Below are 256,334 nucleotides of genomic sequence, written 5' to 3'. Positions count from 1 at the left end.
ATTCCTGAGGTTATAGATGTAAATCATGTAATATAGCATTTTCCTTAACATTGCACGAAACAAATAAACTAAGGTTTTAGAAAAACTGATTTTCCTAAAGCAAGCTTGATTTGTCCAGGCAGTCCTTCCACAGTGTGCGGTGCTGCTCGCGGGTCAGCAGCCAGACGAGAGCACGTGGGACCTGCTCTCTGACCGGAATGACTTCGGCTCGCTGGTCAGGCTGCTTCCCTTCTGCATTCTTACAGTTCAGGGGTCCTTCGTGCAGACAATAACTAGCAGAAGGAAGGTAGAAGAGGACAGAAAAATCTTGAAATGACAATGTATTAATTGTAACTCTCAATCACGTGACAGCCTAGGTAGGGATGTGATAATTATTAAAAGCATAGAAAAGTATGTGGAAATTATTAAAAGTTCACTTTTGTTAGTAGGTGCATCTAAGAACGGGTCTCAGGAAAATCTACTGGGACCCCAGTTCCAATGGTGCTATCTCAACTTCCCACAAGGCCAGGTAGGTAACACCAAAATTTAGAGTTAGTCGGGCATCAGATAATAGTGAGGTGGAGGGAGGGAGGCTATGGAGCTGAGAAAGCATTCAAATACGAAATTTAAAAACACTGAGCCAGGCAGGCAATACACAAACACAGGCTGAACTGAGACTCAGGGCTGCCAGTTTTCACCACCGGCTCTTTAAAGGCCACTCGTGTATTAAAGTCATTTATCAAAAAATTTTAAAACCCCACATAATACAGACTTAATAGATATTAAATATTCTCTCCATTCTAGTATGGTTTCCCCCCTAACGTACTGTTTTATTTGTTGTTTTAAAATAAAGTTTAGTATAAATTTCTTTCAAAAATTGACATAAGCGTATTTCCCATGAGAAATTCTACTTGTTGGTGTGGGAAGTTATTCAAAAGAGTTTATTAGCAGTAAGATTGTGCATGATCATCAGACTAGCAAAGCAATCTTTTTTAACTGAGTGCATCGTCTAATCCTCCTATGTGAATTATGTGAATAAAACCTTTGAAGCATTGTGGAGGAGGTAATCTTGGCTAAATCGAACTTGACAGCGCCCCTTTATCTAGCTCCAATGTGATCAGACTTCGCGGCCCATATAGAATCAGAGAGAATACTGGTTTAAAATACGAGTCAATGAATACATTAGATAAAGCAACTCAAGACAATAAAAACTGCATGGAATAAAAGCAGCTTCAACAGCCACAACTTAACATTTGCTTTTTTATTTGGGAGGGTTCAATTTGATAGGATGTTTAGATCATTTTATATTTAAGAAGGTTTGCCAATAAGTAATATCTAAGGGGGTAGCCATTCATTTTACAACTGTGTGTTGTAGACTCAGAAGGTCTGGCTGATTGCACTCTGCATAACCCCAGACCGCAGAGTCCATGGGGGAGACAATATGCAGAGTGCAATTTATGCAGCCTTCCCAGCAGCCCAATGAAGATTCAAAGGTTCAGTAAGCTGCTCCATATAGGTGCAATTCTCAAAGAGCGGACGTTTGTCCATTTAACTACTCAAACGTCAAACACCTGTCTGTGTGCATAGGTTTGTAACTATGCATTTTAAATGGATATTTAAAGCTAGTGCACAGTAAGTGGTGGTGGGAAAACTGGAAAGATACATGCAAAAAAAAAGAAAAAAGGAAATTGCAGCACTTTTTATACTATACATAAAAATAAACTCAAATTGGATTAAAGACTTAAAAATGTTAAACCTGAAACCATAATGTCTCTTTGACATTGCTCTTATTTTCTTGGATATGTCCCTCTGGAAAGGAGAAATAAACAAATAGGGCTACATCAAACTAAAAAGTTTTTGCACCGTGAAGGACACCATCAAAAAACAAAAAAAATGACATACAGAATGGGAAAAGATATTTGCAAAGGATACATCTTATTAATGGTTAATAGCCAACATATGTAAAGAACTCATACAACTTAACACCAAGAACAAAAACAAAAACAAAAATAAAAAACAAAACCCAAACAATCCAATTAAAAAATAGGCAGAGGACCTGGATAGACGTTTCTCCAAAAAGGACATACACAGGGCCAACAGACATAAGAAATGATGCTCAATGACAAATCATCAAGAAAATGCAACTTAAAACCACAATGAGATATAACCTTATAACTGTCAGAATGGCTATCACCAATAAATCAACAAATAACAAGTACTGGTGAGGATGGAGATGAAAGGGAACCCTCCTACACTGTTGGTGGGATTTTTAATTAGTGTAGTATATTCTCTGTGGAAAGTCCTCAAGAAATTAAAAAATGGAACTGCCATATGATCCAGCAATTTCACTTCTGGGCATTTACCCAAAGGAAAAAAAAAGAACCATTATTTTGAAAGATTATGCACCTGTATGTTCACTGCAGCATTACTAGTTAAACCCAAGACATAGAAGTAACCTAGTTGTCCATCAGTAGGCGAATGGATAAAGAAGATGGGTATATGTTACATTGCATATATACAAATATGCATATATTAAGCAATAAAAAAGAATGAACCCTTGCACTTTGTGACAATATGGATGGTCCTAAGGGTACCGTGCTAAATGAAATAAGTTAGAAACAGACAGACAACACTGTATGATCTCACTTATATATGGACTCTAAAGAAAGAAGATAAATGAATAAACGAAACAGAAATAGGCCCATAGACAGATACAGGGAACAAGCTGCTGTTACCAAAGGAGAGAGATTGAGGGGATGGGAACAAAAAAAAGTCAACGAAACACTCCTTAGTTTTTCCTCTCATAAGTAAACAAACGAATGAACAAAAACCAGGATGTCAGATTGTGGAAATACAAATATATAAGTGTAAGTGTTAATTTTATCATTTTTCATAATGAGGTCCTAAAATTGCCTGTAGCTATTGAGGAAGGAGTGAAGAGAGCGAATACATGAAATGGAGTTACTTTCACCAAGCTGCTAAAATTATCAACATTATGAATGCTGAGATATGAGGAAGTGATTCTATTTTTGTTCTAACTAGCCTGGGAACTTAAATTTTTGAACTTTCCAGACCTGCATCAATTCCTGGATATACATCATTTCATTGTGCGTCACTTTCTAGACATACACTAGGCCTCCAGATAGTCCTCTGATACCCCCTGAAGGGCTCCGAGGTCCACGGCACCTCATCCATTACCCTGACTATGGACATCTGACTAATAACCGTCCTGGGCCAGCCCGAGGGCTAAGAATGCAGGACTGGTTATCCTCAAGGACATACTTTTCGCTGTAAGAACTTTCAACTTTCTTTTCTTCTTCAGAATGTTTTTGGGTTTTTGCTTAGCTGGGTTTCTGGTTTGTAAACTCCAAAACCTCTGAATAAATCTTTATTATTTATTCTAGCCAAAGCTTCCAGACTCTTTTTGAGTTCTTTGACAGTATCTAAAGGTATTTAAATAGAAATAAATAACAATGAACATGCAATAAAAAAGTTATCTAAAAGTTCTAAGAATATCATAATAATATTATAATGTTAAATATTATTCCTACTTCTTAAATATTTTAATTTTTTAAATTTGGGGGAGATTTTTAAAGAACATATTTTGCAATAAGTGTGTATTATTCGCAAATTTACCAATTCTGTCAGTTTTACTTTGGTAACTTTTTCTTTGGTTGAATTAAAGTTATTCTGAATACTGTTAATTTAAAAATAACATGTCCACCATGTTACCAGTTTTGTTTTGTTTTTAATTTTCCTTTCCTCTTGTCTTCCTTACTTGTTTCTTTCAGCAGAGACAGATGGTTGAAATTATACTTACTTTTGACTATTTAATTTTGGCTCTTGTTATTTCTAGATGATGAAATAAAATCAGAAAAATCATTGCAAACTATATAATGTAATTGAACTTAATTTCCATTGTTTTTCTTTAATTATATCACAGCTTCTGTATTGATCTAAAGATCAAGACCCATATTTAAGCCTATTTTTAAGTCACGTAGATCAACGTAGATCAACTGGATTTCTAGAGGCCAAGTTGTCCAAACAAATTTTATAGTTAATTTTAACAATTCTTTTTAGCTTCTGGATTTTAATTAATTGAGATGATTCTGTTTAGCCCAAAGAGATGGGAAATATTTTTTGTTATTCTTTATCTGTGATTAAAGCCCATCATACATTTATGGTTGAACCCATAATTTGGTCCCTGAATCTATGGCTATGACCAGCCAGATATTACAGACTTAACATAGAGAGCCAATGAGACCATGTGTTGGGGCAATTACAGAAGGCACAGAAAACTGAGAGGTTGATCCCCCAAACTTCTTGAAATGGAACTGGATGAAAAGCAGAACAATATAAAGAAAAAGGGATGGGGGGAGCAGAAATATGACCTCAAACCTCAGATGTAAATGCTTTCCTCCTCTTGGAAAATTAAGTGCCTTCTTTTTAAGTGCCTTTGAAGTTTAAAGTCCTGATGCACTTTATTTGCTAATAAATAGGCAGCAAGAGTCAAGAGTCTTCCAATTCACCACTATCTTAAAATGTCCATACAGCTAAAATACTATTTTACTCAAAATCTAACACCAGCCTCAGCTACAACTAAAATTCTCCCTGACAATGCCCATGTCAGAATTTACCAGGACTCACGTCTGTTAACAACAGCCATGTGCCTGGAATTTCCAACGCTGTGGCTGTCTCAGGACAACAGGTATTAAGGGGGAGGTTTTCCTGTCCTCCTAGAATTGCTATTAAGGTCCAAGCCTGAGGGGCAAGAGGGCTGAGTGTCCTATATTCTAGATTCAGGGACCCCAGCAGTTGGGTCTTGCACCCTTCTACCAGGGAGAAAAGGTCCAGGCAAGATAGCTGGACTTTGGAAGAATGGAATATTCAAGGAAAGAAGTTATTCCCATCTTTCTCTAAATCCAAGGATGGGGGTTCCCTGAGAAAATTATTTCAAAAGACTAGAAGGAGAGATTCACATTTAATTTTGCTGTTGGACATGTATCTGGTCAACAGATTCGGTGAGCGGAGAAGAGAGGAGGGAGGTGGGTGCACACTGCTCCGCTCACTGGGGACTGAAATGCCACCAGAGTCCTCGCTGAGGTCTCAGTTTGAGAAAAGTAAAGCACTCGATCTTACGGTGCCCACGGACCAGACGTCAGGCCTTGCAGGGCAAGGCTGGGAGCGAAGAGGAGGACACACCAAAGCAGCTTGCTGTGGAGTTACCGGCTGGTTGGAGGTTGTAAGCAACTCTTGAAAGGGCTACCGATGACTAAGGAAGGTGCCTTGACCACACACATCAAGGCAGTGAGCTAGAGCAGCCGTTCACCGTCATCTGCAGGAAAGATCTGTGGCCTCGCGGGATTCAGTAATGAGATGTCCATTCATCCGCGGAGGGGAAAGGGTGCGCGCCCATCTCACGCCTCTCTCTGCTCCACCGGCTGTCCAGGTTACATGGGGGTGAAGAAAAGTACTAGCTTTGAACTCGATATGAGATGAAACTTTTAAAATGAACTGGACTGGGGCTTATGGCCAAGATCATATTTATATTCTCTCCTGAGACTACCAAAAAAAAAAACCCAACACAGACAAAAATATATAAAACGATGCTTTTCAAGACACGCAAGTAAGCCCGTAAAAAGATACTCAGCGTTGTTAGTTATCAGGGTAGTACAAATTAAAAACATTATGAGGTATCATTGCACTCCTATTTGACTAAAATTGAAAGATTGACTAGCAAGGACTTGGAGGGACTGGAACTCTCCTTCCCTTTTGATGGGATTGCATAACTACTTTGGGAAATAGTTTGACAGCTTTTAAACATTAAGCATGTACATACCACATGCCCCAGCTATGGAAGCATGTGCCCATACAAAAACTTGTATGCACATTTTCATAGCAGTTCTATTTGTAAGAACCCAAACTAGAAACAACTCAAATGTCCACCAGCAGGTGAATGGATATATGAATTGTGCTATAACCATATAACTGAATGCAATGCAACAAGAAAAAGAAATGAACTATCGATACATGTAACGACATGGATAAATCTCAAAATACTCATGCCGAGTGAAAGAAACCAGACGCACACACAAAATGACTGCATGTTTTATAAGTGAAGGAAGAAGTGGGAAGGGAGGGGAGTAAGAGACTACAAGGGCAAGAGGAAACTTCGGAGAGTGACAGACATGCTCATTACTGGGAAGGTGGCAATAGTTCCACGATGTTTATATGTGTCAGAACGTACCCATTTATTCACTTTAAACACGTGCAGTTCAGCATATGTCAGTACTACCTCAGTAAAGCTGATAAAGAAATAAAGAGCTAGACTAGGACTATAAGAAATGAGACCAATCTAATAATCAAAGTTTTTGAAAAGCTATAGAATTGAACTGAGAGAAAATTGCATTACTCAGGGAGGAATGAGATGGGTTAACAAATACAGCTGGGGAACCTGTGATTCTGTCTATTCTAGGGAGTCAAGACTTTGCAATGTATTAGTTACAAAACCAGCCATTCACTAGCAATTGCCAGACACTACACAGCCAACCCCAGAGCCCCATTATCCTGTAATAGCTTGATAACCCACTGTCAGCTCTGCCAGGGCATTTTCAAGGTTTCTTGGCCAATGCACCATGTATTGAATACTTGGCCTTCAGAATGAATCTCATTTCTCTTCCCTCTGAGTTCTGAGATAATCAAAACATAGACATGGAAATTGGGGTCAAAATGCTCTGCTTTATTATAACTGAATTTGTAAATACAGCTTGGACCTAAGGCCCTAACCTTACAGTTTGAACTTAGCCTACCGACACCTGGACAGCTGCGTTTCCTCCCTGCCTCTCCAGCCCCAAGGCAGGGTCCACTGTAGTAGATTCGCACGAAGAAGCAGGTGCAGAGTGAGAGTCTCTCTGTTCAGCTACTGAATATGTCACTGGGATAAGCTACTTGAGGAAATGAATTTATTATCATTGCAAACATCAAGCTGATCAAGATTAGAAGGCATATTTTTAAATCACCAACTTGTCCTTTGTAAATAATCTAGTGGAAAGCATTCAGGTGTTATGTTTAAAATTTTGCTGCCCCCATTCCTAGTATCAATTCTGCTCTCACTAATGGGTAATATGTAGTTCACAGAAGTCTTTCACTGCAACAGACCTTCTTCTATAGCAAAGTTGTGAAGCACATTTTCCTCATGTATATGTCAAGAGCTCCACATTAGTCGTTTAAGTGGAAAGTAAAATAAGATAGATATGAAGAAACACACAGAGTTGCTCTTTTGTTTTGAAACATACTGATGCAAAACTGTTGCATTCTTTGCTCATTTAATTCAGCTGCATTCAATTCTGTGCACAGAGAGAAAATGAGAGAGATTGAGAGAGAGAGAGACAATAATACAGTTCCACCTACTCTTCTACTCAGTGCATTTATTTCCCAAATGGAGCACGAGAGCACGCTCTCCATTCCTTAGTTGTCCTCACATCCCACGTGTCTCTCACCCCATGGCACCAAGTATATGTGACCTGTGATTGAAAGGTACATATATTTTGTACATCATTGTCCCTAATGCAATCCATCTAACTCATCCAGTGTCAACCAACGAAGTACTGATCTGTTCCAACACAGGAAGAACACCTGATCTTGTTTTAATAAGACAGTTTGTCCCTTATGTGGTGACCGTTGGCACCCCCGCACCACAGTCCTGAGGTTTTCAGTGGGGATAATTTTCCTTTGCTTTCTATGCTACCTCTTTAGCCCAACCCCTGGATAAGACACAGTGCCTTTGTGACATTTGCCATTCACCACTCTCATTTAGTAAAATGAGTTTGGGAGGAGCTAATTCTGTTTTCTCTTTGAACATAATATTTGCCTTTGACTTTGTAGTTGGTTTGACAAGCTTGTTGACATATTTGTGAAGCTTACTTGTTTTTCTCTAAGGAGTACAATCTAAAATATGTTTGTATTTTGTTCTCCATGTTTAGCAACAAAACTAATTAATTTTATACTAGAAGGTATCATTTTGTGCTTGTCCAGGTTCACCCCAGAGGGGTCATCGAACTTTTTCTTTTAATGATATAAGAGCTTCCATGGCTTCCTGCCACTTTTTGACAATGTTTCATAATAAATAGTGTCCTGGGGACTAGAGTGACAGGGTCTCTAGCCTAATGGAAAAGTTTTAAGATATTCTTTACTATCTTTCTTATTTACTTCTTTTTTTTTAGCTGCTTAAATCAGTCTTCAGATTCATTTGTCCCGACACACACTAGTTGTTAGACTATATTCATGCTGGTGTGTTGTGTTCCCTATTTACACTTATAACTGGGAATTAGATGTTTGATTATTATTTTATTCTTTAATAAATCATTCTTGGATGGCCAATTTTTTTTTGTGTGATTGGTTGGAAAAAGAAATACAATCATCAAAGAAGAGAAAACTCCACACATATTTCCCTGGCCCATCCCCTCCTGCCGAACTTCCCTGGTGATAAAACAAAAGAAATTCTCAACATTTCCAATACTCTTACAAGCCTGTGCCTATGTGATCAGATACGTTGCTTGGATTAGAGAACTTGCTAAAATTACTTTTATGCTATGATTCTACTATTACCTCCAAAAACATAAGACAAGTTGTAACCTCAGGCGTCACAGGCCGGTGTGGAACCTGGGACTTGGGTTCTGCCGGGTGAACATCCTGTCCATGGGTAATCCATGCTGCTATCAGAGAGAAAGGGAAAGCCAAAGCCAAAGTGGGCTTCTGGCATGAACTAGTGCAACTGTTTCATGCTGCACAGAAGGAAACAGACACCTGGGTTATTTAAATGTCTTCCCTCAAGGCCATCCACCAGTGAGTGGTAGAGCTAAGGAAGAAAACACAACCTGGGCATCCTGAGTTTTCCACTGTTTTTCTCAAAGCAAGTCCCACGACCTTGCCTGTATGCAAGGGAGGAACATTCTATGGACTTTCCCCTGTCAACTAGATGTCTTGACTCCAGGAAAGAATGTAAACGTCAGGGGAGATCCATCACTAATGCATCACTGCTTGTGTAATGAAGGTAACAGGTGTCCAGTGGGTCAAGGTTGAAGCAGTTGGCAGGAGCGCAGTATCTGCCTTGAATGTGCTTCACCACTGGACAAATATAGGATTTCAATACTTAGGACAACTTGTCCTTTAACCCTGTAATTTCAAACAGAGATATGAGTGGAAGTGTAGGTGGAGGGACAAACGACAATGACTAGGCACTTGTCAGAACCTCTTGTCAATAAGAAGAGACGTGTCCCACGACTGCACACATGCAAAAGATTAAGTACATGGGGCACGTTATTAGAAAAGACAAATTTTCTAACCTTGCTTTATCCATTTCTAATACGCTGCTTAATTTTTTTTCCTAGGAGATTAAAAAGATGTCTTCTTAACAGTTAGGAAAGCTTAGGTTCCTATGGTTAGGTGAGGTGAAAGGTGATCAAAATACGAAAGGCAAAGCTCTAAACAAAAGTTAGGGGAAAATAAAGCAGGGCCAAATTGTTTGACCGTGTGTCCCAGCTGGCTGCCCCGAGGTTAGTGATAGCAGGGGTGTGTGCAGGGGCGGGGCCGAGAGCTGCAATCGCTGCTTTCTATCTGGGGTTGACGTAGGTGTCAAAAACCAGGGGACAAGCCTACAATGTTAGGCAATTTTTGCGATAACTCAGTTCAAGCTCTTGCTCTTAGGCAAACAGCTACGTGAAAAACAGACTGTAAGTGCCCACTGGCTGCTGCGCCTGGTACCAGACGCACTTCAACCCAGCCAACGGCGGGGCTGCGCTGGTGCGGCCGGTGCGAGCCTCCTTCCGCCCCATTCGGACCGGTGCTCTGCTTTCCACTCTTCTGTGACGCTCAAAATAAATCCTGGGCAAATATTAAATAATGTTGTTAGAGAAACATATAAGGGGCTAAACAACTTCCCTTAAATTAAATGTTAATAGTGGCGCCCTGACATTGTGGGTTCAAAAGGCGCCGCTATGGCGCCTGTGCAGGGGTTCGAATATAAAAATCCTGCTTGATCCGCTGGGACCTTAGAGTTAGCTGTAAAAATCGTTTCAAGAACATTGTGCTTTTACACTTCTCTGACACAAAAGTAAATCTTTCTAAAAAGAACGGAAGATACGTCCACAAGCAATTTTTTTCTTTTGAGTACAAATAAAATTTTACTTAATAAAAAAAAAAAAAAGTAATGCTGTACACTTTGAAGTGCAGCTATTTTATATCTGGCACTTAATAAAAATTTGAGTTTGTAATAAAAGAATAATGAGTTATTGGGGCTTTGAGCATTTTTCAATAAGCGTGAGGCCTTATGCTTTGAAAATTTTCTTATTTTATTTTTTAATACAAGATTATTTTGTATTAGCTCCAGGAGTACAGCTTAGTGGTTAAACAGTCACATACTTTACCAAGTGATTCCCCGATATTTCCAGTACCCACCCTGCACCATACACAGTTATCACAATAGTGCTTACACCTTCATAATTATTTTGTACCTGCCACTTTGCACTTCGTAATCCCTTCTCCTTTTTTGCCCAGTCTCATACGGCCCCTCCCCTCTGACAAATACCAGTTTGTCTTCTGTAGCTGAGTCTGCTTCTGTGTTGTTTGTGTGTTTCTTTTGTTCTTTAGATTCCACATGTAAATGTTTTGAAAATTCTCTTAATGTGATACATTGATCATCATCTAGTTCATAGAGAAATATGGGGCTTTTTAAACACCATACAAGCAGATAAAACCTACACAGCCTACTTCCCAAGTGTTTTCAATAGAAAATAATCCAATTAATGCATAGGGAAAAAACTCAGATAAGGAACTCAATAGCCAGCCTAGGGATAGTATGGCAAGACCCATATTCTTGAACCTCCTTCTTTCAAACACAACAGTCAATTTTATATAAACCTTCATTCATAATCCTTTAAAAAAAAACAGATATAGTCAACTTTGCTTCCACTTAAATTAGCAAGTCTGATCAGAGGATTATTCTTCTATTTTTTTTTTTTAGTTTTATGTATTCAATAAAACATCATAAGCAATGCAAAGGTCATCCATAAAACCTGAAGTTATTAAATAAAGGATATTCTCAAATGAGACATTAAAATAGTAAAAGGTAAAATTCAGCACTGTGCCAAGTGTTTGCTAGAATTCATTAAGGATACAAATGAAAAGAATTTCACTGAGTTTGGTTGAAAGAAATATTGTACCAAACTTTTCCTAGAACACATTGCAAACCACTGTTCCCCTTGATTTTTAAGCTCATGTGGGTTACAGAGCAAATGAAATCCATGTGTTTCTTTTTTAAAAAAGATTCATTGGGGTGACCTTGGTTAATAAGATCAAATAGGTTTTATGTGCTCATTTCCGTAATATACCACCTGTGTACTGCATCGTGCACCCATCACCCAAAGTCAAGTCATCTTCCATATATTTGACCCCACTCCCTCTCTCTGTGTCTAGGAGTTTCAGTTTTATACCTCACATATATCATGAGTGAAATCTTACGGTCCTTAGCTTTTTCTGACTGACTTATTTTACCTAGCATAACATTCTCAAAGCCTATCTGTGTTGTTGCAAATGGCAGTGTTTCACTTTTTCTTATGGTTGAGTAGTGTTCCATAGTGTATATAATCCACACCTTCCTTATCCAATCCTCTATCAAAGGACCCTTTGCTTGCCTGCATGCCTTGGCCACCAAGAATAGTGCTGCAATGAACATAGGGGTGCATAAACCTTTGTGAATAAATGTTTTTGAGTTTTTTGGGTAGATGCCGAGAAGAGGGATTGCTGGGTCATATGGTAACTATTCTTCAGTTTTTTAAGAACCTCCATATTGTTTTCTGTAGTGTCTGTATATGTTTATATTCCCACTGGAAGTGAATGCGGCTTCCTTTTTTTCCACAACCTCTCCAACATGTTATTACCTGTCTTGTGGATAACAGTCACTCTAACAGGTGTGATGTGGTCTCTCATTGTAGTTTTGATTTGTATTTCCTTAATAGCTGGTGAAGTTGAACATGTTTTCATATATATGTTGGCCATTTGTATGTCTTCTTGGGAGAAGTGTCTGTTCAGGTTCCTCTGCTTATTTTTTAATTGGATTGTTTGGCGTTGAGTTTTATGAGTTCCTTATATATTTTGTGTATTAACCCTTTGTTGAAGTTGTTATTTGCAAACCATCTTCCATTCAATTGGTTCCCTTTTTGTTTTGTTGGTGGTTTTTTTTGCTGTGCAGAAGCTTTTTTAGTTTGATATAGTCCCATTCATTTATTTATGCCTTTAATTCCCCTGCCTTTGGGGTCAAATTCTTAAAATCCTCTCTAAGACCATATATTTAGTACCTATGTTTTCTTCTATGTAGTTTATTGTTTCAGATCTTATATTTAGGTCTTTGATCCATTTTTGAATTAATTTTTGTGTATGGGGACAAACTATAATCTAGTTTCATTCTTTTGCCTGTGGCTTTCCAATTTTCCCAGCACTGAAATTCCTGTTTCTGAGTCATTTACACTCAACTCATCAAAATGTAGTTGCAGGACCTTCTCAAAGTCTGGGTCATTTCTAAACTATGTTTATCCTTATGAAATAAAACTCAAAGAAAGAATTAGATTGGACTTAGCTATATAATTATCTTTAAACTATCTGAGGAATCTCACTGAGCTCATGTGGCTTAGTACACACCATTATGCTATCCCTTGGAAACGGGCAAGCTGCCCAAAAGAGGTGACCAAATAAACGCTCGCTCTTCCTTCTGCCCATTGCCTTTTTTGCTTCCATTATTTTTTGAGGGAAACAGATGGAATTTGGCCTGCAAAGAGACCTCTCTCCTCAAGGAACATAATGTATTCAATTACTTTTCTCTCTAATTCTTCGGGTAGAAATGATGCTGTTGGCAATGGAATTAAGTAATTCTCATTCCTAGTTATTTGTTAGGCTTTCCTTTGGTGAGTTTTGGTCAGAGTTTGGTTATTGTTTATAACTGCTTAAAAGTGTTAGCTCCATGAAGACGGGTCCGCGCTCTGCAGCCTTCATTCCCATGTTGAGCGTAGCTCTGGCTCAGAAGGCGCGGCTGGCCCTGCCCAGTGACAAGCACTCTGTCCCTCCTTCCTTGTTCCTCAATGCAGTACAAGTAGCTTTACAATTAATTTATTTTAAGTAGCTGTGCTTGGGGATAACATAGAGATATAACAGGAAATCTGATACTGGGTTTTGCAGGAGATTTCAAGTATTTTAACTGTTCAGATCATTATATCATCAAAAATCCTTCAGGTGGTCTTTCAAAGTTGTATTTTAATCAAGATGAGATTCAGGAAAGTTACCAGCAAAAAAGAAAAAGAAATCCACTGGGTATTTTTACTGTGGCATCTGTAAATAACATTCCACGCTAACCAGAGAGAAGTTTCTCCGTTCAAGCCAGTGCTTCTAGGACTAGACGCTTCTCAGTCACTTCTTCACCCACATGCCGGTGGCTAGAGTTTGGCCTCAACTCAGGCAGCTGTATGTGGACCTTTCAGGCAATGGCTTCATCAAGTACGTACTTACTATTTGGTCTCTTTTCTCCACTAAGCTTATTCCATAGATGACCCCACAATCATCTTCTAGTTCCTTTTCAAGGAGATTATAGCATTAAATACTTTCCTCTCAGCAGGGCTTAAGGTGTCAGCAAAGTATAGAAAACAACAAAGTATTTAAGGTCAGATAGACCTGGGTTCCAAAATGAACTATATAACCTTGGGTAAAGGGCTCACTCTCTCTGAAGTTCAATTTGGTTATTTCAAATGCAACTGTGTTAACTCAACTGAGGATTGTAACGAGACCTAAACTAAAAAGCATACACAGTTCCTGACATGTAATTGATTCTCATAACTATTAATTATAGCCTCACTACTCAACCACCTGAAGAACTTCATATCTACCTATACCATCACGTTTCTTATTTCAGAGTATACTCATCAGGTACCAACAAATGAGCTAGGCCATCTGTTGGTGACCTTGGACACTAGAGTGAAGGAAGGGGACCTGACCATGTTCTCTTGGGGTTTCAGATCGAATGGGAGAGCCGCGTTAAACAATCACAAAAACGAATATGTGTTTATGAATTACAACATACGGTGAAGGAAAAGTAGAATACTGTAAGCCTTTTATTGCCCAATATTGTCTCCTGGACATCTGGCTTGTTTCCAGGCAAGTATTGGGATTCATAACACCCAATGGATTTTCATGGACTTCGCTGCAGTCACATGTGATACTTTCAAACCATACTTAAGTTTTATGAAGTAGAGAGAAATTAATACTTGTGTATCTCAGACATATGAAAACAGGAACTTCTATAGTTTTCCGCAGTGGCTGTGGCATTTCACATTCCCACAACGGTGTACAAAGGTCCTTTGCGAGTCTGTTGACAATGACTTAGAATTCAGAAACAATGTAATGAGTGATGACGAGGGGTCCAGATCAACTCATATGGCAGAAATTAGCTATAGCGTAGCTGAATCATAATTGCTAATCGTGCTAAACTGAATTCTGGGCCATGCGAGACAGAAAGAAGAAGGGGGGACTACCTTCCCCCTGAGACGGGGCGGGTCCCAGACCACATTTAAAAGCAGGCCAGCCTGACAGGTGCAGCTCATTTCCTCCGCCCCTCCCACTCAGGGTCCCGAGCCCCAGCGCTGTCTGAAAGCTATGTATTTGAACATGCTCAGTGTGATAAATGTTCTAGAAATTGTGAGGGTGGGAAATTTTATTTTGAGTTAAAAAATAAAATTATATTTAAAAAGCACAAAAATATAGAAAAACCAAGAGCCCCCAATTTTTTATCATATTGACACGTATCATGCTTATATATTTCCATATCCTCCTTTTTTGCATACATGTAGTGCACACGCTCTGGCACCATTATTCTATTGTTTTTATTAACTTATATGCGTTTTTCCTTTTCTGTATTTCCTTTTCCTACTCTGTATTTTTAACCATCATATTTAATAACAGCTGGTATTTTACTGGATAGATGCGCGTGATGATGTCATTAACCTTTCTACTTGTGCTGGGAAATCAGGTTGCATCCAAAATTTTTTGTTATTTCAAATAACTCTATGAAAAATTTCTAATTGCTTATCATTTTTTCTTACTGAAGATGATATCCTTACAGTTCCCAAAAGGGAGACCTTTGGGTAAAAGGTTTGGAAAATATGTGTGCCAAGTTGTTTTCCAAAAAGACTGTATCTCTTTATATATACTAGATTCAAGTCCGTTATTGGACATGTGATTTGCAAGTACGTTCTCTGAGTTAGTAATTTTTATTTTTCATATTTTTAACATCTTTCACAGAGAAAAAGTTCTAAATTTTGATGAGGTCCAACTTGTCAGTTTTCCTTTTGTCATTTATACATCTATTATCAATATGGAACTCTGTCTTAACTCCTAAAAAGAATATCCTACCTTTTTCTAGAAATTTTACAATTTTATGCCTTATGTGCAATTCCATGCTCCATATTGAGTTCAATTTTGTATAGGGTGTGTGGTTTAGGTTAGTTTTTGTTTTTGGTATGGATGTCCAGTTGCCCTAGCAGTTTTTATCGAAAAGGCCATATTCCTTCCACTGAAATGCTTTTGCTCCTTTGTAAAAAATAAATTAAATCCATATTTTTATGGATCTATTTCTGGGTCTCTATTCTGTTCCACTGATCTCTGTGCCAATGCTTTTGCCAGTACCACAGTCTTGGTTACTGTAACTATGTAATGTGCCTTAATTATGGGGTCAGCGATTCCTCCCAATGTATTCTTCTTTCTCAAAATTCTTTTAGTTATTCTAGGGCTTTTGTCCTTTTATATAAATTTTAGAATAGCTTGTCTATGTCTATGAACAACCTGGCTGAGATTTGGACAGGAATTGTGTTAAACCTATAGGTCAATTTAGAGAGAATTGATATATTTTTATTATGATGAGTCTTCCATCTATGAACACAATATGTCTCTCCAATTTTTATTACCTTGATCTAGTACATGCGTTCTTAGGTTTATACTTAAGTATTTCATTTTATTTAGAGCAATTGTAAATGGTATTGCATTTTTTAGTTTGGGTTCACTTGTTTATTGTGTTACATAGAAATTTAATTAATTTCTATGTGTTGATTTGTATTGTGTGACCTTACTGAACTCACTTGTAGGTTCTAGGGTCTTTTTTATAGATTCCTAGGTATTTTATATGCACTATTTTATTATGCATTGACTGCAAATAGAGGCACTGATATGATCACATGGATTTTTTCTTCTTTAGCCTGTTTATAGAGTAGGTTATGTGGATTGATTTTCAAGTATTGAACTAGCTTTGTATACCTGGAATTAATTCTACTTAGTCATTGTGTATTATTTTTTTATGTTCATTGGGTTATTAAAATTTTGTTGAGAATTTTTGCATCTAAGTTTGTGAGACCTGTTGGTCTATAACTGTGTATGTGTGTGTGCGCGCGCGCGTGTGTGTGTATCTTTGGTTTTGGTATCAGGGTAATATGGCCTTGTAAAAGGGACTAGAAAGTATTCGCCGCTCTTTAAGAGACAGATTGCATAAAATCAGCATTAATTATTTGAAAGTTTGTAAAATTTTCCACTGAAAATACCTGGGCCTGGATAGTTCTCAAGTGATCCATTTCGTCTTGTCTGAGTTTTGGTGGTTTGTGGTTTGCAGAAAAGGAGGGAAGGACAAAGTATTTTGGTAAAGGCAGTATCACCTCAGTGGATGGCAAACTATTCCCAGAAGCCCACCCGAGCTCAACTCTCCCTAATAGATACTCCTTGTGCTTTTCTCCCTCATAGAACTTCCAGACTCACAGACCTTCCAAGGTATCCACTTATGGCTTAATGCTTCCCCCAATAGCTCACCACCAGTTTCGCAGCAGTACCCACCCTACGGTACATGAAAACGTAGTCATGCACAGGCACCAAGTGACGTAGCACCCACGCATCCGGTGCGCAAAGAGCAAAGGCGGAGCAAACCAGAGGCCTTAGAAACCAAAGGATGCCCTAAAAACCAACTCTAAAAATATGCCTTTTCTTTTCAATTCGAGAATATTGAAAGGAAAGAAAGATGGCTGAAATTTATGTCTCAGAGAAAGAGATCTAAATGTTAACGGAGCTGTTGTTGGTTATACAGGGAGGAGCAGGCCCCGTTCGTTCTTTCTCCTCCTTGACCCAGGATCAGAGTGGCATGGCCAAGAGTCTCTTAATGCTGTGCGCCCTTGGAAGCTGGAGGCTTTTCTGAGGTTTCCAGCCTCTACCCGGGCACCCTTATTTCCTGAAGAGTTAGCCCCTCAGACCTTGGGCTTTTTCATCAGATAGTTGGCAAGGTTGCTATTTGCTGCTCACAAAGGATTCTGTATTTTCAAAAAACAGTATTGACTTAGAAGGTCATCTTTTCATGTTGGATTTTCGTGTTTATCACTCAACAAATATCCACAGCCTGGGCAACCCCCTCCAAAAACAGACCTGAACACCCATGTTCAGGAGGAATGGGTTTTGTTAAGTCTGCTGGAAGAACACAAAACCTGAAAATGTCGACCAAATCTCCAGGTTTGGTTACGAGTGGCCATTAGACCGTCAAATAACCAAGGATGCTGCTTGTCACAAAGACCAGCCAGGAATATCAGTTATGAGTCGGAAATGTTATTCTGACTCATAACAACCATCTACCCATATCCCTTTCTTGGCCATAACCTTTAAGAATAGAATCTAACTTTCATAAATCACCATAGGTTTTTTGTTTTGTTTTGTTTTTTAGTTTTAGAAGAATAAGGCCCTGATGAGATTTATAACTCCCAAAACTGTGTATTATAGGCATTTGGTCAGCATTTAAGAAACCAGACTCTTAAAGCATGTATTTTATTTACATTTCTGCTGTTTTCCAAAAGATATATAAGAATTAAGAATACTGAAATCAAAGACCCACTTCTAACATTTTTACTCAGACGATCTTTTGTTCTCTCCTGGACAGATTACACTGATAATGTTTTACAAAATGAAAGTGAAAATAGTGAGACATATGTCCTTTAATGTTACAAATAAATTTTATTATCAAATAAACTTAGAAGTTTGAGTGTTCAAAAGCTGTAGGGATGATGACATGAAAATGTTGAATTCATTTCATCCATAATTTTGCAAAGTAGGACAATTTAGAAAAGGCATTGTGGATGAAAACCCCGTGATTACACTGGCTTAAGCCTCAAACTGCAAAGAATTCCGCCCCCCCACCCAGCTTCTCCTCCCAGGAAAATAGGTGGCTTGTTTCAGATCATCATTCTCCCCTGCACTCAGAATTTCCTGAACGTTCCTCAAGCCTGCTCTTCTGTCCCCATTCCTGTGCCTTTCTACTCCATTCTGAGGCACAGTAAGTAAGGTCTGAAGGGGGAGGACGCCTCTGATTTCCTGGGTTAGAGGACACACCGAGAGCAAAGGCTTCATCTCCCCCCAAATCAGTGCTCCCCAAACTTCCCTGGGGATCACAGTGACTGAGGCACTTGTGTAAAACACCAGTCCCAACCGGTGTCTCTAAGGAGTCTAATTCAATAGGCCTTGGGTGCGACCCAAGGATTTCTTGTTTTAATAAGTTACCAGAACATTGTTCCCGTCAGGGCAGTTTGGGAAATGTTGAGTTGAAGTAGGCTTTTGCACACTGTGTTTCAAGGACTGCCCTGAAAGAATCGGGGCCTCTGAAGGGGGCTGCGGAGACTATAGCCTGCCCAGCCAAGCTTTCTGGGAAGTGCTGACTGGTAGAGGCGTGTGGGGCCCGGAAAACGAGAGCTTTTTAAATCGGTCCACCCAGCCGAGGCCCCTTGTTCTCACTGGCACCACATTGCCCACGTGCTAGCTGCTAGCCCTGGTCAGAATGGCCTAGAATGCTGGTTGTACGTACAGATTTCTGGATTCTTTGCCCAGATCTATTGACAAAGGATCATTGGGTCAGGTTATATTTTAAGCAAGCTTCCTCATTCCCCACCAACAGCTTAGACCCAAATCCTTCAAACAGCCATCTCTTTGACAGATGTGGCTCTGTATTCTTTCCACCCCTCATCTTTGAGGACTAAGAACAGAGGTTGCAGGTGGCACTGAACAGAAATTAGAAAGGCATCTAGGACCCTGTTGCTCTAATCATACAACCTGAAAACCAAAGCCCACGGGTCCTCAGCTCCTTGGCCCGATGGCACTCCTCTCATTGTTCCCAACACCTTTGGACAGGGAGCCTCCTCAAAATGAAGACCCCACACTCAAACTGTGACTCTCGCTCCTGGGGCTCAACCACTACCACCCGACCTGCATCGCTGGGCTGACCCAGCACCCTGCCTGCCTCATCTTCCTCTGAGTTTCCGCACTTCACTGGTTTCTATTTCTCCTGTTCCAGAAGTATTGCAATTCATTTCAAAGTTCATCACTATTCTCCGTACACTTTGCATGGTCCCTGAACCCTGCCTCCTCTGACACTTCATCTTCTTCCTGTTTATTCATTGATTCTCGCTGCAGCCCTTTCTTCTCCCCACCTGATTGGCTGTCATCCACCCACGGGGTTCAGTCTTCTCTAACTTTAGAACCAAGGATGCTCCCTCAGGACAGGCTGGTTCCCTTCTTGTGCGACAGTACAAGCCACGCTTTTAGGTACCTGCAACCGACTGAGCTGCGCAGGACCCCTCAGGTTCAGACATCTGGGAACAGACACTATTGAAAAGATCTGTACTTATGTTTTTATTTAGTTCTGTGTCTTGGCTATTGTTGCATTTCGCAAGGTGGTCTCTGGTTTAAAGTCCTAGTGAAATGAGACGGAGAAGAAAGGGCAAAATTGAGTCATCCCAAAACTTAAGCAACGTCCCCAGGATGTATTTAGCTTATGACCAGAAGTTTGTACTTTTGACCACTTTCACCCAGTTCCCATCGCCTCCCCGCATCTCATAACCATAAATTTTATCTCTTTTTCTATGAGTTTGGGGTTTTGATGGTTTTTTAAAAAAATTCCACAGATAAGTGAGGCCACACGGTTGTCTTTTTCTGACTTATTTCGCTTAACATAATGCCCTCTAGGTCCATCTGAAGTTAACACTGCTATATGGTATATTTACAAGTTGCTAAGAGAGTAGATTCTAAAAGTTCTCATAACAAAGAAAAAAATTGGTGACTATATGAGGTGTCTGTTGTTAACTAAACATGTGTGGTCATCATTTCACAATACATGTATGACATTATACCCTGCACCTTAAACTTATAAGGTGTTGTATGTCAGTTACGTCTCCATAAAACTAAAAAAAAAATCCCAAAAAACTAAGTTTAATTCATATTTGCCAGTAAACCTTACATAGTGAGTTAAACTCTGCTTTCCTCTTTCTCAGAATATTTTCTAATCTTAGAATTTCCTCTTGAAACTATATCTGAATTTGTCTCCTGATCCTGGTCTTCCAAAGCAGTGTGTGCCCATAAGAGCTAGTCGGTGTCCCCGCTGTGAAACATGGTCAGGGGTGGCTTTCTTTTCCCCAGATCCCTTCTCCGTGTCTTCCGTTGCTGCTGTTGCTTGCGCTGCTGGGAACCAGTCTCCGCCCACTCCAGAGTTCAGACGATTCTATTAGACACGTCTGGAAAGGAAGACGTTGCACTTATAAAAGGGACTGGTCTTTCATGTGGTTTTTCTCAACTTCACATAACAAGAGTCATAAAGAACACATAACAGGATCAAAAGTAATCTGCCACATCTTAAAATAGCTCTCTAAGGGGTAAAAGAGCCTCGATTTTGGGGAAATCATTGGTTGTGGGACAAAAAAATATAGTTGCTGTCCACTGATTCTACCTAAAACTATTGTCTTTGCCACAAAGATTGGATCGAGCTTTGACTTATTATTAGTCTGTGATCGTTACAAAATGACCGTTTCTGAAAATAAAGATACACATTTTACTTAATAAATATTATTCATGGGGTGCATCATTTTTCTTTGATAATACAATGTGAAGTTCTCCTCTTGTAAAATAATTCCTGTCCCCCTAGAATTTGTCCTCCAGAAATCTGGGCTATGGACAGATGACTGCTGATGTGTCCCCACATGAACCAAACAGTCACAGAGGCCTGGGCAGAGGGAACAGGCTGACCGCTGACGGGGGGCGGGGAGGGCTGGATGAAAGAATGGGGAGGGGTAGCCAAAGAACATATACGCATAACCCTTAGACACAGACAGCAGTGTGGTGATGGCCGGAGGAAGGGGGGGGCGCAGAGGTGAGCAAAGAGGGGGAAATGGGGACATCTGTAGTAGCGTCAACAATAAAGAAAAAAACTCTTCTGATACAGATGTCCTTAGAAGCTTTGCTCCTTGATGCACTTTCAGTGGCCTTGGGTATGGAAATCAGTGAGTGAGAAATTTAGATGTAAAGTGAATCTCCTCTTGGAACAGAACCACCTGGCAGTAAACAAGCTTCTACACATGGTTCAGTGACTCACTGACTGTGACCCTAACTTCACAGAGGAAGAGCCAGAGAAGCTTTGGCCATATCCAATCATGGTAGGTCACTGTCATCAAAGGAAGGGGACACACTCATGCAAATTGCTAGATGTTGTTCTATCTCCAGGCATTGTTTTCCCATCTGCTTGCCTTGTATTGCATTTGAATCTACCCAGAGGACAGTTCCTGTTGAAAGACTTTCTCTGTTATTTTCAAGGCCCATACATATAAATATACATTTGGAAAATGTTTTATTGCTAGTCCACATGGCAGCAGTTTGAGTGAAGGGCGGGCAGGGGCAGTAGAAGGTTGGGGATCGATGTAGATTATGCAGAGTCTGGCTCCTGGTGTTTTTGCTCAGGAGACAAAGTGAATCAGTGTTCCCATCATAAAATCAGTTCCCCAAAGAGCTGGATTCATAGCAACATGATATTTGAAAACTAGCCTTACATTTTGAGAATTTTGGGGGGTAATCTGGTGCTTTTGTTGGTTTAAGGACAAGGCGAGGAGAAAGATGGGAGTGTTTTGGTTAAGGGTGTTGCCATGGTAATGGGTGGTTTGGGCTCCCCTCTTTAAATTCAAGGTATAAAGACGTATCACCTCAAATCTGGGGACAGGGGAGAGATGAGATAATGGCAAGTGTCAGGGTTCAGATAATAGTTCGAAGTTTATAATAAGCTCATAAACATGTGGAACTCATGGAACTGGCCTGGCTTAGTGTCATCAAAGGCTCTCATGAGATTTTTCAGTTACTTCCTGCTCTGGCCAGGAATATATATATATATATATATATATAGTATCTTTTCCCAATAAATGCCTCCATTTTTGTTTCCAGGTGAAATGGAATGTGTGGCTATGATTAGGATGCAGAATGAGAATACATACTTCACATGTTATTATTAGATGACTATTTCCATAGCTTCTGTCATAGGCCTTTGGTAGTCAATAAGATCTATCTGGTAATTTATTTAAAATCTAATTTTAATAGATCTCTCTCTACATATATATTTATACATATATGCATATGTGTATACATACGCAAATATATACATACATATACACACACAAATATTTGTTTGTTTCCTTATGAAAATAAGGAAGAAGGCAAAGCATTCTGGTGTCCACAGTCAGGGACATAGAAGTGATACAATCTCTTTGAGTTTCAGGGGGGAATATATGGTAGTGCATGTGAGGAGATATGATTTTATCTTTAGTAAAACTCTGTAGGAAATTTTAAGGCGAATTTTAAAGACTGTCTTTTCTATATCTAAAAAACAAATGTACCAACTGGCTTCATGGAGGAAAAAACAGATAAGAATAACATTTAGAGTGTCTGTGCTTCTCTCCAGAGAACAACTACTTGGTACTGTAACCAACTGCAAATACTAATATTTTCAGTTTACAGGGAACGTTGGAAACTTGTACCAGAAGTTTCAAAGCTTAGCCTCTGAGACCTGAGCCTTCGCCAATACACAACATTTATTTTTGGCTCCGTGTGTACTTACAGAGTTTGCTTATACCAAGCTTTATGTAGCCTTTGATTTTGATCCAAAAGTTTTGTCCAACACTCCTAATGAGTTCCCCTTTTGGAGCTGAAATGTGTGCACCAGTTTGGCTCATTTTCAATAAACCTATAGAACCAATGGTAGAGAGGGAGAGAATACGCAGAGATCCGGCGCTGGGGCCTCATGTTGCAGAGGCGATGCCTTGCCAGCAAGGCAGACAGAGTTCGCTGAGTAAATAGTTCCCACTTTACAACTGGGTTGGAAGATAAGAGCTGAGTGAAAAAAAATAAATTAAAAAATTTGACATCTTATGGTGGGCGATATTATAGAAACATATGTGTATATTTCTCTCTATCCTTCTTAGTTCCTAAAATACTCAGGGAGAGATCTTACAAGTGAAGGAAAACTCCCCAGGCCATGCAGGAGGATAAGGTTTACAAAAACTTCACTATAAAGCTTAATCTTATTTAATGAATAAAGGACAAAGCAATTTCTTAGAGCAAGGCAAAAATTATCAAACTTTTATTATAAATTGGCTCAGTCCAGTGATTAATTTTTCTAAGGTGAAGTCTGAATGACTGTATCTTCCCTCAATTTAAGGAATAGAAGGTTGTGGTTAATAATTCATCCAGCAACTATATCAAAGAAGCTTACAAACAAGCAACCATGCTAATTTAATTTATTCTCCAAAAAGTATGGGGCTTGGAATCATCATTCAAGTCATGATTTCAATTAGGTAAGAAACAGACCTGAGAATGTGTAACCAATCTATTGGAGGCAAGGAGAGCTGCAAGCAAGTCCTGGCCAATCATTCAATCATTAGCTATTGATTATCTTTTTATGTGCCAAGTACTATGCTAGGCAATGGATTTATAAAAATTAAGAATTGAAACTGACTCACTCATGGCTCAGTAAAAGTCTGAACATATAGCAGATTATTGTAACACACTGTGACAAGTGTCATGATAGAGGTACCAACAGGGAACTCAAGGAAAATACAGGGGTCAGAAGACAGGACTTGCTCAAGAAAAATGAGAAAGCCTCCACAGAGGAGGACATCTTTGACCTGGGTTTTGGAGGATGAGCAGGCACGTCCCTGATGAGGAAGGAACTGATCATTCCAGGCAAGGGAAACTGCTAGCCACCCCCAAGATACGGGCTCCTGTAATCACCAGGTCTTTCAGACAAACTTAATGCACCAGGAGTACAGTTAGCTTTAGGCGAGTACAAGGGTGAGATGGAGGATGTGGGTAGGCTCTCCCATTATTTTCCTGCATTGTCCTTGTCTGTTCACTTATTTAATAAAATTAGATTGAATGATCTCTGACTTTCAAAATTCTATGATCCTATGAGTGGAAAAAAAAATCTGTTCTTAGTTGGAAGAAAATAACTCTTTGGGGTTCACAAGGATGTGGGATTGTTTCCATGAAAGTGAAGATTTGCAGCTGCCTCACACAAGCTACATTAACAGTAAAAAAAAAAAAAAAAAAAAAATTGAGAGACTTTGTTTTCTTCTATTCTTTGTATGCTTTGATATGTGGGGAAAAAGATGATAATTCTTCCTCCAGTGATAGATATGCTTTTTTTCATTTTGTTTTATTAGATCCCCCTCAGCAAATGAAAAGCTTCTGCTCTAGTCTCATCCTTAGGTATGAAGTGTGTATTTCAAAACCAGACAATCTCCTTCTAAAAACCAATTCGCTATTGTTTACTGACAGGCACCTACGCGGGAAACTTAACTTCCAAGTTCTTGGTGGAGCTGCCCTGTATGAAGGTTCTTTGCACACTTTGGACACCAAACTAAACCTCAAGTTTACTGGGATGAGAGGAATGACCTATAAAACTGATACAATGCTGATGAAATGAAAGAGAAACAAAGAGAAACAAAGAGAAAACTATTCCCCACATAGTACATAATCTCAATTGAAAATGTAGAAGTTGAAAAAATAATGTGGCTTATAAAAGACAAAAACACTTGGGATTTTTTTTTTAAAACACATCATACTGAAAATTATGATGAGCACACATTTATGAAGAATAAATGAATCCATTCATTATTTAAATAATTGAACTTGGACTCACAAACACCAATACTGGAGCTAAACTTTAAACTCCAAGACAATGACTTTGCCAAATTATATTTCTTTATTGTTTCAAAAGTAGCTAAAGAAAACCAGAACAGAGCAATTATCTGTGTTTTTTAACCTGATTTTTAGCTAATTTCTTTTATTTTAGTCTCCGAAGTCCTAGAGTACTGGAGACATTTTGCTTCTTTGAGATCAATAATTAAAGACTACGATTGCTCTGACATAAATAACTTTACTCCAACACCCTTGCACTTTATCTTTAATGGAAAAATGGGTTTTGAGACAAGAAATCTCTGCATTTCCCTGTCCTCAAGTCTTTCGTAGCAGCTTTCCCCAATCCCTTTATCCACCCAAAGTTTAGCCAACCCGTAGGATGGAATTCAAACCACCTCTGACATGATATACACACTTGATCATCTCTCCTTGAATAATTGCTTCCTGCTCAGAAAGTTTTCACTTTCTATTACCCAACACTTTACCAGTGCTTAACTGCATGCCAGCTCTTTCCTTATTATCTTGAACTCTTGTATTTTTGACTCTCAGTATGAGCAGATGTTTAGGCCTAATTTCCTCAACAAGGACATTGCTTCTTGAGGACAGAGACCTTTTCTTCTTGGAGCCTCTGGCAGAATTTAGTTCAGTAAATATTTAGTATTTCAATAACTGGTCAATTCAACAAACATTTACCAGGCAGCTACCCTGGGTAATGAACTAACATAAACCCTGTGTCTTTTCTAGGTTTGTCCTGAAGGTGGGTAGCAAAAAGTCAATTCAATGTAAAAATGTTCAGCCCTGATTGATGTGTTGAAAATGTCTATAAGTTAATCATTGAAATTTTTTATGTGGAAACAGAAGGAGGAGGAGGAGGAGACATCGAAATATTTGGGGGCTTGAAAAATAAAACCTAAGCATTTATGTTTTCCATCTCTTTAATAACATTCCCACCATGCCATAGATTTATGGCTAATGGTGTGAAGACAAAAGAGAAATGTGCTATTGCTCTGAACACAGGACTCTCTTCGCTCTCTTGAACCAGACATCAGCCTCTGTCTGTAAAAGCACAGTGATCTCAGTCATCTATGTGATGTCAGTATGTCTATATCCCCCATTAACATGATGATCTTGTCAATAACCTAGCGGGAAGGACGCGGCACAGAAATTTAAGTCAGAGAACCTAGTTTGAACCTCGCTGTATTGCTTAGCGTTGGCACAGGAACTGAGGAGTTCCGGGGTGAAATTTGAAACTGGCCTCCCTGTGCATGAAGAGCCAGGAGAGGGGAAAAAGAGGCAGGCCCACCCCATAGGGTGCTCCATGCTCAGCCTGTGCTTCCCCTGCCCCCACACCAGAGCAGCGAGGAACAGGAAGGGGCGGGGACCGGGCAGGGAGAATGAGGAGAAGAAAGGGAGGGGGCATTTCAAAAGACATAGGCAGCATCCTGCGAAAGCTCCCTGTGGACAGATCTGGAACTATTTGAGCAGCCAAATAAACAACGGCAGTACTGAATTATAGTATGTACCAATGTAGCCATCCTGGTGTAAATAAATGACTAAATAAACAAATACATACATGAAGGAATGAGAAGGGGAAAAGCCTTACGTAGAAATGCCAAATAGTATATGTAAATACGCCTCCCTCTAGAAAGTAGAGCTTAATTCCCCTGCCGTGAGTGTAGGATGAATTTAGCAACTTGTTTCTAAAAAAATAGAGAATGCAAACGGAAGTAATAACTTTACAGAGGAGACAACACCTGAGCCAGGTGACCAAGGTTAGCCTCTCCGCGTGGATATTGTCCACTCCACAATATGAATGGGGAGAAAATGGCACATCACCTCTGTGGTATTATTACCAAAAGCCACACAACTTCAGTGTGATCATGAAAAAAGGAATAAGAGAAACCATGAAAATTACCCAAATTTAGAGAAATTCTGTAAGATACCTCATCGATACTGTTCAAAAAACTGTCAAGGTCAAGACTAAGGAGATATGATAACTAAATGCAATTTGCTATCTTGAAACAACAACAACAAAAAGGCATTGCATAAAAGAAAAGGAAAGAAAGAGGAAAATGAAGTCGGTTGTTTAGTTAATGGTATTATTTCTTAAAATGTACCATGCTATAGGATATGTTAACTTTAGGAGAAACTGGATGAAGGGTAGTGTACCATCTTTGTAATTTTTCTGTAAATCTAAAATTATGCCAAAATTAAAAGTATATTTAAATTTTTTTATTTGGCAATAAAAAGGAATAGGTACTAATACATGCTACAGTCTGGATAAAGCTTGAAAACAAGTGAAAAAGCCAGTCACAAAAGGCTGTATGTGTGTATGTATAATAATAGTTATATGAAATGCCCAGAATATGCAAAATCATAGAGACAGAGGGCAGATTAGTAGTTGCCTTGGGTCCGGGGAGAAGAGGCCCGGGAGGAATGGCTAATGGGGATAGGGTTTGGGGGAATGAAAATGTCCTGAAATTGGTTGGGGTGATGGTTACACAACTCTGTGAATGCACTGAAAACCACTGAACTGGACCCTTCAGGTGACCTGCGTGACGCGTGAATTATGCCTCATTAAAGCTGTTACTCTTGAGATCTCCAGGGTAGGTTTCGCCTGCGCATGGATGTGCGGTGCGAACGTCTCATCACTGGACTCGGCTTCCCTCCACGTCCTGCTTCCGCCGGCCTCTCTGCGGGCAGCGCCCTCAGACTCCACGTGGACCCTCCGGGTTCACTCTCCGCTCACTTCTGCGCAGTCCTGGCGACCCCAGCGGGCTGCTGTCTCTCTACAGTCCCCGCAAATGTTTCACTGCGCTTCCTCGGTTCCGACTGGGTGAGGAGAACGTTCCTAAACACCCCTAAACCCCGCCCCATCTCCATGGGTGTGATGGAACAGGGGAAAGGGCTTTGGGTGTGTGGACGGCTACTCGGAAAAACCAGCAAACCGTTGTTCTTTTACCAGGACGAATGTGAACAGATGCTGAGTACCAAAATGGCATATGTCTGCTATAACTTTCTTGCTCACCACATAGAAGTTGTTAGAAACAAATCTTTAACTTAAGGGGTTTCCATTAATTATAATGGGTTTCCCTTATAAAAGAAAAGAGACATCTGTGCTGTCCTGTTCAAATTTCTCTTTAATATTTACTAAAAAACACCATAGAAAGAATACAAAATTGTGCCAGCTTCTTTGAGATGCTCTCAAACACATAATAGAAAAGAACTGGTGCTTCTTCTTTGTAGCAGTTTAATTAGTTTCTTAAACTTCACTCAGGGCAATATTATACGCCACCAACTAAAATGCAGACTGTTTCAGACAGGTAAAAACAGTTCAGTACCGTAGCCATTAGACACACGTCACTTGTTCAGATACAAATTAAAATTAAATAAACTTAGAAATTCAATAACTATCTCACGTTCATCACATTTCAAGTGTCCAGTAGACAGGAGTGGCTAACATGTTGGACAGTGCAGATGAAGAATGTGCCCATTGTGGTAGGACATTCTACTGTGCTTTAAACCATTATACTTATTTCTAGAAATTTATCACCGACCAATTTCTCATGTAAGATAGACAGGTAAAAGTAAATTCTTAGGGCCTTACCAAAAAACTTACAATTCTTTACCTTTCACTTCCTAATATCTAAGGGAACTCTCCAGGTTTTTTTTATATGTTTATTAATTTGAAAGAGAGAGAGGAAGGGAGAGAGAGAGAAAGGGAAACATCAATGTGAGAGAGAAACATTGAGCAGTTGCTTCCCTGTGTGCCTGACTGGGGATCGAACCCACAACCTAGGCATGTGCCCTGACCTGGAATCAGACTCCCACCCTTTTGGTTGTACAGAGCGATGCTCCAACCAACTGCGACACACTGGCCAGGGCAATGACTCCCAGTATAATGAGGTTGGCTGGATGCCCTTCAGTGGCTATTGTTAAATGTCCCATCCCAGTGTGACATTTGAGTCCTTTGTGGCCAGACTTCAGAGCATCGCTCTCCAGCAATCAGTCAGTGTTCAGCCAGCTCCCTCCCCTCCTGGAGTAGGAGGTTCTCTCTCAACATCCTCTCGATCTCTGGCCCGCACTGCTCGCGGCAGCCAGCCCTCCTGCGCATGTCTGGCTGGAGCTGAAGTGATGGGCTCCTGGTCACCGCTGCTGGGGCCACGGGTACACAGTGGCCCTTCCCACTGCCACCATGGCCAGTGCAGCTACTGCACTGGATCTCTCTCTCACTCTCTCTCTCTTTTTTTTTTTTTTGATTGAGATATAATTATCATATAACATTGTATAAATTTAAAGGGTGCAACATGTTGATTTCATACATTCACAGATTGCAATATGACTACCACCATACCTTTAGCTAACTCCTCTATCATATGACACAATTCTCACTCCTTTTTTGTGGTGAGAACAGCTAAGATCTAGTCTCTTAGCAGCTCTGAAGTTATTTTATAAAGCAGTATTACTGATTACAATAGCCTGAATTTTTTTTTCCTGAAATTGGCAGAAAGACAGAACTCAGGCTGACAGCTTACACCTCGGTTCCTTTTGCTCCTCTTGGCCCCTCGGGGGATGAACAACATGAGGCCCCTCGCTACTACGGCCTTTCCACTCCCCATGACGGGGTTTTCTGGCTGCCTTCCCACAGGTGAGAAAGAAGGGCAAGCAAACAAATGCTTTGTCAGACAGCCCCCTTGCTCTGCATGTGGGCAACTGAGGACTGGCTGAGGAGCACAGTCAGCCCCCAGGGAGCTGCAGCAAACACTGCTGAGGCCCTTTCCTGTGGTCAGCCCTGTGCCTACACGTTCCCCATCCCAACAGTCCAAGCCACCAGCCCCAGCTTCTCCTGAGTTGGTTCTTCCTTAGGGTTCAGTCTCTCTGGTGCATTCAAATCTGAGTCCCTAGAGACGAAGTTTATAGCATCCTGCATAACACCAGGTTACACTGAATGACATCAGATCATGTGTTCCCACAAATTTGCCCTTTAGGGATCTAATCGTACAGTGTTACTTCTTCAGGCACACTATTCAAGAGTATATATGTGCCTGTAAAACAATTGCTTCAAGCACTTTTCAAAAATAACTTAATTTTTACTTTAAAATACAAGGTCCAGAGATAACATTTTCCTTAACTGAATAAATTAAAATCATTAAAAAGCTTTTTGTATAAGAGCTTTACTGAGGTGTAATTGACACACAACACATCCATGTTTCAAGTATATCATTTGCTAGGTTTTAATGGATATGACAGTATTCCCACAATCAAGATAGGGCGTGCCCTTTGCAACCCCTCACTCCGCTCCTCTCCACCCTCGCCCAGCTACCCCCGTGCGACCCCCGTCCTCGGGCAACCACTGGTCTGCCTTTCATCATTATCAATTAGTTTGTATTTTCTAGAATTTTACATAAATAAGATTATACAGTATGCACTGTTTTTGTGTGGGGAGAGGGGTAAGTATTTGGACATTCACCTGTGTTGCATGCGTTAATGCATCTTTTAAATTCCCAAGTAGTATTCAATTGTATGGATAGACCACAATTTGTAAGTTCATTTGTTTAGTAATGGGCATTTGGGTTGTTTCCAGTTTTGGGCTAACACAAAGAGTCAACATTCATGCATGCATATATGCTTTTGTTTCTTTTGGATAATTATGTAGCAGTGGAATGGCTCAGTCAGACAGAAGCTCTATGTCTAACCATTTAAGAAATTGCTAAACTATTTTTCCAAAGAGTTTGTACCATTTTACATTCCCATCAGCAGTACATGAGAGTTCCAATTGCTCAACATCTTTGCTAACACACAGTGCGGTTCATCTTTCAATTTTATCCATTTTTAATTTGTATTATCTTCTTGGATTAATCATGTTCATTATGTTTTCATGTGCTTATTTGCCATTCATATATCTTCTTTGGTGAAGTGCCTGTTCAAGTTTTTTTGCCTATAATTAAGTTTTAAAGTTTTTTCCAGCTTTATTGAAATAGATGGACATACAACATTGTGTGAGTTTGTGTTCAGTGTGATGATTTGATACACATATATTTCCAAATGTCTATGACAGTAAGGTTAGCTCACATATCCTTCACCTCATGTAATTACCATTTTGTTGTTGTTACGTTGAAAACATTAAAGTTCTACTCTCACAGCAAGTTTTGAGTATGCAATAGGGTATTGTTAACTATAGTCACTGTGTTGAACATCAGACCTTGGAACTTATTCATCTTATAGCCAGAAGTTTGTACCCTTTGAGCAACATCTCCACATTTCTTCCACCCCTCAGATCCTGCCAACTACTTTCTATGTCTATGGGTGCAATGTTCTTGATCCCAAACATAAGTGAGAGCATACAGCATTGTCTACTGCTCCCATTAGCTACTGCTCCCACAGGCATGTCCAGGAAATGCTCATGATCAGATTTCAGTTGAAACTTGGGGCAGGAAATGACTATTCTCATCAAAGGGGAATTAAAAGATTCCCCCAGGGTTATACTGTCCGGAGCGCTGCCAAAGTGAGAAGGCAGATAAGGAGCTCTCCAGCTGGAAAGACACAGCCGGTCAGCCTTCAGCCATTTCATTAACGAGCAAATCAGGTGAAGCTGACTGGAAGAAATCCAAGCCTTTGGAAGAAGTGGAACCAGACTTAATCCTCGAGGACGTTAAGCAAGCACAAAAACAAAGACTAGAAATCTTGCAATATGGTGGCTATTATTAGCGCAGGATTTGGGGATAAAAAGACCAAGGTCTGAGCACTCTCCATGCAGTTTCTGACCCTGCCTCCTTCCGTTGTCTTCTGAGACCCTATCAGTTTTCTTGTGTGTTGTTGTGAGGTGAAGGCATCAAGTGACTGGCACATTCGCTTGCCATTCGTAAGCCTAAGGGATTGCTAAGGACAGATTCTGTTCAATGAAAAGGCGCACTGAGTTGCCCAGCACTTCACTGGTTGGTATGTGAGGGGAGCAGGCGTTGGGGACTGTCGGCTCAGCCTGCTCATTGCAGACACAGAATCGGGAGTTCCCTAGGCGGTTTTGCTGAAGGGGAGCAGAGAGGTGCATGTGGATAGAGTCAGCAACAAGAAGGAAAGCTGGGTGAGAGGCCAGTGAGCAATATGGTGGGCGAGTGCAACCGCACTTTAAAAGCAGGATGCCAGACACTTTGAGTGCAAATTTTACAGACCTTCGTGTGCATTGCACAGGCGCACAGAATGGGACTAAATGTTGAGTCCCCTTTTTGAATGGGTAGTGACAAAAGTCATCTTCTGATTCAAGGTTAGCTCAGGTACTTAGGGTCTGAAACTCGGTAGACTATGGCTCTCTTCTCAGCCATTTCCTAGTCTCCCTCAAGACTTTCCTCCCTCTGCCCAGAAGGTGACATGAGTTTGGGAATGAGAAGAATTTAACTGCCATCCAGACCAGGGGACACGGAGGCCTGGTCCTCAGTTACCCTGTGTCTGCATCTGGCAGCTGCTGAACTGCAGGTACCCCCTTGCCTCTGCACGCACGCCCTGTTGCCTGCGCGGAGATGCCACTGCCCCCCTGGTAACCCTCCTGCGCATCTGTTTGCTGCAGGCCTCTCCGGGGCTGCTCGCTGGGGCACAGACCAGAGCTTCCTCCACATCCAGCAGTCTGGGTGCTGTCTCAGAGCCACAGTAACTTTCCTCCTGTTCCCGTATACCCTGGGCTGCCCTGGGGCCAGACATCTGGGTATCTCTCTTAGATTTGTTGGTTCCAGGATGTACACAGAGTTCCTCTAAAGAATCGCAGTCTTCCCAGGCTATGTCCTCAAAAGGCCAAGTCCTTTCCTGCCATGGGTCCCCTAAACCCATCCTGGGTTTCCAGACGCCTCCCCGACCTGGGCTCAGCCTAGGCCAGGCGCGGGGCTAGGAGACAAAAACACTCACAAACACTCTCCTCTCTTTCTTTCCTCTCCCCTTTGAGGCTCTTTGGCTGGGGAACCAAGGAAAGTCTTCTGTCCCTTTAGTGTGTCGCTGAAAATGGGCTCTTCCTCTTTCTCCTCCCCATGTATTGTGTGAGGGTAAATTTTATGTCTTCTTCCTGGAGGCTGTGGCTCCAGATAATTAGAGCTAATGTGTGGAATTCAGAGAGCATTTTTTTTAGGTGTTGTGGCGCTCCTATCAATTCTCCACCACTCAAAGGCTAATATGTTCTAACTTGTACTTCTCATAAGAGTGTATAGAAGGTGTCATAGCTGCTCCAAGTCATGGGAGGAAAGATAGTGGTAAAGGGAAATGGAAAGAAAGAAAACTTCAATTGCGCTTTCAAATATTATTAAAATACATGTTTTTAGATGGGTCATATAGTGTGTTGGGTAATGTGATATAAACAATCCTAAAAATTCTAAAAAATTCTCTATAGTGTTTATGTGGCCTCACTTCCTGGATTGAGATAGAAATAGAAGGAAAAAGCTGAGTGGTAAGTCTAAGATGACATAGCATCTTAGGTAATCGGAAGATTACTTTTTTCACTACCCATTAAAAAGGGGGACTCAAAATTTAGTTCAATTACAGATGGATGAAGAAAGTTCTAATTCTGTATACTTGTGCAATCTATTGGAAAGATCATAAATTTCCACTCAAAGCATCTGTCACTCCTGCTTTTAAAGTGCAGAAGAGAGATGACAGAGCACTAGAGCCTGTGTTGTCTTTTCTTCTCTTCTAGAAATCTGCAGAAATGTGGGCTTCCATGGGGCATGGTCTGTTGGTTCCAGCTACTTTTATCTCAGAGAGTGAATGCACCCCAGCTGATAGACATCTGGGTTAAAGACAAAATGGTCAATAAATGTTAGCTAATTATAGTAGTAATAGAAATAGAAAGCATGGTGGTAGGAATGTTCTTGAGGAATCAGATATCTGCGTGCCAACTGACTGGGGAAAGCAAACGATGAGACAAGACCCACCCGGTAAAGGGTTAGCAACACTTGCTTAGAGTCCTAGAGGAGAGAAACTGAGACTGATATCCTAAAACACCTGATATCCCCTATAAATTATTACCTACACCATAAAATGGTGCTGCTCAGAATGGTAATCGATCAATGTCTGGTCGTTGTTGACATTGCAAGCAGGGGTTGCCTCTGGGCATTTGTTTATTTGAGTTGCTATTACTGAGCACTTTTGGGTCACGTGGAAGAGGATAGGATAAGATTATTAGTCAGGGTTCTCCAGAGAAACAGAACCAATAGGATACACAAACACACACGCGCGTGCGCACACACATACACATATCTCTTACGATATATGCGTATACAGGAGACATAATATATATATATATATCTCTACATCTTATTATCCTATAATCTTTTGTATATTCTATTATTGTATATCCTATTAGGGTATCCTATATGTTTTCTATATATCTGTCCTATGTATATCTATGTACTCTTTTTATTTAGGTCTAGATTGATTGATTTTCAAGAGTGGGCGTACACAATCGTAGGGACTGGCAAGCCTAAATCCCGCGGGGCAGGCCGGCAGGCTACGGATCCCAGCAGGGCTCGATATTGATATTGTGCTCTGGAGTCTAAAGATAATCTGGAGGCAGAATTCCTTCCTTCAGGGACCTCAGTCGTTTCTCTTGAGGGCTTCACAGGGCTTCACCCACATTAGGGAGGGCAATCTGCTCTACTCAAACTCTATTGATTTACATGTTAATCCTATCTAAAAAATACTTTCACAGCAACATCGAGACTGAAATTATAGCCAACACCTGGGCACCTTAGTCTAGTCAGGCTGACACATAGAGTTAACCACCAAAATAGGAAGTTTTGCTGTTTTCTTTAGAGACAAGGAGAGTGGGAAGCATGACTGGCATAGTTTGCTCCGTGTCTGGTTAATCAGACAGGGTTGAGCCCCAGTGGCAAGAAGGGTGAACCCCAAACTGTAAGGAGCTTCATGAGAAATTCTGTGGACTCAGGGCTCCAGCAGAGCTGCTCTGTGGGTGGCTGAGAAAACTATGACCACGACTTGGGAAGACAGGCGTCCCTCGCACTTCTGAGGGGAACCCAGCACGGCTCTGGCCCTGCAGGATGGCCATTCCTGAGGCGCCAGGAAACAACTCCAGGGCCCAGTAAGGAGGAGTGTTGTGTTCTCACTGCTGCCGATCATGAGCTAGAAAAGAGAAATGACACGGAGGAGAGCTGGCCCCAGGAGAGGGGTGGGTGAGGGCTTATCTGTGACAGGCTCTGGACTGATGACTTTGAATTCACCACTCCTCAGTTCCTCACAACAACCCACTGCTAATTCCCGTTTTACAAACGAGGAGACTGGGTGCCAGGTGGCTAAGCACACCCCAGGCGTGTATCCCTGGCAAGTCTGAATTCAAACCCAGGGGCCTGGCCCCGGAGCCCCATGCTCTGAGCATTACTTCATCATGCCTCTCGCGAGGTGAAATAAAACAAAACAAGATTAAGCAAAAACAATTAAACAACACAAAACACTCACCGTGAGTATAATTGGTTTTAGAGTTTCCAATGACAAGTGAAAATTCCTTGGGTTTTTTTTTTAAGCTCCAAAAGATTAAAATAAAATTATTTTCCCAGGTAGTGCCTCCTATTATGTTATAGAGGAAACAGTTTAAAGAAGGTATTACTAACCTCAGCAGCGCCGTATCAATTGTCTGCACTTAGGTTTGTGGGAAATGGCCCCTCCCAGTGCAGTGAACACTGTGAGTGTACATATATTTTACATCTTCTATTCCTGGAGATCAATTATATCAAAGGATTATGCACTCTCCATAATATTCTAATGAAAATTTTGACATTAAATTTTATTCTTTGGGAAAAAAAAGTAAACTTTGTTGCTTGAAAGATAGTGAAGGAATAAAGGTAATACCTTGAATTACGAATAACCTACATGAGTGTAACCAACCTACCCTTTTCTATATTCCATAATAATGAACTCAATTTGCAGACTTCGAGCTTTAAATTATCAACTGATGACACCCATTTTGAGGTGCCTCATGGTGATCCTGCTGACCACTCAACATTGTATCTTAAACTCTGCTGCTTTCTTGGTTTGTCCAAAAGTGTTTGTACAATTACTCATATTTATTGCATATTTTATTGCATTTTGCCATCTTTTTAAATAATTAAAAAAGAAAAATGATACTAGTGCTACAGCTGTAGTGGATGTAAATAACCAGTTTGGTTTCAGTTGCAACTATGTACTTTTGAACTTAAATCTGTCAAATATGTATTACATTGTGAGGGAAAAGAAAAAAAAATCCAAAATGCTAACACTAGATTGTTGAAGCTCATGACTGATATTCAAAGTGTTTTAATGATGGAAATGAAAAAATCTTTACATTAAGGATTGAGAATTATCCCTGAGAACACTCCAGGGACCTGAAGGCTCAGGATAGTTCCCAGAGCCACTGCAATGATACTGCTCACAGCAGCCTTTGCTTTCAAAGCACAGAGGAGTCAGGTGCTCAGTTCTCACCCATAAATATTTCAGGGCAGTCAATGAGCATTTTCACATCCTCCTGCTCAATTCTAAGCAACGTTTCTTCGAGCAAGCTTCTCATAATACTAAAAAAAATTGCTTTTGTTTCATGAGACTGCCACTCCAAGGGAGCCAAGCAATTGAGATAAAAAATTACTTAAAAAAATTATTTTTTGTCTCTATGTGTATTTGCCCTATTTTTTGGTGTTTAGTGCATGCATTAAGCATCCTACAATGAGATAAATAACGTCCTTGCATACCATCATTAGGGATTTTGTAATATTTTTAAACTATCTAGTAACGGAAGTCCTATTGTCCTATTTTGGTTTTCAGGGACCCTGAACGTACAAAGGCGGGTCACTAAACAGAAGGTGGTTGTTGAGTGAGCGCCTACCCTCCCCCTTCTCTCTTTTTCTCTAATTCCAGACTTGTAGAGTTTAGGCAATGCTAATCAAAGCTGGGCCAGGATACCACTGGTTAGGAGAGATTACAATCAGTTTTTCTCAATTTTCAGAAAAAGGGAATAAAATGATCTCTTTTTTAACTTTTTTCTCCTATACATTTTCTTAAAATTTTTTTGTGTGTGCTGTTCCCAAGTCCAAAATGAATGAACAAATTGCAACAAACATTACCATAAAATTCAGGGACAACCTAGGGGTGAATCTTTTATTGACACATTATTGTGGTTGAGATATAGTCTATACATGACTTCAAAAACAGTCACAGATATAGTTTTACATATATATATATATATGGTCCTGTATCTAGGTAGAATTTGTTTCATAAAGACTTCCAGATGCTTTTTAATTAGCAACCTAAAGAAGAAAGAAGAAGCTGAGATATTAGTCTTCCAAAGATGTCACCTCTGTTGACATCTGCGTCACTTAAGCCTGCTCAGGCCACTACTTCTGCTTCTAAGGTGGAGGTGGAAGGTCTGTCACTAAAAAAGCAAGGTCCAAAGGCACTATGCATTTTCATGTAGACCTATTGGTAATGATGGAGTATAATAGGGTATAAATAATAGCACAATGAGTACCATTGTTTGTATAACCTTCTGAGGAATGCCCCCAGAAATTTAGCCATCATTTGTGAAATCTGAGCACTAAACAACCTGCTTATGACATGGTTTCTAGGCTACAATTCATTGATAAATGTGTGATTATCCATGGAGACTCCCTGAAAAATAGTAGAATAATCAGGAACAGAACACTGAAAATGAACTTGATTTGTTCTACCTGCAAATAATGGGATTCTTGTTTTGTGCTGTGTTCAGGCTCTCTGAGTATGACTTTTCAGGGCAAGACAGTAAAGAATGAGAGCCAACTCCCCAGGCAAACACAGGTGGTTCTCAACAAGTTAGATCCAGATCAGATCCTGGTTAGCTCACCATTTTGAACAAATCTTGTTCACTGCTTTTGTTTACAAAAATAGTCTCTCTGCCAAAGAAAAGAAAGGGAAATTTTCTTGCAGAGCCAGCATTCAAAATTACTCATTATCTCTACAAGAAACCCTAATGTAACCAAAGAACAACTCTTACATCTGTTTATTAGAAGTCTCAAATTGTGCTGGCTACAAGACCCACGATCTTTTGCATTTTGCCAATATTTAGTATCCAGATGTACATTTTTTAAAAGAGGAGGGAGAGTAGGTAAGGTTTTGTAAATGATATAAATTCTATTGTCTCATTCTAGTACCCAAACATTGAAGACATTTTTGGGATTTTTTTACTAAAAGTTAAAGATCAATTAAGTAATTTTTGTAGATGTAGAATGTTGACTTTAAAACACCACAACACATTCCACCAAACCTGACTAAGTCTCACAGAAAAGTCTTTGGTGTTGTGTGTGTGTGTGTGTGTGTGTGTGTGTGTGTGTGTGGTTTTGGGTTTTGTTTTTGTTTTTGTTTTGTTTTGTTTTGTTTTGTTTTTTGGCTTGTAAGAAAAGTATGGCCAAGATCCCCACAACTCAGGAGGGAGCACCCTCCTCTTATCTTTTTCCAGCTATTGTTACCCGCTTGGGATATTTGTTTTTATAGTTTCCTCATGGAAAGTAAGCCTGATTTTATCCTTGAAAAGGGACTGGTTCTCAGAAAGATTATTTTTGAATTGAGATTTAGGAAGGATCCAATTTATGTTTTGCCTAAAAAAAAAACACAGCACAATAAACTGTATCCTCCACGAATGTGTTTGCTTTGACACATGACATTGTCATGATTATAGATCGTGACTTGTTTTTATTGAAAAGACCTTTTAAAATACACATTATTTATAATTGTTAAATTAGATAACACAAATATTTGTAAAATATAAAAATAAAACATAAATAAAATGTCAATCAACTACAAACACACCACCCAGATGTAATTGTTACACCTCTACATTTCTTTCATTTTCTGTCTCTTTACTTTCATATATATACATACACACACACACACACACACGTGCACACACTCATTTTGAAACAGAATTCAGATCATAGTGTGTATACAGTTTTGCATCTAGCTTTTTGGCTTGAAAATTTCTTGTGAGAACCACTGGACTATACACCTAACATGATTAGAATGGCAAATTTTATGTTATGTGTATTTTACCACAATTAAAAATTTTTTAATTAAAAAAATTAGCCCATAAACACTGCTTGGCTAGTGGAGGGCTATGCCAGTAGCCAGTTTTGCTTCTCCAGTTGCAGCTTGCTGGAGGCTCCATACCACATCACTGTCTGCTGCAGCTCCCTGGGCACATTTGGGTCTGCTGGGGTCAAAAGGCCACTGTGGCTGATCTGTTTCCTACAGCTCATATCAGATGGAAAGCCTTTTCCTGCCAGGACCCCGCTCAGAGATGACGGCCCTTATGGCTAGCTTAATGCTAGGTTAGAACACAAAGTGGTCAGGGTGCAAAGGGAAAAACTTGCGTTTTACATTTGAGAAGCTATGTCAACATGTTCCCGATGACCGTGGGTCCCTAAAAACGTCACTGAGGCGGCCGGACCCTGATTTTTCCCAGAATGCATCTCCTACCCCGTGACTCATGCTCCTTACTTGGGCACCTTGGGCTCCTGCTACTTTCTGCTCATCGGATCTAGTCAGCATGATGTCCGGGTAGTGGCCAAGCGTGGTATTCTTGGGATCATGGCCTCATCCTAGCCCCTGCGGACAAGTAGTGACAGGCACATAAAATTACACTTCCAGATGAAAATACACTGCTATGGTGATCTCTGCTGTTTGGAATGAAGAGACAGAGTTGTTCTGGAAGAGTGCCATCTGGAGGGAATGTTGAAACAAATTTTGAAATGAACCTCAAAGGATTTGATCGATGGGAACAGGGTGAGCAAAGACAGAGAGATGAGCAAATGCAGGGTATAGGAAGCGACTGGTTAACTAATCGATACATTCAGCAGATACATATCGAGCACCTAGGAAATGCCAGTGGCTTACTTTGCCGAGTTTGTAAAAGAGAGTGCTAGGGTGTGGGTGGGCCCCACAGGAGAATGAGAAAATGGTACTTCATTTCGAAGGCAATTGGAAACCGCCGATGGTTTTTAAGCTGGAGAGTGATATGATTAGAGTTGCTTTTTATGAAGATTAATCTGGCAGCAGAGGCTCATACTCCAGCCAGAAGGAAGCACTGGGGATTTGAACTAGAATAACGACCATGAAGAAGGTAGGGAAGGACCAGTTGAAGAAACATTGTGGAGGGGTAAGAGACAAACTCCAAGCTCTTGAGTTTGAGTGATTGAGATGAACAAATCATGAAGTCAAGAGGAGCATTTGGTATTATGTAGAAGGCAATGATCATAATAATAGCTGATATTAGGCTGAAACTTTTTGAGAACAGGGGCTGGGATTGTTTTGGTTCAGACACTTATGCCCAGTGCTCGGCACAAGGTGAGTACTTAATAAATATTTGTCACAACACATGTTAAACGTTCGATCTGACTGAATTGTCCCATCCACGCTAAGAAGAAGGAATAATTATCCCCCATTTTTTGCTGTCAATTCTATTTTTTATTTTGAATGACCTCAGGCACATACAAAAATGTAGGGAATAATGTAATAAACATTCATATTAGAGACATCTACTTTTCAGCTTGAGAAACAAAGCTATACAGATATTATCATTATCTTTACAGATGAGAAACCTGGGACCGAGAGTGGTTTAAAAATGTGCCCAAGGTCGCACAGCTAACACAAGCAAGAGCTGTGATAGCCCATGTTCTCAACCAATTTTGTGGTATTGACGGGACCTCCAGGTGGAGGTCCTCAGCAGGTAGATGGAAATATAACACATGAGACAGAGAGAGAATTCGGGACCAGAAAGACTAATAATTATGGGCATACAAGTGACGGCCAAAGGGATGGCAGTCAAGGGCAATACAAATAGTAAGTGGGCCGAGGACAGAGACGTGGGCTTGAGTGAGGCGCCTTCTCAGAGGGGGAACGACACATGAGAGACTACGTCCAAGCCTTGCCTGTTCACAGTGTAAGTGCTCTATTTATTCCAGCCCAGAGTTCCCCTAGGTTCTTAGAAAAAGGGCAGAGCTGCTGGCTGTCTAGGGAGCTCTTGCTTGGTGTCTCTGGCAAAGTGCTGGGCCAAAGGAGACATCAGTAGTTTGCATCATCTGGTTTATAAAAATCCTGAAGGTGAGGATGCTATTTTTTCCCCCAAGCAGAATCCCAAATGCAGCTCTAACTGCATCACATCGGGCAGCGAATATGCTTCTGGCTGAGAGCAGGCTTGTTCAGCGGGGTGCACCCTCCACCGCAGAATGTGGACCGCAGGGGTTTCAGAGCGCTGAGTAGGACGTCGGTGAGTGTGTTTCATTAGCAGTACTGCCCACTGAGGAAGCATTTCTGGCTTCTCTGCCAGAGCAGAAGTTTTAGCGGCCTCGAGAGAGATGTAAGTATTCTGGAAAAAGTCTTGTAAGTTTTTGATAAGCCTCCAAATCTTCTTCAGGCCACTGAAGATCACAGGATTTTGGGAAAGTTCCCAGTTGATATCAAGTTTTTCTTTAAAAATTCCTATAGCAATTTATTTACAACTGGAGTATCTGTGTGATAACAATTTTCTTAGGAAGATGTTCTCCAAAACAAGTTTGGCAACAGGCACTATAAAGTGGACTAGGACTTGCTATATGGCATGTGTGTTTAGAGCTTTTTAAACAGTGTTATGAACTGCTTTGGAAAGATCAGAAACACAGAAGGAGAGACTGTATTAGTCCTTTGACTCTCTCAGGCTCCACTTTGGTATAAAGTCAGGCTAGACTAGGCTAGGCACGTAACTGAACCTTTAAATCTCAGTGGTTTTCATGCAACAGCACCACAAAAAGGTGTTTCTTTCACTCAAAGGAATCTTCTGTGACTCTTTGGAGTAGCTCCCTTCCAAGGTATGACCCAAAGAAACAGTCTATTTCTTTCTTCATTCATTTCAGTCTAATGCTGAATAGTGTGGGGTCACAGTCGTCATGTCCTATCCTTAGAGGAAATTTACCATCATTATTCTCTTTATAATCTGATTACGTGTCCTCCAAATCTCAAGACAAAGGAGGAGACAAGATTTTGCAGAGCTCTGGCCCAAAAGTAAAAAGTCGATTGTCCAGAACTGGTCACATGGCCCCACCCAAGAGGACAGGACAGAAGGGTGTAGTCCCCTGTGTGCCCATGAAGGACAGAATTAAATGTTGATGCAGAGAGCCACACCTACCATTTTCACAAAGGTGGAAATCACTGAAACCTCACACTGATGAAAAAAGGGGACAATTATGATGTTCCTCAGCGAGGGAAGTTGTTTGAATATGCAGATCACGATTGCTATTGTCTTAACCCTATTGTCTCATATTTGCTTGATGGTGAAAGTAATTTTGTTGAAATATTTTCCATTCAGGATTCACAAATACTGGGCAAAGGCTGATGTAGTAGAAACCTGAGCATGCACCCAGCTGCAAATGATGTAGCATCAGGAGCATAGGTTTTTTCTTCCCTTCTCACCTCCTGGTTCCGGGGTCGCATGGAGCGCTCTCTGCTGGGTGAAGACTCCGAGAGGCAACATCCATCCAAATGACCTGTGGTTCATGCCAAACATACCCAATATCTAACTTCAAGAACTAATGATCTCAAGTCTATTAATTATTTTCTGTAGAGTTAATACAGAAAATGTAGATTAATCTCCCTGAGGCTGCTTTGAACATTTCCACATCATCTGTTGCCATCTGAGTTAGCTCACTTTTCATTTCCTTGGTGTTATCCATGCCACTATTATTGGACTGAGGATCCTTCTCAGGTGGGTCTCCGTTCCATCGCTCAGCATCTGCCATCATACCTTGCGCATAACCATCAGTCAATTAATATCAGTATTTCTCAAGTAAATGAATGGCTTGTTTCACTTTTTGCCCTACTTAGGACCAGCAGAGCCGGCCATGTCCACGTGTGCCACATCCTCTAACTTCACAGCTTTCCAGCTCTTGCTGTTTTGTTCAATTTCTTCTGCCCCACCGGGGAGTGGTTTGGAGAAGCAGTGACGCTTGAGGGACTGAGGTAGCGTAAGTGCCAGAAAGTAGAATGGCTGTGAGAGGTCATCACACCTGGGTAGTGGCTGAGGCTGAGGATTCTGAGTCAAGAAGGATTCCTCAGAAGACTGTTAGACCAAAATAAAATGTTCACTTATAGAGATTTCTTTCCTTATTGTTTTATTTCTAGTTTGCTGCATGTTAATTTGTCCTAATAACTTGAATATACTCCTTGACTCATTTTAAGCTAATGTCAACTTCATGGCTGTGATTTGCAAAAGCTGTACTTTTGAATTAATCGGGACATTGTTTTATTTGCATTAGGCTCTTTACATTTTTTGGACTTACATCTTTTCACCTACCAATTCATGTTTTGGGTGTCTTCAATAGAAACATATGCTAATATGCAACAGGTCAGAAATGTTTATCTGCAAAAGTTACTCACTGAGTAAACTCTTGGTTAGTCACCAGCAGAGGGACAGAGAACCCTGAAAGCATAGAATTCCAACATCATTAAATCACTGAAAATGGATCCCCCCAAAAGGATACAGGATTCCCAACCCTGTTGGAATGTGGAGACAGAAGCTACCTTTGAGTTCATCCTCATTATTAATGAGGAGACTGAAGCCAGTGTTGAGCTGGTACCAAAGCGCTCCCGACTCTGCTCCTGGTACCTTTTAGTAAGAAGAAATTATAGCCCTGAGTCAATTCTATCCTGTGCAAATGTCAGTGTTGATAGCACTTGTCCTAATTGCCTCCCAGGTGAAACTATAAAAAATATGTGTAGGAGATCTGGAAATTTAAAAATAAACGTAACATTGTATTGATTAAATGAAAACTTATTTGGAAGGTTATAATGTGCCTAACAGGCATTGGACAAAAAAGGGTTAAAAAATCTGCAAAGAATGAACAATCCAGTTGGAAAGAGGAGTGGGTAAGAGCGAGGAAAAAACTGAATAGATACTATTCTAAGAACCATGTACAGTTTTGTGAAATTTTAGTTAGGGTGGAACGTTGTATATGCAGGGCTGCAAGAAAAACGGTGTACGGTGGGGCGGGGGGCAGGCGACGATGGCGTATCTTCCCTTTGGCCTTTCCCTAGTGGCTTCATGCTAACAATGGCAACAACTATTGTTAACACCACGAATGGGAAAATGATACCTTATGATGGATGCTCTGTCTCTGCATCTTCCACTTCATTTACAGGTAAGTGAGGATGACAGATGAGCAACCAACACTGTGCCAAGGAGAAGTTTGTCTTCCAGCAGTGCTGCCGCAGGTTGGTGAGAGATGCTTGACTTACTAGATCACCTCCGAGGGCTCTATCACTGTTGCTGTTATTTCCACCCTCATTGCAAAAGCTATACTGGCTGCTCGCGAGGTGAAATATACAGACAGAGCCCACTAGGCCGTGCTGGACCTGGAGTGCTTGGGGCAACCTTTGGGGAGCTCTACCCCGAGTCCCACCCATCCTGGGACTCTCCGGAAGGAAGCCTTTGGGCCCGTGGAGCAGCTTATTCCCTGTCTCTCCTCCAAGAAGCCACGCCCAACACAAGGCCCCCATTGTGTCTTGGGGAACAGTAGCCCCGCAGTATTACGCTGGCTGTCCTTCTTAAAAGGGAGGGGCCGGCTCTCGCTCTGGCAATCCAGCCAAAGACGAGGCGGGGCTGGCAGCGGACGGGGCAGGTAGCAGACGAGGCAGGTGGTAAGAGCGCGGAAACACACGCTCTAGGGCCGCGCGGGCGCCTAGTGTAGCCGCACCTGGAGGCGGAGCCAACCCCCGCAGCCTCCGGCTCCCGGGCGCGAAGCCCCCTCTCCGCGCCCCTCCCGCAACGCTGTAGATGCGCGTAGGTGCGTGAGGCCGTGTCGGCTCAGGATCTTGCAGACGTGGGCCCCCATGGAGCACATCCGCACGCCCAAGGTTGGTGGCCCGGGCGCGGGCGGAGGAGGGAGCGGGAGCAGGGATGCTGAGCTGGCCGGAGGCCTAGCGTCCCTGCGGGGCGCTGCCTGAGTCCGCACCGCGATGCCAGGAAGGGGAGGTGGCGGTCCCCCGAGCATCTCCTGGTGCCCTGTGAGCTTCATCCTTTTCTTGCTGCCTCACAGGCCTAGCCTTGGCTGATGCTGCATCTAACCTCTCGCCCTTGGGGGTGGACCGTGAACATAGGGGTGGACGGGAGGGAAACCCAATTGTCTATTGAGCAATGGGGTTGCTGGTCTGCTGGTAAATGCTCTTTTTCTGATCCCCGCGGTTGTAGCTGCCTCTTTAATTTTTTTTTTTTTTAATTTCTGTTGTCTGTTCCGAGCAGTTGAAAGAGAAACAAGCCTTCTTAATGGCAGGTGCAGGAAACTGAGTTATGTGCAGGTGGATTGAATGCGCTACCAAAGCTGTTGAATCTAAGGGTTCAGACCCACCCAGCTCGCCCTTCCCCTTCCCCATCCTCAGGCTATCAGCTGCGGAGGACCTGACACAGGGCCGATGATCAATGTTCCCTGCAGGTTTCCTCTTCTTGCCTTTTCCAGCCTGTTTCGTTCACTGGGGAGCAGAGTGCAGCTTATAGATTACCCCATGGTGTTCTGAACACCAGCGTTTGTAGCTCAGGGAAAGAGACTGATCCCTGATCATTCCAGTTCAATAAACCTGGAAATGTTGACTGCTGTACCAAGCCCTCCTACTCATACTGCACTAGTGATAAAACTTAGAGATGTTTTAAGAGATGATCCACATCCCTAATACAAACTCTAAAGGAGCGAATTCATTTTGAAAGCCTATTGGCTATCTCTTGTTACTACCACAAGGGCTGCTTTCGTTTCCAGGGTGATCTCAGGTTCAAAACTGAGGCCCTTGGCAGGTAAGTCAATGCTGGGTCTGAGTGATTAGAGCTTGGGGGGCCCCAGGGATCCCACTCCTCTCAGGGGGCCCATTCCCACTGGTCTTTGGAAGTCCAGTACTGAGAGTTCATTTTAAAATTCTGGAATGGTTCCTATGTACTTCCTTGTCAAAGTGGCTTTAGAGTTACCTCAGGTCAGTGGAAAAATAAATACTGTCATTTGCCAGAGACGGTCAGTTCCAAAAGTAAATTTAAATTGTATTGATTTTGAACAATGGAATTAAATTGTTGCTTCACAATCGGGAAATTGTAAACGTAGGAGAGAGTGCTGTAAACCACAGGACAGGGTGGCTCAGAGCTTTCAGGGTTTGAGTGGTGCTAAATAATTTATCCCGGAGTGATGGATTTAACTCAAGGAGTCTCCCCGCCCTTGCCAAGGGCATCCTTTCTTCGTCGCCAGGAAGGGGCCCTTGATGGAAATCGTATCGGATGTGAACGTCGATAGCAAGAGTGATGGCGTGACTTGGCCCTGGGTGCCGCTTTCCTACAGAATATGAATTTGGGGAGTAAAAGCCTTTTCTAATCCATATTCACACTCACTCTGTACAAAGCTGAGTGTGTAAACCTGAGCGGCAAGCAATACTCTCCCTTATTCTTAAAACTGGTTTTCCTAAATACCTTCTAAGCAGTGGAGCGCTTCAAATCGGCAATGCCCTTCTATCAGGAAATGCAAAGAAATGGGGAAAAGGGAGAATTGTCTGAAGTGTCACTGAATGGAGGGTCATTAACATTTAGGATAATGCAGGTGGAAAAAATTAAAAACGTTTTGCAGTTGGGTGGGCCTGGTTCGTTTATTCATTCATTTCATTCCATAAGCCGTGAGCCAACCTTTTGTACACGAGAATCTGGGCGAAGACCCAGGAGCACGAAGCATCAAGGGGCTCCCAGTCTGGAAGAGGAGGCGGTTGTAAAGCTGGACGGACATACGCACAAGGGACAGAGGGTGGGGAGGGGCGAACTGATAGAAGTGAGGTCCACCAGAAAGTGTGAGGGAAGCCTTCTTAGAAGAGCTGAGTCTTCACGTGCGAGGAGTCAAGGAGGATCGGGGCGTCTGAGGCAGCCATCATGCAGTTGTGTAAATATGATGGACCGGAATAAATCAATTGCAACCTCAAAGAAACGGAGAACCTTAACAATGATAAAGATAGAAATGATGAAATGACTCCTGGAGGCTAAACAATGTCTCTTTTCGTTTTACATTTTAAGTGACTTTTTACTATGTAAACGACAAAGAGAACAAGACTACTTACTGAGCGTGTGTTGCAAAACATAATTATCAATGGTCATACCTCTCTGTATTATGTGCTCTTATTACACTCTGGGTGTACTGAGTAGGTAGCTTGCTTTAAACTTCAAGATTTCATGTCTTGGATGGATTATGAAGAGTATACAGAGAGTTGTTTATCTGACCCAGTCTGGGTTTGAAGTGATTTGCACCATGTGGGTAGCAGGGGTTTGTTTTAAGAGGAAAAGAAATGCATGCATGTACAACATACAGTTGCTCTCCTATTACGGTGAAAGTCATTCCTTTACTCTTTGTAAATCTGCGCTATCGAACACAGCCTCTTGTGTTCCGGTTTAGTCTCAGAAGTGCAGCTTAAGGAGACAGATGCACATGAATAATCTGGAATGCTTTGCACATGTTTTTTCTTGGGTGTGTGTCTGTTTAACTGAGGGCTCTAACAGAGCATATGCTAAGCAGGGTATTTCTCTCCCAGGATGGTTCCTCTATAAATGTTCCCAAGACGAACTAGTTTGCAGCTGGGTTGAAGTGAGGACACCAAGCATTAGCCGGACTCATCACAGTGAAATTTTGGCTTTCTACTTCACTGCCTGGCTTTCCAGTACCACTCTGAGAATTTGCTGATAAGAAAATACCCCACAGGGATAATTTGGGTTCAAGTACTACTTAGTTGTAAAGAAAAGGCTTCAGGCCTCCTAGAAGCAGCTTGACTTTCAGCAGGGTTTGGCCCTGGGCGTGAGGCTGATGGGTCTGAGGGCTAAGTAATCTCTGCTGGGGTCTCTGTGGAAGACAGTTGTTTTTCATGCGTAAATCTGAGCTGTAAATAGAGTATGGGGTGACCGTTCAAAGCAGACCTTGAAGGTGTCTTCTCTTCTTTCCACCCCATCCCCCTGTCAGAGCTCCTACTCAGCTCCTAATTGGTCTCCTCGGCTCTTCTTTGCTCTGTTCTACTCCCTTCTCCACAGAGGGAGCCTGGGTATGCTTTTTGGCCCAAGTCGATAACGTGTTACTTCCCCGCTCAAATTCTTGGCTGGCTTCCCTTTGTACCCAGAACATAAAATGAGACTCCCCAGAGTGGCCTGTAAGGCCTTGCATGGACAGACCCTGTTTTGCTTTCCCAGCCTCATTCTGTGACAGTCTTCTTGTTATTTACTACACACTGAGCACGGCTGGCCTCGCGGGTTTCTCAGACGTGTCAGGTTCTCCCCGGCCGCCGAAACTTTGCACTGCCCTTTCATCATGGGACCGTCTAGCCTCACTCTTCACCTCGCTAACTTTCTCATCTTGGAGATAAATATAATTTCCTCTGGGAGGCTCTTGCCCAGTTTCTCATCTGAACCAGATCTGCCTGTTCCTTTCTATCCAAGAACCCAGCGTTTCCCACCCTGCCCCCGGTTACAAGTTTTATATTTCTCTGAGTGATGATTTGTGTGATGTCAAGCTCCCCAGACGAACCAGGAGCCTGTGAAGGTAACGATCCACCCCAGTATCCACAGCACCCAACCTGGTTGCTGGCACCAAGTAACACACACTAAGTAAATTATATGCGAATAATAGAAGGAATGAATAATTCTTGATTTCAGCTCTTCAGTGTTTAGTATTTGCTTTAGCAATCCAGGCCTCATCTGCACTCTATCCATGAGTAATTATGGAATTGTGAGTCTTCTAATGGAGCTAGTGTTAAGTACTTGTGAATGTCAATTTATTATGTAAAATTTATAACATATGTAATGATATATATTTTGTGATGATATATAGGTTGAATGAGATAGAATTCAAATAAAATTTACTATGTCAGTCATTTTAAAGTGTACATTTCAGTGTTTTTTAGTACATTTACCATGTTGTGTAACTATCACCATGGACCATTCCAGAACATTTTCATCACTCCCAAAAGAAAGCCAGAACCTATTTTCAGTCAGTCTTCATTGCTTCCTCTGGCCCATGGCCACCACTAGTCTACCTTCAGTCTCTATTACATTTGCCTGGTCTGGACAATGCCTATAAATGGAATACTATAATATGAGGCCTTTTGTGACTCGCTTCTTTCATTTAGCATACTCTTTTCTAGTTCATCCAAGTTGTATCATGTATTGGTACTTCCTTGTTTTTTACTGCAGGACAATAGTCCGTCCAATGGATGTACAACCTTCTGTTTATCTATTCATCAATTGATGGGCACTTCAGTTGTTTACAGTTTTGGATTGTTAGGAACAGTGCTGTTATGAACACTTATATACTTGTTTGTGTATGAACATAGGTTTTCAATTCTCTGGGTGTGCCCCTAGAAGTTGAATTACTGGGTCCTATAGTAACTCTATGTTTAATTTTAGGGGACATTATGATTACATCTTATATATCATGCAACTAAATCCTTTCCCTTCATTTGCATCCAACAATATGGAATGATTTACATAGAATACAGGACTTATGTACTTTGAAAATACTTGTTTAAATGGCATGAGTAGATAGATTTACATCAAAGGGGAATGTAGATTTTCATTGATATACAGTTAAACAATGTTTTAGAAAACCCAATGAACACAAATTATACTTATGTCACTCCACATTCACTTGTCATTTGTAATAATATGCTCTTTTTCACAGTCATAAATAACATTTTTTTTATATTGAACTTTGGCCCACTGTTGCTTTGTGTGTGTGTGTGTGTATATATAAGACGTTCAGAAGTCACCCACCTATTCATTGTTTTAATGATTGCATATTATTCATCTGACTATAGTTCGCTTTATGTGTCTCCACTATTAGGGATTTGGGTTTTGAGCCCCCATGGAAATCCCTGGTACCGTTTTCTTAATGTATTTTTCTCAGAGTAGAATGACTAAGAGCAGGAACAGTCTTATAAGTGTTTTATTACATGATATCATATGAGAAAGCTTCTCATATGACCCAGGGTTTAAACAAATTTTTTATAGTCCCAGAAAGCAGAGGAAAAGATCTTGGCGTGATATAGAGAACTTCTTTCCCACAATCACACGTGTTTGTATAAGAGAAATTAGTTCATCTCATGAAGGAATAATGGTGTCTAAGCGGAGTCTGGATGACTCATCAGAGAAGACATGGGGGCATTTCTGGCATCCAAGGGCAGAACGGACCAGAATTATGTTTGGGTTTCTTCTGAGCCACGAGCCCAGCTGCCCTGAGATTCATACTTCTGATGCAGGGAGCTCACTGTGTCCCTTGGTGGCCCATAGTGACCATGGACAGCTCTCATGATTAAGAAGGTTTTCCTGGATTTAGTTGAAATCTATCTCACTGTAGTTTTTAGTAATTGGGTCTAGCTCGGTCCTCTGGTATATTGCCCATACATCAACCCTCCTTCCAGGAAATGGCCCTTGACGTATTTCCTTCACCACTGCCATCTCTCTAACCCTTTCCTTCTGCCTGGGTCATTAGTTCAGTAGCGCCTGTTGGCAACCACCCAGTGCCTTGGTTTTAAGCTCCTTTACCATCCAGCTTACTCAGTGAGTTACAAGAACATATGATTACTTTAGGTTTGGTTGAATTGGGAGAGAGTGGTATGTGATATCTCTTTTTTAAATTGTATGTATCATTGATTCCCAGCTCAGTGGCCTTCAGGGACACTTACTATGGAAAAGAACCCCAAAGCTGTCTCCATACATGGTGCTGTGAAGCCGTCTCCTCTCCTATTTCCTTGAATGATGGCATCTTACATTTATCTTTGTTGAATGTTATTTTATTGGATTTATCTTATTGCCTAATCCCTTACTTTGTTTTTAGATTCTGATACACATCTTCTATTGTCCTCAGTTTGGGACCATTCACTAATGAACTTGCCCTTTATTCCCTCATCTGTGATATTATTGAAGGAAGAAATTAGATAGGCAGACATAACTTCCTACTGAGTGAAGTCACTAGCGCCCATCGCCCAAGATCCTGATTCTCGTAACAGATGTACTCGTTCTTTCAGTTGGAAGTCATCTACCATTTGATGAACTCGCCCTGCATCACCCCCTCACTGAGCTCATTCAGAGAAAGAAAGGAAGTCGTTCTACGATGATGACAGAGTGACTCATTGGTCTTCCTGCTCATTGATGGTTTCTCTTCTTAGGTTCATACAAAATTCCATTAAAGAACCCATTTTAGAATCTTGCCTAGAATTCGTGTCAAACTCACCAGCTCATAGTTACAAAATGCCTTATCATCCATTTGAAAACAGGGATTTCATTTGCAAGCTCTCTCTGTGAGGGGGAGAGCTCAGGAGAGCCGCGAGAAGATCCGCTGTCTCCCTGGCTCTCAGCACCATTGTACCATCTGCACTAAGTGTTGTCTCCTCTTTTAACAAATCATTTTTAGGTTCCAAAAGCATATTACTTTTGATTCTATGTTAGAATCAACATAGAAATTAGCCTCTATTAATGTCTTAGTATATTTCCTTTAGTCATATTTTCATTACATGAACACTCAAACTTTGGTTAGAAATTTAGGATCACCCTGTTCAATGTTATAGTAAGCTTCTTTCACTCACTATATTGTGATCTTTGGAAACATGTTTTTAGAAGACTGTGATTTTTTGAATCCTATGGCAATGCCATTCTCAAATTAACCGTTTCCCCAGCAGGCTTCACAGCAATGTTACAATGAACATCTTGTTTATTAGTTACTATCTGCCTATGCGATCGCTCCCTTAGGACTGAGCCTGAAATGGAATCGTTGTGTCACAGAGAGGAACAGTTTTATGGTTAATCTGTGTTTCCAAATGACTTCCCAAAATGTTTTAGGAACATGGTGGAGTGGCTTACACCATTGCTTTATTGTTTTAAAAATATTTGCTAACCGAATGGAGGAATGACACCTTGTTCTTTCATCACATTTTTATTTTATTTTATTTTTTAAAATTTATTCTGTTGCTGTTGTTCAATTAGAGTTGTCCTCATCCCCCCTGAATTGCTCTCCTCTGCCCGCCCCCCCGAACTCCCACATTCAATCTGCCCCCACTCATTGGCTTTCTCCCCGGGCCCTTTATACATCTTCCTGGGGGGCCCTTGCCCTTCTTTCCCCTGTGATCCTCCAACCCTCTGGTTATTGCCAGTTTGTTTTTTATTTCAATGTCTCTGGTTATATTTTCCTTGCTTGTTTGTTTTGTTGATTAGATTCTACATATAGGTGAGATCATATGGTGTCTTCCACTGCCTGGCTTACTTCTCTTAGCATAATGTTCTCCAGTTTTATCCATGCCGTCGTGAAGGGTAGGAGTTCCTTCTTTCTTTCTGCTGCGTAGTATCCCATTGTGTAAATGTACCACATTGAGTTTTTTGATCCACTCATTTACTGATGGGCACTTAGGCGGTTTCCAGCTCTTGGCAATTGTAAATTGCACTGCTATGAACATTGGGGTGCATAGGATCTTTTGCATTGGTGTTTCAGAATTCTTAGTGAGGTTGATGTGTTTTCAAAGATATGTTTATTGGCCAGTTTGTTACTTTTCTGAATTATCCACTTATACCTTTTTTCCATTTTAATAATTGGTTAATTGTGTGTATCAATGGATGAAAGTAACATGGTAACATTTGTGCCACCATTAAAGGCTTCACAGGGATATAGGGAAGGGATTGTACACCTTTAAACATCAATGAGGAATGATAACGATAGTAAACTGTAACCTCCTGCTTATGTCCGCTTTATTTGTTTATTAGTAGGCTTCAACATTTCCCTTTGAACTTATATTGTTAACTGGTTGGGTTTGGCCATCACTTCTGTCGCATATCCACAAGCCAAATAGAGTCTAGAATGCTTATTTTTGCAGAACAGATGGACATATATTTTCTCATCCCGGTTTTTATTGGTTTTTCCATTCTGAACAGGACAAGCTGTGAAGTATGCATGAAATTAAACCTCTTGACCAAACACCCAGGATTACATGACTTTGTCCCATGTGATGGTTCAGTTTTATGTTCTTATATTTCACTTAGAGGGAGTCCAAGAATCTCATTTTGTCCCATATTTCTTGGGCCAGGAACAGTTTAAACTATTTCTTTCTAAGTGCCCTTTCCCCTGGTGGACAGCTAGTTGAAGCCTTTGGGAGTAGAAGTACTTCCCAGGACATGAGCCCAACCCTTCCTCCCACAGCCATTTAAAATAGTTTAAAAATAGACCCCACTTAAAATTTTGTGGCAGGCCATGACAACTTTATAAAAATTGTACGTTTACTTTTCTCCTCTTGTTCATTTGGTAGAACACTAGTTAGCAGAGATTCCCGGAGAAATAAATTTATTGCCAAGCTATCAAAGGAAGTTTCGTTCCTTAGGGCCTGCAGCAAAGCGCGAGGGGCTGAGCATGCTGCAGGTGCAGCTGACTCCCGTACTGGAGGGGACAGTTGGCATAGTGGTGGTTTCAGAAAGGGATCCTGCCTTTTTGAGCTAAGAGGATAGATTCAAAGACACCATTCATGCATTTATTCATTTACCTGTACCTCCCACAAATGTTCTTGTGTGCTTCCTATATGCCAGGTACTGTTTTAGGCCCTGGACAGCCAATGGTGAACAAGACAGACAGCGTTTCTAGTTTTGTGGCACTTATGGTATAGAAAAGAATTAGACAACAAAAAATATTGCAATTGTTTAGAACACTATATAGATACAGTTGTGAGTATGCAAAACACGAAGTTTACTCTTGTATTATTGTTTATTAATTCTTATATTATTTTCCATATGAACAATTGTAAACCCCCTTTTGTGCCACCCTGATGTGTGTGTGTGTATTTTTTTCACTGTAAACCAAGACCTTAGAAAATTTTCATTAGAATATGTATTTGCCAGATCCTGCTCCCCCTTCCCTGGAAACCTTGCGCTTGCTTCCCACCCCATGCAGAGAGAAAACCCAAGTCCTAACATTGTTCTGGAAGGCCCTTCACATCACTATGGCCACCTGTGACACCACATCTCCTATTCTGTCCCCCTTTACACACTCTCATCAGATATCCCTCCTTCTTGTAGACCCTTGAACTTGTAGGCCCTTGGGCCAGAGCCTTTCATGTGTGGTTTCCTTTGCCTGAAAAGCTCCTTTCCCAGAGTTCCCCATGACTGGCTCTCCCTGACGTTGGTTCTCCATTAAAGGATCCAGTCATTTTATTAGAAGACATTATTAGAAGACACTTCCCTGGACATGTTGATGCCCCTCCACACCAGACTGCTTATCCTGCTTTCATTTCCTTCCTAGCACCTTTTGGCATGTGCGTCTTTGTTTAGTGCCTGTTCCCCTCCCCACCCACTCCCAGGGAGAGCGCATGTGAGCATGGACGTCGTCTTCTCCACAGCTGGATCCCCAACACCCAGAACGCTCGGCCTGGCAGAGGAGAGATGCACAGCAAATGGTCCTTGAGTGAATGAATCAGGGACATGGCTTAATGTGACATTGTGTCGAGTCTTTGGTGTCTTCAGCCTTGGTTCTTATTCTTCTTTTTCCTCTTATTTTTTTTACATAATTATGCTAATATTTTGTTAACTCAAGAGCACTTTGCAAGAATATGTAAGTATGCCTTTCAATGGGAATGTTACACTTGGACTCAGTCCAAGCTCACAATTTTAGTTTTGCTTTAAAGTTAAAAACCTTGTCACCAAAACTTTAATCCCAAGGATTCTTGCCAAAGCATATTGCAACTGGCAGCATGCAAAAACATTTTGCACAGTAATTCGAGTTCAGCTCCACAGTGTACTCTTCCACTGGCAGGACACTGGTGTCTTGAAGAGTCTCAGATTTCCAAATAAAGAATGTTCTGGAGAGCTATGTATTCATATATAGCAACCACACCAGGACCATGTGACCCAGCACAAAGGTAAATGAACTTTCTCAAAACTTCACAGATTCTACACCAACTGGGAAACCTCTACCCAGTATGAAGACTAATTGGATTTAAAACACACACACACACACACACACACACACTCACACTCACACATACACATACATACAACCTCTAATTTAGTTTAATGGTGCAGCTTTTATTTTTACCTGCTGGCAGTATTCACATCAGCTTTTAAAGACTGCTTGTTCAACTATAGCTGTGTACTATTTCCCAGCAATGGAAAAAAGTTGAGGTCTCAGTTCCATTTTAGTTACATGGCATTTAGTTTTCACATTTGCAGATGAAAATTCTTTTTTTTTTCCATCTGTACTTGCAACATCTTCCACAATTGGATATTCCTAACCTTCTTGTCTGAAAATTCAAATTCAAAAATAAAGCAATCCCAGCCCATCCTATCTGATTCTACCTAAACACCCTCACATGCTTTGCTTTTACCATAGCATTGTTCATGCTCATTTACTGGACAAATATTTTAGCACATATGTGTGCCAGGCAGTAGGATACAAAAGTGAAAGAAAACGTAGTGCCTGTCCTTAAAGATCCTACAGTTGAAGGTTGTATGTCACCCTAAAAATCACTGTGCTGGTCTATTGTTTCAGGAAGCCAGGAAGCCAAGGACTCTGCATCCTATTTCCTTCTTCTAATGTAAGTTCTAATGTAAGTGTGGGCCGAGCGTTCCTCATGGTGCTGCAGGGAGTATTAGGGAAAACAAAACAAACAAAACTGGTGCCTTCCTTAAAAATATACAGGGAGGGTGGGGGGAAAGTAGTTTTAGAGTCATCCGTATGGAAAATAATACAGTGAATTATAAATAATAATACAAGAATAAACTGGTTTCGCATAGTCAGAACTGTAAACCTACTTTTGCCCCACCCTGTGTGTTCTTGGAAACAATTAGAGTGGAAAAATAAACACAGCGTGTCATGGGCAGTGTAGCATAAATGGGAAGGAGATAGTAAAGACCAGCGGTGTCACAGCAATCCAAAGGGTAGGGAATGAGCCCTGGGGACTGGGGTGGCGGAGGAAAGGTGGAATTAAGGAGGCGGGTCCTGGGTGTTGGGCCCGAGGGAGCATGCTGTCTGTGTTGGCTGAGTGGAGTCCTCAGTGTCCGTGGTAAGTCAGGGCTCTCGGTGAAGGGCAGAGGTGTACCCTTTCCTGGGAGGCCTCAGAAGACGCTTCCCATCTCTCTGTCTGCTGTCTCCTCATTTCCCAGAATGGGACTGATGGGCTCCAGAGGGCTGTCCTGCAAGAGGAGAAGGAGAAAAATGTGGTGCCAATTACGGAGTCCGTCCTCGGAGGCTTGGAGCCCAGGGGTGAGGCACGGGAATGTATAAATGAGCTGGAGCCCGGGCGGGCCCTGCGTGGTCGGGCTGTACCCCTCTGCTCTCTGGCACTGAGACTTGCCAGGAGATGGGGGATGGGGTGTGTGTGTGACTTGGTTCTCTCTGTGCCCAGGCTGTCCCTTCTCTTTGGGCCAGCTGTAAGTTCCATTTGGCACAACCTGGCCTTGGAAAAATGTTTTCTTATAGTTCCCAAAGCGCTATGTAAGTGGACGATTTAGACTTTGCTGTGATTGCCTTTGTCAAAAATATGTCAACTTCAGAAGCACTTTAGAATTTGAGAAATATTTTTACAGGGAACTCATCACAATAAAGTAAGCCTTTGACTTTCTAGATTGCTTCCTAGCAAGATCTTACTCTTCCATACTTTTTCTTTGAAACGACTATTGTTCTTAAACCAGTTGGCTTTAATAGGTCGCCCCATACGTCTGTTCTCCAGGTTACAGTGGGCCCAGCATCTGCTCTTCATTTAGTTTCCTCTTGACATCTTTCTTCCCCTTTTTCTCTTATTTGTGCTTGTTGGAAGTGGTATTTTTGGCCGAGGTTATTTTAAGGTGGTGTTGAAATAAATCCTGGGACTGTCCTCTTGTTCAAGAGCGCATGTTCTTTGAAGCCTACACATCCAGGGTCACCCCACCAAAATAAATTACATGGGCCCTGTGCAAAACTCTCAAGTGCCTGACTCTTTATTTATGACAGTTGGCTGCTGCCATGATGTTTATAGAGTCCTTGGAGCAAAAACGGGCTCCCTTTCTCTTCTCCGCCTTTTCCAAGAATCCCTAGCTCTCTCATTTCTTCACTAGCTATGGCTCTGTGTCACTAACTATTTTAGCTTTATTAGCTCTCTCAGGGGATTTTTGAAGTTTAGTTAAATGTCAGTCCAATCTCCTGTTTTAATAATTGCACAGGTAAGTAGAACTCAACAACCCGCCCATTTATAGGCCTGCAAGACTAGCTGAGTCATCAAGATATGTTCTTCGCCTTGACCTAAACTGGATAAAAATATCCTTATCTCTATAGGGGATTTGACTGATTTTTTTTCTTCTCTTAAAAGCAGATTTTGCAAAGCTTACATTTGTCACAGGGTATAAACCTTAGTTATTGGAATTATTTGGGGATTTGTAGATGGTTCAAAAATTTATAGAAGTAGGTCCATCAAGGACCTCATTTTCTGTGTGGAGGAAGGACTCAAATTTTCCAGCAAGTTGGGAAATATGTAGATTCTTTACTTTGCAGACTGATACAGTAAATATCCTTCTTATGTGCACACGATGTCAGCATCCCGATTCTTTTTCATTGTCCTTTTGTGCAGCCAGCACAACCAAATAGTCTGAAGGAGTCCATCCTTCCTTTCCACCTGACCTGTAAAACTTAGATCAAGATTACTAGGGTGAACTTTTCGACCAATATCTGCCCCTGGTCTGTCTAAACCCCTTGGGTTATGAGTCTGTTTCAAACTTCGTTTTCCTCTTTCCAGATCTCAGTCCTCCACCTTCAGTTATCCAGGCTGACCCTGGTTCTGTCCAGAGAAAAGCAGGTGCTTGGCGAGGTTAAAATGGCAGGCGTGGGCTCTCTGGGCGAAGCAGACGTGGATCCAGGAAGAAACAGGAGGCAGGATTATCTTCCTGTGCACACATTCCGGTAGATGGACGTGTCTTTGGAGAATAGCATCTGGCATAGGATACTGGTGATGGTTTGCAGTAGGAAAGGGCTCCCGCTACAGGGTAGGGCGGGGGCAGGTTGTGGAAGGCCCTGACAGGGGACAGCAGTGGGAGCCAGGAGGCTTTGAGGAGGGAGCGCTGTGATGAAGGCGTTGGGGGTGACTGCTTGGGTGACAGTGTGCTGGACGTTGGCTGCCATCATCCGCCCTCCCAGGCCCCTCTGAGGGGTTGCGCCTGGTCTGCGCTCAGGCTGTGTGTTTTTGGTGTGGCATGCGCCTCAGTCCGCCCGCTCCTCCTGTCATTCCCGTGACCACACCGATTGGTTGAAGGGTTAGAGGTGACCCAGTGCAATGCAACCAGTCTTTGCCTGGGCCTGGGGGAGGCCGCGGGTGCTGCCGCCATCCCGCTGGGCATGGGCGTAATGGGAGGGGAGGCTGCGTTGCTGGAACCATGGCGAGTGGAGAGCTGAGAGCCGGCGGACAGGGGGACTGTCTGAGGGACCAGGGTGAGGCGCTGGCCAGTGCAAAGCCGGCCCCACGCCTGACCTTCACGGATGCGTGCTCGGAAGAGTCCCCGCGGCTTAGGCCACGTGAGGTTGAGGCCTCTCTCTCTTGCTGCTGGCCGAGTCCTAACAGACAGCAGTGGAGTCCGGTAATCTGCAGGCACGGCTGCTAGTCAGGAGCCTTTTGATAAACATTCTGGGTACAGAGTAGACACTCTACAAATTAATAGCATTAATTAATACCTTAATTAAACAGGGTTAAACTGAGAGATGGCAGCTATTTAATTTTCATGGGGTTCTTTCATAAGTACCTTGCATTTAAAAAATGATTTAGCTTCATGGCAGAATACATTTTAAAAGAGTTACTTTTGCAGGCAGCTTGAAAATAGGGCTATTTTCCTGCAGCCTCACTGTGTGTATCCCATGAGCATTTGCCTCTGTGTTATAGCAAAGATCTTTTACGGATTTAATGAAAGGCAGAGTCTTGTATTTCTTTTGGTTGCGTGTCATATATTTTCTTGGAGTGTGTGTTGTGATTTTTGCCCTTCCCTCAATATCTGACCTCTGAATAAATGGTCCTGGGAAAATACTTTCATTGGTTTTACAGTTTTAAACAGATTAAATCTGGCTTTTGGGAGGATTGGTGTTCCCGATTTTTCTACCAAATAGCTGGAGTAGAAAACTCCTGACACTTCATGACTACCCTCTTCTATTTGTTTAAGCAATTTTATAGAAATAGGGAAAACAGTGCTTCTTTTAATTACTTTTATTTTTTTGAAAGCAAGCTTATTATGTAACATTTTACAATATCATTTTACTTTCCCAGTTTTAGTGAAATATGTAAGTTTAAAGTGTATACAAAATAATGATTTAATATGTATATGTCTTACAAAATAGTTACTACAGTAACTTCAGTAAATATCACTTTACATAGTAGATTTTTTCTCTTGAGATGAGAACTTTTAAGATCTGTCTTAACAACTTTCAAATATACCATATAGAACTGAAAGTGCTTCTTTTTAAACTGGAAAATCGAATGTTTTTATTTCAGCTAGCATAACAGATTATACCAATTTTAATATTCTGAAGAATTTTTAACTTTTTATTATTACACTTTTTCTTCTGTGTGAAGGTACTTTGCAACTATAATTGGGCAGTCCATCTTTGTTGAATCCTGTGCCATTTTTACTACTTTTACAGGGGAAATGAAGGCACAGACATGAGGTGATCATGCAGAGGGAACAAGAATTAAATCTCTGAAGTCTTTGTTGTGGACTTATCAGCAATTCCTGGCTATTAATAACTACTGAGACATGCGCTTTTTCTCTGACATATGCAGGTACCCATAGGTGGAATTGTTCATTGTCCAGAAGCTATGGATTCAAACTTAAAACATCTTAGCAACCCAGGGACGCCTACCATAAATAAAACCATTCCGAACTTCTAATAGGGTGGCGTTTCTATAATTAATGCATGGCTGGTCACAAGGGAAACCTGACTCCTGGGGCACTTATCCCCACGCCGCGGGTCACCGCACCTGCTGACCTGCAGCACAGCAGTGCCCACCTCAGGACGCTGGCCGGCTCGTCCTGGGCCACCCGGGGATCCAGGCTCCTCGGGTCCACCTGGTTCCCTGGGGGTCTGCGCCTCCCGAACAAGCAGGGGGCTCACACGCCTCACCAACCTGCTGTATACTGAGTGGTTAAGGCTTTGGCTTCACCCGGAGCTTTTTCCTTGTCAACCATATTACTCCCTAATTGACATTTTAGGGAAAATGGAGGATAGGCTTTTGAGGGTTTGCCCTTGTCTTTCCTTTCCCTGCAGTATTAGGCCTGGACTGAAGAGGTCAAGTACAGGAGAGGTCTACCTGTGAGACCTTGGGCAGTCGATTTATGCTTCATGCTCTTTTATTTTACCATTTGTAAAATGAGATCACCATGTCTACCTCCCAGCCAGGGTTACAAACAGTGTATGGATGACGCTTGGTACAATACCTGGCACACAGTAGCTGCTCAGTAAAAGGTAGTGAACATTATTATTATTTTTTTTTATTACCCTTCCTTCTTCTTCCCCCTCTGCTCAAGGGAGAAGTTAGTTGAAAGGAATCTGCCACACTGGTGCTTTCTTCTTTACCGTCGGCTTTTCTGGAAAATTAGTCTGGGGTCGTTCTGATTGTGACTCTCAGCAGTTAGCTGGTGCAGGGAGGGGGAACTGCTTTTGGTCAGAACAGCCTCCACACCCAAGACCCTGGATCCCGAGGGACGGCGTCCCTCCCTGGGGGCTTCTAGGCCCAGCTGTGCTGCCTTCACCGTTGCCTCCTAATCACGGCACTACCGTTGCTCACAGGGCAGTGGACGTGCATTCGTTACCGTGCATTTTAAACTGCCTTGTGCATGCACATTTTCTGTGTTGTACACATTTTGTGGCTCATGTTTCCTCAGGACTGCGTTGCAGTGGCACGTCTTAGGAAAAATGAACTCCGCCTTTACTTTTAGCATCTCATTATTGTAGTCGTCTCAAGTCTGGTTCTGCACTAGTCCTCCTTGTCACCGAGTCACTTTCTGACCGGTGGTGTGGAAATTTCATGGGTGGGCACTAAGAAACCAGATTGGTCGATTGGTCTGTATGTCACGTAGCCCAAATATCATCATTAGATTGTAAAAAAAGAGAAGAAAAGAAAAAGAAAAACATGGATAGCTAGATAGGTGTATTTTAAAATATGGTTTCAGAAATCAAGTTGGCATACTGATGTTAACATATATTTTACATACTTCTTTTGTAATTTTTATCTTAAAGAATTCTATGAGCATTAAGATGAACTATAATACTATTTAAAAGATGCAATCTGATGTCGTTTGCTAAAGAAAAGCAACCAAAATACCTTCTTTCAAATATCAAGTGGTGTGCTTGGGCGGGCGTGTTCCTCTTTCCCGCTTGGGCCTTGAACGCTGGGTTCAGTACCGCGGCTGGGCCTGTCTCGGATGCCTGGGCAGCACCGGTTTTGGCTGAGGCTTGTGCTTCCTGTCCTTAGGAAATCGTTAGCGTTTTGTTGGCCAGCCACGTTACTGAGAGGCTGAATTTCTGGAGGACATTATTGTGTGTATTTTCACTTGTGCTGTTTTGTGTGCTTTCTAGCCTTTCTCTATGGTACCACTGGGTTAGAACTGTGGCCTATGAGGCAGGAGACAGACATTAAATACCCGTCAGGTCCTTATAGAAGTCAAAGCCCAGAGACACTAACTCAACAGCCTGCATCCAGCGGTTCAGTTTCAAACGCAGAACCAGAACCAGAGCCCAGACCTCCTGACTCAGAGACAAATACTTTACTCTTCGTGTTGGTAGAGTCAGAAAATGTCATGATACCAATTTTAGCATGACAAACTATTTATCTAGCTGCTTTTCTTAGATTGGAACATAAAATTGTTTTAGGTTTTGGCTGCTGCAGACATTTTGATTTTTCCCTGTTTGACAACCTCTGGGTCTCTTCCCCCAAATGGCAGCGACCTACAGCCTAATTTGTACGGTACTGAGAGTCTTTGGCCCAAGGAAAGCCAGAGCCATAAGTTTCCCTTCTGTTTTTTTCAAGACAAGTAATCCTGCCTTGCACTTTGGGCTTCTTGTCCTGCAGAACCGTTTTCCTTTCCCACATAGTCTGAGATGCTTCTGGAACCCAGTACGTTCATGAGTCTGGGGTTCGTCCTGCAGGGTACAAAGGCTCCTATTCTGTGGAGCTTGCCATTAGTCAGGGGCGCAACGGGGAATTGCCAAGAGGCTCTGTCTCGCAGTGATTTACAGAGTCCTCCTGATTCCAGGCAGCAAGGGAAGGACTGAGCTGGACTTGTGATCCCCAGCCAGGTGCCCTGTCTCAGGCCTGGCATTGCCGTGTGGGGACTGGTGTTTTCACTGAAGCTTTTCAGCTTGGCCTAAAAAAGCTGATGAAATCTTTCTTTTCTTTGTTTCCTTGATCTAACCCCAACCAAGCAGGGATGGGAATGAGAAGGCTATCAAACCAGGGCACAGCGTTTTCCATACACGGAGTCTGTACAATTCTTGAGGAGAGACAGGCTTGTTCATTTTCACCCTTTTCTTTTGCTCAGAACCTAACACGGCAGAGCACATGGGCATTTCGTTGAACGGAGTGGGACACGAGGTACTCTCGCTTTTCTCAGCCCCAAGACTCTTGAACGCTTCCTCGGCCAGCACTTGGGCTCTGGTACCCCGTTCCCAGGCTTTCTGTCCTTGGGTTTATCTCAAAGCACATTCCGACAGTGCTTTGTGAATATAGTTTTACCATATATTTTTGTCTTAAAGCACTCTATTGGAAAATTCTTATTTCATGTATAAAAAGTTTCTTAAAATAATTGTTCATTGATTATTTTAAGCATATTGGTTTTGAATAACCTGGCTACAGTGACCTCGAAGGTATTCACCACTGCTCAGTGCCTTGGAGAGCTTGAGCTTTGGGGTTAGCAGACCTTCGTTACCGGCAGGGGAAACCTCTTGGGTCTCTAACCGTAACTGAAAAGGGGACTGTATGAGGACTTAGCTCCTGCTGTTATTGAGGGGATTCTCTGAGGTCAGACATGCAAAGGGGTAGCACAGTGCGTAGCATGGAGTCAGCACCCTAAAAATATCGGTTATTGCTTTTATTATTACTTTGGTAAGTTTTACATCAGCCAAATGAGAGCTGGGATCGGCCTGATCCATGAGATACTGGTAAAGTTATTTTGAACACCCCCATTGTATCCCCTTGGGAAGTCCAAATCTCTCCCCAGAATTTCCGCCAGCTCCCCTGGAGGTTTGCGTGGCCACCTCTGCCATAATCTCCCTCTTCCACTGCATTTGTTCAGGGTAGAGACTGTTTCTGCAAACCTTCATGTGTCGCTGTGCCAAGACACAGCTATGCGGCGGTAGAACCTGCCCCTTCCTCAATTGCAAAGCTCTCTCCAGCTCATCAAGGTATTCTGGGCTAAAGCACAATCCTCTGAAGACCTGGAGCCAAGGGAAGGTCCGTAAAGCGAACAGCTGAGATGAGACTCTCCCTCCCCAACCCTGACGCCCCCTCCCCCGCATTATCGTCCCAGCACCTTGTCACCTAATCCAACACACTGTGAATGAGGTGTAAATATTTTCTAAAATTTGCCAAAAGACTCACAGTGCTTGCGTTTGAATTACGGGACGAGGGGTGATTTTCTCTCCTTTCTTCTATATTTTTGAGTCTTAAAACATTACATAAAACAGAATATGGCTCAATTTTTTTTTCCAAAAAAAAAGACCAGTTTTTCAAGCTTTTTAGGATTAGGGAGACTTCAGCATAAACAGGATAAGTCCTTGCCCAGGGGTCCTCTAATCTACTCCTTTACAACATATCCCTCATGAATTACCTCTAATGGGAGTTATTTTTTTATCCTGTGTGTATCTCAACTTGAGATGCCCCCTTATTGGCATCATTAATAGGCTTCCTTCTTGAAAACGTCTTCACATGCCAGTTGCTTCTGGAAAGCTCTTTGTGTGCTTTGGCCGTTGGCTGCTTTGGAGATGGAGTCTGAGAGGCCAGGCTGTCCGCCTCTGGCTTCCGCCCAGTCTGACCTCACTTCCACAAGGCCCGGGACCTCTACTTTCTCAGCTCCTGCGAGCTCACTGCTCCAGCCGCTGTGTGATGGCTTCTGCTGCCTGCACTCCCAGGACCCCCGGCTAAGGTCTCCGCGTCTTCCATGTTACTGCACTCCATGGGCATTGAACAGGTCTTGCCTGATTTGGTCTCTCAGCAGCGTTTGACACAATCACTCCTTGTCTCTTAGATCACTGCTGCTGCACACGCTCCCTTGACGCCAGGCTTCCCTGATTTTCCTCCTAACTGGCCGTCCCTTCCCAGTTGGCTTTTCTGATTCCTTCCCTTTCACCCAACCTTTAAATGTTGCATTTCCCCAGATCTCTTTTCCCTCTACATGCTCTCCCTGGGTAACCTCTTTTGGTCCCATGGTTTCAGGTACCATTTATATGCCAGTGACCACAGACTTAACTGCATTTCAGCAAATCTAGGGCATCAGTGATTATAAGATGCACTGAGATTTTGTGCACCAAAAAGAAAGACAAAAGCACTACCCATTAAATGACACAATGGCTTCTTACCACATTAATCATAAGGTACCTTGCATCTTCAAAAGTGTCAGACTGTGAAGTGGACACCCAAGAATTAATGATATATTGTAATATGTTTTGCATAGATGAGCTGCCTTTTGCAGAACATGAATACTTAGTATGTGTTGTGCATGGTATTCCTAGGAACATGTAAATTAATTGCAATAACTTTGTCTAGGGAAGCTGGTAGTTTCCTAAGGGTCATCTCGCTCCAAGTTTGAAAGAGGCCTTATTATCATATAGGTTATTATATGTGTTAGTGTGATAGAATTAAGTTAACTGAACAATGAGGCAGTGATATGAAGCCAGTGTGTCTTCAAGATGGTGGCAACATTGTTGAGATTCATTTCATTTTATCTAGAGTTGACTGGCTCTCAAGTCACAGTCAAGAAAGCTCTGGCTGCCTCAGTGCAAACCACTGAGCAGGGTTCCTGATCTTCACAGAATTTCTCAGGCAACTGAACTTCAATTCTGATGACCCATTTCTTTGGTTGTTACACAGCACTGGGAAATCATGCTGTTGATGTTTCCCTATTTGCCTTTTGTTTCTTTATTCCTCTCTCTACTTCAAAATTGCTTTTGATAGCTGTGGGACCTGTAAAAACTAGTGCCAACTTTTGAAATGTAATATTCCTGCAGCAGCCTCCAAAGTTAACATCATAGCATGGAAAAAAAGTCTCATTAAGTATTCTAATTTACGACCATCTGCAATCCTTTCTCAGTTCTATGGAGGTTTTCTAAAAATAACCTTCGTGATATAGCTTCTTCCTTCACTTCTGTAGAGATAATAACTCATTCTAAATATCAAAATATTATGTTCAATATTAATATCTCAATAAAGCTTTGTTTCATTAGTCATAAGTATCAGGGAAATGATTTTAGGTATTGTTAACTGGTATATCACCCCTGGACCTCCGCTCAATTTAGTTAGGCACATTTTAGCATGCAAATTAGTTTTTTCCCATAGAAATGTTCCAAAAATAATATATCCCCTTGCTTCTCTCTTCCCACAACTCTCTTTCATATCTTTGTTGTAGTTAGTTTAAAATAGAATGTTTAATGACAAATGTTTAAATAAAATAATCCAATCATGTGGGAACTGAAAAATATTCTCTTTAAAAACTCCTAGGTCAAAGAAGAAATAAAAACTCCAGTTATGGTCTATCTAGAAAGTAAGAATGATAAAACATGCAGCCAAAGATTTACTTGGAGGAAAATGATTGGACTTAAATTTTTGTCACTAAACAAAAAGAATAAAACTTTATGAGCTGACTATTAAACCTAAAAGTTTGGAAATGAACAAAGAAACAAAAAACACATGATGTCCCCGAGGAAAGAAATGTAAAACATGCATTCACAAGTTGAAATTAACAATTAGGAAAGAGAAAAATTATTAAATTAATAAATCCAAGACCTGTTACTTTGAAGAAAAACCTTTGTCTAACCACAAAAAAAGTAAGAACAGTAAGAGAAGACATGAAGAGAGAAATTTACCTGCAGATAAGAATGAAAACATCATAAGAATTTGAAAATTAGCAATTAGAAGATAATTTGTAAATAAAATAGATGCCAAAATGAGATTTAGTGAGAAATCTAAATATTGAATGGTTTTATAACCGTACAAGAAATTGAAATAATTATCAAAAAATCATTTTTGTATAAGGAAGTGTCTGTAGCCCTGGCCAGAGGGGCTCGGTTGGTTGGAACATTGTCCCGTAAACTGAAAGGTTGCATGTTTGATTCTTCATCGGGGCACATGCCTAGGTTGCAGGTTCAGTCCCTGGTTGGGGCACATACAAGAGGCAACTGGTTGATGTTTCTCTCTCATATCAATGTTTTTCTCCCTTTCTCTTTCTCTCCCTTTCCTTCTCTCTAAAATCAATAAGCATGTCCTTGGGTGTCTATTTGTTTCAAATAATAAATATTTTGTATGTTGAAATCTTTCTAATTAATTGATTTAATAATAACCAGGTGAATTCATGTAGTAAAAGTAGCATAAATAGGTTAGTACATGCCCGTCTCTCTTAAGAGCAAAGATGAAAGAAAAAACAAGAGTGAAAACAAAACAAAGTAATTATCACAGATAAAATGTAAGCAATATTAAAACATCAATACACTATTCCCAAATTGGTAATATACTAAGAATCTACGGCTTCTTTAAAGATTAAGAAGTCTATTACTATTATTGATAACATAGTACTATAGTAAAAAGCAAATATCCAAAAACTATTAAAATGGCATAATGTTTATTGCTGATTTTCAAAAATCAAAACTCTTACTAAACCGAGAATAGATCATTATGTTAAGTGAAATAAGCCAGGCAGTGAAAGACAAATACCATTATGATCTCACCTACAAGTGGAACCTAATCAACAAAACAAATGAGCGAAATAGAACCAGAGACATGGACGTAAAGAACAAACTGACACTGACCAGAGGGGAGGGGGGAGGGGGATACTGGGGAAAAGAAGGGGAAAGGTTGTCAAGGGGCATGTATGAGGGACCCATGGACAAGGACAACAGCGAGGATGGAGGACTGAATGTGGGAGGTGGAGGTTGGGGAGAGGAATGGAGGGGGAAATGGGGACAACAGTAATTGAACAACAATAAAAAAAAGAATAGATCACTTCTACAATGTGATAAAAATAACATTAAACTCAATGGTGAAATATGGGGAGTGTTCCCATCAACAGCAGGGGTGCACGTGAAAAGTTGCTCCACATCATTAATCATCAGGGGCGTGCAAATCAAAATCACAATGAAATATCATCTTATACCTAATAGGATGGCTGTAATCAAACAGATTATAACACGTGTTGACAAATATGTGGAGAAATTGGAACCCTCTTATGGGGCGGTGGGAATATAAAATGATACAGCCTCTTTGGGAAGCAGTCTGGGAGTTCCTGAAAAGGTTAAACAAGGAGTTACTATATCACCCAACAATTCCATTCTTAGGCATATGAAAGTATGTACAGAAAGTATCCAGTCATGTACTATGAAAAATAGGCATTTATTGAAGAAGATACAAGATATAAGAAGTATCATGCATAGGACAATGATGTCTTGGTCCCCTTCAAAGTAGGCACCTTGGGACCTCACACAATTCTCCAAATCACTACCAGCTGCTCTGCCACATTTTCCTGACTCTCACTTGTAGTCTGAGATATCTACCCTTTCAAAGGTGATTTTAGTTTGGGGGTAAGCCAGAAGTTGTAGGGCACCAAATCTGGGCTGTAGGGGGGCTGAGTCACCTGGGTCATATGATGTTTACAAAAAAACACTATGTGAGACGTGATGCATGAACAGGTTCATTGTTGTGATAAAGCTGCCAGTCACCATTTACCCACAGCTGCAGCCTTCTGAATTATCTAAATAGTTTCCATGGAGGAGTGTTCAAGCTTAATGCAACATGCTCACTCAATGGCATCTACTGGCCCCACTAGTACAGTGAAGTCGTCATTGTTCATGCATGCACATTCCAGTCCACTCTCCTTGGCTGCCAGGGTACATTGATGTCACGCAAACTGTTCTTGTGATATTAACAATGGCTAGATTTTTCTGGACAGGTCTATCTATCTATCTATCTATCTATCTATCTATCTATCTAGAGATATCTAAGAGAAATAAAAGCATATGTCCTCACAAATACTTGTACAAGAATGTGCATAGCAGCAATATTCACAATAGCTGAAAAGTGGAAAGAACCCAAATGTCTATCAACTGACAAATAGATAAATAAAATTGGTATAGCCATATAATGGAATATTACTTGGTAATAAAAAGAAATGAAGCACCAATACATTTTACAAATGGATGACTTTGAATTAAAACATAGATTGAGAACATGATGCTAAGTTAGAGAAACCAGGCACAAAGTATGACATGCTCCATTTACATGAAATGTCCAGAACAGGCAACTCTGCAGAGACGGGAACTAAACTGATGGTCGCCTCGTGCTGAGGGCGTTGGGGGAGACTGTGAGTTGGTGCAGATCTTTTATTGTGCGGGATGACGTACATGCTTCAAAACGGATCGAGACGACAGCTGCACGGGGACGGTGTGCGCAGTGCTGGGAGTACCCTGAAAACATTGAATCGTGCATGTTAAGGGAGTGAATTGTGCGGAATGTGAAATGTATCGCAATAAAGCTGTTGCTGAAAAAACAAAAAGCGACACAAGCGTGACTGCTGTCACCGCCATCATTGTCATTTTGAAGGTTCTAGTTCACATGATTAAAGGCGGGGAAAAGAGGTTTACATACGGGAAAGAGAGACACATCATTATAGAAAATACTCCTCTCTACTCAGATGATCCAAGTAACTTTACTGAAAAAAGCATTGGAACAAATAAAAAAGCTTGTAAAAGACGTAAAAAATACATAAAAAGTAAGCCATAGACTGCAATCCTTACTATATAAATTGTTCTGATAAAATGTGTAAGAAATGATGACCCCCTAGTAGGAAAGTCAACCGATGACGTGAAGACCATTTACAAAAGAGACACAAGGGTCAGCACCCATATACAAGAAAGTGGAATATATCAGTAACAAAAGAAAGACTTTTTAAAATGGTAAGCTGATAGGTTCTTCAATGAACATCTTCACGAAGCATAGCCCTTCACGAGGCCTCAGGAACTCTGCACCACCTGGAGCAAAGACAAGGTCTTCACTACCTAACTCGTCATTCACTCCATTAGATCACTGGAAGGTGAGCAGAAGCTGGATGGGACCCAGAAGGTGGATGTGGTTCTAAGGACTCAGCGGAGACGAGGCGATGGGCATCTCGAGTGCTCGAGTCTGCCCTTGGCATTGGCCTGAGCAGTGCTCAGAAGGGTGGATCCGCCTCTGGGTCTCCCCTGGAGCAGCTGAGAAGCCTCAGGCCCTCCAATTCTATCAGGACCACAGCTTCTCCGCTGGGCTAAAGAATGGAGCAAATAGGATTCATTCCCCCTGAGCTGCCTCAGGGAAGCAAAGAACCATCCTGACTTGGATGATGCGGGGTTGAGCCAGTGTCTGTCTTCACTTTTCACTTGTCCTGAGGAGCTTGTCTTGTCGCTCCCATTACATTACATTTCATAGGGGAATGATCCTAATGCACACATCCTTGAAATTGCTCTACAGGTAAGAAACATATGCTTGATAAAAATGGTTTCCCAGAAATCACTCCTAATGGTTCAAATTAGCTCAGTGGTGAGGATTCCATGTGTTAGACAGATTTTATTATAAATAAATGTGAGCATCTTTATTTGGGAAGTTTTCTTCATAAACACGCAGAACAGTTCTTTGATACTTTTTGCTCCCAGAAGTATATTTATATTTCCTGTCTTCAAACAATTTCTACAACTGAGAAATACCTAGGGAAGTACATTATTTCCTTTTTAATAGAAAGTAATTTATACAGTTATTGTGTAAACTCAGAATGTTGATGCACACATTTCCTGCCTTAAATTAGAAGTATATAATCACAGTGAAATGAAAATGCTGACTTATTTAAAACACAGAAAGGGTAACCTTAAAGAATGGGGTCTGTCAATCTTTTGCAATATATTTAAGAATATATTTAAGTAATTGGTGAATTTTTATCTTTCGATATGCAGATTCATATTCTGTGAACTAAGTAAGGGGTAAATTCTGGCTTTTCTTATTAGGAGAATTTCCCAAATTGTATTTTGGATTAAGTGCAAGATTACTTCCCTGTTATTTATTTTCGTGACTACCTCTGGTGCTTTAACTCTAACTCTGTCAAACTCATTCTCCTAGGTCGAAAATGTCCGCTTGGTAGATCGAATATCTTCTAAGAAAGCAACCCTAGGTACTTTGTATTTGACGGCAACTCATGTCATATTTGTGGAAAATGCACCTGACACAAGAAAAGAAACATGGGTATGCATTCCTTATTTTGGACTTTACATTGTTTGAAGTAAAAAGTTGGATTCTCCACTGTTTTGTTTGTCCCCACGGTGAGGTGGGTGGGCCTTTAGTGTTTGGATATTCAGAGAAATGTTTTGGGAATGTGACCTTTGCCCTTTTCTGTACACAGTCAAATCTATATCTCCTTATTCATTTTAAACACTAATCATTTACATCATCAAAGAAAGACCTAGAAATAGCCATATCCAAGTGGTTCATGTCACAACTTTCAAGTAGAGATTCAGTAGTGTTAGTATGCCAGATACAGTCATTTTATTGTGTTATCTCCACTTTTCTGATAATTAAAAAAACAAGAAAAGTAAAGGAAAGTTAGGGAAAGCTGGGCATAAGAAATGCCTAGCACCAGGCATTTCTGCTGCTTAATAATGAGACCACTGGATATTTCTTATTTTATAGAGCCAACTCACCATGACCTAATGACCAGAGCCAGAATGCCTGAAATGTAGATTTGGCCTTGTCTATATTCCATAGACATTGTTACATTTTCAGCAGATGGTGGCAGGTCCTATTCACTGGAGAGGAATTTAAAGAATGAAATGCTGCCATTGAGGACTAAGCAGAGACCCTCCTGAAACAGCAAAAATGCCCTTCAGCATGACTGCCTTCAGAATAAATCTCCTCTGCAGCCTGCCTGACCCCCAAGAGCTTAGAAAACAAGTGCAAGCTGCCATTGAACTTGAGCATTCCATGTGGAATTCAGGAGCATGACGGCCTCTCCCAGCAGAGTCATCTCTAGCTTTTGTTGATTGCAAGGTTTATTTTACTAACTTCTCATGACCTTACTCAATTTTAGCTATTAACCGCAATCAACATTTGACTACCAAAATGTTCCCTTACCTGGACTTGTACAAAATGGTATGCTGAATAGCTGGCTTCAGTTAATGAGCCTAGATATCAGAAAGCTTGGCATTGAAAAGTAAAATGATAAAATTAGACAGTTGGTTCTTTCCCAAAACATCTCCGTTCTTGTTAACTGAGTGCATGTGTTGAGCAAGCTGAAGGGCAGGCAGTGTTGCCTGTCAATCTGTGTGGCTTAGAGATCTGGCCTGTCATAGCCATCAGTTCATTGTGCTGAGCTCATCCACCTTAACTTTTGGTTGTAGATTCTTCACAGTCAGATTTCCACCATTGAAAAACAGGCAACAACAGCTACTGGATGCCATCTGCTCATTCGTTGCAAGAACTTTCAGCTCTTACAACTCATCATACCACAGGAGAGAGACTGCCACGATGTGTACGTCTCTCTGATACGCCTTGCAAGGCCAGGTAGGGCAGAGGAGTTCGGCATTTCGTAAGGGCCCACTCTTCAGCAGTTCACAGGTCACAGTCAAGAAGTTTCTATGTTGTACTTGAGATCCTTACAGTGTTTCAGGAATCATATGCTATCCCACATGAGGCCAAGAAACCTGAGTAACAGCTTTCCTCTCCCTGAGCTGTCTCCCATATGGACCTCTTTCATTATTTTTAGTATTTACTTTATCTCTGGGGGTGAGAAGTGTGTTTGTTTTCCTTTCAGGGTGAAATCATTTTAAAATTATGCCTTTCTGATCCTGTGATCGTCAAGTGACCTTAACGGAGGACTAAGACTAAACTGATCAATTGTTCTGTATGGAAATCATTGATGTCAAGTGATTCTAATGCCATTTTCCCCATCTTGGGCTTTCAAGATTTGGTTTCTATTGCTTTTGGATAGTAATAGAGGTTTCTCAAGGTTGGAATAATGAGACCTTCGTTAGCATAACTGAATATTTAAAGTATGGAGCTGTTGGATCTCCTAAAAAGAACCTCCTGGGGTGTCCTGGGAAGAAGGTTTAGTGGATTTGAGGAATACGTGCTCTCAATAACTCTCCTATGTCCTCAGATTTCTAGCCCGTTATGCCCTCCTACAGAAGCGTTTCTTGTCTCCTCATGTCGCTTGTGTGAGCTGTGGGCTTCTTCTGCTTAAAAGAAATGCACGTCTAAGTTTCTTGGGAGAATACATAGAAAAGAGGTCAATTATATAAAAGCTACATCCATAGTAGTGTTACCCAGAAGTCATTAGTAAGGAAATAGGATATGAATGAGTGTGTAATAACTTTGCTAAATGCTTTGTGATTCGGGACAAAAAGTTTGATTATAAACTCTTCAAGGCATTGGGTCAGGCCCTCGGGTTCTCATGCTCTGACCACGTCGTCTGTAGACAGCTAAGGGCTAAAGTTAGGGAACGAAAATGTGTCAGCGAGCTGTCAGAGGCTGGTGATGCCGACTTTCCTTGCTCCCCTTTGAAGGCAGCTGGTCGAAGCTTTTTCATCGTGGGTTGAAGAGAACTGCAGAGTCAGCCAGGAAAGCAGTTGAACTTTTTGGGAGCAGCACTATAATTGGAACAGAAGCCTGGGAAGCTGCACGTTAGGCTGCGTGCAGCCGAGAATGCGAGGACAGTTGTGGGTCGGCAGTTTCTCTGTCCCTGATTAATGGATGCGCAGGATGGTACACGTGCTCCGACCAGATTAATGGGATTTAGGAATAGCCTGGGGACCTGGGAAAGGGCTGTGTGGCTGGAAGATCACAGGGCAGGGAGGGCTCCGGTCCCTGCTGACAACGAGCACCAGGGCTCCTGCTGTGAGGGTCCCCAGGGAGGAAGATCAGTCTTCCCCTGATTTTGAAAATGCGCACTTTTTCTTAAAGATGAAGTTCTGAGAGGAAGGTAATTGACATAGCCAGAGGTCAAAGAGGAAGCCAGAGTGAGGAACTGAATTCAAGCCGTTATTTTAGACAGTGTTTAAAAGCCACCAACATTCTGAAACATTGGAATTAGAAAGGGCAGTTGACATAAAACAACTTTAGTAAGTGTAGGAAGATGAAGTGGAACCCAAGCAATTTCACAGTTTAATGTCAAAGGCGATGCTAAAATAGGGCAGATGATCACCTGTAGGCTTGGAAGCAGGGTTTTGCGTCTGGGCGGAGGAGAGGGAAGGTGGAAGCCCTCTTCAGCGGGGGTAGAGTGGCTCATCAGAACCATCCAAGGATCTTTCACAAAATACACGTTTACCCTCCTCTAGGAATATCAGAAAAGGTGTGTGTGTGTGTGTGTGTGTGTGTGTGTGTGTGTGTGTGTATGGTATACTTTAAATTCTAGTGGTACAACATAGCTGTGTGCTTCATCACCAACACAAATCGCATATTTTCTGTTTCCCTTACGACATACCTAACCACAAGGTCTTGTAGAGGACACCTTTAAAAAAAAAATAACAAAAGAAAAAAAACGTTTGAGAGTCCATTTAAGTCAAGGCTTACGAAGGAGGTATTTCCAAAGCTCTTGTGATTTTCTCTCCCCTGAATTAGGATTTCTGGGATAAGCGTAAATCAAATGACTAAAAAATTCGGCAAGATTTTGTTGGTTTGCCTTTTGTATGAATTAAGATTGGTAAGAATTTGGTCATGGACTATAAGGATCCCAGTAAAAAAAAGAAAATAATGTAGCCAAATTCAGTAAGTTCCTTAATTCTCAGTAAAGTAACTTAAGGTAAAATAACGGCGTACCCAAATAAGAAAATAAGTTAACCCCATAGACTCAAAGTACTAATTAGGATATACATTTTTCAGATTAAAAGACCCTTGTTTCTCAGAGGGCTTCCGTTTTTCCCATGTTCTTCCTTTTCTCCTCCAATTTGCCTCCTGCAGTTTATTTTTCTATCAATTATCTTGCCTTCTGCAGTGTCTGTGGATCTTTTAACATTTAAACTATCTATTTCCCCATTTTCATGGAACTATTTTCAGTTTATCTTGGTCCCCAATCCTTCTGCTATTCACTATGATTTTTAACATCTCATAATTGATATGTCATTTGCTTAGAATAATTTTTTACTGCCTTTAAGTCGTCGCGGCTGAGGCAGTCTTTACTGATGACACGGAGTCCACTAGCTCTTTTCTCCTAAGTGTGAGCTTCCACGATCCTAAAGTTTCATTCGAACACTTGCTTGTTGAAAATAAGCAGGAAGCGTCTCACTGTCTTTATTTTAAGTAGGTGGAATCCAATAATAGCTGTGTTATCTTCTCACCCCTTTTAAAATGGTTTTCAAGTTCATCTATTTTAAGTTGCCCGAATTATGCCGGCCATTTGGAGCAAATTAACTTTCAATTGCTACTTTTGGCTCTGAAACACCCACATTTCTGTGTCTTCCTCATGATTTTTCCCTGCCCTCACCCACCCTTCCCATTCCACTGATGGTCACTCCTGTTTGTTTTTCCTTTCAGTTTTTTTTTTTTTAATTGTGTAAGGGGAACAATCAATACTATAATTGTATTATTCAATTTTTACAGTGGTTGTTACAAGGTTTTTTAAAATTATTTTTAAAGTACTTTTGATTTTAATATCAAATTACTTTTTCCCACCCAAGTAGTCTATCATAAGAGGAAATGGCCCCCTGAATATTGTTGTCATAACCTTCAGCCGGATACCCGGGAAGTCAACAAGGTTGTTTTTCTCTCCTCCCTGAGTGCGTTGTATTACCCCCAGCTCTCCTCTTGCTGGAATGAATGCCCTTTCCTGTCTACCGGGAAGGAAGAAGCAGAGGCTGGGTGCTCGGACAGGGCCAAGGTGAAAGTTTCCTCTTGATGGAGTAAATGTTGAAAGAGTTTCCCCTTGAAGGCTACATCTTCTCCAGGAAGTAGGAGGCAGGGCTCCCTGAGAGTGAAGCAGTTGACGAGAGCTCTAGCTACCGAAGGGATCGAAGGGATCGTAGGGACTTCCCTGCATTAATGAGGAACAACTGTGCTAAAATATTGATAGAACACCAGTCAACCCTTGAGGCTTGAATTCAGCTCCTGCTGCCTCTACTTAGTCCTGAGACACTGATTTGGCTTTTCTAGAAACATAGCCAAGGTGCTATTCATTCTGAATTGAATGTGGTATTTCAGAAACTGTCTTTTTTTTTCCCCCCTGAATAGCAAACCCTTCCCATCTGTCTTTGCTTAACAGTTATAGGATTTAAGTAGGTCAATAAAGTAAAAATTAGAATAATTTACACTTCACTTTTTCTGAAAAAATTTTTTTTCATTAGAGGTACACAGTCAATTTACTTCCTCAGTCTAAGGCACATTGAGCATTTGTTTTCTTGTGGGAGGAGCTCAGATGTCCTAGTAATCAGACCCTGGGGGTGTGGCCGGACCTGGGGGTGTGGCTCTCAGGGCACCTCCTGTTGAGACCTGTGGTCACTGACAGCTAACACAATTGATGTTGGCTGAGATGGCCCAGACTTGGGGATGCGAAAAGCCAGGAACACATCTGTTTTAAGAGTAGGTGACAGATCAGGGCTTGACCTTCCTCAAGTAGATATTTTTTCAAAGTTCGGTTTCTGTAAAGACTAGAGATGTGTCTAGCCATACTCTTGTTTTTAACTTACCTCCCTACCACTTACTGAACATTCTGCTAGGTATTTTGCAGGAGGATGAGGGGAGGGGAACAGAATATTGTGAAAGGAAAAATATACAGTAAAATTTATGGCTGTGTTAACGGTACTTTTTAATTGCTCTGAGTGGACATTCCTCAGCTGAGGCCTTCTGCTGCGCTGGCTCCTGGGCAGGAAGCTTGCCCACAGTAGCAAGACCTTGCTTTCATTGACAAAAATACAGTTTTCTCCGCCCTCGAGTAGAATTTTACTTCAAGTGGGCTGGAAGTATGGCTGATCACCCCTTTCCTTAAAAATAACTGAGAGCAAATACTTCATAATTCCAGTGGAAGTCCATTCTCATGTCTCCCAATTCAAGAGTGATCTTCCTGATGCCTGTTACAAATTATCCGTGCTTTAATTAGTGAATAGTTTCCTTGCCCCTTCCCAATGACTACAAGCATGAGCCCATGCCTGGAAAACTGTCAGTAGTCACACTGTATTTCTTCTTCTACTCTTAAGCCTATTGGTAAATATTTAACCAAGGGAGCTTAACTTCCGTTATTACTCTGTATTCATTAGCTCTGCTTTCACTCAGGGAACTGAGGCTTTCTCAAGAGATTCTTTTGGCATCTTGGACAAATTGCATTTGCGGTTAACATGATGATATCAGGAGCCTGACTCATGAAAATGGTCCTTAGACTGGAAAAGATGTGTCAATGTCAAGACAGCTGTTCCCAGAACAGCATCTCAGTTTCACATGTCGTCTGCTCACTTAGCTGAGATTCCAAGGAACGCTTTTTACTGAAGGTTCTGCTCTGTGTTTGCGTGTACGTGTGCCTGTATGTGTGTGTGTTCTTGTTTGCTGGAATCACTGGTGTTCCCCATTTTGAAGTTCAGAAATATGGCATCAAGAGAAGCTGAATTCGAACGTAGCTTATTTCACTGATACACCTCAGTTTTCGAACTTCGTTTCTACAAAAAAAGTGGGTGTCTGATGAAGGAGCCTGTACGGCAGATGAGATCCTTTCTTCTTCCTTGTAGATGAGTTATCTCGGGAGTAATCATACTACACTTGAAATGGAGCTTTGGTCTCAGGCTGCCTGTGTGCTCCTGGGAGCTTCTTTACAGGGTCTCCAGCTACAGGGCCTTCAGGAGCATTAAATTGTGCACACTGCTGCTTCAGCAGATGAAGGGATAAATGTGAGGCCTGAGACAACTGTGAGGAGGGAGAAATCTCTTGGGGAAAAACAGGATGAGTCAGGATATGGAACGAGGAGAGAAAAGATACAAAAGTGGACCATCTGGGCAGAAGAGAGAAGGATCTGACTTGGAAGAGCAGTGTGTGGTGGATTAGGAACATGTACTGAACAGCTAGATTGCCTAATTTACACCCAGACTCCCCAGTGACTTGCTGGGTGGCCCTGGAACATTCCTCAACCACCCAGTGCCTCAGATTTCTCCCTATCAAATGAGGCCCATCATGGTGCCTGCTAGATGAGTTAATACATTTAATTATTACAGATCTAGGATGAGACAAGGGTTTAGTGACTTATCGGCCACGATTTATAATCGCCAGAAAGGCCTAGAGATGCCCTGCCCAGGAGAGCATCCACTGGCTGTATGCAGCTGTTGGAGAGTGAAGTGTGGCCTGAATGAACTAAGATGGGCTGGTAAGTGTGAAAGACACATTGGATTTCAAAGACAGTACAAAACAAAATACACGAAGTATCAATAAGTTTGAGATTATGTACATGTTGGAATAACATTTTGGCTATATTAGGTTAAATAAATTATATTAGTAAAATGCATTTCATTGTTTCTTTTTAGTTTTTTAATGTGGCTACAGGGACGTTGTAAATGACAGGCGTGGCTTGCTTATATTTCTGTTGGACAGACGGCACCATGCTGGGTGCTTCCCGCAACAAAGAAAACCAGAGCAAGAAAACCAAATCCCAGATCTTATTGGTGGTGGAGGGGGTGGGGGGTGTTATGCATCTGGCCTCACAGGCATAAAAGGCAAAGAGATCCTGGCAGAAATGAAAGAACTTCACTCTGTACCCTTCAACTTGTCCCTCTTGACCAGGGTGCCATGCACTGAGTTGATACTTTTTATGACTCCTATAAATATTGTATGAGCAGCACAATCATGACATTTATGTGGTCGTAAAAAGTTAAAATGTTTTCAATGCAAACATATAAATATATTCTATGGTTTTTTTTTCAATTTTTGTTAATACTGTGAGCATCAAAATGGGGCAGAGGCCCTGGGCACCTGTCCACCTCCAGATCCAAGCTCGATAGTCATAAACTTGATGTCTAATGGATGCAAGCCTTTTTAATTCATACTGGGAATTCGTGGTTGGGAGGAAGTGGGCCATCCTTCCCACAGAGACGGGGTGCTCCGGGGTTCCCAGGGATGAGGAGCTGGGCTTGCCTCTCCATGTAGTGAGCCTGGACAAAGGTGCTTTGAAGATATTTGACTCTGGCTTTGGCTGAGCTTGATTAGGCTTTATTCTCCCTTTTCTTGCAGTTAAATACGAAGAGTTATACTGCTTTTCATTCAACCCCAAGCTGGATAAAGAAGAAAGGGAGCAAGGCTGGATGCTGATCGACCTCAGTGAAGAGTACAAGCGCATGGGCCTCCCTAATGATTATTGGCAGCTCAGTGATGTGAATAGAGACTACAGAGTAAGCAGAGGCATTTCACCTAGCGAAAGCTGGGTCCCTAATCCGAATGCAGTGATGATTTCACACAGCTTGGCCTGACTCCCGCTTGACCCCCTTTAGTTTTGGCAGCTCCATAGAGAGTCAGATAGGTGGATTTCTAGGTCCTTCTTGGTTATTGCTGGCTGTATTTCCTACCTGCTCCTAGACTCAGAAAGTTTCAACAAGGGAACCTGGGAGGCTGTCCCCCGCCCACTCTTCCTGTAAGGGATGAGGAAATGGAAACGCGGACAGGCCCAGGGCAGACCTCATGGCCAAGTGCTTTGGTGGGAGAGCGGGCCAGGCCCTGTTCTCCCATCAAGTCTTTTTATAGCTCAGCGAGTGATTAGTGGGGAAGTCGCAGAGACACTGATGGCAGTTTGGCACCAGTTTTGCTTGTCCTCCCTGAACTCTTGATTGGTACACAAGGTCCCCAAGAGGCTTCCCTAGAGAAATGTGGAGAAATGTGTCCACTCTTGCAGAGAGGAATATGGAGAGGAAGGGAAGAAGGAATGGCAGGGTTAACCCCGCGTTCTCTCTAATGATGGGCTTGCAAATCAGTGTTGGGTTCCCTATTCACTTAAAAAATATTTGAAGTGACAAAAGTAATGTAAGAACACTGCAGGGAATTTACAAAAAAGAGAAAAAGGAAAACACGCCTACCTCCCCATTGCCCTAACATTCTTCCATTAAGTTTTAAAATGTTCTTTCAGATGTTTTTCTCATCTGAATAATTTAATAACTTTTTTATAAAAGTAATGTATCTCATTGTTTAAAATTAGAAAATGTAGAAGAAACCATTTAAATATATATAACAGAAATGGAGTCATACTACAGATAGTATTTTTCTGCCAATAAATATATTTTATATCGTTTAAAACATTATCTCATATGACTAAGTCAGTCTACCTATTTGCAATGTTTAGACATTTAGATTATTATTATTTTAAATAACATAGTGAATACATCCTGGTAACTATACCTTTGCCATAATAAAAAAAAATTTTTTTAAAAAGAGCTTCCTATAGCTACAATTTCTAGGTCAAAAGGTTTAAACAAATTTTTGGACATATTGTCAAAAGAATTGCGGAAAGGTTGCACCAGTTTGTGTAAGTTCTCAGCAGTTGTGTACGAGACTGCTTGATGACTTGATAGTAAGACAAGTGATTTCTCATTTAATTTTAATATGCATGTTTTGATTTTTTTATTTGTAGCTTTGTATGTGCTGATTGACCATTTATACCTTATCTTCTGTTAATGGACAATTTCCAGTCATGTATTTCAAACCTTGGTTATTTTCTTCATCTAACGATAAGGATTTTCTCCATTGCTACACAGCATGCGTCTCAGTCAGTTAAATGGCCATGTAACATTTTAGGAATGTTACCGTAATACATACTGTATGAATGTACCGTAATATGCTTAAGTATTCCCAATCGTTAGACATTTAGATGACTCATTTTTTTATAACCATGTGAATTTATGAACTGATCATGCAGTTACATTGGAAGGAGCGCCCGTCTGTTTGCTGTGCCTTGGCCCTCAGGGTGGTCTCATTTGTACCCCCTTCATCGCTAGCTAGTCTGGGCTTCTGCGTACTGGCGGTTCACATTGACTCTGCTGTGACCTGCCACCTCATATTTTTGATCCTTTTTTCTATAAGGTTGTCTTTTTCTTATTGATCTGTAGAAGTTCTTACAAATTGTAGATTATAGTCTGTTATCATGTATAGCTGTTGCAAGTATCTCCTCTGACAGGATATTTCTGTTCTATTCCTAGGATGTCTTTTGCTCGTCAGACATTTCTGGGTTGTTTTGTTGTTGTTGTTGTGTTTTTAAGATTTTATGTATTTATTTTTAGAGAAGGGGGTTAGGGAGAGAGAAAGATAAGGGGGGAAACATCAATGTGCAAGAGAAACGTCGATCAGTTGCCTCTCGCATGCCCCCAGCCAGGGACCCTACCCGCACCCCACCCCAGGCCTGTGCCCTGACAGGGAATCAATGGCGACCTTCTGGTTTGCAGGGCAATGCCCAACCCACTGCGCCACACTGGTCGGGGCTGATGGTCAGGAGTTTTGAGTTGTCTATCTTTTCCATTTGGTTCATGTTTTAGTGTACTGTTTTGTAAAAATGTCTGGTCTTTTTGCTAACAATGCAATTCGACCATGTAAAACTTCAATAATTACATTTTTGTTAATTATGGGTGTTATAACCATATTGTTATGGTTATTATTGTTATGGTTATAAAAATAGCTTTGATGTCCTACTGGTCAAGTCCTTGCACATTATTCTGAGTATCTGGAATTTATAGATTAGTTGGAAGAAAGTGGATATTTTCATGATAATGAATTTTCTTCATAGTTATGCTAAAACCTAACAACCATAACCTTACACTGTAAGTAGACATTTGGGACCTTTTTGTCTCAGACAGTATAAAGTATCTGGCTAATGTAACCAGACAGTTGGTCCTCACTCTAAAGCCAACCTCTGCAGTGGATTTTTAGCCTTGAAGTGAAGGGAAGGAAAGCCCAAGGTTAGGAAAGAAAATGGAATTGAGTGTCCTAATTTTTTTTTTAATGTGACACACCCTTGAGTAGGGAAGAAAATTTTGTGGAATAATATTTCCTTGGGAACACAGGTTCTTCCTATTTTCAAATGAGATTTTCTTCTAGAATTAGACCACAAACATGACTCATATTTAGTCACTGAAGTTCTACACTGTAGAGACTGCAAAACATGAGCTACTTAGCATCTCTTTTCAAAAGTAACACACAGCAAATCCAAACCAACAATACACAAGTTGTGTTGAAACAGGAAAGGTGAAAACCCAGGGACTTTTCTGATTATAAAAATATCGTTGAAATAGTGAAAAAGATGATGCGCCTTTATTTATTACCAATGTAGAAATATTTTTAAAAGTTTGTTTCTTTCAAAAATTTTTGACTAATTCTCCATTCAGAAGGCTATGACCTCATGCATTACTTTGGCTTTAAACCTCATGGTTGAGAAAGTGTTTACTTTTGTCTTCTTTCTTTTACAAGAATCATTTCTTCTCACAAAGTCTTTGAGGTAAGAGGAGCTGGTGGTGTGTTCTGGTGGAGAGGAAGCTACATCCATTGTGGAAAAGACACCAGACATGGGAGTTCAAAAACAGGTTCCAGAGCCACTTCTGCCGTTTTCTATGCATCATTATCATCTCTATCGTCATAACCAGTATCCCTATTTATAAGACAATGTAAATGGTAGTCTAACTCTCTAAGGTAGCATTTTCCTTTGTACCTAACTCCTGAAATTATCTTTATTTAAATGACATAATTGACATTCATTACTGGGTTAAAATTTTAATCTATTCCTCTTGGAATAAAATTTAAAGTATAATCCAAACCAGTAACTAAAAAAAAAAATCTTGTTTATTTTAGTTCTCTACAGCTATGTTGTATGTGTTATATATTATTTTATTTATATATAAATTATTTTATACTGCTCATACTCTCCTTCTTCTCCCCATTACATCACAATTTCCTTGAAATAAATCATAGGCCCTAAATGTTGAAGAAGAAAGTTATCTATGTAGACATATCTTAGTTCCTGACAACCAGCACTTAGCTCAAAGTGCTTAGTTGAGTGACTGGTCCTCAGTAAATACAGAGATCTAATTAAGATGCCTTGGATGATATCGCAGATGGCTCTTACCTTGCAATGGAAAATATATTCATTGCAAGATCAGGACAACAAAGATCAGGACTTGAGGTCAACAACTCTTTTGTATTTATTACTGCCCTAGCACCTAACATAATGCCTGGCACATAGTAAGTATTCAGTAAAACTTGTTTAGTGAGTGAAAGAATTACCAAAAAAAGATTCATCTTGGCAAGGCCAACCAAGACATGGCAGGCATTCCAGGCAGGCTAAATAATTTAGTGAAAGACAAAGACACTTGCTTCCTTACTAATAAAAAAAATATGTAGAAAGCATTTTATCTTAATGCACTTTCCTTGCTAAGGCAGTCAGTGTAAAGAAAATTCCAGAGAAAAGCATCTTCTACTTCGCATATTCTCTCCTATTTTTGTGTGTGATTTTCCAAACCAGACAAAATTTTGGGAGCTGCGTTGTCATTTCACAACTTGGTGGCACAAATTGTCCTGTGCTGTTCATTTTTCACAGTCAGAATTGGGACTATAACTGCATGAGCTCAGTGCAAAAATGCCAGTAGTCACTGCTATCCAGGCTGGTGATTTAAATTTCCACTTGAAAGCGCTGCCCGCTTTCACAGCAGCAGGATGAATTTACTTTTCTCCAGCTTGGTGAAGAAGTTGTATCTCGAAACCCTAGTTAACCAGCACCATGAGTCTGACTTTTCCCAAAGGTGTTTCAGCTTCAGCGAGCGCTTCCCTTGCAAATGCTTATCCGAATGCCGCAAATTCAGGCTCTGAGCCCTGGTGTTTTCTCCCCAAGACCCAGTCAGCGCTCTGGGGAAGCAGCAGTCCCTGGAACGGGCATCGGCATCGTTGTGTTCCTGGAGGGGCCTGGCCTCGGGCTGTTGCGCTCTTGGTCCTTGCGCCTGCCAACCACAAAGGTCTGCCTTTTCCTACTCTGTGGGGAGAGGGAGCCCTGGAATTATTAGAGGGCAGGAGAGTCTTCCTTCACTCAGGGGCCTCTGAGTGGCTAGATAACAGTCAGGTCTCTGAGTAGGGCGGGGCTGAGAGTATCGAGGACAGTGGCCTTTGGGTGTCTACCTTCTCTCTTGGTGCCATCCCAGATATGGCACATGTAAGGGCCATGATCTGGGCCAGGCTAAGCATTCTCTGGCCTTGGGAGCCATCAGAGGACCTGGCAGAAGCTCCAGTGTCCCTCGCTCACCTCTTGCTACTCAGAAAGGCTTTTACGTAATAAGCAGGTTGGGACATCTCTCCCATTACTTCCTTATTTTTATTTCATTTAATCGTAAATAACTTAGCGATTTTTTAGCGTTGTTACAAGGAAGAAAGTGGGTAATCCCCAACTTACTGAAAACCTACCAATTTTCTTTTTAAAACTGTTATTTTAAGAAAATATTAGTCTGATGCAATGACTACATGTCTCTCAAACCCCAGACAAGCAGGTGTGGTCTGTGTAGTATGGTTCCTGCTGACTGACTAAGGGAGACAAGAGTTGCGTGGGGAAGGAAGTCTGGTGTCTTGTGGCTGAGATTCCAGTAAAAGCTCTTCTCTTTGGATCCAAGTGGGTTGGGCCATTTGTTCTTGGAATGGGATTTTCCTCCACAGCATCAGTGCCAGATCCCCTGTTAAAGTGTGGTAATCTTCCCTAAAATGTCTTTGACAAAATGCTTAAATTGTACTTTGGACTCTTTTATTTTGTCCCGCTTGATGTTGTTTGCCAATCTGGTGACAAAGACAGTGCTGGCTGGCAAGGGAGAGCAACGCCACAGCCCGATGTGTGAGCTCAGCAGGGATCTCCCCTGGGGGCCATGGCTTATTCCCTTCAGCCCCATCTTTTCAGAGTGGAAGGTGAGGGCAGGGCAGGTGAGGAGGGACCGAGGACATGTGGATAAAGCATTTCCCCCTTTTGCTGTCCTTGCTCAAGGACTCCTCCTCATAAACACCCAAGAAGACTATTGGCTTCAAGGAAATAACCAGTTGCTTTGGTGAAGCCCAGGGACCAGCCACCTAAACCATCTTCACATTGCAAACAGGTTGATTGGCTGACATCAGAGCAAAATGTGTGCCCAGCAGCAAATCAGCTGCTGTTACTGCTGCCACCAGAAACACTTCTATCAGACCTAATGGCTTATGAAGTCCTTGGTCATGGGTGTTACCTGATTTGATCCTTCCACCAACTCTGTGGGATAATGTTTCTGTCCGCTGTCAGTTTTAGAGATCAGAAAACCAGAACGCTCCGTGCAGCTTGACCTCCCGAAGGTCATGAAGTTGGCACATCAAAGCCAGAGTCTAAAGGGCTGATTTCCAACTAAATTGTAAGATCATTTGAAGGTGCCAGTTGCCACTGTGGGAACTGCTGTCAGAGCTGCCCAGAGAAAGCAAATCATTTCTTACCACTTATAAAATCGACACATAAGAAACAAAAATAAAGCTGCTGTATTGTGCAGTAGGAAGTCAGAGCCAGAATCTCACAAGAGCCAGGAGCTCAGAGGGGAGGCTTTCTGAAGGAAGGGCAATGGGGTTGGACCTTGCAAATGGACGCCATTTGGGGAGCCTGAGGGAAGGAGAATCGGGGGGGGAGGGCTCAGAGGCAGGACTGCACGGCGTGTGTGCAGGGGACAGAAAGGTGACCTGGGGACTTCACTGCTGGTGCTTGCATTTTAGGAAGCTGCCTCCCAGAGTCATTCAAAAATAGGCAGTTGAAGCTTTCTCAGCTGCTAAGATGCAGAATCGCACATTTGTCCCCTTTTGATGAAAGAACTTTTCATTTGTCACTGTCTTGCCTCACACGAAGAGCCCTTGGAAGGTTCAGTGCAGAAGGCAGGATGCTAAAGCGTTTCTTGCTTCCTTCACTCTGATTTCATAGAATCAGCGGCCCTTCGTTCCTTTGAAGTGGCTGTGGGTTTCCTCAGGACAGCCTCCTTGTAACTTGGTTCAGAAAATGTAAACACGCAACCTATAAGTCTGGTGAACAAAACTTCTCGTCACTGTTCACAAAGCCATACTAGATTGCCTAAAACTCCCCTTGTATTTTCTGCGGCAGGTTTGTGATTCTTACCCAACTGAACTGTACGTTCCCAGATCGGCCACGGCACACATCATAGTGGGGAGTTCCAAATTCCGGAGCAGACGGCGGTTTCCTGCCCTCTCTTACTACTATAAAGATAACCACGTAAGTCCCGAGGCATGCTTTTGTTCTGGGCATTTCTTTTCTTGTTTTATCATCAGCACACATTCCTAGCGGCCTTCTGCTGTGCCTGTGTGTTTGAATTTTCCTTAGAGGCATGCGGATATTGCTGTGTGTGGCATGAAACAACACAGCCTTGTGTGAACCTTCGCTCATGGAGAAGTTGGCCTTCCATGTTGACTTGACAATCAAGTAATGAGACAGAGTGAGAAACACCCTAAACTTAATCATCCAAGTGCTGGGGAGGTGCTATGCTTGTTTAAACAGAGCCTTTGCGACGCCTGCTTTTGAAAGCGACCCCCCACCCCACCCCAGTTCACAGCACCTTCTTCTTCTTCTTTTTTTTAATGGCACATTTTTGGAGTATCCTCTGCGTAAGAAATCTTTGTTTATGGAGAGTAGGTTTATTTTTTTGACACTACTTGTAAATGCTAGAATTAGGTTTTTCTGCCACTAACAAAACCAAGGAACAGTGGCTTAAACAGGGTAGAACTGTATTTTTTCTCACCTAAAACTCCAAAGGTAGCCAGTCTGGACCTGGCGCCCTGGCTCTCCGTCACTCACCTGTCACGGGCCCAAGCCCCTGGCTCCTGTCTCGTCTGCCATCCTATAGTGTGGCCCTCGTCGTGTGGTGTAAGAGATGAGTTTAGTCGCAGCTATCACCTGTACATGGTGCACTCACAGCTTCTTGGGGACATTTTCTGAAACTGTCACATGACACTTCTGCTCACATCTATTCATCAGAACTGCACAGGACTGGTGAGAAACAACAGTTTTATGGGTAACCATGTGAACAACTAACAACCGTGGTTCCATTTTTATCGAGGAGAAGAAAACAAATCTGTGAAGACAAGAATGGTCTTTCCCATTCACTTCAGAAGCTATCTGACTTTAGCCAGGTGCAAAGGTTTGGTTCTCCAGCCAGAAAATAGAGCCCTGGATTCAAAGCCACGGGAGGCTTCACACAGTCGCAGCAGGTCTGTGAGTGTGTATGGCGTGTGTGCACCTGTGGACAAGGAGTAGGGTAGGGTCTGTGTCAGATTCTAAAGGAAGGCTTCCCAAGTTTCCTCAAGCTATGCTAGAGGGAGCAATAGCTTTCTATGTTGCCAACTTAAAAGCCAAATATTCATTTAACTGCATGAGCGCTTTTACTTGAAAGGCTATAAATTGTCTTATTTTTAGTTACACTGACTGCTCTGAAATGGGGCCTAAAGAAGGCAAGTATTTTATTAATGTTTGTATTATTTGACTCCAAATATATTTCAACTTACCCAGAACTGGAGCAGTAGTGAAAGGCAAAGGAAGATATAAATCTCCTTTTTTAAAAAAAAAAAATCCAATGGAATGAATAGGGCATTTCATGATGATATACTTGAAATTAGGATGCCAGGAGTATTTACCTTTTTTGTAGCATCCATTGATAAAGAAGTAAGAGAGGGGGACCTTTTGTTCTTCCATTGGGAAGAGATGGGGACACACTTGGGTATTTTAAAAATGAGCATAGTGACTGTCCTGCTTCTTCTTTTTTTCTTCCTATTTTGATATTCTTGAGAAAGGATTTTCTGTTTTCCTCTGTGAGCATTATAAAGAGCAAGTGCACTGTGTCTCAGAGTAGGATGGCGTTTTCAGCAGTGAGACCGCAGAGCTGGCTTCTTCGCCTCCCACCTCGGACGGACATCGTTTCACTGGAGCCCTTGTGTGCTGGCCTCCATTCGCTGTGCAGGCCTGAAAGTGAACTCACACAGCCATCAGTTCTCATTTAAAATCATTGAATTTCGGCCTTCTAAACATTTAAGGCAGGTGGTCCTTCAAGTTTCAGCTCTTCTTACAAGGTATGAAGCAGGGATGTGTGTCTAAGCATTGCTAAATGACCTGGGTACCCAGGGAGACACTCTACATGTACATGTGTCCCCCTCCCCATTGTGACCCCTCTAGAGATGAGAAGAAGCAGACCCCCAGATGAAGCCCCGTGAGAGCCATACGTGGGGACTTGCTTTCCATCCATGGGACGTAGCTCGCTTCTTGTGCCCCCACCCCCTCAAGTCACCTTTCTCCTGGCCCTCCCTCAAGCTGGCTGTCCTCTCATCCAGGCTCAGGCCCTCGGGTGTCTTTCTCCTTGACATGTGCAGTTGGACTTTTGCTGCCAGAGACTCAAGAATTAAACAAGCCTGGAGCAAGGCTGCTGGCGGGCACTTCGCTTCCCTTCCCGCTCTCCCCCGCCCTGCCCTCCTGCATCCCGCCCGGCTCAGGCCGGAGTTCCTGGAGCCGCTTGGGCCGTCTCCCCTCTCCGCCACAGAGTGGTACTGGCACCCGCAGACGGCTGCCCAGCTACACATCAAGATGTTCTGCGCTGCTTGGCTCTGCCCCAAGGTCCTCAGCCGAAGGATGGTCTAGTTCCTGAGGAACATCCCCGCCTTCTGCAACAGGAAGTGCCAAAGCTCACCTTTTTATGGAGAAACTGAAACCCTAGCTATCTAGCCCTGGATTGAGCTTTAGGGACAGTTAAGCTGTGCTTGGACTCAGAGCTGGGACGTCTTTTCCTGGAGAGAGCCCGGCAGTGCAGGCGCCCTGACCAGGCTCTGCCAGGACCGATTTCAGGGAGCGTTTCCCCTGCTGAGCCTGCCCAGAGCGAGAGGGCTCTCTTCCCCCTGCTGACCGTCCCCACATAAGAGGGCTCTCTTCCCTCTTAGCGCTGTGCTGGGGACACAGTGCACGCCTCAAATGTGTGTCATTTATTTTTACAGGTCTCTCTCCTAAGTATCCTCACGCACGGGGACACGGGGATGCACCTTTCACCTCCTTCCTATATTGATTGAACTTGGTGGTTTGAGTTTAACTTAAATATTAAAATAAAATCTAAATCCATAAAAGGTACTTTGCCCCATAATTTATGTTTCTTTGCTGCGAAGTTGTATCTATACTTGCCTATTGATAACGAGGGCAAACGTTATGCTATTGTAGATTGCCTAACACCACCGTATGTTAGAACTGCGGAATAGGGAAGTTGGAGAACAGAGTGCAAGCTGAGTCCGAGAAACCCCCTGCTTCTCACACACTCGGGCCAGCTTAGGTCGGTGCCTGTCGACACTCGGGCCAAAGCCGCAGCAGCCCTGGCTTCCAGCGCAGCGAGAAGTCCCTCATTTGGGATTTAGAGCTGGTTTGGGGTATTTGTGATGTTTCTAAATGGCCTAGTTAAAACCAATGGAAAGCATTGCAAAATATTTTTTACTCGTCTTGCCAATAGTAGTAGGCTATACATTTTAGGAGCAGAGGTATTTATTTTATATTTCTCCCTGCAGCAGGAAAATGAATCCACACCCCTGGAAAGGAAAGTAGGTTGTTTAAATGGCTTTCAATATCCTAATTTGGGTCCTATCCAAACGTTCCGGTTTCTTACACAGAAACCTGCCCACGCAGAGGGCACGCACGCACCTGTGGTGCGCCAGCCTGGCGGACCCCGCGGGCCGGCCGCACAGTGGTCTGACCCCCGGCCTCTCCCCGCAGGCCTCCATCTGCCGCAGCAGCCAGCCCCTGTCCGGCTTCAGTGCCCGGTGCCTGGAGGACGAGCAGATGCTCCAGGCCATCAGGAAAGCCAATCCGGGAAGCGACTTCATTTACGTCGTTGATACTCGGCCTAAAGTAAGTGTCGCCATTCTGACTCATGCCCTTGCAGCGCTGAGTCAGGAGCCTGGACCGCAGCGGCGAGGAGACTTGGGCCGCCCTCCGCGCTCAGGTCGCTTCGTCTGCTGGGGAGGGGGCGGGGGGGGGGCGCTCTGGCTCTTGCTTTGCACAGCCAGCACCTGGCCGCTCTCTGCGGGGCTGCTGCCTGGGCGCCCCGCGCTCAGGGTGCTTCTGATGTTTCCCTGGCTCCTAGCGCTGTGCTGGGGACACAGTGCACGCCTCAAATGTGTATTTGTTTTTACAGGTCTCTCTCCTAAGTATACCAGTTGCTTTCTGCTGTGTTCCTACAATAACCTTTTCTCCTACAACAGGAAGTGTACTGCAGCGCTCTCGCAGTTCGATTTTGGTGAGGTGTTCAGCTAAACGATTGCAAATTCAACTTGTAATGATTTGTTATCTATGAAGGATTTACAAAATATAATGCTAAGCTAGGAAAAGCCGCAAAATAATATGTATATTCTTGTGTTTATGTAAAAAGGTAATGAAGACAAAACTACAGATACGTAAATATTTCTATGGAAGTAAAAAAAAGATCCCGGAAGGATAAACACCAACCTATTGAAACTTCATGGAGAAGGGAGGATTTGGGGAGGCTGAGAACTTTCTATTTGTCTCTTGTTTGAAAATAATTATTTTACAATTATGCAGGTATTCGTATATTAATTTTATCGTTTAATAAAACAACTAACAGGAAATAACAGATCTAGTCATCAAGGGGTGGGCCAAATCCATCTCACACTTTCCTCTCACAGCTTTCTGTTCTAACCCTAGTTAGCATTAGGCCCAGTATAATTTCCAATTTCATTCCTTAGACCCATATTTTTCAAATCAATCCACAAAGGGAGTCCTCAGAGGGATGTGCTATGAATATATGGAAACAAAAATCACATACAAGTGCATGGAATGAATATACAGATCAAAATGGCCTTTAATCAACATACTTGGCACTGTAATTTCTTGCCAACAATGAAAATATACCTGGACCTGTGACCAACGACAGAGAGAGACACATGTGCAGCTGTATGTCTCTAGGTGGGAATGGAAAGGTGTCCAAGGCATATGCTGAGCAACAAGAGTGACAAATGGGAGAATATGTGTAATGCAATCCCATTTACATAATGATAATTATATTATAAAAACTATGCATTGAAAAAAATTGGAGAATATATATACTAAATTATTAATTGTGGTTTTTCCCATGGGATGGGGAGAGGATTTTAAGAAAACTTTACTTCATGAACTGTAGTTTAAACAATTTTGTCATAAAAAGACTAAAATTGCATAAGAACCTTAAATGTTCAACAAAGTTACCCATGACTCAGCAATTCCACTCCTAACTCAGAAGAAAGGAAAACATATGTCCACACAAAAACATGTGAGTATGTAGTCATTATTAATGATAGCCCCAAAGCAGAAACAATCAAATGTTTATCAACTGAGAATGGATTCATAAAATGGGGTATATATCCATTCAATGGAATGTTATATGGCCATAAAAAAGGAAGAGGTACTGCAACATGCTACAACATGGGTGAACCTTGAAAATGTTATCCTAAATGAAAGAAGTCAGTCAAAGGGGACACATATTATATGATTTCATTTATATGAAATGTTCAGAACAGACAAATCTAGAGCAACAGAAGGCAGACTGGTGGTTGCACAGGCCTAGGAGCACAGGATGAAGTCGAGCGTGCCAGTTCATGGGTGGAGTGCTTCTTTTTGTGTGATTAACATGTTCTAAAAGTACATTGTGGTGATGGTCACGCAGCTCTGTGAATACATCAAACATCGTTGAATTGTACACTTAAGAGAATCATCGTATGTGATGTGAATTATATGTCAATGAAGCTATTTTTTAAAAGAACATAAGGGTGTAAGATATATTAGACCAGGGTAGAGGAAGTATGACCAACAGCACATCATTTAAAAGTATATACTGCTGTTAAGAAGAGGAAATGACGGACATAGTTCGTACTGATGGGTAATGTGAGGAACTACGAGACCTGGAGGCTGCCCATGTGTAGACACTCAGACCCTGACCCTGGGAGTTTTCACGGCATCCTTGAGTCTCACGTCACCCAGCGTTGTGATTCATGGTCTGGATCACTCGAGTTGACGCTTTCCTGGTGTACGTCAGTGCTCACTCACACCCTTGGCCTCAGACTGGCTCCCTCTGCTTCTGACGGGAGTGCGGCTGTGGGATGGGCATGGGCGGAGCAATGAGGATGATGGGGTGAAGCAGATGTTGCAGCGAGACCACATTCTGACAGGTGACAGGGAAAGGGTCCCTCCTTTTCAGATAAATTCTCAAAGCACAGCCTACAGGTATGAGCTTTAGACCAAGAACAAAACAGGTTCTCTGCTGGAAGATTTTCACCCAAAGAGGCCAGAAACTCTCTGAATTTTACTGATCTCTTTTGATTTGTGCTTTTCTTTCTGGCGCAGTATACTCTAACCCCTTCCTTCTCATCTCCACGGCTTTCCCTCCTCTTCATTGTACCTTTTGTGAAAGTCAAGGGCAGCTGTTCTGATAGATGTATGGATGCTGCTTCTTAGACACATATACTGAAGACAGGATAAGGAAAGAAAAGGAAGGAGAGACGGGGGCTTCACTGAGCTGGGATGCCCTTCTCCTATCCTGTTTTCCCAGATTTAAATTAAGGCAAAAAGATTCGCCTACTAATTTAAGGGCCGGTGAGCCAAGTGTGTACTATGTTATGTAAACCTTCTGAGAAATGTGGCAGCTGTTGAGCCTGGCATATGCCAGATTTAAAATAAATTAATCCAAAGGATAAGATGGGAAGGGTATATTTAGCACTAAGTGTGTTTACTCTCAGCGATAAGAAGTTTCATGCTGACCCATTAAAGATAATTGGTGTTACACACAAGTCTGCCCACTCCTCATGGTTTACCCAGACACATGCATGGTTCACGTGGGTTTTAAACCGTGTGCTGAGAACTATCACACTTTGAAAGATCCTGTCTGTTGATCTTTGTTCTGGAGTGCGTTCAGCCTCCTTGGTAGCCCAGAGACTAAGTCCATGTTTGTTACAGATGGTGAGCAGTGGCAAATGGGATACTGCTCAGGTTTGCTCACAGTTTTTATTAAAAGGAAAAAGGGTTAGGAGACAATGCAAGGCCATTCTTGTCCTCTGAGCAAGGCTCACCCCAGATACTGCCTTGTTCAGATGAAAGCCTTCTGAATGGATTATTGACCTTAAAATCTTGGGGGGAAGGGTAGGCAAAGGCAGCGAGGTCCCCGGCCGGCACTGAATATCCATTCAACCAAACTAAATCCTTGAGGTCATATACCACATCAAGATTTGGTGCACTAGGAAGCTATGAAACAGCGTTGATGCCGTAGTTGTGAATTGTAGAATGAGAGAGAATCATTTTATCTCAACTTTGATCAGGACTTTATCATTCATTTGTTCTGGGACTGTGCTGAGTTTATAAAAATGCCAGGCGCATTCTCATTTAATTGTTACAATAATCTTGCAAATTAGGAGATGCTCATATGGATAAATAAGGTGTTAGATTTAGGAAGGCTCAAGAATTCACCCAAGGTCACACCATTCAAGGCAGAGGCCAGATTCAGATCCAGGCTTATCCGATGCCAAAGCCCGGGCCCCTTGTGTTTGAGCTTGGTGTTGTCTGTTGTCAAAATTTTCCGGGGAAGCCGTGTGTCCACTGTCAGGCTCTGAGCACATCCCCAGTGACTCTGGAGACTCTGAGCTAAAGAACCAACCACAAGCTCATCCAGACTCCAGCCAAGGCCAGAGGAACAACAAGGGCTCTGAGCTGTGCTCTGACGCCAGAGCCTTGCGGGAAGTGTGGGGCTGTGCGGAGAAGGGGTCAGGTAAGGGGGCTCCTGCCTCAGCCAGCGTTCAGCCTCTGGCCCTCGCTCCTTCACAGACAGCTCTGTGGTTATCGCTTCCCATTTCGCTATCTTAGAAGCCGTTTTTCAGTTGTGTAGTAGGATGTAGCATGGGAAGTTTTTCTCGTTTCTCTGGAACCAGCAATGAGGTCATTTCTATCCACTGATCATGTGAGGGGGCACGTAGCAGGACCCCTTGTAAAGCCTGGGGGCGCCCAAAGAGGAGAAGCTAGGATTCCAGTGGGGGGTGCAGCGTACATACTGGTGACGACCATGGCAGTGAGCAGGAGAGAGGGAATTGGAGAGAGGTGTTGGTGGAACGGTTTGCTCTCCTTTTCATTGGCAGGACAAGATGGAGGAATTTACTGGGGGTCAGATGGACCTTGAGGAAGGAAGTTGTGCATGGGCCATTTGCTGGTGCCCCTCCCGAGAGAGGGCTTGCCCAGTGGGGGCTCTCAGTTGCACGTGACTGCAGAGGAGGGAAGCTGAGGGGATTGGAAGAGGTTCAAGTCAGCGTATATCTCCCGTGTCAGTGAACTGTGTACCTCCTACCCCGCCGGAGCCCTCGTACACGCACGTGCCCTCGGAGGTTTAGCGTTTAGACTCTAAAGCCAGGGAGGGCAGGGAGTGTTAACTGGAAAAGCAGCCACTACCGATGGAGAAAGAATTGCAGTCTGTCCAGCTTTATGAAGATATATTTACCTCTTCTCTCATCGCTGCTCTACAACGCCCCCTTTCCCAGGACACAGAGCCCAGGAGAAAGAAGCACAGGAGGGTACCCCAGAGCGGACCCCCTCACTGTCCAAATAGCCTGTAATGAGGGAAAGATAATTTTGCATCATTCGTGGGACTGGAATTTTAAATTGAGCTGCATCGTGATTTCCTACCTGAGTGAAATTTGAAAGCTATGCATTCTGCTTAAGGTGTCCTTGGGAGGCAAGAAAGGAGGATTTTAGCTAGCATGGTTATGGACCTTAGTTGCAAGAAATAAAATCATCTTCTATTTTCATGTTTCCATTACAATTTAAGGCTCTCCTTAAATTTCAGCAGTTATGGAGGGAGGGCGAGAAAAGGACGGCCATCTGACACCCTGTGCTAGGGTGTGGCCCAGCCTCCTCCTGCCAAGGTCGACTTCAGTCTCATTTCCCAACCACATAACACCAGGTCCTGTTATTATTCAGGTATAGAATGTACTCTGCTGAAATTTGAGACTCCAAGGCAAAGGGCATGACCAGGCTGACCTTTAGCTTGATACCAAGATGTTTGTTGACTAAGCTTTTATGGTTTCGATATGTTTGATTGGTTTAGAGTTAGGGGAAGAATCTGACCCTACTTCTTACATGTTTAGACTATTCATCTGTCAACGTCATTCCATTATTTAGCTGTTTACTGGGGGCTTAGCCAGTCAATAAATCTTCACGGAGCACCTGTCCTGGGCCAGGTCGAGGACACACACAAGGCTGACAGGCTCCTGGCAGAGCTGCATCCTTGACCCCATCCCAGCGGGTCTTTGGTCTCACGGACATAAGCTCCCTTAGAGTCCTTCCATTGCTCTCCAGGGCAGCAGATGGAGTCTAAACGTCTTGAGGGGGCCTGTTTGCAGAGGTGTCTACATAATTCCAGCTGTTGCCGCCATACACGTACCCCCACCACTGCCACTGGCTGGCTCACCGCCACCCACCTGCTCCTTTGACTTGACCCCCCCCCTCCTCTTGTCCTCACTGTTTGATCTAGAACACCCGTCCTTTCTTCTCCACCCTTCCAGGTCATTACAGTGCATCTCAAGCCTTCCTTCTTCCATGAAACATTCCTACACTCCCGTAGGCCAGATGGGGCTCCCCCCGACCGCCGGTTCAAACTCCTGCCGGGGTCTCTCGGTTCCTGCCCAGTCCAGTGCGTATCGTCCACTGCTGCTGGGTGCTGGGAGCGCTCCCTTCCACACTCAGTGATAAGCTTTTGGCAGGAGGAACAGCTTCTCACTCATCTTTTTATTGGCTCAGGGCCTGGCACACAGTAGGTATTCATTAAGTGTTTGTTGAGGAATGAGGAGGTTCCTTTTGTTTCATTTATGAGCTTTGCTGAACCCAAAGGTGCTGAGATTATCAAACAGCAGAGTGATCTTCGGTTGGAAATAGGCACTTTTTTCCCGTTCCACTTTTCATTTGCCTACTGTGTTCCTTAAGCATAAATTGAAACTGTACGTAGTTATAGTCATTGTTTTATCATTTGGGGATTTTTAGGAGTTGAAATCAATAGCTTTTCCTTTGATTATAAAACAAAGTTCTCAGCCAAAGGGACAGGGACCAGATTAGATTGACTAATAGTGTTTTGTTATATAAGGGATGCTTTACCTAACTGTACGCAGGGTCCAGCAGAAGGAAGGCCTGCTTGAGTGTGGTTGGTAGGGTAATAATATGGGTGTACTAATTTATACTTTTAATTTGAATGTTTCATCTAAAATGTCACATGGTGTGCTTGAGTACGATATTATTATGTTACAGAATTACATGCTTATGATTTTGTAATAAGAAACTTAATAATAAATAAGGGGCATTAGTTGTGCCGGAACAATTACATAACATATAATTAATATGTACTATATAATTAATATAGAATATATGATACATAATTATATAATATATAATGAGTATGTAATTTATTATATATATTAAGGTCCAGGATAGCTTCTTGAATTTTTATTAACTTTAAAACTGTATTTCCTTCTTTGAGGGTTCAGCTTTTGCTACATTGTCCTGTTAGGTGCAGTGAAATGTGTGGAAACCTTCAGACAGTACACTGTGGATGGGAGGTAAATAGTGTCCCCTTCTGGTCCCTATGAGAAGTACCATTGACTTTTAAGAGGCCATCTTGTGTTGCTTCTTTGCTTTTAAAGAAGACTTCCAATAAATTCTCCCAGGTTATAAGTAATAGACTATATAAAGATGTGCAGATTCCTAATTACAGATAATAATAATAATCATATTTTGGTTTTATTCATTGCCATGCTTAAAAAGTGTATCTCTGCAGCACGAGGTGAGCAGGCTTAATTTGAATTATTCAAGATAGAGCAAACAGCTAAGGTTCATGTAGCAGGAGAATGCTTACAATGATCTCAGTAATGATTCTATTTTATGGAGCTTATTGTAAAAGATAAGCCAAAAGTTTCAGGAAATAATTATACGAAGCAGTAATATTTTATAATAGTAAGTTTCTTAACCATAATGTCTAAAGATAATTGTAGAAAGTTTTTCTCCTTAAAATATTTAAAAAGTTTAAAGCATGAACGTAAGTTGTCTTAAAAATAACATTATTTTAATATTTTTTTCTTGATGAAGGCCAAAGCTTCCATTTTTATAGCGTGCCTGGAGAAAGGTGACAGTCTTTTATCAGCTGGAAAAGGGGTCCTGAGGGGCTAATGTGGCCCAGCTGCTGTCACATGAGCTAAATCGTGGAGCAGGGCCCCGCATGGCTGCTTGGCTTATGTTTCACTTCTATTATTTATATTACGAACTTAACGTATCTTCCTTGGAACGAGGAATACGGGAGCCTCCCCCGCAGTGTTGACAGTGTCCCCCGTCACTTGCCTTCTCTATTCTTCGGCTGTAACTTTTGGTAAATTGGTGTCGTCTTCCACATGTGTTGATCCTGCGTAATCAAACATCCCTAAACATACACACTTATCTCAAGGTTGGTTTGTTTCACAAAAAAGTGGGATAATTGTGGAATATTATTTTGTGGCTTTGTATTTTCACTTAATGTCATGGGACAATTCAAAGTCTGTCTGTCTGTCTGTCTGTCTGTGTCAATAGACAGAGCACCATATTTTGCTGTGTACAATGCACTCCCATAGATAATGCCCGCCCACGTTTAGTCTCAAACTTTCAGGAAAAAAATCTTTCATTTTAATATTTTAATTTAAGTTTTTATTTATTTATATTTAGATGCTTGTTTTTTTGTGTTATATAGGCATTCTAGCATTTATTTTTTAACATATTATGGTTACAAGAAATTTTATGTAACAAATAATTGCAAAACACAAAAACAGATACAAGGTATTTCAGGTACTACCCATGTATAATGCTCATCCTTATTTTTCCCTCAAAATTTTGGGCAAAAAAGTACCCATTATACACAGCAAAATATGGTAGGTAGATGATCTATGTTTTTCTTGGTCCTGTTAGTAGTCAGGGCATGAATTTACCATAACTTATCCAGTCATTGCCCTATTGAGATATTCATAGGTTTTGGGCTTTTTCCTGTTACAAAAAAAAAGTTGCAATAAACATTCTTGGGCATCCATCTTTATATGTTGGTAACTTTAATTGTGTCAAATTCTCACAGGTAGATCTGGGTCAAAGAATATGTATGTTTTTAACTTAGCTTTTTAAAGTTAGATTTTGAAAAGTATTTATCAATATGCTCTCAGTACTGCATTGGGGTCCTAAAAGCTGGTCTTTTTTCTGGTGGCCAGGCCCCGGTGTCAGCTGTGAGCCCAGGACAGCCCCCTGGCCTTCGTGGGCAGAGGAAGAGAACAGCCAGTGAATGTCGTTTTCTAGGATGGGGTTACCCACTTAGCCAAACAGCAAGAATTCTAGAAATCTATGTACTTCCGAGCTAAGGCAAGACTTGTCCCCTTCTTGAATTTAGTTACAGAAGACTAGGGCAGAAGTCTATATTTAATAAATTTCCTCAAAATCTGTTACCATTCAACCCAGTTTGCACTAGGACATCCCCACTTCTCATATACAAAATTATGGTAATGAAAGTGATCACAGCTCTCTTAGTAAGTCTACAGATTGAGTTAAGGGGGCCGTAGGACATGCCTTTGGAGACAGCGTCCGCACGGCCTCTCCTCATGGTGTTCAGTGGTTCCTGCTCAAGGTTTAGTTGCATGTCTGGGGAATTCTTATAGGCTAATTAGAAGGATGCAACTATGCCTGTTTGATGATGCGCTCAATGGCAGTATGAACCCAGAAGATGTAGAAATTTAACCTACGGAGCTTCATATCTACAGTTGTGCTGGCTGAGGCTCTTCAGCCAACCTGCGAGTTACAATGAGTGGTGTTGAACTGGGGCATGTTGGCTCTGTCATATTTTGTCACCTGTGACAGGGAACGGTGAGCGGCATCTCCGAAGGGTTTATCAATAGAATGCTTCTTCCCAGCTCAGAAAACAAATATCAACAAATTTCTGTTGCCGAATACAAGCTCAGCATGCGTGCCTGAAACTACGTAGCTCAGGACAGTGTTCCCCTGATGTAGAACGTTTTGTTTCTGCTCCTGATCTTGAGTGTTCTTAAGGATAACCATGAAATGTTTTGGTCCTGCCTATAATCGGTGACTGTCTTGTTTTGCCAACCACTGCAGCTTAACGCCATGGCCAACCGTGCTGCCGGGAAAGGCTACGAGAATGAAGACAATTACTCCAACATCAAGTTCCAGTTTATCGGGATAGAAAACATCCATGTCATGAGGAACAGTCTGCAGAAAATGCTGGAAGGTAACCCATTTCCTGTGCACAGCATTAAAATAAAATGCAGCGAAATGTTTTAATGCCAAAGTGGAATAAGAGAATGTTTTGATGCTAAAATTGTGTTTTTACAATGATGCTATTTATATCGCTGGGATAAGTTGGGAAGAATATTATCTTGTGCTGACTCTTTAAACATATAACAGCCTTTTTCTGATTTTTTTGTGTCACTGTGACTTGGTTAACAGTAAGGCATTTTCCAGGGGTACTTCATATCTTAAGACAAAAGTGCATAGGGATACTTTTTTTCTCCTTCCTAATATTAGCTTGATTCACATAAAGCAATCCTACAGTTAAAGCAGCGACCCACTCTCTTGTATGGAGATGAGGTTCATAAACCGAATCCGAGTGGCTGAACGGCTGCTAGAAGGGAGGGTGCTGGAGGTCCCGATCCTCCCTCTAACCAGCAACACCCCTGGCCGTGCACCCACAGCTGAACCACGCCCCCACTCACCCCACAGCCGTGTGTACCCGAGACACACCCAGACCGACATCCAATAAAGGAAACGACGATGATGGATTATGGAACATAGAAGAATCATTCATGTGGCCAGACAAGCCATAAGCTGATTAGCAGAAAATTTGCATTTCACACAAAACCAGCTTCATTTATTGCATGTGCTGCTTGGGATTTTAAGGCCCAAGAAGGAATCTGTTGCCATAGTCCCCCGCTCCTAGTGCTTGTGGGAACCAGAACTGACATGAAAGAGGAGGATTTGTGTCTTGGGGACCCGGGGGGCCTGTAAAGGCTGCACTGGCACTTGGGGAGAGGTGGCGCTGAGTGCTAGGGCAGCGGCTGTCTGGACAGGACCGTGGGGTCGGTCTGGAATGAAGGGGGACAAGGAAAGCTCTGAATGAGTTTTCTCCAAGATACACGTTTGCTCCCAGTGACTGAGGTGACTCTCCACTTCATCAGAACGACAGGGTGCAGTGAGAGCCCAGTGATGGGGCTGGAGGGACTTGGGTGGCGCTGACAGGCCCAAGTGCCGTCCTATCTCCTGGACTCCTCGCGCCATCTCAGCACCGGGAACCTTCGAACCTTCAGGTCGCTTTCCTCGGGCTCTGTTACCTGCTGTAACGTGAGAGGGCTGAGCTTGCAACTTCCATGGCCCTTCCCTCCGCAACAGCAGTGAGTCTACAATGTGATGCCCCTGGTTGACAACACTTGAACGTCGAGCATTTGAACAGCTCCCAGAAATCTCTTCCCGCGTCTGAAAACATCACAGCTCCAGAGCCACCTGCATTGGATGCCCACAGGGAATTGCCACCTGTCAGATCATGGTGACAACGCCGGAACGTGTCAAATCTCTGGAGGTTGTCATAGGCAGTTTGGCTATCCCTCTGCTTTAAGGTGTGAAAAACTTGACCTCGCTCGGTCCTGGCACTGAAAGGGTAGTCTAACTTTAGTGTGAAGAGTGCTCACCATCATCAGAATCGCTGGGGTTGCAATTCTTTATATTTTTCATTTAGTAATTTCATAAGCCAACTTCGGAGAACTCACATTTTCTTCTCTGCAGAAAGTAGCTGCTAAGAGTGCTTCTACCATATCATTTTGGCTTTCATTTTAAATTAGCGTTTATTTAATTTCTTATTGAGGACCGTTTCTCCTGCCCCTATACATAGGGTCTGACTCTGCTTCTACGGGATGTGCATGCTGACCGAGTCCTGGACGCCAGTCTCTTCTCTGTTTCCTAAGGGACTGCAGTACTGCATTGCTTTTCCAGCTCTGTGTCACTGCAGTGAGCAAGGACATCTCTCTGGATGCCTTTCAGGGCACTTGACGAATGTTTGTCTATCTGTTTTTACCAAGTAAATTATAAACCACCACATAGCCTCTGCTGATGAGGTGATGCAATCAGACCTGGCTTCTGAGGCCTCTCCTCCTCGAATGACTGTCCTTCGCACACAGAGCTTTTGCTGCTCGTCCCTCGATAGGAAGAGCAATGATGCATTTCATTCATGATTCTTTTCTTCAACTTTCTTCCACCGCTGTTACTGATATTATCAGAATAGATTCTGAATAACGGAGAATAATTCTGGCTGCAAATAGCTCTGTGAGCAAGGGCTGCAGGATATTTCATTAGACACTGAAATCTAGGACCAAGTTTGTGTCCTGTGTAAGTCCTTTCTAGAGCTGATTTAATTTGAAGTTTGACTTATAAGTTCTAAACCAAACTATTTTGTGGCATTGATACCTCTCAATGAAATAATAATGATGCCTTCTAGTTATGCAGAAAGTTTGTAATTTATTAAGTACTTTCTGCAGTAGCCTCCCTTTTGATCATGTACATGGTTTTTCCCTTAAAATAAAAAAAGGATGTCATACATATATTCCCCACCGCTCCCCACACCCCCCCCCCGCAACCTTGGTGTGGGGAGGAAATCACTGAGAGGAAGGGAGAGTTGTACACAGAATTACTTTAACATCTAGCCGCGTGGACGTTGAGCTACACTTAACGCCTCTTTGTAAATCTTTGTTTTCAAGGTAAGCAGGTTTTTACAGGACAAATGTAATGACTATGACATCATTATGCTCCTTTTTCAATCGGCATGCTCCATCTTTGGGGTGTTGCCCAGAAAACGGCACTTCACCCCGCCCCAAGTTTCTTGCCTGCATTCCACATGAACCTTAGATTCATATTGTTGGCCATTGTGTCGCTCTGTGTGACTGACCAATTATTCCTTGACCTACTCACTTAGCGAAAAGCGAGCAGCTGGTACGTGCCAGTCTTCCTCAGTGCTGTTACTGAAATAATTGTGTTTGATTTTCTCAGCCATGGTGTACAGTACGTGGCATTGTCTGCACTTTATACGAGAAGAAACTTGAGTCTCAGTGAAGTTACACAATTCAGTTTAAGATAATTTTTAATAGAGGCAGCGGTAAGTTGAAACAAATAAACATAGAAAAACATTTAAATTTGCTCTGGTAATTTAAAAACTGGAAATTAAAACTTCAAGTTACCATTTTTCACTGAGTTTTTAAAAAGTATAATATCTAATACTGAAAAGAATGTGATAAAACTGGTACTTCAAACACATCTGATGTCATTAAATTGGCTTAAAGAAACATATTTTGTTTAGAGAGACATAGTATATTTTTACCGGATTATCATCCCTGAGGGACTAATCCAAAACACGGTTTTAAAAAAGAAAGACATAACATGCCTATTTTGATAGTAGTGTTTTGTTTATAATAGTAGGATTTAGAAGCCACAGGAATGTCCAATAATAGTAAACTGATGAGATAATTTTGCTCCATCTCTTGACAGAAAATTTTACATCCATTAGAAATTATAAATGTGAAGAATACATGTGTATATTGTGACATAGAATGTGTATAATGTAAGTGAAAAATTCAGGTTAAAATTGTACAAATACTGGGATTTACTATATGGTAAATCATATTTAGGAAGAAAGACTAGGAAGGAATGGCCAGAAAAACAATCAAATCAGCATGGAAGGATGACTGGTTGATTTTTTCCCCCCTTCTTTATTTATAAAATATTCTCTACGGTTGGTGTGTTACATTTAAAAAAACACACACATCCTCTCCCAGTTCCTGGGAGTGAGGGCCTGTCTCGTGTGTACGTGGGGACCGGGGACCCCTGCCCAGGGTGGTACCAGGCTGCAGTGGAGATGCCGGTGGGGCTGCGTTGTCATCTGGATGCTCGGATGGGGAGGGATCTGTGTCCAGGCCCGTTCGGGATGTTGGCAGGATTCACTGCGGGCCCTGAGCTTTGGTGGCTGTCAGCGGGGGGCCACCCTTAGGTCCTAGAGGCTGTGCACTCCCATAGGCTGTCCACAACGTAGCAGGTTATTTCTTCAAAGCTGCCTCTCTCTGGTTACAGAGTGTGGTATATGACATTCAAAAAACATTTTTATATTACTTTTTTTAATGTACAGAATGGTGACTGTAGTTTATTTTCACCCAAGAGGAATGAAAACATATGTTCACACAAGAACTTGTATGCAATTTAGTGGCTTTATTAACTCTCTCCAGTAACTGCAGAAAACCCAAATGTCTTTCAATGGCTGAATTTTAGAGTAGTGGTACATTTGATACAATGGAATACTGACTGATAATACAAAGACCTATTGAACCATGAATGTGAATCTCAGAGATGTTATAAGACTTAGCTTGTTGCATTATGCTCTGGAAAAGGTAAAACTTTAGGAACAGAAATTTTATCAGTGGTAGCCTGGAGTGGGAGCTGACTTTAAAATCAACTTTAACAAACAAAAACCCACAGCCATTTTTCACCTCTACTAGCAAAAACCCCACAGTTGAGGAAACCTGTGGAGAAACAGGCTCTTGCACATGAGTACAAACTGGTGCAACCTCTGTAGAGCAGTTTGGCATTGGGACAAAAATTCAAAGGCATAAATCTTTTAATTCATCAAATATCATTCTTGCTCCTGGGCTCTCTGTATGCATACTTAATACTGTTCACTACAGCGCCGTATATAACTGCAAATGATGGAAGCCCAAACATCCAGCGGTAGCCATGCGACAGTCTTCATCCACAGTTCTGGCCTCCATGGTTTCAGTTACCCAGTCACCAGTACCTAATACATTGTATGGAAAATCGCAGAGGAATAAACCATTCCTGTTTAAAATTGTGCGCCATCTTGAATCAAGGGATAAAATCTCTGGCATTCCCTCTCCGTCTCACTTGGGATGTGAACTTCCAGGCAACATATGCTCACCATACGGTCAGTAACAACAACAACAACAACAACAACAAACAACAAAAAACCTTGAATTGAAGAGGCTCACCAACCATTAACATTGTCAGGGCTCAGTGATCCAGGCTCCCTCAGGTCAGACGATCCTCCTGAGTTATTGTCAGGTCAGCAGCCTAATTCTGTCACGTTGCCTACACCATCTCTGCACATAGGTGTTGTGTCATGTCCTATCACGAGGGTAACTACGGTATTTCAAAACCACAATCACAGAATTTTTATTACAGCATAACTGTCCCATTATTATTGATCTTACTGTGCCCAATTTATAAATTAAACTATCATAGGTATGTGTGTGTATATATATGTATGATATATATACATATGAAAAAATATATATACATGATACATATATATGTATATATATATGAAAAACAATATATACAGAGTTTGGTACTATCCATGGTTTTAGGCATCCACGGATGGTCTTGGACCACACCCCCCCAAGAACAAGGAGGAGTGACTGTACCGTAGCCATAAAGATGGCCACTTTTCATGGAATCATCAAAATATGTTATCTATATATCTCTAATAGTATATATGGTATAATAAGTTTTTGGTTAAAAAAAAGGAAGGGTAAATAACTATATTCATTGGCTGTGTAAACTTTAATAAAATAATGACAATGATTAGGAGTGTGTGGCTGAGAATTAGATGGCGGAGAAATGGTTGTTAAGCCACTGAATGGGATGAAAGGCTGTGATCTGAAGAGACCACGTTTCTTATCCATGCACCATTTTCTACTAACTTGTTCAGTGACAACTGAGGAAATGCTCTTTTATATTGGTGGGTGCTGGGTGAAAAAGCGGAGAAGCCAGGCCCTAAGGAAGCTCAGAATGCGGATCCAAAGCTGATGGACTTCACTGAAGCTGTTTCCGCACAGTAATCCCATTGCTCTTAGGAGAGGCTAACATCCCGCTCAAGTGGCTGGTCAAACCATATATCCAGGGAGACAAGAATTAAAAAAAAAAAAAAAAAGACACAAAGGAAACAGATCTGTTGTTTAATTAGGTTTTTCAAAATTTAGGACTTCATTTTGTGAGGATAAAGCCCGTTTGTGGCAGCTTTGATTTTTGGCAGAATTTGCGAGTCCATGGCTTTCTGATCAACCTTGCGTTGCTCTGTAATCTCGTATTTCTCCTTCTCGGTGTCGAAGGCCTCCCCCTTCTGGTGTCAGGGCTTGCGCAGCTTCTTCTTCTTGAAGTAAGCATCAGTGAGAAGCTGGGGGATTTTCGCACCGCTGATATCAATTTGGGTGGAGGTGGCAATGACACATTTCTGGTGTGTTCTCCACAGAGGAACTCAATTAAGGGCCAGAGATCCAGTCACAAGTAGCAAGCCACCGCTCAGCTGCTTCAGGAAAACCATGCTCTTGCCGCCGTGGCGCCCAATGAGGATGGTGAGGATGGTCCCAGGAGTGACGCGCCCCCGCAGTTTTCTCACATGCCAACTGAAGGGCTTCTTGCTGTGGCTCAACAGCTTTCGAGGCACATCTTCGGGAGGATAGTATCTAGGCATTTTGCGAAGTGTAACCACTCGGGTACCACCACTTCTTGTCACCACCAACTGGTTTTGTGAGAGTAGCCATAACTTGCTCCTTTTTTTTCTTTTCAATCCTGGATTTAGCTGCGGAATACTTCCTCTTATACATGGCCTTTCAGGAATACATGGTTGACCAGAATACCTACCAAGTCCTCTGACGAGGATAGGGCTTTGGCTGCAGTGGGGCTTCCCTTTCTTAGGCATCTTGGCTTTGAGGTGACCCTTCTTAACCTTGCCATCAGCATCAGCCTTCTTGGCTTCAGGTTTCTTCTCCTTAGTATCCGACTTCTCAGTTTTTTTCACCTGCCATCTTGCAAGAGGGGAAAAATACTATATTATGTTTTTAAAAGCACCTCCTTCCCAGTAGGACATAACAAAGCAGAATTTTAACCTAGTACTTTTCATTATGTTACAGTGATCCTCAATGATTTGTTGTTTGGCTCTTGTACGGGTTCAGAAACAAGCGCACTGCATGGCAATGTTACATTTACAGAGGGATTTAATGTTGAATCTGTCCTAATATTTTAAGGTATTTTTCAATCTTCATTGCAATCACAGTGTAGCTAGTCTTAATATTCCCATTTTACAGATGAGGATAATTGAGGCAAAGAGGCTAAGGAACTCATTTAAGGTCACAGCAGTAAGTAGTAGAAGCAAGATTTTCACCTAATATGAACCCAGATGCCACATTCTTCAGCCTCCCTGGGCAGCGAGTGGGTAGGCACGTTGATCTAAGTGTCTGAAGACCTGCGCTTGGGTTCTTGCCTTAGTCTCTGAGTAAAGGTGAGCAAATACCATTTCCCGCATTTGCAAAACAGGGTGAGCAATATATCAACTCTGTCTAACTCAGAGACTTATTAAAAAGTTTCCTTGCAAACCATAAAGTGCTTTCCCATGTGAGGTGCATTATGCTTTCTCTTGGGAGGCAGTGCTCTGCTGTAGAATAAGCACTGAATAAAATGGATGAGTGAATGGGCTGTAGGTTAATTCAGCCAGGCAAGTATTTGATAGGTCCTGTGCCTTTTTATGGGTGATGTTCCTTAATCCCTTTTTATTCAAGAGACGTGGAATAAAAAGGCACAATGTCCAAGGCATGGAAGTGCTTGCCTTGGGACACGCCTTGGGACACGGTCCGTGTCCACTCAGCACAAGTTCATACAAATTAATTTAATAGACCTCATGTCAAGCCCTGTGGGCATTTTCTCAGCACATTGTTGTGCAGAGATACAGACGTCAGCCTGGAGGCAGGTCAGATGGGAGCAGGTCCTGAGCACAGGAACAAAGGCCCAGTGTCCATTCAGCGATGTGGGCAGTCTTAGAGTGAAGGGACCACACAGCTTCGATGGAAAGATCGAAATCTTTTAGCAGGCCCCAAATTGGAAACACTTTTGTCTTGTCCCCTGGAATTGTGGGCACTGACTTTGGAGAAAGTTCGTGGCCCCAGCAGACATGTCTGATCTGTGCTTCTGTGGGAAGGTTCTGAGCCCTGGTCATTCAGACCATTCATTGGGCGCAGAACGGATAGCTGAGGGTAGAGAGCGTTGTCTGTCCAGGGAGGCACCCCTGCGGGGGGTGTTAGAGTCCTCCAGCTCCTTGCCTGGTCTCCCTGCCAACGTGTCTTGGATGACCAAAGCCTAGAAGGGAACAGGCTCTAACACACCCAACTGCAAGGTTTCTATGACATATTTTTCCTCTGCTCAAAGAGTTAAGGTTGCAGCTATCAGCTCATAGGTCCTTTTTGTTTGATACTTTCTTCTTCATCTCTTGTCTTTGTGAGGTGATGGCTCATTCTACCGGGAAGAAATGGAGTTTAACCCATTATAGAAAATTTATATTTAAGTTTTTCATTTTAAAGCTTTTCGTATTATGTGTCTACAAGTTTATACTATGAAATTCTACCACATATGAGCTAATAAAAAGGTGATCTAAAGGTCAATCTTTTTAAAGTTCTCTATACTTTGACTTTTGTCATTGTTAATATCTTCAGATTACTGACCTATTAGATGAGTCAGTCAATAAGACCTGGCTGAAAATCTGGTCATCACCCTAAAGCGTTAGTAATATGGCCTGGGTTTCCACGTGGAACACCCACTTTTCCATTTGAGTGGAACTAGATAGCTTCATACAGCAACAGCAGTTATAAGGCTTTTTTAATGTGCGTTCTGCTCGGCCAATGAGTCTGTCCTACCAGCCTTCACTGGTTACCATTTGTGGTTTTTGTGGAGTGCACTTTGCTCTCTGCGGTATTGTAAGAAGATGTAGGACATGGCTGACAGGGTGCTGGATGGTAAACTAATTAAGACCATAATATCGTAAGCACTGACGGACAGAGGGAAGAGCGTGACCTCTTTGGTGTGTGTGCTGTGGACTGGATTCCAGCTCGACTATTCGCTGGCTGTGTAACCATGGATGACCTAATAAACCTCTTTAATCCATGCTTTCCATTCTGCAAACTGGCAGTAAGTAATACGCTGTGTGGTAGATAATTCATATAGACTATCAGGCACAATACCTGCTTATAGTGAGTGCATAGCAGTTAGGAGCCACGCTAGTTATATTAGATATTCATCTGGTCAAACAGTTACTGAGAGTCTATATGTTAGGCATTGGATAGAAAAATGCTTCAATCATTCATAAAAAGTGAAGTAACTGGTTTTGACACAGAGCAACAATTATGGCAGAAAAAGAAAAAGGTGGTGCTTGCTCTTTAGTGATACCACTGAGCGCTGCCCCTGGGCCAGCGGGATCGTTGACTGTTTCAGCTCGGTATCAGAGGAGGGGACAAGACACAACAAAATGATTTAATGAAGAAACCGGCTCGTTTTATCTATCCAATTCTGCTTTATCTTGATGCCCACTGAGGCCATTCAAAGATTAATTTAAAAATTTACGCCCTCAGCATGATCGTTTTATGTTTTGTTAACCGTGACAGCTAGTTTTGGGTAACTGGGACATGTACGAAAGGAGTGCTTGTAGGAGAAAGTGTGTCCCATGGAACTAAAGATAGATGTGCTTAATCATAATTGGCAAGAGGAGCTGTTCTTCCAGCAGGCGATGGTGGGGATTTAGCAATTTAGGACTTGTTTGCCAGTGACAATAGAATCTGAGATGTGATGAGCGTGTTGGTCCTGGCAGCGTTCTGGCTGATGTGATGAGCGTGGAATGAGTCCCGCCTGCTACGCCCGCTACACATGCTGCTCATTTCACCACTCAGGTAGTTGTTGCCAACATCTTAATCTTCCGTGATTCCTGGGCCTTCTCTCCCGTGGCTGCTGCTGATATTTTATATCCACCCAACTCCCTGGCCTCTCAACATTTTCTCCCAGTCTAGATGCCCTGTTTCTGCTTGCTGTAACTTCCCAGTTCAGACTTTATCATTCCTTAAGCCCCACTTTAGCTGAGTTCCTGTTCATCCCAGCTTGTTTTGTATTCTGACTTAATTGTTCTCTATTTGCACTGACAATAATATGGAAATTGGAGTCAGGGGAACCAGACTGCGGTCACAGTGTGCTTATTGGGCCACCCGTGCCTTTCCTCCTCTATAAATTGAGATAATTGTATCTACTGCAGATGGGTGGTTGTGTTGGGTCATTGAGAGAAAACTACCAAGTCCCACGCCTTACATATGGCAAGTGTAATATAAATGGGTACGTGCTTTTTAAATTTATCTGCTGTAAACTGTGTCTTTAGACTCAAAATTCATATACAAAGTTAATAGACACTAACAGGGCATTCTTTTGTGAACCTGCTGCTTGTTTCTTTTTTTAGGTCAATGGTAATTAGCATTACTAGAACATGTGTGTGTGTATACATGCACTTACACACACACGCTTATTAGTAGTTGGACATACATACTCATGCGTGTGCGTGTATACTATTTTCTATGCTACTAACTCAAGCAGTGCTAACAATCATATACAGAATTTAGGCCTGATAGCACCTTACCATTTTATATTATCATCAAATTCTCCGAAAGAAAACAAAGTTATACAAAAATGGCCTTCATGGCATTATTGTGTAGAGATCCCAGAAAACAGCATCGTGAACAAAGTTGGCATTGTTTTAAATAATCATCATCAGCCTCGCTGGCATCCTGTGGAGGAGCTAATAAAGCAGGTGTCTCCTGTTAATGTGAGGTTCTCTATGAACAGGGTCCATGTGGGCTGGGAAGGGTGGAGACAGGAGAACCACTAACATCAATCAATTGCACACTTTTCATTTGCAGGGCTTGGCGCTTTCTCCCCTGTCACCGTGGCGGGCAAAGTGAAGGGGGGAGGCTGTAAAATAGGCTTCCCCAAGCATTCCCACTTTTCAGGCCATAATTAAGTCCTCTTTGAGTGGTTTACCTGCTAGGATGTTCATTGAAGGGAGATAGATTATTATCCTGTTACCAGTTCCCTGAAGACCATTTCATGGGGCTTGATTCCAAAATGTGAAAGGGACACATCTCCCTCCAGCCGAACGTGGCTGGCTGTCAGGCCTGGGAATGGAGGGAGGGTTATGGACATTTCAGCTTCAGATCACGGGGCCAAGAAAGACCAGGCCCCCAGAGTGCAAGCAGCGGCCATCTCTGCGCCCTCCCTGTTGCCCACCCAGCCACTGTAGGGGAAGAAGTGAGGTGGGCACAGGACGTGCCAAAGGAAGACCATCCGGGGCTTATTTTCTTCCAAGTAAATCTTATATTTCCTCAGTTTCCGTAATTTTATACACACACACACACACACACACACACACACGTATATATGTATATATTTCTGTGTATTTCAGTGTTGTTCACATACATGCATGGGATCGGTTGTCCTGCTTTGTAAAGCCAGTAGCACTAGACCTGGACACCGGCCCCCCGGGCAGCTAGCACAGCGCTCTGTGACGGGCGGCGCAGGCCTCTGATGTCAGCCGAAATGCACTTCGTTCAGCAAAATGGTTTGTAAATATTGGTTTGGGTTTGGCAACAGGAGTGAACAAATCAGTATTTCTGCCTCATCCTGAGTTTATCCAAACAAACCCACTAGTTTTATATTTGAAAACTTAAGCACTAACTGTTCCAGCCTCAAGGGTACCCCCATCTGTTCCCGTGTATGAAGGATCCGCGGCGCTGTTTGTTTCTAACCCTCCGCTGCACGCCTGCGGGGGTCGGGGGACCTGGGGGTGGGAAGGCCCTCGGTGGTTCCCTTGCTTGAAAACCTGGCGAGGTTGCGGTACTTCCCCACCCCAGTTTTAACGCTCCTGAGAGCAGATATGTTAAACAGGGAGCCGTTCCCAGAGTGGGAAGAAAGAGGCCGTCCTGCCGAGCCCTGCGGCTGCTCCCTTGCTGGGCAAGCCCTGGAACGTTGTCCTTGGCAGGACGTTGTAAGGCCTGGTCTGTGAGCCATCATTCCTGCCCTGCTTTGGGCACAGCCGGTCTCCAGGTTAGGTGGAAAGCCTGGGTGTCTTTATTTTTAACTTGTCATTTCCCTGCCTTGTGGGGAAGAAAAGGTGAACGGGATCATTTGTTCTCGGGCTGAGCGAAGAGTTTTAACGCCAGGCTCTCCCTCAGGCTCCCTGGTCTTTTTTGAAATAAACGAGAATAGCAGCTCGCCCTAAGCCCTGCCATAACAACTGGAAAGTTTGGGCTGTTCGGTGAAAAAAGACTGTTTGCAAGAGAGTGTTCTCTGTGGAGGGTCGGAAGGAGTCAGAGGAGTCCTGGACTGTACGTGGTGGAATGTGTGTACTTTAGGATTAAGTGCAGTACTTTGGGTCATGGCCTGGGGTTAGACTGAAAGACCAAACAGCAGGCTCCCGGGGAGTCGCGAGAGCTCACAGAAGGTGCTGGAATTTCGCGTGCCTCCGCGGGGCTGTGAGCACAGGCAGGGGCGAGCCTGCCCCTCAGAGGGCCCCCGAGGTACTGCTGGGTTGTAGATCCCCACCAGTGGCTGGGGAGGCTGGGGTTGCTTCGTTTTAACTGGGGGCTGGTCGGTTCAGTGGCCTGTCTTCAGGCTGGGTGCACTCACCCTGAGCTCAGGGGTGGGGCAGGGCAGGGGGGAGGCAGATCTGGTTCCATGGCTTTTGGGGATCTGCTCCAGGGGCACCAACTTCTGTGTCGGGCCTTCCCCGGAATTGGGACCTGCCTGAGCACACTCCTCAGTCCTGGGTCCGGTGCTTCCTCATCACCCCTTCACTGCCTTAGAAAGACAAGCACGCCCTTGCCCACACATTCCATCTCGTGACACAGAGGGGACTTTTCGGGGAAAGTGTGCACAAACATCTGAAGGCCTTTAATCAGGCGGGCCTTCTTTGAGCAGCCTAAATCAGGCTGTCTCATAGAAGGGTTATGGACCTCCCGCGTGCGGGCACCACTGGTCATTTTAAATTTCGTAGTGGTCACATTAAAGAAAAGTAAAAAGAAATGGGTGAAGTAGCCCTGACTGGTGGATTGGGCGTCATCCTGAGAAACGAAGGGTCGCCAGTTGGATCCTCAGTCGTGGCACACGCCTGGGTCGCGGGCCAGGCTGCAGGTTGGGAGCGTGCGGGAGGCAGCTGACCCATGTTTCTCTCACACATCAATGTTTCTCTCCCTTGCTTTCTCCCTCCCATCCACTCTAAAAATAAATAAGTAAAATCTTAAAAACAAAAAGAAATGGGTGAATTAATTTAATAATACATTATATTTAATCCCGTGTATCCAAAATTATAGTTTCAACATGTAATCAGTATTAAAAATAAACTGTCAGGGAGGCATCCTACATTCTCTTTTTTTACATGCGAAGTCTGAAATTTGAGATACACTTTGTCTCAGTTCAGACCTACCACAGTTCAGGCGCTCAGCAGCCACCTGTGACTAGTGGCGACCACATGGAGTGTGCAGTTCTAGGAGATAGAGTGATAACATGCAGGCCCTTTAAGCTGACAGTGTGTGGGAGCCACGGGGCATTTACGAAATGCTGTGTGAATTACGAAAACTAACATAACTGAGATCGACGGGCATCACTGAAGGGCCTGAACCCTGGTGCCGGACTGAATCCCAGCCTCGCTGCCTTTCAGGTGTGACCTTGAACGAGCTCCTTCTCTTCGCCCTGGTGTCCGCTTTTCTAAGATGAGAGTAACAGTAGTACCTTCTTCCTGGGATTGTTAGGAGTGAAAAGCTATTATATATAAAGCACCGGGAAGAGGGGCAGGCATCTGGAAGCACTCTTTAAGTTTTGCTGTTGTTGTCACTTCTAGTTCAGCCACCCAGGCAGCCACAGTGTGGTGGCAACAGCTCCAGACTGGTCATCAGAAGACTCGGGCGCTCCAGCCCCTGCTCACTGTGTGTTTTAACCTCTCAGCACCTCGGCTTTCACAGGCTTGAGCGAGTCTCATACCTCCTGGCTCTCAGGACAGACACCGTGCTGGAAGATCAAATCATAAAACGTCAAGCAGAGCTACCACTTTTGAATCTTCAATGTGCCGGCACAATTTATGTTATCTCATTTTCTCCTTCAACAACCTTTGGGGGAGGGTGTTCTATCCCCATCCTACTCTGGAGGAAATCAGCGCTCAGGACCTGGCCCCGCCTATGGTGTTGGGCAGACGCAGAGCTGGACTGTACACGCTGGAGGGTCTGACTCAGCTGCTCGTGCCCTGGGTGAGGGGCCATCAGTGCATTTGTTTAAATGGCTCAGTTTGATGTAGGAAACCTCCGTTCCGACTCTGGCCTCGCGCAGTCCAAGGACCTGATCTCTTGTCTGTCCCTTCAGCACTGATGCACCCTCCTGCCTCCAGCAAAAAAAAAAAAAAAAAAAAAAAAAAAAAAAAGAGTGAGAGAATGGGAGAAGAGGTGCCAGCCACTAAAATTCTGAAGCTGAAAAATAGATGGATGAGTATTAGCCAAGAACGATTAAGCACAGGACAAAAGCTGACATTTATGGTGGACATGTGCGAAAGCCCAAGCAATCCCCCTGGACCTGCAGGGCCATGGCGAGCTCTGGCGCAAGGCGCAGGTGCCTCTGAGCAAGAGGCCCAGCTGAATGTCCCTTAGATTCCAGCCGCCTCCCCACCTGCGCTACCTCGTGAAGGCTCTTCCCCCATATTCACAAGAGAAGAGAGTGATGAAGTTTCTGGAAAGGTTGACTAGAGAGGCTGTGGGCTCAGGGGCACCAAAGCTGGAAGAGGAGGTCAGGGAATGCCAGCCCATGGGGAGGGATTAAGTAAACGTCTATGTAGGGAGAGTGAGACCCGTGGTTCCCCTCTCAACTCTGCTCTGGGGAAACTGGCATCTAGTCCTACGGAGTCAGGGGTTTGGGAGACCTCTCCCCGGGGCCTCCTGCCATTCAGGAAAAAGGACCTGCAGACCTGAGGGTCAGATGGGTCAAATCCCCACCCCCCGCCCCGCTCCAGCCTAAGAAAGCCTTCAGGTGCCTGTTAGTGCCTCATAGTCACCTGTGAAAGCACGCAGATCACCAGGAATTGGAAGGAAGCCCGCCATGGAAGACAAAGACCACAGGCATGCGCGAGCACAGTAACCTGCCTGGGAATGCTAACTTGAAGGAAGCAGCAAGCCACCGTGGTGACATGGAATTTGTTAGTAGCACTCTTTCCCTTCTTTGCTTTCCTTTCTTCTTTGTTTCCTCTCATCTGAAGCAACTGTGGCCAGTCTGAGGGGCTGCTGCATTATTTTTACATTTTCTTAGGTGTTTAACTGTTTCCCTGGAAACACTCCCCCTGCTGCTCCCGGGGCGGGGGGGGGGGGGCGCTGAGCGATAGAGCTGCGCAGTCTGCACGCCAGTCTGTAGGCTTGTCATTGGGCTGCAGCAAAGCGCCCTTCCCTGCACTGGTTGGCTGGTTCTTTACCAGCTGCTGACAGGGCTTTCCCGCGGTGATGGTGGGAGGGGCAGCACTGTCACCTCGGAGGAAGGGACAGGGCTCCGAGACAGACAGAGCGGAGACAGAGCCACTCCGTGGGGCCCTGGCGCTGTGCTTCCCGCTCAGGGCAGGCATTTGAGGGAAGAGTTTGGAATCTTGCCCAGACCTATTCTTAATATGGTTTTCTTAAGTGGGGCCTTGTGCCAGGCATTTCCTTCATCACTGCTGTCACTTCCTTCATCGCCGCTGTCCTCTGTGACTCAGAACTTACTGTTTGTCCTTTTTTTGGTGGCTACTCCATTGCAGGAAGTATGTGTGAACCCTGTTATCTGCATATTTTAGGGAAGGGTATCTGATGAACTAAGTATGGTCATTAATGATTACTGTGTATTCCAAATGCACAAAGCTTTGAAGAGTTAACCACGTTGATTCTGGGAGTTTAGAGTTGGAAGGATAATTAAGACACGGTTTCGGACACCTTCCCTGTGTTAAACATGAGGAAATTGAGGCTGAAAGACTGCAAATGACATGTGCAAGATTAAACAGCTAACTACTGACAGGGTTAGGAGTGGGAAAGAAGAGTCCCTACTCCCCGCATCAGAGAGGGCAATAAAATACACTTAAACAAAATTCTGTGGAACATTATTTAGTTTTCATTGGCGAATTTATAGGATTCCTCAAAAGGCCTTTATGGGTATGAAATGCACAAATACATATTTGGAATGTACAATTTGTGGTATGTAGTCAGAAGACTGGTTCATAAGCTTCCTCACGCTGATAACTAAAAGCTAAGCTCCTGACATTAAATTGTTTGTGTTACTATGCGGAGGTGTTTACACCCCTGCATTATATAGAAATCATCAGGATTTTAGGTTCTCTCCATTTTCAATCAAAAAGAAAACCGCTGACTTGAGGCTCTAGCGAGAGGCAGGTCTGAAGTCCACGATCGCCTTTTTTGAGGTGACACGCTGTACTCCCTTCGGGTGGGAGTCGTCGGCAAGAGGTGTTCGAGCATTTCCGTTTGAGGATAGGCTCGTGTTTCCACAGTAATCCCGAACTCAAGAGGGTGCATGGTCATCCTGATGGGGAAGGTGCTGCAGTCAGTTACGGGACTGCCTTCCCTCCAGGGCTCTCTCAACGCATGCTCCTCGGTGGCCCATTTTCAGTACTGGACAGTAAGCAGATCTTCTCTGGGGGACTGTTACCATCGTAACCTCCAGTGAGTCTCATTAATATTGGAGTTTAAACTTTACAAATATAACTCACCTAACAGATGCAGCAACCCCTACGACCAAAGAAGACACCAGCCTTCTTACGTGAGATGGTTTAACAGAATCGAGTGTAGTTAAGCTTGGCATTTACCTGGACATGTCTTCCAGAAAATACTACAATGAAGGAATCATTAACAAACTCCCTGCAAATGGGATCACATGTAAATGAGGTTGTCTTTCTTTGGCTCTTACGATTTGTCTTGCAGTGTGTGAACTTAAATCTCCCTCCATGAGTGACTTCCTGTGGGGCCTGGAGAACTCTGGCTGGTTACGGCACATCAAAGCCATCATGGATGCAGGCATCTTCATTGCCAAGGTACGTGATTGCAGGGCAAATAAGCGAAGGCGCAGACCCGCCAGCACCCCCTGACTGTGGAGTGGAGATCCTGTCTCCTCCCGTCGCTGCCCTGTGCTGGGCGGTGCTGCACGGTGTGGGGGGAGCTTTCCAGACCTCCACCAAGTTCACCCTCTGAAGGCAGGATTTGGCCAGAGAGGTCGGTGCTCAGATGATAGTCTGTCAGCATAGTGGTCAAGTGGTAAAATATATACAGAATTGTGTATATTCTGCAGTTAGGCGTGGCCCCAGATGGAGGAAAGAATTTTCTGTAGGAGAGTACCTCCGAATGTGCGTCACCTCAGTGGTGCATGCCTGAGGCTTTCGTCTCGGTAAACAATCCCCCCTTTTAGTGGAGGCACAGGCAAAAGTCACATTCCCAAACCTGGGAAGTGGGTTCCCTTTCTTTCTTACAAGCTGTTTTGGGATGCATTGTCTGTTTTGTTGTTTGGTGGTTTTTATTTTTAATATCAATTCCTCTTAGGTTTATACCTACAGACAACTATGTCTTTTCTTATGACATGGGGTGCACTCCTTTATTAGGTAATTCATTTATCCAACACCTATTTATTTAGTGCCCCCCACCCCCTACCTAGGCACCGAGGATGCAGTGCAGTCAGCCAGCCCCTTCTCTCACAGAGCTTACACTCTGGTGCGGGAGGCCGAAAATGAGTAACAGTAGAATTCCAGGTAGTGACGAGTGCTCGGACAAGGTCTCCGTTTCCTAGCTTGTTCCCTATCAAGATACTCGGCTAGAAATTTTGTGTGCGCCTTTGTGACAGCAAACAGAAATTCTTTTCTTAGCAGACATTTGCTGCTCTCACTTTTTACCTTTTTCTCCCTCCCCTTTCCCCAGCCTTGGACCATCACTTGGCTTACCCTTTTTATCTCTAATTGCATAGTTTTACAATTTATGATTTTTGTGTCTTGTCTTTTTGAAAATGGCTGAGGCCAATGGTAGATCCAGAATTTCAGTATTGGAAAGGCTTAAGGTGGGGACCCAGAGAGGTGAGGGGGTTGAAGGCAGGCTAAGAGACACGTCATGGAGGTATGTTGCACAGCTAGCACATACTACACAGGACATGTGCTTGCTCAAGGTGACCAGGGTGGCGGCTTCTGGGTGTGGGAAGGAAAAGCTTTAGCTCCCCGCACCAACCACTCCTTGCCTCTGCCCTAATTAGGTGGCCGCATGCCTTCTTGTCTGTTTCTGTAGGGATAACACCAAACCTAGTTCCAATGAAATGTTCTGTGTTGACTCTTTGCGGGTTTGACGGTTCTCTAGGCCGTGGCAGAGGAAGGGGCAAGCGTGCTTGTGCACTGTTCCGACGGCTGGGACAGGACCGCGCAGGTGTGCTCGGTGGCCAGCCTCCTGCTGGATCCGCACTACCGGACCCTGAAGGGCTTCATGGTGAGTCGGCTGCGGGCCCGCTTTCCCACGTGGGCCTGAGAGCAACCGGCCTGTCTTTCAGCAGCTATTGGCAACTTCCCCCCCGCCCCTCATTATTATTTTTCTCTTAGGAGATCAGCAAGCTGAATTAAAGGGGAAAAGGTGACATAGGCTTGGAGTAAAGGGGTGAATTTCTGAGATGCTGGAACCAATAAAAACCAATGCTATTAAGTGGGGATTTGGGGGCAAATGTAATATATTCAGTAGTTTGTAAAATAGTTTTACACAGCATTTGATCATAAGCATTTCAGGTTGGAAGTAGTGTGAACATGTAACAGAAAACACTTTTCCAAAAAAACATTTGCCGACAAAACGGTCTATACTGAATATGCATAAAAGTCCTTGAGAGGAAAACCTGTTTTCACTTACAGCTCTTGTTTTAAGCAGTCCTTTGTAATTCTGGATGACAGTATTAAAGAGTTTCAGTGTTTTTGTAGTCTTTGCTGAAATTGTAAGTCCATCCTCTTCGCTCATGCACCTTTCGCTGTCAAAACATTGGTAGGTACGTTGCTTTCACCTGCAGAATAATCGCATAGCTGTCTGGGACGGTGAAGCTTTCCCCAAGCTGAACAACTTTCTTAAAATAACTGCAGGGACTGCCCAGCATCTGAGACCACGGGTTCCCACCTCTTGAACCATGATTTGGTGGAAAGTGCTTCCGTGGATCCTGAATCCGTGCCGGGGGAAGATCCTGACAGACGAGCTCGAGTCGGGTGTCTGTAGCAGAAGATCTTTACCCAGCAGTCTCAGCTGACGCTGGGGGACAAGAGCGAAGAGGCAGGGCTCCTCTCTCAGGCTTTCCCTTTTTGAAAGTGTCTAAGAACTTCCAAAGACCTGGGACAGCACTGAGACTTCAGACACCGCTCCTGTTTCAGACCCTCCTCTGGGCGGAGCTGGGAGGGCTGGATTCCTTCCTGTGTATTTGGACAATCACACAGCCACCACGGGGCCTCCCTCCCTCACACGCCGTCCCAGGCCACCACTCTCCGATTCTGCCCCTCTTAAGTCTGTGAGTTGTCAAGGGCAAACCAACTGCTCCCTATTTTTCTAAGAGGAAACCTCTGGCCAGTTAAGAGCATTGGTGATATTCTGAGTGGTGTGTTTTTTTAATCAAGGCAATTTGAAATTATAAACCCATGTCACCCCCAACTCCAAAGAAGGGTTGACACTCCTAATACAGCCTTGTCATTTTAAAATTCTTCTAAAGTTCACTCAAAAGATTCCTGTTTCTTGTAAAAAGGTTGGTATTTGATATTACACTGAGAGGCAGCATCACATAGTGGGGCAGAGACGGGCCTTGGGGCGGAGCCAGGTTGGGAAGCGGAGACCACTTCCTGCAGTGTGATCTTCCTTGAGAATCTAACCTCCCATCCGTTCCCCCACTGTGAAGTGAGACTGAGGATACCCACCCTGCGATGGAAGGAGCTGAGTAAGAACAGTGCCTCACAGAAGGCACTCAGTGGGCGGTGATGCCCATTTCCATGTATCCATCCCCACCCCTCCTATGGATGAGCTTCGGCTCTGCGGTTCCGAGAGGCACGTCTGTAGTGGTGGATAGGACTGCAGGTTACCTGCCCTCTGCTCCAAGCACCTCTGAATTCTTCAACAGTATTGGCTGTGGTCTGTTATTTTTCCTGGTTTGCTTCCCTCTGTGATACTTATATTCTTTCTTGAGTAGGTGTTAATTGAAAAGGACTGGATTTCCTTTGGTCATAAGTTTAATCACAGGTAAGTGTTTGAAAATCCATTGTTTTGCAAGCTGAGGATTAAAAAAGAAATCTGCCCTCAATTGGGGGAAAGTAGCTTCATCTTTAAAAAGTGTCTTTGTCTATCTTATTCAGAAAGTTAAAATTTTGTGGTATCAGTTGTATCACAGATAAACGAAGTTCTGAGTACTCTTGGTAAGAATTAACGTTAAGTAATTGGCTAAATTACTACATTTTTGAAGTGCAAACATCCACTGTAGGTTGCAAGTTGTGAGATGCCTGTGAACGTTTGTATTTCACAAAGGGTGCCAGTTCAGGTTGTCCTGAGGCATGTGTGTCATAGCTGACACATGACCGTGGCCGGGCTTTGGGGCCGGACAGATCCAGCTCCAATTCCACACGGTGGCATTTACTCGCTACTTGCACCACGGGCATCGGTCCCCTCTGAGCACTGTCTCCTATCTGTGAAATGGGACTATCCTCTGGCCCCACTGGGCTATAGCACGGGCTGTTAAGTTTACAAGTGTGTGTATATGACTAGCCTAACTCCTTGCCCTGCCCACATATTAGGCTTCATTAAACCAAAGCCATCGTCTTTGGAGACTCCAGCATCACTTTGTTGGTGTGCATGAAAATACCTGGTTTGTGTTCCAGTGTTTTCTAATCTCTAAATATTCAATGTTGTACCCGGTGTACTTGAGTCCTTTGGTGCTGAAGTTTAAATTGAGGCAGCATGCTAATAACTTAGATATTTTGATAGACATTTTTGGCTATTTCATTATGTTCTCCTGAAATAAACTCAAGTTCACAGAATTGCCTGTGTTCATTTTTGTAGTTTTTGTTATTTTGAATTGATTCTGTGCTTTTGTGGAATTCTATTTTTTATAATCACTTAACTTTTCCAGGAAAGCATGTTTCCATTTTACAAATGAGAATTAAAATCCCCAAACAACTGAGTAACCTTCTCAGTTATTTTCAGTGTTGGGGTTCCACTATTTATGCTAGGCAGTCAGCATCTCCGAGATTGGGGACATGTGCGCAGAGGAACAGGGAAATCCCTGAAGAGTAGCCAGATGATTTTTTTTATGAGGCATGGGTATAACAGGCAACTAAAGCTACCATTTGTTAGGTGAGTATAAATGAAACTTTTGAGACATTTCCAGACATTTCTAATGTTTCCACTCTTGGAAAAGGTCCTAAACTATCCTCGCTCATTTCTATTCCTCAACTTGATTACCTGTTGAGATGAGGTTCTGTGTTACTTTATACCTGATGGCACCTAAATTACCCCTTTTGTATTCTTTCTAAAATTTGTACAGTAGTGTAAGGGACTAGGCAGTCTTCGTTTAGATTCTGATCTGCTCTTCAAAGTATTTTTTCAAGATTCTGATGTACCTCTGATGTACTTTTGAAAAACAAAGATATGAGAGATTTAAAGGTATATTACAATCTGTGGTCACCTGGACATAAATTACAACAGGCTTAATACTGCTCTAGAAATAGAAATAATCCCTAGAAACTTGGGAAACCACAATTTTTTCAAGTCTTTCTTACGTATTCCTTCCACCCCCAAAAATGTGTAACTGAAAAGCTCTAAAGTTGCTTAGATATTTCTTCACACTCTCTCACTAGACACTAACTAAAATAAAGTGGAAGACTTACTCGTATTTCAGAAGTTCTAACATGCTTTTTAAATGTGAATTAAAGAATGCTCTTTCTCCACTGAAAGTTTCCTTTAATCTCTAGCTCTCACCCTTTTGTAGCTACAACAGGAACATGTCCCTTCTTTACACAAACTTTCACTGCAAAGTTTCTCTTGAAATTGCAATTTTAAGTATTTTTTTCCAATTCTTTGCATTTATAAGATGTACTTAGGGACTAGGGTTATTTTGTGATTGTTTTTGCATTTATAGCTTTCTAATTTTAAAACAAACAGGGCATAAAACTTTCTAACACTTTACTGCACAGATACGGCAATCTTGATGGGGATCCGAAGGAGATCTCTCCGGTCATCGACCAGTTTATTGAGTGTGTCTGGCAGTTAATGGGACAATTCCCCTGTGCGTTTGAGTTCAATGAGCGGTTCCTCATTCACACCCAACATCACATTTATTCCTGCCAGTTTGGAAACTTCCTATGTAACAGCCAAAAGGAGAGGCGAGAACTCAAGTGAGTGTTTCACTATTTAATTTTTCTCTAAAATAACTTTGTGACTGAGAACTTCAGAAGGCCTTTCATTTTGAAGACTACTTTAGCTACACAACTATACAGACAGATTAAAGTTCTTTTCTTTTCCTGACACCACTTCATAAATCAATCAGCTGACAGAGAGAGGTGCAAGTTCACCTCCCCCCATTTCTTCCTGATATCCATAGACAGGCTGATAGACCTGACACTGTAATTTTGAAAGGAAACTTCAAGTCAAAGAAAGTGGTTTTTTTTGCATCGATGCGTATTCTCATAAGAATTGCAAATATAACTGGGGAGGAAAGCAAATTTGAAACTCAAGTCATGCTTTTATTCAGGTTAAAACCATACTGCCTTTATCTAGAGGGGAAATGCAAATGAAATGTGGACTTTAAAATAAAGTCAAAAACTTAAAAACAGCAAAGTGGTTTACGAACTGCAAGTGAAGAAATTTTTGAAGTTTTCATAAAATTAAAATGATTTTTAACTGTGGTCTATAATGTCAGATTTAATTCTGGAAATGGCCAATTGAAATAAAATGGACTCCACTAATTTTATACTGTCTGAAAAGGGAGAAAATGATTTTTTTCTGGTGGACGGTTTTCTCTGGGAAACTTCGGGTATGATTACTGATAAGTGGTAATGATTTACAAGTAGCAGAGGGTGTCCTTCAAGCTCACCTGTTTTCCTAGATCGTTCTGTGCTTTAGAGCGATAGACTAGCCAATGTAGTGGTGTTGGTGTGTGTTCGAATCCCAGCTATTCCACTTGCTAACTATGTGACTTTGGGCAGCTGTTTAATTTCTCTCAACCTCAGTTTCCTTACCTGTAAAATTGACATACCTCACAGGAATTCAGTGAGGATTAAATAAGAGGAAACTATGAAGCATTTAAATAGTACCTGGTAATTAATAAAATTTTAATGACTATTTGGGATTAAAAAAACCAGAATGACAGAACAGTTCTATTTTACACTCATGAATGAAGCATCTGGTTGAAGCCAATGCAGGGCACAGAGGGGCCGAGATCAGCGTCCCTGTTATACCATGAGACGCAGACTGCAAATTCCCCTGGCACAGAACAGGGACACAGATGTTCAGATAACAATGCCTGGTCCCTTTCCAGCTTTAATATTACGTGTTCTAAGAACCAAATAGGTCACCTCCAGGCTTCTTTTCTTTACACCAGGATCCAAGAAAGAACGTACTCTCTATGGGCTCACCTGTGGAAGAATCGGGCCGACTACTTGAACCCTCTCTTTCGAGCCGACCACAGTCAGGCCCAGGGAACCCTTCGCCTCCCCACAGCGCCGTGCAACTTCATGTACAAGTACGTGAACCTCTAGGACTGCACCGGGTGTGGTTGTGAACTTAGATCCCGGCACTGATTCCTACAGGAGGCCAAAGTGTATGGGCCACTGGGCTTCAAGGCTTTTTTGGACACAAAATACGCCAAAGGAGCATGATAAGTATCTGACCTGGCGTCTGCCAGTGTCTTCTCTCCCCCAACTTTCCCCCTAAATATGGAATGATCTTAGACGTGACGTCCTGTAATAATGCTATCTTAATAGGTCAGTCCCAATTTAAAAATGAAAGCGAGGGTGGGAAGGGGGGAAGGAGAAAGGAAGGAAGAAAAGACTGACGAAAGCAAGAGTCTCGTAGGTTGAACGTGAACTCACAAGTTTAGTGTCCACAATCTAGTTTACTTTCTTCCTCTGCTGAATGAATTCTGAGCAGAACCATCTCCCCATGGAAGTAAGTTACTTAAGACCATATATACTGGGATGCGGAAAGAAGGGTGGCATCCTACAGATTCTACGAGGTATGAACTAGGCACGTGCGTTACATTTTGTCCTTTGCCTTCTGCTCCCAGCTTGTGTGATACAGAAGCATGACTCAGGGGTCAGCACAAAGACAAATTTATAGAATAAACTGAAAAGCCACATGCCTTCTCCCTCCTTACACAGACTTTATGGCTTTTCTTCCTCTACAGGTTTTATTCCTTGATTTGCATTTGTTCTTAATTATTTCAGGCTAATCATTCCCCCAGAATTTTATAAGCAAAATATTAATTCTATCATACTAAAAAAAAAAAATGCCTCTATGTTTTGTGTAAAACAGCAGTTTCGAGAGCTGATGACACACTGCAAACAACTGTCCTGTAACTGATTTGTTATTAATAGCCAGTCAACAAACACATTACTGAGGATCAAGCACTGTTCTAGGAACTGTGGATAAACTAATGAATGATTCTGTCTCTGCCCTCAAAGTACTTTTCTAAGTAAAGAGTGGTTCTAGGGATATCCCTATATAACACTATGTATTCTCATTTGCATTATTTTGTAGGATAGAAAAGGGAGGATTCATTGCAAATGCAAACGTAAGTTTTTGGTGGATAAAAACAAGCTGAAATCTTCAAGTTTAAGATTCCCTTTGCATCTGAAAGACTGTAAATGTTAATACAATTACTAAACAAGTTTACTTCGAAACGAAGAGCCATTTTATTAACCAAAAAAATAGAAAAGAGAGAAAATAGTAACGTAGTACTTCAATGTAGTTTAGAAAATCATAGGCCTTCTAATTCAGTACCATATATACAAATTCATGAATTTACTAACCCAAGAAGAAGACATCAACATGAAATTATGACCTAACGTTAGTGGCTTTTTTTGAGCCTAGAAGTGGCATTCAGTTATTACCAGGACTGGGGGACTGAGGCCCTACAGCTCCCTGAGAAGACCTGAGAACGGGACGTCACAGAGGGTGACGGGGCGGGGTCCTGACGCGCTGCCCTCCCCTCCAGGTTTTGGAGTGGGATGTACAACCGCTTTGAGAAGGGGCTGCAGCCGCGCCAGTCAGCCACCGACTACCTCATGGCCGTGAAGGAGGAGACCCAGCAGCTGGAGGAAGAACTAGAGGCCCTGGAAGAAGTAAGGCGCCACGCTCTTGTTTATCTGTTTCTATTTTATGTGCTTATTTCTTGATGATCACCGCTCGCGGAAGCCTGTCAGGGCTCAGGATGTGTGAACTGTAGCAACATAAACATCTTGTATTTTTAGCTGGTGGATACCCGGAAACACAATCCCAGCAGGTGAGTGCCTGGAAGTCAAGGCCCACACCAAGCGGCTCTGAGTACATTTCAGACCCCGGCTATTCTGACAGAGGGTCAGGATGTTTTTGTTAGTGTTATTTGGGAGAACGAAAATGAATTCTTTCTGGAGAGTTCATAAAAACTATGGTATTCAAAGTGATAGAACAAAATGACATATATGTACTTGTAGTAAAAAATTATTCTGCACTTTTAAGAATAATTATATAGATATTAAAAAACCCCAGATGCCTGGGCTTTAAGCCTAGAGATTCTGATGGAGAATGTTTAGACCGCCACAGTTGTGACTTGTCACCAGGGCCAGGAGACCCTCAATCTCAGGACACATACAGAGAACTAACACGAGGCACGAGCTGGGTTTTTAGAATTCTGGAGCTGCAATAAAAGCTTTGCCATTTCAAGTTCACTCCTGCCATCATCGACGGGCAAGTTTTATTCATTCTTCCTAAAGAAGATATCCAAGCTTTATAAAAAGCTGAGAATTCTATTTATCTATTTCAGTATTCTTTTTGTTAAACTACTACTAATATAAAAATTACTTCACTATCTAGAAGCGTTGTAATTAAAACCCCTCACTCTTCTGCCCTTATAACAAAGACAAAATTCCTCCTTAGCCCGGCATATGAGACTTTCCTCCACTCCGGCCTAACCTACCTTTTAAACTTCATTCTCCCCGTCCCCCGTGCTCCCGTTTAACCATTCTCTCTCCCTGAGCACAGCCGACACCCTGCTCCCTCTGTGGTTCTCTTCTCACGGTCCCTCCTGCTAGAATGCTCTAACCTGCACAGCTCGTCCAAGTTTGCTACCTTCAGTCCTGATAAAGCGTTCCTGCCTGCCTGAGGCATACTTGGATCTCTTCCCTCTAACCACAGCACCCTACCCTCTGCAATAATTTTCGCCTCTTCTGAATCCCTACCTTGCATGAACTCTGTCTCTCAGATGTTCCTCATATGGCCCAGCACAGTATTTTGCACATAACATAAACTAGAAGACAGAAACCGGACACAAAAGGCCACATGTTGTATGATTCCACTTACATGAAATAGCCAGTCTAGGCAAATTCATAAAGAAAGTATGTAAGAGATTGCCAGGGACTGGGAGGAAGGGGGAGGAAGGGGGGTGATTGCTAATGGGTATGGGGTTCTCTTCCAGGATGAAAATATTTTGGGATTAGTGGTGAATTGTTGTATAACCTTGTGAATATACTAAATATCTTGTACACTTTAAAGGGGTGCGTTTTATGGTGACTTATATTTCAGTTTAAAATATGAGATACCACCTTATTCCTGGTTTTCAAAGTATGTATTTTGAGTTCACAGGATGAAAATCGCCATCTAGGTATAGAAAGGAGGATGATCACTAGGTGCTTTATCTATGTTACTGTTTTTGCACTTTACAGAAAACCTATGTTAAGGTAGGTTTTACCATCTTTATATTAGAGAGGAAGAAACCAAGCTTCACAGAACCTAATTATTTTGTCCAAGGTCATAAAATCTACATTTGAACCCACATCCATCTAAATCCCAGTTTTTAACATTACAACCAACTGGAAAGGAATCTATAGTAAAGGCACACATATGTAAGAAAGATAAATTATTTATGATTTTCCCCTGAAACTGTTATTTCTCTTTTAGAGGCTGGAAAAAATCCAAAAAGTCCAGTTCCATCGCACCAAAGTGAAGAGCAAGCCACGCGAGGCCAGCAAACACTCAGGGTTTTCTACCTCAGACAACAGCACGGCCAACACCCCCCAGGACTACAGTGGGGGCGTGAAGCCCTTCCCCTCCAGGAGCCCTTCGCAGGGCGACGAGGACTCCGCTCTGATTCTGACCCGGGACAACCTGAAAAGCTCCGACCTGGACCTGTCCGCCAACAGCGATCAGGAGTCCGGGGTGGAGGACCTGAGCTGCCGGTCCCCCAGCGGCGGAGAGTGTGTTCCCAGCGAAGACAGCGGCAAGGACCGGGACTCTGACGAGGCCGTGTTTCTCACAGCCTGAGGCTTCCGTCTGGAGTTCCAAAATAAAGGACATACAAAAGACACTTTCCAAAAATAAGGGAACAGTGCAATTCAAGATGAAAAATAACTTAAGAAATGATACATGTCTCAAGAAGTAGAAAATATAGCAATGAAAATGGCGGGGGGGAGTCCAACTCTTAGTTCCTTTAGATACTGAAGAACAGGAAGTAGCCATATTAAGGAAATTATCCCATTCTGAAAATGATTCTAGACTATGAAAGTTGTACTCACGACAGAGCAAGGACCTCTACCGTCACCTGCGGTTATCAACACGAACCTTCCGCCACGGCATGCGTCCGCTCAGCTCAGAAAGTACCCTGACCCCTTGCCTGTTCTCACCGTCAATCTTCCTCATATTTCATTTCCTGATACACATTTTGTTTCCTCAAACATCTGACGTTATCTTCCTTCCTGACTCCGCTAATGTTCCTAATAACAGAGGGCATTGTTGAGATGTACCCTTTTTTGGTTAACAGATCTATTTCTGCTACTGAGGAGTTTTATAACTGCTTAAGCTTATCTTCCAGGTTTCATGATCACTTTAACTTTTCCTCAGATAATATATTTTGAATTGTTTTGTTACTTTCTTTTGTTGCCTTTTTCCGGAATCTTTTCTTCCTGTTCACCATTTAAAAAACGCTAAAACTTATAACACACCTTTTCCTCTAAGACAGGTCTAATACCTAATAAAATATAAGTGACATTTACTCTCTGGTTCTTAAATATGAATTCAGATCATATTAGCTTGGTTATTAACAAGCTTTTATAACTATTCCAGAGACCACATTACCAAGACAGTGTGGGCCAACCACCAGCCTGATCCCTGAGGTGTAACAATGTAAATGGGTAGAACTTCAATGAGGGAAAATCCTAATTAAGATCTCGGGAATTTGGTTGTCATTTTTATTTAACCAGTTCTGTCATCTATCATTTCAAAAATTTTAACTGGTTATACGATTTAAATAACATTGTTACATCTCATGACCACTCACTGCTGAATTAGTTCTGAAAACTTTCTATGTTTTACTAAAATGCACACTTGAAGCAGAATCATTCCCCTTTGTGTATGGATAAAAATAAGAGTTTACTGGGTGACGTAAACTTTTGATCTGAAGAAACTTAGTGGAGAAAAGTTGCCCTGTTGGACAGGGATAAATAACATTCATGCTATACAGTTTTCAGTTATTAGGTATAATCTACATCAATATTCTGAAGGTGTAAATTTTAAAAATAGGATAATATATTAAATTTTGCTGAAACAGGAACAAAATAAAGAGAAGACAGAGAGGAGTGATATCACCAAGATGGCCACATAGGTCATTCCTGACTCCACCCCTTCAGGAGAAGACCAAGCGGGCAGGGGACCACTGAGGAACCCCGAGAGCTCGAGAGTGAGGCTGAGGCACCCCCTGCAGCAGAGACCAAGATGGCTACATGAGAAGGGATGGGGACTGGTGCCCGCTGACCATACTGCTCCTGCCCATGGCTGGCACAGCACTACGCCGAGGTCTCCCAAGCCTCCAGTTCCCCAATGGGAACAGAGTGTCCAAGGGCAACACCCAACACCCCTGGTTTGGGTGGATTGTTGGTGGGAGCCCCTACTCTGGTTTCGTCCAGCAGGGCTCACAGGCGAATCTCTGGGCTCCGCCACTGAGAGCCCGACTGAGACAGAGAAGTGAGGCGGGGCTTCCAATGATCCGCACTTGGGTTTTGGAGGATGAACTCCTACCGTCAGAACCCAAGTGGCAGCCCCGACCAGCAGCGTTGCTCCTCTGCACAGTCAGGTCAGTGGTGCAGTGTGACAGGGAACTCGGGTTCCCAAGGCGGAGTTCTGCCTTGGAGCCTGGTCAATATCTGCCCAGGTAGAAGAGCTGAGCCATGCCCTCACCTGCTGCAGGTCAAGGCTCCTGGTCCCTCCTGACCAGAAAGCCTGTTTGAGAAAATTCTGGAGTTGCCCAAAATGGTCCCTGCCAGTCCTGCTCAGGCAGGAGCCAGAAAGACAGCCCCACCCACTGCAGAGAGTGGGCCCTCAGCCCCATGGGACAAGAAGGGCAGGTGAGAATGCCTGGAATCTGCGTATCCAGCGGCTTTGGAGCTGAGCGGTGTGTGGGCACAGCCAAATACTCAGGACCAAGCCGGTGGGCCAGTTCAGCCAGTGAACTTGGGGTATGGATTAGCTGGAGTCAAAACCACATGCCAACAAACTCAGCCGCCTAAAAGAAATGGGAAGAATTTTAGAAACATACAAACCACCAAGACTAAATGAAGAGAAAGCCTGAATAGAATAATTACTAGTAAATGGAGATGAGCCCAGGACCAGATGGCTTCACTGGTGAATATTCAGCAAACATTTAACGAAAAATTAATGCCAGTCCTTCTCAAAGTCTTCCCAAAAAAAATCAAAGAGGAAGAACACTATCAAACTCATTTTATAAGGCCTTATCCTGATACCAAAGACTGAAAAGACACTACCAGAAAAGAAAACTATAGGCCAATATCCCTCATGAATATAGATGCAAAAGTTGTCAAAAACATACTAGTAAACCTAGTTCAGCAGCACGTCACAAGATTCATTCACCATGATCAAGTGGGATTTACACCTGAGATGCAAGGATGGTTCATACACAAATCAATCAATATGATGCATCACTTAGTAGAACAAAAGAAATCGCATCTCAAAGACACAGAGAAAGAGCATCTGACAAAATTCAACATCCGTCCGTGATTAAAAACTTTTAGCAAATCTGGTATAGAATGGTACTGTACCCCAATATAATAAAGGCCTATATGATAAGCCCAGCTAATATCATAATGGTGAAACGGTTAAAGCTTTCCCTTGAAGGTCAAAATTAAGACAATGGTGCCCAATATCTCACTTATGTTCAGCCATACTACTGGACTTCTTGACAGAGCATTCACGCAGGAAAAGTAATAAAAAGCATCAAAACTGGAAAGAAGGAAAATTGTCTCTATTTGCAGATGACTCATTTTATACATAGAAAAAACACTGACAACCCAACCAAAAAACAAAACAACTGTTAGACCTAATCAACAAATTCAGTAAGACTGCCGGATACAAAATTAACATAGAAAAATCTGTAGCACTGCTGTACACTAACAAAGACTTAGCTGGAAAAAATAAATAAAAACATCTGCATCAAAATAAATACTTAGAAATAAACTTAACCAAGGACATTAAAGACTTTTTTTCTGAAGTTAAAGTACACTGATGAAAGAAATCGAAGGTCATACAAATAAACATTCAGATTGCAAGAAATAATGTTGTTAAAACGTCCACAGTACCAAAGGCATCTGTAGATTGAATGCAATCCCCATCAAGATTCCAATGACATTTTTCACAGAAGTAGAAAAAACAATCTAAAATTTATGTAGAACCACAAGAGCCCCAAAACTACCAAAATAACCCTGAGAAAGAACAAAGGAGGCATAACATCTCCTGAACTTAAGCTTTACTATAAAGCTATGGTAATCAAAGCAGCATGGTATTGGCATAAAATCATAGGAAGGCTCCTTGACATTAGTCTTGGCAATGATTTTTTGGATATGACACCTAAATCATTAGTAATAAAAGTAAAAACAAACAGGTGGGACTACATCAAACTGAAAAACTTCTGCAAAGCAAAAGACAACAAAATGGATAGACAACCTACAGAATAGGAAAAAATTTATGAAAACCGTAAGGACTTAATATCCAAAATATATACGAAAGTAATACTATTCAATAGCAAAAAACCAAGTAATCCATTTAAGAAACAGGCAGAAGTTCTTAATGGCCCGTTTTCCAAAGAAGATATGTGAAAGGCTAGCAGTTACGTGAAACAATGCTCAACATCACTGGTCATTAGGGAAATGCCAATCAGAACTACTGATAAATATGATACCTCATATCTATTAGGACAGATATTATCAAAAAGACATGAAATAAATGTTAGCAAGAATGTAGAGAAAAGAGAACTGTGTGCACTACTGATGAGAATATAAACAGGTACAGCTACTATGGAAAAACAGTATGGAGAATCCTCAAAAAATTAAAAATAGAACTATATGATCCAGCAATTCCATCCTGGGTATATATTCAAAGGGAACAAAAACACTAAACTAAAAAGATATCTGCAGTACCCCATGTTCATAGCAGCATTACTTACAATATCCAACACATGGAAAAAACCTAAGTGTCCATCAACAGCAAAAAGGATGAAGCTATAGTATATTTTATATATATACACACACAATGAAATATTCAGACATAAAAAAATGGGGAAATATTGCCATTTGTGACAACATGGATGGGCCCTGAGTACACTGCGCTAAATGAAATATATCAAACAAAGACAGATACTATATACTATATGACCTCAGATGTAGAATCTATGGGGGAGGGGGAAATTGTGGTTAGCAGAGATGGGGGCCGGGGGCGAGAAGGAATTGGAGAAAGGTGGACAAAATGTACAAACTTCCAGTTACAAGATAAACAAGTACTAGGGATGTAATGTACAGCATGATAACTATGGTTAACACTGTTGTATAATATATATGAAAATTGTTAACAGAGTAAATCCTTAGAATTCTCATCACAAGGGAAGCAATCTTTTCTTTCTTTTTTTACTTTCTCTTTTTATTGTACATATGACATGGCAGACAGTAAATAAACTTAATGTCGTAATCACTTCACAATATATGTAAGTCAAACTATTACCTGTGTATACCTTAAAGTTATACAGTAATGTATGTCAATTATATTGCAATAAAACTGGGGAAAAGGGCAGGAGAGCTACACTGCTGGAAAAAAAAATTTTTTTTTTGGTCCTCGTCCTGCTGAAATCTTTAATAAGAAAGATTTGGAGGGGGCATAATTATATATATATATATATATATATATATATATATATATATACACACACACACCAAGCTAGTATATATATATATATATGAGAAATAATAGTGTAATATTAAATATGTTAATCATACTTAAAAAATAGAACTTTAATATGTTAGAGACTTGTAATATAAAGTATTCTGTGCCTGTAAATAAAGTATAATTGTTTTAGAATACAGAATTGGAGCATGCTCTCATGAGCAGTTCCAAGTTAAGTACAAGGAATGTTTATTCTTTTTCTGCCATATATTGTATGTAGCAGGGAATACCTTGTTAATGGTAAGTACTTAGGATACAGTTGTAATCGCTTTTGCATTATTAAAACAACTCACTTCATGTGTTTCTTGTAGTTATCAACTCTCAGAAGTCTCTTTGCCTAATACTGAGGACGCGACTTTAATTTCTTCCATTTGGCAGTGTCCATCTACAAGATAAATACACAATAACACACTTTTAAAGAATGACACTATGAATATACCAAACAGAACTATGCATTTATTTTGAAAAATAGGATATTCGATGTTTTAAAATTTAATTCTTTAATGCAATGCCTTTCACATCAGACACACGAACTGTTTTTCAGACTTTCAACCATCTTACAAGATGTAATTTACATACATGTTCACTTAGAGTACTTATTAGGAATAAACCTAACACTGAAATTTATATAAAAGGTTACATTCACTGCTTATTAAACTTTGCTGTGCTTTCACAGGGACTTGGAAGGATATGGCCAATTAGCTAAGACTAAGACCTCTAACAGTACATTCTTGTTTTAAATCAAACATCAATTAAGTGTTTTATTTAAGGCTGTTGGTTTAAAACATAGGGAATAAACCAATGTAAAACTAACCAAGGCAAATTACTTCTCAACTAGTAATATTCAGAGCTCAAGTGACTAAGTATTTCATTATATTCAGGTAAATTTAATGATCTGAAGTAGGTAAGAATTTTGATCCTATTTCAGCAATCGATAAAGGAACATTTTTAGAATAAAGTGAAGAGAAGGAAAACCCTGACACACATTTCTATTCTTTAAAAGCACATAATTAGTTTCCTTAAAAATCAATCTGAGCTGTCCTTTCATTTAAGCATATAAATTATGATCAAACTTACCTCTATTCCAATATAAATTTCCTAGTTTATTCCTAGAAAATACTCCATCTTTGAAACATATCTTAAGTATCTCATTTATTTAGAGAACTTTCTTCTGTTTTGATATATTGGCCTTTCCATGTCTACCCATGACAATCACCTACTCAGAATAATCCAGTAACTCCAAGCTTCTACCATTCTGATTGCCATCTAGTCTTTTTTTATTATATGTTAAAGTAAAATTGGATTCTCTGCTTTGCCGGTCATCTCCCTCCTCTGGCACTGTTTCTCCAACATGGCCAATTATAAGAAGAAAATAACATAGACATAAAATTACCAGGAAAGTCACTTAATTCCTGTTGTAATAACAAAAACAAAATTCACACAGACATGCTCAAACGCAGACTTTTTTTCATTCTAGGTGACCTACGTAACCTATATCTTATCTGAACTAATGTGTCTGTTTGTTAAATGCACACAATGACAATCAAACTCCTCTTTTTAGTAACTGGGTTGTAAGGAGGTTATCCAATAAATTCATTTTGGAAGAAGAAACCAAGCTACACTAACTGGTACAGGATAAAACTGAACTATGAAATAGTTCAAGTTTAAAGAATAAAAAATATTGAGACAAATTACTTATGTGATTGAAGAGGCTATGTAAAAAAAATTTTTTCCTGGCTGACGGGAAGGTAGTTCAATGAAGCACTTAAACCTACAGCTATGTAATATTTCCACAATGTCTCATTCAAGTAGGTGCTTGGTAAAATTAGTAGATCAAATGAACTGCTGCCCTTCAGAATGGCTCCGTCCTCCGGTGTCTTGCTCTGGGATCTACCCAGTTTATAAGAGAGCTACGTGTCTGCAGAAGAGCGGGACTACTGTGCCCTCCCTCCACGCAGTGCCTGTGGGAGGGCTGAAGCCCCGCTGCCTGGGGCAGTCAGGGGGGTCTCGGGACACCCGGAAGCCGCCGCCACCAGCCTGAAACACTTACCTCGCTGATCTAGAAATCCAGAATAGTTATTATACCTTCCTCGTCTGGTCATCGTGAAGATCAAATGGCACACCCTTAGCACAGTGTGAGGAAGACAGGCGATTAATAAAAGATAACGTCTTTATCCAAAGTACATCTTTATAGTCCATGGGAATACTCGCCCTTCCATAAGCACAGACTAAGTATTCAATATATTTCAGGTCCAAGAAAATAATTTTGTTTTTCCTAAAGCTCTATTGCCAAAAACATGTTATAAAGGTGAACAGAAAAATGAAGACAAAATTGTGCTGTATGCTGGTGTGTGAAATGGCAATCATACTGGGATGAAATTTAAAGAAAAGGAAGCATTAGGTTGTTTTGTGACTTAGATACTATTTTACCAAGCCTCAGGTACACAGTTCAACATTTTCTCCTTATTTAGCCTTTCATAGCTACCCGTAAAATGTGTTCACTCTGTAATACAGAATAGAAGCAAACTGCTGAACCTAGTACCAATGAAATATTCAATTAAATTAATTAAAACCTAACTTCCTAAATGTTAAATATTAATTTTATTACTATAGCTTTTCTCATATGAAAAGTTAACTCACAATAATAAAGTTCAGAAAATTTCATGGACTTTTTACGTCCAGATTAACTATTCAAGTTAATTTAACTATTTATTAACAAAGATGATTTTTAACTTTAACATTAGTAATTTACAGTCTATTCTTATCTGACCACATTGCATATTTATATTAAAAAATTAGCATGAAAGTTTACGTTGGACTAATTTAAGTGAATGGCAATTTTTTCCTAGTAGGTGAAATATTTATTTGCCTGTATTGCTTCTTAAGTGCATCTTTAATTTTAAAAATAAAACAATATATAAAAGCAGCTGGTTTATTCTTTTGATTTATTGTACGTATTAAAAGTTACTTTCTTGAGATGGCACATTGGCAGGTTTAATGTTTACTATACTAGGACTATTTAAAAGATACTGTTTTTGAAAGTTTGGTTATCCAGAAGAATGAGAAAAAATAAGTCTTTTTATAGTCTGAAATAGTAATATTTTCATAAAAAGTTGAGAGGAAAAATTCTAAGCAAAGCGTTTTTGATAAACAAATGAGGCAGATTCAAATTAAAAATACAAATTTAAATGAAGTAATTTTATAAAATATGAAAACTAGCTAAATTACATGCATAATTATTTAATCAATAAGAGAGGAACAGCAGTGGAACTTAAATATGATAGGATTTATCCATAATAAATAAACATTTTTAGTGCAAATAGTGCAGAAGAGTTTCTCAAAGTCAAGATCATAGCAATCATTCTGATCTGTACAAAATCAGTCTCAGTTCTGTATACAATCTATACAGTATCTCTATGAATTCAGCTGTTATGATGAATGCCAATTTGCAAATCATAAATATAAATGTGCTTAGTTATGTGTCCCATTCCTCTCTTGGCAGTTCATGTTTTCAGGAAAATCTGGAAAGAAAAGAAAATTAAAAAAAACCCCTAAGACTTAATTTAAAATAATAAATTTTCATCCCTTTATATTCTCTTCCCATTAAGACTGACCTATAAAAAGATAACTTGACCATGAGGGAAAAAGAGGTAGAAAAGGATTCTAGCATATTCATATAAAGAAGCAATTACTCAGTGCCCACTTTCTCCTCAAGCTGTGGGAAACGCACACTCTACATTAAAAATCCACGCTTACCCAGAGGGCCTGACGGTATGATTTGTAAAATAAGATGTAAAGCAATTCAACGTTAGCACTAGTCTTAAACACAACTAGACTGAGAGAAGGGGCAGATGCACTGGAGATAGAAACGCCTGTTATTTCCTTCCCTGTAGTCTGCTCCCCTTTAGGGACCTTCTTGTGGTCCCTTCTCAAAGTCCACTCCTCGGCCGTCGAGGGGGCAGAGGACCACAGGACACCGATCTCCAGGCCACACTGCTGAGGCAGGATGGGCACGCCCAGCCCCAGCCAGCCTCCTCCCAGGGATCTGCGGCGAGACCCTTGTCGGTCTCTGCTGGCTGCCCGAACCGTTAGGGCCAGGCACCTGGGCAGCAGCGGCCAAAGCATATGCAAGCGTAGCAAAGAAAGAGCTCCGAAGAGGGAAAAAGCAGAGGCAGAACTGAGAAACCAGCAGTCTTGGAAAGGGTGTGAGAAAGAGAAGCAGCTTTGACTACTGTAGCCTCTAGTCATATTTTCACTCGCAGGTGACTGAGCTCTACTTTCTTGTATTTGGCTCTATTCTGTATCCCAGCATTAACCAGTAACACAGCATTTTTCCTAAACTTGTTGGGGTAGGAATTAGTTCTTACAACCAAATCATTCTCTGAACAAGACAGATGGAGAGGAAAAGAAAGGCTATCTTGAGATGAAGTAAAACCATCAACAGGAACATGGTATAAACAAAAGAACATGACATGTGAGACAACACAAGGGAAAAAATGGAAAATTAAAATGGATAATCTCAAGTATGGATCAGATTTTAGAAGGCTTAAAACCAAAGAGAAAAACAGGGCATTGAGACTGTCATTGCTAGGGGCCCAACATAGGTTCCAGAGCAGAGACATTAGATCATAGTGTGGTGTTTTAGGAAGGTGAGTCTGTTAGTCCTGTGCAGAAGGAGAAACCCTGAAGTCAGCCCTGGCTGGTATGACTCAGTGGATTGAGTGCCGGCCTGAGAACAAAAGGGTTGCTGGTTCAATTCCCAGTCAGGGCACAAGCCTGGGTTGCAGGCAGGGTCCCCAGTAGGGGGTACGTGAGAAGCAACCACACACTGATGTTTCTCTTTCTTTCTTTCTCCCTCCCTTCCCCTCTCTCTGAAAAAAAAATCTTAAATTAAAAAAAAAAAAAAAAAAAAAAAAAAAGGAAAAAAGAAACCCTGAGGTCAGGGGACTGGCCAGAATGTTACTGGAATAATCCTGGTGTGAGATGGAAAAGAGACAGACTGGAAGTTTATCTTGAAAGAAGTAGTAACAAGACTATTGAGGATATGGTACACGCCACAAACTAGCTGAGAGAAAGGAACTAATTATAGTTTACAAAATATAAACAGCTATCAATGTTGCAAAAAAACATTTCATTTTAGCCAACATCATACTAAGAAAATATCCAAAAGATTTCTACTGGCTATATACATATATATGTGTAAAACATCATGCTTAATATATATTGGAAAATATTCTTCATGTTACATAGTGTAAGAGCTATAATGACAATATTACACTTGAAGCTGGCAGAACAGACTCTGGTAATTAAAGAGCAGCCACCCAACAGCCTTCAGATGCAAAACGTCTGGAATACAACTTACCTACAATGGAGCATGGAACTGGCTATGCATCGCTATCACCTGCTGAAGTTTCTCTTCCTTGGCTCTTCTACAGTGACAAATCTAGAAGATAAATTATTTCAAATTGCAGTCACTTCTCCAACAATTTGCCCACTACTTCCTACATTATGACAGAATTCTAATTATGATTCTTTTAACCTATTTACACTTAAGTTTTCAAAGTTTAACGCAGTTCAGAATTTAAGAATTAAAAATTAATTTTGTCTGGCAAATAACCTTTACCTATAAACTTCCAGAATGTAAAATAAACTGATGCTTTATATCAGTTCTGATTATGTAACATCAAATATCTGTGTTTTAAAAATATGAAAGTAAATCCTAACATTGTTAACCAGGGAAGTTAACAAACAAAAGCTCCAAGGTACATATATAGTACCAAAGAACAACAGATGAAATATCAATGCCTTACATTAATGTTATAACCATAGTTGTTAATGTCTCTGCACTTTTTCTCTCATGGAAACTGGGGATAATAAAACTTGTTCTACCTTCCTTAACAGAATAGGCGTATATATACAGCACATGTTTTATGAAGTTTAATGACAACAGGTTATTTTTATTTATTTTTTATTATTATTATTATTATTTATCCTCACCGGAGGTCATTTCTTTTCCTTGCTTCTAGAGAAGAAAGAAATGAGGAAGGGAGAGAAACATCAATGCGAGAGGGAAGCACTGATTGGCTGCCTCCCGTATGTGGCTGGACCAGGGACCGAACCTCCAACCCAGGCATGTGCCGTGACCGGGAATTGAACCCACAACCTTTCAGTTACGAGATGCTGTTTTAACCAACTAAGCCACACTGGCTGGGCCTAAAAGGTTGTTTTTAAAATGTGAGGTTTCAGAGAAATTAGATTAATGTATAAGACTACATCAAAGGGCACAATACTACTTAGCAGATATCCCTGATTTTTCTTTAAATAGAATGGAAATAATCATCAAATTGAAACTATTCCAGAATGTTCTTAATATTATTAAAAAAATGAATCTCTGTAGCTTATTCTCTCTTGTGAAAGTAACTTGTGAAACAGGTCATTCCAGAGTAGATCACGACTATTAAGACTACGCTTGGCTGATCTGTGACCTTTACTGCAGAATGATACAGGCGCTGTCATTTCTGAAACAGAACCATTATTTGATTTACCTGCTTGTGTATTCACAACAAGCAGATTTAAAGGTACAGTAAGGTGTTGCTATCATTCTCAATAGAGGCTCTTCAGTTTCCTTTCATGGCACTCAAAAACTCCAGCTCAGTAATGTGCTAACGTTTTTTTACTCATGAATATACTTAATTTATTATTACGCTGTCACTTGTCCTCAACCAAAGAGTATTACATACTGTTCTCTTTTCCATGAAGCTACTCAGAAAATCATCTATTTCAGTTTTTCCCTCCAAGAAGTCCTCGGCAATGTTATCAGATTCTTCCTCAGCTTCATGTGCAGCTACCTTTAATCTTGCCTGGAGGGCACTCGCACTACAGCTCTGGAAAAAAAAAAATCAGGTGCCATATTAGTTTATAACGATCAGGAAAAGTCCTCAGAGAAAGAAAACGGCAGAGGCAGGGAGGAGCAATTCACTATATGCACTACCTAGACTCTCTTTGAGGAAATCTGCTACCACCCAGGTCCTCAGCCTTTGGATACAGGTGGATACCTAACACAAGAGAAACCAGTCCACTGGCTGCAAACTATTAAATGAGAGAAACTGGGCAAATCACTATCCTCTCTTGGAATTCAGTATTCGGATCATCGTGGTAGGCACCCTCAAAGACAATCCCTAGTGAACCCCAACTCCTGGCATTCCTGCCCCTGTGTAATCCTCCTCCCCTTGAATGTGGGCTGGACCTAGTGACTCGCTTCTAACGAACAAAATATGACAAAAGCAATGGGACTGAATTTAGCCAGAGGTGAAAACTACAAAACACTGCTGAAAGAAACTGAAGATGACATAAAAAGTGGAAAGACATTCTGCGTTCATGGATGGGAAGACTTAATATTGTTAAGAAATATTGTTAAGAAGACAATACTACTCAAAATGATCTAGAGTTTTAATGCAATACCTATCAAAATCTCCATGGTGTTTTTTGTTTGTTTGTTTGGCTTTTTTTTTTTTTTTTTTTTTTTGCAAAATAGAAAAACCCCTGCCAAAATTCGTATGTAATCTCTAGAGATCCAAAATGGCCAGAACAATCTTGAAAAAGAATAAAGAAGGAGGATCCATACTTCCTGATTTCAAAACCTACTACAAAGCTACAGTAATCAAAACAGTGTGGTACTAACAAGAGGAGGCATACAGATCAAAGCAATAGCTTGTTCAGAAATACACCTTCACATATACAGCCAAGTATTTTCAAAATGTGTGCCAAGACCATGGAGAAAGGACAGCCTTCAACTATTGGTGCTGGATAAACTGGATGTCCACATGCAGAATGAAGCTGAACCCTTACTTTACCTCAAGCAAAAGTTAACTCAAAATGAATCCAAGAACTAAATCTATTTTTAATATAGTCATCTTAGTGGGTGTGAGGTGGTGGTAACTCATCATCATACATCATGCGGAGGAACGTACAGGAAGGCACCATTTTCTTAACACTCTTGCCAACGATGGCTATCAATCTTTACAAGTTTGACTCACACAGATGATATAATTTTGCTTATTATTGTCAGAAGGTTAAGCATCTTTTCAAATGCTTTCATTTACTTGTTCATTACACTACTTACTGAGAACCTAATATGTGTCAAGCACTGGAGCAGGTATTGGGTATAGTGGAGGAATAAAACAGGACAGGTTCCTGGACTCCTGGCAACAGTAGTCTAGTGAAGTGGCCTCCATACTTCAGCGTGTAAAAGTATGCAGATTCCTCATCTGCAAAGATCCTGAGTACATCTAGAGAAGAGCCTAGAAACCATGCTGGGGTTTTTTTTAAGTATTTCAAGAAATCACTTCACACAACTTTTATGTAAGTGGTCCAGGGGGCAGAATAACTGTTACATCAAAATACTTACTGGACATTCATATTTCTCTTTTTGTGAGTTTCCTGTTTCGGGGTTGGTTTTGGGTTTTTTTTGGCCTATTTGTAAGGGATATTTATGAACCATTGGCATTAATATTTGTCGTATGTGTGAGGAATATTTGTTCCCTTCAGTTTTGATTTTATGATCTTCAATATAACAAGTTTTAAATTTATATATAACTTTTAAATATATCAATATTTTAAATATAACAATTCTTTCTTTTATGCTCCTGCTTATTATGTCATGCTTACAAAGGACTTCTCCTACATAATCTTTTAAAAAATCCTAGGAGATCGTTGCCTCTCATTATTTTATGGTTTCTACTTAAATATTCTACGAGGGGTGTCCAACCTTATGGCATCTCTGGACCACACTGAAAGAAGAGTTCTCTTGAGCTATACATGAAATACACAAACACTAATGAAAACTGATGAGCGAAAATAAGGTTTTAAGTAAATTTATGATTTTTGTTGGGCTGCATGCAGCCCGTAGGCCGCGGGTTGGACACCCCTGCAGAGTATGTTACTGTGACGGTATGATAAGAATCTTTTCCTAAATGGATGGCCAATTATATTTATTAAATCCTCAATTGTTTCTAATTTTCATATACATGAGTCTGTTTCTGAACTGCATAGTCTATTCTAGAGAACTATTTTTCTCTTCCTACAAAACTACTCTACTGTTTAAACAATACAGTTTTTCAGCATATTTTGATATTGGGGAAGGGAGGTTGTCTTCATTGTTTCTTTTTGTTCAAGCTCTTCTGACTACTTTTACCCATTTAGTGTTTCCAATAAACTTTAGAATAAATCAGTCAAAAATTTAAAAAAATACTCTTGGGATTTTGATTCTAAGTATATTAAATTTTGAGGTTATTTTGGAAAGAATGAAATATTTATAATACCTAATCTTTCAGTCCATGAATATTACATGTTGATCCATTTACTCAAGTGTTCTTTTAGGCTACTCAGTAAAGTTTCCTAACTTTGCTTAGAGTCTGTTACGAGGAATGATGTTGACTGTTGTGAGAAGCTTCTTCAGCATCTACTAAGCTCAAATGTGCATCTATGAGTGTTCCAGTTGGCTCTCTCGGATTTTTGGGTTAAGACTGAGACAGGACTGCTTAACTCTTCACTCTGATACTTCCTGTTTATATGAACTCAGGGAAGCTATTTATTACCCCTCTCCTCAATTTATCTGCAAAGCAAAAAGAATGTAATATCTACCTCAGAGGTTTTGGAGGAATAATGGACAATAGATGTCAACTGCTTAGTGCAATGCAAAACACGGAATAATTGCTCAATGTTAACTATGATTTCTTTAATTCTAAAGAATGACCACATCTGAAATCCATTATAAATGTATATTCTCCTTTACCATGATTTTTTTTTTTTTTGCTGTTGTTTCATTTCTATTTTGTTTTATTACATTGGCTTTAACTTCTAGAATTCTTGATTTTAAAGAAAATAGACTATTGTTAATTATGATGTTAGTTACTGATATGAGATATACGGATTATGTCCTCTATTCTTTTATTTTTACAGATTTATATTTTCAAAACTGAATTGACTTCTATAAAATGCTTTTGGTTTTTCATATAACCAGATTTCTAGCTTAAAATTTAGTATTTGTGGTGAGTTATACGTTTATGTATTTTTCTATCTGCCTACTTTTCTTTTAAGGTATCTATACAGAAGCTTACACAAGTGAATCTAAAGTTAAAAGTCTTTTGTTGCTACATTTTATTGCAAGAGTTAAACCAGCTTTATAATAACTTTCCCTGAAATGTTATTTAAGGGGCTTTTAACATTTTTCTGTTCTGGAACCAAACATACTCTTACATGACGATCACAAATGACTTTTAATGCCTCATAACTGAGAGCTGTTCATCGGCATTTAAAGGTATCATGCCTTATAAAGTCAGACACCTAATAAATGCTTTCTGACAAAAATGAAAGTGAGAATGTGGCCTACATACATTCAAGTGAAAAATTCTTATGGTAAACAAAAAGAACTAAACAATCTTACCTCACTTAGTTCATGCTGTCTTTGCATCTTCTTTTCAAAAGCAGATTTCATTTGTGTAAGCAATTCATACTAAAAGAGAAAACAAATATGCTATTTTCTTCTATTTTTAAATTATATGTATTGCTTTAAAATGAGAACTCACCTTATCTAAAACAGTTTGCCTTTTGGCTTCCAAGCTGGGCTCCAAAAGCAGGTTTTTTCCTATAAGATAAATTTCTGGTTTATTCCTAGGTAAAAATCACATTTTCTTAGGAAATTTAAGAAATAAGGAAACACATACTTGCCAGCTCCTCAATACTTTTTACTAAGTCATCCTTGTCAGCAATAATTTGTTTTAGTTGAGGCAAAGTAACAAACTGTTCTAGTAATATCTCCTCTTGTTCATTCATATCTGTAAGTTGTGACACACTAGAAACAGAACAGAAATGTGTTAATGACTATCAATAATCTACTTGTTCTGCATTATGATAAATATTCATGACATTTAACTTTCCTTCAGCTGACAGGGTTCAAAATAATTTTTGAGGTACATATACATACAAGTCAAATCACAACCTTAAAAACAAATAAAACATCAATGACATGGAATATAAAATAGCCTGAATGTAGTGTCAAATCACTATAGGACTACGAAGACTAGAGTACATGAACAGCCATATCAAACTCCCAATTTTTTTTTTTTCTTTGCCCAAGGATACTTTCTCATTGTTTTCAGAAAGGAAGGGAAAGAAGGACGGAGTGAGTGGGGGAGAAGGGGAGAGAGGGAGAGAGAGGGAAGGAGGATGGGGAGGCGGGGTGGAGAAAGGGAGAGAGAAATATCGATGAGAGAGAAGTATCGATCAGTTGACTCTTGCTTACATCCCAATGGGACTGAACCTGCAAGCTGAACCTGGGTATGTGCCCTGACTGGGAATTGAAACCCGGCCTTTCAGACTATAGGATAACGCTCCAGCCAACTGAGCCACACTGGCCAGGGCTCAACCTCCCAATTTTAACCTATGTGGCTGTCACAATAAAAGGTATGTACATGTATTACAAATGTAAGCTTAGAGGCTAAACCGAATCAAAAATCAGTATCTACAGGGTTAAGAAGGCAGCTGGATGAGAATGGAATCTAAACCTTTCTGAACATATCTTTTAGTTTTGACTACAAATCCATACAAAAGCAATGTATAATTAAAAATCAAAATAAAGTGTTAAAGAAAAAAGTTGTCTCAAAAATTCTAACTTTTTTTCTAAGTTATATAATCATCCAGAAAAATATGATTTGAAGAGACTTTAAAAGATATTATTTGGCGATATATGTCTGGTGTGATATATCCTAAAAAGAAGTGTAAAAACAAAAACAAATTTCAAAATCTTATCCTGCATTCGGTATTCATAGTAATAATATTGGTATTGTTATTTTTCGACCATTAGTATACAGTTATTGAACATCTCAAAAACTAAGGTTGCAGAGAATTTACATCAATTTAATTTTAATTTAGAGTTTGCCATTAAAACTACAAATCTTCAAACTGCAGATAAATTGCCAACATAATGACCTATAGTCCATAAAAAAGGACCTAAGGTACTACTATTCCAGTGAGCTTCATCAGGAAACTCCTAGTTATTAGCTCAGACTTTGTTCTCTTCAATTCTGCCTCCCTCGGAAGCCTCCTCACCTTTCCTTTGAGACTACCTCTTCCCAATGCTTCCACTGACTGTGTGCTCTGTCCTCTGCCAACTGCTCTGAGCACCCTTCTAAACAGTTTGATTTCCCAAAGAAAGTACAACAGTAATTCTGGCATCTATTGGTCAGTACTGATATTTTCAAAAAGAGTAAGTATCATTCAGAGAAATGGCTGACTTCAGGTTAGAGAAAAGAAATGTTCATAGTGAGCCCATGGAAACTTTGTTTTGCCAGAAAGATACAGAAGCCAACTTGGAAGGATTTCCTATTGATTACAGACAGGACTTTTACCAAAAAGAATAATGACTGCAATGGACTGAAACAATTAAATGTATTTTTTTAAATGTATGAGTTCTTAGTGACACAAAAACTATAAAAACAAACAAAAAACCCCTTGCCTATCAGAACCTTTGGAGACTGCTTGTGCATCAACTTGTGATTGTGATAAATAACAGAAAAAAATCAAGCATTTATCTTGTCTTTCCTGTATTATATTTCAAAAGAACTAAATAGCTGATTTAGGAAAGTTCTTCTTCATAGAATTCTGGTGAATTCTGGCAGTAGGAAATCACATTTGCAACCCCTAATAAAAAAATGGATAAGCAATGAGTTTAGGTGTTGTCACCTTGTTTCTATCTTAATGTCACTAAAAAGAGGGCAACCAGACATCATGCTGCCCTATGTAACGTTTAAGGAAGCAGGCACTAATTATGATGTTAGTAAACTTGCCAAAAAATTTCAACCTAAATCTTTCTTTTTAAAGCTTTATTGAGATATAACTAACATGTAACATTGTGTAAGTTTATGGTATACAACACAATTTGATAAAAATTGAATCTAACTCTAATCTTTAGCTATAGCCACCAAAAGAAGGAAATATGGGAAACAGAGAAACATCTTCAATGGTACCATAAGAATGCAATTAGGCAGAAACAGGATAGAGGAAATCCTACAGGAAAACTAATGAATTCTTCATTAAATATATAATAAAATGTGTATAATTTATATTCATGTATTTATGTTTACGTAGTTATGTATATGTGTGTATAAATGTGTATGGGGTATGTGTGTGTATAAAAAGATGGGGAAAATGGTACACCATTAAAAGATTCATAGGAGATACCTTATTTTTAAATGCAATAGGTAGACCTTGTTTTGAATCCTGATTCAAAGAGGCTACCAACAAAAAGACTTGATTATTAAGACCCTGGGGAAATAAGATAATATTAAAGAATTATGATTAATTTTGTAGGTATGATTACGATGTGGATTGGGTTATGGTAAAGAAAAGGTCCTTATCTGGTACAGAAATTTAGTGAAGAACCTGTAGGTAAAAATAACATATTATTTGATATTTCGTTTAAAATAATCATGACCCATACCCATACTTCCCAAAAGTAAAGCTGGAAGAAGGGTACATGAAGCAAGTCATGCAAAGAGGTTCACCTTTTTGTATTTTTGACATTTTCATTGTTTTTTAAAAAAGGAAGAAAAAGGAATCCTTTATAATGTGGCAACAATAGTAGCTACTTCATGGAGTTGTAGCATTACAATGCATATAAACCCTTAACATGTATGTCATATATACTGTAAACCTTCATTAATTTATGACTACTAGCAGAAAATAAGAAGTCACTATTTCCTAAAAATGAGAGTAAAACACTGGGTCAAGTAAAGCTAAACAACTTTTTTTAACTCTAACACTCCTCATGGGTATTTGGCTGTAAACTCCTGATGAGATATATTTCAAAGACAAAAAGGGAGACTTCCAGTCAAGATGGCAGCATAGGTATTCACAGCTTGTCTCTCCACACAACCACATAAAAACACAACTAAACTATAGAACAACCATTACTCACAACCATCAGAAATCAAGTTTAATGAAAAGTCTGACAACTATGGAATTAAAGAAACCACATCCATCCAGGCTGGTAGAGGGGCAGCGACATGGAATGGGCTGGTACCACACCCACATGTGGTGGATAAAAATTCGGGAGGGATATCTCAGGAGCGAGGAGTCCCAGCCCCACACCAGGCTCCTCAGCCTAGGGTTCCAGTCTCAGGAAGTCAGTCCCATAACTTCTGGCAGCAAAAACCAGTGGGGATTGAAGTTGGTGGAAGAAACGTCTGGAGTCCCAAGTAGTTCTTAAAGAACCTGCACACAGACTTACTCAGACTCACTCCCTGTGAACTTCAGCACCAGGGCAGCAGCTTGAAAGGTACCAGTGTCAGGGGAGGAACTGAAATGTCTGGAATCAAGATGAGCTCTCAGGGACAGCTTTCTCCCCGAAAGAATGATGGGCAAAGGCCAGTGTTCCTTTGCTGAACTCTCCCCACACAGAGCCACAGAGCCAGCAGATAAAGAGCTTCCCAGACCAGGAAAAACTACAGGAGTTCATCATCACCAAACCATTATTATAAGAAATGTTAAAGGCACTTATTTAAGAAAAAGAAGATCAAAACTATGAACAGTAAAATGGCAATAAATACATATCTATTAACAACTGGATCTAAAAAAAAACTAAGCAAACAAGAAGAACACAGAATCATGGATACAGAGAGTGTTTGGATGGTTGCCAGATGGGAGGGGGTGTGGGGGAGTAGGTGAAGAGGCAAGGGGATTAAGAAGTGATTAGGTAGTTACAGAATAGCCGTGGGGATGTAATGTACTATACAGGAAATGGAGTAGCCAAAGAACTTCTGCACATGACCAATGGACATGAACAAAGGTGCAGGGATAGCCTGAGGGAGTGGGGGTGCTGTGTGGAGGGGGGCAAAAGGGGAAAAATTGGGACAACTGTAATAGCATACTCAACAAAATAGAATTTAAAAAAGACAAAAAGAAGTGCAAAATTTTTTAATATTGAATTTAGTACTCTCAGTTATAAGAGCTTTATGAGTATTGTGAACTTTCAATGGGGATGGAAAAGATGCAATGTTTCCCAAAGTTGAATGGCCACAAAACACGTGTTTTTTTCATGGACCATCTAAGAGAAGGGTTCCATAAAAATGGTGCCTTAAACTTGAATATTACAAACTTATTTCCCATAAAATTGAGTAAAAGTTGGCTCTATAAAATCACTTTCCTATTACTTTATGAGAACTTTAATCTGTTTTTCAACGTACAAATGTCTATCTACTAATGGAAAACTGGAAAGTTCTAAAATAGGCCAAGATATTTTGTGAAATCTCCAGCTATAATGTACTAAGAAATCATTTTCACAAGAATGTAAGCCACACAAGAGAAAGGATACTGTTATGCTGGTAACTATTACATCATTCCTGGCATCTAGGAAAGTCCCTGGGTAAATATTATCGCTCAGTAAATACAAGCTACAAGACACAAAAGTGATTTCAAAAACTTCTTCACTAAGACAACCATAATTTAGAAATAGTGAAGATTTAAAAAATACTTTTGTTTAATGAAGTTCTGCTTTGTATTTACAAATAAAACAGACAACAAATATCAATGTTATTTTCCAAGTTTTTTACCTTAGTTCTGAGAGTTCTGGAAATGCATCGGGGACATCTGGCATCTTGTAACCAAAACCATTTTGGTTTATCTAAAGAGAGTTTAAAATGGTATTGAACGTGAGCCATCTTTCTAACTGATCCTGTTTTCATGATCACATCTTCATCTTCATACTTTACACTGTCCTTACGCCCCCTGCTTGCTTTACTGTGTTGTTTTCAGTGTACCTATATAGATACAGAGTTACCTTTTGGTGGTGGTGGGGGGGGGTGTCATGTGAGTACCTTGTTAGGTCTCTTGGGCCAGTATAAGCCATGAAATCAATCTCAAGTATATCTGTGACAAGTGTGGCAAACTGTCTGTGGATTTCACTGAAATATATGAATACTTTTATCTCAAATGAAAGGAATTACATATTGTAGAACATTAGTAAGTTGACAAAAGTCTAAATAGTTACAAAACTAATTTCAATGAGACAGCAGGGTAAATAAGGAATAGAGTACCCATCGTTTGAATATACACGACTTTAAAACCGAAAACTCATGAAAAGTTCTGTCATTTTGTTTATGCTTTTACATGTAGTCTGTTCATAATATTCATTAATACAATTATGAACGATTTTAGAAAACAAAGTATACTTGGGTCTACATTCTAAATTATTACAAACACTACAACTAGTAAAGTTGGATATAATAAGGTTTTATAATATTTGAGTATTACTATGGGTGATGTTCACTAGGGGTAATAAAAAAGGAATGTTTTAAATTCCTTTATATGGTAAAGGCACAAATATTAATCTTTACCTCAGTAATATCCCACATGGCGAGTTACCAGCTTAACTGAGGAGCACATAATTTTTTAAACTAATGGGACACCGAAGCAATTAGTATGCTATTACGGACCCTCCACAATCGGCTCCTCCTACAGAATCATTTCTTGAGCCGTTGCCTAAGTCCTACGCAACAGAAAACCAGAGATCTTTCTATAGGCAGTTTCACAAATACACGGTCCAGCTTACGCCTCCATGCCTTTGTTAATGCTGTTGCCTCTCCACAGAACGTTTTATGCAGCCGCTGGTCATCCTGGCAAATTCATTACCAGGTATCAAAGTATAAACTTACTCACTCTCATTTGCCTCATTTTAACTGAGCACCTAATATCTGCATCGGGGAGGGTTTCACATCTTCCCTTCTCGTTCTACCTTGGCCCCTGGGAATGCTGACCATTCTTTCCAATGTATCGTCACCGTAACTACAGACTGTTTCCTACGCTATAGGACATTCCGTATTTACATCCAATAGAGTAGAAGACAGTCTTGTTCATTTTTTCAATACATGATGGTGACTTTCTGAGTTTGTTGAGTTGAAAATGTGATTTAATAATCTTTTTATCTTTTGTGCCTGACTTAGTGGCTGGCACAAGGAGACATGTAATAAGTATTTAATTAATGTCTTAAAGATACAAAATTTAGGTAAGTGAAGATACCAACCTGTGCTGAACTGTCTGTAGTGGGAACAGGTAATGGCAGATTTGAAAGGATGCCAAATGAAGGAGCAGCAGGTTTGGCTGTTGTATAACTTGTCGTTGATGAAGGAACAGTGTCAGCAGCAGATAAAGAACTGATAGATCTGTTAGCTTCTTGCGGGGGGTATGGAGGAAGAAATGGAAAACCCTGAGAGGCGTAAGGAGGCATCCCACCTGGGTTACTGTATAGGCTAAAGAGAAAGAGAAACATCAGATTAGTATGTAGGGGGAAATTTGGAAAATTATTCCTAATTGTTCTAACTAACAATGGTTATGAAGTTACAGATAGAATACGTTCATAGCAGGTGACACTAGTTATGTAACTGAAGTATTATACAAATTGATAAATTTTGACCCCCCTCCCCATTTTAGTTTCCATGAAAAAGAAAAATGTTTTAGAAGACATACAATTCAACTTTGAGCATTCCGCTGGCATCGATCAATGTCTTCACAGAGAGAATGGTAGCAGAAGTGAATGACTTCATGCAACTAAGTCATTACGACTTTCTCATAGCTCTCTCTCAGGATGTTCATGCTAGAAAACCAGCCATTCTGTTGTGAGGAAGCCCAAGACACACAGCAGTCACACCGAAGTATCCTGGCTGACATCGCCAGGCGAGACCTCTCATGAGGGCCCACTTACGATGAGCAGAGGAATCAGGGGCTTTGCGATGATGAACCCTTTCCAAATGGAAGATTAAGGCGCGCAATAAATATATTCACTGTTTTTAATTGTGTCCATAATTTTGTGGCTAATTTGCTATGGAGCCTTAGTAAGCAGAAAAGATTTTAGCACCTGTAAGTGGAATACTGCTATGACAAAAACAAAACAAAACAAAACAAACAAACCAAAAAACCTAAAACATGGAAGTTGCTTTGCAACCACTCAGAGGTGAAAGCGAGATGTACCCTCAGGAGAGTGTAAAAGACTGCAGGGCCTCAAAAAGGCTGTTAGCAGGAAAATTAAAAAAGGTCTGAGAAAACAAAACCAATGGAAAATGCAACTAAAATTAACTCCAGAAAAAAGCACAAAGTTTAATACGGAAATGTTAATTATGAATGTTAATTATGACAAAGTATTTGGTTCAGCAACAGTAAATCTGTAGAGAGTCAAAGTAATAAAAACACCACAAACAAATTTAAGTAAAAATCATGATATAATTTCACTGAGAGGATGAGAGGAAAGGAAGATTTGTGAAGGAAAACTGTAACTAAAACCCTCATTAATCCTAACAGTATATAAAATAATAGGATAAAGAGATAGCAGCATGTATATATTATTCATTAAGATGAAGGTAAATATTACAGAAGCAGATAAAACAAGAACAATACTGCCTCTGAAAAGTATAAATGTATTTTTGTGAGGATGGGGATGTAGGAATCAGAGAAGTGCTTTTTAGCCTCATTTGATTTTGAAACTATATTTTAACTTGATTAAAATAAATATATACAAACATTTGTTATAAATATACTTACTATGGAAATGCTGTTGAAGTAGGAGCTAAAACTGGAGGATTCTTCCAAAACTCATCCAATAGACTCTGAATAATTTTTCCAAGATCTGAGTGCATTGTAAACTGAAAATAACCGTAACACAGGATGATCAAAATCACTTTCAGAAAAAGATGACAAGGTCTCATTAGGATGACTTCACTCTAAAGCTTAATATTAAATCCATTTTTGCAAGTCGAGAATTAAATAAAAAGCAAAGGCTATTGTGTCAAATAAACATACTAGCAATCCATAACTTAAAATATTTTCCAATAAAATCAATACCATAAGTCAAGTTAAAAGTCTATTTAATCAATGATGGAGTTGAAATAGTTCCATACTTCACTATTTATAATAATTGGAAGGTTCAAAGGTACATACTGAGAGTACATTGTCACAGTCCTTCACATTAATCAATCACATGTGTATCCTGAGAACTTTAAAGCATATCTGGATTTTACTTCTTCCTAACAACTATGGAAGGTCTACTGTGAACCAAAGTTCTAAGACCAACAGGTCCTCACCACTGAAAAACAACCTTCGAGTCAATACTACCATAGTGGAAAAAAAAATTTTATTTTTAATTACTGATTCTAAAGTGAGATTTTAAGTGCATTTTAGATTTCTAAAATATTTAGTATAAAAGTAATACACCTGTTATATTACTCTGAAATAAATATACCATAAACATACATTGTTTACTAATGGAGAGGTAACATATACTCCTTGTTTATCCATTAAATGATGTCGTATTGGTGGATAAACACTGATCACTGGTTTTTCCTGAGGAAATTGTGGAGGAAGCAATCTGGTAAAGGTAGAACAGATGAAAAACAAAAACAAAGACAACAAATGTTATATTACATAGTAATAATCCTAAAACAATGTTATCTAAAAGCAAATTAAGTGTTCATACTTTCATTTGGATTAATTATTCAGTAATAAGTGCTCTATTATGGTTGATGAGATGACTGAAAATATACAAAAGGATACAAAAGTAATTCCATACAGTAAAACTTTCTTAATGTGGAATATGGATGCGCTGAATTATGGAATATTTGTCACATTGTGACAATTAATTGCTTTTAAACACAACATACCAGACCATATAAATCTCCACTAAAATCAGATCAGGCATTTGTAGCAGGTGAGTCATATTAACTCAGCCTGGTTAGTTACTAGACCACAGGTCTGGACATATTATTTTTTTACCTGTGGTTTTCCTACTTTTGAAATGCTGCCAAGAATTATTTCACTATCTACTGAATTTTTAAAGAGTAAATGGGAAGAATGGAAGGTACTAGAAATGAAACATTATAGCTGTCATAATGCCTTAGTTCTATATGGCTCTTTTCTAATGCCCCAATTAACACCTCTCTCCCAATTTTGAGGCCAATCACATGGTTTTGAATAAAAAACAGTAAATTCTCAATACAAAAAGTGAAAATCTTAACCTTTTTTGAACGATTACAAATCTAAGATCAAGGAGTGAAGTCTTAAAAAATGGGATTTTACTGGGTATGAAACTGTTTTCCAAATCTCTAAAACTCGGAAGAGTCTGTCCCTTTAAATTGCCTCTCTGTTCCCTACTGGCTCAAAAAACTATTTGGTGGCAACAATGTCAAGAAGAAAGCTGGGTCCTTGATGGCTTCTCCTACTAAGCTGTTACATAGGACATGAAAAGAAATAAAACAACTTACACAATTGAAGATGTTACACTAGCTCGGTAAAACAGGCCATGAATGGCCTTTGAAACCCAACCAATCTGGGTTTGTATCCTGGCTGTGCGATCGCTCCCTACGTGTCTGTAATTTACCCTCATTTGCTACTGTGAGGACTCAAAAAGCTGCTAGGTATCAAGATAACATAGCATAATGCTTGGCACTGTTATATATTATAGTCATGCTTTAATTCACTCCTTCCTCTAGGATTGAGAAAGGCCTCCTAGGTGCCTATGTGCAGGCACTCTGCTAGGCGATTAGATACAGCAATGAGTAAGCCATGCTTCCTGTCTTCCAGGAAGGTGCCTCTTCACCCCACCCAAACACTGGCTCTAAAAGCTAGCCACCTAATGCAATCTGAGGGAAGAACTTAATTCTTCCAGACTAAACACCAATAATTGCACTTAAGGTTAAATGGGTATTTCAACAATCACTTTGTCCAGCTTTCCTCTTTATAACTTAATAACCTGATAATTATATTTTTAACTTTTAGTTTTTTCTTTAAAAATAATCAGCAGCTCAAATTCAGCCTTGAACATTCTGATTGATGTAGCTTATGTTTCTGAAAACTAGTAGATTTTAAATTCTTTCTGATATAAAGCTGAATATATCTCGAATGGTTTCCCATACATGATCTCTTTAATTGATTGTTATTATTATTCTTACTCTTTCAGCTTACCTTCAGCTAAGACTTTAGTGCAGGTTAATGACACTGATTACAGCATTAATGATTCTTATTACATCTGTTTATCACATTTCCTCTTTTAATAGTTCTATAGCAATGTACAAAATGTTAATTTCACAAACTTGTGAAACTTTGATATAGTTAAAATAGTTCACTTTAAAGAGTTTATTTCTAATAGTAATTAAGAAAATAATAAAAACACTTTTTTCAGTCATATTACATAGAAAAGTAGGGTACAATTTCACTCACATGTTAATGTTAATTGTCAGGTTGTTCACGGTGAACGGCAACCTGTATTCCACATCTTTCTGTATCTCGGCTATGCTGTGAGAGAAAATTTGAGAAACTAATGTACCTGAAGTTATAAAACCATTAATACAAGGACAAATGTTAAATGCTTTTAGAGCCTACTAAAACTGTTCTTAGTTTTAATCACAGATTCTAGATGGCCAATGTGACTTGTATCTTGAGGGAAAAATGATCATAGAAACATTTATCAAATAAGAGGCAATAATATTCTGAAATATCCAACTGCGTGAGTGTGGGTGAGGGTGGGGATAGAGGGGTTAGATGTTGAGGTAAAGAGGCTAAGAATAACTCGTGCACTAAGGAGTTTATCTAACTAATTACTAGTAAAAGCAATAGTGAGCCCTCTAATAAATACAGATCAGCAAGACATCTGGTTCTGACTAGGACTCAGCCACTACCCAGCTGTACTTAAAATTATCTGGATGAGATGTCTCCTACAGCCTTATGATGGAGACTGCTGGCTGTTCTCCAAAAACAAATACTTCCCTTCTTCCAAAGAGAAGCCCAATTTTATTCTGAATAGCAATGTTCTAGTCTTCCTTGCAGCTGGTTGTTGCACAGACTTAAGTGCCAGCCAATAAGACAGAAAAAAATTGAAGTCGGCGGTAGAATTTCCAGAAAAGCATCTTAAGGGAGAACAAAAGACTTGATACGAGGCTATTTGCCCTTTCTCCTAGACCTGATAGCTGGACTTCAAACAGTTCTACTGGACCCTTGGTGGCCCTGAGAATGGAAGGCAGGCACTAGGGAGGACTAGGCAGAGAGAAAAACAAACTTTTATTGCGTGTAAGTCACTATTTGGGGAATCTTTATTCCTAGCAGCTGAACATAATTGCCAACTACTGTATAACTTAACATTCTACATTCACAATTTTATTTTATTGTTAATTTGCAGGCATACATTTTTACAATTATAATTTACCAACCAAATTTTGTGGGGCTCACATGGAATTCTAATTAACATTCATAATATTTCCAAAGGAAAAAAATGGTAAGTAGTATTAATGAGTTATGGTTGAAAGTTTAATATTCAAATGGACATAAACTTTTTCAAGCATGAATACCTTTGAACAAGGTCTAGCATTTACATAACTATTTTTTGTTGTTTTGGTTGCTTCAACTAATAGCTGTAGAAAACCTCATTTTCCTCATTCTTTGAAATACCACATTTTTTGGCCTTTTGATAAAAACCTAGCCTCTAGAATATGTAAATTTTAGGTAGCTTGAAAGGTTTGAAAGTGTTGAGATAAAGTTACAGAGAAATTACAGATGGTGATAAGCTTCCTCCTCTGGCATCCATGGAATGCGGCTATGGCAGAGAAGAAACACGTAAAGGAGACTAAAGACGAGAGTCAATACTAGGATTTAACGAACACCTTCTGAACATTTCTCGTTGGGGATCACATTTGGACTAGGATACTGACTGTATCCTCGGCTGTATGAACACCATGTAATCAATAAGGTTTTATTAAGTTTTTATTCCTTTATGTTATTCTCAAACCCTGGGGTGTCACTGCTTCAAGGGAACATGGGTCACAAAAGCATCCACCAGTGCAAAGCCAAGTAGAACATCTTAGTGATGAAGAGCATGACCTCTTAAGTTAGGCTTGCTGGGCCCAAATCCGCTACACCATTGACTTGTATGATCATGGGCAAGTTACTTAACCTGTCTAAGCCTTATCTCTCAAGTGGGAAACTGGGATGTGACCAGTATCTACCTACCTGAAAGAGCTGTTAGAATAAGTGAGATAATACATGGAAACCCCTCCACACAGCACATAAAAATTACTCATTATATGTCAGTTATTATTAAATAAGCATTTAGAACACACTTGTAAACGTTTACTGGAGCCTGCCTAAATTTGTGGCACTAAGATTTTAACTCAGTTTTTTAGACTTGTTTTTATTTTTGTAGAAAACAAATTAAATTTGATTAAAATAATTTTTAGTGAAATCACTGATTAGTAAAGTTCAATTCACTGTGGCCCCAATTATATTCTTGACATTTATTAAAATTTTTGACATTTCCTTCACAAATGAGGTATCACAGATAACTAAAGGTAACATGTCCTTAGACCATTAATGAGAGCAGAACCATCATTAACTAATTCCAACACAAGTTAATCACGGCAACTGATGAAGCTCAGCACACGTTACCCCACATACGACACCCTGGCATGTTAGGTGTTTTAACTGAAGGAGATCGAGAGAACAGCAGAAGCAGGGCGGTTCCTCTGACCACCCCCCCCCCCCCCCCCCCGCCTTCGTCTTTCTTCCCAGACACAGGTCATATGACCCCTCCCTACATCAATAGGACAGGAAAGGAATGCCCTTCAGAGGAAGACAAAAGGATGACAGGGAAGATCAGAAGAGGCCTTGCTAATTCCCCCCGTTACAACAATTTCCTGACCCTGCTAACTCGTCACATTGCTCCACGACCGCCCCCTCTCTGCCATGCCTGGCATAACACACTCAGGTCTGTTTCTTGGGCCCTCGTTTCCTTCTGAAGGCTCCTGTGTCATGTGTAACTTAGATGGCAAAAATCTATGTGCTTTTCTCCTGTGTATCTGTCAGTTTAATTTTCAGACCCAGCCAGGGTCTCTAAGACAGTCTAGGAAAACTGTCCCTCCCCCATACTAGCTGCATTAGACAAAATGGCAGATACTTGTTTTCCTTAATGAACCTGAGAATCATTCCCTTAATATTCATCACAAATGGGATTTAGAAGTTTTTGCTATTTTTAATAACTTTTTAAAAACTTGCTTTAAAAATAATTCAGTCTCACTGAAAAAGAACAAGCAAAGAGAATGTCAACATAAGAAATGTCCAAACCTGCACAAAATTTTATAAGAATTTATTTGAGCCCAAACTGACAGGAGTTGCTGGGAAGCAAGATCTCAAATGCTGGAGAATGACAATTTAGCAGCGTCATTTATGCACTTGAAATTAAGGAGGGAACATAAGGAAGACTATAGGAGAGTGGGAGAAAGTAAAGCTGGGACCGGGTTACAGACAGTTAAGATTATGTACTTATTTTAAAGGAGTGTTAACCTAGAACACAATAATAATGATAGGTCTTACTTAAGGCAGAGATAAACCTTTTATTAAAAGAATTAGATGGGCCTCGGGCGTGACTATTCATTATGACCTGTCCAGTTATAAATTTATGATCAGAACATGTGTGGGCTTAGTTTCCATAGAACCCCCTTTTCACCCACAAAAGTATAAAAATCACTCAGGATCTCACATCCCCAAGATAACCACTGCCAACATATTGGTATATAACCTAATCATCTTTTTATATTCAGTCTTATTTAAAACAAAAATATAATTATACCTCATATACAATTAGGTAGCTTGCTCTTTTCCCACTCAGTAGTTTATTGTAATTATCTTTCTAAATCAGTAAATGTAATTTTACAATATCTTTTAAAAATTAAAAAAATATTATTAGCATAATATTCTGATATTGTTTAACCCATTCTGTATTCTCTACTTTTAGATATTTAGATTGTTTCTGGTTTTTGTAGGAGTTCATAGGTAGGATGGGAGAGGTAGATGTGGCTGGATTTAACTAGCAATGGAGAAACAAGTGCCTATGTGGCAAGTTTTTCTTTTTTTTAAGGTAAGTACTGACTGAGATTACGAAGGGGAAATTAACTAGAGGTAGCACTGGAGCTGTTAGGATCCTATTTAGGAAGCTTAAATGGTAGCATGCTTTACTGTGTCATATACTGCACAATTACAACTTTTAATCACTGGTTATAAAGGACTGTATATGATTTAATGTATCAAAATTCACTTAATAATGGGATTATTTGATATCATTTTAAAGTTTACTATGATCTCAACATTCATTTACGGAGTAAAAATACTGACATTCTGTAGATTTCTATAGCTTCGATAAGCTAAGGCATAGCAGATTCTTGGATTTTTTTATTGCAGCAAATTAAGGTGACTTCCTACCATAAGGAAGTTTTAATCTCAAATACCTGTAACTGTCAGATAACGTACATGAGTGAAGGCAGTTGCCTGCAGTTCAACAGGCAGTGAGTGACTGCAAGCTGGTAAAACGGAGAAGCGGCAGCCCATTAATGGGGACGGCCACTCTTCAGCTCAAAGCTAATGTTGTGATGTGGGAACTGTTGCCAATCTTTCCAGATCTTTCTATTTTACAAGAAAAGTTGTTCCTACATGGGCAAGGACCATGTAGGAACCTCTGTACCTGCTGCACAATTTTATTGTGAACCTGATGTTTCTCTAAGTAACAGACTTAAAAAAAAAAAAAAAAGATAATTTGGAAACTTCAATGAAAAAATGAAAATAAGCTCAAATTATAAACGCTGGCAATGGTACTCGGGATTGGCAGCAAAAGAAAATCTTAAAACAATTTTTAAAGACTATGAAGACTGGCACTTGTATTTTTAAAATATAAAATAAAAACAATTGCCACATACAGAGAATCTACTGTGTGCCAGGTAATATGCTCTACTCTTCACACGTGTTACACCTAAAATCCTTTAAAAGAGGCACATTGCCTTTGTGTAGAAACTCTCTGGAACAGACTTATTTTCTGAATGGAAAGTCAGAAGTAGTCCGGCCAGAGACAGGTGAGCTACAGGTAGACTTGTGAAGGACTCATAAACGACAGGCTAGGGCTCAGGGGCGAAGAGGCAAAGGCTGGCGGCACACAGATTCCACACAGTGCGAAAAGGAATACAATTTGTCACATCCTTACTATGTGCCAGATACACTAATATGTGAGTGTACATATTACTTAAATATCAACAGCCCTGCACGATAGGAATCAAAATTCCTGATTTTACAGAAGGAGGCTCAGAGAGGTTGAGTGGCTTGCCAAGCAGTCACAGTGCTAGTATACAGACGTTAGAGCCGGAATTGGAATCCATGGCAGTGTGATGACAAAATTTTCGTTCACCGAAAGTCAAATCGGTTTTCTCAGGTCAGTAACTTTTCCTTCCTTCCATTTATGTCGCTCAAATTTATTGCCTTTGATCTCCAAGAGAATATTTACATCGAGGAACCTGAGGAACCAAAGGACTTTCACAGGAGGCAGGGCAGCAGCAGTTCAGGGAGCCAACACCGGGACTGCGGTCGTGTGAGCATCTGAGTTTGCACTGCCAGCTACTGACACAGCGGCATCTCCCGACTTCTGGTACAGGGCCCTTCCATTAAGACTATTAGTCATCCCAAAGTAAGGGGAGAGAAAAAAGCAATTCTGATCAACGTAATTCCCAAATTAGACTTTTTTAATTGAAAATAAAAATTGTACCAGAATTACTATGTACTTGATTATTAAAATGAATGCAGAAGTCCTTTACTTGAGATAGCCGATATCCCAGAACAAAAGGTAATAAAAAATTATTATTTGTATAACTTTGAATTTACATAGTTAATTACAGGCAATAATTACCATTTACAACATAGCTGTGGTTTTAGAACTAAGGAAATAAAATAATAAAGTAGGATAATTAACTTTAGATGTTGAAAGAGAAAAAACTAGTATAGTTAGGATAGTAACTGTTAAAACCATCAGTTTTTAGTATTTCCTGATTGTAGGTAAAATGCAAAGAAATAATTAACAGCTTCACTTCTGAAGAATCTTTACATTTGGGATTAGTGGATATCACCTGGGATATTTTCCACTATTGTACAATAACTGAAAAATCAGGCTGAAAGTGGCTTAAACAGTAATGGGTTATTAATCTCATACATAAAGAAGTCCTGAGGCAGGAAGTTTCCAGAACTGGTTAATTTGGCATCACAATATTATCATGGACATTACAGCTTTCTACCCACATTCAGTAGTCAGCCTGTCTTCCTTCCCTGATCCAAGCTCTTCAGGAGGGACCATGTGACAGTACAACAGCCAAAATCTAAGAAGCATTTCATTTTGGACATCTCTATTACTGAGGAAATGTTTTGAACTGTTCCCCAGCAGACTCCTGCTCCAACTGCCACTGACCAAAAGTAGGTTAAGAGTCCTGCTTTCACAATAACTAAGCTAAGCAGGAGGAACAAAACCACTGTAAGGGGCATAAACAGTCATTATTTACTTACTGAAGTTGAAAGAGCACACAGCCTTCAATAAGTATAAGGCCTTGCCGACAGGGAACCCAGATAAAAACAGGTGTTCTTCCAAGAAGTCAGGGGAAGTGTATTTGGTTGGGAAACAAAACAGGAAGTGGAAGAAACAACAGAATTGGCTCTATTCCTGCCCAGAAGGTTGGGAATTACTGGTGGTAAGTCGATTATTGGGATGGCAGCTATTCAGAGGTGGACTATATTACTTGAGCCTAGCCTATATAACTTTCAGTTTCCATTTTCATGGCAGACAAACACATTACCGTGCTTTGGTTAAACGTGCCTTAACCAGTAAGACTTAGATGAGGAAATACACAAAAAACTTGTCTAACCTTTAGGAGAGGCCTGAGAACGATGAGGAAGAATTTTTTATAGTAACAAAAAAGGGAGTTTACACTCAGAGAGAAACAGCACTAAACAGGCTCTCGCCTAAAATAAAATTTTTTGAATTATAAGGAGTTAAAAGATGATTAAGAGGTGGTAGATGAGAGAATGGGGGTGGCAGGTTCTTGAGTGCAGAAAAAATAGGTCAGATACTTCCACTGTCAGGAGCACCTGCTGATCTCACGTTTGGAGAAAGGATAGATATGAAAAATGAGGGAGGTGGGCAGTATCAACAGGAAGTTTTGTATTACTCAGGAAGTTTTGTATTATTCATTAAAATACCATTCAAAACATTTTAGGAAGCTTTGTACTATTCATTAAAACACCATTAAAAACATTTCAACTTTTGCGCAGTGCACGTTCAGAATAACCAATCACCGTGTCCAGCGACACAGAAATCTTTAAGTTGTAGTATACTGCACTGATAAATGATCATTTTTACTAGCTAGTTTTCACATGTATGTCATGAGTGGAAAAGGCAGATGTAACAAAAATAGGTGGGTGTCATTTTTTTCTGGAATCGTACCATTCCTTGAAAGTACATGACGTATTTAATTGTCTCCTAATTATCCAAGTTCAGTTTCTAAATGTGAAATATTTCAATAAAATAAAACTTCAAGTAGTTTTATAAAAGAACTTGCAGGAATAAAGAGTACTTAAATGTGTACAGCATTATAGAACATGGAGATACACATGCCCAATTATACGTCCACAATTTCTGGCTCAAAAAATAACAAGTAAAACAGACCCTTCCTGCATTTGACTCAGAGTATGTACTAATCTCTTAAACCAACTCCAGAACTACTTAGATTAATAATTACTGCTTTAGAATCTCAACTTATTTGGCCAAAAAAAGGGAAAAATACATTTCAGATCAATTGCTTCCTATATGTACCAGCTCTAGCAGTAAGACTTTGGAGTAGTTCAGAAATTCAGCTCCAACTTCGAAGAATAAAAATTAGCCAGGAATGAGAATATTTAACATAATATACTAAAGGCTTAAAAGCAATTAACTTTAAAAGTGTGGTTCTAAAAAGTATTTTGGCAACAGTAGTACTACTTTAGTATATAAATAGTCTTACAAGGTGACACTTTCGAGCAGGACAAACTTTTGTTTGTTAAAGATAAGTCATCTTGTTTTATAAGCATATCTTGTAAGAGTAGCTCTAACAGGTTGGCACAGAACACTTTTTAGAAAAAAGACTTATGAGAATTCTATGAACTTAATTTTCCAAAAAGAAAGCCACCATTAGATCAAATTGCATGCCGCTCTTTCCAGTGACATATCACAAATTTTCACCTTTCGAAAGTTCTGAACAAGCTGAACAATATAGACAAAGAACCAAGAAACATCTGAAGCTCAATCAGCAATAGGCCTGTTAAGCCAAGCTGATTTTGCAGTGACTTCTTCTCTTAACAATCTAATTTAAAACTATTCTACACCATAACTTATTTGCTTGGAAAAAATTATTAGAGTAACAGATAAATAATTAAACGGGAATTGACGGGTTATCGTAGAATACATATATATTTATTAAATGAATGAAAAGTTTATTTTAAAAAGGCTAAGTCTGAACGAAGTTAACATCTTTACATTAAACATGTATGCCGTGACACTGTTAAGTAAATATACTTGCATAATTCATACTATAATATAATGCAGCAGCGCTAATTTTTGAAAACCATTTGAGGCCACAGATATTTGCAATTTAAAAGGAGCAAAAAACCAGCAAAACAGCTGAAATCATGTGAAATGCAAAATATTTCTAATCTGACCAGGCTGAAAATGAAAACCTCATAGGAAGACAACAGAACAAGCAGGATGAATATCGGACAATTCCTGAGTGTGGGAACAAGAGTAACAGTGAGAAATGTACAGAGAATGGTAGTTGCCAGGCAGGAAAGGTTATTGGAACAGGGTAAATCTTAGAGACTTAAGAGGATTGACTGTGTCACTCCCAGAGGAGAATTCACTGATAACAACTGTGGCTTTCCTTTCCTTTGATGTTGCAACAGTTCCTTCACTCCCCGCCCCCTCCGGCCAATCTTCCACTCTTTTTAAACTTGGTATTAGTCTTCACAATTCTTTCTAGCCAAGTACATTATTCTAATAATTTGGCCAAAGCACCAATCAGGGGTCCAAGATAGCGAGGAAGCAGGGCACGGGAAAGGGATACTGGATAAAGACCGAAGAGAGAGATTACCGTCAGCAGCGTGTGTCAGGGAGGAGGAGCGGGTCAGGACTAGAAGAGCTGAGAGGGGCAAGAGGGGGTGGGGAGGGCCGGAGGAACATCCTGAACTCGGGCCGGAGACGGGAGAAAGGGCATGGAGACCCAGGACGAAGGGAAGTCTATGCGAATGAGTCAGCCGTCGGGAGCCAGGCGGCCTGAGGAGCTGCGGCTGGGACTACTACCAGCCCGCCTTCCAGCCCTGCTCTTCGCGCCCGTCGGAGAGAGAGCGAGCAGTCACCTGGAGTGGGAGCTCCGGAGGGACTCGATCAGGCGCTGCTTCTGCTGTTGCAGGCTGGTGAGGCCGCCGGGGGACCCCGCTGCGGAGGAGGAAGCGCTCTTGGTCAGGGGGAAGAGCCAGCTCATCCTCCACGGGTCCCCGGGCCGAGGCCCTAGACGACGGCAGTGGCCTGCTTCTCCCCGCCGCTCAGCCCGGCTGTTCTCCAGCGGCCGACCGTGCAAAGGACCCAAGCGCTGGGCGGCCGCGTCTTCTCTAAGCAAGCCCGGCTGAGGGTCCTTGGGTCCTGGGGGGCATGACTGCGGACGGCCGGGGAAACGGGACGCGCGGCCCCTGACTGGCCGCCCCTCTAAGTCTAAAGCCCTGACTCCAAACCAGGCGGTCACGCAGCCTCACGACCCAGCGCTTTACCAACCCCAGCTTCCGTCACCTGCGTGCTCCTCCCTCTCTGCGTGGCGCGTCATCATCGAGAGCCCCCGCCAGGACGTACGAGAGGCGACGGCGCAGCACGGTGCGGCGCAGCTCCGGCTCCCCTTCCCCCCTTGCAGGGCGAGAGGTGTCTATGGGGCGTCCGCTGCCGCCGCCGCTCCCGCCACCGCCGCCGCCGCTGGGTGCTGTCTCTATGGCGAGGAGGAGGAGGAGAAGCGCGAGCTCAGTGACACAAGTAGATCCTGCGTCTGCCGCAGACTGCGGGGGGGAGGGGCGCCTTGGGGAAGTGGAAAGGGGGTGGGGACAGGGAACCTGAGAGGGTGCGCGATGGCGCCAGCTGGAGCGCGGCTGGCGAAGCAAAGAGCTGGGTGGCGGGTCGGGGGGAGCGGGGGATGGTAACTAGGGCCTGGGGTTCGTCGGGGGGCTGGCGCAGAGTGATGACGGAAAGGCTTTGTACCTGGGGCTTTGCTGCGGTGGGAAGAAAATTGGGAGTGGAGGGCGGTGGCCTAGATCCTCCGCTCCTCGTATTCCTTCTTGCAGCAGAGCTTGGGAGTCAATCTGGCTCCAGTAATGGTTATCTTCACCCTGGCTCTCTGCCGGCCGAGAACGTTATCTATGACTTGAACGTTTCCCTACTGCCCTCTCTTTTCCTTGGGAGCCTGCAGTAAGGAGATGCTACCTGAAGTAATGAGGTCCCTGGTGCCTATTCGCTTCTGGAATTGCAATAGAAAGAGAGGTACAGACAGTGTTCAACTACAGAGTCTTTGCAAGGCGTGTGCGTAGCACAGTGGGAGGGTTATGAAGGATGAATCTCTTGGGTCTTTTCGTTTCCGTTCTCAGAGCGCTCGGTTATCTTTGTGACTGCCGAGTTTAGAAGGGACGGGAGGGGGGAATTCATAGTACCTTTTTTTTATTATTATTATCTTTGTTATCTTTTTTTTTTCAAGCTGTGCGAAAAGTGAAGGAGCATTTCCCTGCTCAAGAATCAATACTGATCTTTCGTGTTACCATATCCCATGAAACCAGTGTATATAGGGCAGAAACGTGAGATGTGTGTTTGGTAACCAGGAAAAATGCTCTGATGTTTAGGAAATGAGAAAGAAACCATCAGAAATGCCTTTCTTTCTCTCTCCTGCAGATATGAACATTCAAACAATCTCTGTGTCTGTTACTTATTTCTCAGAAAGAGGTTTGTTTTTGTTTTTTTTAAACTTGATTTAGTTTTGTCCCCTCCAATCGGGCTTACATAAATGTCAGTAAAGGAGATTTTTTAAATAAAATCACATTTTGAATGATCTGTTAATAAGGAATAAAAGGAAACTCTATTCTAGTAATTACTCTGTTCTAGTAATATCTGATATTCTCATGTGGGTATCGGTATTTCTCTTTTCACTTTTGTCTGAAAATGGATATCTTCACCAATTTTTATTCAGAGAGTGAGCTGGAATTCAGAGCAGTCTTTAATTAGTGAGCAGTGATTAGTATGTACAAGGGAAACACTATTTTGACCTAACTGATATGAGAACCAGGAAACCTCTTTTTCCCCTACGGATTAGCTGTGTGCCTTTAGGCAAGTCACTCTCTAAACTTTGATTTTCTGATGAATCAGGGACTTTGAATAAATAATCTCTTAGGTTTCTGTCAATTCAATTATTTATAACTCTGATTTCTTGTATAGCTGGATTTTATTTTGATTTTTATTTTGACAGGTACACAAATAAAGGATAAGGTATTTTATGAAACAGAATCTTCAATCAAGTATAACATTTTGATGCTTGGCAGCTAGACTCCTTGTGCCCTCACTATGCCAGCAGCAACGGTAGATCATAGCCAAAGAATTTGTGAAGTTTGGGCTTGCAACCTGGATGAAGAGATGAAGAAAATTCGTCAGGTTATTCGAAAGTATAATTACGTTGCTATGGTATGCCTATGATCAAATATCCTTAAAATGCTGTATATAAAAGAGGAAATTTTGAAATTCTTGAATTCAACCCTTATGGTTGATTTTATTTTTCTTTTAGGGATTAACTTAGTTATGAAAAGAAAACTTTGTCAGTGTCCTCCAACCAAAGATCACTGGGAACATACCTGTAATGTGACAAGTTGGGTTTATTACTCATTGGAGTGAGGGAAAATACATACCATTGGAGGACTCTTATGTCAGGTGGTTTTAGGTAGGGATTAAGGAAGCAGGACTTTGCTCTGGATTGGATGTTGTCAGGAAGCTTGGGTAATTCTATGATAGTGTATCTTAATAAGCCTTAACTACAATAGAACGATAGAAAGTGTAAGTCCAAAACTATAAAGAAGCAACAAGTCAGTCATTACCCAAGAAACAGGGATGTTTGGTCTATTTTGTGGTTTGGACAACGTATTTTTGTCTATGTTCCGTCATGATTACAGAGGGGCCTCGTCTGATGTTGAAGTGTGAAATTGTTTATACTCAATGGAAGAACATTAGGAGCTGGCTACGAGTGCCAGCTCAGCTCCTAGCAATACTTAGGCCTCACTGGTAGCACCAGATGGGCTCCATAAGCTAGGGAACTCTTGGATGTCTTTCTCAAACAAACAGGAAAAATCAGATCTCCCAGTGAAACATTGTTGATCTGCAGTTTTTTTGTTTGGCATTTATTTATTTATGTATTTATTTCTTTTTAAATTATCAGTAGAGTTCCGTGAACACACCGTGCTGTTAAATATCTCTGCTTTTGCATATACTATTCAATCTGCCTAGACTGTCTTGGATAACTATTTTGCTTCATTACTACTATATCTTGTACACCTGTAATAGCTTCTCTTTCGTTTTCTAGATAATTAGCTTTGTGAAGCACCTAGCATAACACATAGCATCCAATAAAGTGGTTATTGAGTTGGACTGAATTAAAAGAAGTTTTAATGTTTTTACTGTTTATAGTGACTTGATATTTAGAATTTCCTATTGGCTTCCTAATTTGAACTTTAGTGCTAAGTCGATATATCATTTTTTTCAATATTTTTAAAACAAGTAAATATGCTTCAGTGGGAAAGGACAAGTTGATTGGTTAAAATATGAATATTTGAGTGTGCATAGATAATGTTCAATTTAATAAAGATGTACTTACTCATAGTTAGAACTGAATTTTTTAATCCAATAGAAATGGCTAGTGATCATTTATTTCTCAGATGTTAAGGAGTGACAGCTTTGGAGACCTGATCAAATTCTACAGGAAAGATTGGGTGGCGTGCAGTTTTTGATGACAGGGTGTCCCTGGAGTACAGAGAGAGTTTTGTTTTAGCTGAAGAAATTAGGAGGGTTTGATGTTTAAATAAACCTCGCCTGAGAAAAGTGATTGGAAAGTATCATGCATTTCCCATTCTTTTTGACCAGTTTTTTATTGATTTTAACATTAGCATAGTTTCACATACCCCTCAAGAAATATCAATTTACGATTTTTTCCTCCTTTTTGGGAATAGAGTACTTGGTTACATTTAGCATGAGTATCTTATACATTATAATTTTTTACTGATATGATATTTAAAGTTAAGAAAAACTCATTAAGTTTGTAGAGTTTCATTTTATGGTTCCAAAAACCAATGTTCTTCTTAGTTATAAGGTACTTTGTAATGGAATATGTGTAGAATATCATCTATGACAGGATCCTTTGATTTGTGCCAAAAATTGGGTATTTATTCTAGGAATTTGTGGACTGTGGTTTTTAGTAAATAATGAATTTTAAAACTATTTTACAGGACACAGAGTTTCCAGGTGTGGTTGCAAGACCTATTGGAGAATTCAGGAGCAATGCTGACTATCAGTACCAACTATTGCGGTGTAATGTAGACTTGTTAAAGATAATTCAGCTAGGACTGACATTTATGAATGAGCAAGGAGAATACCCTCCAGGAACTTCAACTTGGCAATTTAATTTTAAATTTAATTTGACGTAAGTGGGAAATAAATATAACCCAAACTTTTGTGTTCTTTTTAGTTTAATTTTTGGAATTGATTTCCCTTGAGTATAGTGAATGAAATTCTAACTGAATATAGCGTAGTTATCCTGGAAATACTTAAAACTTAAAATTTCAGAGGTTAGGTTTCTTCTTTGTATTATAGGAGCAAAAAAAAAAAAAATTGAATAAAGAACACAGATTCATGTACTTTTTGAATTTTAGAAATGTTATATAAAAAGTATGACTGCCACTTTTTTGGAAATTTGGAAAACTTGGGTATTGAAAATACTTCTTAATAGAAAAAAATAATTAGAATGTTATTTCACTTCATTAGTTGTGCTTCATGTAAAGAGATTTTTATTACAGTCATACTCCATTTTATGAGTAGATTATATGTCAAAGGTGATAAAATATTTCTTGGAAACGGGTGCATTTTCCTTTCAGATCAGTGTTATATAGTGGTTACACTCTCAGGTCAGCCCACAAAATCTCTTATAACTTAACATACAGCAGAAGTAATAGTGTCCTTTAACCTGGTGTTTCTTTCAGAAACAGTTCAGAATCTGGCAGACTGTCTTCCAGAATCCAGTTCTAACTCAAGCCCTGGCTTAGAACCCAGTTTCCTTACTTGTAATATTTGTCTCTTATTGGTAGGAGTGGCCTTGATAGCTTAGGGACATTTAGACTGTCTTGGCCAAGGTCTGATTGTTTACAAACTGATGACGTTGAGGAATTGTTTAATACATTCAGAGCATATTACAATATTGCTGTGTCCTATTTGACAGGGTGTGCTTGTGTTACATAATGTAACATCTGATTTGAAAAATAGTAGAAGAAGATGTGGGACAATTGATGGTAGTGCCGATGTATGAACCTCCCATTCTCTGTAGAATAATGTGAAATTTAGCACTGAGGTTTAAAGAAAAGAGAGCTGATTATTTAGAGGGTAGTTTTGTCAGTGTTGCAATAGTGTGGCTTATAATTGCATTCTGTTTAGCCTTACTCTCTGTTTTACTGTGATGGATTCCAAAAAGTACTCTCCGGATCCTCGTAAAGAGTGGGGGGGAAAAAAAAAACTTGTCTCTTTGAAACTGATAATAACCTTTTATAAGCACTAAGCTCTGAAACACAGAAAATAGCTTTTTATCTTTTTCCCAAAAGAACACTTTTTAAAATTATTTCTTTATCGTTTCATTTGTTTCACGCTGCTTTTTTCTAAACCGGTCATTATTAGAACATTGTTTTTAACTAAGATACTGTTGTGATCTCAGTACGTGAGTAGGATATGACCCATCAGTGTCTCAGTTTTGGTAAAATCGACATTTTTCTTATCTAGAAACAACTTTGTTCTAATAATAACTGCTTTGTTATACAATCTCTGAAAGACATGTTTCTTAGAGGGCTACTGTACATTTGCTGTACAATTTCTTCTAGTGTTAACATCTTGGGAGATGTTTAAGGAGAAGAATATCATGAAAAATATTAAGTAGAAAAGGTCAGTTGGAAGATAAATTGGTATTACCTAATGTGTAGACAGAGCACCTTGAACAAGAATCTTAGATATTTTGAAGCAAGATGGAAATTCACTTTTTATTATGTTCCTTGAATGAATGTGTCTGCAGCTGTGCTGGGCACCAGGGATATAGAATTGAGGAAAGTTGGTCATGGTCATTATAACTTAGTGTTCCCGGAACTCTTCTCTCTGTTCCCTATTTCTAAAGTCCAAGAATTAGACTTTTTAGAAGCTGATTGATATATGAGCATTATTTGCAAACTGAACTTGGGGGTGATAAGTGTAGAAAAATTGAAGTGGGATATCGACGAGCTTGTGAAGAAGAAAAGAAAGCCATGCGCAGAAGCCCACTGACGAGTCAAAAGAGATGAGAGTGAGTTTTATATAGCCATCAATTTGATGGTTGTAGTCATTGATATTTGAGAGAGTCATTTGAACATTGTGATAGAGGTAACGGGACCCTGGCTTCCGTGGCACCAGAGAGGAAGGCTTCCTTTAAGGGAAGTTGGCAGTGCAGAGGAGGAGAGTACTGTAAATAGAAGGGCCAAAAATCACACAAAGGTGGCTTGTGTTTTGTTTTACAGGTAACACGCAGGCATTTGAAGATTATAGAACAGTTGTCAGGTTGGGAATTGCAGGCTGTTCACATTTTTCATTGCCTTTGCAGATTTGGGGGCATCTTTGTGTTCTTACCAGTTTGAGTTGATTAAATATTAAGTTTAGTAATCATCTGTTATTTGCAACAATCTGTATTCCAGTCAGTTTACCTCTTAGCTTACTTGCGATTTTCAGCATAGTTTAAAAAACGTAAAATTCGTGGTGAGCCAAGAGTGCATAGATATTGGAGGGTATTTCCAAACTGTAAAATCTAAAAGTGTGAATTTGTGTGATAGGCTAAGTTTGAATTTGTAGGTAGAAGTCATTTCCATACATTTACTGAATGTAGCATACCTAGGTGAGTTTGTTTCTAACTTTAGGATATTATTTAAGATGGACAGTGTTGTACTTCTCTCTTGGAAAAATGTTTTTAGAGATTTGTACATGGCTTTCATTTCTGTTCGGTTATCATAGCTGCGTATTTTGTCACCGTAAACTTCAGTAGTTGGTTAGTGTTAGGAGGGATCACTTTACTGTTCATTGCTGTGCTGAACAGATCGATCTTATCAGTAAACTAGCCCTGGCACCCACAGCAAATCTTATAAATAAACAATGTTTAAGCTACTTATTTGCATATTTTAATTCTTTCCTACAGTTGCTAGCATTTTTGAGGGTGAGGAAGGCAGGGTGGAATGATTTCAGAACTTGACATGGACACCCTGGAGGGACAGTCTGTTGATTTAAAGAGTTGAGTCATAACAGTTAGGGAGTTTCCCTTGCCACACGAAGTATATTTTATCCTAGATGGGGGGGTTCCCACTCATCTCTTCCTAATTATGTGGATATTACGAAGCATGGAATTTGTTCCAAATGATAAAATAACTTAGCCCAGTGAAATTTAGGTGACAGCACATTAACTTATCTGAATTGTGCTATATGAACTATGCAGAAAAAAATAATTTATATACCTACTTTGTTTACCAACTCGATCATAAACACCTGAGGTAGTCACTCCTGTCTCCCTCCTGAGCACCGGGATTGCGTAGGTCTGGGTGTGGGACCGAGGAATCCGTGTTTCCTGTTGGCGCTCTGGGTAAAGCCACCATTGGGTGCGTTTGGGAAATACTGGTTTGAACAGTCCAACACCCGCTGTTCCTCATCACATATTTTTTGGTTTGATGATATAACATTGAACAAAACAGACAAAAATGATCGCCCGCTTGAAGCTTACACTCTGGTTGAAAGAGAGACAATAAACTAAAAGCAAGCACATGGCCCAGAATAATGTGAGTCTGGAGACAGATAGGCCTTTGGTTGCTTCTGTTGCTAACACGTGCCTCCCCTGTGATCTGTTGTTTAATGAAAAAACTTGTATTGGGCTTATTCAGATAATATTCTTGAAGGGTTTTCCAGGAAAAATTTTGACAGTGATTGTTGTGGTTTTTCCGGTTTTAAATATTTCAGTAGCTAGTTTTATTTTTCAAAGATATTTGTAAGCAAATTGATTTCCAGAGAAGAGACTGTAAGAGTACATTTTGGCTCAAGTGTTATGTTCCTTTCCATTTAATCAGTTTTGTTAAAGATTCTATTAGATGGTCTTTTGCTAGAAGATGGAAAGCAGTATCTTTATAATTTAAAAAGTAAATAAAAAGAAAAGTCTAATGGACACTGCACAAAACACTTTTCATCCTTAGAAACATACACCCTCCTTTTGATCACTTATTTAATTTAATATTTTGGACACATGTGTATGCTTAGAAAGTCAAGCCTTGAAGGATTTGTTTATTACATTTTCGTTCCCTGGCTTGAAGTCTGGAAGGTAGTCTAGGGTTAGGGCTGTTAGGAGGCGAAAATGATGCCGCGATAACAGAGCCCTTTGGTCAGTTTCCTGCACACGGGGGCCATTTGAAAGGGTAACTGTTAGTAAGAGGAGGCACGTCCTTTCTCTTCAGTGCAGAGTGCAGTTCACCTCAGCCGTGTCAGCGATTCCCGCTGTCCCTCTGGGGCTGCGGGAGCAGGTAGGGAGCTCAGGCCCCCGGCCCGGGGCCGCAGCTGCACCCGCCAGCGTGAAGGTGGCTGAGAGCCCCGGAAAAGGACGTGGCTGTTAGCGCTGTGGTGCTAGTGAATAGGAGACCCTTTTCACAAACCCAGTTACGTTTGTTTAACTTTGCAAGATTAATGAAATTGAGTTCATAGACAAGATTAAAATCTCACCGTTTGACTGTTTGGGATGGTTATTTAATGTGTGCACACTTTTCTGAAATTACAGCCTTTATATTTAAATTGTATTTTCTTTCCATACATGTGAGACATTGGAACAACTGGACTGCAGCCAGTCCGCTTTTTTTGTCTGTGGCATTGTAGTTGTAGATGTAAGTTGAGAAAAACAGTCTGAAGCGTGGCACTTTTGAATGTTGTGTTTCTTCTCCTCCTGCCAGGGAAGACATGTATGCCCAAGACTCTATAGAGCTACTAACAACATCTGGTATCCAGTTTAAAAAACATGAAGAGGAAGGAATTGAGACCCAGTACTTTGCAGAACTTCTTATGACATCGGGAGTGGTCCTCTGTGAAGGGGTCAAGTGGTTATCATTTCATAGGTAAAAAGATTGCACTGAAAATGGCATGTGTATTTTTGCCACACAAAGCCTCACATTGCAACAGTCTTGAGTGAAGTGCTTAAATGAAATAAATAAATGGGAAAAGGTAAACAAACAAAAAAAATGGCATATGTGTTACCATTTCCTGGCTGCTTCACACTTGGCTTGGGTCACTGAAACAGCGACTGGAAGAAACAGCCACTGAATAGCAGTCCCCTAACGCTTCCAAGACTGGCGTTGGTCTACGTAAAGGCTAGTGATACAGGGTCCATTTTTACCCCGTGAGAGAGACAGCCTTGCATAGTGGGAAAATGGACCGTGGTTTAAGGGCAGCAGAGCCCTTTGGAATCTGTTACTTGCAGTCATTTAATAGGACCCAACCTGAATGAAACTTTTCATTCATGAAGACATACTTACTATCTACCATAGGCCTCGTGCTGCGATAAAATTCTAGGGATTAAGATACGAACAAAACATTAAAATCCTTATCCTCAGAGTTTACCTTCTGGAGAGGGTAGGCACACAATTGTTTTAAGTGATGAAATTTTTATGATGGTTCGTTGGATGGTGATAAGTGCTATGGAGGAAAAAAGCAAAATGCTAGGGGTATGTGTGTCGTACAGATCAACATTTCAACCAGTGCTTTGCTCACAGTAAGTCCTCAGAAAGTGGGTTTTAAATTCTTTGTTATTAAATACAACCAGATTGTTAGAATTTCTAGTAAGGAAATTAGTTTCATTTGTAAATATAGATTGGGTGAGAGAGAGAGAATGCCTGTTTAAGTAAATTGACTTACACTGGCAGCCAAGAGACTTAAGAGTGGCCTTGGTTATGATTTTATTTGGCCTTGTTTTTTTTTGTATTATGCAGGTGTTAACGTCCTTATACTTGATCCCCTTCCCCCCCTCCTTTTTTTTAAAGAAGAGTCTCCCACATGCTTTACCATGTCAGCCCTGACCTCTGGCATCGTTAGAGTGAAGGGCTGCTTGTGTTGTCAACTCTGACGCAGCACTGATCAGTAATGGAGACACTGACCGAGCTAATTCTTGCCTGTCGTCTTCTCTATTCCCCTCCACTTGAGCCTGTATCTCAGGAAACAAAACTTAAGTCTCTGTTAATTTGAGGAACGTTTTTGAGTTCTTTTTTTACTTTCCTGGTCAGAAGGCTACAAAAGAATGGGAAAGAATTGTCCCGCCCTTTGACTATATGTAACCTGGTTTCTCATTCAAAAAATATTGTGAACAAATACTATGTACTAGGCACTGGAGATAGTAAGATGACCAAAAACCAGAAAGGGCTCATGTCTTAGAGTTGAGTCTAGATCAGACTCTGATATATTTGAGTACTTCTCAACATAGGTTAAGATTTTATTCTACAAAATATCATTAAATATTTTTCATATAATCTATCTCTAGAGGATAAATACTAATTTAAGAAATGTATCAATCCTAAACTCTAATATAATTTACTTATACTGGTATTGAGCAAATGCTGTATTGACTTATATTTTAGGCCTACAGCAGAGTACTTTCTTGCCAACTACCAGAAATTTAAAGGTTTCTGCTATTTATTGTTTATACCTTGATATTTCTAAGTGGTCTTCCATGGTAAAGCTTTTTTTTTTTTCTCTTCTAGATTAGAAGTAAAATTCCTTTTTATTTTTTTATTATATTCTCTTATCATTTCCCCCCCGTACCCTTTTCCACCTCCATCCACCCCGTAACCCCCAACAGAAGTAAAGTTCTGAATATGAAGTAGAAATTTTATTTTGTATCCTCCCCAGAAGATATGTTAATAATATACCTCATCAACTGTTGAGTTCCAGCTATGTATAGTAAAGAAACAATATTTTTTAAAAGTGATTTCTGCCTTTTAAATTAGTGGAGAAAACAATGCATGCATTTTAAAAGGTAGCACAAGGGAACAACTTGTGTTAGGAATGTGTGGGAGGCGGGCCCTTTGGGAAAGGCATCTGTCCGGGGCCCTCGGAAGAAAGGTAGACGGGGAGGAGGGTGTGTGATTGTGGCGCAGGAGTGTAGGGAGTGGCAAAGCTGAGGACAAGGCCACACAGTAGGCACAGAGGACCTTGATTTGAGGGGACTTTGTATTTTGTTCTCTAGATTGTTCTTAGCCTTTGCTGCCTTCACTCATTTTATGTGCAACATTCCCGTTAGTGTCTCTTGGGGAGCCATCATGAGATAGGAATAGAATTTTGAGGAAAGAGAGTACTTACTAATAAAGTCACTTAAAGGAAGTGAATATACTTTGGTAGAGAAAAACTCTGGGTTTTTGACGTATGTAAAAGATGGGAGGATTTGCATTATTTTTTGCCTTCTGAGTGCTGTTTCTCTTGCTACCTTTTGACAGTTTTGGCCAATTTTTCATTTATCTTTGTTTTGTCATTTCCATAGTTACTTAAATGTTTAGACATCTACTACAGGCAGCTTGATACTCTCCTTGAAGAGTTCCTCTATTCAGGGATCAGCAAAATAGTAGTTTAGTGACTATAGGCTTAGGATAGTACTAGAGATTTGCATGTTGACACCTGAGTGATGAAGTGACAAGGTCTGTGTAAGATGATGACATTTTCTCGTTGTAATTGTGAACATGTTTATTTTCTGTTTTTGTGCACTTTTTTTTCCTTTGGTCAGTTCCTTTTTTGCCTACAGTGTGACTCACTTAAAATTTGTACCAGAAAAGGTTTTTTCATCTCTATGGTATTTATAGCCCCTCTTCTGTATTCTTTTAACCCTTTTGTAGTGGTTATGACTTTGGCTACTTAATCAAAATCCTGACCAATTCTAACTTGCCTGAAGAAGAACTTGACTTCTTCGAGATCCTTCGATTGTTTTTTCCTGTCATTTATGATGTGAAGTACCTCATGAAGAGCTGCAAAAATCTCAAAGTAAGGCTTCCAGTGGCTTTATCTGTAATCAGCACACAATTCAGACGGAGTGACTGGCACACAGGGCACTATGCTGGGATGTGGATTCAGACTCTATTTTTGAGTTTTATGTTAAGTGCAGTTACATTATCTGGTCATTGATTCTTTTTCTTGCATAAATAATGCTTTATTGGAAATTCTTTAGCAACGCTTTAATATGTATTGGCAGAGTAAGTTTTTAGTAAAGTTCGAAGTAGGGATCAGGTTTTTGTCATTGCTTGCCAGATTGAAAATCCTAAACCAGCACAGAAAACTGTGAGGCTTTCCTGCACATAAGTGCAAGTTTTCACTCTCCCAACATGCACATAATCTGTCCGTGCAAGATAGACTCCAAGGTGGCCAGCAATGTGCAGATACAGTCAGTAGTGTGCAAGTTTCTCCTTCAGCTGATGTTTGCTAGAGATTATTTTGTTGGGTCTAATCATAGGATCATGTTTCAGCGATTGAATTACATAGCTAAAAGGGGTTTTTTTTTTCTCCCCAGCCCAAAGATGTTGACCTGTAGTCCTGTAGTAAATAAACATTCTATCTGGACAATAACTTACATTCTGACATTGCTTAACTTGTGTAATAATTTGTTACTTCTGAACATTAATTTTTTTATTAAAGAGAAATTTCTTTAATAAGGAAAAGTGCTCCTTTAGTTGGAGAACGAATTCACTCCTGATGGCGCAGGCTCCAAGTAATACAGTGGTTTTATTGTTTAGGTGTGTTTGTGTTGAAGCTTTGACCAAAAAAATAAAATAAAATAAAATAAAATAAATAGGTAAAGTGATTGCTTTATAGAACCTACATCAAGTTTGATCAAGTTTTCTCCTCACCAGGTTTTTAGAAGTGCAAGTAAAGTTACTCCTTTAGGAGCTGGTAAAAACTTTAAGAGCATTACATTTACACAGAAAGATTTTAGGAATTGAATAGAAAACTTTGCTTTGACATAGGAGCCAAAAATCATACGAGAAAGAGTCTTTTGGGAAAGTTTTAAGAAAGACTACTTCATGTTTGTAGCACCTAAAAGCAGCATAATTCTGTACCATTTAAACAGACTTTTAGCTGTGACTCGAATGAACTTTCAGTAGGATATCCTTACTACTCTAGAATCTCAGTTTGTGCCCTGAAAGTAGCACATGCTGAGAATCCAAGACCTGAATGTTTTAATATAGCTTTAGAAATGCCTTTTAAAATTGATACTGGTATAATGACAGTTTTTGGAAGCAGAGAACCAAATTATTGCTTGTCGTGTATGTTACTGGAAAATTCCTAAGTATAGTAGATACTCTGAATATATCCTAAGTGACCTGGTGTGATAAAATTGAGGTTCGTGATAAAGGTGCTTTTTGACCTTTGGTCCACCGTACTGAATGACCCCATTCTTTTGCTCTCCTAAGCAGCTGTAAGTGATACCTAATTCTCATGCTATTTTTAGCACAGAAGCAACTGCTGTGCAAAGCACTGTTTTAAGCCTGATGAACAGAAGGGCTGGTTTGCTAGCAGTGGCCTTTAAAATTTAGAGAGGGATTTCTTTACATCTGTTTTGTTTTTTCCCCTGATCTCGCTTTGCTTTCTTTCCTTTCTCTTCTCCCGTCGTCCCCCATTGTTATTCCTCCCTCCCCCCGCCGTCGTCCCTCCTTCCCTCCCTTCCTCTCCTCTTTCGTTTTTTCTCTTCCTTTTTTCACTCTCATCATTTTCTTTTTTAATCCTATCAATGTTAACCTAGGCAGGTTGTTAGCAGACCCTTACAAGGAGCTGAAGTATAAAAACAGACTCTCTTTTTAACCAGCAAAACCATAGTTAAGCTCTTCGTGCATTCTTATTTGATTAGTCATAATAGCCTTGTTTTATACAAACTACTTAGATGAAACTATTTATAGATTGATTACTGAGAAGTGTAAGAAAATTTGAAAGTAACTACCTACGATCAGTTTTATAATAATTGATCAATGGACAGATTGTGCATGTACTCGTTGTTACCCTGTATATCTGTTACCTTGTACAGGCTCTGCTTCCCCCATATCTTTAAGAAAGTTATTTGCTCTCACATGCTTTAAAGCATATGATAAAAATTTGCCCAATTAAGATCTAATTTTCTATTAAATTATCAACTTCACCCACTTTCAACAGTACATTAGCAGTTCACATTCTCTGGTGTTTTCCAATCTTCATAAGGTCCTTGTGTGTATACATTCTAAAGTTCATTTGTATTGTGGTCATTGTCTAAGTTACGTAATTTGTGAATTCAGGCATTGTAGTGTTTCTCTTTTGACAGGCAATTTTTCTGTCTTCCAGGGCGGTTTACAGGAGGTTGCCGAACAGTTAGAGCTGGAACGGATAGGACCCCAGCATCAGGCAGGATCTGATTCCTTGCTCACAGGAATGGCCTTTTTCAAAATGAGAGAAGTATGAAGACATCAGTGCCTTTTTCTCTCGGTTGTTAGGTTGAGAACATTAAAAATCTCATGGCAAAGTTTTGGGGCAATAAGTGCTTACTAAGTAAAGATATAATTAGAGGTATCATATAGGTCATATTTACCACATTTGAGTGAAAGTATTTAAAAGGAAGTCATTTTGAAATGTAGTTCAGAAGGAAATGAAAAAATAAGTTCTTCGGAGACTAAAATACTTAATTTAAATTACCGTAGAAATCATGAATGTCCAACCATGTTGTTCTTAGGGTAGAAAACAGGCCAGAGGCTAGTAAGTTTTATCCAGGCCCTGTATATTACTACTAGGGGAACTCCAGCATTCTCTCCATAGACGTGTTAGTGTGCTGTCAGTCCAAGGAATCTGCTCATATGTTCAGTTTCCTCTGGCTTTGTGTTACCATAGGCATTAAACTGCTGGTAAAAATGTTATTTGCTCATTCCATTTTTTCAGTACTTTGTGGATTTATAGAGTAGGACTCATGCTTTTTAGTAGATTGAGTCTCTTACCAAGAGGTTTTTGAATTCCAAAGGGGTTAAATAAGATTTGAAGTAATTGAATCAGAAATCGTATTGAGCAGACCTTCCCTAAGTGGTAAAAGGCAGAGATAAATTCTTCAAACATAAGAAGTTAGGTATGGAAGAAAGAAATTTAATTGGAGCCTTGCTATAGGTAAAATGCAAAGAAAAAAGTTTTTTGTGCAAAAACAAAATAGAATGGACTTTTGCTCACAAAGAAAGTTCCCCTTTTTGCGAAATACTAAATTCTTTTGAGTATATCCTAAAAGAATTGACTAAGAAGTCGTTTGGAAATTTAAGATTTTGTAGAAATGTATTAATAGTAGAAAGCATTAATAGCTGTTTTGCCAAGTAGTATTGATTCAAAAGTGATTTGGACACTTCATGAAAGTAAATACTTTCATATTTTGTACTCCTTTCCAGTTCTGCATTAGAGAACTAAACAACCTTTTGGATGTTCAGTTTTGCATTTTAAAAAAATACCCTAATAATTTGGTTAATGGTGGACTTTTTGCTACTAATTTGTTGTCTTTATTTTTCTTTGCTTTTTCAAGGATAGTAACCAAGTGTGAATATTCAGATTTTACTGTCCAGAACATGTCTAGTCTTTGGTGGTATTAGCCAACTTAGATTTGCACGTAGACTCCAGGCTGCTACCTGAACTGCCTCCCCGCCCACCATTGGCTGTTTTCATTCTTACTCATGAGCACTGTTAAAGTAGTAGAATGGAAATGTCTGCCATTTTTCCATGATTACAGATTCTCGTAAAAATGGTCTAAATGTTGAAAGAAAAGACGTGTATATACAACTTTTTGAAGTCTTTTTCTTCGGTCTCTTTTGGGCTCTGTCCTTCCTGAGAACCTCAGTCTTACTGAACTTAGAGGAGCACCATAGAAAGAGCTGTCATTGTAGTTCATGAGCAGTCAGTACTTTCATTGCTGAAATATAAATTATCAGTGGTACCTTTTGGTTAAAATTATCTTTTTTTTTTTTTCCAAAATTCCTTTTTAGATGTTCTTTGAAGATCATATTGATGATGCCAAATATTGTGGTCATTTGTATGGCCTTGGTTCTGGTTCATCCTATGTACAGAATGGCACAGGGAATGCATATGAAGAGGAAGCCAACAAGCAGTCATGACATGAAATAGTCCTTTTTATTTTATTTGAGCTACACACATGCTTGTATATAGGTTTTATCTCTGGTTGAATCCCTTGAACAACAGACAGAACTTTTTTTTCTTTCATATCCCATTTTATTTTTTGTCTTTCAGTACTAAGTATGACCATTCCTATTTCAGAGCTTAAATAGAAAAGCATTCAGGTTAAATCTGGCCTTAACTTAATATCCTTGTTAGCAGGCGTGTGTGGCAGAGTGGGAAAGCTGCATCATATAAACTTGACCGACTTGAGCTTGGCTTGTGTTTCCCTTTTCTAAATTAACTAGCACTGACTGTAATTTATTTCCTTGTTTCATGTCTCCCTTCCATTCTGCAGGAGTTTTAGCTTTTTGAGATTGCGGACCATCAATTTTGCACTTTAGAGAGTGATTCTGACTCAGATCCTCTGTTTTAGCAGAAAATTTTCTTGCTCTTAGCTGGAAAAATGACCATCTGCCAACTTACAAAGTATTTACTTGTTTTTGACCCGTGAAATATATAGCACATACATTGTGCAAGTGGTTGATTCAACAAGACTACAAAAAAAAAAAAAAAAAGACAAAAAACTACTGAGAAGCTTAATAACTGCTGTTTCTGTACGTAGTGTTTAATCTTCCAAGCACATCTAGTGTCTGTCAGTTTCTAATTGGCATGTGTAGGCTGCTCTATGACTGGAGAACTTTTCAAACCAGCTTTACACCCTTCAGGAAAATTCCTTGTCTGTGATTGGATGTTTGTTGTCTGCCAGAAAACTGGCCTCCACCGATGTTGAAGCTGCAGGTTTTTGATAGCACACTTCCCTTGATCTGCTTCTTTTTATCCCATCACTGTTCACCCTTATTTTAAATTTTTTTAAATTTTATAGCCATACTTACGAGCTCTTGTTGTTGATTCCACAAATCAATTTCATTAAAGTCCAAAGATAGCAAATCTTTAGGTATATTTTGTACCAAATTAAATTAGGAGACAAAAATTGTGCTTTCATAGTTGTTAACAAAAATAAAGAATAGAGAGATTTGGTGCACAATAAAATACAAAAATATATGTGTTAGCTATGTGTGTTTATGGAATACACATATAGCTAATAAAATTACCTGAGGAGTGTAATGTTTGTTTATTTTTTGTGTATATCTTTGCAATCTATTTTATATATATTGACAAAAGAGACTGTGAAATATTTAGCCATGCAGAATATGTGACTAGACCAGAGCATGTGTAGGAAGACATTTTGGTAATCATTAATTCTACCCGGAAATTATGGACTGCAAGTTATGATGTGTGTTATCTACACTTCAATCAGTAATATTAGCAAATCTCCAAATGTTAGCCAGATGGGTGTGTTTTCCTTGTACATTCTTTATTCATGGTATTACAGTGCTGTAACTGGGTGGTCCTTTTTAAACAAAACATTATTTGCAAAACAGAGGGTATTATTTGTTTTTAAAGCTTTTGTAAATAAAGGCTTCAGAAATGTTTTCTTATATATGTTGATGACTGGTAATTTTGTTTTGGAAATATTTATTTGGGGGATATATTTTTTTAAAAAGTTTGGGCAACTGAACAGGACTCAGTAACTTCATTAATTATAGCTAATTACTGAAAAATAAGTCTGCGCCTTCTGCGTTCTGACAGTGTTGGCTTGCCCTTTATGCATACCTCAGCTAGATGCTAAGAACTGATTTCTGTCTCTGCAGGAACGCATTCATTCTGAAAGACAAAGTAAATGCACTTGACATAACAATGGCAGCTTTGTAAAGCTGATGCAGTATAGCAGATGTCTAATTATTTCCTTTTGATCACCTCAAAAAAAAAAAAGTGCATTTTGAATAGCCACATAGTTGCTGAATTTCATAGTTTGTGTCAGTTTTAGTTTCTGTCTCTAAGAAGTGATTATTTTATGATTTCTATAAGAGAAACATTGTGACCTTTACTAAATCTAGCTTTTGGATAAAAGATACGAGGCTGATACATTTTTAATATTCCTGAGCCATTAATTCCAGACTCACTATACCTGGTAAATGGAGAGCAAGGGCCCCCAAACCAAGGCCTGCAGGCCCAAGCCGGCGGGACGCCTGTCGGTGTGGCTGACCAGAGGAGAATGGATGGCTTTTACAGTTTTAAAGTTGTTGGGAAGGAATATGTTCTGACATGTGAAAAGCATACGAAATGTAAATTTTAGTGCCCATAAAGGCAGCTTCATTGGAGTACAGCCACACTCGTTTACATACGCTGACCACGGGTCGCCCTGCAGTGGGGGAACCGAGTAGTTGCTGCAGAAACTGCCTGTGGCGTTCCCGTCGTCTCTCCTTTCTGCGTGGTGTGCCGCAAAAGCGGGGACGTAGATGCAGGCCCTGACAGCGTTTGGAGGGTACCGCACTATTTTACTGTCCTTTCTGTTACTGATTCATACCAGTTGTGTCTTACGAAAAGTGCACTTTGAATGGTGTGTTTTTAAGGCGCATTGAAGTATGGATTATCTTATCAAATGATATCTTGCCGTGACACCGTATGCTAAAAAATACCACAGATGTTGACACAACCAGGCTAAAGTCTCATCTTAATAATCCCAACTCTTGGGAAAGCAATATTCAGGAGAATTAGAAACTTGAAGATGGAATAACTCATCACACCATTTCACAAAAATTAAAAATGAAAATGTGGCTGCAGCCAGAGGACATTTGCAGGTGGCCTGCCAGTTGGCCAGGCAAAGCCACTTAACCGATGGTGAGTTATACCATGTTTCTCCAATGCAGTAGCCCAGAGAGGTGTGTCTAGAGAAAGTAAAACAGCCTTTTGATAAGAACAGTTGCTTAAAGAATGAGAACATTCACACAATCAAATTAATTATAAAACACAAATGATCATGGGTGTTTTTCTTGGTCCGTTAACAAGCCAGTAGTGTCCAGCTCTTACTTGAAAAATCAATGCCTAGTTGGAAGTGACTGAAGAATTAGTTTCTGTTGTACTAACAGGCTGTGGAACAACTACAGGTGTGAATGTTTTCAAGAAGTGGAGGAGCTAGCAAGTCAGTACAGCCCGAAGTGGGATCTACCAAGACGGGATACAACTGATGGTGGTAAAAATACACGTGGAGCGAAGTGCGGTTGATCACATTTAAAAACGCGAAAATGGACTAAGGTGTTTGGGTTTGGCGGGGGCCCATTTCACTGTGTCATGCACCTTTGTTTTATTTTCTTCTAAACAAGAATTAACATTGTTCATTGTTAGCCGGTGTCTTTTATTCCTGCAAAGATCATGTAGAAAGAGTAAATAAAATCATGATTTAGCTGTATCGACGTATACAGACTTTCCTTCAGTTGATTCGTTATGACTGTTCTGGGACACATTCGTATCATCTACTTCCTGCCTAGGTGTCGTTTTTAAAGAACTTGAAAACATGTTTGTGCGGTATACTAGGATTGGTTATGTCATTAAGGCTGCAGTTTTTAAATACTCAACTTGTACACAAATGTTTGGTTAGCCCATTGAAGATGTCTTGAATACTAGGCATGAGAAGACTGCACATACGGATAGGAAAAGACATGAAATCTGACCTCCGGCAACGCCTTACTTTTCATAGCTGAATCATAGAACTGAAGCTTTCCGTGGTATTCTTTAATTCAGCATCGGCAGAATTCTACTTTGGCAAATTGTTTTTTCTCAATGTAATTAAGCACCTTTATCTGTCAAAACAAATATTAATAAATTCAGGTCAGGCTTGAGCTCCTTACACTGTTAAACTTTCTCTGGAAGATGTGCATCAATCATGGAACAGTACTGTCTGTCCTTTATGAGCAATGAGTTCCTTTATGTAGCATAAATCAGAATTTAAAGTCATTAATCAAAGGGCCCCCTTTGGTTTAATTGGTACTCAGAAATAAGTCAACAGATGAATGATCTTAACCTCCCTGTCTGCCCTGCCCACCCTCCCCCACTGTAAACTAAATACAGAAATAACAACTGGCTATGAGCAAGAACATCAAATATCTATCATTCAGCATTTGTCACCAGTTTGTTTTTGCTGTCACTTCAGTGGAAAGGGGCTGCAAATGATTTCAAGTCTGTATTTGCACTGCTCAGACTCAATAATTTAAAACTTTTTGTTGGCATAAATACAATTTGTAGGCTGTCAGAGATTGAGCTCTCAGTTAACCTAGATTGCATTATGGCAGAGCATCTTACATCCTCTTTTGTTTGAGGATAGAAAAAAGTGTTTCAGAGCCTCCTACTATGTTGGGAGATAGACCATGATTTTGATCTATAGAAGCTCCTTTGAAACCAGCCTAGTTGAACTCATCCCTTCATTGACAAATCCTTCAAGGCAAAGAGAAAAAGGAAAGTGCACGGTCTGGACCATTATAAAGTAGAACACAATTTCCTGTGTACTGTAACAACATTAGGTTCTTCGGTAATTCTAAAGGAACTATAGCAAGGGAACAGACTGCTTAGTTTTAAGATCAAAAACTTTAATGTCGGCATGTGTTTAATGCTTTTAATAAGTGACATGATCAAATTGCTAAAATGTCAGTGAAAGTTAGAATCTGAATTTTTACCAAGATGAGGTTTAAAAAAATTCTAGTTGTACCAATGTAAAAGGATAACAAACATTTAAGGTGTATAATGTCTGCTTCCACATGTAACAGGAAATGTGTTCAAAATTGCCTAAGTATACGGAAAAGGAGTGTTAGAGTTCTCTGCAGAAGGATCTTACCTAGAGACATTATTTGTGCAAATTCATTGTGCAAATGTGTCCTGTGGACAAAATGTTAGCAGATTAGAATGTGTAAGCCTCCACGTAGCTGTGGCGGCTGTACTGAATACCTTCCTGCTTCACAGGCAACTGAGTTTACTACATCTACCATTTATGTGGTTCGTGTGTGTGGGTTTATTTTAAAAATTCATAACGTCATTAGAACTATCACTTTTACAAGTAAATATTTGATAATACGATGTGTATACAAAAGTATACTGTGTAACTTCAGAATCAGCTCAGCAAGTTTACATATATATCAGTAGAAGGAAAATTTGCTAGTTTATAATATGATTTCCAGGTTTTTCTGAGCACGAATCACATAATTACTGACTTAAACTTTGATTTGTAAACATTGTTTACAAATCCTTTGATTTTCCTAGTGAAGATAGTTTTATCAAACAGCTGCCGTATTTCCAGTACTTGTCTGTCGATTACAGTATGTACTGGAGTTTTATAGATAGTCTGTTTCCAGTGTCCTCAATCATGTTAACTATTACTCGTTAGTTACCTTATCCTGTCATGCAATTCTTCTCAAGAGACCTGTGTTACGACCAGGTGGGGGGCGTGAGTTTTGCCAGTAGGAGCTAGCTCTGGTAGACTATTAGGAAAAGTATATCTGTAAAGCAATTCGGATTGTCAGTGTAAAGGCAACTTCATATACACAACTAATAAAGGTGATCAACCAGTCTTTATTACGGGATAACAGGAGGGAATTGGAGAGAAGCACTTCCTTGAATGTCTCATTATTGTATTTAGATGCAATTTTCCTTTATCCTTGAAAAAACAAGCCCTCTTTCACTAACAATGGCAAATAGGGAAATAATAGGTACCTTTTATAAGTATGTACAAAATGTAGGCCTATTTGATGTTGCTTGATTCACTTGAGTAAAATTTTGTACTGCATACCTAATAAGATAGGCCATCTCCCGAAATGGTAACCCCTTAGAACTATAACCCCCTAGAACTATAACCCTCCCAACTAAACAAAAAACCCATTAAAGATTATTCACTGTATGAAACAAAAAGGGAACCATTACAACTTAATGAAAATATTTTATTTTTAAAAATGTTTTCAAATCTGAGTCTAATGTGTATTGGCTTATTGTATTTCAGTAATTCCATGAAAGACCTAGAGGGGGAAAAGATTAACAGTACTCTAGCAAGGTAAAGAATAAAAATCTCTCTTTTTTTCCCCCTAGCTTCTAGTGAGTTCGACAAGAAGGAACGCCTAACGATCCTGATCCAATAAAAACAACTCTAGTACTGTGCTTTGAAAAATACCTGGCTGCACGTAATACTTCATACGTCACATGGCGCTGCTGCTCTTAAGACTTCTAGCAGCAGCTATAGGTTCCGACCTGGCACTTCAGGTAATGAAAAATGATGACCAAAAAACGCTTTAAGTTAAAAGCAAAAATATACCTTATGAAATTTCTTGAAGCAGATTGTCAGATTAAAATATTTAGCTTTAAAAAAAAATTGATAAAAGGCCCCTCCTATCCTCCTGTTCAAATAATTGCACTCAAATGATCTATAAAATGGACTGGGCTGATTTTGGTTCTTCTGCTAACTCATTTAATATAAAACTTGTTGTATTTTTAGTATGGATGAGTAATTATGAGGATTTATTATTACTACTATCCTCTGGCCTTCTATTCTGTGCTGAATTTTTGTTTAACTCAGATTTTGAAAAGTTTAATACAATCTTCTCATTGATTTAATACCAGTAATACCAGTTCTTTAGCTGTGTTGTTTTAAAATGTAATCTGCTTTAAATTCAGAAAATCAGTACCGGAAAAAAAAATGTTCGCAGCTTATTCCTAATCATGAACATTTACAAAACTTACACTCCAACAAATTAAAAAAGAGTAAATAACACTTTTTTTTTAAAATAGTGCATACAAGGCACAAGGGCTTTTTAGTATATTTACTGAGGCCTAACATTTTGGCATCAACAAACACACTCCTTTATCTGAAACTCAATTTCCAAACCACTCCATTTAGTTATGTTGAACTAAATTTCCAAAAATTACATAATTTTTTCATGAACTGCATAATTTAATCTTAATAGATGAGGAACTACATAGTTTAACTGCCATAGTTTTGATGAGAGGGCACAGAAAGAATATAAATGTAAAGGGAGGATTAATCTATTGACCCGCCAGGGATTCTTAATTGAAATTCAATATTTTTGCTATGTTCAATCAAAGAAAAAATTTTAAAAGCCAAATTGGCTAAAGAATATCATAAAATAAACCAATTTTAATAATTGTTGTTACAGGTTTTCCCCCCAATTTAAGAAGATTAGAAGAGATGAAAAAATACAGGGTCCGGCACAAATAATACCCCTTTTTCATTACAAAATCTTTTATTACAAAATCAAGCATGTAATTCTGTAACGTAACAACATCACACTCAAGCACACCATATGACATTTTAGGTGAAATATTCAAATTATTATACCCATATTATTATTCCACCCATATTATTACCCTACCAACCACACTCAAGCAGGCCTTACTTCTGCCGGACCCTATATATCTCAGATATAATAGAAATATGTTCACTCTGACAAAAATTTTCTAGCCAACTGCTTATCAGTGAGCTCAAGCTTCAATGATCATATTTATTTTCTAGCAGGGAACAAAAGCTAGAATTAGATTAAAGTCTAGCAAAAAATGGATGGAGATCCTCAAATGTAGGCCATTTGGAATTCGTAATGAATTCACACTCAGTCTGAAGCTGGAGTCACATCGGAAGGAATAAACAAAGAAGTATGGCCACCTGCACCTTTTCGTAGGTAACTAACAGGTTTTATGAATAAATCTTATCATGTGACTAGAAATCTTTTAAATCTCAGTATCTTCATCTTAATTTCCTGGACCAGAATTGTGACAAATGGTGCTACCCAATTATTTGAGTGCAAACTGGCCCATGAATGTACTCAAAGTTTTTATGATAGAATATATTTTTGTCCTTGATTCCTACACCATAATTATTTTTAACATTTAACAGGAATTTGTGTTAGTTGAAACAATCTGCATCTTGAATTAAAAATGATGTTTTAAGCAACAGCTGGGAGAGAACTCATCCGTTCATGTTCTGCATATCCAGCCAAAGGGAAGTGGGAAGGATCGGCCAATGGCGCCTCTTCCATTCATCTGCAGCACTGATACCTTGAAACAAGAAACAGAAAACAGGAAACTGTTGTGTTAACTATTTTAAAAAAACAAAACTACAAACTACCCACTCGTTCTTTTCAACACCTCATTTGCTTGTTGCAGTAACATCCCTCGTTCAAAATTAAGTGTTTTCTGTACTAGAAGGCTCAGTAGACGTGTTCTTGAATATGGACCTCCACATCAATGCTTCTCAAACTGTAATGTGCACATACGGGACCAGGGGATCTTGTCAGAATGCAGAAGATGCAGAATCTGATTCAGAAGGACTAGAAAAAGCTCCAAATTTCTGCGTTTCTGTTAAGCTCTCCGGGCGAGCCAATGGGACTGCTTTGGCGCCCCAACCGGAGCGGCAGGGTTCTTCTATGTTATCAGTTCTGCATTTGTCTGAGGTCACTAGGCATTTAGGAGTGACAAGGGAGTTAAAAGGGGGACTTAGGGAGATAAGTTTAAAATTGCACGTGCATAGAAGCACAGCATTTTTTGTTTATAAGAGGGAAGGTTGGATAGGCTAAATTTAATCTACATTTTAGCACTACTATGGGTCTAGGCACATAAGTATCTGGGACATATGCTAAGAACTGTTTTCTTAAAAGGTCACAAATCATTTACTAATGTAGTTGAAAAAGAGAACAATATGAAGATACCATTTAGTAATATAAATTAAGCATATCAATATCAGGTGATAATGTTTAATATAAACGTGCATTCAGTGAGTTGCAAGTCTGAGATGTAAAGTGGAAAAACTATTAAAAACTATTTAAAACTATTTGGAACATTCACTACCTTAGGAAAATTCCATTTTTTTAAAGAAACATTTTACTGTCATAAGTTATAGCAATAGAATAGAAAACATTACATCAGAAAATCACTTTTTTAAAAAGTCAATGAAGCTGATTTATGCTGCCACTTGGTTATTATGACCATTATTCAAATATAGTAAAGTTTTGTGAGATTTTTAATTTTAACAATGTTATTTTAGCACCTATTTACAAAAAAAGAACACTTTTTTTAGAACCTACTATATGCCTGGTACTGTGCAAAGCGTTGGGAATAATGATGAACAAATGCAACCCTGGCCTTGTGTCAAAGTACTGGGATGTCTACACAACACGACCTTACTATGTGAGCTTGTAAAATATTTAACATGTCGCCTCACAAACAATGGTGATCGCTAATAATTCAAAATACTAAAAAAAAAAAAAAAAAATCCTGTGAAACTTTACACACGGATCTATATTCCATACAATACTTATTTGTGGTATTGGTTAATGATTCATATTTGTGTATTCATAGTTACATTTTAAGAATTATTTCCAGAAATTGAATATTATCTCTTTGCTATTTAACCATATTAAGAAGATCACATTTTTCACTACCCTAACCATAGTTACAATTAATCTGATTTACTGTACCATCCAAAACCAAAACACTCAATGAGCAAATTGCCAGATCAGTATTTTGCTGTTATTAAAAAGCTATTCATTAAACCAAAACAAAACAAATTGTAAAAGATTTCATTTTTTTTGAGGTATCTCCATACTGCTATCCACAGTGGCTGCACCAATCTGCATTCCCACCAACAGTGCAAAAGGCTTCCCCTTTCTCTACCTCCTCGCCAGTATTTGTTTGTTGATTGCAGCCCAAGTATCCATCAGTAGATGAGCAGATAAAACATCTATAGGACACCTACACAATGGAATACTACTTGGCAGTGAAAAAGAAGGAAAGTTTACCCTTCATGACAGCATGGATGGACCTGGTGTACATTATGCTAAGTGAAATAAGCCATTTACCATACCATATGATTTCATTCATACGTGGACTCTAATGAACAAACTGAACTAACAAGTGAAGTAGAGGCAGACTCAGAGCAGTCTCGCAGCTCTGCGCGAGGCTGGGGCTGGTTACGAGGTGGAGGGACTGAGCAAAAAGAAAGATGCATCATGGACAAGGACAACACTGTGGTGACTGCAGGGGGAGGAGGTGTAAGGTGGATAAATATGGTAATGGAAAAAATTACAATTTCAAAAAACATTTTGAGGGTTAAAATGGGTTAAAAAAACCACACCAACATTTTTTTTTTAAAAAACCCTCAGATATCCATGAAGTATTTTGACACAAATGATTTTGTTTTAGATGCTACTGTCTCACTTCTCTTAGACATTAGTACTCTGAAGTTTTGTAAATAGAGAGCTGTATTGATAACTTTAATGTTCAACCCTTTATATTTGTGTTTGTGTGTACTTGTCTAGATGTGCATGGCTTTACTCCAAAGGGACTCTATTTTATTTTTTTCTATTGACTGCAGGCTTATAAATAGGTTATGTGTTAAAGAAACTTACAAAACTTTTTTTAAAAATTATGGTTTAAAGAGAGTAATTTGGCATACCTATTATTTTAAGAGCAATACATCCTGTTGGGTCCTACTGGAACCAAAAATAGGAAGGAAAAGGTTTACGCTAACAAGTTGTAATTATCTTGCACTTTGACCATTCATCCTGAAGGATAGAAAAAGATTTTTAAAAATTCTGCAGTCCTATAAAATGACAAGAGAATTGTCATGTAAATGTCAATATTTTAAAGTCCATTCCTACCATGTACTGTATTACTATAAAAATGAATTTCGTTCATCACCTTACTTTCAGTTTTATCAGGTTAACCTAAACACTAGCTGATGCTAACTAGGTCCGTGCCTAGAGGTCTCCAGCTCGATTACTGCAATCCCCGGGGTCAGCTAAGACATCTTTTAATTTGAATCACTCAGAAATAAATAATAATGATTATGGAAACAATTTGCCCTAAGAGAAGAGGAAAGAAAAATATAAAACATAACAATAAAGGAAAAACTTACTTTCATAAAACATGAATTCGTTTTGTTGGGAGAGTTAAGTCTCATTCTCTATGGTCAATGCAGGATTGCTCATACCTTCGAGGAAGAACATAAATTAGCATTTTTTATTGCTTTTGAACAGATAAGCAGAGACTTTTTCATTCATCCATGAAGCCCCCCAGTATACTTCCAGAGGTGCCTTGTACACAGCATGGGTGTTCATAAGTAAGATGGTCATACAAACACACACATGAGATACAGTGTTGGCCACAACCACTGTCACAGAACAAAAAACAAAAAATCACTTTAAAACTAGAGTTATACAACTAGAGTTTTGTTCACACCACTGAGGAAACAGTGGTGTGAACAAAAAAGTGAAAGACACGTTGAACCTGGCACTTGTCCCATCATCATAAATCATCGTTTCCTAATTCTTCATCAACCTAATCTCTCTAATCCAACTAATCTTTGAGTCCTTTCGCATCTCATGTTTCTCTTCTTTTACATCATCCTTTAAACTTTAGTTTTTCATTCACCTATCAAAGTAACAGAAAAATGAATCTAACATGCCAAAATGTTAACAGCACATTAAAAAACAGGAAATCATTTGTATGTTAATGTAGAGCTGTAAGATGAGACGTGAATCCTCTCTGAAAGAGGGAGCTCTTTGCCTTTCCAGCCTCTCGCCAAAACTGACCCCCAACTACCCATCTTTTTTTTGCCTCTAAGGAAACTGATGGATTCAAAGTGCAACTAGGTGTCATCAATTTCTTGTTTAGGGAGTGCCCAGTCCTTCCCAAAGATCAGAAGAGGGAATGGCATGTGTGAAGGTGAAGAGAGACCAAATTATGAATACTCAAAGGATGGGGATATTCTGAGGGTATATCGGGGGCCGGGGGCCAAAATAGGTTCGCAGTTGTGAGTATGCACAGTTTATGCTCATATTATTTATTGTATCATTTCCATACAGATAACTGTAAACCTACTTTCTCCCAACCCTGTATATTCTTTAAGAACAAGACCTTTTAAAGAAAGCTGATATTTTAGGAGAATATGATTGTGTATTAAATAATGACCTTAGGGTTTTTAATCAGGACAATCCATTTGTTTTTCACCATTACTAAATACCAAGGAGATGTCAAATGAACCAGTAAACAAAATGCAGGGAGCCAAAGGTAAGCCGCGCTAGGAGAGACTTTTAAGAAAAGACTGGAAGTGAAAGAATTGAGGAATTCAATTAGTCAACCTGGTGATTTTCTGCCTAACAGTGTCTCAATGGTGGATGCATGGTTTTGTACTTATATATAGGGGCACCGTACATATTTAACGTATACCTGCATGTTTGATCACAGTTTTGTTTAATCCTTCCCAACCCTGAGAAATAAGTAGTATTCTCAAGGTGAGGAAACTGAGTCTATGAGCTTAGGTAATTTAACAAGTATCACATATTAATTAGGTGCCCAAATTGGGATTTGAAATCAGGTCTGTCTGACTTCAGAGTCTTCCATGTTCTTTGCCAAAAAAGAAGTAATCAAAAGATTAAGGTCAGCAACAGTAACAAGAGATATATGAACAAATTACAGGTAGCTAACATTGCGTAATTATGCGATCACTTAATTTCACATTTTTATTTGGATAGAAATCTTAGAGTGAAAGGACTGCATAATTTGGTCCTTTACAACAGATATTTTTCCATCTTTTGAATTAATCTCATTTTTCCATTTTTTAAAAAATTGTTCTTTGAGTTTATTTCTATCACTTAATATGAAGTAATAAAGACTTGGTTCTTAAAGAAAAAAGAGAAGATCTATCTTTCACCAAATGATTTTCCAGAACTAAGAGACATTAGTCAAAGTGCTTCACAAACAGAAGGTCCTGCATAGAATTCTAAATTTATACTGGAAGTCTGACTCCAAAACAAGAAAATTCCTACAGGGAATACAATGGACATTGTTTTTCACTACCTTAACCTTTTAATAATAAAATACATCGGAAAGGCCAAACAAGCGTGCCCTTACCAGCTATGTCTTTTCCCGGGTCTGTGCCGCTCTCCGTCCAAGACTGAGAGTCGGTGAGAAGGTGGCTCTGGGACTCTCGCCACGGCTTGGCAGGAAACTGGTGGTTTTCAGGACTGAAGGACAATCATCACCATCACAAATCGTTACATTAACTCGCGACAGTATTGAGGGGAGTGTTTCCCAAAGCAGGGAACTCGAACGGCTTGCCGTGCAAGGTAACTATACAACAGGAGTTACCCGAGGGAGTTTGGGGAATACAGGAACAACTCAGTCACACTGACTCACGATGGGAAAAGGGTTCTCTCTTCAGTTCCCTTTTTTCCCAGTTTGCTTTTGACTAGAGTAAGATGACAATCTTTAACTCTGGCAAGTCTTCACTTTTAATACAAAGACTCAGCCTCACCCTCAGGCTTCAGCAGGTAAGGGAATCCAATTAGACCTAACAGCTTTTTATTATCAATTTTACTTTAAGTTATACTTTATTTATTACAAGTTATACTAGTTTCTCATTTATGACAGTGATATGAAGTCTCGTTTAAAAATAAGTCTCCATGCTTATTTAAATATACTCATATTAAAGGAATACATTGTTTTTAGGTGGTGTGTGGATGTGGGTCAAAAATATGAAGGTAATGGTAGAAAGGCAGGTTTGAGGGAAAAGTGGCCCAGTGTTTCTGAAGTGACCTAACTGGTCTTGAACAAAGCATTCTCTGCCTTCTATGAGACTGAAACAACAAACTTGAGCATCGCCTTGCAGGAATGCTGACAACATCTCACATTAACAGGTCTTACAAACCTGGTATTTAATTTGGGAAAATGAAGAGTCTTAAAAGAAGAGCTTAAGTTTTAAAATTTAAGCAGGCATGCTACATATCAACATATTAAATGGTATGAAAAAATAAAATATATACATAAATTAACATTTCACTTAGGAAGAAAAAATTATTGGCAGAGAAACTATTATTTTAGAATACGCCGAAGAACTAATTATAATAATGTTCAAGAGAAAAAAAAACTACTTAAAATTCTTCCAAGAATAATATCACATATTTCAGGTGTCAATAACTGACTTTTTACAGGATATGCTTTTGCACCTTAGTAATTGTCTCATATCTAAAATTTGAAAATATTTCAATTTTGGACAACTTTATTATACCCTTATTCAAAGGTGGAGGGCAAATCTTTAAAAAATATCATCTCCATTCATAGGAAAAATCTTTTACTCTAATTCCTGTTATTCCTTGGAAAAGAGGTCATATGCCAGGTACAGCCTACAGATTAGATTGGTCAAGGTGAGAACACTCATTAGCCTTTATTGTGAGTGAGATGGGACATCAACGGAGGTTTCTGAGCAGAAGAATGACAAAATCTGATTTATGTTTTACAAGGATCATGCTGACTCTTCATGGAGAACAGACTGGAGCAGGGCAAAAATGGAATCAGGAAGATCAGTCAGGAAGTGAAACCATTCATGTGAGAAATGATGCAAGAGAGATTCTGAGGGTGCAGCTGACAGGGCCGCAGATGGAGTAAGTGAGGCAACTGCAAGACAGGAACCTGCAACGACCCCAGAGTTTCTGGCCTGAGCACCTGGGAGGGCGGAGGTCCCGAGGACTGATTCAGCGATGGAAGAATCGGGGAGAGTCAGGTCTGGTGTGGGCGTGAGGGCGTGGGTGGCTGGAACCAGGGTGCTGCTTCGCAGCTGCTGAGCGGGCGATGACTTTTAGACATGTAAGTGGGAATGCTGAGCAGACAAGCAGTGATGCAGTCGGAGCACAGAGGAGACACCAGAATTAACCACAGAAATTTTATATGGGCTAATCAGGGGAAATCAGAAACTTGTGTAGAAGACACTTTGTCTGTCAAAATCCAATCTCAACATTTAAAGGGAAGGAGAAGGCTGGTTGCTTGTCCTCTTCAAGATCACCTGGCTGGGTAACAGGGCCAGGACTGGGATTTCTCCCAATACCCACGGTACACTTGGTGGGAAAGATGTTCTCTCTAAAACCCAAACAGTCTTAAACTACAAAAACCACTTAATGAAGATAAAAAGCATTATTGAAACCTACTGTTAAAGTTCATAAAAGCTATGAAAACCTAACAAACCACTTATTAAAACCGAGGTATAAGAAAACCCACGAACATTTAGCTGTGCAATTTTCAAGCCTGAACTTAAGGGAGCGCGACCCAGCAAGACTCTAGTGCCTTTGAATGTCCCTGTGAAACACATCACAGTGGCCTCCTCGTTAACCGCAGGGGTCTGGTCTGCACTTTGCTCCCTCTAGGGGTGGGGTGGCACCCAGGTTTCACCTCATGACAACTGAAAATCCCTTGGCATGGCCGCCAGCATCACTGCCCTGAGAAGCGCGCCGGGGTCCGGCCAGGCTCCACGGGAGGGAGCACTGTGAGCGGGAAGAAATACGCGCCTGATGGGGGAGGGGGGCGCAGGCGCTGTGCACACGGCATTCTGGCCACAAGGGTATCTCTCGGGCTGAACCAAGAGAGGGCTATTATAGTTATGATTTTGCTATCGGATTTCATTAAAAATTTAAATTATGGTCATATTCAAATAACTATCTTTTTAAAAAAGATTTTATTTACTTTTAATTGTATTTTCTTGTTTTGTTTTTTAAAGTATGTTTTATTATTATGCTATTAGAGTTGTCCCAATTTTCCTCCCCATTTTCCCACTCCAGCCAGTACCCCCTTCCCCCCAGCAATCCCCCCCACCCCCGCTTAGTTCATGTCCATGGGTTGTGCATGTAAGTTCTTCAGCTTCACATTTCCTATACTAGTCTTAAAACCCCCCTATTTTGTACCTAACAATTTATGCCTCTTAATCGTTGTACCTTTTCCCACATTTTCTGCCTTCCCCCTCCCAGCTGATAACTCTCCACGTGATCGCCACATCTATGATTCTGTTCCTGTTCTGTTTGCTGTCTTAACAATATAAAAATTAGTGTTTAAAACTGAACCATTCACATATGCATAGCATTTTAAATGTTTAAGTACTTTTGCCTTTTGCTAGTCAGTAGGAAAGTCAGACTCAAACTTTAGGTCTTCCTCAAATTCTTGACAGACTGGAAGAAAAAGGGCCTTACAGCATCCGGGCAAGAGCCGCCAGCCAACACACTTTCAAGACCTTCTCTCTCCGCAGGAAAGGCTCCACCAATACCGAGAGGTCTTTAAGAGCATTAAGAATATGGTGCACATTGCGAATGAAACTGCCAAGCAGGTGTCTGAGATTGTGTTTGGTTGCCCAAGGCCTGACCCAGGGTAGTTTTCTGATCTCCTTTTACCAGTTACCCAAGAGGAAGGACCGGGAGAGTCAAAGGAAAGTTAACCCTCAACCTGTTCACCTGATCGCTAAGGAAGCTAATTTGGACCGAGTTTTTTTTCTTTGAAGCACTGTATGTTTAAAAATCATAACACATTTCAGTCAACCAAAGTGTAGAGACAATGAACACCTGTTTGCCCACCACCCAGATCAGTAATGGGATTTTACCAGTAGAACTGAAGCTGCCTGTACTCTCCTCCCTCCCTCATTCCAAATGGAAACCAGTGTACGATGGTAAATTATCTTATGTTCTTAATTTTTTCAAAAAAAAAAACCCATAACCAAAGGACACCTGAGCACAAAATATATTACTCAAAAGGAAAATAGAAAAAAAAATATGGGATTACTTTTTAGATGTTGAATTCAGTCCTGCAGGAGTAGATGGTTGTTCGGGATCTTGGTTAACGAGGCAAGTTGGAAAGGAGCAGCCGTCACCTAGACTGTAATTAAAATAAAACTTACAACTGAGCAATAAAAAAAGACAGCAGAGAGAAACTCTGTTAAAGAAAGGGCTAACGTCGGCGAGCAGAGCATGCTCATACCATGGACAAAACGTGTATCAGACACTGGTTTCAACAGTGTGTCTAGGGAGATGATAGATGAATTGATTTCCACATTGACATAATAGTGAATCACAAAATAATACTTAAAAAAAATAGGAGTTCCTGTGCAGAATAACAGAGTTCCTTGGTTGAATTACTTTCATTAGTTTAAAACCTGAAAATTTGCACAACAAAATACCTTGAAAAAATGGGTAGCAACCAGTACTTCTTCTCATCGCCAAAAACTTGTCGCATATTTTTACTGAAACCCAAGCTGAATCCATTCTTATCTGTTCCATGTCGAAATACTGGACTTCTAAATGCCTCTACAAAAGATAGTAGAGCAATTCCATGAGTAAAGTACTGTTAGCGATAGTACATATCAACTAGTAACCAGTATGTTCAGAAGTGACTGAATTAAACGAGGAACCTTGAAAAATCCATGGATAGCCCCTTGTGAGTGCTAATGTGCTTACCAACAGCTCAGCAATATAGACTGTCTGTTCTGTTTTAAAATAATCAGATAATTACATTTATTTTAAGTAACCTTTTAATTAGTACAGCAGCTCATCTGCATTGCTGAACATTAGAAAATACAAACAGGCAAGCAAGTTAAAACCTTACATTTTTTCAATCTGTTTTAGATAGATGGATGGATGGATGGATATAGATATATATATAAATCTACATAGTTTTTTTTTTTAACAAAAATGAGAGTGTACTTTACCTACATTGTAACCTGCATTGTACAGTCAGTAAGTTACATTTTCCAATCTCTTTAAAATTTTATCTCCCCCAATAATACCTTTTTTTCAGCTAACCAAAAATGTACTTTAAAGCTTGTTTGTCCAAACCAAGATCCAGTGCAGAATCATACACTGTATGTGGTTACGTCCACTTGGCATATGGAAGCTGAGGTTCAGAGAGGCTGTAGGACTTGCCCAAGGTCACACAAAAGACAAATGTCAGAAACCTGAACAAGAGCATCCCATAATGCCACATTTTTCACTGAGATGTAAAAATCTAAAATTTCATTTTTTGGATATGAATAAATATATAAGTGTAATGAGTTTTGCCCATTATTTAAAAAATAAAACCCTAACTAAGCAGAGTCAAGGTGCTATGCAAATTGTGACAATTTGCAAGATTCTTACTTAACCTTTGTCACCCTAGGTTTTGTAGCTTTATATAAAAAATTTGTATAATTAGAGGGCCATAGTGTCCAGAGGAAGTCCTTCCAGTGTTACAAAGTTCAATCAACACTTTTTAGATGCTAAAAGCTTCTAGAAACAATTCATTTACTTATGATGAATTAAAATTTAACTGTCCAACATATTTTTTGAAATAAGGTACTTTGTTTAAAAATTACTTATACCAATTTTCACCCTATCTGCTATATGAAGACTTCACCTGAATATTAAAAATTATCATTCACTGACTATAGGAATGTTTACTGACAGTTATAATAATGGAATCTCATGGTTTGAAGTGTCCTTTGAGGTCATAAGGATTTATAAACTGTGGTTGTATGCCCAAATTCCTAACCTTAGTCCAGAAGACTCTATTTAGCTTAGTCTCTGCTTACTCATCAAACCTCATAGCATGTTTTTGTTTTGAGCTTTCTATGTTCCGACCATGTGGATAGTGTTTCAAACATTGCTACCTCTTTTTCTATAAGGCTTCTTTAAAAATTGAGGTGAAATTCACAGAACTTATGTCCAGTCTATCAGTGTTTAGGCCCTTTAAATTGAACAATTCAGTGGCATTTAGTACATTCACAATTTTGTGCAACTACCACTTACATCAAGTTCCAAAATAGTCTCATCACCCCAAAAGAAACCCTATGCTCATTAGGCAGACACATGTTGTAGCATATATTTCAGTACTTCATTCCTTATCATGGCTGAATAATAATCATCTATATCATATTTTTTCTACTCATTTGATGGGCATTTGTATTGTTTCCACCTTCTGGCTAATGTGAATAGTGCTGCTATGAACGCTGGTGTACAAATATCTCTTGAATTACTGTTTTCAATTCTCTTGGGTACATATCTAAGAGTGGAGTGGCTGGGTCATAGGGTAATTCTGTATTTACCATTTTGAGGAATGGCCAAACTGTTTTCACAGTGGCTGCACAATCCTATATTCCCACCAGCACTATGTGAAAGTTTTGAATTCTCTACATCCTCACCAGAACTTGTTTTTTTGCTTTTTGCTTATAGCCACACCGGTGGGTGTGAGGAGGTGCCTTGCTGGTTTTCAATTTTACTTCCCTAATAACTAATGACACTGAGCATGTTTTCATGTGTTTTTTGGCTACTTGTATATTTTTTTTTAGAGAAATGTCTATTCAAATCCTTTGCCAATTTTCAGATTGGGCTGTGTGTCTTATTGTTGTTGAGTTGTAAGATTTATTTGCATATTTTGTATAGTTGGCCCTTATTAGATATATGATTTACAAATATTACTCTTATTCTTCAGGCTATTTTTTTACTTTTTTGATAATGTCCTTTCATGCACATTTTAAATTTCGATAGTGTCTAATTTAATCATTTTCTTTTTCTGTTGTTTATGCTTTTGGTGTTATACCTTAGAATTCATTACCATATTTGAGGTTCTGAAGATTTATCCCTATGTTTTCTCCTAATAGTTTACAATTTTAGTTCTTCCATTTAGGTCATTGAACCCATGAGTTCATTTTTGAGTTCATTTTTGTATTTGGTGTGAGGTAGGGGACAAATTTCATTCTTTTTCTCCCAGCATCGTTTGTTAAAGATACTATTCTTTCCTCATCAAATGAATGGTCTTGCTACCCTTGCTGAAAATCAATTGGCCAAAGATATATAAGTTTAGTTCTGGACTCTCAGTTCTATTCCATTGGTCGATATCTCTATCCTTATACCAACACCACACTGTTTTGATCACTTAGATTTGTATTAAGTTCTGAAAACAGTTAAGAACTTTGTGTGTGTGTGTGTGTGTGTGTAGTTTCTGCTCTTTAGAGCCCTTGAAATTCCACAAGAATGTGAGGACCAGCTTTTCTATCTCTGCAAGAAAGTCCTTTCAAAATTATATAGGAGTTGTACTGGACCTGAAAATCACTCTGAAGTATTGCCATCTTAACAATATTAAGTTTTCTGATGCATGAACATGGGAAACTTACCATTTGCTTAGGTCTTCTTTTGTGTCTTTCAGCAATGCTTTGCAGTTTCAGTCTTCTAGTCTTGTACCAACCTAATTAAATTTATTCTTAGGTATTTTACTATTTTGGATACTTTTGTAAATGAAATTGTTGCTTTAATTTTTTGGATGGTTCATTGCAAGAGTATAGAAATGCAACTGACTTTCAATCCTGTGTCGTGTGACACTTCAGGTTTTGTTTATTAGCTGTAAGTGTTTTTACTGTGGATTCTTTAAGGTTTTCTATATGTAAGATCATGTCATCTGTGGAAAAGGATAGTTTTAATTCTTCTTTTCCAATTTGGATGCCTTAATTTCTTTCTCTTGGTGAATTTCTCTGGCTAGAATGTCCATTACTGTGTTGAAAACAGCAGTGGAAGACAGCATCCTTGTTTTGGTCCTAATCTTAAAGAGAAGGTTGTCTTTTTTCACCGTTGAGTATCATATTAGTTGTGGGGTTCTCATAAAGCCTTTTATCAGATTGAGGAAGTTTCCTTCTAGTCTCAGTTTGTTAAGTGTTTTTATCATGAAAGGGTATTGTATTTTGTCAAACACTTTTTCTGTATCAGTTACAATAATCATGTGGCTTTACCCTTCATTCTGTTAATGTAACATTATCACAGATTGACTTTTGCATATTGAACCACCCTTGCATTCCTGGGACAAATCTTCCTTGGTCATGGTATGTGGTCCTTTCACTGTGCTGTTGGATCTTGTCTGCTAGTATTTTATCAAGGATTTTTGCATCTATGTTCATAAGGAATATTGGCCTGTAGTTTTCCTGTGATATCTTTCTCTGGCTTTAGTATTAGTGCAATGCTGATCATATAGAGTAAGTTAGAAAGTGTTTCCCTCTCTTCTAATTTTTGGCAGAGTTTGAGAATTGGTGTTAATTCTTCTTAAATGTTTGGTAGGGTTTACCAGTGAAGTCCTCTGGGCTTGGGCTTTTCTTTGTTGGCAGGTTTTTTAATACTGATTCAACCTCCTTACTTGTGATTTGTCTAGTCAGATTTTTTATTTCTTCTTGAGTCAGAGTAGTAGTTTGTGTGTTTCTAGAAATTTATAAATTTCACCTGGGTTACCTAATTTTTTGATGCACAATTGTTCATGGTTATTTTCTCATAATCCTTTTTTATTTCTATAAAGTTGGTTTATAGAACCAACTTTCAATTCTGATTTTCATGATTTGAGTCTTCTCTTTTTTTTTCTAGCTGTCAGCTTATCAAATTTGTTATTTTTCAAAGAATCAACTATTTATTACATTGCTCTTCTATTTTTAAGTTCTCTACTTCCACTATCCTTACTATTTCCTAACTTTACTGGCTTTGGGTTAACTCTGTCCTCTTTAAGGTGTAAAGTTATTGATTTGATTTACTTCTTCTTTCCTAATGTAAGCATTTATAGACATATATTAATTTTCCTCAATGCACTGCTTTTGACCATCCCTCCCCCATCAGGCTTTTGAACATCCTGTCCTCTCTGCCTGAAATGTTCTGGCTCTTTCCATGACTGACTTCTTAGGTTAAATATGTTTTATTTCAGTGAGCTTTTCCCTGACCTCTCAGCTAAACAGGTACCATTCTACCATCCTCTGCCCTTGATTGATGCCTCAGCATCCTGTTTGTTTCCTTTAAAGCATTTTGCATGTTGTAATTACTTTTATGCTTGCTTAATGATTTTTCTATGCCCCTCAATAAGTTGTTTTGCCCTTGCTCACCACTAAATATACACAACACTTTACATACAATGGACAGTCAATAAATATATTAAATGAGTGATTTTCTGTGTATGTTTAAATAAGTGACATCCCACAAAACAATGTGTGGAATAAGAATGATTTTTACCACTTCAGGTAGTCTGGTCTTTAATGATATGGTGATTTTTGATGAATATCTCTTTATATATGTAAAGTTCTTTTAACTACAGTAATTGGATACTCACCTAATGTAGACTTATTTTTGCTGACTAGCCAACAATGATAGCCAAACAGAGAAGACAAGCTGACAGAAAACATAGCTGCAGCAAAGAATAAAAACATAATATGGAACTTGGCTTGAGTATCAGGTAGACCATTCTATAAAGAAAGGAAGAAAATGAAATGTTTTGTCAAAGGGATAAGAATTCCCCTACTTTTATAAGTAAGATTTTTTTTTTTTGCTTAAAATTTTTCTAAATTTAGTTATGGAGAAAGATACATAGCTTAATGTTAAAACTTTGAGAAAAAATATATAGCATCAGATTAAAATAAATGTTTAACTGGAATATAAATATATATGGACAAGATATTTAAACTTGGGATATTTATTTTGTTTGGCATAACCAAATGATAGAAAAACTGGTAGTGTGTGTGTAAACTATAACAGAAGAAAGCAAGATAAAAGAACTATAAAATACACTTTTGAATTTACTACTTGAACATGTTAACATTCTACAGATTTATAAATAGTTTTATTAAAATGCCAGAAAAGGAAGGTTAATTGGCACAATTTAGCTACCATATTCGCTGATGTTTTACTCTACTACAAACAACAGCATCAAGAACACATAGAAACAACACACCCACAGTACTGCTTCAGGCTATTGTAGATAACAGCATCACAGGAAAGATAAACACTAGAGTATAACACCTGTCTAAAATATACCTTACAATACACATGTGATAGGACAGGCCATCTCCAAGCAAAGCCAGTCTGCCTCCCACTGTAGGTTTTGTCCAAGGGGACTGGACTCAGTCTACAATGGCAGGCTGGGGGCTATGAACCCTCGGGGAGGCTCCAGCGCTGCTGGGGGCTGTCTCCTTCTAATAGAAGGTGACACTGTTTCAATACCCTGTAGTATCTGTCAGATAGACACAGGTCACAAGATCTCACTGACAGCTTTTGACAGCAGAGTCCTAAGAGTGAAAACTCTGGTTATTTCCTTACAAATACAGGGTGGTTGGAACTAACCCCATTCCCATGACGGAGGAGCAGTGGGGTGACATTCTCTCAGACATCCATTAGGGGTCATTCTTCAAGCTGGACACAGGAAGTGTACTTGAATGCTGGAGCATGTCCGCACACCTGTGTATTCCTAGTGCTTTGCAATGTAACTGGCACATAGTAGGTGTTCAATAAGCCTTTAGTAGCGAATGTGTTTAAAGTCACACATACATGATCTAGCAATTGAGAAAGTCTTACTGTAATAATTTCATGAACATAATAAAGCAATCCTGGCAGGGGACACTGGAGTTTTACCATTGTTTAGTATTCATGAGTATCTTTGGATATTTAAAATACTCAATTTTAATTTTTTTGCTTACATTTAAAATAAATAATGCAGAAAACAATTGAGTTACTTAAAGCCTAATCAATCAATACCTAATAAAAATTCAAGACATTATAGATATAATAGTTAAAAAGATAATCTTTTTACACATAAAGAAAACACTTACATTTTTAAATACTAAAAAGAAAAAATCTTATATAGTCAAGTCTTGTTACTTTCCGTGGTTCTGTCCTATACAGTTGCCGTGAACACTGAATCGTCATCCCAGGGTGAATACGGGGTTCGGTTCCAGCAAGCCTCTGATCACAACATTTTTGTCAAGACATAACCTGTTTTTTTGTGTGTTTGCACTTAAAGACACCTTACTGACCACTTATTCAACATTTATTGTTGATTAATTAACACAGAACTCACACTCAGTGTCACTATAGCTCATGCCTGAAGGAAGCTTATTCAACACACCTGTTTTCTCCATAAAGCACATCACACTGGTGCTCAGAGACACTAGACGGTACTTTCTGCACTGTGTGAAGACCATTTTAAACAGAAATGACCCACAAAAAGCACAAAAATGCAAAAAAAAAAGGCAATAAATAGACTGAAAAGCACACTTGGGTAACATTATGAGAGTTGAAACAAGAAGACAGTCTCCTTGTTTGATCTCAACTGGGAACGTGCACACTGGGCCAGGCGAACTTTGGGCCGCTGTGCGCATGCCTGCAAATGACTGCAAGAGCTCTGTGAGTATTGATTAGGGGGTAACAGAGAAACTTCAGCTAGAAGGTAAATTCACAAATACAGAATCTGCAAATAATGAGGACTGACTATAAATGATTTTATCCAATTCTATAACATCAGTGTCTGAAATAATTCACTAATGCAAAACTATATTATATATTGTTTATACCTAAAAAGCCAACAAGATAATAACTTACTGTCCAAAATTTGATAAAATACTGTAAATCTGTAGCAGCGATAAAAAGGCAGTACAGCAGGGAATAAGCCAAGAAAAGAAGGAAAAATTTATAATTTGAAAATCCAACACAATTGTTCACCCTGTTGACAAAACAAAAACATTTTCAGTGAGTTTTACATTTTCAGCATAGGTATATGTATGTTCTCCCTTAACACAGCATGTAGTTTCCTATCAATTAAAATGTATTGGCATTTCTTAAGTATAACTCATAAGATTTCTTTACATATATAAATATTTTAAAATGTCCGTGTCACTAAAAAGAAGTTCTGTTTAGATTTTTAAAATGTGATATGTAAATAAAATAAAATAAAATTTGATATGTATTATTGCTTTAATTAATCTTGAACCGTGTAACTATACAATTGACCACTGAACAACACAGGCTTGAACTGCACGGGTCTATTGATGTGCAGATCTTCGTTTAATAAATATACAGTCAGCCTTCCGAACCCCCAGGTTTCGCGTCCACGGATTCAGCCAATCTGGGATTGAAAACAGTACTCTCAATACATGACTGGGAAGCAATGTGACCCAGGTATGTGGGTATGCGATCTTAACTCTAAAAACTCTGGAGTCTTATATCTGTTCCCCTTCACTTCTTTAATAGGGTCTGCCAAAATTAGAAAGATTGTCAAATTTTACTATCAGTTTCCTATGGAGTCAAATTAATTGCAGGTTTAGAAAAGAGGCTATATAGTAAATTAGTATGTTCTCTGTCTGTCATTTCTGTGAATATATCAAGGACATGGCAGGCTGTACAGGCGTGGGCTAATCTGGGATTAATCTGATTGTTTCCACCGCATCACAGTCCCTGATTACTTAACCAGAAAAATCAGACTCCACTCTATGCCCCTGATTTCTTGACCACTCTGCTAAATTCTATCTAGAACATACCTCTATCCAGAAATAAGGGTATGTTACTGTGGGTTCCCCCTAAAATAGACCCTGAGACAAGAACCTGAATACAGTGCGTTTGAAACAAGGGAAGGAGAGGACTCAGAACAGCAGGGGGCCTTGCGCAGGCCCCCTCTGGTTGACAGTGGCCCCTCAAAGCATGAACGCCCTCCCGGCACCTGGGAGTAGAGCACACCCCCCAGGCAGAAGGGGGCCCTCGGGCAGAGCCGCCAAGAACCAGAGGAGCCTCGGGTACGGAGCTGTCAGCAGGCCCGGGAGCTGCCCCTGCAGGTGCAATGGACTCAGAGGGGAGTCGGGGTGTGGGGAGGGGGCACACTGGTAGCGTGTGCTACGCGGGGGTCAGCAGAGGAAGGTAAGGAGGATTAAGGCTACTTATAATTAAAGATACGGGGGGAGGGGACTACTTGCTGAGAATTTGAGCAGAGTGACAATGAGGAAAGGAAAAGAATGGATACAATGAAAATGAATACAAAATGGAGGTGAGTTACTGAGATCCTTGTTGAGAAGAGCATCGTCATAGGCGTTAAGGAGCCCTGACGTGTTAAAGGAGAAAATCTACGTGGACAAAAGGAACAGGTGTCCTGGAGAGGGATACAGAAGACAGTAAACCTGACATTCTCCCATGGTTCCCTGCAACGAAGATATTCATTCCCCGTGTGCACATGTTTCAACCCACAACCAGCGTCACCTTCTCAAGTGCCACCCCTGAGAGGAGACAAGACTGTGGAACAGTCATGCTTACTGTCCAAATCCAACCAGGCTGACAACCTCAGTGTGGCTGCCCAAGTGCACACTGGGATGAGAAATTACAGGGAAAGGTAGAAAAACTCACCTTCATTAGTTAAGTAAGTCTTTCAAATAATCCTCCATTAAGCCACCTAATTTCATGACTTAGAAATATTTTTTTTAAATATTAACAAATTCTAAGTGGAAACCCTTATTTCAACATATGTGTGTATTTGCATATTTGCTACTCTACTCATTAATGCCAAGGTTTATGTAAAATAAATTGTTAAAGTTTTAGATGAATTAGTAATGAGACACTTCCCATGAGTACATTCAAGTGCAATTTCTGGGGAGTACTTTAGAATTTCTGTATTTATGCATCTGCTTACAGAGCTAAAGCCATGTATTCTCAGAAAATACGAGAAATTAACTTTCAAATTGTTAAGCTACTAGTTTTAAAATTATTTCATGGAAATTCTCCTGAATAAAGACTTTTGAACTAATTAAACCAATACTAGAAATTAAAGATGAAAGTACCTCCAAGATCAGCTAAGGCAAGATCTCATTCATAAAAAGGTTCAAACAGAGAAATGATTCCATTTATTAACTTGTTTAAGCATAGACACAGACTCACCATGGGCAATGATGATCCATCTTCAAAATGCATCTAAAAAAAACCACACATACACAACACTTAACATCCCATAAAAATTTAGTCCCATTAAAAAATATGTATATATATGTAAGTTACTTCAAAGGAGTTGTAGCAAGTGAAATATTACAAAATTATTTCTTTATCTACAAATTGAATAATAGCAGAAGTCCTCACCTAAAATTAAGATGATAACCAGTTCCAGGTATGATACAATAAGAGAACTTTCAATTCAAATATACATGCTTTAAGCAATGCAATCTAAAAGCAATGCAATGTGTTAACATCCAACTATGTTATGCTAAAGAAAATGCTAAGTATCAACAGATTTACAGAAAGTCTGGATAAAACTTTCCTTTATTATCAATCCTGAAGCCAAGTAGCACTGTTCTTGTGGTTAAGGTAAGTATAGAATAACATCTGACTCTCACGAAGTCAATTGAGTCATCTTTACAAAGACTGGAAAGAGTCACAAAAGAAATATTTACTAATTCAAACCAGCCAGGTCTGAGCTGCTAAAAGTCACACACTTCATTCATGACTGTGTGAATCTGGGGGAACAGGGACAACTGACTTTGGCTCTACTACACCACACTTGTTATGACTGCAAGTGATTGTGCCAGTTTCATTTCCTAAATAAAGGATAAAAGGAAATAATCTGGAAAACAGTGAGAAAAGAAGCATATTCAATAAAAAGATCACGAGCCTGTAAACATTTGAGAAATAACAGATTTTCATACTTATCACAGACGGAGCAGTGGTGGCAGCGATCTGGTTTGATAAGCTGGCATCTGTCACAGTAGCGGATTGCTGGGAACAAGAAGCTCCACTTAGCCTTCGACTGAACAGCGAATTGAACATGCAACTCAATGGCTCTTATTGTCTATTCAAATTTAAACTTGGTAAAAATGAGATGTTGAAACACTTCCATGGAATGACTTGCCTACAGTCTCAGTTCTCTGGAGGGGCTTCCCACAGACAGAGAATCTTTGGGGGAAATTTTTTTCTAGGGATCTTCAGTTTTCGGTAGTTATCATAAGGCCCACAAAGGGTGTAAATATGTCCATTTCTATCTCTGTAACCAGAGTGTCTCTCTCAGTTAAATGAATTATTCCCTGTACCCTGCCAGGGAGGGGATACAACCGCGTTATAGAAATTTTATGCGAAACACATTTTAGAAATTTGTGAATAAACTCTCACTCTCTTAGCTCCTTAAATTGGGAAAGATCTCACATCTCTGTTGGGTGAGGTACAAGCTCAGAAGCATTAGAAGAAGTACTTCCAATAAGAATTGCAGTTGTTGTAACTGAAGAGCGGACCCTTCGTTCTCTAAAGCAGACACCAAGGCAATTATAACGACCGATTTGGCGAGGCTCTTGCAGTCCCAGGCATCAGGCCAGGGCGCAAGCAGGCTACCGAAACCACAGGAGAGCAGTTACTGAGTGGGCAGTCCAGGACGACCAGTATGACCAAACCTCCGAACTGAAAATTTGGAAAAAATAACTTGCAGTAAATGATTACCAGGGTTATGTTAGCTAACATTATCTCTGAAGAGGGAAACAGTTGCTTTAAACTAAGAATGAAATGAGCTCTCCTTAGGCAACAGGCCTAGATGGAGGTGTCATCAATACTGAAGTGGGTTCTTGGTCGCCCTCACTCCTCCCCTCGTCAGGAGCTGCTGCAGCGGCCTCGCTGCTCAGCTCCTGTGGGGAGAGCCCCGCAGGTGCCTTCCAGGGACACGACAAGGCCCCACTGGCTCCCGCACAGCGCGGAAGCAGAAGGCAGGCGGTGCTGTCCAGACAAATACAATGTCACCCACACGTGTGCTTTTACATTCTCTAGGAGCTACCTTAAAAGAACTGAATACCCAAAGTATTATTTTAAGGGATAATCAATATAAAAATATCAGTAACATATTTTATGGGGTTTTTTTTTCATAGCAACTCTTTGAAACCTCTTATGTACTTGACATTTTACATTTTAAGTGCTTGGTAGCCGCCTGGGACTGGCAGCTCCATAGAGGGCAGCACGGTCTGAAGTCACAAAATTTCCACGTAACGTGGGGTGGGCTACACTGGGTTCTCTCCATGTGGTGCGTGTCTCTATTTTAAAGCACCCTCAGAAAAAAACTTTCAAAGCAAAGTGGGCAATAACTCACAGGAAATCAAAGCAACATAGAAATAAGTTTTCCATTTATAATAGTCTTTTATAAACCAATTTAGTCTTTCAATAAAAATCACTCCATGTACCATATTATGTTCAATTAAAATCATCCCAGTGTCATTTAAAATCAATGAACTGATTATCGTTTAAAAACTCCTTACAACCAAGGAGGGATTTTATTTTAACTGTCTTGTTTGAATTTTTAAAGAATTTATTTATCTGTTACTTATAAAATTAAAAATTGTGTTAATAAATGTTGAAAAGAAAATATTATTGGCATCTATGTACAATGGTAAACTAATTACATCTACCATAATTGTTATCTTCCTAGTCAAACACTACAAGTTTTTTTTTTTGTAGGAAAAAGATCAAGAGCAAGTACAGAGCTAAAAATGTAAATAGTCCTCATTAATAAAAATAAATAATAATGTAATAGAGTTTGAAGAGCCCTGTTAGAAAGCAGAAGATGGGTGGATCAGCAGAATGCACAGAACAGAGAAGTGAGGTGAGCAGACCATTTTTTCTTTTTTTACATTTTTTAAATTATATTTTTCCCATTATCATTTATCCCCCTTTACCTTCTTCCACCTCCGCCTCAGTTGTGCATATTCTACTTCAAGCACATCTTGCCCGAGGCTAGCCACAGTTTCAGTGCTCAATAACCACATGGGGCTAGGGGCTCCCAAAATGAGCAGCACAGGTCTAAAGTCACACACGGGACACATCTTTGGTAGGCAAGAGTCAATAGCCTATGTGTGTTAGTTCTCGGGACAATTCTTTAATTAGACAGCGGTTAAAGTATCTTAAACATCTGACCCAAGTAAAAGAGACTTGTTATTTGAGTTGCATTTGTTAAAAAATCACCATAAATTTTAAAGATGAAAAATTGTACCAATACCTTAAATTACGTTTTATATAATTTGTATGGTTGCTGTTGCAAAGGCATTTAAATGATCAGTGTTATGTTCATTGTAGCTATTGCTCCTTTAAATTAAATTAAATAAGAATAGGAAGGTCTACAATTAAAACCTTAAAAACAAATACTACTACAAATCAAGATTTCAGCCAGTTCACGGACTCACACCAAGTAGGTAGAACTTGCAAGTAGGGCCGGTTGTGATTTGGTTAATATCCCTGAGCCACATGAGATTCATGCTTCCATTGTGTTTTATGCAACTGTGCAGTACAGATTTAACAGCTATCAGAGATACAGCACAGTGTTTCCAATGAGTGTTTGACAGTTTCAAGTATATAAATATGCTCTCTCAGGAGCTACCGTGCAAAGCACTGGTAACCGATGTCTACCTCCAGACATGGTCCTGGTGCAGATGGGAAGATCTTTGGCCGCTCGCCTAAGAACTTCCTGATGGGCTTCTCCCCTTGGCTCTCTCTCCAGCAACTCTTTCTCTGCATAAGAGAGATGGAACTGTGGAATAGATTTAAGTTTTGATCAATATTTTCAAAGGAACAGTAATATATCGATCTAACCCAGAAAAAGACATTTATAAAATATTAGTGGTATGTAGTATATAAATTTAGAGAGATAATAAAGCTTGAAATCTGGGCAAGTCTGTTAGCTTCTCAGGTTATTAGTTTATGCATCTAGAAAATAGAATAATAATAATACCCACTTCCTCAGATGTTTGTGAAACTCAAGAGGAACAGAGAGTGTAAAAGTGCTTTATAAACTATAGAGTTCTATCCAAATATTAGTTATCTTAAGAGGTAAAATGGCAAAATAAACAAATTTGGCTCAATAGATGAATTTTTAATTGGATATCATTAGAACAAAAATAGAAACAAATCTATCATGCGTGTTTTCTCATCTGAGTTTTAACATAGGGATAATTAATACATGAATTCTCTTCCAGCACTCAAAATGAACTAATCACTACTTTTACTTCTTATACTTCCAATTTGGCCCAACCAATTAAAAAATAAGTATTTGAGGAAAGATGTAAGTTTATTTGGGCTCCAATATGATAATCACAAAAAACAGCTTTAAAAGTCTGTTTGAACTTTCTTACTTTCTGGGATCATAGGATGACTCACCTTCAATACTTTCTATTCTAGTTCTAGAATCAGCTATTTCTCCAAGGAACCTTTGTTCCTTTTACTGAAGAATGGTATTAGAAACCAAGATCTGGGCTCAAATATAGTTTTTAGATTAAAAAAGTATAACTTTAAAAGGACATACCAATTAATAAAAAAAACAGAATCTAATAACAAATAGAAAACTCACAGAACTCTATTTCCTTTTTGCTAGTTGTTTTAAAGTTAGAACAAAAACAAACATATAAATGCCTCACAAGTACCAAAATGAACAAATTAAAACAGAACTTTTCTTGGGGGGGTCTATGAAGTTGGCAACAGATTTTTTAATAACATGCAATGCCAAGGGTCCGATAAATCTAAAAGCATAATATGTAAATCCTTTTGGGAAGCAATTTGGCAAGTGACTTAAATTTTCTTGATCTAGTGATTCTGCCTATGAGAACTTATACTAAGAAAATAATCCCTAAATGGATACTGCTCTGTGTACAAAAATGTTAACAGTATTATCTATATATGAAAAGTTGGGTTGAGTCTGAAAATCCAAGTTGCGATGTGACTGAGGAAATGTTTATGTTGCAGTGAGAATATTTTGCTATTATTAAAAGTGAAAATAAGCCAATGATGGGCTATTACATGAAAAAAAAATAACTGGAAAGAAATTCAGAATATAAAATGAATTAGTGTGGTGGGATTTTTTTTCTTTTGTCTTTTGACTAGTCTTCATTTTCTAAATGTAATTTTGGATGGTTATATTACTTTTATATTGGGAAAAAATCTTACAAATTGAAAAATCAATTTAACAACTGGCTATGAAAAAAGTATATTTTAATTCATGTGTTCCAGATCTCTTACATTTTCTCAATAATGTGAAAAATATAAATATTATTTTCCTGTATTACTTCTTTTACTTTTTTAGGCCCATTTCTCGAAGATGTTTAGTGCATGAGAGCACGGTATTGTCAACTTAAGTCCAGGACCCTCAGTTTACAAGTGAGAAGTTTCTGGCTCTAATCAATTAAGAAAATTAGCTCAAGATCTTGCACGTTATTAATGGGATAACTTAAGCTTCTTAACCAGCAAGCAAGGGCTCTTGCTTTCACAACAGGGGTCTCCAAAAACCTTTTACACATGTATTCTTATCAGTTAAAAATAATTTGAGACCACGCTGCCAGTATATGCATATGCATATGTATGTATGTATGGACATGCTATTAGTGAACATGTTATGTACCTTAGATGTGAAATTTTGAAAAGAAGCATTACAAGAATAGCCTCCATATAGAAGTCTTGTCCTTTCCCCTACGCTGCACCTGACGTCCTGAGCACGCTCAGTACCGGCCTGCAGTCTGCGGTGCCGTGACCAGAGTGCAGCCTTCCTGGTTAGCAGGGCTGCGGTGTAAATGTTGGCACGCGACGTGCCAGACGCTAGCATGCGATGTCTTAGGACAGTCAGCTAAGGTTCAGAGCCTATTGCTACATCTGCAAAACGGTAATAAATAATATCTGTCTCACACCGTTCTAGGACTCAAATAAGGTGAATATGTGTTTTGTGGAAAAACCATCGAACGAAGCCCGGGACAGCAGCAGCTTCCCTGGCCTCCATCTCAGCTGCTCCAGCCACACTTCCTGTTGTTCTCCTGCGTTTTGTACCCTTTCATTTTTCCACTTTATCTGACCACTTACTTCAAACTTTCTCTGTTCCTCCAAACCTCAGTCAGCTCCCTCACCATTCTCAGCCAATCACCACACACGTAATTTGAGGGAGAAATCAGAAATCATCTTGACTTCCTGCCTAAGCTATAAATACAAACTTGCATCTGTACACGTAACTTCTTCTCTACTTTGAATTATTTAACAAGTATTTATTGATTACCTTTCATGGGTGAGATACTGCTTTAATACTGGCAATGGATTAGTGAACAAAACAGATAAAGTGCATTCTATTTCAGGGCTTACATTTTAGGGAAGTTATAAAAAGGAATATGAAACATGTTATAGAATGATATGCTATGGAGAAAAATAGAGTAGGGTCTGGTTTACAGAGAATACCGGGGAGGGGAGGGTTTGGCTATCTCACCCAGTGTGGTCTTGGAAAACCTGTAAGACGAGGCACCACTTGAACAGAGGCATAGAGACAGGAAGAAAGGGAGGGGGCTGGTCAAACAGGAGAAGCGTGTTCCAGGCCAACGAGAAATAGCAGGCTTTGTGGAGCCTGCGCAACACGCTGATGGAACAGCCAGGAGGCCGGCGGGACAGATGCGGCCCACAGGAGAACCGTGGGCAGAGGTGCATCCTGGGCCCGGGCCCGTCAGGCTACGGTGGGAAACGAGGTTTTACTCCGTCGGGCTCCCGTATCACAGGGAGGTCCTGAGAAGAAGAGGAATAGAATATGGTCTGTCTTGCTTTTGAAACAATGGCACTGGCTACTGTGTTGAAAATATGCAGAAGAGAGCAAGCCCAAAAGCAAGGAAACCTGTGGGCCGGACTGCAACACACAGGAGAAGGAGGGTGGGGGCGTGGGCCAGAGGAAGCAGTGGGGGCCGGGAGGCGCAGGAGCCCGGGCTGAGGGCCCCTGCCGGGCTGGTTACAGAATGTGCCGAGGGCCTGGCTACGGGTCTGAGGGAAGCACAGTGGCCAAGGATGACTCCAGTGTTTTCGGAACAACTGGACGAATGGAGCTGCCATTACTGCGATAGGAAAACTTTAGAAATCGGGGGGTTAGGGGAGTGGATGGGGAATCAGAAGTTAATGTTTTCAGGTGTGTTGAATTTGAAATTCCTATTAGATGCCAAATAGGTAGCAGTAAACGAGTCTGGAGTTTAGAAGAGAAGACCAGGGTACTGATAACAATTTGAAAGCTATAGTGATGAATGAGATGACATATAAAGCTGTGACGTAAATAGATAAGTAAAAAAGAGGTCCAGAGACTGAGCTCTGGGATAATCCAATGCTTTAGAGGCTTAGGAGATAAGGAGGAACCACTACAAATAAAAATAGAATTATCTGAATGAGAAAGGAGATAAGAATATTCTAGAAAAGAAAAGAATGGCAAGATATACACAGGAAATGACATGTAATTAAGAACTACGAGAGTCACTGTTGTCAGAATAAGGAGCCGGGCCTTTACCCCGTGGGATGCGTGGAGTCACTGAGCAGACATAGCAGCAGAGTGACGGCATCACCGTTGTTTTTAGATGAATCACTCCCGCTTTGAGAGGGAGGATGAATACTTGCACGGTTCCCAGAAGGCAACGCAGGCAAGACTGAAAACAGCGGCACCATACAAGAAGAGACTGCAAAATCTCAGACAAAAGAGATGACTGAGACCCTAAACTGGCTAACTGGGTTGGCTAGAGCATTGTCCTGATGCACCAAAGTTGTGGGTTTGATCCCTGGTCAGGGCACATAGAAGAGTCAACCAATGAAGGCATGGATGGGTGGAACAACAAGTTGATATTTCTCTTTCTCTTTCTCTCTCCCCCCCCCCTCAATTCAATAAATTAAAAAGAAATTTTTTCAAAAGTAAAAAAATAAACAATTAAAAATGACTTAAGTCAATGATTAGGAAGGAGGAAGTTGGAACTAAAAAGGAAATATTATGGAGTGAAAACTGCAGAATTTGGAGGCTGGCAGAGGGGGGAAGAAGCGGGGAGACTCCACCCGGCATGGCGGCCAAGGGTCTGGCTTGAATGGCGAGGTGGATGTCAGCGGCATTAACTGGTGTAAGAAACGGGTGAGTCACAGTTTGGGGAAACGGAGGGTGGTGAACTCAGTTTCTGACGTGTTACATTTGAGGTGTCAGTGGGGTGATCAAGAAGCTCCGGCAGGGAGATATAAGTCTGAAATTGATGGGAGAGGTCAGAAGTAGAAATACATTTGGAAATTTTCAACACAAGAGGCCATAATCATCAGCACAGTGCGTGATGGCACCGGCGACAGGAGCCAGCCATTTCCTTCAAACCCACAAGGAAGGCCAATGAGTGGCGACAGAAAAGAGGTCAATATGACAGCGGGGGGGGGGGGCGCGGGGAGAGAGGTATGAAAAGAAAAATAAATGGACAGTAGGGAGAAAAAGGTTGCATTTAACACCTCCTTGGCCAAGCATACCGTTACTTCTATGCAAGTGCTGTGGTTCTGTTTTCCATGTCCTGCTCCAGGCCATACAGCACATTTATTGGCCTTTATGACCACAGCAACATCTCAAACAGGTCACTTCAGGAAACAATTTCCAGTGATACCCAGACTTTTGTTTTAAGGCTAGCCTAATAATACTACACAACTGTTACCGGAACAAAGCTTTTTTCTATTCAACAAACATGTACTGACCTAAGGGACAAGGATATGAAAATGAGAAAGACACAGTCCTTTGCTGCAAGATTTAACCAGGATTAAAGACCCAAGAACAAATAGCCGCAATGATCTTTCCAAAATGCATATCTGATCATATCACTTTACTTAAAAGCTTCTGTGGCTGAGACAGCCAGCTGATCCTTAATATCCACTCTTTCCTGCTTCTAGCGTGGTTCATATGGCCATCAAGAATGATTACACTCCCAGCCTTCTGTGCAAATAGGTTATGGCCATATAACTAAGCTCTAAATATAAGTGGAAATGGCAATAGCAACTTCTAAAAAGTGTCCTTAAAGAGAAAGATATTTACTTTTACTCTTTCCTACTTTCTCTGTCCTGTTGGCTGGAATGTAGACATGATGGCTAGAACAATAGCAGCCATCTCAGGCCAAAAGGTTCACCTTGGGAATGGAGGCTACACTTACAGAGCACAAAAATAGAAGAAGCCTGGTCTTCTGGCCTAGCTAGAGACTTTGAATGCAGAGATTAGTACAATAATTACTATGCTATACTATAGTGTGTTGTTGTTGTTTGGTGACTAATAGACAACTAACATACCATTAATATGACAATTATAATAGAAGCATGTCTACCTTCAGCTCTATCTATCTATTCATCCATCCATCCATCTTGATGTCTAACTCTAAAGTAGCAATACAACACACAGCAGATTTAAAATTGGAAATATAATACTCATCCAGCGCAAAAATATTTACCAAGTGAAAACTCAAGTATTTACTAATCGACATTAATATTAAAAATTATTACACTCAATAAGTTTACAACATTAATAAAAAAAGACATAAAATTCATTCTCTAGACTTTAGTATTATTGATTTCTAACTTAGGATGACTTTACTAATATTTCAACTTACTTCTTTTGAAGGGTTCATTGGTAACGTAAAGATGGTTTTCCAATACGACCAGACAAACATTGCAAAAAGTAGATGATAAGCAACCAGGCACACAACTGAAGTGAGGGAAACACAATTGTCACTGTAATATGCAAACTGGTATTCACAAACGATCTGCTCTTTCTAAGATGCCAACATTACCAATTATAATAAATGCATTCTATTTTGAAATTTTTAAGTTAATTTTTATTATTGCAAATAAGTTCATTTATATCAGACTGGACTAGGTACAACTCAATGAATGAATGATTATACCTAAAGCCAAGATATGTTTAAAAATCCCTAATAATACATAATTAGATCTATGACTCTGATTAGAGCCCTCCCACCTGTGGGCAGGCCCATCTACTGGCAAAACGGCTCACGGGAACCTTTCCTAAGCTGTGAAAGTGGACAGGTGTGCCTGCACCCCTAACTAACAAGCACAACATTAACCAAATGTCAAAATGTCCAGGCTTTAAGTAAGAACTCTGCTTCATGGGCAGAGAACAGCAGAAGCAGTTCCTATCTGAGATGCTGCTTGCTTACTTGTTTAGCTCTCGTCAGATCTGGTGGTCGTCACTGTTTCAATGACAACGAGTTTAAACAGAGAACCATCTGGATGAAGACAGATTGCTTCCAGTGGAAGTTCAAGTGTCTGATTTATCACATGAGACAACTGTTTAGAAAAACGTTCTGATACTTTTTTCAGGTAATATATATCAACACATTCTGTGTGGTGTTTTATTCTTGAAGTACTGTGTGAATATAAAATATTAATTTGTATACTGTGATGATGATTAATTCTGGGATATACGTTAATATATAATAATTCTGTAAGATACAGTTGAATAAAATGCAGTAATTTAAAATACAGCATATTTGCTATCTTAAAACATTAGCAGCAACTTTAACTTTTTAAAAGGATGATATTCATATTTATAGAACAATTAAAGGATTAAAGTATCCATGAAGGTACTCAAATCAGCGTGAGATATCTAGAGCCGGTGATATTTTCTGAGTTCTGTAGGTGACACAGGCACAGGTGGTACTCTGAGCTGAAACAGGAAATTACTGGTATTCCTGTATCTTGAAGCCACGAGAGCCTTTGGCACAATCACAGCCATTTCAGGGCAGAGGACTTTGCCAAGTGCCGTACAGGACTCGGTCTGGGAACTAAAAGAAGCAGAATTTCTCTGCTTGTCTGCACTTTCTTAAAGAATAGTTTAGTTAACCCAACCAGATCTAAGTGCATTCTATTTGGGGTTTTTTCCAAACTATTTTTAAGATTTTATATCTAAAACAATAATATAATATATTTTACCTTGTTCTCCAATGTTTTCCATGGACACTATAGAAATAGAGAAAAAAAAGAGACAGGAAGTAGGTTAGAGGATGCATGTGGCAAACACAGGGCCTAACACAGACATAGGGCTCCACAGGTTAATAATTGGAACCTCCCTTCAACCCAACATTCTTCAAATATTTGTCCAGCTTTACTCAGAGGAGTGGCGAGCACCGCGGGAGAGGGGCAGGGAGGGGAGACACACTCCGCCGGCCGTGCCTCTACGGGCCTTTCAGCAAAACCTGCCAAGCCGGCCCCTTGGGTCTCACTCCTACAGTAATGGCTGGTTTCTCGCTCTCCCTTCCAGCTAAGAATTGAGATAAAAGTGCTGTTCTCCAGCCATTCCAACTCCAGAGACATTTACTGTTGTTTACAAGATGGCAATCACCTAGTTAGCGCTCTGAAAAGAAAAAATGTTGTGTCCATGCCACACACTCGTTTTCCAATTTCTATAGGCACAAATCCTTGCGCCCAGTGACGAATGGCTCCCTACATATAACAAGGGGCCCGGGCAATGTACCCGAGAAACGGCCACCCCCCAGAGCTGCTGTGAACACCCCAAGGTGGCAGGCAGATTAGCACAGGGGCCACGAGCGAAACCACACGGGGACAAGAAACTGGATTTAGTAGCACAGGCGGTTTTCTTAGCATCTGTGCTGTCTACTCGCTGTATTTCTCATTTGGTCTTGTTCCATTTGTGCTAAAGTCTTTTGGAAGTTCTGGTCTATATCCATTGTGACAAAAGAAGTTTGACGTTCCTTATTTATGTATTGTTCTTATTGGGCTTTTGAAAGGGGGAACAGTGTTCCCGGCCTTAGTCCGGGAACATATAATTCCATGGCCTTAAGAAGCACTGGAATCAGAGCGTAATGCCGTGAGAGATTTTTAAGATCACCCGATCCAACCGACCTCCTTTCCAAGAGAGCTACTGAATATTAGTTTAGGCATTTCTAGAGCCAGCAGGAGCCCACAGTTTTGGAGAGCAGCCCACTCCAATATTAGATTGCTCTAAGAATGATCACAAGACTATTGTGAGCTGAAATTAGCTGTGTGTGGCTTCTACCTATGGTTTCCATGTGTCCAGCCTGTAGAGATAAACAGAAAATCTAAATGACAGACCTTCACATAATAAAAGTTGTGAACTCTTAAACATGTTCTCTTTAGCTGAAATACTACGTGACTTCCAGATTTCTTACCAACCTTGATGTGGCTCCTTCACTCTCAATTTCCTTTAATATTTCTGATCCCCAGAATGGGACTGGCAAACGCAGATGATCTTTGACATGGAAAGGGCCTGTTCTGCACATTTGCTTGTAAGTCAGAGGGCGGAGGTCAGAGTTCACTTTCACAGGGGATCCCAGAAGTGGCAGAGCTGGGCCAGTGGGAGGGCCCTAGGCAAGCGTGTCTGTTACAGCTGACCCTCCCCTCCCTTTACGCAGTCCTCTCTAGGCAATGACTTCCAGGTCTTCAAACGTGCACTGAATTGACTACAGCTCTTCTTTGGATCAAAATTTCCAGTCCTTCCGTGGAGCTAATCTAAAGAACTGGAAAAACAATTTCACTCCATCTGCACACTTATGTACCAATGATTCTTAAAAACCATTCCAGAGGCGCTGGGGTTTTAAAGAAAATGTACTTACTAACTCATGATTCGAGCTGTCAAAATTGAAAAAAGTAACACAAAAGAAAAAGTACAGTTAGCATGATCTGTTCATCTTTTGACCTGGACCACTACTACACTGGCCAGCATGCATGCCAAGACATCGTTTTCAAAGCTGTTTCTCCCCTCCACAGCTTGTTTTTCTTGAAATGTTCTTCAAAATCCACAGGTCCTCTATTTTGTTCCATTAAACAAGTTATACGCACAGACATGGATGCATGTTTATAGTAAATAATTCCAATAACAATTACAGAGTAAAATGTGAAATTCAAAGAGGCTGCATCAATTACACTCCCAGAGAGATACTGAGCCTAAGTTCTTATAAGCATAAAATAAATCTTTAACTTTTGTCAATATCTTAAGTTAAAATAAAAATCACTGCTTTAGTATTGATTTCCCTGATTACTGGTGAAGGTTAGCATTATTTTTAAAATATAACGAGTGCCCTGGCTGGTGTGGCTCAGTGGACTGAGTGCTGGCCTGCAAACCGAAAGGTCGCCAGTTTGATTCCTAGTCTAGGGCACATGCCTGGGTTGCAGGCCAGGTCCCTAGTAGGGAGCGTGCGAGAAGCAACCACACATTGATATTTCTCTCCTTTTCTTTCTCCCTCCCTTCCCCTCTCTCTAAAAATAAATAAAACCTTTTAAAAGTAAATAAAACCTTTAAAATAAATAAATAACATACAATGATTGATTCTTCCTATCTCTTCTGAGTGAATTATCACTTTCCGATTAGTTTGTGTCTCTTACTGAGAACCTTTTATATATTCTGGATGGTAATCCCATTTCTGTTATATATGTTGCAAGTAAGGTTTATATAACTATTTTCAAATGATTTACTATATACTAGCAAAATCTTATGGCTTATCATTGATTAAGTAACAGTGTCAAATGTTTCAAACTGACCTATTTCACTAACAGATACATGGTTTCTACTTTTGTGATACTGAGGACATCAACGGTCTCAAACAGTAGCATTCAAGGATTCGCCTTGTAATTTTTAGCAGAACTGTCAACTTCAACATTTCCTTTCTTATTGTAAAAATACATCAAATACAATGTTATTTTCAAATGCAAATGTTTTGTTCTTAAATGACTGTTTAAAAAAAAGGCTGTAATTTACTCTTGGGGATAAGAGTCCAGCATTATTATCTGAAATAGTTCCTATTCATACATCTGATGATCATCTGAATACATACAATCCTAACACTGTGGGTCACTATTTTAATTTTCATTTCAAAAAAACTTTTTGTCTAATTTTATCTTGGATTAGCCTAACTTCTTTCTGGTCCATGGCCTGCAATTATAACATTGTAAAATTTAAAGATTCCTAACTTTCCAGTGTATTTTCAGAACTCAAAACAGTGCCCTGAGTAGTTACAGTGCAGCGAGGAAACAAGGACTTCGACTGGTTAAGATCCTAAGGAACTGCAGCATTTTCTTGGCACTGAGAGTGTAATAAAAAGAGAGAAAGTGGGAATGGCAAACTATTACCAGAGTTACCATGGAGGGTGCTCCTGTTTGCCAAGAGCAAATGAAGTCCTCGAAGGGTTACATTTGGAATCTGGAGCCATCATAGATATAGCAAGTCTGGCCATTTGGCTGCCAGTTGTTTTCTGGCTCCACTTTCTGCCTAACCTCCTCCTCCCTCATTAATCATTTCTCTAAAAAACAGAGTAGGACACCAGAGGAAAGGCTGAGTTGGCATAGAATGATTAAGAGTTATATTTTTATTGTTGTGTTGATCTTTAAGAAATCCTTGCATAAAAATAAAACAGGTAAAACCAAAGCTGAAGAGTGAGATTAGTAATAACTTCTAATTATTACTAATTATTAATAACCACTAAACTTCAAAAGGATGACAAGCTGTTTCCTGATGCAGCTTGGCTTGAACAAAACATCCTTTAAAATGTACTTTCTCCCATCTCTTTTGCATGCAATATCAAGCAACCATTTAAACCAGGGATTAGTAAATTACAAACCTTGGTCCAAATACAGCCAGCCATCTGTTTCTGTAAATAAAATTGTACTGGCACGCTGACACACCCATTTATTTATGTGGCTATTTTTGCACTACAATGGCAGGGTTAGGCAGGCCCAGGGGACAGCTAACACTGAGGTCCTGGGTCTGCAGGCAGCCTAGAAGCAGAATTTTCTTCAGGGGACCTCAGTCTTTTCTCGGAAGGCCTTCGACGGATTAGATGAGGGCCACCCTCATTCTGGAAGGTAACCTGTTTAACTCAAAAATCTATTGACTTAAATGTTAATTACACCAAAAAATAACTTCCTGTTACAACTAATAGTTGGCTGGTGTTTAATGAAATAACTGGCCACCACAGCCTGGCCAAGTGGACACAAATATTTAATCACCATACCCTAAATCTATAACTGTTTTATTTTAGAAATCGGAGAAGATATGTATTTATATATTTTTGTATCAGTTCTCAAGACACATTTAATATTTATTATCAATTAATGAATTGGAATTCTATCTAGAAAATCAACAACAGTATGTCTTACATATCTGTTAGAGGGAAAACAATAATAAAATCCATTGGCATACTCTCCAAACCTGACTACAAATAATCCTACCCAAATTAAGTTTATTTATACATCCACTGATTGCTAAAGATGCTAGATAAAAATATTAGAGCTGATTTAATGTAGACTCATTAAAATTCATTCCTGATTGAAAGCAGAGATCATCTAAAAAATTATTCTAGTCCCATATTTTGACCAAATAATTTTTTAAAATTTAGCTTTGGTGATTATGCAGTGAATTTATTGCACAAAAATGCATCCATTGATAAGTAGCAGCCCAACTACTTATCTGTTGGTTACTTAAATCTAGTTCAATTTTTAGTCATCAGTACATTCAAAATCCAAAACTTCAGATACTAAAATATGTCTTCATAGTAGATTAAAATATGTACTTTCCCCCTTAAATTAGCAAAGAACAGTTACATAATCATCGCCAGAACAATTTGGTACTTTCACAGCAAATGTATATGGCTGTGTTCTTTTTATCTCTTTTCTTAATTGGAATTTTCTTTTTCTTACTTTCAATTCAAACTCTCTCTTTTAGAGAATAATGCACCTATATTGCATATATGCGGCAACTCCTCTATATAAACCGAAAATTACTATGCTATTTCCAAAGTCAGCCTGACACAGATAAATCTTACCTCCACATATGCATTCTGAAAACAAAGAAAGAGTACCAAAAAACAAAAATGTGGTTCTAATCAGTGAATCTTAAGGATAACTTTGTAGCCGAATTCTATTTTTTTCTGATTATCTTTAACTCATTTATTGAAAAACATCCACTGACTATACTACACTGTTACACTGTTGAAGATGTAATGACCATTAGGCTATGTCCCTGTGCTTGAAGAGCTTCAATTGTATGAGACATCATTTTAGTTAGAAGTTAAAAGTAACTTTAAAAAACACAGTTCTTGCCCTGGCTGGTGTGGCTCAGTGGATTGAGAGCTGATCTGTGAACCGAGGGGTCGCGGGTTCAATTCCCACTCAGAGCACAGGCTGGGTCCCCAGTAGGGGGCGCTTGAGAGGAAACCACACATTGATGTTTCTTTCCCGCTCTTCCCCCTCTCTAAAACATAAAATAAATAAAATCTTTTAAAAAAACATAGTTCTTAAAACATTTTCAATTGTGGGATTAAGAAGGACAAATTGGTGGTTACAAAGCAGTCGTGCGATGTAGAGTCCAGCATAGGGAATACGGTCAATAATCCAGCGCAGGGCACAAGGAGGTTTACAGTTGTGAGTACACAAAACACAGAGTTGATATTCTTATGTTATTAGTATTTATTGTATTATTTTCCATCCAAACAACTGGAAACCTCCGCTTGTCCCACCCATACCGCAATGACACTGTGCGATGCCAGGTGGGTACTGGGAATAGTGCGGGAAACAGCTTGTAAAGCATGTGATTGTTCAGCCACTATGCTGGACACCTGACTAATGCAAAACACTACTGAATGCCAACTGGAACTGAAAAATAGAAAATAAACATTTCTAATGAATCACAGTGGCAGCTCAGGTTCAGAAGATGAAGAAAATAATAGTTACCGTACAAGGAGGCTCGACCTCCTCCTTTCCCGACGAAATCTCGCCTCTGACCTCACGCCTCTGGCTGCTACTTTCTCAGCCGACTCCTGGCCCTTCCTCCCAAGCACACCACCGCTGTCACCGGTGTCGCGCCCCTGTGCCCGCGTGACCCCGCACTCTCAGTCCTCAGCTTACTCTGACACCACGAGGGAGCTCTTTTTGAAACACCCTGTCACAGAGCCAGTGACTTCTCAGGCAGAACCGGCAGTGGGGACCCCGGGAAGCACGCTCCTTTGTCCTTCCGGCGACTTCCCAAGAAGCTCTGGTTCATTTCTAACGTGTTAAGATAGAAATTTGGGCAGCAAGAGCGTGTGCTGGGAATCAGTCCCACGGATACTGGGGACATTGCTGCCAGACCATGTTAATGATTGACTTATGAAAAATATATTATTCGAATTGCTATTTCCAGTTCAATTCTAACCGTATCCTTTTCTTCCTAACAACTACTTCTGACTTTATTTCCTTCACAACAGATCTACTTACATTTTTAAGCCTTTATCACACTGTGTTTTCCTTTGTAATCCCTACTTGCCACTATCATTTTATTGACACTTGCAGCCCTGCCTTCCTGGCTAATGGTACCTCACACAGGCCTCCTCCTGCGCGTGATGCTTCAGCAGCTGCGGGCTCTCTTGCTTCTTAGGCAACCTCACAGGGCCCTGCTTGGGTCCTCTGCTCTTGCATTCAACCGGGTGGCAGGAGACAAGGACTCCGGTCCAACCTTCCCGCATGTGTGACCTTGATCATGATATTCAGCTGATCTGTGCTTCAATTTTATTTTTAAACAAAATTTGCACTTTATCTTAAAGGTTCCTCTGGCTCTCAAATAATCTTCAGTCCCATGGTGATGTATTCCAAAAAAAGAAAAAAACTGACATAAAAACCTAGGGCAAAAGTCATCCTACCAATACATTTATCGGTGGGTTTGTAGACACTTTGTCAAGGACAGATAAGTTGCCTCAGAGGAGAAATGAAGAGTGAGGATGAAGGCTTTGTGGGAGAAAAAGGGGCCATATACTAAACCTGACAAACTCGGGGGAGACCTGTGTGGCGGGCTTACAAACTCAGAGACCTAAAGCAACCACCTAGGCTGTTCTGAAATTAAAAACTTGCTCACTAGATGCGAGTCAGGCAGGTAGTCATGTCCTAGGCCGTAATCTTCCTGACACAGGTCAGTCTTCACCCTGACCGAGCCTGTCTGTGGTCTTTCTGCACGTGGACAACCCACCTTTGGGATGACAGGCAATCTGCCTGTTTCCAGACCCCTCTGGGCACACCCGTGCGGCAGCGCACAAGGCCGCAGAATCCCTCGGTGTCACCACGTTCCCCAAACACCATCTCTATGTGCTGCTAATGTTAATCATTCCCTATCCAGTACCCACCAACATACAAGTAGGTGTATCCGTTTTACTTTTTACCCAGTCTCCTAGATTCCCCTGTTTCGTTTCCTCCTGCCTCCCTAATTTATCACTAATGGATTTCATGTAACCCTCTTATGTCTTCCCCTTTGATTCTGATGTATAAAATACATGGTAAAACTGCCAGAGCATTTTCTCAATTCAATAAGATTTCGCTTCCTGGCTATTGTCATCAGTATGGCTCAAATAAACTCATAAAAATTTTCTACAGGTTTGGGCGTTTCTTACGTGGACAGCTTCATAGCGCAGAGCCTGGACTGCAAACACACGGTTTCCAACTGGGGGGCCCCTCAGTTACCACAAAAGCCACATCTCACGATCCTAACGGTCCTAACCATGAACACCGTGCCAGGCCATCTACATTCCTCACTGGATCCCCACGCGGTTTCTGAAAAACTCATTTTGCAATAAGAAACCACGATCTCTTTTAACATGTAATTTGATGTCATCTGACTAAAAACCCTTCCATGGCTTGGTACTGAATAGACAAGAAAGTGCCATCTCCTTACTTAAGCCTCGGTGGCTGAACGCAGCCTGGGCCCTACTTAGCTCTCCAAGATCAAACCTCATCACTCAGCCTCTTGCTCACTAAGCTGCTAAGAAGCTGACCTTGTGCTAGACCTTAGTGCATTTACGCCGTCTGCAGAAAGAAGTGCACCGTGCATTTCCAGCTTTCAGCGGTGCTACAGTTTTCTGGAGAGTGAAATGTCAAGTTGATGGGAATAAATTGCTGGAAGACCTTTTGAGTGTGAGTAAGCAGAAAAGTGCAGAGGAATTACAATGTGGGCAAATAAATATGACGAGAAAACAATGAACCAGTGAATTTTTTAAAGTGCATTTTCTATTCCTGTTCCTCCCTGAGCTCCTTTTTGCTCCACGCCTGCCCCCGCCCCCCCACGCACCCCGCCGTGATTGGCCAGGCTCCGATAGGGCCTGATGGGCATCAGAATCTAAAGATGAAAACGGGAGAGGCTGTGTAACCCGGGGAGAAGCAGTGTTTCCCAGGTGGTTTGATGCATTCCCTCCACCTTCACCGCAGAATTTGTATTTAGCCAACGATACTGACCTGAACTACGTGCCGGAAATGACCAAACAACCGTGGCAAATGGTCGAGGAACTAGCACAGGCCTTTTCCTGAAGAATGACACAATGGACTCCAAAGACAAAAATGAACCGCAGGAAGTCCGATGATAGAAACAGAGATACAGGAAGTTCCTTACTACAGGTTATGGTCCAAAAGGTTACGCAAGCCATTCGTTACGGGATGGTTAGGCTTCGGTATTAGCTAGCCATGGAAAGCTTCCCTAACGCCAGCACACCCAAAACAATATGACAAAATTATAAATGAGCAATGTAACAAAAATTCGCTACTCTGGGTCTAGGCCGCAACCGCCCGGCTCCTTTCCTTCCCGCCTCAGTGGCCGAGGGGCTGCCCTCATTCTCCCTGCTACCGGGGCCCGGGGTCCGGGGAGCAGGCACTCCGCCCCCAGTCTTCAGCAAGGACCCCTGATTGTCATTTTCAAAGTTGGGAAGGCTGACTCACAGAGGTGAAATAACTTTTCTAATAAACGCCACTCAAGCCGCATCAAAGGAAGCCAGGATTTACAACCAAGTCGGCCTGACTCCAAAACTCTTTCAAAGCCTCCACTTGGCCTCCCAGGAACTGGCATACCAGGCATCCCCAGACTGTGGACCCCTCTGGCTTCTTCGCCCTGGGCAGCTGTGCTTCTTGGGTGGCTCCCCCGTCCTGGCCTGCATTCAATGCCCACACCCCGACCTGCGCCTTCTGCTCGGGAGGCGCCAGAGGGCCCCTTTGTGCTCCTGCTCCTCCACCAACCAACCTACACAGAACCAGCAGACAGGCCATTTTACCAACTTCGGACACAAATACTTCAACCATTGGTCATATGTCAGGGCAGACCTTAACACTGGGCCATCCTGAGCTCCCAATTCAAGAGTTGGGGTGAAGAACAGAGCTATGGCTTCCTAGGACAGAGTGAGACAGCGATGGAGGGAGGGAGTTCAGGAGGCGGGCAAGGGTTGCCTGACCTCGCCCCCTCACCAGGAGGAAAGGAGGGACGTTCTTGAGGTCGGGACTGCCTGGGCGCACTGGTAAGGCATGTCCGTCCTCCGCTTGCGTAAGTGGACAACGAAGAGAGACGGAACATCCCTGCGTCCTGGAATGGTCATTTGTAATTCTTACCATTGTCACATCTTCTAAGTTAAGAGGCTTTTTTCCTCTCTCTCTCAACAACCCTTTAAGCAAGCTGACCATTCATTGCCCTAAATACCCAAGGAGCTCTCTCCTACAGTGCAAAATGTAACTCACCCAACCGAAGGCTGGGAACACACTCACTGAATGTCGGTACTTAATCAACAGAGACATGTAAGCTCTTTCAATTTATCAGTTTTGAAAGGGAAGGGGAGGCTTTGTCTCATGACTGTGGCTCTGAAGACTCACTGCCACTTTCCCCTTGGCAAAGAGAAAGAGAAAGAGAATCCCTGAATCCCTGACTGTACTAAACAGCGCAGTTAAATAAGGAAACCTAATCGCAGGGCGGGTCCTTGCTCTTAGTGTCCTCATTTCAAAGCAGACTCAGTGGGGTCCTATAATCCCTCTGTCTCAAATGAAAACAGAAGAGACTCCCGGTGCCAGCAAGCTGCGCATCTGTCAGTGCAGGTGAGGGGACCTGTCCTGTTAGAGCTGGGCGGGTCCTCCCTCTTCCACACCTGGCTAAGGCTCAATTCAAGTTCCTACAATGCCTGGGTCTTTTCATCTCTGACCCCCTTCATTTCCACTTTTAGGCGCCCTTGGGCTGAGAGGCAACGACTGACCGCACTGAGCCACACAAGCCTGCGGTGGACACCGCTCCCTCCGTGAGGTTTTACCTGGCTCCTGCGTCGCAGCTTTCTCCCACCAGGGACAGGGCAGGTGGGGGTTTTGGATTCTCAACACGTTCCCTTTGTTGGTCAGGACCAAACTTTTAGAACTGGAAGGTGATGACCTTGCCCAATGTAACTAAGCATCTTTCTTATGTAAGAACATATCTGTTCATTGGTAGCAAGCAAAATCCCACTTACATTTGGGTTAGTTCAGCATTTAAAAATATTTAAGATCAGATGGAAACAATTTTTGTACTGTATTTTTTAATCATCCTTAGATCAACCTCTTATTATCTGATATACTCAGAATTACCACAGAGGACAATATTGAGAGTACTTTTACTCATTACAGAACATTAGCTGTCTGATCTATTACATAGAGAAACTAATGCTTCCTGTTTTCTTCTCCAAGGAAACAGACAACCTTCTAAAACTACCTCCCAGCGTTAGCAGCGACATGCTGAGGACTATACGACCGGAGTGCCTCTAACAGAACACACACAGTGCACTAAAAAAAAAAATTAAACCGATATTTCTAGGTTCATGTAAATTATTTGACACTTATGTAGTACTCCAGAAATGGTATAAAGCTGTGCTTCCAATTTTTGTGTTTATGATGCTCATCAAAATAAAAGTTACAGGGGCACACTTGAAGGGACGAAGTAAAAGATTTAAAACGACACTGGCACCAGCAATAGCTACTGCAGTAGAGCACTGGGTCACGGTATCTATTAACACATGCAAGGCAATGCAGCTATTCATGGCTCACCCTTCGGTACCGGGTCACTGGGAAGCACTACATCCTCTTATAACTTCACTGCCATATATTCATGGGATAAACTTCTCATGTGCACAGTGTTTGATCTCAGCTTGCATCACAGTGTGCCTTTTCCGTCTACCTTGCAGCAACTCAGCCCCGTGCCCTGCACTGCGTTTACCTACAGCACCCGCACAGGCCAGCTGGCAGGGACTGTGTGCATGTTCAGTTGCAGCTAAAGCAAATCTGACTTCATACACTGGCAGCCCACAGAGGAAAGACGTGCACCAACCCTGATGTAAGACACAGCATGTTATAACAGCGCAACACTATACAAACACCACCTAATGACATGCCAGATGTGTTCATTAATGCAAGTGGGCAGTATAAAAAATGTGCACAGAGTTGAATAAGATAGTCCTCGATAAGCATTTGGACTGAAGCTCTTCCTCTCTGTTCAACGTGTGAGCTGCTTCTCACGTTTCCTATCTGGCTCTCTCCCAATTCAATGATCTTTGCTTTCTTTTCCTGAAACCATTTCACTTATCCTAGATCTGCAAGCAATACAAATACCTTGTGGATCATTCATGTCCCTGTGTGGTGGATAAGAATCGAGTTCATGGTTAAGACCACAGGTGACCGGTGCATCCACAGACACAGGGGCTGTGCAGCGCCCATTCGCCCAGCAGCTCACGTTCACCCAGCGTGTGTACTATGTACGCTTGCTAACACGTTGCAATGTTTCTACCAGTCAGCATCAGTGCTCCGGTTACTCAGCAACTGTTGTTGAATGTTTAGACTATGTACCTTAGGCCATAGCTCTTATTTTTTTTTATTGATTATTTTATAAGTATATTAGGGCACATATTTTACATATTCTAAATTATTCTTTTAACTTTCAAAGGGCTTCTATAATTAATTTTGTCCCCTAACTCCTTATTATACAGGATGGCGTTTCAACATTCAGAAAGAAAAAAAGGACGTTTGATTTTTATATCTGTGCATTAGTTTGCTAAGGTTGCTATAACAAGGTACTTTGGGCTAGGTGGCTTAAACAGCAGTAAGGTTTTGGCTATTTCCTCACAGTTCTGGAGGCCAGAAATCCAAGATCAAGACGTTGGCAGGTGTGGTTTTTTGAGGCCTCTCTTCCTGGCTGGTATTGACGATAGAGGACCACCTTCTCCCCGCGTCTTCGCTTTGTCCTCACTCTCTCTGTGTCTGTATCAAGTTTCCTCAAATCATAGGAGATTAGGGCTCATCCTAAAGAGCTAATTTTAATTTAATTACCTTTGTAAAGGCTCTATTTTAGAGATTTGCAACTGCTGTGCCATGGCACAGGGCGTGCAACAAGCCTTTAGAACATGCGGTACCTGACTATTTAATCAGGGGCACTGCCCTCTCTGCCCTTAGATTGTCAAGTTTTAAGAAATGACAACAACCCACAAAACAACAGCCACCCACTGTGAATAAATCAAAATTATACCTATTTTTTGTCCAGTCAGCAAAAAATATATTTTTTGTTATGCCGCAGTTTTTAGTAATTAGTTTATGTGCTTCATGGGATGAAAAACGTTTAGATTCGCTGCTCTAGCCCAAATACAGTCATATTCTGAGGTGCTGAGGTTAGGGCTTCAACATACAGATTGGGGGTCACAATTCAGCCCATGATAATCTGAAACTATCAAAGAATTACAATCTTGTTCATGAACTCCTGAGCGATCAAATAACATAAAGCTAAAACAGATAAAAGATCATGTCCTTTGAGGCTTGAATGTCTACCGCGCTCACAAAAGGCCCCATGAAGCAAGTCCAGCTGGCGCCGGAGCCCTCCCGGGCTGGCCAGGCTCTTGTGGAATTTTCTATAGGTTTTCTTTGATAATAAGAAAAGGAAGCCTGCCTCATAGTACATCCACTCCTTTGGTAGAGTAAAAGGATCCAGCGTTAACTCCTTAAACCCATTTATATGCTGAAGGCTCTGCAACTGATTCCTCCAGTTCAGACTCTTCCCCCAAATGCCACTCAACATGCATCTGCTTCCCCAGCGCTGTGCTTCAGGGCCCGCGCACCGGCCCCTGCCCTCGGCGGTTCTCATCCCCCCGCCCCACCCCGCGTCCGGGCCCAAACCCTGGCATCAGCGGGACTCCTCTGCCTCGTCCACGACGCCCGCGTCTGTCTGGAAACGCGGCTGTCTCCGCTCTACGAACACGCCCAGAATCTCGGCCGCTCTCTCACCATTTCCACTCCCCAGCCCCGGGCAGGGCCACACCGCCGTGTCTGACCCGGCCAGATGACGCTGCCCAGGTGACACAGCGGCCGGAATGGCCTTTGTAAGCATAAGTCATATAGCGCGTCCTGTGCTACTCAACACCTGCCGATGGACCTTCCTGCCACGGCCAGTACAAGTACCTGTTCCGATGGACCTTCCTGCCACGCCCAGTACAAGTACCTGTTCCGATGGACCTTCATGCCACGCCCAGTACAAGTACCTGTTCCGCAGTCCCTGACCTCGTCACCCACTGCCCTCCCCCCTGCTCACTCCGCTGCAGCCAAGGGCCTCTCGGCACCCTCCTCCCGTGCGCCGGCAGCCCCCGCCTCGGCCTACACGCTCACCATTCCTTCCCAGGACCAGCGTGGTTACATCCCCGGGCATCTTCGGGCCTTGCTTCAGTTCCATGACCTCCGCTCCCCCCACCGCCATGGTTTCAATTTAACCCTTCCCCCGGCCTTCCTGCCCGGCTGTGGCTTTCCGTCCTGACTCTGAAGACCCTCGGACGAATCACTTAGGCCACTTAGGTATGTTTCGGCTTTGTTCTCCCGGCCCTGAACTGGACTGTGAACTCCAAGAGTCGTTAATAAGTGTTTTTGCATGGACGAATAAATTAAAAGAGTATTCAGTAAATTACAGATGGTAGAAATGCATTCAGTTCTCGGACGTTGTCATTATTTGTAAAATGCAAGTTTGGGGGGCCTGTAGTGCCAACAGACACACGGCTCTTAGCTCTATGTACCTTGGTTTTTAGGACGTCGTGCTCCAGGAATAAGCTGCTTTTCATTTAAAATATTCTATAACTAAACCTTTGATCAAGTCAAACTGGTCCTTGCCTTCCTCCTGTCCCATTCACTGACGCCCCTGAAGAAGCCCTTGATAATCACTAGTCATAGTTAAGGAGATAAATCACTTATTGACTTTCTTCCTAGAACACATTGCATGTAGTTGTCCACCTAGTAATCAACTTGATCACAAATCAGCCTCTGCGATTTCAATCTGACTTTCAGTTTGAGGTTCGTAATGGAAATCTTTTACTCTCACATAAATGGTGTCAGGCCCCTCTAGTTTGGCTCAACATCCAACATGGGCTCATCGGGAGCAGGTGCTTTCCCTCTGAAGTCCTCCCACTGTGAGTTCTCTGCGCATGACAGACACCACATTTGAAGCCACGCCGTCTCTCACATCCCTGCAAATCTGGTGAAAGGACATATTTCAGCTTCACAGACCTCTTTAAAATGACTATTGGGCTCCCCAGAGAATCAGGGACACAAGTTCGTCTAAGACACCTCATTCTAAACAATATCTTTTAAATATGGTGAAAACCCCCCTTTTTTTTTTACCTAATGCAATAAACACAGAAACAGAAATTTAATTTTATCTATACATAAGAAACTAGATCAGCATGACAAAGCATTCTGGTTTGTCAAATTTCATGGAATTATAGTCAAATAAATTTATAGTTCTTGGAAATGTATGAACTGCTTTTTATAGGGAGCCTATTTATTATAAGATGATCACTAAAATAAACTACCTTGAAACTACTGAACTCTTTGGATATTTGATTTCAAAGGACTGAGAGAAGGTTTCTTGATTGATGCTCAATGTTTGTTTTGGTGATGCACTGCTCTGGACAGCTACAAAGCTAGTGAACTAATACAATGAGATCAAATGAATTTACATAGAGCAGGAATGCTCAATTTACACTCCAGGGGAAGAGAAATTTCAGGATATTATGGAGAAATACAGGCAAGGAAATAAAACTCAGCCATCTTTATAAAAGCACTTGTCCTTCATTTACATTTTTAAAATGTAATCAAAACATATCTAAAGTGATCTGAGAGAAGATAGTAAGTGCAGCATATTTTTTGCCTGGGTGCCTCCTAAATAAAAGTGGATTTTGTAACATTTCAGGCACTAATATTTATGATAAAATTTAAAAGGCATATAGGTTGCAAGTTTGGTCCCCAGTTGGGGCGCATTCGAGAGGCAACCAATGGCTGTTTCTCACATCAATGTTTCTCTCCTTCCCTTTCTCCCTCTCTTCTCCTCTGTCTAAAAATAAATAAACCTTTTTTTTTAAAGGCATAGTCAGATGAAAAGTTGGGAAAAATGCTACATGAATATCTCAAAATGTGACATCATTTTTAAATGAGAAATTTCAGGCAATCATAGCTGGTTACTTCCTTGCTACCATATGCTTCTTAAGAAAACAGGTCATGTACCTCCTCCCCCTGCGCCGACTCCACCCCCTCCCTGCCTGGCAAGTGCCATCCTTCCACCCTCAGCATTTGACTGAGATAACAATTAAGACCTTGTAATAAAATTACCCTGAAAGGAATTAGCAAAAACATTGTGACAATTTTCTAATGGACTATTAAGAAATATTTTTGTTATTATACTTTTGTTATTAATTCTCTGTGATACACCTAAATGCTAATATAAAATCATTGGATCCCACACAATATAAAAACTGTCTTTCTAAAAAATCTTTGGAAAGCTGGTTTCACACCAGAGAGCATTAAGCATCGATGCTGTGTTCTCATCTATCATTTTGCAAGCTACACAAGATAGTAGTTGTACAGTCATCACAAATAGTGCTGGTGTCTCGGGGGACCCATGAACTCACCACTTCCTAGAGAAATGAAGGCTGAGCGATGTGCTATAACCCTCAAAGTACAGGGAATCATCAGTATAAATTATAAAATGACAAGTCATGGTTTCATTTTTCTGAGAAGAAAACCCACAAATTTTCTATCAATAAAAACAAATGAAACAAACAAGCAAAAAATATGAATGAGGGTCTTCTCATGGAGACCTCAGCCATCCTAATCTCTGAAACACATTTGTTTTTCTCTTTCTTCTTCCTGGCACTTCTTTCTACCATGGACACCAAAGAGATCAAACGCCTGCTCCTGCTGAACCCCGGGGCCTGGACGCAGCGTGACCTCGGGGCAGGCAGCCAGTGGCTGAGGCAGCTGGAGCCCCCTCCACAAAGCCGCAGGGAGCAGGGGCGGCCTCAGGACTCTGGGCAGGTGACCAGGGCCGGTCCTCCCTGCAGTGTCAGCCCCGCTCCATCCCTCTTCTCTTGGCCTCTGCCCACTGTCTATGCTGGCTCTCCAGCTTCCCTCGGATTCACTGAGTTGGTGGCTGAGGAAATTCTCTGCACCCTGCTCTGTGTCACCCACCAAGTCAGGGCCCCAAGCGGGGAGCAGAGTAAAAGTCACCCAAGCGTCACGTAAGAAATGAGGGAGCTGAAACAGCCACCTTGTTGGCAGGAGGGGCGAAAACTGCTGGCCACAACCTTACTCTGAGATATTTATATGTGGTAAGATGTATAATACAATTAGAAATTCAATACTTCGGAAGTGCTCGCCATCAGCTCCTTTTTCCAGCTTTATTGATTTTTTTTTTTTATGTTGGTCCAGCAACCAATTCACAGGCTCCTGGGCATGGGGTGTTTTGTTTTCTATTTTTCTTTCCTGCCATTCTGATATGGGAATGGCATCCTGAAAGGTAACAACCCCGTTCCTCCTGCCCAAGGCACACAGAAAGTTTCAGGTTTTGGTGGTGGTGGTGGTGATTTGTTTGGTTGGTTAGTTTTTGTCTTTTTTCTCCCCAGAGGCAATTTTTTCCCTAGCTATTAGTCAAAGATCTCTGTTCAGTTCTCTAAAATATCTGCGGACAAAGGTGTCTGGCACAAGGATTCAGTAAGTGCTTTTGAGTGAATCCTACGCCAACCCTTCTGAAGCAAACCTTTCTCCAACCTTGGGGAAGCGTGCCTTCCCTCAAGACAGTTAATTATCTTGATTTAAGAAAGCATACCTTCCGCTTCTGTTTTATTGGCAGAAACACTTGAGCAAGTATTGCATTTGATAGCATGGATGACAATCTCAGGAAGCATTTGAAAGGAAACTTCTTTACAACAAACCTTAGTTGCAATTGACTTTTGACTGCTGGATCCTCTTCTCTTACCTATTAACATTATGCAATTGCATGTTTTCATATTAAAAATGGATTTAATAATACTTAAAAATCAAAGGGATTAATTCATTCAATATTTACCAAGCACCTCTACATGCTCAGCACTGTGTTAATTGTTTTACAGGGGTTATCTCTAATAGGATTTAACAACAAACAATAATATGGCATTATCCAATTTTTTTTTAAATAATAATTTTCTGACACACTAAATGGAACCAAGATAGCATTAAGCAGTCTTCTTTTCTCCTGCTTTCCCAAGGACCATTTATATTAAAATCAAATGGCTGCATGGATCAAGAATGTGCAGCATATCATATTTATACATTTGAATTTTAGATTTGAAGCCATGCTCACAGAAATTTAAATTTTTTAAATATTTGACAATATCAGGAAAAGTCACAGAAGTAATATACTTTGCATCATTATAGTCAACAAGAAAAAAATTCTTAGTGTTTTGGACATTAAATGTTTTGTATACATCAGTTTTCTATGCATGTGCCCTCATCTCATTTAAGACTATTTTAATAATTACAGATAGTAATTTGTATTCCTAAAACCATCTGTCCCATTTTTTTTAAAAAGCTTTAACGTCCTGCGTAACTTTTTAAATGCTAGTTTACCAACACCAAGAACACACTGCTTTCTCTGTGTGGCTCAACTATATTTCACAATAAAAGGCAAGTTAGGCCCTGGCTGGTGTGGCTCAGTGGACTGAGCACCAGCCTGCAAACCAAAGGATTGCCGGTTCGGTTCCCAGTCAGGGCACATGCCTCGGTTGCGGGCCAGGACCCCAGTTGGGGGCGAACGAGAGGCAACCACACATTGATGTTTCTTTCCCTCTCTTTCCCCTCTCTCTAAAAATTAATAGATAAAATCTTTTTAAAAAAGGCAGCTTAGAACCCCATTCAATCTCCATCTTCGGGTTTGCAATGGCCTTGAATTAAAGGCAGATCATAGCTAACGATATCCAAGTATGAGGTTTTACATATTTTATCCTAAGGATCTTTGTTTGTTTTTTAAAAAGAAAAACATGATTGTATATCTCTTAAATGACCCCCTATGTGTAGACTAATTCTTTTGATTCTTGAGCATCTTCAGTAATCACTGTGGAATACAGGATGCTGCAATGATCTGAGAGAGATTTCTTAATAAAGACTGCAAAACTGTGAGTAAACCCCCAATACTCCAGTGGGCTAACTTCTGACATACTCCAAAGTCAGTAGTCTATTGCCCAAGGGCCAAGTCCGATTCTGCTAACTATTTTTATGGGTAAAGTTTGACTGGAACACAGCCACAGCTATTTGACCAAGTATTGTCTAAGGCTGCTTTTCTGCTACAACAGCAGAGTTGAGGAGTCATGTGCTGCTTAATGAAGGGGATACCTTCTGAGAAATGCAATGTTAGGCAACTGTCATTGTGCAAATGTCACAGAGCACACCTGCCCAAGCCTAGATGTTACAGCCTAGTTACACCCTGGGGGCACATGGTATAGAGCCCACTCCCCCATGGGCTACAAGTCTGAAGAGCACGTTACTGTGCAAAACAACACGAGATGAAATCAAACACAGGAGAAAAGGAGGTATGGTTAAGTAAGCGGCTGTGTGTGTGTATGTGTGTGGAGGTTTCTTGTGCTATTGAAACTTTTCTGTCAATTTGAAAGTATGACAAAATAAAAAGATTTAAAGAAAGAGTTAAAACAAGTTTCAATATGAGCAGCAGAAAGGAAAAACTTCAGTTACCTTCTCCCACAAGCAGAGTTAATGCATTGTCTGCCATAATGGATTTGTAACACATATAAACCATGCCTGGTAAATCCATGGTCCCAAGCGTGCCTGAGGCTGCAGGCTGCCTTCGCTCCCTGTAATTCTGCAGCCTAAGTACCAGCTTACAAATTCTGCCCTTTGAATTTAGACTACTTTATGGAAAACAAGCTAACTGATCATTAAAGGAATCAAAAGACTTTAAGACAAAAGAAGCTGGGGTTGAGAGAGCAGTAGGAGGGAGGGGGGAGCAAGAAGGGGAGGAAACTGAATAAAGGAGCCCAGTTCATCAGCACACCAGACGAACGTGTTCTGAACGATCGCAAGTATCAGCAGTCCTATTTTAGCTTTTCCCTTGTAGAAAAGGACACTGACCCTGAACACTTGACCTTCATACAACATATGTACCTCCTCTCTAGTTTTTACATACCCATATTCCAAGAAGAGATATGAGTTTATTTTTATAAAATACAAACACTAAGCACACATTATGCTAACTGACAAGGTGCCTAGCGGGCCACACACATCCAATTGTTAAATATAGAAACTAACTGTAATGAGAATCATTATCTCCAGTTTCCAAGGATACCAGGATAAGCACTACTCCTAAACTGCAGTTCACTCAGCAAAGGGCACAGGGTAATATATCGTCAGGGTCATCCTCAGCTGAGAGCAGACGCAGGAGGAGGACCACGGTAAATCACCCCGATTATTCTATTCGGTTTGTTACCTAGTCCAGTTCCCAGCCCCCGGACCCCACTCTCTGGTCCCAAACCTGGCCGATGTTTTATAAGTGAAATGTGGAAGATCTGATTATAAATAACAACTTCCAAGAGGAAAAGAATCCACAAGGGCAGGGCGGTCTGAGACATGACTACTGCTGGGGGCGGGGGGCGGGGTGTGGGGAAGGTTGGCACTCGCATTTGCTTTGTTTGTGAAGAGGAGAGGAGGCTGGATTTGTGTGTCTGCCACGCCAGTCGCCATCTTCCCTGGTGCCTGTGAAGACCTGTACCGTTAATTTCAACGTCCCATCCAACCACAGCCTTACCTCTCCTAAACTGCCCCAGTCTCCAGAATCAAGTCCTTTTCAACTTAACTCTGTTTTCTAGATTCTGCAATCTGGACCTTCCATACAGTTAACCTACTGTGTCTTTCCACAGAAATAAAAGCATAAAAACTTTCTGACAACCTCAGAGATGCTGCCTCTCCATCGTTTATCGATTTGTTCAAGGCCATTTCAGGGTTGCCTTCAATGTGATGGGCTCTGTACCAGGCTTGGGAGGCAGTAAGGAGAAGCCATACAAGACTTCACTTTTGATCACCAGGGAAGGTTTTTCAATAACAGGCCATGTCACTTCGGCAGTTTACAAAGAGGCATTCTCCCGCTCAGCCAAATTGTCACTTACTGAAATAGTCAGGTAGATTTCATGGATACTGTAGATTTATCTTAAACACACAGAAAACACACAGGGTGGGGCAAAAGTAGGTTCACAGTCGTTCGTGTGGAAGCAGACCTAACAGATCGTGAAAATAATAACACAAGAAAAAAATCTGTGTTTCACATACTCACAACTGTAAACCTACTTTCGTCCACCCCATATATAAAAAATATCATCCAGATATAACAGCAATTTTCCACTTAGTCCCGCCCCCATCACCTGTCTAACTGTTACAGTAAGACCTCCCACACAGCATCTCAGCCAGGGGCAGGGGCGACTGTAAGGAGAGAAAAGCCTCCCTCACTTCACGGGCTCCCTCCAGAGCGATGTGACACACTGTATCAGGCTAAGCTTCTCAGCTTAATGTGATAACGGAGGAGAATAAGCTGCCTGTTTTGCTAAGAACGTCTTCTGGTGCTTCCCTCTTTTGCACAGTTCCATTAATTGAAACTGTGCACCGCTTTTATGAGGCGAAGGAATGAAATACCACAAAGGTTTCTAATTATTATGTAACATCTACAGTGTATCTCAATAAGGCAAACTATTTTAACATTAACAGTGAATACAAAATCCAACATGGCTCTGAAAACTTTCTTCCTGGACATTTAGATGGCTGCACTATATTTAGACGCACGGTCTGCATGATTTCCGTACAACCCAACTCTTTTATTTTTAATTAAAAAAGGCTCACTTTTCTTTTGCACTGAAATATTTCTAAATTCAATAAACAAAAGAATAATGTCGACTTTTAAAACTACATGAAAGTGGAAGTCCCAGTTCTCTTCGAAGTTATGTCACTCACTATTTTCTGTGTATTATTCTGACAGCTACTATTTCTCCCAAGGGGCAACGCCGTGGGGGCGAGGTGGCTTTAGACACTTTCTATGCCTGAATCTTGAAACTTTGAACATGCTTATGCTGAGAGGGTTCGGCTGGACAGGCCACCCTCTAAACTCCCTCCCTCGCCCACCTAAGGCGGATGGGTCCCCCACAAGACAAAACCCAGGCGTTGTCTTCGTTGCGGTCACAAGTCAGGGGCAGGCGATAACAGACACCGGCTTTCACCAAACCTCTGCCTGCTTACACGAAGGGACATCACTGTGTTCCCTAACTGTGCATAATCCGCTTTATTTATTTATTTACTTACTTACTTATTTATTTTTTGAAGCCTTCAGCATTGCAAGTCCCTTACCCAACCATTCGGGGGCCCCAAACTTGGACTTGAGCCACTTGGCTTTCTGGATGAAAAAAACCTCGGGGGTCCACCTTTTTCCTTCTGCTGCTAATTTTTTTTAACATCTAAATTGTGCAGGTCTTCGAATACTTTCTAGTAGCCTGCCCCCTCCTCCTACCTCCTTGCAACTAGAAAGTGTCCAACTGGCAACCCTCGAATCATAAAGGCGGCAAAAACGCCCCTGAGTGCTGTCGCCAATTTTTAAAAAGTAGATTAAGGACAACCAGAAAGGCGCAGCCGTGACAGCGAGGCCCAGCCGCGTCGCCCGCGCGGCTGCGGGGCGGCTCGGGTCCGGGCCCAGAGCGGAGCCCTCAGCCTCCGGCGCAGCCTCCCGGCCTCGGCGGCGGAGGCCGTGACGGCCGAGAACTCAGGTCCCCGGGCGCCGTCCGGCTGCGGTGGGGGGTGTGGCCGCGGTGACAGTGGGCACCGGGAGGCGAAGGGGGTGTCCGGCTGCAGGTCTGTCGGAGTGGAGGTGACACCTTAACCCGAGACTTGCGAGGGGAAGGTGGGTCCCCCGGGCGAAGGAAGCAGCGGAAGGCGGCGCGTCGGCGGCGCCCGGGGGTCTCCGGGGCGGGGCGTGGAGGCGCGGCTGCGGGCGCCCGGGGTCCCGCGTCCCGGGACCGTCGCGTGCGCCGCGCGGGGGGCGAGGCCGCGCGGGGCGGCCGCGGGGCGCACTCACCGATGCACAGCTGGATGGCGTAGGCGTAGTAGGACCAGCCGAGCAGGAGGCTGATGAACACCACCGGGATCCAGTACAGCACCCGCCGGCACCGCCGCCTGACGCTGCCCGGGCCCGAGGGCGCCATCTTCCAGCAGCATCCACCTGCCCAGCGCCGCGGCCGCCGCCCGCGGGCCTGGCTCCGGGGCGGGCTGGCCGCGCCCGGCGTCCCCGGCGGGACGGGCCCGGCGGCGGCGGCGGCGGCGGCCGGCTGCGCTGCGGCCACTGCGGCCGCCGTGACGCTAACTCCCCATCCCGCAGCCCCGAGCCGGCGCCGCGGACTCCCGGGTCCTGGGCCCGGCGGAGCGCTGGCTGCGAGAGGAGGGCGAGCGGGAGGACGCGGAGGCTGCGGGAGCCCGCGCCCCGCCCCTCTCGCCCGCCCGCCCGCCGCCTCCCCCGCGCGGCCGCCGCGGAGCCCGCGGAGCCCGCGGCCGGCTCTCGGGCGCACCGGGGCGCCCGCCGGGGCTCTGCGCCGCCGGGGGGACTCGGGACCCCGGGAAGGCGGGAGGCGGGCCCGCGGGGCAGGGGGCCGGCGCCGCCCTGGAGGTCGGGCTGGAGGCCGGGAGGCCCCCGCTCGGCGACCGCGCCTCGCGCTGTCGGGGAGCCGGAGTGGCCGCGCCGCGCGCAGCGACGCCCGCGGGCAGGGCAGGTGGCGGGGCAGACCCCCGGGAATGGGCCACCAGAAAGTCTCGGGGCTCCAAGGCCAAGGTCCTCCGGTTGGGAAACTGACGCTCCCACTTGTAGCTCCGGTGAGCAGGCGAGGGCAGGAAGGGCGGGGCTGCTTCTCTGTCCAGCGAGGCTGCGGGGTTTGGGCCAGGCGGCTGCTCCGCTCCCAGGCTTTTTGGGGGGTGGGACTGCGCCACGAAGGGGTGCGGGGCCGTCTTCTGGCCTGGAAGAGGTGGGGACTGAGGAAGAAGCGCTTTGGGTTGAGAATCCAGGGACCACCGAAGTTTAAAAAAACACAAGCTATTTGCTCTGAGAATTGGAACTCTTCTGTGAAGTTATTTCGTGATTGTAAGAGTAACCATTCCCGCCCCGCCCTCGGCCCCCCGAGGGTCGGGGGCTCCGCTGCGGCCTCTTTCCCGGCCGGTTCTGCGGCGCAGAACCCAGCGCAGAGCTGAGGCTCAAGGGCTTGTTGCAAATCTTGGACGGGATCCTGGAGGCACTGGAGTTAGACCAAAGCTTGTGATGGATGAAAAGGACAAAATACAAATAAATGCTCCTGAGGTTCTCTTTTTTCCCTTCATGAGATTATGAACGTAGCTGATTTCTCACGAAACATCTCAGTACATGCAGGGTATCTGAATTATATACATAATTACTGGGGGTTATGGGCACAAAACATTAATGGATATGTATATATTTACAACACAGAGCCACCGTATTGAGTGAAATTACCTTATTCATATGGGGAACGAAAAGATAAAGTAGAATTAAAAAATAAGTACTGTTTTGCATACATTTAGTCAAAGAAATCTAAGCTCTTACGTGTTTGCGAGTATCTTTTCTGTGATTGGATTAAACAGCAAGCTACTCTCTCCTGAAATAGCTACTGTATTACACACGCATCCCAAATCTCTGCGCTTCTATTTAAAAAGTGCATAGAAAATGCCAGTCAAGTTTCCTTGGGACTTGAAATAATTGAAATGAGAAAATCTCCATCCCAATGAGTCACTTTATATTGTTGTCTCACCATTTATCTTATACTGGGTGCCCTTCAGGGCAGATGAGTACAGACGTATAACTTCCCATGGATGTTAACCTTAGGTTCCCAATCAGAAAAGACTAAAAACAAGAAATAAAGTCCTGCCAGGAGCGAAATACCCCCACAGAGACGAGCAAATCTGTGATTGAAGGCCACTCAAGACTACCATGGGGTGGGAAGGAAGGGCGCCCATTTCCCAGAGGGGACGGGGAGCAGGCTAGGCCTCCCTGGGCGGTGGATGCGGCCCGTGCGCTCCGCGGCTGTGCTGCGAACGGCCTGGCGGGGCCTTGAGGTCGAGGACCCAGCAACGTTCCCCACGGCCTTCGCCTCCTTTAGCCTTTGCGGGGGAATATGCAGGTGTAACGTTTTTGCAGGAGGCTACATGTTTATTAGGTATGTAAAGTGTTCCTGAATTGTTCCTACTTACTGTAAATATTTGTGGAATAATTGCAACGTGTTTTTAACCATTTTAAGAGGACTACTGTTCCTGAGTTCTCCAAGGGTATCATTCTTTTTTTTTTTTTTAGGTTGAGCGCAGGAAGAATTGTCTCAAAAGCCACAAAATGACAGACTTTATCTCTCTGCATAATCACTAATTAGACCGACATAGCACACCTGCTCACATGTTAGCGCTTTGGTAAGGAGAAAATCTCTAAATACTAGAGTTTGATGAGAAGGGAAAAATAACTTCAATTTGTAGGAATAGGGAGCCTTTGATTTTTTTAAATTAATGACTTTTTAAATCATTTAAAATAATAAATGATTATTATTTAGGGCTATGTACCACAGAAAAAGAATTTGGAGGTCATAGACAATTAAGAAGGAACTTCACTAGAGACTCTAGAGAGAAGTTACAGGTTCACTCACCAATTTTAGAGATTCGATAATGACAACAAATTGTGACTTTCGTGTGATAACTTTGATGAAACCGCTACCGCCACTTCGGAGAAGGTGGGTCAGCCACAGCTGCGGAAGGAGAGGGCAACACTGAGCAGAGGCGAGGGGAGCCTCAGAGAGAGGAGGGGCCCCCTTCCCTGGCCCCCACCCCAGGCCCTAAGAACTGCGACTCCATCCTCACAGGCCTCCACTCAGTAATTCATTGAAGCCGTTAACCTCTGAACATTTAAAAACCCTGTTATCAGTCCCAGGTCCATGGATGAAACGCGACCCTTCTCTCCCTCTGGCCAAGGTGGACTTGGAACCAGTCCCCAGATACTTCAGTCCCCAGACCTCAAATGATTCTTGCCACCATGATTAATACTCCAAATTTCCCTCCTACTTCCAGTCCCAGGTTGAGTTTTTCGCTTACTCCTGTCCTGCTCATAGTCTGAATCAAGAGCAGTGGGCCGGCCAAGCCCAGGCACCGACCCCCCATCCCTACCGCACCTCCCCGCCCCCCGGCCCCCGGCCCCTTCACCAGGGAGCCTGGACCTCCATTTGTGCCGCCTCTACCAACTTCACCTCATCTGTTCAGCCAAACCACCTATCAGTCACTTGATTAGGTCACTTGCTTCATAGTTACTCACTTCCTTTTGAAAGTCTTCTCAGGAAAACCAAAAAAGGGTTCTTAAGGGAAGTGTTGCACCTTTGACTGTAAGGTCAATTTTATGAGTCTCAGGTATGTGATCAATTGTGCTGATTTTGCTCTCAGGGTATGGCGCTGGACAAAAGCTGCCTTCTGAATTTTACAGGGACTGGAAGGAATGAAGCTGAGGGCTGGATCTGCTCTTTTACTTACAGCTCTCCCATTCTTACTGGGCGGGCGGCGGTCTGTGAAAGTACTGATGTGTCTTCTTTCGTTGTTTTCTTAACGTTCCCGCTCTTTGGGGGCGGGTAGGAAACCCCTTTGGAAGTCAGCAACCCATATCAATGGCTCCACCATTAATTGCGCTTTTATAATGGCGGCCAAGATAGTCACTGTAGGAGAACAGTAATATGCCCAGATCGCATGTTTCCGGACACGTAAAATACAAGTCTTAGAAAAGGGAACTTGGTTTAGGGAATATGGGGGCAACGTCATGGTAAGATACTCCTTGTCTCTTAGAGATTTCTCGTTTTCAATCAACCTAGGATGGAATGGAATACAGTGCAAAGGCCTAAGGGATGTATGGTTAATTGGCTCAAAACATTGGGAAAATGGCTAAAATGGGAAAAACCATCCCTGACAAACCTCCTTGCCACTAGATGGCAGGTGCACACCAATCAGTCCAGCTCTCCTGACGCTTTTCAAAGAGATTTCAATAGCATCAATCATTTCGCTTAACCGAGCCAATTATAAATTATGATTTATAACTTTGTGACAAGTGCTATATAATTAAAACTAATTATAACTGTGCAATTCTATGTTATAATTCAGGAGCTAATGATTAATTAATAAAAACCATAGTCAGAAAACTGAAAAGAATAAAGAGAACATTTTTCTAGCTAGCAAATCACTCTGATTCTGCTCCTCCTTCCTTACAGTTTGCACTGTTAATCTCTTTAGAAACAAAATCAGAACTTTTCACTTAAATGAATGCTTTTGCTTACACTAACTTCTTCCCTTGTGCAGAAAGGGGGGAAGGAAGTGTCCGCAGAACCTGTGAGGTGAGCAGATGTTTCCCCCCATGACTGGCAGGACCGTTCTGCGATGACACAATGGCACGAGTTCCCTGAGGCTATCAGAAGTGGCCGATGTGGAACTGAGAGGTGAGTGGAGAGCAGAGAGTGGCCAAGGGCAGCGGAGTCCTGCAGTGAGGTGGCAAGCGTCCAGTGTTGTCAAGGCCAGCCCTGTCATCCTAGGCAGACTGTTCTGGACGCAGGGCCTTGGCTGAGCATCAGATCTACCCGTCAGCTCAGGTCTGATTCTCCAGACTTCCCGTTGATTTTGTGGGGGCTTTTATACTTGCAAAAACGTTTTTTTGTCTTTGTGTGTAAGTCAACGAGCATTGATTGTGTTTGCAGCCAAGCACACCGACTGGGACATAGTTTTCATTTCATTCTGTATCCTGTTTCTTAAAGAATTGGAGTTGGCTCCTGGAGCCTGAGGCACTAGGAGAAGCAGGATACAGGAACTGGCTGCGGCGGAGCCTCGTTCTCCAGACCTGCCGTGTGCAGTAAGTAGCTGCTAGCCACTTGAGGCTACTCCCATTTAATTAAAATGAGTGAAAATAAAGTAAAATGAAAAATTCAGTTTCGTTAGTTGCAGTTGCCACATTTCAAGTGCTCGTAGACACATGGGGCTGGTAGTGACTGTGTTGGAACATTCCATCACCACAGAAAGTTCCAGTAGACAGGACTGACTGGCATTTTATCTTGTCCGAGTATTCATGAGGCATGCTTCATATTTATACATGGCAGTAACAAAAACAATCCCCTCTCTTCATTATACCTCTGCTGTTTGGCAGAGACAAAAAGTGAGAGGCGATAGTGATAGGAAGCTGAAGACACATTTAGGTTTACAGTGTTAGGTGCTTTCTTCCTCTGAAGACATGAGCCTAAAGAGTAAGGAGCCAGTTGAGTGAAAGCAGAAGATAGAGGTAACATTATAGATTCTTCTACCTGAAGTTTGTGTGCAAATGATCACTTTCAAAGGATATACAGGGAGAAACTTAGCAGCCCACTCTACTCAAAATCCTGTAGCATAAAGCCAAGACTTAGATTTAGCTCTTCAGCCAACAGTGCTTGGAAGAATAGCACTCTTCCTGGAGAGCTCTGGCCTTGAAACACAGAATTGTCTGTCTTCATCCACTGGCCATGAGGATGCTTTCTGTCCTGTTGGTTGATCAGATAATCATGGGGCACCCCAGCATAATTGGTTCTATTCAGCTCTGTCTCTGTTTCAAGCTGCAGGCTGCATTAATCCTGCTGGGTTTTCTGTATGGCATATGTGTGGAGGGAGAGGGGTGGAATTAATGTGTCTTGCCCAGTGGTCTGTACACACCCGCTTTGGCTTTGGTTCAAGACACACTCTTTTGGAAAAAAGTTAATGCTTAATATTAATAAGTATTTCCAAGTGTTGTCAAAGACTTCAAATGTAACTTGGAGCTCAAGGTCACGTTGCAATTTATATTGTAAAATGGAAAAGGTCTACCCAGGGTTTTCTCAGTTCTTTAAAAAGAGCAGGCAAAATGAAAAATAAATATTTAATGATGACATTTAACAAAAAAAGGTATGCTGGCTTCAGATTTGTAGTAGGAAAAATCTTGATCATCAGGGATTCTTCCAACAGCTGGAATTAATCCACTATAAATTATATCTTATACTTCAGAGTCTTTGAATCTATAATTATTTTCAAGTGATACTTGGATACTCCAGATTGTGAGTTTCTTTTTTTCTTTTTTCTGCTGATTGATAAAACGTTTCTCCATTTGCTCATATTCCAGACTCTTTGATTATGGGTCATGCAATGAAATGCTCGGCTGGCGGTAGAATGGCAGTAACCTTTAGATCTGGACTATGAGCCAACAGGAGTTTGTGTTTTTCAAACACTCAGTATCATGGTTGAGGCTTCAGAATCCACATGACTAGAGGTACCACCTTCGAGACAGCCACTGTTAGACTGAATCACGGTACAGAAGCTTCCTTCTTACATAGTGGGATGTGGGGTTATTTCACCATAATGTTCACTGAGAGAGAACAAGAGTACATTTATGTCCAAATATATAATAAAACACTCTCATTTGGAAAAACATTACATTTACTTCTAGAAGACACTGAAGAGAAGATGAAGTTTTATCCCGTTTGCATTGTGAGACCATGCTCGTATTTCAGGCTAGATATTAAGACATGCAACTGCAATACCCACGCTAGAGAGTTCGGCGCCCTTCCGGGGGTTGCAGCTGGGATTCCCGGGTGTGAATTCCAGCTCATCCACTCACTAGCTCTCTGGCTGCAGCAAGTCACTTATATTCTCTGGCATTTTGAGGGATAGTCCTTGTTTCCTCAATGAATAAATTGGGAAAGCAACATATGGAATTCCCTTAATGTCCACTCACTCACCCATTTAACAAAATTTGATGACTTCCTGTGTTTGAGGTATTATGTTAGGTGACAGTTACATGGTGAGTAAAGAACCCAAATCACACCAGGCAGGGGGCAGGCCTTAGCGAAGTCCACCATGCAACTAAAAACAAAATGTCCACTTTTACATCTTTTACTTGAATGGGGATAACTTTATTAGGAGGTTCACCGCTGTGGGTGTCATCAAAAACACCCCGCTGGTTTGTGTACTGTTTATACTTACATAAAACAAGATATGAGATATGTACTACCGGGTGCAAGAACCAGTTTGAATTGCCAGGATCTGAAATGCAGAGTCTGCCTGTGTCTAAAAGTCAAAATGACGGTAACTAGTGTGATAATATCTGCACACATTTAAATGAACAATTTGATGTTGAAACGTATGTTCTTCGGAGAGCGCTGATGTTGATTGTTAGTATAAAGGTACATATTGCATGCGAGAGTTTTGGAATCTTCTAACCCAGGCAGAGCATCCCATGGCATTTTAAAAAATCCCCCATGCTGGAAAATTTCTAGTTGTTTTTCCAAATCCATTGTCTACCCTTCTTTGTGTTATGCAAGGCTCACCTTTTAAGATCTATTGCAAGGGACTCCCTTGCACTCTGAGTCCTGGTTGGTTCAATGAATGGGAGGAGGGCACGTGGTCTAGAAGGCCAGAGAAGAACAGAGGGGTGTTTGTTTCACCTCCCCTCCCACCCCCCACACCCCGCCCCCACGCTTGACACAGACCACAGCTACTTTCTCCCGCTGTCTCTTCAAGCCTGAGGCAGAGCGAGGACCTGACTCCCAAGGGGACTCAGCTATACCCTGTTGGTTTCCTTTAATTAAATTATTCTCAAGTACCACTTTGAGATGTGTCATCTTCCCTACCTCTTCCATCACTAATATAGCCCCTAACAAGCCTATCTGTAAAGCTTAGCAGTCTATTTTTTGCTACATAGGGAAAAGAACATAAATGCCTACTGAATCCTTATTTTGAAAGTCAGTATTATCTTTAATTACCTCTTTTGAAATAAAATATCATAACAGAATTAGACATCACAGAACAATGCACAACAGAAATTTTGGAAACAGAGAAAGATAAAAACCTTACATGATTTCACTGATTAGCACACCCATTGTTATTTAAGTATGTTCCCATCTGGGCTACTTTTTGCGCATATTTTTTCAATGCACAATTGTGTATTCTCTCATAAATATTTCATCACAAACGGTTTTTCATGTTACTCTATCAGCTTCAGAATATTTTTAAATATGACACAATAGTGTATTCCATAGAAGTACTATAATTCATTGAACCATTATTCTATTGCTGGATATTTATTTAGGTGGATTTTCTAATTTTTTTCACTGATAAACATACCACAAATAGCTTAGCTCATAGCATTTCCTCATATATTTTATTGTTTTGCTTAGATCAAGTCCCAGGGATAAAATTAAATCAAAGAGTCAAAGTTTGAAAAAATTATTCAAAAGTACTGATTTTAAGTATGTCCACAAATTCCTTCATATGCATTCTTTCAAGAAGTGGAGGCCAATTTTCCTCTCCTTGAGTATGGACTGGACTTAGCCACTGGCTTTTAGTGAGTAGAATAAAGCAGAATTGATGGTGGATAACTTAGTTAAGCTATTCCTGAATTCCTGACTCTCAGAAATTATGCGACATAATAAATGCTTTCTTAGGCCACTGCATTTTGGGCCAATTTGTTATGCAATCAATAACTAATATAGCAGCAAAAGAAATATGGTATTGTAGCATTTTTATAAATGACTTTAAATATGAGTCACTTAGTGAGCATCGCAATTCCAGGCAATCCTGGCAAATTACTGCCACTTACGGTACAAGAAAGAGACAGAGAGAGAGAGAGGGAGAACAAAGAGGGACGGGAGTGGGAAAGCAAGAGAGGAAAAAGGAACAAAGGAAAAACAAAGGAATAAAAAGAAGGAATTTTAAAAAAGCCAGCAAGAGAGGGACATGGGAAAGGTGACCGTATGTTCTAGCCTACCCTGGACAGTCCCAGTTTGTAATGTCATCCTGATGAAATTATCACTAGAGCTTCCTTTCACTTTCATGTGTCCTAGTTCAGAGATAAATTACATGACCCTGAATATAGGCCAATATCTCAGTCTTTCTTCTACCCAGTTCTCCGTCTTGATATTCTTTCTCCCTTCATGCCTAGCCGACCACAACCTCTCTCCAATCTGCTCAGAAACACTGACTCAGGAGCCAACATCCCCACCACACGGTGCACCGCCTGTGACCAGCCCCTCTTCCAGGGGCTGGGTGGGCCAGCCTCCGTCCCCTGCCGGGCCTTCTTACCCCACAGCAAGCCGTTTATCGTAGCTTTTAAGAGACTGGCTCCAAAATTAGGCTAACTTGGTTCTGAGTCAGTTTTATATTTAACAGCTTTTTGACGAGGGGCATTACAAAACTTCTTTAAGTCTCAGATATAAGCTGGGAAATAGAATGTTACCTATTACCACACAGGACCCTTGAGGATATTAATGAGATTGTGTACAGAGTCCCCAGTTTACAATGGTTCAGCTTATGATTTTTTGCTGTTATGATGGTATGAAAGTGAAACACATTCAATAGAAACTGTACTTCAAATGTTGACTATTGATCTTTTCCCGGGCTGTCGATACACGGTAGGATACGCTGTCGTGGTGCTGGGCAGTTGCGACCCCAGCTCCAAGTCAGCCACGCCGCCACGAGGGCCAACAGCTGGTGCTCTGCTGTGCGCTGTGGAGCCAGCGTTTTTCAAACACTGTGTTCTGAGCACATTTAAGGTAGGCTGGGCTAAACTATGATATTTGGTAGATTAGGTGTATTAAATGCATTTTTGACTTGACAGTATTTTCAATTTACAATAGGTTTATCGATTCGTGATCTCATTAAGGTGAGGAGCATCTTTAAAATGCTTAGCCTCGTGCCCAACATATACAGAGAGCTATGCATATATAGCATAGGTATATATGTATGCAGGACTAAGCATCTTACATGCATAATACATATGATGAGCATATGTTAACTACTATCAGCGTTTATTATCACACAAAGCACGCTAACCTCATTAAGGCTGAAGTATTTTAGCTGTTGGGGCATGTATTTTATTAGAAAGCTCTCAAGCATGTGACTAATAGCACTTAATCAGTTTTAATATTAGAAGGCAGAGACATACTTTAAGAAATGTGCAAAAGATAAAAGTAAAGGTCAGGCAAAGATTATGTCTGCTCTTCAGGCTTGATAGGCCTTACTTTGTTTATTCATTTATTCTTCATACTCATTCACTAGATCCCAAGCTCTACGCTAAATACAGGCTTGAGTAATGCTTTTCAACAAGAATAAAGCTTTATTCCACTTCTTAAAGGAAAATATTACACTTAAAAAATTATAAAAAAGGTGTTGTGTGGGAATACCAGTGTCTAGGGATGTGAAGTCAAATTAAAATATGTTTTTCAGGATGACTGGATTTTAAGTTAGCTTTGAACAATTTTCTGCTGTAAAAAGCAGTGTATTTTAGTTTTTAACTGAATGTTTTTTTAAACTAAGAGTGGGAAAATGCAAATTATGTGAATATATAATTTGGAATACTGGAAATATCAGCATCAGCAGGAGCTGACAGAAAGGTGGATTTTTTTTTTTTTTTTTTTTTTTTTTTTTTTTTTTTTTTTGCTGTAGGCATTCCTTTTCTCTGTTTTTAGGAACAAGGAAAACTAGTAGACAGAAATAGTTTTAGGTCCATGGACTATATCACATACACAGCATAAAATACTCAATAAAGTTAAGTAGGTGCCTAAGAATTCCTTAGACAAGGGTTATGATACCATTTAAAATAGGATATATGTACAGGGTAGGCTTAAGTATTTGGTAATATTTACCAAACGAAATTTTTGAAAAAAAAAATTTTTTTTGTTTCACTATTTTTATTCCACTTTAATAATAAGTACCACTTCTTAGTTTTTTCAATAGCCCATGAACTTAATTTGGTCTTCATCTTCAAGGTCAAGGTGATGACCATGATTACAAATAAGCTAATTCTAAATGAATAGGGGTATTATTTTAGGAATAATAAAAACTAACATTTATTGTTTGTTAAACTCAGTGTTTTACAGGCAATTTCCCATTTAATTCTCATAACAACCCCACGGCTCAGCTGCTATCATTATCTCCTCTCACGCATGGAAAAGCTGAGGCGTGGAAAGGTGTAAGAACCTTGCTTAACTACAATAGTAGAGTGACGGAGCCAGGGTTCGAACTCAGGAAGACTGACTTGAGAGCCCAAGCTCAACAACACTGTTCTGAATGGATGGACAAACTATATTTCCCATTTACGCATATTTTCCAATTTATCCTTTTTTGAAATCATTGTATCTTCTTGGATTCTGCTTTTCTGTCCTTACCCATTTTCTCAAATCCATCCAAAGATCATTTCACTTTATAATTATGCAAGTCTTCACCTGTTTGAATGATACACTGACTCATTCACTTAGTTGGAAGGTAGAAGCCAAATTGCTTTTTAAAAATACCATAGGAATCTAATTGAAAAATTTCATGAATCATCTTAATGAGAAATTGGTGTCAGGGCTGCAACTATAGAGACCTTCAGGCACTTGCTTTTTCAAAAATGCTCATCAACTACATAGTCATCTTGGATGGAAGTGCCTCTAGGAAGACATCATACGGCAGCAGGAAACATTCAAGTCCAGGATGTGTGAAGTAGCTCCTAAAGAATTGTTCTTCCTACTTCGGTGTTTGAGGATGATGATGTGTCTATTTATTACTGCAATGTGATGTGACCCGTATTCTCTCCGGCATTAGGTAAATTAAAGACAAAGCTGATATCATTATTTGCTAGTTCTTGTGTTTTTTTCTTTGCAATCTTCATTTCTCGTTTCCTCCCCCTAGCGTGTCCTAAGACGAGGCTCTCTTACTGCGGTCATTCGTCCCCGGTCCTGCGCGGTGCGGTGACGGTTGAAGGTGTGTTCTCTGTGTCCTCTAAATCCCCAATTTTACCTAAATAGCTTCTGCCTTATGTAAAATTTAAAAGTGTTATATAACATCTTGCTATTATTCTTTATAAATTTACCTTCTACTGAAGTTATAAGGTTAACTTTGTACTTTTTTTTTAAACAAACCAATTTGGTATGTATTTATCCTAAATCATCTTGATGAAACTTAAAAAATCAATTCACGCAGTTCATCATAACTGCTCCCTACACATCAAATTCTGCTAGAGCTTACTGCAATGCTGTTTGTTGCAGGCGGCGTACTTCTCACCTTAATATTCTTTCCTCGTAGTTTCCTAATACAAAGACCATTTTCTCCATTGTAATTTTGAGAAAATCCATACCCACTCCCCAATAACATAGACTCTTACTGTTTTCTTCACCTGTTGTTAGCATCCTATGTCCCACCAAACGCACAGATATCCTTGCACACTGCCCCCAATTTCCATTTCCCACGGGAGGACTGGCTACGTAATTTTGGAACTTGGCACAAAAGGAAAACACAGGACTCTTTGTTAAAAAGAAAAAAAAAAATAACAGGAAAAAGTGTTAAGATATTAAAATATAAAGATTTTTCTTACTTCCATGGCCTCTCTCAACCTGTCATGATGTTTTTCTATTTGCTATTTAATGTCATTTTAAGTAAATAAAACTCTAAATTATTAGCACGACTTTACCATTCATCTTCATATTGTGCAATGCCAGTTTTAAATTCAAATTATAGAGCATTTAACTCGTAAGTGGAATCCCCTGCGATTACAGGCTTTGCGAGGCAGGCCGCAGCTCCTGAACGTGCTTGCGGCCGGTCGGGAGAGGCCACACAGGCCGACCGACGCTGGGAAGGAGGCAGAGGTTTCATCCTGCACTAAGCAAGCCGAGGAACGCTGCTTGGAGCCTGGGGATCCTCCCGGGTGCCCGGGACCCCGTGCCGGCCTCAGGATGCACATGCACTGGCTCAGGCCTGCTACCGCCGGGCTCCCTCCCGTGTCTGCTGTGGGACAGATGAGCCATCCCCGGCTGAGCCCTGGGGAGGTCCAGTCAGCCGTCTCTGCTTCCCAGAGGCCTGATCCCCGCCACCAACCCCCCAAAGTAGACAGGGGTACTGCCACCTCCTTGTTAGAAAGCGCTAAGTATTGTGAAAGGCTTGCCGCCAGCCAGCGCGTTGGGGCCTGGGGCTGGCTGCCCGCTGACCCAGCAGGCGCTGCCGGCCTAGCGCAGGAGGCCTCCGCGCTGCCCCGTCTCTGACGGCCGTGGGTGCCCTTCCCCGTTCCTATCCGTGACTAACTGCACCCGGGCCCCGCGAGGGGGTGCAGGGGCGGGCGGTCGCTGGGCGTGGGGGGCGGGGGAGGGTGAGACCCGGCAAAGCAGAGGGTGGCGGAGAACCCCTCCGAGGGAGTGGAGAACGGTGTGCGAGCAGAGGCTCCACACACAAGCCCCACCGTCCCACTGACTTCACTTAGGGAACTTGCGAGAGAATCTTATAAAGCCTTATAAGACGGCGGCTGCCGAACAGGAAACCGCGAGCAGGGGCCCTTCCGATGGGGCCTTTGTGCGGCTGCGCTGGGCACGTGGCCACGAAGCCGGCCGTGCCCAGGACTGTACGGAGGGACTCGGTATCCGACACTCAAGGAGGGAGATGTAAACGAACAACACAGTTTTAAAATGAGATCATGAACAAATGACTTTCTATTGTTCTTTCCTGTTATTCATACATAAACATTTAAAAATACCTATTTTAAGAAAATATGAGGAACATCTCCCTGATGAATATAAAAATATCCTACAGGAACTACAATTTTCTCCACTCAACTATCCAAGACTCTTGGTTCATTAACAATAAATAAATAAATAAATAAATAGGCAGGCAGGCCCGGGCTGGTGCGGCCCAGTGTATTGAGCCCTGGACTGCGACGCAAAGGGTTCCCAGTTCGATTCCCAGTTCAATTCCCAGTCGGGGCACCGGCCTGGGTTGCGGGCCAGGTCCCCAGGAGGGGGTGTGCAACAGGCACCTACACACGGATGTCTCTCTCTCTCTTTCTCCCTCCCTTCCCCTCTCTCTAAAAATAAATAAATAAAACCCTTAAACAAAGAAATGAAAAAACAATAAATGGTACTATTAGTTGAATTCTATGTGCTAGGCATTTATGTAAATTTTTGTGGACTATCTCATCTAATCCCGATAACATGAGAAAAATACAATTTTTAGTCCCAGTTCAGAGATGAGAAACGTGATAGAGGGAAGTCAACTTGCCTAAGACCAGGAAATGAAAAAAATGTGTTATCATGATCAGCGTTTATTATAATGTAGAATAACTTAATATTAGGAAGCTATAAAGAAAATATATACATCACATCCAGAGATCAGGTTGGAAAAATGTGTCATCCTGACACTGCAGGCTGAAAAGGCATTTGAGATGATTTAATACCCGTTCATTCTTCCAGACTCTTTCAAATTCAGGAAACAAAGAATACTTTGTTACCAAGATAAAGTATTTGTCTTACATCAACAGCAAAATATTATGCTTAATTTGAAACAGAGAGAATCCTATTAAAACAGGAAATCAAAAAATGTCTGCTATCACTATTATTTTACGTTGTTCTGGAAGCTATGATCAATGCAGTAATACAGGAAACAGAAATAAGAGCAATAATATAGGAACGGCAAGGACACCTTTACTTTTATTTGCATATAATATGACTGTCCACCAAAAACTCAAGAATTGAAAAAATATCAGAACTGCTTAAGAGTTCAGTTAAGTGGCTGAGTAAATCAATGACTTTTCTATATATCAATAATCATCAGTCAGAAAACCTAAAGGGAAAAATTTCCATTTTTAAAAACCACAATATGTATATAGGATCTAGAAGAGACCTTATGAGAAATAGTATGAACTAGATAGTAAAAGCCATAGATCTTGAGATTAAATTGAATACTTATTCCTGGATGGAATGAAAATAGTACAAAGCTACTGTGATGGTTAATTTTTTGTGACATCTTGATTGGATTATGGAGTATCCAGATATTTGGGCAAACATTCTGGGAGCTCTGTGAGGGAGTTTCGGATGAGATTAACATTTGAATCTATAGACTGAGTAAAGCAAACTGCTCTTTCTGATGTGGGTGGGCCATACGTAATCAGTTGAATGCCTGAATAGAACAAGAAGGCTGACTCTCGACCAAGGAAAAGTAACATTCCTCCTGCCTGCCTGGAACTGGAACATTGGCTCTTCCCGGTGATAAGTGTGCCAGCCTCTGGACTGGAAGTAAACCCTTGGCTCTCTGTTGTCAGGACTTCGGACTCGGGTGAGAACCGCACCACCTGCCCTCTTGGGTCTCCAGCTTGCTGATTTCCCCTGTAGACCTGGGAACGAGCCAGCTTCCAGAATCTTGCGAGCCAATTCTTAAAATAAACCAGTCTCTCTCCCTCTGCCTCTTTCTGTGTCTCCATACACACTCCCACACAGAATGCATACAGTGCTCTGGCCCCAGGTGATCCTGCCCCTCCCTCCACAGAGCCCGCAGGCTCCCTATTCCCCTATCAAGCCCCTGTGGACGCTGTTGCTCTGGTCTAAGAGCCTCACCTATGTTCCTGGTTATTTCCAGCAAGTCCAGTTCAGGTTCCAATCTACCTGAATCTGCCTGGTCTTTGCCCCTGGCTACTTGGGTATTGGAATTTTTAAATTTTGTTTTCACCTTTTCTTTTTTTAAGGGAGAAACTCCTGGAAACTAGAAATGCTTCCGTATATAGTGTATTTGGGCTATTTTGGAGGAGAAAGTAAATTAACCTCTCAGCTTTTAAAACCTCAAGTATCAAGATGCGCAAACATATATTAATTTCATAATCAGAAAAATAACAAAAAAAGTTAAAAAAAACCCTGTATCTGAATTACTAATGTACATATATATGTGGTAATTAATCACAATGAGAAATTGAACTACTAATATATTTAGCATTTTCATGTTGCTTATTTCATTTCTCAAGTACAAATACTATACTAGCCAAGGACATTTTCCATGGACTGCATCTTTGTAGATTTTAGAAAAACATACTTAAGTTGACAAACAAAGGCTAGCATCTGGTCATTCTTTAATAGGCTGAACATCAAGCAAATCCTATTCCTTTATTTGTTCATTTTGCAATAAGTCTTGACATCACCTTCTCTTCTTTCTTAAATTTGCTTACTTAGCTGGGCACAATGCAGTTTTGATGTGCAATCTGATTTCAAAAGAATCTTTGAGACAGCTAATCTTCTGTACACTCACTGTAATTAAATATTACAGCACAAATGGTATATAAGATACTCACCTTCTTGAGAACCTCTTAGCACCAAAGAGCAATGACATGAAATAGTATAGATTTTCAGAGGGTTTTATTTGTAGATTTTTCAGCTTGAACTTTTAACTCTTATGGCACCTAGAGCTCGCAAAGAGTAAAGCACTGCATACCGCAGGCTGTAAGTATCTTTACCAAGCGCTTTTTATTCTGTCCCAAACTCTCATTTTACCTCCGTTTAAAATCTGCTAGTAGACTAACCTGCAGTAAATGAACATACGCAGCCGGAAACGCCACGCTGAATTAGACTGACGATCAAGTGCGGCTCTTTGCCTCTCATGGCAAATGTCACCGACATGGTCTGTGAGGGAATATGGTTGCGCTCTTTAACTTTCTTAATCCAGTATCTTATTTCCACTGACATCCCTTTATCAATCAGTTCACCCCCTCCTAACCCTCCTGACCGAGCTGACGCCATGCAACAGTTCCATAAATTCACAATCGCCGCCACACTTTCATCCGTCTTAACCCTGTATCTGCTGCAAGAAGTAACCCACCTCTGGATTTGGTGACCACATCCACCCCACACACGGCCTTCCTGTTTTATTTCCGGTTTTTTTTTAACACTGAGATCTTCAGGTTTTGTGCTTTTCTTGAAAAAGTAAACAAAGACATGGTAAAAACACTCAAAACAGTGCAAAAACAGCTCATTCACCATATGTGCTCATAGCCTCCTTCACTAAATATCCCTACAGCCCCACTGCAAAGGGCCTTGTGTACCAAAGAGCAGCTAAGGCTTGAATTACCAGGCAGCAGCAATCTGACCAAGGAGAAAAGGCCTATTGATACTGCTAGTTAAGGTCTCTCATAGGTAGGAAATGGCCCAGCCAGAACAGCAATGAGTGACACCCATCAGTTAAAAGTTCATTCCATGCACACGGAGCTTCCAGTTTGGTTTTTAAAACAGTGATTATACAGTGAATAATGACCAGATCTACAAAAAAAGCCTCTAATGTGAGATACCCAAAACACAAACAGAAAGAAAGGAATAAGGCTATGAATGAAGTGGAAGAAAACTTCAAAGATGCTAAAGTTAATAATCAGAGAGAGAATAAAAGCTCCTGAATACACAAAAGAGAACAGGAGATAAAATGTTAATTCTGAGAAAAAAATTAAAAGTATGATAGAATAAATAAAAACCCAAGATAATGGATAAAAGGTAAAAAGTTTCTCAGGAATTCTTTTTAAAAAGTACAATAAGAAGACAAAAAGAAGAACAGTAAGCAAAAGAAAAGTTACAGAATGAGTATAGGATATTCAGTATCTGATTATAAGTATGCCCCACATTCCCAATTACAGCACTTCGCTTCTATGTAAGACCCGTATTCGTACAGTAATGGCTTCCTTTTTGAGTGAAAATTCTCTTAGGATTTGTTTTCGCTAGTGAAAACAGGTACCAATGTAGGTCTTTCCTAAAAGTGAAGTGACAATGTAAACTTTCAGAAAAAGCAGGATTACTCTTGGCTTTATGCGATTTGGGCTAACAAAAGGTTTCAGAGGAATGCTCTACTTTCAGAATGTGGGGAAAACCTGTAAGAGAAGTTTGAGGAAAACTAGACAGAGAAAACAACAAAAGAGGAAGTTCTCAAAGAAATCATTACCTTTTTAAAAAATAAAACTAAATGCCATAATTTTTCTGATTCAAAGGACTATTGAGAGCCCAACACGATCAATGAGTTATATTATTTTGAAATTTTAGAATAGTAGAGGCTACTAACTTCCTGAGAGGAAAAGAAAAGCCGGTCAGGATTTAGAATTCTATTTGATTTCTTGAGAACAACATTGAAATCTCAAAGGCAATGCGACAATTTTTTGAAAGGCCAAAGTTCAAAATTGTTACCCAAGCATAGGAGTAGAATAAAGGCATTTTTAGGCACAGTAGATCTCTAACATTTAATTTCTAAGAAGCCTTTCTTGGGAAATACGTAGGATTGTGCTTCACTCCAAAAAATGAAAAGATAAGAGGAAGACCCGGGATGCGAAGAGGGTAAAAGCGAGGAAGAATGGAGATCCTGGAACGCCAGTTCTGCGTTAGGACTAGAGAACGGCCATTCGAGATGGGCCAGTAAGATGGAGAACTCTGGAAGGTATTTCTAAAATTATAATAAAAATTTACATATTACTTGATATGTTACAGTGTATTAACATTATCTGTTTAGTTATGGAGATGAGTCTGGGGATGAATTAATGATAGGCAAATGAGAACTACACAAAAACTAAGCAAACTAAAAAGGAGAAAATTATTATCTCTAGGGAAAGGAAGAAGATGTTTAAGGAACGAAATATAGTAATTGATGATGATGTAATAATTGATTTAACTGGAATTGTGCTCTTACTAAAAGGATGGTGAAAGGGAGTTGTGTGTGTGTGTCTTGAAGTGGGGTGTGTAATAGAGTCGAATCCTCATCTTCCATTGCAGGAAGTCAACAGTTGACACACTAAGAATAAAACCAATCAAGAAACATTGGTATAAGCATGTTATCTTGAAATACGAAGGCAGATGCCGAAAGAAACTGCAAAAAGATTTCTGAGGAGCTGAAATGAGGAAAGAGGAATGTAGTACTTTATTTAAACCCTGTGGAGCTCTTTGACTTTTAACAAATTGTACACATAACTTTGATAAAGATATATTAAAATATATTTCTTTGCAATGAAATTGTGTTTCACACACAGACAGAAGCATGTCATACACTCTTCCATACCTTGTTGTGCTCCCATAAAAATATCTTATAGACCATCTCATATCAGCATGATAAATGGACGTCATTCTTTCCCACAGTTACATACTATTTCATTGTATAGGTATATTTCTGACATGCAAATTTATAAATATAATGTTTCGGGATATTACAATCCCAGAAGTAAAATTCTAGGTTACAACTTTGAGATATTTCTATTTCCCTCCAAACATGTTGCATCCAAATCGATAGCTTCACCGGCAATTGCCCCACACATGTACCAGCGCTACAGACTACAGAGCCATTTTATCTTTTCAATATGCTATGTGAAAGGACATATTGACATTATTGCTTCACTGTATTTTTTAAAACGTATTTTCCTAAACACTGTCTACTCAATCCCAATTTTAAAAATCTAAACTCATTCAGATCCCTTCTCTATTCTCTTCTTCGTTTCTGTACTCTAGTTCTCATAAACGTATGTCCTTCTCTTCCTTTACAATACTGGACAAAACTTATCTTTTCCAGAAAACTGTTATAATAATGATCTTACTTTCCAAGAGCATTGTAAGTGAGTATGCATATAATCTCAATTATAGATATATTCCTGTTTAAGATGTGTGCAAAAAATACTGACTGGTATAAAGATATAAAGTTGTAAAGAGAATTGTATCTTTGCAGTGATTTTCATCTTACAATATCTCACAGAATTTAAGATGTGACTGACTGCAAAACATACCATTCTTTTATGAGCTACTTATAAAAAAAGAAAAAAACACTATGCTCTCTTATCACTTAAAATTTTTATTTTATACTTATTGAATATTACACAATTCATATTTTTACATCCTTTGGAAGTAAAAGCCATATGTAAAAATGTTAATTTACTGTATGACTATAAAAATAGGATAATTAGTATATTTTGAAAACCGGTAAATTACTTAATAAGGTGATGCCTACAAAATAACAAACATTAGTATGAAGGGGGCTGCCATAGTATTGGTTTAATTATTTTACGTCATTTAAGCACTCAGTTCTGTAAAGCAAAACTGATACCCAATTAATTCCCATGTGAACTTTGTGAATGCTTCCCAGTACCAACGATCACATTCTATAAACATCAATTCCTAGTA

General features: G+C 40.8%; 4 protein-coding genes and 1 pseudogene across 14 annotated transcripts; 2 read left to right on the top strand and 3 right to left on the bottom strand.

Annotated features, from left to right (window-relative positions):
- The first annotated feature begins 44,786 nt into the window (after nucleotides 1–44,786).
- On the top strand, nucleotides 44,787–126,443 carry MTMR7 (myotubularin related protein 7). Of its 7 annotated transcripts, none has more exons than XM_054566112.1 (15): nucleotides 54,846–54,936; nucleotides 55,566–55,611; nucleotides 70,372–70,494; nucleotides 71,646–71,808; nucleotides 78,442–78,599; nucleotides 85,316–85,444; nucleotides 88,964–89,098; nucleotides 98,384–98,516; nucleotides 115,129–115,238; nucleotides 116,539–116,664; nucleotides 118,382–118,431; nucleotides 120,378–120,578; nucleotides 121,784–121,924; nucleotides 123,398–123,524; nucleotides 125,338–126,443. In XM_054566112.1, the coding sequence occupies exons 1-15, from the start codon at nucleotides 54,872–54,874 to the stop codon at nucleotides 125,698–125,700; spliced, it is 2,070 nt and encodes a 689-aa protein (XP_054422087.1). In that variant the 5' UTR covers nucleotides 54,846–54,871; the 3' UTR covers nucleotides 125,701–126,443. The 7 variants fall into 7 exon arrangements, with proteins under 7 accessions (XP_054422091.1, XP_054422090.1, XP_054422087.1 ...); XM_054566114.1 differs by lacking the exon at nucleotides 54,846–54,936 and adding an exon at nucleotides 56,180–56,279; XM_054566113.1 differs by lacking the exons at nucleotides 54,846–54,936; nucleotides 55,566–55,611 and adding exons at nucleotides 55,940–56,079; nucleotides 56,180–56,279.
- LOC129064634 (60S ribosomal protein L6-like) lies at nucleotides 104,313–106,325 on the bottom strand (annotated as a pseudogene).
- A 6,986-nt stretch (nucleotides 126,444–133,429) lies between the features above and the next one.
- On the bottom strand, nucleotides 133,430–161,367 carry VPS37A (VPS37A subunit of ESCRT-I). The gene is made up of 12 exons (XM_054566104.1): nucleotides 160,933–161,367; nucleotides 151,915–151,989; nucleotides 149,953–150,067; nucleotides 149,245–149,345; nucleotides 147,734–147,959; nucleotides 146,265–146,335; nucleotides 141,381–141,508; nucleotides 141,243–141,301; nucleotides 141,101–141,169; nucleotides 137,397–137,540; nucleotides 136,019–136,099; nucleotides 133,430–134,177 (listed from the first exon to the last, which is right to left on the bottom strand). The coding sequence occupies exons 1-11, from the start codon at nucleotides 161,055–161,057 to the stop codon at nucleotides 136,019–136,021; spliced, it is 1,194 nt and encodes a 397-aa protein (XP_054422079.1). The 5' UTR covers nucleotides 161,058–161,367; the 3' UTR covers nucleotides 133,430–134,177.
- A 7-nt stretch (nucleotides 161,368–161,374) lies between these two features.
- Nucleotides 161,375–180,296, top strand: CNOT7 (CCR4-NOT transcription complex subunit 7). Of its 5 annotated transcripts, none has more exons than XM_054566106.1 (8): nucleotides 161,375–161,593; nucleotides 162,497–162,547; nucleotides 163,068–163,279; nucleotides 165,088–165,281; nucleotides 169,837–169,998; nucleotides 172,759–172,903; nucleotides 175,226–175,336; nucleotides 176,890–180,296. In XM_054566106.1, exons 3-8 carry the CDS (start codon nucleotides 163,163–163,165, stop codon nucleotides 177,016–177,018), a joined length of 858 nt encoding a protein of 285 aa, XP_054422081.1. In that variant the 5' UTR covers nucleotides 161,375–161,593; nucleotides 162,497–162,547; nucleotides 163,068–163,162; the 3' UTR covers nucleotides 177,019–180,296. The 5 variants fall into 5 exon arrangements, with proteins under 5 accessions (XP_054422081.1, XP_054422084.1, XP_054422080.1 ...); XM_054566107.1 differs by lacking the exon at nucleotides 161,375–161,593 and adding an exon at nucleotides 161,825–162,094; XM_054566109.1 differs by lacking the exon at nucleotides 162,497–162,547 and having other exon boundaries at nucleotides 180,010–180,296.
- A 4,530-nt stretch (nucleotides 180,297–184,826) lies between these two features.
- Nucleotides 184,827–236,561, bottom strand: ZDHHC2 (zinc finger DHHC-type palmitoyltransferase 2). Its single transcript, XM_054566103.1, has 13 exons — nucleotides 236,435–236,561; nucleotides 214,204–214,230; nucleotides 212,862–212,956; nucleotides 206,887–207,007; nucleotides 204,159–204,228; nucleotides 203,401–203,433; nucleotides 201,085–201,205; nucleotides 198,824–198,956; nucleotides 193,899–194,025; nucleotides 193,505–193,597; nucleotides 189,821–189,933; nucleotides 187,824–187,898; nucleotides 184,827–184,966 (listed from the first exon to the last, which is right to left on the bottom strand). The coding sequence occupies exons 1-12, from the start codon at nucleotides 236,559–236,561 to the stop codon at nucleotides 187,858–187,860; spliced, it is 1,101 nt and encodes a 366-aa protein (XP_054422078.1). The 3' UTR covers nucleotides 184,827–184,966; nucleotides 187,824–187,857.
- Between the last annotated feature and the right edge of the window lie 19,773 nt (nucleotides 236,562–256,334).

The sequence above is a fragment of the Pteronotus mesoamericanus genome, unplaced genomic scaffold, assembly GCF_021234165.1.
Source record: "Pteronotus mesoamericanus isolate MK-2021 breed Mesoamerican mustached bat unplaced genomic scaffold, CSHL_Meso_final contig_169, whole genome shotgun sequence".
In the NCBI taxonomy this organism is placed as follows: Eukaryota; Metazoa; Chordata; class Mammalia; order Chiroptera; family Mormoopidae; genus Pteronotus; species Pteronotus mesoamericanus.
Note: the sequence above shows the minus strand (reverse complement) of the source record. Positions and strands in the feature narration are given on the sequence as shown.

Bases quoted from the DNA above. Each gene is read 5' to 3' on its own strand.
- MTMR7 (XM_054566111.1), top strand. From the start codon at position 55,962: ATGAGCCCTGGGGACTGGGGTGGCGGAGGAAAGGTGGAATTAAGGAGG. The intron at 85,445-88,963 runs GTAAGTCCCGAG...CTCTCCCCGCAG, and splicing joins ACTACTATAAAGATAACCAC to GCCTCCATCTGCCGCAGCAG. The intron at 121,925-123,397 runs GTACGTGAACCT...CCTCCCCTCCAG, and splicing joins CCGTGCAACTTCATGTACAA to GTTTTGGAGTGGGATGTACA.
- VPS37A (XM_054566104.1), bottom strand. From the start codon at position 161,057: ATGAGCTGGCTCTTCCCCCTGACCAAGAGCGCTTCCTCCTCCGCAGCG. The intron at 151,990-160,932 runs GTGACTGCTCGC...TTTCTCTCACAG, and splicing joins CTCCGGAGCTCCCACTCCAG to CATAGCCGAGATACAGAAAG. The intron at 141,302-141,380 runs GTATGTGTTTCC...TTTATCTTATAG, and splicing joins AAGTATTGAGGAGCTGGCAA to GAAAAAACCTGCTTTTGGAG.
- CNOT7 (XM_054566105.1), top strand. From the start codon at position 163,163: ATGCCAGCAGCAACGGTAGATCATAGCCAAAGAATTTGTGAAGTTTGG. The intron at 163,280-165,087 runs GTATGCCTATGA...ACTATTTTACAG, and splicing joins AGTATAATTACGTTGCTATG to GACACAGAGTTTCCAGGTGT. The intron at 165,282-169,836 runs GTAAGTGGGAAA...TCCTCCTGCCAG, and splicing joins AATTTTAAATTTAATTTGAC to GGAAGACATGTATGCCCAAG.
- ZDHHC2 (XM_054566103.1), bottom strand. From the start codon at position 236,561: ATGGCGCCCTCGGGCCCGGGCAGCGTCAGGCGGCGGTGCCGGCGGGTG. The intron at 201,206-203,400 runs GTGAGTCTGTGT...TTTTGTCAACAG, and splicing joins ATGGATCATCATTGCCCATG to GGTGAACAATTGTGTTGGAT. The intron at 193,598-193,898 runs GTATTTTGTTGT...TTTTAATTACAG, and splicing joins TTGCTACCCATTTTTTCAAG to TCTAGGTGACGGCTGCTCCT.